This window comes from Rhea pennata, chromosome 7 (genome assembly GCF_028389875.1).
Source record: "Rhea pennata isolate bPtePen1 chromosome 7, bPtePen1.pri, whole genome shotgun sequence".
NCBI lineage: Eukaryota > Metazoa > Chordata > Aves > Rheiformes > Rheidae > Rhea > Rhea pennata.
In genome coordinates, this window is record NC_084669.1 from 21,124,274 (window position 1) to 21,411,478 (window position 287,205).

At 41.2% G+C, this 287,205-nt stretch overlaps 7 protein-coding genes and 1 long non-coding RNA gene across 15 annotated transcripts in view; 5 read left to right on the plus strand and 3 right to left on the minus strand.

Moving 5' to 3' along the window:
- The window catches only part of LOC134143019 (beta-microseminoprotein J1-like), a 3,897-nt gene extending 3,694 nt beyond the window's left edge, over positions 1 to 203 (minus strand). The window contains exon 1 of the mRNA XM_062580644.1: positions 119 to 203. Coding sequence (XP_062436628.1) covers positions 119 to 121 — 3 coding nt within the window. The 5' untranslated portion in view covers positions 122 to 203. The remainder of the gene's footprint in view (positions 1 to 118) is intronic.
- A 4,273-nt stretch (positions 204 to 4,476) lies between these two features.
- On the minus strand, positions 4,477 to 8,387 carry LOC134142950 (beta-microseminoprotein). Its single transcript, XM_062580533.1, has 4 exons — positions 8,329 to 8,387; positions 5,970 to 6,069; positions 5,405 to 5,507; positions 4,477 to 4,843 (listed from the first exon to the last, which is right to left on the minus strand). The coding sequence occupies exons 1-4, from the start codon at positions 8,329 to 8,331 to the stop codon at positions 4,714 to 4,716; spliced, it is 336 nt and encodes a 111-aa protein (XP_062436517.1). The 5' UTR covers positions 8,332 to 8,387; the 3' UTR covers positions 4,477 to 4,713.
- A 13,289-nt stretch (positions 8,388 to 21,676) lies between these two features.
- Positions 21,677 to 58,181, plus strand: LOC134143102 (WASH complex subunit 2A-like). Of its 3 annotated transcripts, XM_062580839.1 has the most exons (31): positions 21,677 to 21,718; positions 21,815 to 21,925; positions 22,051 to 22,215; positions 23,908 to 23,973; positions 24,617 to 24,790; positions 25,456 to 25,549; positions 25,986 to 26,044; positions 26,826 to 26,891; positions 27,689 to 27,793; positions 28,596 to 28,683; positions 29,946 to 30,011; positions 30,321 to 30,430; positions 31,722 to 31,794; positions 32,652 to 32,708; positions 34,716 to 34,874; positions 35,575 to 35,705; positions 37,303 to 37,395; positions 37,893 to 37,994; positions 39,376 to 39,492; positions 40,854 to 41,017; positions 41,451 to 41,562; positions 42,488 to 42,670; positions 43,701 to 43,889; positions 45,250 to 45,378; positions 45,586 to 45,681; positions 47,742 to 47,864; positions 49,520 to 49,582; positions 50,302 to 50,514; positions 52,883 to 53,491; positions 54,106 to 54,280; positions 57,685 to 58,181. In XM_062580839.1, exons 2-31 carry the CDS (start codon positions 21,815 to 21,817, stop codon positions 57,819 to 57,821), a joined length of 4,029 nt encoding a protein of 1,342 aa, XP_062436823.1. In that variant the 5' UTR covers positions 21,677 to 21,718; the 3' UTR covers positions 57,822 to 58,181. The 3 variants fall into 3 exon arrangements, with proteins under 3 accessions (XP_062436823.1, XP_062436826.1, XP_062436825.1); XM_062580842.1 differs by lacking the exon at positions 49,520 to 49,582; XM_062580841.1 differs by lacking the exon at positions 32,652 to 32,708.
- A 3,731-nt stretch (positions 58,182 to 61,912) lies between these two features.
- Positions 61,913 to 85,392, plus strand: ZFAND4 (zinc finger AN1-type containing 4). 5 transcript variants are annotated; one of them, XM_062579565.1, is made up of 11 exons: positions 61,913 to 61,998; positions 62,675 to 62,977; positions 69,484 to 69,559; positions 69,659 to 69,726; positions 71,821 to 72,007; positions 75,470 to 75,617; positions 76,443 to 77,615; positions 78,289 to 78,343; positions 81,262 to 81,376; positions 83,452 to 83,532; positions 84,055 to 85,392. In XM_062579565.1, exons 2-11 carry the CDS (start codon positions 62,794 to 62,796, stop codon positions 84,173 to 84,175), a joined length of 2,208 nt encoding a protein of 735 aa, XP_062435549.1. In that variant the 5' UTR covers positions 61,913 to 61,998; positions 62,675 to 62,793; the 3' UTR covers positions 84,176 to 85,392. The 5 variants fall into 5 exon arrangements, with proteins under 5 accessions (XP_062435549.1, XP_062435548.1, XP_062435550.1 ...); XM_062579564.1 differs by having other exon boundaries at positions 61,935 to 62,003; XM_062579566.1 differs by having other exon boundaries at positions 61,935 to 62,003; positions 83,452 to 84,148.
- An 8,216-nt stretch (positions 85,393 to 93,608) lies between these two features.
- On the minus strand, positions 93,609 to 96,071 carry LOC134142484 (uncharacterized). Its single transcript, XR_009958894.1, has 3 exons — positions 95,876 to 96,071; positions 95,220 to 95,274; positions 93,609 to 95,124 (listed from the first exon to the last, which is right to left on the minus strand). It is a non-coding gene; the product is annotated as an uncharacterized LOC134142484 (long non-coding RNA).
- Positions 96,072 to 96,233: 162 nt separating this feature from the next.
- Positions 96,234 to 198,951, plus strand: MARCHF8 (membrane associated ring-CH-type finger 8). Its single transcript, XM_062579569.1, has 8 exons — positions 96,234 to 96,324; positions 120,273 to 120,451; positions 173,825 to 173,875; positions 185,276 to 185,355; positions 185,657 to 186,502; positions 188,447 to 188,627; positions 191,640 to 191,787; positions 194,010 to 198,951. Exons 2-8 carry the CDS (start codon positions 120,356 to 120,358, stop codon positions 194,312 to 194,314), a joined length of 1,707 nt encoding a protein of 568 aa, XP_062435553.1. The 5' UTR covers positions 96,234 to 96,324; positions 120,273 to 120,355; the 3' UTR covers positions 194,315 to 198,951.
- A 1,324-nt stretch (positions 198,952 to 200,275) lies between these two features.
- On the plus strand, positions 200,276 to 238,773 carry ALOX5 (arachidonate 5-lipoxygenase). Of its 2 annotated transcripts, none has more exons than XM_062579882.1 (14): positions 200,276 to 200,363; positions 215,145 to 215,343; positions 217,093 to 217,174; positions 219,022 to 219,144; positions 224,189 to 224,295; positions 226,755 to 226,927; positions 227,762 to 227,908; positions 228,012 to 228,215; positions 228,450 to 228,536; positions 229,705 to 229,883; positions 232,522 to 232,643; positions 235,077 to 235,177; positions 236,839 to 237,009; positions 237,861 to 238,773. In XM_062579882.1, exons 1-14 carry the CDS (start codon positions 200,346 to 200,348, stop codon positions 238,038 to 238,040), a joined length of 1,893 nt encoding a protein of 630 aa, XP_062435866.1. In that variant the 5' UTR covers positions 200,276 to 200,345; the 3' UTR covers positions 238,041 to 238,773. The 2 variants fall into 2 exon arrangements, with proteins under 2 accessions (XP_062435866.1, XP_062435864.1); XM_062579880.1 differs by lacking the exon at positions 200,276 to 200,363 and adding an exon at positions 207,826 to 207,975.
- A 35,461-nt stretch (positions 238,774 to 274,234) lies between these two features.
- LOC134143010 (cytochrome P450 2H1-like) lies at positions 274,235 to 282,644 on the plus strand. The gene is made up of 9 exons (XM_062580623.1): positions 274,235 to 274,411; positions 276,515 to 276,677; positions 277,621 to 277,770; positions 278,583 to 278,743; positions 279,178 to 279,354; positions 279,800 to 279,941; positions 280,227 to 280,414; positions 281,742 to 281,883; positions 282,378 to 282,644. The coding sequence occupies exons 1-9, from the start codon at positions 274,235 to 274,237 to the stop codon at positions 282,557 to 282,559; spliced, it is 1,482 nt and encodes a 493-aa protein (XP_062436607.1). The 3' UTR covers positions 282,560 to 282,644.
- The last annotated feature ends 4,561 nt before the right edge of the window (positions 282,645 to 287,205 follow it).

The window sequence follows — 287,205 nt, forward strand, 5'->3', positions numbered from 1 at the left end:
GCAAGAACCTTGAGTAAGAGACAGTAGAATTTGTATGGCAAGAGATGTCTGATAGAACCTCCTGTAAGATCTCTAGCAGCATACCATATATTTTACAGTATAAAATGCAAGGACTCACCATTCTTGCAGAATTACAAAGCTTACAGTAAGGAGGCAGCCTGTAGGGATCCTATATAAAGAGGGACTTACTGGTAACAGTCCTTGAACAAACTGAATATACATGAATGACTCCAATAAGGTTTTTGCCAAATGACCTCATATGGGTGGGTGTTACTAAAATAAGTCAATTATAAACAGGAAAGTTTGGTCGCGATAGGCACTGAAGAAATAGGTGGGGCTTCTGTGCACCAGAACTGGAAGGCAAATATGGGAGGTACTTAGAAGAAATTTCAAGACTGGAAGTAATATTTAACACTCAAGCTGAGAAGCCCTTTAGAGATTGTGTGGTTGTGTTGTTACTCACACCAAAATTTGCAGGCTTGATTTGAGCAACTCAGTTTTAAAAGAGACTGAATTTGAGCTATCTCCTAGCTTTTTTCGTTCATCAGCCAAAGATGAAAGAAGGTGTTTGTGGGAAAGGATTGGTGGTGGTAAAGGTTATATGGAAGACTGAATCTCTGTGGAGAGAGGCTGACGTCTGCAGGTCCTTAGAAAAGGGTGCCAGTTAACCATTTTCCTCCTTGCTCAGTTTTCCATTACGTAGAGCACTGTACGCTCAGGTGCTCTCCAAGTGTAAAAGAAGGCATCCTGTACTTTCTCCCTTTATCCTCGTAGCCAGGAATGGCCCATTCTGCAAAGGCCATGTGTTGAGGACAGATGCAGTTTCCAAAGGCTTAGGACAGTAGCTTTATAGCAAGGGAATCCAGTACAGTTCCCTCTTGTTTAGCTTTTCAAAACTGTGTAGCGCTGGTTACAATAAGCCCATCACAGTCTGACTGCCTAATTGTGTGGCCTTCTTGTTCGGTTTGGCAGTTCACATTGAACTCCATGCTGGGGTGACTCCCCTACCTCTTTTACCTAGTTTCAAATGAAACATTTGGAACTCTAGGAGGAAATAAGGCTTCAGATTTTACTCAAGTTAAAAGTGAACTAAGCATCTCCAAACACTTAGAATGTGGAATTCATTTGAAGAAATACTAAGAATATGAATGTGGTCCTATGAAATAACATATGTTTCAAAAGAAAATGTAGTCTTAATTCATAATACTAGAGGTACTTAAAAATACTGAGATAATTGCATTAACCACACGGCACAGTTCCAGGCTGTAACAAGCTCGGAGCTGATGCTCATGTGCACAGTTCTCAATGGTTCCAATTAAAAAATAGATGATGAGAAGCTTCCAGGTCACTTTTGTTAACAATCATATATATATTTTTTTAAAACAAGGACTTAAAAAAATATGAAAACTTCAGTTTTTCCCAAGAAAAAGTTCTGTGAGCCATGTAAGTAGGAAGCCTGTGGATCTCCATGCTTAGAATATTACTTCTGCTAAGAAGCTGCAGCTGCTTGTTCTTTAAATGAGCATTCAGTCATCAGTTGCCAGTTCTATAAAATGTATTTCATTTCTAGACTTTTATAGATTGATGTTTTCTATATGGAATTGCTCGTAGTTTTTGGCCTATGAAAAATTTTTTATTTTGTTCTTCCTATGAAAAGGGAGGCTGCATCTGTACAATTTTGACAGGGTTTGGCAGAAAAGGGGGGAAAAATCGTTCATGACGTTTCAAAATTATTCCTCCTCATTAGGTATGTAACCTATTTTGGAGGTATTTTTGAAACTTTCCTTAAGCAGTATGAGAACTTTCACTTCCAAAAGCTGTTGTTCTGGGAAAACAAAACATTTGGGTAATGACATGATTAAATCAGTAAATGAAAGTCAAATTTTAAAAATGCATATGTAAATGTTTGTACTGGAAAAAGACTGAATTGACTTGAGTTCTGGCCCTAGAGATTTCCTTCAGCTTTGAAGGAAGCAATTTTACAGAAATGTTATTGACTGGCATTCAGCCTGCAGTGCAGAGAACTTTAAAAGGCTAAGAATGTAATAGTAATGCTTGCAAAATGCTTTGAGGCTTTTTCCCCAAAAGAAGTATCTCAAATGAAGCTATACAAAAGTTTAAAATAATATTCATAGGTAAATCACCAAATACAAAGCCAAAGAAAACATATCGCATTACATTTTTTGATTGTACTGATGGCTCACAGAGCTTGAAGCAGGTCTTCTTGAGAAGCAAGTACCGTGGCTGGATAAATACAGGCAAATAAATTTTCTGGACCAAATGAGGATTCCTGTCCTAAGAATACTCAGCAGGGCCATTTGCAATCTTGGGCTTTTACCAGACAACAGATTTACTGACATCATGAAGTGTCATTAAACAATCCACTTACCCTGGAGGGTGTATTTGTTTGCAAATCAGATAGATGGTAACAGCAAATGGTTTTTGTTTGACTTTTATACTCAATCTTGGATCAAAGAGGCCACACTAAGGCAGCATATTATAGGATATTGTAGTCTGACCTCCTGTGTGTGAGCAGTTTTAGGATATAACCAGCTGCTGAGTGGGAAATTTGTTTTAGAACACCTTCAGTGGCTGGACTTCTATCCCCAGTGATAGACAGAAGTCAAGAATTTAGTTCAGAAACATGGGGGTTTGGAAGGTCCCAGATAGAGGGTATGCATGTAGAGGGTCTGGGGTGTCCCTGGCACTAGGCTCTAAGGCAGAACCATGGGGAGAAAGCTGGTATGAGGGCATAGCATGGCTGTTGCAAATGAAACAGAGGCAGAAGAAGACTTACTATCTCCATAGCGTTGAGTATTCTCAAGGTTTACTACTGAGGGGGAGAGGAGAAGGAACAAGGGGAAAGAAGTTAATATTTCAGCACAGAGGGCAAGAGATGGCAAGGCAGAACACCAGCAGCACCCAGCATTGCCCCCAACACACCAGAAGGTTACCCTCAGGTAACCACCACTGAGGTGCAGGGTGGATTAACTCAGTGCACAGAATGTTTTTCTTCCTTTTCCCTGTGGAAATCTTGGTCGGTCATTGACTGTTGTTACTTTGTCTATTCACAGTGCAAGGAGTTAACCGTCCTAATTTCCATTCCAATCCATGTAGGATTCAGTAGATGTCTGTATTTGAGGTCCCTAGGGGAAAATTCTTTCACTGTTCCAGTGGCTATGCTACAAACCCGGAGGAGATGGTCTCAGTATGTTACATGGGACTTCAGCACCCAGCTGTTATGGTTTGTAACTTGTCCCTCCAGCCTAACGCAGCAATCAGAAGGATGTTTTCTCCTCCTCACTATTTTGGAGGCTCTCTGGTGTCTTACTGCCCCAGCAGCTTCTGGCTGACCAGGCATTTGAAGCAAAGAAGGCTGCTGAGTTTACCATTTTTCCTTTCAGAAGATAGAGCTTGGAGGAGTAGCTGGGAAGCGCCAATCAAAATTCATGTCTTATCAGAAGTGGAAAATGGCACCATCTCCTCTGAAATGTAGGCAAAACCTGCCCACCAAAATGAATAGAAGTGTTGAAGGGGAGGTGGCCGTGACAAGTGGGTACCTGGCCTTGGGCTAATCTAGGAGTTACATTTGAGAAGGATGGCAAGTTGAGAAAGAAAACTGATCGCTTCTCTCTGCAACCCCTTCTATCTCTTTGTGTTGAGAGTGAAACTGAAATATGGCTACAGGCCAGGAAGACATGTTTGTAGTCAGTAGACACTCTTAATATGCTGGGGCAAGAAGGATGCACTAGGAAGACAATGGGCCAAAAGTCTGGGTTTTACTAAATGACCTGTAATCACTTGTGCTTTATTTGCCATGTAATAGAAAGATGTGTTGAGGACTGACAGCTTGTATAAATTGTGCCTGAATGTGTCTCCCAAAGAATTACTTTGTAACTTGAAGGCTCACGCTTTTGGCTGGGGTAATGGAAGATGATATACTTAAATTAGCAGACAAGGTCTTTTTTGTATCCTGGCAGTAGGTAGCACCTCTGTGTGTCTAGCTCTGACAAGGAAGTGATGAAGGGGCAGCATCCTAAGAGCATCTCTTGAGCCAGCTAAGATTGTGCTGGATTCTCTTCCTACTCCAGAGATTTCCAATATCTGAGAAGTGGGATGCAGCTATGGCAGTCATGATCCACAAAGAGTTGAAAAGTCATCTCAGAAAATTGTGATGTAGAGGAGGAGATATCTTCATAGACGGAATCTGGTCCAGTGACCTCCTCCTGCTGTGTTCCTGGAGTGGAAGCCATTATGCAGCATGTTTGAACAGGTGCATCCTTTCCCGGTGATGGTGGATTTTGTCACCAGTGAAAGTATAAGGCTGCTCTAATGCTTGGTTAGAAGGGAACCTGCAAAATGTGGGAGTGGCTTGTGCCAGGGCACTGGTATATAGTGTGTCAGAGTAGTGAGGTGATGAATGCAGTCCTCTTAAAAAAGCTGAAGTTCCCCATTGTTACATAAAAAGAACGACTGTTATGAAGGGCTTCTGGGTTGCTTTGTCTGGATTTATTTTATTCAATAAAGCTCAGTGATGCCAATGTCAGTAATAACAGAAATGACATGTTGTACCTGATTATACATCTTATATACTGAATTGGAAGAATTAGGAGATTAAAACTGAACTGCTGAAGTACTCTCTCTTAGAAGATCTCCCATGTCTTTGAACATCTCTGTCACAGTAAAGCATCTGTAGGAAAGGAAGGAGTAGGGCTAACCCACACGAGCATATACAAAACATGTTTTTGTAGGGTCGTCCTTCTGTACCACATCGTAATCGCAGCTTTCCTTGTTGAAAACTATTTTACATTTTTCTTTGTTGTAATTAACAGGAGTATGAAAGCTGTTATTGGAAAAAAAAAGGCAAATGTTAGGATGAGAGCAAAAGTTCAATAATTTAGTGGTTCAGTGATTATACCTTGAACAACTGCTGAGTGAGGTATCTCCGAAGATGAATGTTAGAGTGAGATGACTCAGAGCAGAGCCCTTGTCACTCTATGGTCTCCATATTTAGTGGAGAAAAGCACCTCCAGAAAGTGATTCTGATCATTATGGGCCTTTTTGAGGGGCCTCAGTTAAGCACCTGGTGATACAAATTCCTTTTCACTCCCACTTTCCCCACCAAGAAAATCCTTCACTGCAGTGTGAAAGGAGTTTGCAGATGGCTTAAAGGCAAAGCCAAATTTCAGAAGGATGTGTCTGGAAGGGCCTGTCCACTCCCAGGAGACAGGAAGTGAGCTAAGGAGAATACCTCTAGGGATTTAGGTGATCAGGAGCTATATGTGACTTCTCCCAGCTCTGTGACATAGATGAGGAAAGGCCTTTAGGAGCTCATTTATTCTCAACATATGTGAACCCACAGTCTTCCAATGGACAATGGTCCCACTAAGAAGTTCAGACTTACAGGGTGCAACAACGCATTGCATCTCGGCTGCAGCTGCATCTGTAGCAACTTTCTGTCCTTGGGATTTCTCCAAAGGGATATAGCTTTCCTTCCAGGACACAGCCTGCACAACACAGTAGCAAAATAAAGTTATTTAAGCCTCCACATAAAAACTAAAAAGTTTTAAAATAACTTAGAGTCTCCTGGAAATTCTCTGTCTTGATACTGGTAAAGTAGAGCATTCTGCTCTCCTGGCTATTACCCAGGGTATTCTAAGAGCCTGAACCTGTTTTCTCTTCATTTCTTAGAGACAGTTTCAGTGTGACAGAGCTGGGGTAAAAGTAAGCAACTAAATAGCCAGGACTGCTAGCTGCTGTCACAACGTATTTCAAATTTCTGTAAACTCCACTAGCAGCTTCATTTGCTGGAGAACAGAACTAATATTGCTGCAACTACACCCAGCGAAGCTTGATGCTGGAACCTCCTATTCAGGTCTGTCTGACATCTCCTCCCTCTCCAAAGTTTCAGGCCCCTCCTGGCAGTTTCTCATAGAGCTCATCCAATATATAACTTTCCCTGTTTTTACCTTCATCAGATTCCCCTGGCTGCCTCATTTTCGTAAAACAGTATGCATCAGCCAGTGCCACTATGATATCCACTGCAAGAAGGAAAGCCAGAAAGCCCTTCTGTAAAAGAGAGAGACAGAGCGAATTGCATGAATTTAATTCCAATTTAATTATCTTTGTTTTGAAAAACACATGGAAATATTGTAAAAGGGAACTCCTAGATATTTCATTGCATCAATGACTGTAAAATCACAGAGTCTCAATACTAGTATACACTTGAAAGCCCTGTCAGACACTGTATTAGTGCTTTATTTATTGCCTTCAAGTCAGATTTAGCTATTTCTCCTGCAGATGACTGTCTGTGTAGCATTCCATTGTTCTGCAATGATATAGGCTTCCTAGAGACAGTGAAAGGTTCAGAAACTTAAGAACATGGTGAGCCAAGGTGAATTTCCTCCCTTTGCTGTGGAAGTTGCTTGCTATTTTAATCCTTGAAACACTGCAATGTCACAGGGTGTAGGGATATTTATGGTGCAGCAAAAGGAAGAAGAAGGGACTCCGTAATAGTCTGGGAAGGGTGAAATACTCAATTTTCATAGTGATTCTGCAGTTTGCAGTTCCTGAGGCTTTGGGGTTGAATGGAGTCAGTCACCACACTCAGCACCATACCCAGAAAGATGAAAGTTGACAGGAGAGACAGACTATTAAAATATGCCATTCCATGGTATCTGGCCAAAGCAAAATTGTCTAGCTCCTGTACTGTGAAGTTATGAGAGAGCACATACTATTGCAGCCTCTCTCTGCTAAGACTCCACATGCATTTGGCATGGATCTGTAGGGCTATCTGCTGTGCTGCTGCCTGGGGCTTTGTGAGTTCAGGGGATCCTGGCCTTCCACAGAGGATCTCAACATGTTTGGGATACTGCTTGCTTGCTGTGTGTTAATTGCCCTGAGCTTGCTGAGTTTGGGGGTGGCCTTCCTCCAAACACGTTCAGCTCTTTGCAACAGCACAGGCCAGCTCTGCCAGAGGTCTTACTGTTGTCTCTCATGCCTTTACTGCAACAGCTAGAATCCTTCTCTTTGCTCTCCTAGGCTGACTTCTGTGAATGTTTTATCCTTTGTTTGTTCTAATGTTTGTCCTTATCTTGCTATTACTAAACAAGCCAGTCAGATGAACTTGGACACGCTTCTCTCCCTAAAGAGCGAAGTTTTAGATCTTCCCCTGAATAACAATCAGCAGCAATAAATAAAGACAGAAGGAGAAGTGGAGGTCCATGGTGTAACCGATGTCTGAATTGGCCTTATGCTGGAACAACCAAAGGATACATCAGCTAAGAAACAGTTATTTAGCAGAAAAGGGCCCACATGTGAGTAAGCTGAATGTAGAGGATGTCAAAGCAGTAACAAAGCACTGCAGAATCAGCATCTTTCATTAAAAATGGGGGAGATTATTACTGTTACACTAATGCCAAGAATCTTAGTTAAATATCAAGGTTGTGTTGTTCCGGGCTTCCCACTAACAAAGCACTTGAAGAAATGTTTTTTGCTTCAAATAGTTTGCTCCCTTAGAAAGGAGATGTCATGAGACATCTTGCAGAACAAAATCTTCCGAACTGGATTGGATAACTTTTGAAAGTGAATGAATTCATGTGGAATGAGATACCAGATCACCCTGTCCAGTTACATTTTTTTCCAACTGAGCATAGACAAGCCCTCAGAAAAGTTTAAGCAGAGAAATAAGTACATGATAATTTCTCCATTTATTTACAAATCTATTTATGTTTGTAAAATGTAGGTCATTCTTGAGACTGTCATCAAAGATAGTATTTAATGTCTATATGTGTTGGGATTATGTGGGTATAAATTAGGAAAAAATGGACCATAGGGCTTTGTTTATCTATTTAGCAATGCCTAATTGATTCAGATTCTAAAACACATTTGGAAGCTTGAAGAGCTGAGTCAGAATATCTCACGATACATCAAAAGAGAAATACAGTCAGAATACACCCTGCATTATAGATTTCATTGTAAGGGGAGTATATTTTGTATGTATTTCACATCTATAGCTCTTAAAAGCATAGTCCTAAATGTTTACAAGATTGCAAAGACTTTTACAAAAGAAATATTTCCAAGAAAAGGATAGCAGCAGGTAAAGGATCCGGTGATATGTTTGTACAGCTTCTTGCAAACAATTACAAAACAAAGAGCAAAATTCACAGTCAGCTTCATAAATGTCTCATTTTCTTTGCATCTTCTATTAGGTTTTTTAATAAAGTATAGTCACATTGAATAAATCTGTAATTAGGTGATTCTCTTAATACCCTTCTTTTGCATATTTAATATAAATAGCTTTTAAAGATCTGAAAAAAAATGACTTACCATTGTACAATGTGTGGATTCCAAAGCGCTGAAAATCTCCAGGTGAACTCTGCAGTGGTTTATATAGAATCTGCAAGCAAATAATCTGTGGTGCCTTTATATTGAGCAAGTCAAGTCTATAAAAATAGCTCGCTCAGCTCAAATGCAGTTGTGTTGAAATTTCTGAGGAAATCGCTGAAATTTAGCCAGCTGGTAACGAGAAAGTCCTTGATTCTGCAGAGCACTGACCCAGACAAAGGGCTGAACTAGGAACTCCCTATTCCTTGTAAGCTTTATGATTAGACTGAATAGCTTTTGGATGAAATATAAGTACTGACAGGCTGTCAAGGTAAGCTGACACAGAGAGCCGTAGGCAGTATTGTATGGTTGGTAGGTTGTCTTATTAGTCCGGGGATTTTTGGCTTTGGCAGGAATGCTGAACATTTCTTCTTTCAGTGAACTGGGACATGCTTAGAGTGGGAAAGTAGGAGCTTAGAGATCTTTTGCCAGATCTTTGATGTATACTCATGTTTAAGGCTACAATGTGCACTGTAAGATAATCAAAGATACTTGGTCATTATCAGTATCAAAACCCCTTAACATTCAGATCTTAGCCAAAGCTGGATCACTTTACATCTGTACTTTTCCTTAACTGAAAGAAATAATTCCTCCCAAGTCCAACACCTGTTGTTCCTGTGGGACTTTTCAGGCTTTGTTTTGAGTAGCTGTTAGATCACAGCTGTTAGCTGTGATCACTTTTGTACATGCAAAATGCTTTCACAAGCAAGGATAAATTTCAGAGTGCTAATCAAGTGCTTGGGCTTCTCCTACTCCTGTAACATCAGTGATCTTTTCAGAATGAGATCAATAAATGTAGCCCTGCCCATGTTCCAACAACAAGTGCTCCATTATAGATGCTGACAAGTAATTGGAAATTCATTCCCATGGGACACTCATCATCAGCTACGGAAATTTTGGCATATCATTTTAAGGAACTTTGGATAACTAAAGAAAATTTTATTATAAGCCAAATAATTATTTATTTTGAAAGCAAATTAACCAATTTATAAAATGGTTTTAAATACTTTGGAAGGGTAGGAAGGAATGTTGTCATTCATTTCCTCTTCTGTATGGTGTATCTGGGTACTAACAATAATTCAGGTTTTGGATGTATTCATTCCCAAGAATTCTGCAGGAGCCAAAAAATGAAGCACATTATGTAACTTATTTCCCTGATCTTCTTGGAGGAATTGCTGAGGCTAAAGTCTGCAGCTTTGATTGTCATTGAGTAAGAAACACATAATTCATGAAAAGTTTCTAAGAGTTGCTTTTTACAGACTTTATAGCTGACTCTTTTTTTGTTCTGATAAATCACTACATGTTTTAAAACTTTGATATTATGAAAATCATGTTTAGGTCATTGAGAAAATTCAATGATTTCATTTTTCATCTTCTGCTTCCTGCATACTACATAAAGCAGTCTTGTATTATCAAAATCTTCCTTCATCTGTTCTTACAGACTGCCGGATGTTCTCTCAGATGAAGTACAGTGTTTTCAGTCTTCAGCAGTTTAGCATAGACTTCACTGCATTCTTGTAACCCATTTCTGAACAGTCCCAATTTGACAGTATTTCATTTTAAATCTGAATATATTACAAGGTACGAAAGTCTGCCTATTCTGTGGAAGTGACCCCAGACACTATCACTGGACACAATGGCTCCTTTCGTCTGTAAGTACTTCCCTCTGTATACATATGAAGACTGATTTACTGTCCTAGGCACCACATTATTCGGGTGCTCAACATTTGCTTTCCAGCCTTTTTTTTTTTTTCCATTTCTTTTGAGGGCTACTGTTGTTGGAATGGATTTCACTTTTTACAAAATTTATAGATTTCCCTTGAAACCTTTTTGTCCTGTTAAAATGATCAAAAAGTGCTGATGTTCTGAGAAATGGCAGTAGAGGATGCCATTATATATTGGCTCCCACTAACTACTGACTCCCCTATTCTATGCCTATGTTCTTGATTACAGATATGAAGTTTTTCTGTTTAGTCATCTTTAAAACATGGATTATGTAAGTATAGTTTACTTCACAATCAAGATGACCTGACATAGACATTATCTGTCTCACTAAGCATCAGCTGCAAACTCAGTCAGCAACAATCTTGTATTTTCTCCTGCATCACTTGATATCGGTGTTTCACACTAGTGTAGAGAAAGTATAGACCATGCACACCAACCTATGACTTGCTCCAGTTCTACAGATGTCCCTACACCTGCCACGTTCAGGCTTTGGTAGCCTCAGGTCACCATGGGCTTGACAGGCAATTTTATGCCAGTCATTTTGTGGTTTTTCAGAGACAGCTCAAAACAAGACTATTTTATGCCTTCAAAGGACCTGTTAGGCAGAAAACCTTATTCTTCTGCCAACAAGCTCTTGATCAGCATGCTGGAGCCCTGCCTCCTGTGCTGCTAAGTGTCTGTTGGTAGGCTGACATTCCTTCCAGGCCCTCCTGTCTCAGGATATGCAAATTTTGCTTTAAAAGAATTGTTTCCTCAGCTTCTCCCTGAAGCCTCAGATCTGGCTACATCTCCAATGAGAATATAATGTGCTTATGATCAGCTCAGCCATTTCTAAATGTTTTCAATACTCAAGCTGGTAGCTGCATTATGAAAACATTCAGACTTGAAGGCCTGTTGTTTCTGAATGTAAGACTCTACTGATGATTAGGAAGCATTTTTAAGGCTTTGTTGGTATGATGATCACTAGGAATTTCATTTTTAGTGTTTATCTGGTTTTCCAGCTGAATATTGCTAAATGTGTCAGCTCTCTTTCAGCTTCTCATGAAGCATTTTCTCTGAAGCATTGACATCTGGAGAAATACCTGAAAAGGTCTTTCTGTTCGGACACCATGGTATTCTCTTTTTAGTACTTCGAAGTACTTTCCTGGAACATTCCTGCACATTGATCTTTCCCAAACAAACGCTTAGCTACTTCATCATCAAATGCAGGGGTGGGACCTGTGCTTGTCACCTAGGCATACCTTTCTGGTTCTCCAGTTTAGACTGGAAAAAAATGTGCATGGGTTGAAGTGAGGTAACTCAGGGTTCTCTAAGTCTGCAGGACTCTGTCTTGCTCCTGGGACACAGCTGGACAGATACCATGAACAAGACATTGGTTTGTGGACATGTATTATACCAGTTCTGAGTGCAGAGGTTAAAAGAGAAGGAGGTTGGAAGAAGCACCTGATACTATAACAGATACAATGCCAAACGTGTTACTAAAACATGCAGCATAACTGACCTCAAGTGCTGAAAAACCAGAAAGCTATCTTTAAAATCCAGAGCTTTTTTTTTTTTTTTTTTTTTTTTTTTTAATAATATTTTAGGAGAGGGGAAGGGAAAATCATAAGGAATATTTTAGTCTGTGCAATTCACATTTTCTAGTTTCCCTTTACAATCATGAAGACTGGAAATAGGACATTTTAAAGTTCAAAAGTGACTCTAGGTCTTTAGGGGAAAATGCAAATGCCACAACAACATGCTTCATAAAGATACCAGAGCTTTCAGTACTGAAGACAAAACTAGCAACAAAGACTTATCTCTGGAGGGAGGATTAAACCCAGTGCATCTTCCTTGTGAACACAGTGGTTGGTTTTGATTTAGAGCACAGGTATCATCAAAGTAGAGTGCAGATGTGGGAGTCTGAGCAAGGCAAAATCTAGAGGTCATAACTGAGCTGGATGTCAAAATAACAATAATCCATTTTATTTCTGAATGATGTGGAACCTCAGCTGTGTGATGCAACACGGCTTATTAGCATCAGTATCCGATATACATCTGCTGTGGGCAGGGCTGGAACAGCAAGCACTGCTCACAAGCTGGCTAACCACTGTATAAAGCAAAGTGGAAGTGAATCAGTAAAAAGAAGTTAAATTCACCTTCTCTTAGGATTATATGAAATCTTGTCAGGTTCATCTGGGGTAAGGGAAAGGAAGGTGATGTCGTTATCCTTGTCCTGCCCCCTCAGTCCTGCTTTGTGGCCCCCTTGCAATCTGCACCTCAAGCCAATCTGTTACCAGGCCTTTCACAAAGTATATCTGTAAAGCTGGAGAGAGACAGAAAAGCCTAATTCCTCCGGTTTCACTTCCAGTCCATTTAAAAATCTTCTCATCAAATTGATGTAAAACCCAGTGTGGATGCCCTTCTTGTATTTTAAGCCTAGTGTAGTTTATGCTGATAAAAACTTACTGCAGTTTAAGTACACTCTCTCTCTCAACTAAACATAACTGGCTAGAGACACTCATTTTAAGTCTAAATGGGTTTGCATTGGCTTAAATAAACTAATTTCACATCATTATTGTTAAGCTAATACAATTCTGACTATAAACAAGAGTTTAGAATCATATTCTTGGAAGGAAACACAATATTACAACCTGCTATACTGGATATACCACTGTTTTGGTCAGAAGAGGCTGCTTCTGTGAAGCAAGGTTGACATATATTCTGCAACAGCAGACCATCATCAGCAGTTAAAAAGGTATGATCCTGTAATGGCTTTAGAGGCAATGTTGCTCTTATAAGGAAGGATTCCCAGCATGAATATGCGTCCACAGGACCTAGCAGGAATTCTTCGACAAGGCTCTAGAATTGCCCTGCAGCTTTTAGGCCCTTTGCAGGTGCCTTCAGCTGTTCATTTAAGTATGTATAATTCTGATATTTCCAATTTAAAATAGAAAGGAATATACTTTCCTCTCCTTTTTAAATATAAGATACATGTTCTGACTTTCCATTACAAAAAAACTGTCCCTTTCAGATTCTGCACAGCCAGAGGGCAGATGTCCTTGTGAGTGGGTTAATACTTGACAAGAAAACAACTATTTTGCAATGTTCACTGCTTGTTCCAATAAACATACACACACCATGCAGATAAATATTTGCTTGGAAATCACAGAGATAAGTAAAGTTTATATACATAGGAACTAGAATTTTTAGATCAGATAGATTCAACACCTGCTGAAGAAAGTTAGAAACCTCCTGTTGACTTCCACAGTCTACCAATTAGATCTCAGGACTTGAATCAAGCAAAGCGCTTAAATACACACTTTGCTTTAGACATGTGGGTTGTTTCATTGTCCATAGTGGAGCCACTCCTTGTTCTCAAGCATATCTTTGGCAGACAGTTTTGCTGGGTCAAACCTGAAACACAAGCTGGGAGTCATACTGCTCCGGATTGCTTTATCAACTATGATATACCAGTTGGTATGGAGAGTGTATTTCTTGACCTGTTTACAAAACAGAGAGGACAGCATTATTTTACTAGTCCTATGAGTTTCTTGTTTCAAAGTTTTACTAACAAATGAAGGGAAAAACCATGAGACTTTGATTCAGGACCTACTTTTTCCCTTGATTTTAACATTGACTTGATACACAGTTTTAGATGGCTCCCATAAATATGTCAGGGATTGTGATTACAAGAATGTGAAGGATGACAGAACCCATAGACAGAACCTGATATTCACCTTTCCTCATTCCCTACACATCAGGCATTCCTACCCTACTCCATAGGGAACCAGTTGCAGGGTAATGGTCATCCTCTAAGACTGCGGTTTTTCTAGGAGAAGTGACCTTTGGTGAGCAAAGAAGGTTCAGATCTATAGAGGGAAAGTGATAAGCCAACAAAGTCAAGTGTGTGTGTCTTTTTTCAGATTCTTTTAGAGCATTTAGCATAACTTCTGTGTTGGATTTCTTTTTCTTCCTTTATGATTTCTAATTACCTGGAATGAGTTTATATTGAATTAAAAACGAAATCTGTCATTCAACCATCTCGAGTTTTTTCCTGCTTGCATGACAACATTTTCCAGTAAGAAAAATCTGTTTCATTCAAGCCAGTGCAAGGCAACAAAGTCTTTTAAATGATGTTGTGTAATTATAGTCTGCTTATTTTTAACACATAGATTATAATCAATTTTTTTATTAGAAAATGAACTAATTTTGAATCCCTGAGAAGGACACACTGATAGGCAAATGGTGTGTTCTATCATTTCTGTCTGCGGCAGAAATGTTTCTAATACCACAGGCAGAAGTAAAAAACAACCTCCTAGCAAGAGTAAGAAAAAGAAAAGTCTGAATAAACCAAATGAGATATTGTCTGATCCTTCTGCAGGTTACACAGCACAAACAAGCCAGAGGAAAGAAAATGTTTCGATGGCTCTTCTCCAGTTTCTTGAGGGCAGGAATTTAATCCTGTGTAATGATTCTTCATTCTTTTTGTCTTGAGAAAAAACCAAATTGCATTAAATGTCAACTATTTTAAGAAGCTTACCCAAGGAAACATAATAATGTGACGCTCAGTAAATCTACAACCTGTTTCCTAACTCATTTTGGACTGCCCAACTGTACCACCACGCGATGCTAGCATAGAGAGATAACTGTGGGTTCAGGCCTATACTGTGTCTGTTCTGAAAGTCCTCACAAATTTTCCGAGATAACTTTAGCATGAACTTTGTGAGCTCTGTCTACCTTCAAAGCACATATTTGCCTCAGCAGCTACCCACTTATTTGGAGCATGGCTGAGGCACTAGAGTGACACAGGCAGTTCTTTGTGGCAACTTCACAGTTTCTTGTTACTCATGCTTCCCAGCACTCCTGTGAACTTCCTTTATTGGCACCTAAAATCTACAAGCTGTGTTACACGTGATTTCCAAGGAAACCAGTTCAGGTTCATCGTGGTATTCCAAGTTACCAACACAGCCCTACTGGCTTCAGCGTGCTCACCTGGTGCCTGCCAACTCCTGAATGCCAGATGAACTGATGGTCATGGCGTTTTGAGCTGGGAAACAGGGGTATGTCTGGGAGAATGTTAAAAAGCAGAATTTTGAGTGTAACACTGACAGTACTGATAATTCTAGTGCTGTCTTAAGGTAACTTGCCTAACTCGGTTTTGTCAGACTGGATTGCAGCAGTCAAATCTGAAGCAATACTACCGAGAAGCAGAAGAGGTTAACTAGGGTTTCAGTTTCATACTCCCGTTAAACAGAGTTTAAGATGGCCTTGCCTGTGCCTTGGACACTGAAATCACTATTTGCCATGACCTAATTATTCTTCCAGAGGACCTAATTTCAGAGAAGAAAGGAGAAAGGAGGCTTTTGTGGGGATTTCCAAGGTATGGCAGTTACTATGACACATCAGCCAGCGGTGAATCCCAAGAAGGAGGCAGAAACACCTGTGGATATTTGAGGTTCCTGTGCCAGCCTGGTGAAACCACGCTTGTACTTCCTTCTGGCTTCGGCCACTCCTTTCTATACTGCGTATGAGACACTGAGGCATGTTCAAGCCCTGACTTTGCCAGCTTTCTCCAACTGCTAGTGGCCTGCAGACCATGTAGGAGCTGGAACCTGCTTCTTGGGTGCTGGGGAGTTCTGGTATTTGCAAGTATGCATAGCTTCATCTCACTGCACACTGGTACCATGCCACACAATGCAACAATTGCATTGGAGACAGGCGTGGCAGGGAAAACGAAGAACAATGTATGAACTGTATTGGCTTTTTTCTTGCATGACAGGGAAGCTTGTCCTTTTATTGTACACTGAATATTTCTTTTGTTTGCATTCTGTTCTAACATTATAAAAATATGTTTGCCTTGTGTTAACTATCAAGAAATATGGCTATGGTATTCTCTTTTCTTTTTTCCCTTGTAAACAGTTGTGAATTTAATTAAATGCTTTGTCTGTTTAAGCTTTTATTAACTCTTCAGCTGTAAGGCACCAGGAAGCAGCTTTTCTGCCAAAGTTTACCCATAGATAATAACAACAAATAATTTTACCCAGGCAGCAATATGGCATCTCATTACACTGGATTACCAAGAAAAGAGAATTACATTTGAATTTATATTTAATTTAATGCCAAAACTCTAAGTCTTTGTCCACTGTAAGCTGTAAATTCTTCAGGGATAAACATTCGTGAGAACTTAACAACCACTTCATCCAAATAACTTAAAAATTAAGTAAAAGAGAAAAATCAGACCCCTCTAATGATTATAGAATCATAGAATCAGTAAGGTTGGAAGGGACCTCTGGAGATCATCTAGTCCAAACTCCCCACTCAGCAGGGTCACCTAGAGCATGGTAGACAGGGTTGCATCCAGGTGGGCCTTGAAGATCTCCAGAGAAGGAGACTCCACAACCTCTCCGGGCAACCTGTTCCAGGGCTCCGTCACTCTCACTGGGAAGAAATTCCCCCTCACAGTCAGGCAGAACTTTCTGTGGTTCACTTTCTGCCCATTGCCTCTTGTCCTGTCACACAGGACAACTGAAGAGAGTTTGTCCCCGTCCCCTTGACACCCTCCCTTCATGTATTTATCCACATTGATAAGATCCCCCCTCAGTCTTCTCTTCCCCAGGCTGAAGAGGCCCAGCTCTTGCAACCTTTCCTCACAGGGCAGGTGCTCCAGCCCTCTGACCATCCTTGTAGCCCTATGCTGGACTCTCTCCAGTAGCTCCATGTCTCTCTTGTACTGGGGAGCCCAGAACTGGACACAGTACTCGAGATGAGAAAAATCAAAGGCAATGTGCAGGGCAGTCCGGCTAGGGAGGACAGGAGGGGCATTGGGGGCCGCAGCAGGTCTCTTTTCCCAGAAGGGAAAGTTATTTCTCAGCCTCTGCTTTGACCCTTGCCATGAGCCTTCCTGTCAGCACCCTGGAAGACCAGCCATGCTGCACATAGAATGATAAGGTTGGAAGGGACCTCTGGAGGTCATCTAGTCCAGCGCTCAGCACAGCCCATATGGGGATTGAACCCGCGACCCTGGCATTAGCAGCACCACGCTCTAACGAACTGAGCTAAACCCGCCCCCTAAAGGCAAGCTGACAGTAAAACATCCTCTTTCTCTCATTTGGCAGGAGCTCATTCCCAACCATACAGCAGGAACACCTCAGAGATTTCAGACTTTATCATTACCATTTTCTCCTTCCCCATCCACTAAACTATGCTATGATATCATGGAATGATAAGCTTGGAAGGGATCTCTGGAGATCATCTAGTCCAACCCTGAATGCAGCCCATACAGGGATTGAACCTGCGACCTTGGCATTAGCAGCACCATGCTCTAACCAACTGAGCTAAACCTGCCCCTTTCCTGTACTACCACTAAATATTTCATTTCTATTCATGATCAGGCTATTTCATAATCTGCCTAAAATATGTCTGATAGAAAGTGTTCTGTCTCTAATACAGTCACATATATCCTGGAAGTGAATGGGTATGGCGTATCTAATGCCTCCCTTGAAAGCTGGTCATGTTTCTGGAGATGTTTTCTGGACAAAGAAATCTCCTACATGGTTTGAGAGTAGTGAGGATCCATTCCAAAAGAAAACATTTGCCTTTAGCTCTGCAGAAGTTGTGCAGAGCAAGTAAGCTGCATTCATACCTACAAAGTGAACAGTGTTGGCCTCCAAATGATTTTCAAGCATGTATTGTCTTACCTTTAGCCTTCCACTGCCATTCTACAGCTGCTGAAAGTCCTATGCAGTCCCATGGGTCTTTTGAGGTTTTTGTGGATGCCATAGAAGATTAAGTCCATTGGAAGGAATAGGTGTCCACTTGTGCAAGAGTGTAAATACCACATTTCCTCCTTTGCTTTGCTGCTTCTTGTGCTGATGTTCACAGATGTTTTGCTGTGAATATAAAGAATAAGCTTTACAGTTAAGATAACTTATGATAACTTGGTGATTCAGGAGTACTGCTTTGCTCCTTGGTCTGGATAAGCACCCCAAACATCTGTTGTACCTGTCCTACTGCCTTTTCTTCCCATCCCATGCCTTGGTTTCTGCAGGAGGAAAGCGTGGGAACCTTGACCAGGATAAAGCCATCTAGATTACCAGGGCACAGAATCCCTAAGTGTGCCAGGGTGAGCCCCAATTGCTTAATCTAAACAGAGTTAGTTTCAACCCTGCACTAAGGAAGCAAACTACAGATACATATTTATATCTGTATACTCAACTGAGTTAGAAAATCCTGGAGTCAGCTGCAATTTCATGCATATGCCTGATGCCATGTCTGCATGTAAACAAGCTTTCAGACTACAGCAACAAACTTTCAGCACTGCTGCCTCCAGTTTAAGCGTTGGCTTACTAGTACTGACAAGGGGACTCGTGAACCGGCAGCAGTCTGGAGTAGTGAATTTTTAGATGGCACTGAGAAACAGCTTCTGCACAGGCAGAGGCTTTTTCCACCATGCAACAAGACCACAGAAGGTAGACTGAAGTAGGACCTACAAAAGGTCCATGAAGATTTGTTATTCATCATGCCAGCATAATTATTGTATTCCGTTTTGCTGTGCTAGTTCTCCTCCAGAAACTGGAGGGGTACCCAGGAGAATCGAGCACCGATTGCAGTACGTGTCATGTTGCTCAATTCTGCCTTGTGTAAGTTTCCTTCCAGTCCTTTGTGTCCTGTACTCGGGCCAACATCTGTAATCGCCAGGGGCCTTGCGGTAACCTTCTGACTGTCTGACTCCACCTCAGACAATTTCACTGCAGCCTTCAGAGACCCATCAAGACACCTCTGACTCCTTTCATACTGCTGCAAAAGTACAAAGCTGAGCAGTTGTACGGGACTGACGGAGCTGCATGAAATGGCAGACTGCTATGACTTCTGTCCTTGTGCTAGGCAGGAAAGATAAGCTGTCCCACAGCTTCAGGACATCCCTGCTCTGAAGGTCCTATAGAATCTGAGATGCACTGACACAGATCCCAGTGCCACACACAAGTAGTAAAAAGGGAGAGGGAGCTTGGTGCCTAATCTGAAAGAGTGTAGAAATGAGAAAAGTAGTTTTCATGATGTTTCAGGCCATGCCACAGAGCTTGGGGCTGGCTGTAAATGTGTCATCAGACAGCTCAGCTCTATATAGTCTTACATGTTCTGTTTTCTTAGCATGAAATCAGCCCTTGGTGATATATGTGATTATTGATACCCTTACATCCCATACTCATTTGGAAAGTTCTGAGATGAACAGCAAGAGATTTTTCTTGTTGCCATCTTCTCTCTAACCAGAAGAAATTTTAAGGCTTCTGGGACCCTGAGGCTTATGGTTACGCTGGGGCTTCTGGAAGGGAGATTTCTACTGTGCCATTTGTACTCTCTGCTCAGAGATTGGTGTACGTATCGCAAATAAACAATTTCCCCTAAGGATATATTCTGGTTTCATGTCATTGCTCTTTCGTGTTTGTCTGTTTGTTTTCCTAAAGGAAGCTAATTTGCAAGACCCCCCAGACCTGAAGCTGCTTAATGGTAGGGCCCTACATTTTTCAGTATCACTATGCATAGAGCATATGGACCCCATGTTTTAATACAAACAGTTTTATGCCAGTAGAGAAACCCACTGCTTTATCAACAAAGAATTTGCTGCATTTAATCCCACATTTCAGTGAATGTGAAAATTAACTAAAGGCAGTTTGCTGGGTTTTTGAGTATTGCAAAGGAAAGAACCACAGCAAAAAACACTGAAGGCCTTTGAGAATAATTTTAGATTAATTCCATATGCCTGGCTTTTTACAGTCTTATTTACTCAAAGTAATCTTATAAAACTAGCCTGGGCTAACATTTTTCCATCTGCACTTTGTTGATTCTCTACTCTATGATCAGTATATTGTAATTATTCAAGTTCTACAGGGGTTGAAGGTTAGAGCCAGTTCAGTAATGGTATCTTATCATAAGAAAACAGAATTCAAAGAGATATGGTGACACTTTGCTTTTAGAACTTCCTATAGCCCCAATCTAGCAATATATTTAAAATATCCGGATATAGCCATTAAAATCAGCTTACGGGGAACTTGAAGATCTTGGGTGTTTCTTCTTATTTAAATTAGTAGAGATAAGGAGCAAGTCTCCCAATGTCCCTAGTTTCTCCCAAGGCCTTTGTTGTACACCGGTGCAAGACACCGGGGCTAGTGTTCATTATGATCCCAGTAAGAAAGGCACTCAGATTCTGCAAGGCGTTGCCTAAAATTACCATATATTGGAGCTAACACAAGAAGGAAAGAATAGATAATCTTACATCCCTTTGGGTGCTGGGAACCCCAAGCTGTGCAGCACTGGACAGACCTCCAATCAGGGCATGGTACAGCACACGGTGTAGATCCCATCTGTGGAGATGTTCTCTTGGTCTTTAGAGCTGTTCTAGTATTTTCTTAGAAGAAAACAATTCTATTCATTATTTCTAATGAGACCTTGTTGCTTCACTTTAGGATAGACAAGGACACAGGTGCTGTAATCATCAGTACCCAATGGGAACTGCCTTCAGATTCCTTCGTTGCAATCAGCCAGCTAAGTGTACCCTGTGGCCAACGGGTCATGCAGCATAACACAGGTCTGAAGGCCAAACTACGCGTGCAGCACAACACAGCACAGGCCGGTGCCTACTCAGGTTAACTGTTATGTGGCTCATAGTCTCTGTCAAGGGTGTTAAGACTTCTGAAGCAGTTGCAGTGGTTGAAGCTACCTCTCAGCTGCTTCTCAGTGTCCTTCTGCTGGGCATTGCTGTCCTTACAACTTGCAGAAGAGACAGGGCGAACATCCCTTATCCTTCTGAGAGCAAGCTCAGCCAGCTTAGCTCAAACCAGCTTCCCTGGTGCTGTACGCTAAGCCGGCTGATTTAGGACCGAAGAGGATGGTGGGTGCTCAGACAAATCCTCTGCACTTCCTGGTCTACCGGACTTTTATTTCCAGTAGGGGGCTGGAACGTCTTTGGCTGGAACGTCATGTAGAGAAGCCACTGTGTGTCTGTGCTTCGTGAACACCTCTGCTTCCAGGCAGAATTAGGCCTTACAGACCACCTGGGGTGAGTGAAACAGTTTGACTGAGCAGGAAGGGCTAATAAGGGGATAATCCCATATGCTCAGCATCCATCCTAGCGGCAATGTAGCTCCTTCCAGCATGAAAGCAGGACATCTGCCTTCAGGTTCAAGCCCTGGTGAACCTGTTTTGGCAGCCTGGGGCAGCAACACCTTGAGCGGCTCCCCTTCATAAGGTAAAACGGGGGCCAGACGTCCAAACAAGCGCCCAGCTTTCTGTGCTGCTTGAGCACTGCGGCCCCCGTTGGTGTGCCAGCCTGGCACGGCTCTGGGTGCTCAGCCCTCACACGCACCTGCCCCCTTGTGCTTTGCAGAGACCTCCGCAGCGGCCCCGCGCAGCGCCGCAGCGCTCCGAGCCGCCAGCGCCCGGGGCCCCGGCCCCGGCCCCGGCCCCGGCCCCGGGCGCGGCCCGCACGCTGCGGCGCGGCGCTGCGGCGCCCCCTGCCGCCCCGGCGGCGCGCAGGCCGGGCCGGGCGGGCGGCGGCTCACGTGACCGGGCCCAGCTGACTGCCGGGCGGCGCCGCGTATGGCGCCGGCGGGCGCGGGGGGCGGCGGCGGCGGTGAGTGCGGCGGGGCCGGGCCGGGCCGGGCCGGTCCTCCAGCTCCCCCCCCCCCCCCCCCGCCCTGGCGGGCGCCTCACTGCCCTTCTCCTGCAGATGAACGGGGCGCAGGACGCGGCGGAGCCGGCGGCGGTGTGGGAGCGGCCCTGGTCGCTGGAGGAGATCCGTAAGGGCAGCCAGAGCTGGTCCTTGGCCTCGGACGCCGGGGTGAGCCGGGCGGCGCGGGGCGGCAGGCCGCGGAGCTGGGCGCGCCCTGGCCCGGGCCCTCGCCGAGGGCCGCGCTCGGGAAAAGCAGCTGGATGCTGACCGTTGCTTTCGTGTGTTGTAAGCAGCTCCTGCACTTCCTGCAAGAGTTCTCCCAGCAAACCATTTCCAGGACTCATGAAATCAAAAAGCAAGTGGATGGACTGATTAGCGAAACAAAAGCCACCGACTGCCGCCTCCACAATGTCTTCAATGACTTTCTTATGCTGTCCAATACCCAGTTCATAGAGAACGTGAGTACCCCCGTGTGTGGCACCAAGCTCGTACTTCGGACGTTGGTGTCACCCCTCCCTGTGCTGTGGAAAAGTGACTTGTCTGTGTGGCAAGTCTGATGCTAGCTTAGAGATGAAATGGCTTTTAACTGCTTTCTGTTAAAAGGTCTCCCAATTTCTACTAGAGTGATGCACTGTTCAAGGTGTGCAGGTTCTCTTTTGCCTCTTCTGAGGTATCTTCCTTCTTGTTTCTATATGATTTGGAGATGGGAGGGTCTGTTGTTTTGTTTTGTTTTCGTTAGGATTCTGAATGAGTTGAGATCTATGGGTTACCTTGGTATATCTTTGCAAATAACATAAATATAGGCAGTGTACCTTAGCTCTCTAAATGGGAGAATATTATACAATAGTCTAAGTTTTTTGTTTGTTTGTTTTCCTGAAAACAGACTGTATTCAAGGTGTTAGATGGTAGGCAATTGTCTGTTGTATTTGGTCATCATGTGGGCATATCTGTTGGTTAATGCTCCCATGTTGTAAAGATTGCTGTTTTGGGGAGGTAAAAGCTAGAAGTAAAAGTCTGTTATGGTATTGCATCAGTAAGGGCACATATATAACAAAGACGTAGAGCTTTAATTTTTTCAGTTCTTTTTTTTTTTTTTTTTTTTTTTTAAAGCACTGAGTTTTATCAGGCATTTTGTTTTGATCAGCATTGTTCTTAGGCCAGGTGTGAATCCTATGAAACTATGATGCTATATTTGGAAAGATGTTGGCAGAGGACAAGAAAATGGAAATCTGTATCTCTAGTAATGCTGCAGTGTCTTTACTGGCCTGCTTTTGCTGTTCAGCGTTGTGATCTGAGGGTAATGAGTACCAAATGTCTTGACTCCTGGGTACTTCAGTCTGTTTTTCCTCCAAATGTAAGCACATAGAAATGTCCCTTCCCCTCACACCCCCCCCCCATTTCTAATTCTCAGTTTAGTTTGATATTTGGGATCTGTCTCTTTCCAGAGGATAATAATAACCTATATTTGAAAGATTCGGATTTGGAAGATTTGGATTCAAGTGTGCAGGTTCAAGGGAAGCTTTTTATTCCCCTGTATCTTCTTGTAGCTGCTCCTAAGAAAGAGTGTCAAAGGAGCTAGAGGAAGGCTCATCAGAACAAACTGAAGCAAACTGAAAGCTGGGGGAGGATGTGACCTTTTCCCTAAGTATAGGAGAACAGGGGGAGGATGTGACCTTCTCCCTAAGCATAGGAGAACAGTGAACACCAAGGAAGAAAAGTACAGGAGACGAGTAAACACCTAGGAGGAAGAGCTACTAAAACACAAGAACCTAAGGCAATAGACTGCTTATAACTAAACTTAGGCTTGACTTTAAAAGCTTCAAGAATAGCTTTATCTTGGGGATTAAAGCAACTTCCTCCCCCCCCCCCCTTTTTTTTTTCAATTACATTAAGATCAGTCCATGAACTGAATTAAATGGTCAACTTGTCTTCCATTGTCATGGTCAGGTTTAATGCATGGAAGAGGCTTTGAAGATGCTTAGCAAGGTCTATGGTTTTTGATTTTGTTTCAATGTGTTTTTATTGTTAGATTTGAAATATGTAATGAATTAATGTGCTACTCAGTTTTTTACATTATGGATGGTGCCCATGGTGTAGCTTCTGCAGCAGTATGTTGTTCTTACTTGAATTAATTTTGCTTAAATTTGTAGAGAGTATATGATGAAGAAGTGGAAGAGCCTATTCCCAAAGCTGATGTTGGAGACAAAACAGAGCAGGTAGTTAACTTTAAGCTGCTATGAATGCTAGCAGCATGTTTGCAGCTGTTGTCTAGCTTCTTATTTTCAAGCTTTCTTTGCAGATGTTTACAGCTTAAGAACCAAACTGCTTCCTTTCTCTTTGAAATCTTTCTATTGGATAATGTATGTCATTCAACCATAAATTTGACTGTAACATTGAAGGCGCTACACTGTTATCATCTACTAGCACTCCTCCCACCTTGATCTTGTATCTACTAGGCAAGATCATATTTTTTAGTAACAAGATTGAGGTCTCACACATTCTTACAAAATTCAGAGGTAGTGAATAGGAAAAGCAGAATCTAATGGCAAATTCCAGGGATATAATTTTGGAGAGCTTTATGTATGTAAAAAAAAAATCTTACAATCTAGGCGTATTATACCATAAAGATTCCCTTGGCATCTGGGAGCACAAATAGGACAGAGCTCTGCAGATGCTAATCAAACCTAGAAACAGAAGTGTTCTAAAGATGAATTAAATGAAGAAAAAAGTTGTGAAGGTATTTTTTGTACATGTAATGAAATTGCTCTCATGATACTGATTTGAAGTTAGATTTTTGAATGCATGTTGCATTGAGACTGAGTTTGAATAAAATGTAATAAGAACATGCTGTTACTGAAGGAAAAGACCCGGGAGCAGAAAGAAGCTGATCTGATCCCTAAAATCCAAGAAGCAGTGAATTATGGGTTGAAAGTTCTGGACAGTGCATTTGAGCAGCTAGACATCAAAGCAGGCAACTCTGACTCGGAAGAAGAAGAAAGTAATGAAAGGGTGGAACTGATCCTTGAGCCAAAGGTACAGAAACCTATTCTTGGGAGCACTGGGTTTGTATTTTGCTGGACTCGCTCTTTACTACTGTCAGCTGTATCACTGTACTAGTGTAAAACTAGTATTAATTACCTCAAAAAAAAAAAAAAAAAAAAAAAAACAGTGACTACATCAGAAGTAGAAGTGCTCCATATTGGGCTATTCCTTGTGTGGCTTGCTTGCCTTGTACTTGGGTTGGCATTAAGGCATGCCTAAAAGGAGTTAGTTCAGTGGCAGCGAACTTGGAAAGCGAAGCCTGGATTTTGGGTGGAATGGAATCTTGAAATTTCATGCTTTTCAGATAGAAACCATACATCTGTAAGAGGTTTTTATTGTACCAATAATTAAGAATGCTAGGGGCACAATTTGGGATAAACCAATATCTGTGTAAGGATATTCAGCTGTTATGGCTCATAAGAAATATGTTGGAATTGAGCAAGTAGAAATAGCTTTATCTTCTACAATATTAAAAAGAAATTAATCTCAGCTGGCCCGCACAGTTGCATCCTGGCTTGCAGCATGTGCCTAGTGGGTGTCTCTTGAATCAGGCTCATATCTTCCTTATGTTGAAATAAGGTTTGCAAGACTTGTCTTAATCAGCAATGTAAAGCTGTTCTTAGATGTCAAAAAGACCTTATGTTGTCTCTTTCCAGGATCTCTATATTGATAGGCCTTTACCTTACTTAATTGGCTCTCAGCAGTTCATGGAACAAGATGATGTTGGTTTGGGAGATCTCTCTAGTGAAGGTGGGTGCAGCTTTACCTTTTATTTCTCTAAGAATAACTAGTTCCTTATGTGAGAGTCTGTCTGTTTTAACTGAGTATCTTGGATTATACTTTGTAGTGTTCTTGCATATTTTGATGCATACTGTAATTAACTAGAGGAAAATGTGCAGCATGCTGTAGTAGCCTCCCACCTGGTACACACAGTGCATTGTTTTTCTAATGCAGAGCACCACTTATTGACAAAGTCCTGAAATTTCAGCAGCCTCCAAATCTCTTTCAAACCAGTCTGTTCTCCACCTTATTTCTAATTCTCCTTACAAAACCTCTGAAGTCACAATGTGATATGTTCAAGATCTTTGATGACCGAAGAGCTTCAATGTGCAGATGCCATGTCTGACATCTTAACAGAATTTCAACTTATCTTAAAGTTAACTTTTTTTCTTCTTCTCTTAAACAGAAGGGTCAGTAGATAGTGATCGTGGAAGTGTAATTGACAGTGACGAGAAGGATGGAGAGGTAAGTGATGGAGAACTGCTCCGGAGAAATGCTACTTTACATAAGTATTTGAGTCCTTGATTATGTGAGGCCATTAGCTATTTTGCTTTTTCAATACTGTCTTGAGACCCCACCAAACAGTGCCTACTCCCTATGTATTTTCCTTAACTATTCTTATGAAGTTATTTTCTTTTCTGCAGCATTTCAGAAGAGCAGTAAAGGTATTGTCTCTAAATGTCTATACGAGAGGATTTTACTGAAGTGTTTTATTCCGGTCTAACTTCTTTTAGTGAAGCAAATGCTTATCAGGAATTGCAGCTGTGGAGAAAACCTGTTGTAAATTATGATGACAAAGAATGGGATGGAGAATAACAAGAACAATTTTAAAAGTTTAACAGGTGTCAGTGATATGCCTCCAGGCATTGCCTCATAAAATCTGCTGCACTGGACTGTTTTGCGTGCCTTGACTGGAATGTCTCTGCTTTCTAACTGATACTATGGGAGCACTCCTTTTCCTGAGGAATTTGTTTCTGGGGTCTTTTTTTCCGTTAAAATTAAATCACTTTTGAGTTATTCAACTGCCATTTCAGGCAGAGCTCTTGTGTTTTGCTAAATCAGTGATATTTTAGCCAGCTCTGCTCACAGATGATGATCAGTAATATGGAAAACTGTTGCTTGATTAGGCTGCAATGAAGTGATCTTAGTGTCCAAACCTAAGCAAGTTCAAAGTTTGCAAGCCCTTTTTTGTAACCACTGGACATGATAATGTGTGATATTTGTCTTTGAATCTGTTGTATTCCAGGAATCAGACGATGAATTTGGAAACCCTAGTGAAGATGACCAGAAGACGGCACGGTCATATACCCTGGTACAAAATGGAAGACTTTTTACTTGTGACACCATGAGGATGCAGGAAAAAAGGAGATAAGAATTTTAGACAACTGTTAAAAGACTTGGTTAAGCCTGATTTATTTAATTTTGCATGGCTAGGTTGTCCTGACCAGGTAGCACTGACATTATGAAACTGAACCTGAGGTGGACTTAGAGATGTTTTCAAGCCATGTGGGATGGCATTGCTTGATATACCTTTTTCTCACAAATAACTTTGGAGCCATTAGAGGTCAAAGAACCTACCCTAGGGCAACTAGACTCCTGTAGTAGTATTGTATCTGTAATTTTAATTAAGGAAAACGTATTTTCTGTCATTCTGCTATCCACATTAAGACTAGCTCAAGACAATATAGTTTTTCTGTGTGTGTGTGTGTTTATACCAGCTGAGCTCAGCATTCCTGAGTTAAGGCTGAATACTAGGCCTTTACAGGGGAGCAGTTAGTGAACTAAAGGAAGCTGTGCAGCCAAAGCTATTAGGCTTGTATGTGCTAGCAATACCCTGCTGATGAGGAGGTTCTTAGTGCCCTAGGTTGCATATCTGATCCAGAAACATTCAGTGATGCAGCACAGGGATTACTGGAGAATAGAGCAAGTTGCTTGGAGCTAGAGGCACTCCCTCCTTACCTCAGAGGTTGTGAAGTACCCCAAATATGCTAAATGTTTCCCTCCTCTCAGTAAGTTAGCTCTGAATATATTGTTTAAGCAGATAGTTATGTGCTTGCATCTTTGTATGCCAGCTTCTGGAGAATACAATCAGGTATTATTGTTCCTTAGAGGACAGCACTGGTGAGTGATGAAGATGATGATGATGGCTGTGATCTCTTTGACTCTGAAAAAGAGGAAGATGAAGATGGAGACTTAGATGAAACTGTAAAGCCTGTAAGTAATTGCTGCTGCCTTGAGAGGGGAGATTTGATCTCACTCATGAAAGATATCTGGCTTTAGTATGACTATGATGATGACTTCTAGTTACCTAGGATGGGATCCTGTAAAAAAGGCCTGTAAGGAACTTGCATGGTGTTTTAACATGGTTGTTCAGTCATTGTGCCCCAGGCTGGCATCAAAGCTGCTTTTAAAGGTCATTAAAAATTATCTGTTGCATTTATTTGCAGTAGATACTTTCAGCTTGTCCTGCATCCAAAATGGAAAGACACTTGAGCATTATGGGGCTGTAAAGGTTTAGAAATGGCTTGTTTTTCTTGATGCATGTGTAATCTCTTAATTGTCATCTTAATATAAAGCTGCATTGCTTCTTCTGAGTTGAAGTCTAGGCAGGAAATTGCACAGATGACAGTAGAATATAGTATTTGTAACTGCAGTTATGTAATGGGAAGGGAGATAGACTCTTTCTCTTGTGTGTCTGCCCCCCTCCCCCCCCCCAAAAAAAAAAAAAAAAGTGCTGTGACATGAAGTCCCTTTCTTTGTATCTGGTCTGAACCAACATTCTGCTTTGCAGTAATCAGCCTGAAGGGATGAGATGGAAGTGTGAAAGGCTAATAAGGTTTTTCTGGGAACTCTATCTCCCTTCCTGGGAATCTGACAGATTTGTTGATTTAGATGGCTAAGTATTTGGAGCTTAAATATCTTTATTTCATTTGTACACCACTTTGATCCTCACCAAATTATTAACAGATTTGCACATAATGAATATGGTGTTCTTTGTTTTCCCTTGTCACCCCAGAAAAAGAAAAGACCAACATCCTTTGCAGATGAGTTGGCAGCTCGAATCAAAGGAGAAGGACCAGTCAAACAGGATGAAGAACGGTCATGTAAGTTAACTCTTCAGTGTCAGTATGTGCTTGTGAGATAGAAGAGGACTCCTGAACACATCAGTCAGGAGAGTCTATATAATAGTACATGAAATTATAAACAGTTCTGTTATTTGTGCATGTATGAGGGGTGAAAGCCCAAAAAGAGAGATTGAAGTCTGTAGTTAAAATGCATGCAGTTTCGTGCAATAAGAAAGATTTTTAGCCCTAACTTACAGGAACAAATTGGAGTCCACTAGGAGTTTCAGTGGAAAACTTACAAGTTTAGTGAGACAAATCACTCTCCAAACACACACATGCTAATGAAAGGAGTTTTCTCCAAACTGATTGTACATCAGCATGTAGAACCGCATGTTTTGACTACATGTGCGTTTGCCCTGTTTCAATTCAGTATTTGAAAACTTACATTAACTCACTGTAGTCTCTTTCCTTGAGTTCTAAAGCAGAAAACCTGCCAAGCAATAGCCTGGTGTTTTCATGCTTTTTTTTTTTTTTTGTTGTTGTTTTTTTTCCTTTTCTCTTTGCGGGTTAAATATACTGCATTTTTCGAGGAGTTTTCCTTGCTAGTGTTCTTGGTGATGTTTTAGACTAAGTATTTTATTTTTACTCTGCTTTCAAATAGGAAATGACCTATTTCAAGAAGTTAGTTGTGCAGCAAAACAGCAATTGCATATAGCTGTCTGAAATTGGCAAGAATTATGAACCTGCTTTTGTCCTGTAACTTAGTATGAACAGTCAAGAACAGTGTGCGTTTGTTCTTGCTCTGTTCAGACAATCAAGTTAGATTTGTGAGTATCAGAGTATAAAACCTACAAGGTTACTACTTTGTTCAGCTATGGGAAAATCTTCTGTCCGTTGAAATAACTTTAAGGAAATAAGGAGAGAGGGAATAAAACTGTCTTCACCTTTCTAGGTAACTGAATCAAGCACTGATGTGTCTTGAGCCATTTGAGATGCTCAAAAGTTTTGTATACAGTCTGTGGGACCAGTACTGTCTGGAGTGCTGCGTTACCATCAGGCATCTCAAATGACACTTGCCTGTATGTAGGCAACTTTGTTGAACCCATAGTGTAGGACAGAATGATGCCATCACATTTCTAAGTGCCAATTCTAGAAACTGCACTTCATAGGACTGCTTCAGTAGACTGATACATAGGAAAACATTTAGATCAGCTTGATTTGGTTGTTTAGATACTTCCTATCATGGATCGGTCACAGGTAAAAATGGACTATTTTGTTTGTGCTTTGAACTTTTCTTAAAGCCCTGGCTTCAGAGACCAAAACGAGGAAAAATCTGAAAGAGAAGGAAGTTAGAGTTCCATCTGATGGTAAGATTTAATTCTCTTTGCTTTCTGAATTGCTGGCTGGATCATAAGGAAGTGCTTGGGCAAGTACTGTGTATATACTGTAGAAACTGGGTGGGAGATCACCTTCAGAGTGAGTGTACACAAATCCTAGGTTGGTGTTCTACTTGTTAAAACAAGGTCAGAAACAGGCATAGTGAGAGTTTCTCCTCAAATGCAGTCTTGTGTGTGTGTCGTATTTATACGAGCAAGTGTTTGTTTTGGTTGTCTCTTAATCCTCCTTCCTGCAACTTGATCAATCCCATCACAGCTCCTGGTTCTTGTGCTTTCTAGATGATGAAGATGACATCTTTAAGCCTCCCAAGCTGACTGATGAAGACTTCACACCTTTTGGTTCCAGAGGTGGCCTCTTCAGTGGTGGGACAGGCCTCTTTGATGATGAGGTGAGAGCACTAGAGAGGATGGTGTTGGAGATCCCTATGCATGTCCACTTTTTTTAAAACAAAACAAAACCCCCCCCCCCACACACACCTTTGTAGAGAAAGAAAATAATGCTTTGTTGTTGTGTGACATTCAAACATATTGGGACAGTGTAGCTTTCAAGTTGGAAAAAGAACCACACAAGCAAGCTACTTGTGATCTTTTTGGCACAAAGTCCTCTCTTCTGTGCTGACAGAGATGCTAGTATGGTCCTAGCATTTCATTAGGGAGGTAGCCACAGTAGGTCAACCGGCAGATAGTAACTGGTGCACGTGCAATAACTCATCAACATCCCTACCACTATCCTCGCTTTCTCCTTGTGCTTCCTGAGCATTACTGTTCTTTTTTCACAAAGGTTTTACAAAAGACAGGTGCTTTGAGTCTCCAGGGAGCTAATTTAGAACTTCTAATACCCAACCTTCTGAAAGAGGAAGACTTTCCAGAATTGAGTGGTCAGTACTTGTTGGATTTGCAGGATACCTGGAAATACAGGCTGTGCTTCTCAAAGGGATTCATTCGAGTTATCAGCACAGGGCAACTGCAAATTGGGCACAAAACCTGAGGAACAGCTCTTCAATTTCTCCTGGGCTTGAATGTAGGAAGAATGGTTTTGGTTCAGTTCAGCTGCAGTAAGAGTTTGTTTTTGTGTATGTGTCTGGAGGGGAAATCTGTGTCATCTTCCTGTGCTGGTTCTCAAAGACATTATTGCAGGACAACACACTCCCACTAATTTTGAGCTATAATGTGTATCTCTGGATCATATTAGTGTCCTGGAGTCTACTGGAACAATATGAATAATTAATCTTGTGTATATTAAGTTTGGAGTATTTTTATGCTTGTCATGACCTGAAATCTTCCTTTGAACCTTACTGGATAATCTTAAATAGGAAAGCTTGGAAGGGGGTGTAACCAGAAAGTTATATAATTGGTGTAAACCATTGTAGATGTCAAATAAAACATCATTTCTTCTCTACAGTGAACTGACTGACAATCAATGTAAATTAAAGGGGAAACTAATTTTTAGAGGATAGAAAGCTAATCTTCTGAATGTGTGACTCAAGTGAACACTTGCTTGAGTAGCAAGATTTAAATTTATATATGCAGTCATCCTTTTAAGAAGGAAGTGGTGGTTACCTCCCTTATCTTGGCTAAAAGTGAATATTTTAGGTGTAAAAATAGACGTTTCTGCCTTTTCTTACAATTGACAAATTCACTGCTTCCCCTCCCCCTCTTTGCATTTTCATCTACTATCAGAGTGATCTTTTTGCTGAAGCACCAAAAAGAGAAGAATCAAAAGAACAAGAGGAGCGAGCTTCAATAAATGAAGGTAAGAACCAATTTTTGCTGCCTATAGTCTTGTATATGCTGTGTTTTATCACAGCTAGCAGCTAGTGTGTTTTGTTCCCAAACTAATTAGTCTGGGGAAGCAATCATTCTCTATCAGGACCGGGGAATAGAAGAGAGTTGCCAACATATGTTTTCCTTGAATTTTAAATAAGTGTTCACTCTGATCTCTCTCTTGCAAACATGTTCTCTTCTGGAGTTGAAAAGATGGCCTTACTGATGTTGTCGGAACTTATTGTATGCATTGAGCTCCTGCTGCTGAGCTCCTGCTGCTGAGGAATACTTTGTAGACTCCAGTAGAAAGTTGAAGCAAGAGCAAAACTACTTCTTTTAGACTGATACCTGTTTAAGTTCCGCATTAGCTACGTATCTAGACTTCTAAGGAATGTGACATGTACATAGACATTCTATACCACAGCTGCTTTTACTAAAACACTATACTTGTTGAATTTTCAGGTATGGACTGTGAGGCAAAATTGCTTAATACTTTAGAGGTATTAAAATTGTGAATGTGAATTCTTATATACATCTACACAATAGCATTACTTATCATTTTATATGTGTGTGTGTGTGCGTGCATGTATGTGAATATATGAAGCTTTAGTGTCATAGGCAAGCTTTAACTGAGCAAAAGCTAGATTGTTCTGGTATGTATCTGCAAAAACCAGAAGTTCAAGGCAAGTGTCTGAAGACTTCTGGGCTATTGAGCAAAAAAAATAGAGTTCAGAAGACTTATCAGGTTGTTCTCTTTATGGTAGAATTCGGAGGGCTTTGACAGCATAAAGCAAATGCATTCATCTTTTAAGTTCTTGGTTTGTATTGTACTTCCTGTGATTTCAGCATCCTCCACAAAGTCCTTAAAGAAAGTTCCTGCAGGTGCAGTGTCTCTGTTCCCAGGTATGAGTCATTCAATAGCAGATTGCTTCATGCACAAAATGCTCTTTTCTTTAAACTGTGCTGAAGAGTCTTTAAAGAAGAAAAATATCAAAATATGGCAGCACTACATTGCTCTATCATGTGCTTAATGACAAATACAGGTGCTTCTACCATGCTAAGCCTAATCTGCAGCATGCTTTATAGATAATAAAGCTTCTGTCGGAGCTCTGAGTAGGTGTCATTGGCAGATATTAGCTGCTGCTGGCATCCAATATTATGCTAGTTTTTGCGTAAGGATGTGTGTTACTTGGACTCATATTATGGTGTTTAAATGTCTGGTATACACAGTCAGTTCCCTCCATAATCTGACAGGAAAATGCTTTAAGTTTTGATCATTGAGATTTGCAGAGAACAGTTTAAACATGAGTTTTATTTTAAGTTTTTATTTTTTTATGACACAGGTAAACAAAACCACTCTTGTTTTTTGGTTAGGAAGATCTCACTGCATGGTGAGGGAGCAAATCTGCCAACTGCAGCTAAAAAAGTCTGTGCTAAGAAGCGTGTTCCTTATCTGATTTAAAGCTGAGCAACAAAAAGAAACGTCCCTAGTCATTTTGAATCTACTGTGTTGTAGTAACTTTTGTCTCTATGTACAGTCAGTCATTGCTTGATTAATATGAACAAACCTCACCTTTTAAATTTTGTCCTGTCTTAAGAAAGGTCCATTTTAAGATGATGACTTTGCTGACTGAGGGCTCAGTTAACCACTGTTAGAGTAGGAAGGATAAAAAATACAGCCATTTTGCTCCAGGATCAAAGACTGGTATCAGCAGTGATTGTTCTACATAATTATAAGACTTGGTAGAAAACTTCAAAATGGTGAATTGTGACTTTCTGACTTTCTTGGAGATACTGTTGCATAAGCATTGAATTTCACATAATTCTGCTACTGTGTATTGTTCTAGTTCATCAGTGATTAAATTGTATGTAGCATTTGTACAGTCTTCAGTTGTTCCCTTGAGTAACTTGTCTACAATAAACTAAAGTCACCAGAGAGAGATCAGGACCGAGGCTCATCTGCTATTCGAATAGAACTTGCTTGATAAACAAACCATTCACTGAAAATTTGTTCAGGAACTTCTTAGAAACAATTAACTAACCAAATTCTATGGCTACGTTCCTGTAAATCCTGTGGCACTTTGTAACTGCGAGAGCTTGTGCCCTTTTTTTAAACTGGTAAGCTGCTGCTGTAAATGCTCAAAATTTATGCAATCTGCCGTCTTTAACCAAACAGCAGCTGTTTTACTCTTCCTACCAGCCTTTCAATTAAAGTCTTTTTCTGTTCACCATACCCAAACATCTATAAATAAGGAACAGAAAGATAGGCTGCTGAGTTTAGCAAAAATGGCTAAAAATCTGTTTGCAAACAGTCTACCCAGACTGTATCTGTCACTGAAGCAGGACACTTCTACACCAGGTGTAGAACAATTGGCGGCTGTCAGGTTACTCCATCTTGATCATTGCTGCATCTGAAGTATACAGGAATCTTGGGGCCAAACTCAGCCTCACACTGCAGTAGTACTAGTGGTTTTGCAAGGAAAAGTACTCTTCTCTAGGAGAACTTGGTTCCATCCATCCTCCCCTTTCCTCGAGCGTCTTGCCATTTTTATTTGTCCAGAATGGCGTGGCTTACTTGTTTGTAAGGTAGGATTCTGGTTTGGGAAGTCCATCCAGACCACAGTGGGGGACTGATGAATCTCCTAGCTTTAACACAGAGCCTGGCTGGTAATCCTAGGGAAGACAAAAAGAAGAGATGGCATTATGAGTAAGTGGTTGTTGCTTCTGACTTGGCTTTATCAGGAAGTACTACTGCTTTTGGTAAGGCAGTGTTTCGGGAATATGTTTAAAGATTACTGTGATTGAACATACCTGCCTCGCTCCAGCTATTGAGGCACAAGTCTAGCTTTCTGGAAACTCCTACAATGACATCTGGGATGGGGGTTGGGGGTTTCCTCATCTGACTTGCAGGTGGGAGCGATGTGTTTAATTCCTCAGTAATTGTGGAAAAAGACAAGAAACCTGCTGCACGGAGTACAGAGAAGACCCCCAAACAGCCTGGGAAAGTTGCTCTGTTTGATGATGATGATGACGATTTCTTTGTGGCAACTAAGAAGCCTCCAGATTCAGGTACCTCTATGTATTTGGCAGATAGTTACACATCAAACTAATAGGAACCACTGAGTTACAAACCTTACACCGAGCATTTAGTGCTACTGCTTATGCTCTCCCACTCATATTTAGTCTTTCTGCCTCTTTTTGTTGGTATTTCTGCCTGTGTAGGGGTTTTTCTTCCCCTTTTAATGGTTGTTCTTTTTTTTTTTTTTTGTTTGATTTGGTTTGGTTTTTTTTGGCTACTCTTCTGCTCAGAGTGGTGTGGAGTTAGCTTACTTATATATGCCGTCCACTGACCTTTCTCTCTTGGGAGGCTCCTTCTAAGACAGTATCTAGACCAGGGAAACAATTTTTTAATTATTTTATTCGGTCAGTTGTGAGTCCTCATGCTCAGCACTCCATATTGGCAGGTTCTAGATCTGCAATGCCAAGCTGGTGGGAAATGCTGTGTTCAGGGACTTAGAGGTACCAACTGACTACAGCCCTGCTTTAATTGACTACATTGTCCGTTACCAGTGCTGTCAAGCAATATTACAGTGCTATCAGATAAGTGGTATTGCACTTTGTAAGCTTGCCTAGCTTTTTCTCTTAAAGCTCTCAGTTGGTCACCTTTAAAAATGGAACGTGATGTCTTTCAGAACTTGAGTATCTCACCTTGGTCAGTGGTGGCTATGCTGTTCTAGTCATTTCCTGTTTGTTTTGTCTCTTAATGCAGTCAAGTCCACATCTGATCTATTTGATGATGATGAAGGTGACTTATTCAAGGAAAAACCTGTTGTTCCTCCTGTGGCTGCCAGCACAACTAAAGAAGCAGAAAGCCATAGGGGGACAGTCATGGAAAAAAAGGTAATAGTATAGAAACTGATGTTAGGGCTAGTGTTCTAGGAAAAAGTTACTGCTTTTTTGCAGCTGAAGACTTTCTCTGTAGAACAATGTGGAAGTGCCATATTTGAAAGTCAGAACTAAGTTTGTAGGGTCTTTGGCCAAACGATTCCAGGATCCTTAAATGTATTTTGCTTCTCAGATTTTGAGTTCCTTAAAGGCTTTCTGTGACTGGTTGGTGACTGGAGGAGTCTCATTAAGGCAGGACTTCAGTGAGAGCAACGTAAGAAACTGTTAATACCAGTTCGTTACATTCATGACTGAAATGAATGTCAGTCTGATCTGAGAACCTCTGAAACTGTGTGCTGCAGGTACCATGTTGGTGCTTGTGCACTGACCACAAGCTAGTAGCAGCTTAACAGGTAATTCGTTGCTTCGATAGGTTGTGCAGGAAGAGGGTAAGTGTCACAGTTCTGCCTTATACTTCATGAATATTCAGAAAGCTGTTCTTCAGCTTAAAGCTCTTGAACAGTAGAATATCCAGATATTGTTTGGAATATGTAGAGTTAGAGACTCTCCCAACCCCAACTCCAATCTTCCTTTTCAGAACAGTGTCTTGAAGAAAGTGGTAATTCTCCTTGTTTCTCTGTTAGAGACTGTATATGTTCACATCAAAGGTCATCAAAATTTGAACGGCTAGGAACTGAATTTGAATGGTCTGTGCATTAATTTTATCTTTATGTGTGTGTGTGTGTGTATATATCTATATATAATATACACACACATGTATATATATGTGTTTATATAAATTTTCACTGTCCAAGGAGTATATGAACATAAAGAGCTACATAATGAGAGGGGATTCTTCTCCCCTCCATACTGGTAAGTGTACAGCACTGATGTCCAGTGCAAATTGCTGTAGGACTTTCTTCTTCTTGCCCCATGAGAAACACCTGAGTACATCACCCAAAGCCACCTTCTAGTTCTAGTGCAATGCAAGAGTATCTGTTGTGAAACAAGAGTGGTGATGGGAGAGTCCTCCAGTACCATTGCTTCTGCTTCCATTCAGAAGACATTTGGGAGGCTGGGAAGACTTCCTAACCTTCCTAGCACTTGGCTTTCCCCCAGGAGAGAATGAGAACTGATTCAGTAGCGCAGCTCCTACTTTCTGAGGAAGTGACGGCTGTTTTACACTCCAGGCTTGCTGACAGTAATGCTCAGGTCTGGAATCTTCCTGGCAACACAGCTGGTAGCAGGCTTGGAAATTCTGGTTGGCACAGACTGCTTTATTCCTTTACAGAATACACCTTGTTAAAGGAATCATTTTCCTTTAATTCGACACGGGGCCTGGCATAAGTTGCTGCATAGGCTTCCTGTTGAGAAGGATGGTGGCGGGAGGACATCCCGATGGGCTTTCTTGGAGTAGCCATTGCACAGCTCTGGCTACACTGGAGGAGCTCACTCAGAACATGTGTTGAACTTGTTACAAGCTTGTGACCTGTTCCTTTGACTGCTGAGCACTGCTAGCAGTGTATTTCCTAGAAATAAAGGACCATGTGATTTGTCTACCCTTATTTATTCTAAATGGGTGCTCATGTAGTATTTTTTACTTATTCTGAAGAGTCAACTGTCTTCAAATGAGGTCTTCAAGGCTTTAGCTGAAACAACTTCCAAAAAACAGAGAGGTCTCTTCTCTGATGAGGAAGATTCTGAAGTGAGTATCTCTAATAAATTCCTTGGGATCTGAGTTACTGTGACTTTTCTGGTATCTGGGGACTTGTTGTTTATTTGTGGGATTGGGACCTTTGACACTCAGGCTTCTGCTTCTAGCCTTCCTGAAACTTCCTTATTGCTCCAAGAGTAAAATTTCTGAGAACTTTTTCCCCAACATTAGAAGCAAACTTGCTTGGTGTCCACATGGGCATAAATTAAAATCTTGAAGAGGTAAGAACAGTCAGTCAAGAGCAAGAATTGTGAAAGACTGTATGTGTATAACTTTGTGTCCTTGACTTCAAGCTAGCAATTAATTGCAAAGCTGAGGGAGACCCTAGTGGAGTTGCAGGTTGTCAGTACCTATGAATTGGACAATCTTTCCCTACTTCATGGACACAACACTGCTTTTTCTAAAGAAAAAAACATGAATGTCACATTTAGAGTTCTAAAAAACAGACAGCATTTCTTTGCAAATTGACATTTCTTTGTTTTGAGCAGGACTTGTTTTCATCAACTAAAACTGTGAAATCCAAAGCAACATCTCTCCCCACCAAGTCTGTGGGAAAAGCTCCGCTCTCCTTGTTTGATGATGATGAAGAGGTAAGTACCATTTCCTGATATGGTCTTGTATGCAAATCTTCCTGGATAGCCTGTTGCAAATGCAGCAGAAAACATTCAAACACAAATTTAAAACACTTAAGAGCTTATAACTGGAACTCTAAATTTAGAGCACTAAATCTATCTTCTAATATTGTGTAGCAGTTCTGTGCATGAGGCTAGCGTACTGTGAGAGAGTGAGTGGATAGTCTTCTGGATTCTTGGTTTCTCTTTAGAATTTTGCTGTCAATGGAACTCATCTCTGGACTTAAAGTAAGGAGATGATCCCTGTGGTATGGCTAGAAAACACTAAGGTAGCAAATTGATACAGTCTTGGAGAAGCTGTTTTATCCTGTCCCGGAATACCTAGCCACATAGAATACTTCTTGCTTCCCCTTTCTGATGGCTGGTAAATTCCTTTTTTTCCTTGAGTTTGTGTGTAAGAATTGTGGCTTCTAGCACAGCAAGTGAGATCAGAGCACAGGTCATGCAAGGAACTATAAATCTTGATTACTATCTTTTGTACTCACTTTTCTCTCAGACACTCCAGAGAACTTCAAATCTGGATTTGCTGTCTTCAAGGGGAGTTGGTTTATGTCATAGTTGTAACCTGAGGCAAAAAGGAGGTCTCTTCAGAGCTATGAGATTTGGGACTTCAGCAAATTTGAGGGATAAAAGTGTGTGTGGGGGGGGAAGGGAGTTGTTTTAGTTTTTGTTTTGTTTTCCAAGACGGGGCTGCTTCCACCTCTGCTTTCTTCTGACTAGAGGCCACTTGCAGGTGGAGCAAACAGTGAAACATTTTGCAATGTGATTAATATCTCCAGTATCTGCAGTGGAACTTCTGTTATGGAACTGAAGTGCAAGTTGGGTGGATAAAAGCATAAATAGGTGGTGAATGCTGTATCCACTTTTATATATATTTTGATACCTGTAAAATCTGCATGAGTGTTTTTAGGTGAAAAGCCTTGATTGTTGCCCAGTAGTCATGGTTCAGTTTTCTTTTGCCTATCCTCTTAGAATGGGATCAATTCCCCATCTCGTTACGCAAGTGCAGAAACCATACCCGGTTGTTTTAGCTGCTGTACAACAGAATTGCTGGGTAGTGGTTTTTGGCTGCTAGTCAAGCCTCATCTTGAAGAATCTGCAGGCCAAAACCAGGCTGTGTTCTTAGAGGTTTCTGGTCTATCAAATACTGTGTGTGATATTCCCTGTACCACAATACTGCATAACACTTAACTGCCTTCAGAAAGGGTTCAGGAAACACTGTTTCTCTGCCCAACTCATCTCAGAAGTGGGTGGCAACAGTGTCTTGCATGCTGATGACTTCTCGATGAGCTTTCCATCTTGATTTTGGCTTTTATTTTTATTTTTTATTTTTTTAAAGGATCTCTTTGGTGTGGCGACTGCTAAGAAGCAACAGGCAAAACCCCTGGAAGAGAAAGCAAAACGGTCGGAGCCACTCAAGAAGGCCTCCAGTTTATTGTTCAGCAGTGATGAGGAGGTACTAAAGATTTGCTTGAAAGGGTTTACTAGGCTTTATAATGGGTACAAAACTTGAGACAGGAACCAGTGCTAGAACTACACAGCAAAACTCTGTTCTGTGTCCACATGCTATGCTTACTTTGTTCTTGTGACTGTTTGCAACTGAGGAAGCTGTCTAATTCTTGGCTCAGAATTATTCAGGATCTGGCTAAAAAGATGTCATGTAGAAGGAATAATCAGTATTTTCCAAGTAATTTACAGAAAAATGAATAATGAATGGAGGAGACTTCTGCCAACAAACCTGACTTTAGTAAATTAATAATTACTTGATATTAATAATAAAATATTAACAGTAAAAGAGGAAAGTAAGTTTGCTCCCTCATATTGCTTTCATTACTATGAAGAAAATTTAGGAGTTCTAGATAGGTAACCTTTGGAAGGCTAGAAATAGGGAAAATTAAACATGACCAGTCCCTGGAAGAACAATCATATATCTACTAGGAGAGGATTAGGTGCTGTCCAGCAACTTAATTAAAAGCCAAAGGCACTGAGTAATTAAACTTGACTGGAAAGTATTTGAGTTAAGTCATGTCAATAAGATCTAGAACTTTCAACAAAAAATTGCTCTTTTGCTTAGACTTCATTTCAGTATCTGTTTTGTGACTGCTTTTTCACTAACTAGTAGTGTTGTTAGCTGAGGCAAGGCATTAATTTCTATTTTCATGTAAAATAAAGCAAGCCCAAACCAGTCCCTTTCAGAAAGAAGAGGGATGAGGAAAGAGGCAGGCCAGTTGAACTACTGGAAATAAGAAAATATGTCAGCTAGAAAACTTTCAGAAACAAATTTCTTCCTAATGTAGTGGGGGTCTTTTTTTTTCTTCTTTTTTTCCTCCTTCTTTCAGTAGGTAGGCTTGATTAAATGCTAGCTGCAAAGAAAAAAGTATTGGTAAATGTTGATAAAACTAAGAAATGCAGTTTCAAACCCACTAGTAATGGCATGTGTTATGTTTCCCTGTATGTCACGCTTCCTAATTATTTAAATTGCACAGACCAGCTGTGATCTTACTCCTGCAATTCTGACCTCAATTCTGGAGAACAGCTATAATAGGAAAATGTGTGTACCCTGTTTTGTGGTACAAATATCGTATGCCAGAAAGAGGCCAGGCTGTCTGTAAAGTTCGAGCAATGTTAGATCAGAGTTGCTAATAGAAAGGCAGGAAATGAAACCAGTGAAGGGATGCAAGGACTGCCAATGTGCTGAAACATTATTATTATTATTATTATTATTATTATTATTATTATTATTATTATGCTTCTGGAGATAATGTGAGAGTGCCTTTGACCAAAATGAAAGAAACTTAAGAGTTTCTTTTTTTCAAGGACCACTGGAATGTCTCCAAGCCAGCTAAGCTTCCTTCCGATAATGACCAAAAAGAGGATCCTGCAAAACCAGCTAGTGCCATCAGTCAGGCTAAAGCTGTGAAGAAGATGAGCCTTTTTGAGGAAGATGATGATGAGGATTTATTTGCAATCACTAAAGAGAGGTGAAAACACCTGATGAGGAACAAGTTTTTCAGAACAGCCCAGCATTGCCCTCAAAACTTCAGAGCCAGACACATTTCGAGTCTTCTCCTTTGTAACTGATGCTGAGAAGGAAAGAGATGCATGAGTGGGAACAGGCTGGGTTGGGCTCTTTCACTTTGCTTGTATTTGTGTGGTGGCTTTTTTCCTCACCACTGTCAAACTGGGCTCCTCATTTCACTGCCTCCAAGAAGGAATCCTGCTTGACCCCCTTTCCTCTCCATTTCTGCAGAGGAGGTTGGGAGAGTGGTAGGATTGCTGAGAAGTGAGGAGTCTCTTACCTAGGGCCTGTCCTTGCAAATGATAGCCCTAAGTTATTATTCCTAAATGGATGCAGTAAATAGCTCCTGAAACTTTTGCACTGATCCTTAACTTTTCTCCTCTCCCTCACTGCAGCCAAAGAAAGCCACAGAAGGTATCACTGCTGTTTGAAGATGATGCTATTAATGGAGAATCACTCTTCAGCTCCCAATCAACACTATTTCCTTCAGCTGCTAAGACTGCAGTGGTACTTTCCCCTTTCTTTTAAATCTGATGTTAAACATTAATCAGTTTTTTCATAGTGTGTCTTCTTTGTCAGGTACAGAGTGTAGGCCCAGCGTGTTTTAGACAATGGTAGTTCTAGCAAACTTGGAATGGGATCGAGGCAGACTGAACTCATGCACGTAAAACTTCTCAGTAGCTGTAGCCTAATGGAGATTTTGAAGTCTGCTTCATCAGCAACCACCAGATTTGTTCAGCTTATGCTAAAAGTCTTTGCTGAGAATGTTCTGAGAACTCTGAACTGTAAAGTGCCACTAAAAGGACAGACTTCACCTTTTTTGTCAGCATTCTAGTTGACCATTCAAATATGTCTACAGGCTTTTTACTGGCCTTTTGAGGGTGCCTATGCTATTCTGTCTCTTACAAGCTCAGCCCATGGTGTACTGCCTGTCTACTGGTGCTCTGGAATAGGAGGAATGCTAAACTTAATACAGCTGTATCTGTGATGGGACCGCCTCTCTCTAGTTTTCCCCCCATGCCCCCACCCAGCTTTCTACTTACCAGGAAAACAATTAGTATAGCCCATAAACATTTCTCTTGCCCTTTTCAGATTGGATCAAGTGTGGGCTTGGGAACAGAAAAAGAACTGCTCAAGCTGCAGTCTGGCTACTGGCAGTCACAGGAAACAATGCAGTAAGCTGGCCAAGATTTCCAGAACATGCACTCTTAAGCCTGAAAATGATTCCTGGTACTCTTCAACCAGACTTACAGTACTAAAAATCAAAACTCACAAATTGGAATGTCTCATGGGAATTAAGTAGGAGAGAGAAAGCTTGTTGACAGTGTCCTAGACTTCTGCAGATGGCAAGCTGCAAACCTGTTGTTCCACAGGACTGTATACTACTTGTATGCACATCAATTTTGTGTCAACATCATTCTCAATTTTGCAGGAGAAAGTAAAACCAGCACAAACACCACCTTTGTTTAATGAAGAAGGAAAGGAGGAAAAGGAAAATGTGCCGGACACAGCAAAGCCTAAACATATAGAAGATACACTGTGGTGTTTAGATGAGCCTGGAGCAGTTCCTGTGTCTAGAGGAGCAGATGTTGCAGGGCAGCAGACAAAGGAAAAAGTGAGGGATTTTTCTTACATTAACCAGAAGCTTGGCAAAGATTCGGTTTAAAGATCAGTTTACTGCTTTGGGGCAGAATTATTTTTCTGGACTGCATCTCCTATTGCTAAGTGCTAAGGAGGGAAGACTTGGTCTCCCTGTTGCAAAATCACTTGTTTGGTAGCCAGCCGGCAAATTGAATAAATAATATTTTAAAGTTGTGTCAGAATTAGCATAGAGAGGAGTTGGGAGGGTTGTTTTTGTTTTTGTTTTTTTCAGACTGAGTGGGGTAACTTTTATTCACATGCACAGATCTTTCTTTTGAAAAATCCAACAGCCTGTACTAATGTGTAGGCTTTGCCTCAGGCTCAGTAGCTTTATTGTTTGACCATACCATTTGATAAATGTAAATGAATGTAAAAGCTGTGGAACTGTGGCTCTCAGTTGTGAATTTCTTCTGGGCAGTAGTGCTTACAAAAGGAAACTTGTGTGTTATTGAAAAAGCTTCAACAGAATTTATTCTTGGGCATGCTTCTGAGTGCTTGTTGGGGAATTACCACTTAATGAATTTCCAAGGTACTGTTATCATGTTTTATGCTTTCCTGAGCACCTCTAGGGTTCAGATAGTGCTGCCACTCTGAAGAATCTCGAATTGCATGGATTAGATATATCAGAAATAACAGCAAAGCTGCTGAATGCACCCTTGTGCAGCAGATGCAACCTAGTATATAAATGAGGAGGAATGCTTATGTAGGAAACTACTTATCAATAGCACTATTGTGTAGGATGCAAGAGGAAACCTGTATTTTCATGAAAGCGATGAAGTGTGTTCCTTTATCTGTTGTAGTGTCTCTTGATTATCTGCATGTTACTATTCTGTCTGCATAGGAAAAAATAATTCAATTTGTCTGTTGTGGTACTAGGTTACAGAACTCTGACCAATGCTAGCATTTAACTAAGGAAAATTAGCATTTTAGGGCAACTTTAAGCTAAATTTTGGCCTATGTGTAATGTCGTGGGGGTCTTATGCTGTTTTTTTCTCCAACTGTAGTTGGAGCCTTTTGCAGCAGCAACCTTAGAACAAGTCAGTAATTCAGATCCGTTTGTCACGTCACCACCAGCTCTGGAGAAGGATGTCAAGACCCAGGCTAAAAAAGTTTTAAGTTTGTTTGAGGAAGAGGAAGAAGAAAGAGTGGAAGATGAGGATGGCATTAAAAATGCACAGAAAGAAATTGGTGTGGTGAGTCTAGAGAAGTTCTGGGACACTAGGAAATAGTATTTCTACCTGCTCTCTTCTAGGAGAGCTCTTGGTTTTCTTTTCCCTCCTTTGTCTTCAGGCCATGTAGAGTAGTCTTTCGTTATTTCTAAACTTCCAGATTGTATGGGTGAGAAACCGTGCCTGCCCTTCCCTGTGAGTGTGAAACCCTTTGTCTATAAACATTTCCCACAAAGTCTAAAGCATTTTAATGTGTACTGGTATGAAAAAAAAAAAATCTGCACTGGTGTTTAGTGTAGCTGCTTGATATCTGATGTACAGAACTCATTCCCTAGTTACCGCTCAAGGTCAGAGGAACTAGAAAATAGAAGGAGATGGAGTTTGAAGATTATGCTTTATTCCTTCTCTCTTTTTTTTTTTTTTTTTTTTTTACATTGGTACAGTCTGCTTGGTGGATATATGCCAGCAGACTTGGCTTCAGCTAGATGTATCTTAAATTTTGTGCTTAATGCTATTTTCAAGAATGTATGTTCCTTTTTTTTTTTTCTTCAGTTGCCATATTCTGGCTTTCCTGAACTAGCATATGTCATTAACAGGTGGGCTTTGAATCATCAGCTGCAATATCCTTGGAACCATGGCAGCTTTCCTATTCAAATGCAGATGCACAAAAATTTGTTCAAGTAAACTTGAAGTCGTGTCCAAAAGCACATACTATATGCTACGGTATACCATAAGGTTCTGTCACCATATTGTTGCTGTATAAAATAATGCAAATTGTCAGCCATAAAGACTCTACATATTCCATTTTGAAATCTCCGGAGCTGAATAAAACAGCTCTTAATGGAGAAAAAACTGTTTCTAGCTACTTCTGAGATAAAACAGATTGTTAGCCTGAACATTCATTTATCTGTTGTGAATGTATGGTGTGGTTTTGGGGCACATTGCAAGATGGTTGCAAAAAGCCACATCTGTCCTAGGAACTTAGGAAAACCCAAGTCCTTTCGAAGCCTTTCTGGAAAGCATTCAGCATATAACAGCTGTGGAGTCACTGAAAACCTTTCTCCCTGCATCCCTAGAGGCATAAATGATAAATTGTAGAGACAGTTTCTCAGGTCACAGAGAGCTCTAGTTAAGACTTTACATTTTGCTTAATGGTTCTTTTTGATGAGAAGATTGTAATACAAGTACTTATGGTATATTTTGCAAATTCAGTCAAACTAAAAAATAAATCTGATGGTTAAAGTTGTATTTATGTTACTGGGGCTGTAGTGTAGCCTTAAGTGAATTGCAGGTCTGCCTTATCACTAGCTAAATAAGCCTGTGAACTAGATGCCTCCTTAAGGTGGGTTTTCTCACTGTGTGAATCTGTCTCCTCTCCTTTAAGCCTTCTGAGAAAGGTATGCGTCCCAAAAGCACTGGAGTCTTTCAAGATGAAGAGCTTCTCTTCAGTCACAAGCTTCAAAAGGATAATGATCCGGATGTTGACCTCTTTGCGAGCCCCAAGAAAACCATGGTGAGTTTAAAACTTTCCTCAAAGACTGTTTTCAAACAACAGGTTTGGAAGTGTGCAGCCTGTGAAGCTTCCAGTATTCCTCCTTTGGACCCCGCTTAGTGGTCACTGATCTCTGGGGAGGGCCAAGTGCCAGAGTCAGTTTAGATTTTGTGGGCAGCAGGAGATGTGCTTTTGATCTGTGACTTTTTTTTTTTCCTTTCTCTTCAGTCTGCAAACCGTATCATGAAGCCATCATCTGGAGGAGGGCTTTTTGGGGATGATGATGAGGATGATCTCTTCAGTACTGCTAAAACAAAGCCTCCGGTATCTGCTCCTCTACTGTAAATGGCTTCTGTAAAAGACCTTGGAAAGAAATGTGTAGAAAGGATTTTTTCCATATGTATTCCTGCAAGAAATGAAGTGACATGATTAACAAATATTGTCTTTTTAAGAGAATGAATAGAAATGGCTGTTGTGACCCTGAAGACACAGGGAGCAAACAGATGCAGTAGACTTACTGAAGATGGAGTGGGAGAATTGGGTTCCTTTCCTCTGTATGTGTTGCTGGGACTGGCTTAGATGTAAGAGACTGCACCTGGGCAGAAATCAGAGTGGTAGAATTGTATTTGTATTGTTCAGGGTTTGTCTGGTTTTATAGATGATTTCTTGGAGATGGGAAAAATTCAGCTTACTCTGTTCCAGAAGGTGATAAGATTCTTTAGGCTTCATGTGCAGTGTGGGAAGGATAGCAGTAAAAAAACTGCACTCTGCCTTGCCAGATAGCTAATGGCTAGCAACCAGGTTAAAGGATTGTTAAAAGTTACAGTCCCTTCATTGAGGCATTATGTGATCACATGGCCCTCTTTGTCCATTGCAATATGAAGTAGCTTGAACCTCTTCTATAGTAGTTCAGATGAACCTAATTCTGGCTGTAGTAGCCTAACTGTACAGTTACTGTCTTCCCTTCTGAGAGGTTAACGGTTTCCTCCACTCCATCTCTTTCCATGTGACCAGCTACTTCAAGGTAGAGCTATCCTTACAGCAAAAACTCATGTGATTCACGTACTTCCGTATCACTGAGAAGTCTCTTAGAGTGGGTTTAGATTTTTTTTTTTTTTTTCAAAACAAAGTTTAGAGCCAAATAGACAGTTCTGTCAAGTTTATAAAGATAACAAGGTGAGACATCTGTTTCTTCAAAACAACCTCTTCTAGTGCAAAAAGACAGGGAGTGAGTTAGTGTGTTTGTATTTTTTGTTTTCTTCCCTCAAAAGGCTTAATGATTGTGCAAGAAATTTTGATTGTGTATCCAGAGCAAAAGCCCCAGGTCATTAGCACAGTGGTAAAATGTTGCTCTTGGGAACAGCACTTGTAATTACCTGGCAACGTAAGTCTAAAAAAGTCAAGTTGACTCCTTACACACTATGTGTAGCTCACTTTCCTTTGTACTTTAATTCTTTTGGCTAATCATCATAATAAAATAATGCAATAATCTCTGCGTGAACCCTAATTTTTAGGTTCAGCCCCTCTACAGAAGAAATTTAAATATCCATTGTAAGACTTTCCATCTTTCGTAGTGTTTATACTCGTCCAGGCTCAGAGTCCAGTTATTGCCTACTTGAACTGAGGTTTCATTTGCTGTTACGACTTGCCTGTCATTCATATCTGCCTGAGCATTCATACATGCCAGACTTAAGTTTTATGAGTTTTGGCCTTAAATTGGTTTAGTTTAAGGCAATAATGTGGTATTGGAATGTTCCTGATAACTAGTTGTTACCTGGATTGTTTTTAGAGGGTGAGCAGCTACAATAATGAGCCAGTATGCACTGCAGATGGCTGAAGTTTTAACGTGTGTTCTAAACTGCTACTCTAAATGTATTTAGTATTTAACTAAATTGAAGCTAACTCTTCCTTTAATCTATTTTTTTAATCTCTAATTGAACACTGGGCTAGAAAACTGACAGTAGTTCCTGAAAGTTCCTTCTCTGAGGACTGTGTAAGAAGTGGTTTTAAGTAATGAGGGTTTGGCAGTTGTATATGGAGCCTGCTTGCTTGAAAATGAAGAAGTATCTTTCCTTAGCTAGCTTTGTGCTTTTTTTTTCCTGTTGCCCTGTGTATGAGAAATGTGTGTGCATTTGGAAGTTTATCCAAACTCAATTTATGTATAAATACTATAGACAAAAAAGGCTGGAGTAGGCTAAAAGGAGAGGAAAGGACAGCCCCTTGTCATTACAAAGACAATACACAGTGACTCTGCATTGCAAAACCAAAAGATGGTGCTAGTATCATGTGAAAGGGAGATTGTGAAAAACTTTATTTGGTTTTATTTGTCCTACAGACCATACTTTTTCTCTATTTGTCTTGACTTCTGGTCTTAATGTTTTCAGAAAATACCAGAGAAGAAAACAGTTGTTAAGGCTAGTACTGGCCTTTTCTTGGAAAGCAGTAACCTTCTGGAAAATGCTTCAAGTGCCAAACAAGATGAAGCTCCAAAGGCGGAAACCACAGAGGTAAGTACCTAAATCTTGTGCCTTGAACAACATGCACAGAAAAGTGGTATGCTTTGTTTAGTTTTTTATCTTTTCAGAAGACATATTCAAAACAAATGTCTGGCCTTACTGGTTGCAAGCTGTAGAAATTCAGCAACATGTGGCCAAACTTGTCTTTGCTTATCAGCTTGTGCACTGTTATCAACAAGAGGTTTAAATGCTGTTGAGATAGTGTGTGAGTGAGTGGGCAGTGAATAAAACAAGAGTGCAAAGTACAAAGCAATGAAGAATTAGGGGTTGGGTTCAGTGTGATGGAAAATGAGGTGTGACCCCTTGCTTGTTCTTGTCTGAAGCACCAGTATCTGTTCGAGTGAATGTGAAACTTCAAATGACAAGTATGCTTTCTCAGAAGGGCACATAGCATAAATCTGTGGTTACTGAAAATCTTACCTTGGAGGCTCTATTATGAGCAAACAAGACTCCTACTCCTGATCTTAATCTTACTGAACCACACGTCTCTGGGAAAGGCAGCCTGGATGTGAATTCCAGCTTGTGCCTCATCAGAGCTATTTGCTTGTTTTTTTTGTTGTGTGAGTGTGTTTTGGGGGGCAGGGAGGCTTGTTTTTCCCTAGGCTGAGGAACAGAGGGTTAGTCTGTAGAGCTAGGAATGAGACCGTTTTCACTTGAAGCGCTGTACTCCTCAATGTAGAGAACCACACTAGTCTTTCCTTTTTCTTTACTGCTGACAGTCTGGTATAAGAGCTTGTCTGAGGTTCAGCTGAAACCCCCAAGCATGTAACTGGAGAATGATCCCTCTTCTCAGATGGTGGCGTTCCCCTGTCATGCTGTCAAAGCCCTCCAAAACAGTGTCTGAACCTTTCAAAATATCTAGATGCTTCAACCTGGCTGATGGAGCTCTGAGTAGTTACTCATACCCACAGCAATACAGCCCTGCTCAGAGCCATAATAAATTACATACATGTGGAGAGCAAGCCCTTGAAGAACACCTTGGCTGGTTTGGCTCATCCTCTAGTCCTAGAATTGATCCAAGTCTTCAGGCCACACAGCTGCTCTTCCTCATTTAGTCTGGTCTAACTTCTGTTATTGATGGCCTGCTTCCTATAGGGGAGCTCGCCTGTCTCAGAAGCTGTATTTCTCTTGCAGGCTGAGAGATATACCTTTGTAGCCCTCTTTCCTTGGTTTCCTTGAAGTTTGTGACCCTATTACAGGCAGTTACAAAGAGAAATGTCAGTTATAACATGAACTGGCAACATGGCCTCAGAGGACTTTAGGAGGGGATAAAACAGAGTGTGATTGTCACTATTTGATTCCACTAGAGGAAAGTGCTGTATGATACCTGGAAAAGATGGAAGTTGTAGAGTTGTTATGGCAATGCACAATACTAGGTAGAAGGAATGAGGACTGAAAAAACCATAACAAAGATGGGACTAGTGCTTGCAAAGAAAGGTTTAATGGGGAAACTGAGAAGCTCAATATTGAGTGACTATAGCTCTGATAGTTGAATATGTGTTAACAGCAAGGTATCTTCAGAAGAAAATGATGAGCAGTGAGCTGTTTTCTTTCTATAGATATATTAAAATGCGAACTGTGGTCTAGTTGAAGATGCTGGTATCAACTTGTTTAGCTGATGTTTAATCCAGTGTAATTTTGTGCAGAAATTTACAGGTCCTGTTCCCATTAAAACCAAAGAGCCCTCATCTCGGATTGGAAAGCTACAAGTAATCACTTTACTGGCATTTTGACTTTTTAAAAAAAAAAAAAAAATAAAACTTCCTTGCCTCACTGATGGCTCTCTGTGAAACAATCTTTTTACTTCCTTACCTTGCTCTTGTGATTTTTTTTTTCAGATGACTTATTGTCCATTGTTACTTTTTCTGTATTGCATGTTCAATGTTATATTCCTTCCGCTGTGCCCCCTTCAGACCTGACTCTGCACTATTTAACTCTTTTTCTTTTCTTTCCTTTTTTTGGGGGGGTGGGGGAGGGGGAGAGGGTGGGCTACTCTTTGACCTGCTATTCTTAACATATTCTAAGTATGCCTAAAGACTCTTGGAGGCAGAGGTGGTGCTGGTGGGGTTTGTTTTATCCTTTTCTGCCATGAAAAGGCTAATAACTGCCTATATTACAATACCATTCTGATGCTGGAACTGTTCTTGTCCTCAGACAGGATGCTGAGCTACATAGCATAGCCACAGTATGTCAGACCAAACACCTATTCTTAGAGCTCTCACGTAGAATAATCATGCTGAGCTCTCCACAGATTTAGTGAGACAGAGGACATGGGAAACAGAAGTGAGTAGACATGAGAGAGGCCAAGCACTTTTAGGAGTAGAACTTGAATGCCTAAATGCACTAGCTCTTGCTGTTTCTTTGGGCCATGCTTCTCTTAGGCAGCATTAACATATTTTTGTGTATGTGTTTTCTTTCTGTTTTGTAGGCTAACTTAGCTATTAACCCTGCGACCTTGTTTCCTGGTGCAATGCCTAAGGTCTCCAGTGTAAAGCCTCCCTTGCCAGTTTTGGAGACTCCACTGCATGAGCCCAGCGACGTACAGAACAGTGAAGCCTCCTGTGCTGCAGGAAACAATGAAGAACTCGGTGTGAGCTTTGATCAGCCCATGCAAGCAGATACCTTACACAGTGCCAATAAGGTAGCAGGATACAAAAGGATATTAAAAACACAATCTCTCTGTACTCTTAAAAAAAGCTTGTGTTTTGGTATACAAGTTCTTCTCTGTGGTCCATCTGAATCTAAATCTAGATGTGGAAGTTCAATCCTTCCCCTCCCCAACCATGAAAGAGAAAGTAAAGTTCATTATATTCTTAGCTCTGTAAAGGGCTTATGCGCATGCTTTATTTGATTAACGTTTTAAAGAACATGTACGTCACCTAAAATACCTTCAAGCTATAGTGAAAACCACTGTATTTAGCATAATATTGTGTTCTGTTCCATCCCAGTCTAGTTCATGTGACGCTAGCCTAAAACATAAATAGATAGCTTCTGTGACAAGATATCAAGAACACATCACTGCTATAGGCTGAGCTGTACTTCTGTGGGTAGAAGTGTCATGCTGTCCTAAATTGTCACTCTGAATCCTTTTTCAAGCAACAAGTTAGGTTTTTTCCAGAAAAAGAGTCACTGCTTTTGACGTGACAGATCTCTACCTCCTGGCTCACTTTGTTTTTCCATTCATACTTCTTATTTTATTGACTGCAAAAGACATTCTACTTCAGGATTTAATAGTTCTTTAAAAATGATTGAACCATGTAGTTTTTGTCTGGGTTTTACAGTTCTATAAATCTCTTGGGCTTTCTGAGAATAGTGATTTGAACAAGATAATTGAGGGCCTTAACATTGCTCCTTTCTTCCCTTAATGCTGCTGGGGCTGTTCATTACTACAGGAGAAGCAGAGATAACCTGAAGATATAGCAGCTGTCACCATAATGGATGACTTGACCGCTTAGTGCCAAATGAGTTTGGAGCTTCTACTTCAGATGAATACATTACCATGTAGGAATCTTTATTTCCAATAGCAGCATGTTTGGCACAACAAATAAAATCCTCTATTGTGATACTTTTAAGTAGATAGGTTTGCAAAAGAATAGAGCTACAGCAGCATCTAGTTAATCTTGAATTTTTATTTTAGTACAGCAATGCTGCAGGTTTGCTACAGAAAGAGTCTGGGATGAAACACTGTAGAAACTATACAATGAATGTTTTTTGTGGCTCAGACTACACATTCTAATTTTGGCATGTTGTTGCTTCTTGAATCTTTCAGTTCCAAGTTTAAGTTGTAAATGTATGCAGCCAAACACACTTTTTTTTTTTTTTTTTTTTTTTTTCCGAAGACTGGATTAAAGCAATGTACCCAGCATTCTATCTGTGCTTTCAAAGCACAGTACATGGATCAAGGGACTGGGCTTCCAAGTATATTTCCCCTCCATCCTCATTTTCTGGCTTTATGACATGCCTTGCTTATACAGTCCCACATCCTGAAGGCAGATCATAGAATCGTAGAATAGGTAAGGTTGGAAGGGACTTCTGGAGATCATCTAGTCCAACCCCCCCCCCCGCTCAAGCAGCATCACCTAGAACATGTTAGAGAGGGTTGCATCCAGGTGGGCTTTGAATATCTCCAGAGAAGGAGCAACAGGGACCCCCCCCCCCTTGCTGTGCTGCTAAAATGATTGTGACAAAAGAACATGGCTCCTCTAAGCAAAGTTGTCCGCCTAGCTTGTCCTTTAATTCCAAAGTGGCAATTAGTAAAAGGGGAAAGAGGATTGTACTGTTCTGTTTCCTGCCTCTCTGAATACTCCTGCCCGTGTAGGATATGGTAAGGGCTATAATGAAAATTTACAGGGGGGTTGCTCTAAAATCAGCAAAGGAACAAACTACAGCTGGCTACACACAAAATTAAGTGGAAAATTTTATTAGTCATGATCTGGACAGAATGTGCACTGCAGGAGCAGAAGCCCCTAGAATAGCATGTTGTCAGATTGAGATGTTACCTAAAGCTGAGGGTCTAGTGTCTTGCTGACCTGTGTTGTGACTCTGTAATAGTTAGCTGTAGCTTTTGCACCACAATTACGCCCAGAAAGTAGCAAACAGAAAGCTGCAAAAGTGAGGCTTCCATTTGTCTCATCTTTCCCCTTTCTGAAAAATGAGGGGGAAAGGGATGATGCTGAGCTGATGATCCTTGGAGCCTGCTGCGTATTTTGAAGCTACATCAGTGTCTGCTCAACTTTACTTTCTTGGCATTCCCAGCTGAGCTTGTTTAAATGTACATGTAGCTGTTCAAATTACTTAAACCCAAAGATATGAGCAGATCTTGGAGTTAATCCAGTTTCAAATGTGTGCTAGTATGAAATGGATAATGCATGTTAACTTGTAGTGATGTGAAGGCAGATGAAGCGTTACAGGAGAACACAACATGAATCTTAACCTGTCTTCTGCAAAGTGTGTTTTTTTTTTTTTTTTCTTGCACATAACTGTGTTCTGCTTTCACTGCATGCTTGCAGACCAGGATCAAGGTTACAGGAAAACGGAGACCTCCTAGCAGAGCAGCCCGTCGTCTAGCTGCCCAAGAGTCCAGTGAGACTGAGGAGGTGGACAGTGCTAAGGAACTGCAGTCTTCATTACCAAAACAGAAGTCAGCAGTAGTGACTGTAAAGGAGCCCCTTGCTACTGAACAAATGTCCAAGGAAAATGGCTTTCTCTCTGGCTTGTCGCTACCACCTCATGGTAACATTCTCTCCGTTGGGACAGACAAACTCCTTTCTTCAGAAACCACCTACCAAGATGATCTGTTTGAATCAGAAGACCTTTTTGCAAGCAGCTCACCATCCAGAGCAGCTGCACGATCAAAGACAAGGGAGGGAATGGCAGAGAGTTTGACTAAAAAAAATATTAAGGATAAGGAGAAAAAGTCTGTTCTGTCTGTTCTGGATGATCAGGACAGTGATGATCTCTTCCAGTCTGTACAGCACAAATCTTTGAAGAAAAATGGCCCTATTCCCTTTTTGGAGGAGGAGGAAGATTCTCTCTTTACCTGTCATAAAACTGGAAAGGAGGAGCTGAAACCTGCTGTCCAGCAAGGTGCTGACCCTACAGTGCAAGATATCTTTGAGGTAATGATTGAGAGTTGCTAGAAGAAGTTAGGGGCAAAGCCCGGCACCTTGACCTTTTGATACTCAGGATCTTAGCAGGACTTTCTGCTTAGACACGGGTTGAATGGAGACTGTTGAGTAGGATGGGGTATAGGATAGGCCTTGAAGGTAAAATACTAGATATATGCTGCTACTGGGCAATAGAAACCCTTTCCTTGAATGTTCACCCCTTTAATAGCAAAAGTGGGGTTAAAAGTAGGGTGTAAACATAGAACAGATATGTCGGTGGATGTGCCATGACACTGTATGTAAGACCTTTTTCACACTAGTAAAGTACTTTGTTCTCTTATTACCTGTTTAATGCATAGCAGCACAAATAGCTCTTTTAAAACAGGAATAAAGTTGGCAGACTGGGGAGTTGGTACAAGCCTCTGTGTGCTGTATTCAGTCTGTGCACAGTCTCACAGTAAGGCATGTCTGCTGGGCCTACCATGGGGAGAAGGACTTGACCTTACAGGTTTGTGATACCCAGGCTATCAAATCTTCTAAACATCTTAGGTGCTGCCTCTAGCTGAACTTAACTGTTCTGTTGGAGCATGTTATGTACTGATGATCTCCTTATGCTTTGTTCTAAGGATGATATATTTGCTACTGAGGCAGTTAAACCAACAAACAAAGCAAAAGAAAAAATGCCAGAGACTAACCTGTTTGATGATAACATTGATATATTTGCTGATCTCACCACAAAACCGAAAGAAAAGAAGACCAAGAAAAAGGTGGAACAAAAGTCCATATTTGATGATGATATGGGTAAGTGTTTAATATCTTGGTACAAACTTTATAATACTGCCATAATTAATCAGAGATGTTGTAGAGCCCTTTGCTTTCTTTTAATACTTGAACTGCTCTGAAGTCTCTGGCCATTTTCAGTTTTCAATCTTAGAGGACTTCCTAGAATGGTAGAACTAGCAAAGCATTTAAATGCTTTATAAAAGTGTGTATAAAATTGTCTTAAGAGGAGGAGTAGGATAATTCCTGTAGTAGTTTTCTCACTTTAGAGAATTAGAAGATGAATATTCCTTCTGCCTTGAGAAGGAGACTAATCTCTTGTTGTCATGGCCCTAAAAAATATACTGTCCATTCCAATTTCAGTGCTGTTTCTTATATCTTATTTTTGGATAAATCACTAATGTGAATAAACTAGCACCTCTTTTCCCTTCGCCTCCCCACCTTCACTATTACATTCACTATCATGGACTCCCATAAGATTTTGTTTACATCTGTGTATATCCACAACTTGCAAATACTATACTGGAGAGCAACAATTGGCTCCTTATCTGGACCTTAGTGACAAATCTCTTCTTGAACAATATAATTTAGAGAGGAGACTACCAGTTCTTTCATTCAAGAAAGCAGCATATGGTAATGTGAAGTAATGAAAAGAATGCTCCTTTCTTGCCCTCCATTGGTGGAGGTATCAGAAGTCATATGATCTTTGATTGTATTTTGTTTCTTCTCAGGCTCCTCGTGTTAATAGCTCTTGAAGCAGAAAGAGAACATTTTTCTAAAAGAAATATGGGGAATTCCTTAGCTTTAAGTCTGGTCATGCTTTATTCTTTTTGACCTACACAAATGGAATCTGATGTATTACTGTTTTTCATGAGCTGCTGTTATGTGTCCAATCTGATGAAATGACCTGTCTGAAATCTCTAAAGGTGTTAGAAAGCTTGCCAGAAAACGTTCATTTTGAGATTTCAACATCTGCTACTCTGAAAAATAAGGCTTACACGTTTGCAGACAAGGTATTTGAAATATGTATTGGGTAAATAGAAATATTTTGTCTTAATCCTTCATTTTTTTCCCCCTGTAGATTATGGCAAACAAAAGAACTTTCTGAACAGCTGCTTCCTTCCAAACACTTCTGCACAAAAATTCAGGACCTCATGTTGAAAAAACAGCTGGAGAGTACAATTTGAAAAAAAAAAATTGAAAATTAGTGCTAATAGATCCTTTTGCTAGTACTTCCACTTTTGACATGTATTATAGTGCTAGAGCTCATTGTTTGGCATCCTATCTGATGTTGATACCTACAGCACTGTTTTAAGGGATGGCTTCCCTTTCTGCACCCTTACCTGTTCAACTTCATGTTCTTCCACACCATTGACTGTTTCTGTGATGCAGCCACATATAAGTGGCTTCTTAATGTCCCAAGGTATAGGATTCCAAAACACTAGCAGGAGTGTAGAGAAGATGGTTGAAGATGAGGATGCCAGGCGGGCAGCAGAGTTAAGATTGGCACTTGCCTACCTTAAGGGATAGCTTTGATTATGGTGGTGCTTTACCAAGGCTGCATATTGCTGTCTTAGGAGCCCTGTTCTGGGTAAACATGAAACAGTAACTGGGTGCCCTTTAAGGAGGAAGAGGAAGGCTGCAGGCTACTTTCTTTTCCCTACCACACCTTCTAGTCTTTAGTATATTTGTGTCAGGTCTGTGGTGGCAGTATTAGAAGAACTATCTTGTGAGTCTTTCTCCTCCTAGCTTCATCAGTGACTTTTATGGCTGATGATGCAAGAAACATCTTGATGTCATCTCTGCCTATCTGGAACAGTGTGTGTATAGGCGGGAACTGGAGACAGAGCTTTCTTGTGCAAGTTGTCAATACTCTTTCCTGTGGTCAAGACTCCTTCCTCTTCCATACTCCTTGTTATAAAATGGGTGTGAGACCTCTACAACTGACAGCACCCCTGTGTTTCTCAACGGGCTGTGAAGCTAATTCATGTGATAACCTCTTACTTTGGAGAGATGCCAGTAGAAGATTACTCTGTTTTACTGCCTTTCTAAACTGCTGTTATGCTGAAATGCTGTCCTGAATTAATCCAGTGTATCCCTGTTACTTGGGATTGGAGGGGTTGAGGGGAAGAGGCAGCAAGAAGAGAAAAGCAAGTGCATTGTGATAGACCATCTCTTGTTTGACCTCTGCTAAAGTTAGAAGATGTGCTGAAGGCTAGAATAATGTTTCTCATATTCTAGACCACTAAACGGCTATCCTCCTCTGTGTGAGGCCTGCGTTTTCTTAACAGAGATTCAAGATCAGCTACATGCTACTTATGCTGGACTTACAAATCACTAATGATCCATATACTTAAGTTTGGGAATTGTGGGGTTTTCTGGTTTTGTTTCTTCTCACAGTCCCCCTGCATAATCTCTGAATAGTCTTATTTAAAAACCTTATTGTATGGGAAGAGATAGTGTTGTGTGTACCTAAGAAACCTTCCAGAATACATCTGTTCATAAGCCCTAAACAAACCTTTCTGACTGTCACCTCCAGGCCGTTTCATGGCAACAGTTCAGTACACAGACAGTAGAAACTTCATTCTTTTTCTATGAGCACAGTCACGAATATCAGTGGCATCAGCCACAAAAAGAACTGCAGGTGTCTGAGCTCTGCTGCTTGCACAGGTTATCCATACTGGAGGGTTTTCTATTACCTGTTATTCTCCGGGAGAGAAATCTAGCTAAGTCTCGAAAGCAACTAAGTCTTTCCACTTTGTGGTCCTGTTTATTCAAAACAGCAATGTTTGCACTGAGGAAGGCAGTAGAAGATCTTGAATCAGGACGGCAAATGGACTTTCTGAATACTCTGTAGGATGTCAGTCATAGCCGTCTGCCTCCTTGCATCTTAGCTGTGCCCTATTCTCAGGTGACTAATGCTTGTCTCTTTATTGTGCTGTAGGTTGAAGACTTTCTTATGACTAGCAGATGTCACAACAGTAGTCTCTAGCACTTACCATGTTCTTTTCTTCTGATTTACTTTGACACCAATCTCAGCAGCTCTTAGATTTCAAGCTCTTCAAGTACAGATGTTCCAGGTCAGAGGGATATTATCTGGAACTTGCAAAGTGGAAATCATTATGGATGTTTAATACTTATCAGATGCTTTTGAATGCTTGGACATGTAATAAAATATAAAGTATTTATTTTGCTCAACTGAGAAGAAAAAATATTCCTGATTTGACATACAGATACCAGCTCCCACATATGCTTCCTACAAATGCATTTGAAATTGCAATCTGCAGGAAAGCATTTGTTTATCACAAAATGTCCTTGGCAGTTGCTGCTGTGTGCTGGAGGCTCCTCCATGCAGTGTTAGTTCTGTTTGATAATTGCTTCCATTTAATAGCTATCCTTTTTCTTCTTTTTTTTTTCTTTCCTAGATGATATCTTCTCTAGCAGTCCAGTCAAGATACCCGTTCCCAAAAGCCGACCTTCTCAGGCAGCTGTGGATGTGAAATCTGAAAGCAAGGCACTGAGCACATTTGATGACCCACTGAATGCCTTTGGAGGCCAGTAGCCATGGAGGGGATGTTGCAGAGAGGAGGCCTTCCTTATGTCCTGTCCAGTACTAATACTCTGCATTATTCAATACAATAGAGCTGAAATGAGATGTCTGTGGCTGTTTAAATGACAGGCTACTCATTTTACATGGTTAGTATCTTTTACAGGGTCTAATTGCACTTAACAGTATATTTAAAAAAAAAAAACTCCGGTAACCTCCTGCTATTCTGTTTCCATGGTGCCCAGATGAATATAACCTGTGCAATACCTGCAATGAAGTAATCTATTATACAAAGTATAGTTTGTTTTATTGAACAGATCTACAAAAAGAATCATTGATATTGCTAAATAGTAAATGGAATCTGTTTAAACCAGATTCTGTGTTTCTTGCTTCTTTTTTGCAGATGAATGATTCACTTCACTCGTAAGAGAGACGCAGCTATATATATGTGTGTGTGTATATATACATATTTTCTTTTTTTTTGAGATAAGACAGTGATTTAACAAGATTCGATAGCAAGATGTGCTTTATTTACTGGATGGAGGGAAGAGTCAGATGAAATTGTCAAGGAGACCCTCCCTTTGAGTGGTGAGGCTCAAAATGGACCTCTTGCGTTCCAAATCCCTCCTCAAAGGGGTTTAGGTGTGGCTAGATTCAGTCTTAGTCACAGACTTTGATCAGTGGTTTATGTCTAAAGGATTATGTGCACAATTAGAGATGCAGCTTAGCAAAGTTTCCTTACCCACAACAGATCCTCAGTAAGTGAGTAACAGCATGCTGAATCTCTCAATTTCGAGGAGTAACCTTCAGAGGCGTCCCTACTCAGGGGGAGACTCTGCCATGCAGCTCATTTCTGCACAGGAATGCTCAAGCAGCTCTGGGCTGCCTCCTGTTTACGGGGTAAGATGATTGATGGTAAGATGGATATATTTGCATACCAGTCACACTTGGGTGGGCGCATGCTTAATTAGCCCCTGGCTATGTGCTGTTTACAGAGAAGTTGGGTTGGGGAGGGGAGGGGTGAGGGAGCACACAGTCACATTTCTCTACCGCTTAGGGCCATCTGTGTCATGACTGGAAAACAATTAAAATTACTACTATTATGTGTCTGGGTGAACTGTCAATCTATTGTGCTAATATTACTGTAAGACTGAGCCCTGTGATCAGAGACAGTTCTTCCTCTTGTGTCATAAAGTAATTAGATACTTTGTATTGGCAACTAATGCAGTCTATAAAACAACAATGGTTAATATTTCTCTGCCAGAAAAAGTATGACGGAACAGCACCTAGTACTACTACAAGACAACAAATGAATTTAAAAAATGAATTTAAAGCAGATGCTCAGGAAACCTCTTTGAGAGCGTTCTAGCTGCTACTCAAGCCATTGTTCTGAGATACCTGCTTCAGTCGTTCCTATTTCTGTAGCTGGCCTTACTTTATCAGGCATGAGAAATACTACAGGCTAAACATTTAGCAATATTTAGTATAAAGCACAGAAAGGTTGGGAGTGGTAAAGAAGATTGTGTATTGATTGGCACTTTAGGTGGGCCTGGCATTGATTCATGTTGGGGGTGTGTGTGTGGAGGGGGGGGTAAATGGAGAGTAGCAGTTTGGGGAAGAATGTGGGAGATCTTTGCAAATGGGTGTCTACTGTGGGAACTCTTGCACTTTATTTATAGGCATCACATCTGCTGCTTATGTCTCATACATGACTCGTACTGCCTCTTTTCTTCTGTGCTTAAAAGGCTTCAAAGACATCTTGAGACAGAAAGGCAAAAGAGATGGTGAATTTTCCTTTCTCTTCTCCATCCTCCTTCTCAGCCCTTCACACTAATAATTTGTATTAGCACTGCAAAGAGTGCAAGTCCTAAGCCAGGTGCTGCTGGAGTAGTAGAAAGCAAGCTCCTGTCCTTTAAAAGAGTTTCTTAAACTTTAATGTGAAAGCTCAGTAGAGAAAAGGCCTTGATCGGAACTTGCACTATATCATAGATCAAAATCTTTCCTTCTCTCCCCATCCCTCAATCTTTCTAAAGTGGCGTATGTTAAAATTCCCATATTAAATGTGTGGTTTTCCATTAGCTCCCCTTAACAGATTGTGAATCCTAGTCTAGGCACTCCACTTTCTGTTGTTAATTATTTTTCTTTTATCTGAGCAGTATTTTACTGAGGTTTTGACCTGATCCTTTTTTTACAAACTTTTCTTACACTCTCCTGTAATTATTTAGCTATTGATAAGCCAGGTGTGTTTTTTCTAGGAAGAGCAGAACTCAAGGCCCAGTAGTAGAGCGCACAAATTTTAGAAAAGTCCAGTATTTGCTATGTGCATCTGTAAACCATTAAATTTGTTTTTATGTGTTTTAAGTGAGCATGAAGCCCAACAGCTAGCCTAATCTTGATTCTTGCATAATTTAAAACCTGAATTGAGAAGTAAAGCAGTGAGTTTAATTAGTACCATTTAATTAACTAAACTTGTTTTATTTGGCATTTCATCAGATTGATCTGCCAGCCATGATCATGCTAGGAAAGTACTGCTGTTGCCCATACTCCTACTGAAAACAAATCTAATCGTAATATGTTAATTCGGAGTAGAATCAGATATTGACATTGAGTAAACTTGTCTTAGAGCACTGTATCTCCTGTTGTGAGCTGCCTGGTTTCAGCAGGTAGTTCATACTGTGCCCCTGTTCTGAGTGTTGTGTAAGGAGATTCTACATAAGAAGCGGGAGAAATTATTCTTTTGCTTTTAATGAACGCTCTAGCATGAATTGGTGTTGCTCTAACTTAGAAGCTATGCTGCTTTAATAGCTGCAGCATTCTTGCATACACACTAACGAGCCTTGTGTGCTTCTGAAAATGAAAAAGGAAAAAAGCTCAAAGGGAGAGAGAGGACTGATCTTTCTGCTTTGAGGTGGTAGTTTTGTTACTGTTTCATTTTTGCATTGAGCTGGGGCTACCTGATGCAATGGTAGCTCTGGTTACATATAGCCTTTGCCTCTTCCTGCATGGCTGCGTAGCTTCTGCTTTTGCTAGTATCCTTCCCTGCTGAGGATATGCCTGAGTGTTTCAGAACTACACATTCTTGAGGTTTTTGTCTTGTTAATTTTCAGCAATAGGTAGCTCTTCCTAGAAAATGAAGATGATGCTTTATAGAAGTTTGGCTTGCATTACAAGCTGTATCATCTTTAAATGTTTTTAAAGAAAACAGCCTTGAAGCATAAAATCTTCTAGTGCTGGGAATCCAAGCAGCTGTCACCCGAGTCTACTTCATGAAGTAGAAAGCGGTGTGTATTGGATGAGTGAAACCCGCTCGCAGCTCTGGCAGGGGCGTTTGGACTACCTCGTTGACCCAGGCCACTACTGAAGCACAGCATGCGTTGGTCGGGTCAGCTCTGGACGGGGTTCCTGCTGTAGCCCCTCTCCGCTAACTGAAGCGGGGGCGGCCGGGCCCCTACCAGTGGCGGAGGAGGCGCGAGGCCGGGGGGACTGCGCAGCACCCGCAGCCCAGGCCTTGTTCTCTTCCTGCCTTTCCATGTGTGAGGTGGCAGAGGATTTTTTTTTTCTGGATCACAGCTGAATTTGAGGTAGAAACGATGTTTTCCCACATTTCCGAACGGTGCTGTGCGGCCCACCCTTGCCCCTCGTCTCTTCCCACCACTGCGTCTTACGCCAGGGCCGCCATAAGCCTCCGCCCCGCACACTACATGTCCCAGGAGGCTCTGCGGCCGGACCCCCGTGTTGTCACGTGACGGCTGCTCGCGCGAGCGACGCTGCATCCGGGTCCTTCCCCCTCCGCTCCCCCCACCCTCCGCCCCCCCCCACACCCGCTCCCTCCCCCCGCAGGCGTCTTAACGACCACAACAAGCGAAATCAACGCGCTAAGGCCTGGAAGACACCCTGCCCTGATGGCTCCGCGGAGCACCGCCCCTCTCGAGCGCTGATTGGGCGGGCAGCATGAGAACAGCCGCCGCATTGGCCCGTCGCAGGACGCCCGGCGGGGATGTCATAAAGGCTTGGTAGGCGCGGAGGCCGCCGGGCGGTGAGCGGCGGCGGCGCGGGCGGCTCCGGGCTCCACCGCTCTCCCGCGGCGCCAGGCCCGCCGGGGCTGGCGAGCTCCCTGAGGCGCGGGGCGGGCTGCGCGGGGCGCAGGGGGTCGCGTCTCGCCGTGAGCCCCGCGCGGGCCCGGCGGCAGCAGGTGAGGTGAGCTCCCCCTCCCCTCCCCGCCCGGTGCGGGGCGGCTCGGCGGCCTGCGGGCCGCGGCGGGTCCCTCGGGGCCCCGTGGCGGGAGCGGCGGCAGGGGGAGCCGCCTCCCCCCCGTTGGCGGGGCTGCGGCCCCGGAGGGAGCGGGAAGGAGGCGGCCCCGCGGCCCGCCCAGGTGCGGGGCGGCGGCGGCGGGAGCTGCCCTCGCTCCTTTGTTTGCGGCGCCCGGGGCCGGTCGGGCCCGGCAGGGCGGGGAGCGCGGCGCTGCCGGGGGCGGCAGCAAAGCCGCTGCCTGGCCCGGGCCCGGGCGCGTCCCTGTCTCCCTGGCCTTCCCTGCGCGGAGTTCCCTTCAGTTGTGAGCTTGCTGAGGGCTCAGCCCTCGTCTGGAGGCTTTGGGGAGTAATTTCGCAGGTCAGGTGATGTCGCTCGTGGGGGGTGGGGAAACGGAAAAGAGAAAGGTGATGAGAGTTAAATTACTGCTTGAAGCTTGAATTTTAAAATCACAGTGTTGCTAATACTGTTTGTGGCTATCTATTGCACAAGTTACATACCAGTCTGATGGTTTTTAACAGCCATTTTATTTTTCATCAAGCGTAAGAGAGATGAAATGAGACTCTCTTTAAAGCTGTATTCTGAGATTGCTAGACTATGCTTGCTTGCTTGCTTTACAGGTGGAAAATCCAAAACATGAACAACAATGCACTATACCTGTCCTCAAAGCTGACCTGGCTAGAAGTGGAGCATAGTTTCCTAACGTATCCTCTGGCAAGAGAGTTGTAAGTCCTTTGTAATGGCCAACAAGAAAGAGCCTCCTTTTTTCAATGAAGATAACTTGGGACCATTTCACTACAAACTTCCTTTTTATGAAACTATGGAGCTCTTCATTGAAACGCTTACAGGCACGTGCTTTGAACTGCGAGTATCCCCCTTCGAAACAGTGATTTCTGTGAAAGCTAAAATTCAAAGACTGGAAGGTACTGTTCTTCCTTTGATATCACCTTAAACTTTATCAGTTTAGAGGAAATCTTAATTTACAAATGATAATTTTAACTTTACTAAAATCAAACTAGGTAATTTAAATTATTTGTACATTAGTATCTGTAAGCTCATATTCAGTTTATGGTTTTGCTTAGTTAGAATTGTTATTTTTCTTTTTTTCCCTATTATTTTGTATATCACTATTAAGATAAATTTCAATAAATCTGTTGTAAATAATTAGTTATGTTTACGTTACGTAGGAGATAATTTTTTAAACACAGAAAATACTATCAAAGATATAACCTGTTTATTAATAGTTAAGGTTCTCTAAACATAAGCTGTAAACTTGAGTCTTGCTGTATATCTACACTGCAGCTGTTTAGGCACACTTAAAACTAGGGCTGTAACCATTAAACTGGATTAGTCAATATAATGTAGTTTGGTTTGTCTGTTATACTGTAGTTGCAAGAGTAACTGCGGTGCAGATAAACCTCAATGCTTGAAATTACTGATGAGAATTTTGTTTATTTTAGTGATGTTTTTCTGGCAGATGTCTATCTGAGCAATGCTTTGTCTAAAAGTGATAAGCTTGGTATATCTTGCAAAGTGAAAACGTCCTTAGAGGTATGAGGGCAACCCTGATGCTAACACAAGGAAAAAAGGTGTGGATTTTAGTCCTCTCTCGCTCGTTTCCTTCTAAGGTGGAAATGACTCTGCTGCACAGGAAACATGTTTTGAAGTACATATGTAAACATGTTCCTTTGCCGCTTTGCAGCGATACATTCTCTCCTTTGTCAGAGTTACACAGCTGTGTTACTGCACAGGCTGAGAGTACAGGACTGGATAATTCCCAGAAAAAGGGTCCTCTTTTTCCCTGGTATATCTCTGTGTGTTTATAATGGCCAGTATGTGTGGAAGCTGCTGTCTGGGAGATGCAATGTGCTTTAGATCTGAATCTTAAAGGCTCTATTCCTCTTATGGAAACCTGCACTGATGCACTGAAACCAGGAGTTGTGCACCAGGAGTTGTGCATCAGTCTTAGAACATACAAATATTGCAGCTGTGTGGGGACTTTTCACAAAGGTCACCTACTGAAAGCTTCACCTGCAGTTCGAGTTTGCCCTAGTGTAGCTATACAGACGTGCTTTTGCTTCGTGTAGACAGAGCAGTAGTTAAACACAAATCTGAGAACGTGGCGAGGAGCTCCTTGATCCTAGATGTGAAATACAAAAAGGAAAGATGTTTTTACTCTTCACCCTCCTTACCTCCGTGGCTAAATATAGTGGTGATGGCATGCTAATAGTGAATTAAAAGGGAGTATAGACAACAGGGTACAGGAAAAAGCAGGTTACGTGGACAGTATAGAATATAGAAGGAGGGGATGAGCTTTAAGAGGTACAAGAAGAGACCAGTATAAAGGTCTGAGGAAGAAGAATTTGAATTTCTCATAGTCCAGAACAGGAGATTGCAAATAGATATGTTGAATAATATCTGTAGCCTGTTATTGTAGGCTAGGTGTGCCTAATTCATGAAAGCATCCTAATTCATAACAGGAGCAACTAGTACTAAAGTTGTAATATTAATTATTAGGAATTTGATTCACGTGATGTAATTCTTTGGATGCTAAAGTTATAGCTTAGATGCCTGCTATGTAGACTTAAGTGTTTCATTAAAATATCGAAGATGGAGAGTTCACTGGTGCTTATCATTTAATTGACAAAAATCAATTGAAATGCCTTGGTAATCCAAAACAGAATTAAAGGATCTGTAATGCCATATTTAATATAATATAGGGACAAAGTGGTGTTTCTTTTACTGAAATCAGATTGATCAGCTATGCCTGTGTGTGAGGGGGAGAGTTGCACAATGAAAAAATCATTTTCTATTGTATTTGAGGCTGGTATTGCATGTAAAAATAAGCAACTTTTCAGTAACAAAGTCCCTGTTTTAGTGCACAAGTTCAAGTAATGAATCATGTAGGTCAGTGGAAAATCCTAAGTAATTTTGTGGTTGTAGTATAGCATGGAAGGCAAAAAGCTTATTTCTTTTCTTCGTTTTGCTGCTGGTTTTTACTTTTTACTATATCATGTCAACTTTCACGACGTGAACTTCTCTCATTTAAGCTACTCTTTTGGCTAGAGAATGAGAAAACAAGAACCCTACACTAGTAGGCGAATATAGGGCCCTTGGGTATACTTATTATCTCTCTGGACAGATTGTGTGTTGAGGATGATAGTATGCAAGCACACAAAATGAAAAGTTCTGGGAAAGTGATTAAATGTACCACTTGATCTTTGAGAACAAAATCTAGATCGTATCAGAAATAAACAGATTTCTTCAAAAGATCTGGACTCAGTCAATAATACCTCTAACTGTAAGAGACCTGAGAGTAAAGCCAAATCAAGAAGAACTGATCTTTGTCCACAGCTAGAATATCAATACCTGTAGGCTGTCTGCACCATAATAAGAAAGAGTACTGTTCATACGTAAGGAATTCTGAATAATCCTGATACTGTTTAACATTCTTATTACCTCTTTAATGATCTAACGTGGAAAGAGTTTTAGACTGCTTTAGTAGTCATCGGTATCTCGCTAAGCAAGAGCTCCAGATCCTTCTGGCTGGTCTCAGCAAAGAATATGGATAAAACTTTATTAAGGAGGCTCCAGCATATCTAAAACTCTGTGTGGGTTTGCTTGTAAACTGAAGCTAAAACAGATCTGATGCATGCTAGGAGCAGATCCAGGCATTTACCCACAGACATATTCAGTGCAAACTGAGCACGTAGTGTTTGTTTCCAAGTTCATATTTGTTATAATTCTGTCTTGGAGCCATCTAGAATAAATCACCCCTCTGCTCAGATCCGCTGAACGAGCCTTTGTAGATGCTACGTTGAAGAACAACCAATTTCCCTTGTCTCTGATACTGGTGGTATAAAAGCTAGAATACTCTGTCAGCTGCAGAACGCACTATTGCCAGCAGCACACATGCTCTCTTAGTTTTACTTCTTGTTGGGTATTTGTATGATAAAGCAGAACTGTTGGTGGTCATGAATGGTACCTGAGTTTCAAGGCGGAGACTGAGACTTTCATATGTGAAAGGTAAAATAGCAGAATTTCATTGAAGAGTAAATAGTGGGGTTTTTTTAAATAATAAACACTGCCACTCCCTTGAGTGGTCTGTTGTTGCTTCTTACGTTACGGAAGTCTTTGTGGCTGCTGTGCTGAGATGATTTAGATTTTTCTCACTTGGAAACAGAAGTTGTTATAATAAATTCTATAGAAAAAACATTAAGTTGAACAGTGCATTCCTAGTAGTGGTTATTTCATTGATCTATCGAAGAACCATAAATAAAACCTGGAAACATGTCTGATCAGTGATACAGGACTGAGCCTCAAGGGGAAGGTGGAGCTTGGTTTGTTTTATTTATTAACACTCCACACAAATAATTTCTCACAAGTTAAGGCCTTTGTTCACTTAGCTAGGTTTAAAATAGGAAAAAACATAAAACCAGTCATTTTTCAGTGACTACTTGGAACTGAATTGCAAATATCTTCCTTTTTACCTCTGAATTTGGGAGTTTTCTTGTTCTTGTATTATAGTGAAGGGAACAAATGAGCTAGCTTTCAGAGTACCTCTTAATGCTAGTAGTTAGTTCAAGAGAGAACAGATAAAATAACCTGTTACAGCTTTTAAAACTGTGTATATACTCTCAGTTCTTAGTGAGAGTTGTATTTTTTCTTTGGTTTGTTTGCTTGTATTATATTGCTGCCTATCTGACCCTTTCTACCTCTTCACTAGTGCAGCTAGTATGTGGGGCAAAAAGAAGAGGAGCAGCCCAACTCCTGTGTAAGCAGGAGCAGAAAGTAAACTCTTAAGAGGCTTTCCAGTGGCTGTATTGGTTGAAAGAGGAATAAATTGAGTCTGAACTATGATCTTGAAGTGTTTGTGCTGTTTTAAACATAGTCTTTTGTCCTTGTCCACAACATAGAATAAGGGTCATTCTGAAATCTGTTTAGGGTTAAACGCAACCTTTATCAGTTTCTCCAGTGAGCTTAGCATGCTAGAAAGACAGTTAAAGCAATGAAGCTTAGGGGTAGGTCTGGTAAGCTGACTCAGGAGGATAGGATCCCTACTCTAGTCCCCTTCCCATGATTTTTAGTAAGTCAGTATTGAAATGACTAAAGGAGTGCTGATAATTAAAAAAAAAAATAAAAAACAACAAACCTTTGTTCTTCCTGTAGCCTTACCTGGGTAGCCCATTTCCATTTAAACCGTAAGCTGTAGCTTATTGCCCTATTCTTCTCTCTTAGTCATGCTTTAGAGCAGACCAGTGATGGTCATGTGCTGCTTAGGGAGAGGGAGACAAAGGGGTATCTTGTGCTTCTTGTTGTTGCCAATTTTGTGTACTGATCCCATGTGGAAATGTTTCCAAGAAAGGCTTCCTGTAATCCAGAAAAGAGGTATCTGACACATTTTCTTCTGCATGAACCTATAAAGTACATGCTATTTCATCTGTATTTAAATACAGAATTCTTAGAAAGCATCTTAAAAAGGAACTAGTAATAAAGACTTGTCTGTTTCCCATTGCAGCGAAGAATAGTATTTTCAACTGTGCATTTCATTAAAAATACACTGTCATTGTTAAATGAACAAAAGCATGTTTCAGTGCAGCATTGCCAGTTGCAAGACGGTCTTTTTAACAAATGCTCCCTCAATTTATCAAAGTAATTGGAAGTTGCTTCTTGTAGGCTGCTGAAGCCATAACAGATGTGGACAGTAATAAACATTTGTAATCGGAAGATTTGCAAAACAACATAGGAGAGAGCTTCACTGCAGACTTGCTGATTAATGCCAGTTTGTTCTTACTTTGCTTATGCTGCAGACTTGAAATGTAAGCAGTTATTAAATAGCTGGCAGAGTAATAGCTATTAGGTTAGTCTACTGCGTAATTGCCCACATAAATGTATCGTGGACTTCAGAGAATGTAACGGTTGCATTATATGCATTCTGAGCCAAGTAAAGTTGTGTTGGTAGTTCATAAAAGATCTAGAGGTGAATTGTAGTGGGGAGAGACAGAAATTGTCTTCTGCTCTAAAGCTTAACCAAAACCAATGACTGTTCCTTCAGAACGTGCTCTGTCGTGCATGAGGGCGCCTGCTTAGCATGTACCCTACCTGCCCACTGAATCTGCATGAACTCTCACCAGGATTTGGTGTCTTTTTCTTCCTTGCTGAAGTTTAGGGAGTTTTGTGCTCTTCCCCCAACTAAGAAGGAGCCACTTACCTGACCTTCTCTCCTGAGATATATTTGTCAAATCACCTGTAGGACTTTGATCTTTGTGTTCCCCTCTTCTTAAAGCTGTTTTGTCTGCTATTTGAGAACTTTCACTGTGTAGCATTGCTACTTGCCTCTCTTTTTTAAGTATCTGAACATGCAAATAACCAGTAAATGACACAATTTGATATCGAAGTGACCAAGAATAAAGTATAGTACAGGGTTATTTTAATGTAATGTTACAAAAAGTACAGTTTTTGCATCTCAGTCTAAGGAATAGTATTTAGAACTTTCTTCAAAAGGTCTCCATAGATTTTCATTTTAATTACAATATTTAGAGAATGCATAATGAAATCTTAAAATTACCAAGATTTTCATTAGATAAATTGGACAGAAGTATTTCTTTTCGATATTGAAGGGAAGTTGTTTTTTTTTTTTTTTTTTTTTTTTTAAGACAGAAAAGAGAGCTGTTCATCTTCCCCTTAGTCTTAATGCCTTTTGGTGATCAAAGGTGTCTCTTCCTTTCGTAACTGCTCTGGGTTGTAGTCTATCCAAAAATTGGAGAGTGGCAACCTTTTATTAAAAATGTGTAAAGGCCTGGTTTTAAAAAAGAAAAAAAAAAGTCCTTTCAATGTTTGCTGAATAAAGTTTGCCTAACTAGTATGGTATTATATTGTACATCTGAACTTTTCAGGTTCTGGACTAAGCAGCCCCAGTAAATAATTTCTTAGTTGTCACCACTGCACTAGAGCTACCAGTAGCATTTCTTAATGGAACCTTATCTTCACTGTGAGTAATACAGAATATCAGTCTGGAATAAATTATTCAACAGGTCAATAGTTAGAGGTTTTATCCTGTTTTTCTGTCAGCAGACAAAGATCTGAGGTGCAAATAACAACAGAGTAAAGCTCTTTTCCAGTTACCAGACAAGAGAGTAAGGATTACTTCAGGCTTATTGCACACTTCCACTAACTCCTTGTTGGGCCAAAAGAATGGAGCTCCCCATGGGGGTACCAGCCTGCTAGAAACCTTAGCTTTGGTCTTAATAACTATACAGGAGGTTGGACATTGTTGCTGAAGTTTTTGTCCTGCTTCCTTTCTTGTGCTGCTGCCACTTCTTTCCTCTCCCCCTTGTTCTCAAGTATTCCTCAAAAAACCCAAATGTCCTCCAGAGCCCTCCCATCAAACTCCAATTTTATTTTGTTGTTGTTATTTTTTTTTGGTTAGGTATTCCTGTTTCTCAGCAGCACTTAATTTGGAATAATATGGAACTGAAGGATGACTACTGTTTGAATGATTATAAGTAAGTATAGAATAAGACTGCAATGAATGTTTCCAAGTGATTGTTAACATAGACAATAGAAAATGCTACAAAGATTTATTTATTTGTTGCCATTTACAGCATTTCAGAAGGCTGCACTCTGAAGCTAGTTCTGGCTATGCGAGGTGGACCTATTAACACTAGAAGAGGTAGGTGTTAGTTCAGTTTAAAATGATGTATTCATGCAACACCTTATGACTGAACAGATTTCTTAGCTAAGCATTTTGGCTATTTCCAAATAATTGGTAACTATTTATCAAAAAAGGAGGGATAGTTTTCCATCTCTCTTCCATAGTGTACCAACTAAACCGTCTTTTTCACTTTGCTTATCCATAGTTTACCAAGTATCTTTGTATATAAAGAATTAACAAGCTTTGAAATCAGGAATTCTTAACAGGAGAACACAAATATGTGCATGTAGTGTCTTTGTACAAGTGCTTTAAAAAAAACCTGGTTAGTAAGAGTCAGGCATAGTTTTAGTTTGATGATAAGCTTGGTTATATGGCTCATCCATAGAGGAATGAATGCTTAGAGTGGAGAAATATCCTTGGCGCTTTCACTTGGAAAGCGCTCAGCATATTGTATAGGCTGAGCATTCCCATCATAAACTGTATTGAGCTCTCAAAAGCAATCAAAACAAGCCAAACATTTGAGTGCTTTCAAAAATGAAATCTTGATTGTAACAATGCTCTGAGTATAGTCTAACAAAGATAGTTTTGTAAAACAATGCATGTTTAAAATGTATGCTTAACTAAATTAAAATTTTAGGATGCATGATTGTAAGAGAACCATGTTAATCTTTGTTTTCAATAGGATTTATTACCCTAAGAGCACTGATTTTCATTGGGCAGCAGTTGATAGTAGAGTAGTTTCAGTGATGAAAAGTTTATTGTAAATGTTTAATGCTTCTTTCTGAAGAAGCTCCTGTTAGGAGTCCCAAGTGCTCTTAATAAAAGAATACAGGAATCTGTTCGCTTAGTTTAGCAAATATGTTAGGGAATTACTTTCTCTGTGTGAAATTAGAGTGAAGAGCTAACAACGTTCTCTGTGCTTCTAGAGTGGGAGAATTACTCACATTGAAGCAGTTTACAAAAAATAACACAAATTTTAATTACTCTGGTAATTCTAATTTATTTTGGACCCATTTTTCTGATTGCCAGATAAAGTCACCTCTAAAGTAGGTTGTAAAAACCATCATTATACCTTATGCTTAGTGGATTGGAGGTGGTCTAACTGGTTTTCTGTTCCCCATCTTTCATTTCTCCACAGTAGTACTTAAGCGACATAGTTAAGAGGTGTGTTCTGTAGTCACCGATGTAGAGAGAATTTCTCCATTCGGTTTTTGGAAGTCAGGGAGAAGCATGACCTGGTGATCTTACCAGGCTCATTGTTTAGTATTTGAGCTGATCTCTTGGGCTGTCTGTTTCTCCATTTCTTTCTCTCCCACATATGTAATTATTGGTAGCTTTTCCTGAAGTGACATCCCATGCATAAAGGGACCAAGGAGATGAGTGGTAACATGAAGGTGAGGAGGAGCAGCTAATTTAATATTAGAAATTAACTGGATTCCTTAAATCTTCAGGGTCAGGTTTGTATTTTTATCGCTTCAGTTAGTGTCTCCTATAGGTAGGACTTAAATATCATCAAGCTGTCTCCTGAATACACAATGTCATAATTGGGTCTTCTGTGGCTTTACTGGATGGTTTGGTAGATGCTACTATATTTAGGTCTGTTACATCCTTCAGAAAGGCTGAAGGTGGGAGATGGTTCAAGATAGCTCTGGAATGGATTTTGATGTCTGATCAGGTGAATGAATGGGGGATTTTAGAATACCTATTATTAGAAGAACAGGCTCATAACAATCAGCATATAGATTTCTTTATTTACAAAGACTGCTTGTAATTTCTTGGAATTTATTTGCTGCTAAAGGATTCCATGAAGCATAGAGGTATAAATGCAGTAGAGGGGGACTTCAGCTGGATGTTTTACATATGCATAGCTAAGCATATGACTTGAATTTAGAGAGTGCTACTTGCAGGTCAGCAAGAATGTTTGAAAGAGGCTGTTTCAGGTTGAATCTTTGATTGCTGTTGCCTTCTAGAAGCCTGACCTATTAGTGTGACGCTTTTGTATCATTACTGTAGTTATCTTTAGACATTGTCAGAAAGCTCTCCAAAGGGGAAAAAACTCGGCCTGGAAGTGCAAGATTTCAAACTTGAAATATTTTTTTTTCCTCTTTGTAGTTCCTGTGGAAGACTCTATTAGGGAAATGGCTGAATATATGGATCCCAGCAGAGATGAGATCTGGGAGAAGGGGCCAACTAACAAACAAGTTACCTTTTTAGTATATCGAGAAGGAGATCAGTTGAATTTCTTCCGTGTGGTAGACCGGGGAGATGGCACTTTAACACCATTGTCTGAGTCTTTGAGGTAAAGTTGATTTTAATTTTCTCTTTAAAATGAGAATGCTGTATAATTTTCAGCTAATAAATGTTGAATTTGTCAAAAAAACATATGGAGGATTGGAAGAATTGTTCCTGAAGGATTACCAAAATGTTGTAGCTGGATGACCTAACTATACAGTAGACTTTGTGGACAGTAGTCATTTTGACTGGCTTGTGTCTCTGCGTGTCACTACAAAGCAAGATAAAACTGACCGAGCCCCTTGTGGCAGTTAACATCTCAGCCCATTCTCAAAGGAAACATTTTTCAAGAGAGTCAGTTTGGCAATAAGGATATAAAAAATTTTTGTTTAAGTACCTTTTTCATTTTAAGGTACTTGTTTGAGTTTATGAATATTTCTGTTATCAGCCCAAGCTTACTTTTTCATATATATACAACTTCCACCAAAGGATTAGTCAGGAAGATAGATTGACAGTGAAAAATCCAGGGTTTGCTGGAAGATGCAGAGGAGTTGCTTAGAATTATGGATGTTACTAGCCTTTGGACATAACTAGACCTCAGATTAGCTATTGTTGAGGTATTAAACTTGTCCGAATCGCTGTCATAAAATTGAAGTACTGTTACCAGAAGGGCAAGTCTGTCACTTAGATTATTATCTTGTAGTAAAGTATAGTGTGAGTTATTTCTTAAAGTTACTGCAAGTGCTAAAAAGTATTAAAAACGTATTAGGTTCTGTCTTTATACTGCAGCTTTTGGGTAGATGCTACTCTTCCCCCCCCTCCCCAAAAGCTTAATATTTTTACAATTGTAAGGAAAGGAGTTTTGCTGTTCTAGGGACTAGCTGTTTTTTCCCTAAACTGAAAGAATCCCCAAATCAATCCAAAGAGCTAAGACTGAGGATGTTACGCTGCAAGAGGTTGTTAGATGGAACTTGAACTCTTGTTTGTAGTGTAGTAGTCTCCCTGATATCTGCTCAGCTGTTCAAATTCTTCGGTTTATTGGATTTTATTTGCATTTAAAATGAGCATAGATAATTGTCTGAAACTTATAAAATTTCTCAGTTAGGTACTCCTAGTGTATAGATTAAATATAAACTACTATTTAGCTAAGTGCAGCAAAAAGGAATAAGCCACACTATACAACAGTGTACGTAAAAGTCAACGTATATTCTCCTTAAGAAATGTTGTTATTGTTCAGAAGATCCAGTTAGGCTGGAAGCCCACTGTAATATGTTCAGCTTGAACCACCTCTCTTCCCCTACGTTTTTTGTGGGAATTCAGTTATGGGCTTTTCTGCTAGGGCAGTCATTAACTTCGGATGGGAGGGACACCCATAAATTTTTTTAATTTATTTTTATGGCTAATAAAACAATTTGCTGGGTCAGACTGTGGGGAATGGAAAAAGTGACAAAAGGAAAAGAGAATGGAATCAAATCACACCTCCTCTCCAGTTGAGCTGTATATAGAAAGGCTGTGAATTGCTCTCGGGATACTAGTGTTTTCCACACTGACAAGTACAAATGTTCATAGGTGTGGATGTACTGCTGACTGAGCAGTTTGAGGCTCTCATTTCCCAGCTTTTTTTATGTTGCTTGCATGGAGAAGAATTCAGTGACCTCAGTTTAGAAATGGGCCATTTGTTTTGCTTTTGTTTTATAACTTCCTAGACGACTTTGTCTGTGGTTAAGTTAATGGCTAAAACATAACCAAGTGTAAATATATGCCATGATTATTCTCTCTGTATTAAAAAAAAAATGCTGAAACTATGGTAGAGCAATGGCAGGCAAGCTACTGATTATCTTTCAAGCTTGCATTTTATGAGCAAGATCTCAGGAATGTCAATAATTATGGATAAAATCAGCCTGAAATCTGCTCTGAGCTGAAAGTATCACCATGAACAAAGTTTTCTGTCCAATCCTCATGACTTCATAATCACATTCTGATTAAAACAAATTTGTTGTTACTCCATTTTCAAAGTTTTTGCCTCCTATTTAGCCAGAAAATGTAAGACAAATGACAACATTGTTTTTGCATAAAGAAAAAGAAATGAGGATTATTTCCTTTTTTTTTTTTCTATTTCTATATTAAGGGAAAGGAACTGCAAAGAATTGTTTGTAGTTGATTATGACTGTTAAGTATTTGCAGAGATAAAATTCTGAAGTGATTCTCTAGTGTTGAATCTTTACCAGGAAAGGTTGTAATGTGCATGCTGGCTGTCCCCATACAGAGCTGTTCAGTTTTTGGTAAGAAACTACCCAACTATTACGCAGTCTTGCTTTTAATTTGCTGCCATTTTATTCTTAAAGATCCATCTCCCAGCTGTGCTGCCCTCTGAACTTTGCTGCATTTTTTTTAGAAATAGATTTAGAGAGTCGGAGCAGAAATACTGGCTGTTGACTAAGGGCAGCACAGTATTTCCAAGAACCAGGTAAGATGCCAGCTTTAATCAGTAATCACAGAACTGAGATCTGTTATGAAAACACAAGATTTTATATACCTTGTTATAATTACAGGAGATTTAGTTTTATATACCTTTTTCTGGAACTGACTTTCTCATGGTACATAATTTTTCATTTCTCTCTTTTAGGAAGAGGAAACTTCTCTTAAATCTTTTAAGACATTTGTAAGAACAAAGGGGAATTGCCTGATTGTCACAATTTCTAGGTGCTGACAGCATACGGGGAGAATTAAAGCACTACTTAAAATTCTTCAATTTATGATGAGTTGGACACTCTTAAAGGTTATTTAATTTCACTGTCAAATGTTAGATTTGTGTTATTGAATAATGCTTGATAGGAAAAACAAGTCAGATACTGAATTTAAAACATTGTCTTTTTTCATTCTGTATTTTAACAGAATGCAAAAACTCAATGTGATGCTATAAATTTCCAGTGATTGAGTTAAAATATTTTGTCTTTGAATCTGTTTATTTTTTCCAAATGTTGGGACTCTTTGGAAATCTAAACTGATCCTTTTTTATTTTTTTTTTATTTGAAAAGGAGAAATAGAATATCACATCCACACGGGTGACCCCTCCATTTCCATTTATGGTGAGAACACCCCTCAGGATGGATAGAAATTTGGACTTTCCTTCCATGCCAGTGTCTGGTTAATTGGAAAACTGATCAGCTTGTTGTCTGAGTCACACTGTTAACAGCTTTGGCCATACCTTCAGGAGACACTTGTGGAACTGGATATTGCCTCTGTGGGGAAAATATATAGTGAGTGTAAACCAACTGCATATGGTATAACAACTTCCCGAAAGTTGGGCTATGTTCTGATTTCAGCATCATCACTTTGTGTGAGCACTCTAATAAGGAATGTTTATGTTCTAAAATAAGTGGATTTGAAATGTCTTTGCATACATTTTTACATAATGCTTTGTCAACAGATCAACTATGGATTTGGCTTTCTAGTTGTGAAAATACTCTACATTGAAGATATATTACTTGATCAGAGGGTGAAAATGACTTTTCTTTTTTATTTTCAGTGGTGGTTCAGTTTATAATTTATATGCTGATGATGAAGACGAAACAGAGGCATCACCTTCTGGCCAACAGATTATTGAGAATTCAATTACTATGAATAAAATGAAGCTGCTCAAAGCAAAGATGGAGAATATGAATCTGAGTAAAAAGGTGAAGCTGTGGATTCAGTTCATCTATTATCAAGTGACTTTCACTTTCCCAGTATTGGTCTTGCTAGAAAGCAGATCAATTAGTTTTCTTGGTTGCCCTCTTGGAAAAATAGAGTGATAAAGGATATATAATTTTATTGTCTGTCATTTAACGTAGTGAACTGTCACTGTGTAAATATTCTTCTGCTATGGGACATTAACTTTTTTTGGATCTCTCTCAACATTCAAAGAATTCACTGGTGGTGTTGGGTTTCTTTTGTATTCCAATGGTTTAAGTAGAGCTGTTGTGCAGTACTAATCTGGTAAAATCAGTAAGATGCTTTTAAGTAGCACTTCATTAGGGATGAACTGTAACTAGAAAGCCCATAAACTTAAACAGAAGAATGAGATCAGCCAGTAGATGAAGCATTAGGCTGGTGTTTAAGATATCTGGATTAAACTTAATTTGAGAGTTTTAGCAAGATTGTTTAATGCCTGTGTCTTGTTTCCTATGCCTGGGTGGAAAGCTAAGATGGCAGTATTTCCTTCCTTTAATCATTGTTTTGTCTGAGACAACTCTTCTGAACAGCTTTGGTGTTCTGGCTTCCCTGTTCCTCTGATATATGGTCTGTTTACTAAAAAGCTTTTTCTTGTTATCATCTTTGATTTTAATTTGCAGATGTCAGGGTGCAGTTTTCATGGCTAGTAGCAGATGAAGGAATAGAATAAAAGGGTTGATGGTGCTTTTTGACCTTAAACTTTTTGAAGTGCTGGGACTGTCATTGCAGTTGGATCTTTTGAGTATGAGCATAGTGTGAATACTAAATGATTTTTTTTTTTTTAATAGCCTAAGAAAACTGTCAAGGTGAAACCTCGTCCTCCAGTGGCTCCTCGACCATCTAGTAGCTCGGTAGCTGCTGCTGCTCGTCACAGGTTTTTAAGAGTGCTCCCCCATATTGGACAGTCCTGCCTACCTCCTCCTGGGAATTCATATACTTCGGAGTCTTCCCAAAATGCACTTTCAGCTTTGGCTACTTTGGCCACTGCTGGTAGAACAATACCATCCACAACTAATGACTTTCTTAAGGAAGATGATACCTGGCAGAGCACCTCTTGGTCTCAGTCAGTTAGTAGCATTAGGTTACCACCAAAAATATCTCGTGTCGAACTAGAAAATACAAAAGTACCAACAAATAGTATTCTGACTCCTGCTTCATCTCTGCCTACAAATTCAGAAAAATCGTCTGAAAATATGACCTCTACAAATGAGAAGGATTCTATTCTGTACACAAATCTAACAAATTTAGAACCATATGGAACAGAAGAAAAGCTTCTACCTGAAGCTGATGCTTTTGCTTTGTTACCAGAAGCCAGCACCACTGAACAGTATAGTGAGATATATGACATAGGGAAGGTGAACCCAGAACTTGGACTATCTGACAGGGATGAAGAGTCTAAAGCTGTAGAGCAACATAGAAAACCTATTAGTAAAGTGCTGAGCACTGCAGCAATGGAGGCTGGGTTTCTCAGTACTCATGAATTAAGTCCTCAGAAGAATACCCTTTTATCACCTCTTCGGTATTCAGCACAGCTGGCACATCACAGTTCTCTGAAACCACAAACACAACCCAAATGCTTTGAGGTTGGTAACATGAGATCTGCTTCTCCAAATGTGCTCCGATCTTTGGAGGTCCATAGTATAGCAGATTCCTCTTTTTCTAGGACTACTAGATTTCGTGGCATGAAAGTAGATTCACTTGGGAAAAGACCTGATATAATTTCTAAAGTGGAGGCTAGGGACATTACAGATGTGGCTAACAAAGCATCCACAGAACCTGCAAGTTCTATAAATAACTTAGGATTTCTAGCTTCACTGGCCCAAAGTGCAAGCAGGGAAAACTTACAGGATTCATGTGGGACAGGCAGGTTTCGGACTCCTGGTATTGCACTGCCTGCAAACCTTCAGCGTTTTCAGGAAGAAAGCTTTAGGAAAACAAATGAAGCTGCTGAATACATTCTAGTGAGTACTAACACTCAGGTTTTTTATATTTTTTTTTTCTCTTTTTGGCATTATGAAAACCATACATTTCTGGTGTGTGTCTCTTTAGGGAAGGCAGTTGGGGTGAGAGGCATACTTAAATCCCTTGTCGTCTGAAACTGCTTTTCTAACTTGCTGTTGATGTCTTGACTGCATGTTTATATAAATGGGTCCTAGAAGTAATTTGTTCTAGAATTAAAACGATTGTTTAGTTCACAACCAAAGTTCTTAGCTTTGTGGCTTGAAATGTCCTCTTACTCCTGTTGCTCATTAGTAGTCACTTGTTCTAAGTTTGCACTGTAACTGGTGCCATGTGTGCCTAACTTTAGACTTACAATGTACTGTGTTGTTTTCATATGTTGTTAAGTTTGGGAAGATTGTTAGATAGTCATTTTGAGCATGACTTTGCGTTGTTGGATTTTAATTTCTTGAACAGAAGTCTTGGATTCTCTTTGTAGGTTCACTGACTGATAAAACATTGGTTTCAAACAAGCTGGTATCAGACTGCCTAACCTTTTATTTAATTCCTATCTGCTAGTGATATCCTTGCAGAAATCTTCCTATATATACACAAAATGTATATAAATAATATAATTTTTGTGTGTGTGTGTACATATATATATATATATATATATATAAAAATTTTTTTTTTTAGTCTGCACATGGACTTGGAATGAATGGAAGTCTTGCAGCTATAGGGAAAAGAGTAGGTAAGTAGTATAACTTAATAATTGAAGATGACTCTTAACGCTTTCTTGATTTATCAGGTACACAGAGAACAAGAATCATATCTTTGTAAGGTATGTGTCTTTTGAAGTCCTTGCTGTTATAATATGGTATTAACCTTTAATAGTTTAAGCAGTTATTTAACATAGATTCCATCCTGATCTAAGATAGACTTTACTGTGACTGTCTCTACTAGTTTTTGTTATTAATAGCTGATGAATCCTACATGTCATCCATAGAGATAAACATGACCTTTTGCTCTGAAGCTTCCATAGCATGATTTCTGCAAATACTTCTGTGTATACCAAAATCAGAGACACTGCTTTCATTAGTAATACTTTCTTTAAGGTTGAAGTCTGAGCGTAAAGAATTTATCAAAAGAAAAGTGGGGACAATGGAGTAAAGGCAGCAATGCTGGAGATTAGGGAAAATTTTGAAACTGTATTGGTAGTTTTGGGGGCATGTATCGTTCTTCCTATCCTGCTAAGTGTGGAGTGCTCAGTGCTTGACATCTACTAGGAATGGATGTGTTATACCTAAATGAATTTCTTCTGTGATAACTGTTTTGCAAGGAATTAAACTGTCTAGATAAGTATTTCTAAAACTCTTAATCATGTAAGTTGCCTTATGTTAGGGAAAGAGCAGAAGAGTATTGCCAACTGGCATTGCTTTAATAGGTCGTGAATCTAGGCCACGTTAGCCCTTTAAGAGGGCAGTACGTAATTCAGAGGATGTAACTTCTGCCCCTTCCCTGGAAGGTGGTTTTTCAAACAGTGGCCGAGAAAATACCTTTGCTGGCTGAGTTCAGAAGTGTACTTAAGAAAAGCTGTAGCGTACTTCCTGGGTCTTGACAAGCTTTGCCTGCACACATCCGTGTGCTTGTGTTAGCCTGGTAAACACAATGGTTTGCTTGTCTTCCGCATCTTCTTAAAACCATTTTCTTGACTCATTAATGTCAACAGATGACTGTGCGCTTTAGGTCTTGAAGTCCTTCCCGTAGTGGGCAAATCATCCTAGGTAGTAAGAATGTTGCTTTGGGATGATTGAGGTACTGCTGGTTTAGTAATTTTCAGAGCTGAAGCGTAAGTTCGAAGGCAGTGGCTAAGGCCAGTAGGCAGTTCCAAGAGGTCTGACTTACCACAGCATTTACTGAAGACAGTGACGCAAAAGCATGTGCTAAGGATTCTCAATGTAATCAACCTGTTTTCTCCAGCTTTTTTTTTTTTTTTTCCTCTCCTTTCTGCCTGACTTTAGGAAAGATATCGAGACATATGTTCCGGGATCTAAAATTCAGGTATAGAGGATCAACTAGAAGATAATCTTCCTTATATAGCAACTGCAATACCAAATTTGATGCTATTGCAATGGATTAAGAGCAAAAACTGCTAAAATGGTGGCCTTTCTTTCACAACTGAGGGTGTGAATTTGAATTAGCAGTCAGTATTAATAAGCAATTCTGTCTGTATCTACTTCATGGGAAATGAGAGGATACCATAATAGCCCTGTCTGCATTGTGGGAAAGCCCACCTTTCTATAATCTGCTTCATTTCTGTGGTATTTAGGTTAGAGAAAAACATATTTTCCCAAAAGTTCTAGACATCAGAACAACAAAGTAGTTAGTGTTATATCATGTGGGCTTTGGGGAGAAAAGTGGCTAGTAATGATCTCTTGTATAGCTGACTAAAGAAAAAATTTGGTTTGTCATCTAAGACCTTGATTTATTTTTAATTACTTTCTTCCGTAATTGCTGTAGAGACTGTAAATGTGAGAACAGATGTATTATATACTTAGATATGGCCCGCAGAGGGAACTGTCTTCAGTCTCTGTCTTCCTCACAAATGACACTAGCTAATGCTTTGGGTATAGTATGCTTTTAGATGGTGAAATGGATAGCATGGACAAACATTGTCTGGAAGTCTCCATGCTAGATAGCAGTGGGATAGCACTGATCAGTAGTGATGACTGTAATGTGAAGTAATTGTCTGGTGTTAGTAGTGAATGTAGCCTGCTGTGTCTTATCTGAGAATTGACTATTGGGATCACAAGTGCGCTGGACAAAATTCGTCTCAAGGCAGTCATTTTTCTGGGGCATTCTGACAATATAGTGGGTAGAAACACTGAAAAGGGGGGTTTGAGAGGATGTGTGGCTTATTTTCAGCATCCTGCAATCCTGTGGTAAGGAGTGAATGATCAAGTTGTGAACTAAGACCTGCTTTGTGCACTAGGAGGAAAGGTGCCTTTTTCTTTACTTGCCCTCTAAAGATAAAGGGAGAGCCAAGAATTATAGGGTAAAAAAAGAAAGGTTTTTTTTTCAAGTACAGAACTCCTGAACATCTGCAAAACGCATTATGAAACCACACAGCTAAACAGAGACAGGTAGTCTAATAATGTGCTTTTCTTGTATTACAGAGTGCTAGCAAGCTTTAAAAATACTGCTGAATTTATTTGGCAAATTTCATTTACTAGCTACTGAATATACTAGACACTAGGTACTTGAATGCTCAATTGATTTTTCTGGAAAGCCACTGTATACAGTGCTTTCTCAGTCACATTATGTATTTTTATTTTGCCTTTATGAAGAGCATTAGGAGATGTTTCTTGACTTCTTCTGTAAGTTCTCACTGATACGAATTTTTAACAGGTATCAAAAACAATGTGTCCAAGTCCCACATCTTGCTGCTTCTTCCAAAGGTGGTGTTAGGCTTGAGATGTGATTTCTGTTTTGGCTGTGGGATTTTGTTTGTTCATTTGTTTGTTTTGTTTTTCCTCTTCAGGCTTGGGGGACCCACCTGAAGTGTCTTAAGAAATGCAGAAATAAATTTGAATTTCAAAAGATAATATTTAACTAGTTTATGGTCAAGAATAAATAAAATGTCTTTGCTGTTTTTACCTCTAAAAACAGGTGAAGCAACCCATCTGCCACCTGTGAATGGCTTAATTCAAGCAAAAAAGAAAATTACAAAGCATTGCTTTCTTTGTGGCAAGAAAACTGGATTGGCAACCAGCTATGAGTGCAGGTAGGCTGAGTATTTAACCAGCTGTTGTTTAAAATGGATAGCTGAGTTAACCAAAAGGTTTTCTGTGCTGCATGGTATTCCTTAAGTACAGCAAATCAAAAGCAGTTTTCAAAAAAAGTTGAAAATTGTTTGCGATTTCCAGTTCAGCAAAACTCCCAGGAAAAAAGATTCAGGAATGTTGTACTTGTTCTACTGTTGAGGTGTGTGTTGTGCTAGAAAATCAAGAAATGCAGGGAATCAGGAAGTAATGAACATGAGATGTAATGTAGAAGACTAATGTGTAGAGAACTTGTTAAAATTACTGTTGAGAAACTTTGTAGAATGTAAACATGCAGAAACTTGAGAAAAACTGTTTTTTGTTACTGTTTTTTGTTGCAGTTTTTAGGAAAACTTACCTCAGACTTGGCCCTGTTAGTACATGTTTGTGATTGCCTCTTACGAATTTATTTTTAACGTTTTATTGGTCAATGTGTTCCAGTTCTTGCGAAACTACAGCCACCTTTGAGCTTCTAGAGTATCTCAAAAGCAGAACCCTAGCGTACTGGCCCCCTAAACTGTGGCTTGCCAACAGCTTACTGTTCTTGAGTTCTTCTTACTGTTCTAGCTACTACTAGTCACTGGAGATTTAAAACAAACAAACAAAAAAGTAATTTTTTTCTTCTCAAAGTACAGTGTTTCCACAATGTGTTCTTTTTCTTGGCATTGTTTCCCATGAGCTAGTAAAGGTTGGGAACTGCTGCACTGAGAGGTATGTTTGAAACTGATCTGAGTTGATGTCAGTCATCAGCAAAATTGAACAAGAGCCCTGCCATTGGGGAGTTGTGATGGAGAACTGTAGGGTGAGGATCAGTCTCCTTGCTGACTCTTTGATTCTTTTGTAACAATTTTGGACATTACACACTTCTCTACTGAGCAAATAGCTGTGAGGTTTTTTTATAGAAATAAAACAGATTTTTTTATGATTAAAAATGAAGCCGAGAAAAGGGGGAAAGTCATGCATCTCCAAGAATAGCATCGTCCTAGTTTCAAAAGGAGCAACCATGTAACCTTTTACTAGAATGGAACATTAACCGAGTAGAAATACACAGTTGTGAGAGAGAGACAATAACTGCAGAAACAAGAACCAAAGTAAAGCACATTTCTTACCAGATACACAAGCCTCTGGAACAGCTGTGAAGTTTTATGAACCCAGATAGATAAATAGAGGATTACTGTAATATCAAATGTGACAATTATTTGGATGAGCTATTGTCAACATATTTCTTCTGAATAGAGTTCTGATTCTGAGTTATGTTACTGCTTTACTGGCAAGAAGCAACTTTGTCAAATAATTTCAGGTACAGGACACTAATATTGATCTTGAGGCGCTTGTTCAGATCAGGTACAATGTATATATTGCCCTTTCTCTTGTTAGGAGTCGTGTCTGTGGTGATTCATCAAGTTAGAAGGCAAAATCATAAACTTACATAAACTTAACTCATTGAATTTGCAACTAATAGTGGAGAGATGAACCCTTACTGAGTTATGGAGGATAACAGTCATGTTTCCTACAATCAATTCATTTATCTTTAGAGCTGACTAAATCTGTAATTATTAATTTGAATTTATTTTGGGCAGAAATCACTGCTGAACTGAACATCTGTCTTGGTGCTTTAAATGATGTGGGTTTTTTTAAATTAAAATGCATTATGTGGATTTCACCCAATGCCATTATTTTAGATCTGTGCATTTGTCTGCTGAATTTTGCCTTTTGCAGGGGGAGAAAAACAAAAAAAAAAGGGGGGGGGTTTCCTTCTTTTTTCTTTTTCTTTTTTAACAACTGTTTGTAATCCTGGTTAGCTGATTTCAGGAGTACCAGTCTTGCTTAACTTCATACCTGAAGAAACTGTTGGGTCAGAACTGTAGAATTCAGTTACAAAAATGTCATAATGATTACCTTACCAGTTAATACCAGTCCAGGATGATTAGAATCCAAACAGTTATATTAAATAAACAAGATGTGATTAAGCCTTAGGGCACCCAGCATATGTTAGAGAGAGAAGACCTTGTAACATCTAATATTCTTGATTCTTCAGATGCGGAAACAACTTCTGTGCAACTCACCGCTATGCAGAGACTCACGCCTGCACCTACGACTATAAGAGTGCAGGGCGAAGGTATTTGCAGGAGACAAATCCCATCGTTAGCGCACCAAAGCTTCCCAAAATCTAACATGGCTGTGCTGCATGTGGCTGTTCTGCCATTGAAGAATTGTATTACATTCAGAGAAGCACTTGCTTAAACTGCATAATTTTGCCCTGCTCCATATCTAAAGATTTGCCAAGTAACAAAAGCACATGAGGATGCATCCTATTGAAGAATAATGTGAACACTACTGCAGTTAACACTTTTCTTCTTTAGTGAATGAAAAGCTAAAGATAGTTTTTAAAAACTTACACTATGATTTAATTGTTACTGCACGTCTTGTGTTAAGTGTTTTATATTTGGAAAGCTATTTCACTAGACAAGTCTTTAAAAGATGCACTTTACTAACTTTATTTACTGTAACCAGACTTGAGGGGGGTGCTGTAATGAGGGTGTCATGTAATGTCTTCTGTATTCTTGCGTTTTGTCCATTGCGTGGAATTTTTAAGTTATTTCACTAGAAAGATTCTCTTTCTTCCCTTTTCTTCAAACAGCCTGTTGAGATCTTCAAGGGGTAGTGCGTTCTGTCCCTCTGTTCCGTTCAGATTGGTGTTCATATGCTGTGTATCCATTCTGAAAATGACATATCATGTTAATCACACTTTCTTAAAATAATACTGTTTATAGGGCAAGTTTTTTAATAGAAAATTTCCCCTTTGTTGCCATTAAATATAAGGAAGAATTTATTTTAACTTTTTTTGTAATCCTAGATTTTTTTAAGACTTCACAACTTGGTTTGTTAAGATGTTGAATGCTGTTACTGGAAGAAATTCTAATAAATATTAAATTTTATTCTGGTTTATGCTCTTACAATAAATGCACAAAATAACTTCCTATTTTACAGCATGCTCCTAATTAAGATTTGAATTTTGTTACTGGAGGGGAGGGGAAAGGGATTTTTGGTTTTCAAAAGCATTTGACTCATCCCTGCTCCCACTGAAGTCAGTGGTAAAACTTCCACCCACTTCACTAGGATCAGAGTGACCAGTTCTATGGGTTTTAAATAAACCTTTTGAAGTCTTACAGATGTGCCAGCAAAGGCAAAATGAGTGTTCAGCAAATTGCATGTATTAACCTGTAGCCTTTAGCATCTCCAGCTGATACTGTACGAAAGCAGTTGAGAACTTGCCAGAGACAATTTGAAGGAACATGTAGCTATTGGAGAAAGTGGTTGTTGGAGGAATAATGATTGAAAAAATAAATAAAATCTCTAGAGTAAATAAAATCTCTGGAGTATATAAAATCTCTGGAGGTGATATGCTGCCTGAGATGTTCTATTCTGAATACACTTTAAAACAAAACTCCATGTTGCCTCTAAACACTTAAATGTTATGTTACTTCTAAATTGAAAACCTTGCTGCAGCTTATCCCTTTTTTTGCCAGATTTCTCAACTACAGAGTTGGTTATGCTGTATGCTGCATTCCAACTAGAAAGTAGCAGGTGACCTACATGGCAGTTAAAAGTTGGATCAATAAAAGGAAGAGGATCAATGAAAGATAGTAACTTTAAGTAATAACTTAAAGAATTCTCATCCTTAGAGAAAAAATTATTTTTATGTAGGCCACTTGCAACTTCTTAAACCCCTTGGGATTATCAGTGCTAATCCTAATGCCTGTAGTTTTTACTGCATTTCTAATACAGATGACATACCTGGTGCTAAAGGAAAAGAATAAGAAAACAGGGCAGACATGGCAAGCTATTAGTAGTTTGTGGCTCAGCAGCTTTCTAAGCCAGAGATATTGGATAGGCTCTTGTCAGAAGTGGAATTAAAATAATATAGGCTCTCATAACTTAAATTTATCTCATTTTGTTAAGTATAATTTCTGGAAATAATTTTGCAGTGCTTTAGAATGGCTATACTAAAATTTACTAAAGCTGCATAATGCAAATTTGTGTCAGAAAGTATCTTAAGTTGAATCTCTGCTTGGTTTGTAATTTTTGTATGTATAATTCTACTCTGAAGTGTGCAATTTTTCAGAGGATGCAGTATAATTATCTGTAACTTCTATACATGTAGTTTATTACTTTTATTATACCTCATTTATATTATACCTGATACAGGCATTTCTTATGCATAAATCTTCAGGTTTTGTTCTGCTCTTCAGTACTGTGAGACAGATGCTGTTATTTTCAGAAAGTGGAGCAACCCTAAGAGCACTTAAGACTGTAAATAATGTTTTTATTGCTGATTTATATGCTAGAAAGTTTTGACAAATCCTATGTTAGATTGTACTATGGGTTAATTACTGTTTACTGTGTAAACTTACCTTAACCATTTGGTTTTCTGAATACTAGTCAGTGATCTGTGGTGCTGTGCATCTGCTGTGGATGAATATTTAGCTTTTGTGCATTTGTTCACATAATTAGATTGTATCATAAAGCATTTACATAGTGGTAGTTTAACAATGACTTTGTGTGCTCTTCTGCTTCCCTTTTGCATGGTTCTTTTGGATACGCTTTGTTTTTTCTTTTGTTTTTTGTTTTTTTTAATGTTACCTGAGAAGCTGTGAGGAAGCTTAACCAGGCTAATCTGTTGTTGAATGATCTCCAGAATTCTGTAAAGTTGATAAGCTCCACACAAAAGTCAAAAGTGTTCCTGGATTTTGAATAAAAGTTACCTTTCTCTGAAATCTCTAGAAGGCAGCAGCAATAAAATCTGTGTGCTTGTGATGCCCATTTCTGCTCAGCTTTCAGCCCCCTGGGATGTGATTGCACTAATGCCTTCTATTAATAGACTTCAGTAGTAGATAGGGCTAGGATTGTTAATGCTTTATGTTATAAAAAAGAAATATTTCTATCTTTTTCTAGACATCATGATAAACGCTTTTTTTTTTTTTTTTTTGGTACTTTCAACTTTCATAACAGGGGGCACTGTCTCCTGGATGTGTCTTGTGGGTTGGAGCTGCTTATATCTGCAGGGAGTTGCTTGTACTACTACCAAGTCTTATTTTTCCAACTTCTGTATTACTCAGGTTCATCTGCATTTGAGATTTTCTCTAGTGTCTGTGTTGGTAGTGAGCCACTCTGCCAATTTGAGGACATCTGTGGGACTAGGAAAGCCATGTGCAGCCATGGGACAGTTGTGTGAGCCTGCACTGTTTCTAATTACTGTAGTTGTTTTTACCCTGATTTTCATTGGGGGTTGTCTTGTGATGTTTGCCATTGTTGGAGTGCTGGGGGAAGAGGAATGAGAGAAAATAATTTTCTTTTGTAGTTATTGTCCTGCTTAAAGGTGATTTTTTTTTTAAAAAAAAAAAAGAGGATTTGCTTAATACAGAGATGAACTTAGGCTTTTTTTTTTTTTTTTTTTTTTTTTTTTTTTTTTTTGTGTGTGTGTGTGTGTGAAGTGGGTTTGTTATAGAGCATTAGAGCCATTGGGATTCTGCGGACAATAACACTTTGTTTTGACTGTGTAAAACTAACTCTTTGCTTTCTCAGCAGGTATTTCCCAAAACAGCCTTCTGTTTTCTTTATCTGGTTTCATTTCCTAGTTTATATTTGATGTTTCAAAGGTTAGTTACATGTACTGTTGAATGTTGCAGACTTACCTGCCATGGGTAAAGGGATATTTCTTTTCAGTGTTATTTTATAATCTCCTTTTTGCTATGCTCAGTGAGCAAATATACAGATAAAAGTTTTTTTGCATGCAAAAATATTCAATTAATCAGGAATATAGAAATATCCTCTCTACTTCTCTTATTTCTTTGCAGAAAAGAGCAATTGTTTAAAAGATAACAGGGGTTGTTTTGACCATAGCACATTGCGGTACAGCAGGGGCTACTAGATGTCAGTGGAGAAGCCATCCTGAGAGCAGATAGAGGAGAAATCATCAGGGACAGAACGATCTATTTCTAATGATGCTTGGACTGTTACTGTTTTTGACCTATTTTATATTTCTGTTTTTCTTTCCTCAGCAGTGAAAGATAGATACCTGTCCAAGACAGGTAGCTGTCTTGGACAAAGTAGCTTGGCAAGCTGGTCTTTGTGCTCCCCCATCACTCGCTCTACTGTAAGGTGGATGATTGCCTTACTTTTCTCTTGATGAAAATCTACTACACCCTTTTTGTTAGAGTTTACAGCAATGGGCTCAAGAAGAGGATCCTCTGCTTTAGCTTTAGCTCTTGTCATTAGCTCTTGGGACCCTCTGGGATCTTACAGGATTCTTGAAGAATCTCTGTTTGATAAGTTTCCCTAAGGTGATTGTGTGGTTAAGGGACAAATTGCACTTCAGCGCTTTTAAAAGTCTTTCATAAGTGATGTGCCAGATTCTCAGTATATTTCTCAAAAGGTGAAATTATGTCATCCAACCACATATGGATTGGCTTCTTGAGCTGAGTCCTTTCCTGCAGCTAATTCCATGAATAAGAAACCCAATTGTAATAAATTTCTCTTGAGGCTACTGGCTACATCTTAAAGACAGTTGTTTAAAAGCAGTCAAAAAGGTCAAAATGAATGCACAGTTTAAGAAGACTGCAGAATCCAGTGTGCATCTTGTCTTACCAATATGTAAATCTCTGTTCATAGCTTAAGTAGGTTCTGCTTGTTCCAGCCAGTCTTCCTTCCTACCCCCTACACACTCAGTGAGTTGGAGGCTTTGTGTTTCCGCTCTTCTGTGTGTCATCCTCTGCATCCATGTTTTTCATCAGAGTGAATCTATATATAGGCCAGTATATTTGGGTTTCTCTGTCAATCTTACCATGTGCCTTTGGCTCCAAGTTTGTGGGTTCTTTTTTTTTGGTTTTTTTTTTGTTTTGTTTTGTTTTAATCATCATAGTCTGCATATTTCATGGCAAGTATTTTAGCTACTGTTTTGCCTTTTCTGTTAAACACTTTTTTTTGTTATTAAAAAGAATTGCAATGCCCACATAACCAGCTATTAAAAGCATATGCACAGAAGTTTGGATAAAAGAGGAAAATAACTAACTAAACTAACTAAAATAACTGTAACAGTCTTAGACTGAAGTGGACTTCAATGTAGTTGGTTGGCACTGACTAATATGAAGGAATTTGAACTGGTAATGTTCAGTATAAAACATCAGTTTCATTTGTTCTTCATTCTCTTACTAGAATGAGGCTAGTTTAGTAATTTGATCCTTTTCAGAAATTATTGTAAGCATCACTCTGCAAAAGAACTGCAACTAAAACTGCAGTCCACTGATTGGGAGTATAACTTTCCTCTTAAACGTGGACTTTCTGGCAGAGAACCTTCCTAATTGTTAACTTTCTGAATGAAGCTGCACAGGGGAGACACCAGGGGGCAGAGGATGCATAAAGAATAGGGAAAGTTTTGGTTGGGGGAAGATAATGAGATTTATGAAGAAAACTATAGATATGGGAAGCAGTGGTGGTTTTTGTTTATTTTTAACAACTTTTATTCATCTTGGTCTGAACAGATCTGAGGAGGTCAGCAATAGTGTGCATTCCTTGCCTTTGCCTTGTTCCAGTTTTTTTCAATAAACTCAGTGGAAAGATGCCTCAAAAGTACTTTTTTATTTTTTTTATTTTTTTTAATTTTTTTTAAGATTACCTAACAGTTTTCATTATTAATATGCAAGAAGAGAGCTGTCCTCTATTCCTCCCCACCCACCCATCCTGCAAGTGTGAATTTCAGTGGGGTCTGCTAGTTAATGGATGCGGGATAGCTAGATGCTATTTGCGTAGTAAGAAATACTACCCGTCCCCCTGACTGCATTGTATAAAGAGATAACTATTACTATCTTTGCTTCATGAAAAGAAGATGAGGATATGAAAGGATAAATTCAATGGTATGCGAGAAGTGCACATAAACAAACTGTTCAAACAAACTGGTCCCTTCCATTTCAGAAGCTTCAGCAATAGAAATTTACTGTTAAGGCAGTTTTCAGTTCTTTTAAATCCAGTCTTCAGTGGAGCTAATTCCTATATGTCATTACATAAGAATTACATATTCTAATTCCAGCTGGATGATGAATTGTTAATGAAATGAGGTGTTCTGTCCAACATCAGAAATTCAAACCAAAACCTAATCACTAAAACAGTTTGATTTACTTGGTATGTGATTACAAGGGTTAAAGAGTTGGAAATAAAAACATTAAAATTGCCTGAAAGGAAAAATCAAGGATTTCAAAACACCCTGTCTTCTTTCTCCCTCCTTTCCTCCCTCCCTTAAACAAAGGAGTATGGTTGAAAAACCCTGAAGGAACAGTGAAGTTTCTTCTTTCCTTTCTCTCCATACGGTGTATTGCAGTCTTTTCATTCTGCTTGAACTGAAAGTGTTTGAAAGCTAGACTGTGAATTTATTTTGTATGAACCCAGTTTATACTGATGTCAAGTGCTGGGACTTCGGTTCTAAATACAGTGTTGAGAGTGAGAGTGGGGTGATAGGATTTGTTCTTAACAGTGTTGCCTGTGGTGTCGGTCGTCATAGGTAGTTTGCTTTAGTGGGAACATAGGACTCGCTAAATTAAGTGGATCAACTAGAGAGCCATCCAGTTCAGTATCTGTCTCCAAGAGTGGCTAGTAACAGATTCTTCAGAGGAAGGCTCAAGAATTTTTCAGGAACCAAGTGTGCAGTAACCTGTTTTCAACACTAGATCTTATCTCCAGTGCTAGTTACTGGTCTAAATTAGAAGAACTTAATATCTCTGCATACAATATGGTATTAACTCAGCTGTTCATAAAGATCTAATATTATTCTTAAATCTTGATAAATTCAGTTTCAGTTATTACAGTGTGAGTTGCACAGACTAATTCTATGTAGTGTGCAAAGCATTTTACTTTACTGTAGTTTTGAATTTCCTAACATTTTTTCCATGATCTTATGAGAAAGAGAGAACAATGTCTCTGAAACATTCAGTATGTCCTGTATTTGTATCACGTTTCCTCTTACTCATCTCCTTTTCATGGTAACAGTTCAAATCTCTTCACTGTCTTTGCTGTTCTAGGGCCTTAATTTTGCTCATTGTGCTTCTCTGAATCTGCTCTAATTTTGCTGGATACTTAGAGATTCTTCTGTTGTCTTAAGTTCTCTGGTTCCCATTTTTATGTCATGTATTTAGCTTTAAGTTGCTCAAGATAGTGACCATCACTTACTAGATATTGGTACTATGGGGGTCTCTAAAAATGTGGATTAAATAATGTGGATTAAATTACATGCCTCTGTAATCTGAATTGCACACCTGGAAATACAGCAGACTTACCAAAACATCATCTTGTCCAAGAAACTTTTTTGCTTTTGCGAAGTAGAGGAAGGAAATGGGGAGCTGTAGACCCAGCTGCAGCACCACCTGATCTTTGGAGAAGCATCAGGTCTCTCTGAGCTGCTTTTTTTTTTTTTTTTTTCCTCCCCCAAGTGTGGTACATATCCTGCCTTGCGCAAACATTAAATTTGTTGGTGTACAAAGAAGGGACTAAGGTGCAGACTTCTTTTATCTGAATGCTAGATGACTGAGAGGTCACACTTGGTTAAAGGTTATGTAACATTGCTGATTGGGTTACCCTACAACCAGTTCACCTGTATCTGAAGAACTAGATCTATCTAGACAAATTACCTTAAAAGATCAATTTGTTACGTTTGCTGATATTTTTATTAGGCTTGGTAATGAGGAAATACCTAGAACCTGGGTTAGTCTGCAAAAGCTTATCTGCTCTGAGACAAACTCAAAGCTGTATCCAATCTTGTCAGTCTTCAGAAGCACTCTCACATGACCGTAAGAACTTGTTGAAGTCTCCTTGGGTGTGTAGCTGTATGCCTGTTTGTCATGCACCATGTGAGATTAAACGTGCTGAGCGTAGTCACTGTCCTCTGACTACGCAGTGTGCATTGGTCTTTCATTGCTGTATTGGGAAACAGGTTACAATTTGGCTAGAGGCAGGAATGCTTTTCTTCCTCTTGTTTTCCAAGTGTGACTTTAATGGCTGATGCCACTCTGTCTCAGCAATGACTTTCAAATGATCTCACGCTAGTGACTTTGCAAGGTGTTAGTGAAGTGTATTACTACACTGCTAGGTTGTATCTTGCATCTGACACTGAAGAAAATCTGGTAATTTTCAGGCACTGGGAAGTACGCTTGTTAAAGTGGCTGCAAGGCACCAGCTTGGAGCTCTGTTGGTGTTTTTATTAAAAGTGATACAAGCTGTGAAACCTGGTGCTTCTCCAGGTAAGGCTGCACACTAGTCTTGGTTTAAACAGGCTCTTGAGTGGTGTGTTCTGCAGGGTTGCTGCTTGCCAGTCACCAAGAATGGAACTTACAAGGAAGAAAAATTATTTATAGCAACTGCAACTCTTTGGATCTGTTGCCTGCATATATTTTATGTGTAACCTTACTTCTGCACTTCCTTTCTTCTCTCATCTCACAAACGGAGGTTCAGTGCTTTTGATGTTGTACAGTGCTTTATTTCACAGTTCAGCGTGTAGTATCTTTCAGGTGCCTGCCATAAAACACCCATACATGATCTAATTTCTCTTTGTATTCAGTTCTTAAACTGTTGCTGTTTACTAGGGCAGAACATAATCTTCAAACAGTGAGTATCTTTCGGTCATCACATACCACCATTCCTGGTATTTTAACATTGACTTTCTGGGCTGGTGAAAAATGAAGTGGCAGTTGTTCCTTTACTGTTCTTCAGGGAATCAGGAAAACACTAACCTTCTGTATTCTTCAAAATATTTTTTTTTTCCCAGCAAATAATTTCCCTCTTAAATTGACAATTGAGATGCACTTAATTTTCTTGATGCTGTAGGGGAGAAAATGGCAAAAGGTACTCCCACCTATCCTAGAGAGGAAGCTAAAGCCAATGCTTGTGTGCAGCACATGGACAACAAGTTTTAAGGAATCTCAGATCCTATAAAGGTAAGGGTCTCCCCCTCCCTCCCTTTGAGAACCTGGAATTATCTCTGTACGAATTAGGAATGATCAGGAAGGATACAGCTTTTATTTGTATTTCCTTCCATCTTCCTGTTTGGACTCATGTCAATTCCTTTCACCTTTTGCTGATGTTCCTCTTTTTTCCCTTTCTTATCAGAATCTCTTTTACTCGTCTATCCTAGGAGAAAGCAGCAGAGCAACAGTGCAGAAAAGAGTGAATTCTGGGCTCATCCTCAATAAAACAGGGGTCTTCAGAGAACTTCTGGAGAAATTCCCCTGCTCTCTGCCTGTTGTGTACGTATGAGAGAGTGAACAGATAGAGAAACACACAGCACAGGATGTGCAGGTGGAAGGAAGTGGAGCAACTGAGCCAAACTGGAGAGAAACTAGCAAAGAAAGGCTAGGAGCTTAGGAGCACATCCTGTCCTGTTTGTGTACATGCAAGCACATACAGAGGAAGGCTTACATGTTCCCAGCAGCCTAATGGGGTGCTCTCTGGATTTAGTTTACTGGTCTTAAATTCTTTTCTTCTTCTTGTCTAGTTTAATAGATCGCCTGTTCTGTGGCCTGATTTTTTTCTTCTCTATATTTAATAGCCACAGATAGGTTGTACATGTGCATGTGAATTGAATGAGTATGCATGATTTTTTTCTTCTCTATATTTAATAGCCACAGATAGGTTGTACATGTGCATGTGAATTGAATGAGTATGCATGCACTTGGGTGCATGAAGATGTTTGACTTGCCTATTTGCAAGGGTTTTTGGGGGGATAAGGCAATTAAAAGGATTTAGGGGGACTACAATCTCCCATCAACACCTTGTATTAGTGTGATAGACTGTCATTTTGCATCCTCTGTAATAATACATCTGGGGCTGCTTCCAGCCCTGAAGTCTGTCATGGTTATTCTAATTACAGTGATTTAGCGTTATATGCTGTGGTGTAAAAGGTTGCATGAAAATGTTGTGATTTCTTAAGAGGATTACATAGGAGATTGGTACCGCTCATTGAAAATATGGTAGAAATCATTTTAATTAGTATTAGGAAACAGATTTTCACCCCAAAATCTAAATAATTTTGGTGACCCAAACCACTCTGGAATTCTGAAGCAATCCCCTAAACTGTTGTGATGTTGCTATGGAAATATGCAGATGCCCAGACCAATATTGCAGAAGAAAAAGATCATTTATTATTATCTGGGAAGAATGAGTGAGGTGTGTCCACCTAAGAACTGCTATAGATATTTTCATAACTAAAGGCAGAAAAGAGGGCAGAGTTGTACAACATGTTTTTAGGATTAGTCTCTTCCTCATAAGACTTTCTGTTGAAAGGAGTATTTCTGAAAAGCAGTCTTAATAACTGTGTGTTGGAAATCTGTGCTGCTGCTGGAGAGAATTGGAGTGTGCCAGGCCAGAGGTAGTGTTCTCACTGTGATTTATATATAATAATATATGTCTATATTTTTATACATTTTACTGTATGTATATAGTTGATAGCAAGTGTATATAAAGACCACATCTGTGTGGTCACAGTTCAGATCCTGTGTGCTGGGCACTGGGATCTTTATGCAGACCCATCAGTATCTTCAGCTAAGCATGTCATACATTCCTAGGCATGTATTATGGGAAGAACCCAATTAGCAAAGCAACAGATGTTCTGTTTCCATGTTTTTTTAAATCCTTGTACTTTCTACTCAATTGTCAATGGCAGTGCTACGTAGCAGCAGAATTAAAGGTGTCTGTGACGATTGCCTTTTAGCTTAAATTTATTTTTTCCTCCTCTATTTTTAAATTAATTGCAAATTTTGGTGGAGAAGATTTGCAAAGCCTTAGGTTAGCATTTTCTTCTGAGGGCTATCAGCCATGCAGGGGGAATGTCCCACAGAGTGCATCTTGGCATCAAGGCTTTGATTCTAGCTCTGCAGTACAGTGTTCACAGTTGTACTGGTGGTTTATTGTAGCTTCTTTCATTTCAGGCCTAAAGATTGGTTATTCTGGCTCCTGTTCTGTGTCTGCTTCATCTGGAAAATGTGTCTTCTGTGCAAACGCATTTCTGTGTAATTTCTATTTTGATTGTATCTGCAGGCCCATTTCCTAGTTCGGCATAGTGTACTTTGTGTTAAGCTCTAGCATGAGAGAGACAGTCCTAGCCTGACAAATAATCCCCAGACAAACAAACAAACAAACAAAAAAAAAAAGCAAAAAAGAGACTGAAAGTACGGAGGGGAAAAAGAGCCTCCTGAGATTTCACTGTGCCCCAAAGTAAACTAGCAGTACTGCTGAGAATAGAAGCTGACTCTCTTCAAGTCAGTCTTATAGTAGACTGCCTATAAACAGGACATAATTATCCTCATATAGTCACATTTCCATACTGTGTCTTATTAGGGAATATAATTGTATTTTCCAAGAATCTGTTTTTTAACTCAAGTACATGTATGAGTGTATGTGACCTAAAACATGCTGCCTCCTCCCAGGGAGAAACACTGTTTACTCTGTAGGTGGTACTTCTCACTCCTTCACTTCTGAAGTATGCCTCCTGGAAGTTGTCCTAGCTCTAAAAAGTAGTGATAGAATTTCAGCTGAGCCTCTTTATGCCCTAAAAATCTATTGTAACATGTTTAAATATATGGGGCGGTTGTACTCTGCACCAGAAGCGGCTGCCTTATTTTACATGCTCTTCTTGCTGTTCTCCAAGAGTAAGTGTAATCTCTGTGAAGTCCTGTGAATTATTGAGAGAGTAAGTGCACATTTAGGAGATGAAAAACTTTGACCATATTCAATGAACAGACTTGCACACTAAGTCAGGAGCATTACCTGTTCTCTGCTTTTTCTTGTAACTGGATCTGCTTTCTTGGCTGTGCTGCACTGACTGAGAAAAAAATAGCAATACTGGTTTTTCTTCCTGTTCTTTCACTTAATCTCAAGCATGATACCATTTCTGGGTAAAGGAAATCCCTCCTTTGGTATTTTCTCCTGTAACTCTTATTTTGCATTTTTTTTCCCTGTACAGTTCACCTATATAGTACAGTGCTCCTATTCCAGGGTATCTCAGCAACTATCTCTGTTACCAGCTGTCAGCTTTGTAAGAGGTAAGCCACAGCGATCTTCCAAAATGGAACGTAAAATAGGTACAGAGGCACCCAGATACAGCTCCGGGGCAAACTTTATTTACCACCCTTTTAGTGCGTGAACCTTTCCCTTACATAATCCGATAAATCAGTATGTATAGGTGAGTAATTTCTACAAAACACCTTTATAGCCACCTTTAAGCTTATAGCACACATTAAAATTTGTGAGGTGCCCTTTCATTTAATTTTTTTTACTTTTCTCTCCTAATTCTGCTAAAGAGGAACCACTTCCTCCCCTCAGACCCGAAAGCGGCAGCAGTTCAGGCCGTGGTGGGAGGCGGCCGGCGCCAAGGGCGAGAGCAGCGCTCGGGCCGCGCCGCAGGCGCCGCCGCCGCTTCTCACCGTACTGCTTGAGGGAAGTCGCTTCCCTCCTCCTGGACTCGCCTCCCTGCTTCTGAACCGGCAGAAACCTTCCTCTTCCTCCGCGGCAGCTGCCCCCGGCTCCTCCGCCCCGCTGCTCTCGGCTCTGCGGACGCGCGGGGTTTCGCTCCGGGCGAAGGTGCCCGGGCCGGTGGGCACGACGGGCCCGGTCGCCTTGTGCCGGCGCAGAGGGCAGCGCCGAGCCCGGCGGGGCGGCGGCGGGCGGGCCGCAGGCGGCCTGACGCGCTGCCCCGGCGGCGCCGCGGCCTCCCGCCGCGGGGCGGGGCGGGGGCGGTCCGGGGCGGCGCGGCGCGCTGCGCTGACGGGCCGCCGTAAACAGGAGCCGGCCGGGGGAGCCCCGGCCCCGCCGGCCCCGGGCAGGGGCAGCGGGAGGAGGGGCCGCCGGGCCGGGCCCCGCGCGGGGCAGCAAGGTGGGCTCGGCCGCGGGCGGGGGCGGGTCGCCGGGGGGCGGCGCGGCGCCGCCCGCCTGGCCCCGGGCGCTGTCCTGCGGCCGCCGCCCGCCCCGCCCCGCCCCGCTCCGCCGGGCCGGGCCGGGCCGGGCCGGGCCGGGCCGGGCAGCCCCTTCCCTCGGGCGGGAAGCCGGGAAGGGGGCGGGTGCCGGCAGCGAGGAGCAGGCGGGGGCGGCGGCGGCTCCGCTCCGCGCCGCGCGGCGGCCGGGCCCGGCGGCGGCGGCGGCGGCGTTGGAGGCTCCGCTCGGCCGCCCGCGCCCGGGGTCGCCGCCGCGGCGGGGCGGGGCGGAGCGGCGCGGCTGGGTGCGGTGACGGCCCCGAGCCACGGGCAGGAGGCTCCGCCGCTGTCGCGCTGCGTCCTCTCTGCTCGGCCTCCCTTCGTCTGGCGGCGAGCGGCGGCGCTGGAGGTATTAACGGCGGAAGCGGGGGCAGGTGCGGGGAAGGTGTTTTTGCGCTGGAGTTTTGATTCGGAGGAGGACCCAGTCCGCGTGCGGGTGGCGATGCGGAGTAAGAGATGAAAGTTTGTTAGGGAGGCCCTGGTCGTAACAGATCATGAAGTTTCATAACACAGCGAGAAATAGATTTTTTTTTTTCATGACTTTGGGAGCTAGTTGGCAGGCAGAGTAATTCTTGGCTTGTTCGTAAGTGTGACAGTCTAACTTCTCCTCCTCTTAGTGTTTTGGAAGCGTGAGAAAAGGTAGGAGTATTAAACACTGACGGGAAGCAGGTTTGCTGCAAGCTGCAGCGCTGGAGGACCTGCGGCTCGGGCTCTGGAGTGAACAAAGTTTACAAAAGCTTCGGAGCACGGCGAGTTTGTGAAGGAGCCGAGCAGCGTAAACGCACAAGGGACGATCTAGACGGAGCTTGGGCGGAGGTGGAAAGAAATGCTGGAAAGAAGATAGGGGCTAAAGAAGAAAGATGATCTGACAATAATACCTAGCTGAAGCAGCTGTTTAGGAACTATGGCTACTGAAATAACTTCTGGAGAAATTTCAAGTCAGGCTGAGGGTACAGTTAGTCAAAAATTTTCAAGGGGAAGAAGATTTCTTTGAAAAAAGCTTGTTTATCAAGCCTAAGATGTTTCCTTTGGGACCTCTCAGACCTGACAAATTTTTCCTGTTGCAGACTTCTGCTAAGTCTGTCTCTGGACCAGGATTTCTGGAAACACCAAGGGTCCTGACTCAAGGATGTGTCCCAGGCAGGCAGGATGGCACCTGCTCAGGGTTGCTGGAAGCTGCTCAGCTGCAGCCGAGGCTGCCTGTTTGGTGCTGGCTGTCCCAGGGCGAGCCCTCGAGCCGCTCTGGGAAAGCGGGACCTTCCCCACGATTTCTTTCTGCTACAGCTGCTGAAGCCGGTAGAACAATTGAAGAGCGAACAGCTGCCCTTTCACTGGGGCTTCGTGTAGTTTGGGTTACGGTCTGATTTAAATATAAACCAACTTTGTAATTCACCGATTATTTAGTTTCGTTTTTATTTGATGCTCACCTGGCTCTAGTCTGTATTTTACTTATGGGTGTAAACTAGTTGAAAAAAAGAGATTTTCTATTTGCATGCATTAGCTCTGAAGAAAGCTTGCAATCTTTTTCATACCTCAGTGTAGGCATATGTGGTCAGAATTGCTGGAGGTATCCAAATGAGAAAGTTAAAATTCTAATGCTAGAAAATCCACTTGTTTCCATACTAATTTTGCTCAGTCATGAGGATAGATGAATTTAGGCCAGGGCATGCTCAGTATGTAGTTAAATTTTCTGTATTTGCAGGGGTGTGTTTTTTGTTATTATTGGTCTAACCTTTTCGACAAGCAGCTCTTCCATATTAAAGGGTGAAAAGACTCAATCCTCCCAGCTGCTGGGGCTGTCACATATGCTCTGGGCAATGTGCCGAAGTCTCTTTCTGCTGAGCTGATTTTCTCCTTGCTCTTTCAAACACTGGTATTAGTGGGAGAGGCAGATGGCTACAGGAGTGTGGCACCTCTCAGGAATAATGCTGCTCTAGGAAGGAGAAATAGGCTCTTGCTACAAGGCCTAGATTGATTCTGCTGCCTGAGAAAAGGGAGCCTCTTGCTATGGGTTGGTCTTATACTCGCAGAAGGAGTCAGCCCTAAGGTGACTGACTGATAGCCAACATCGTAAACAGTTATTGAAGAATACAGGAAAAACTACTATTTGCTAGAATAAATATAAACTGAAGGTTATTTCTTTTTCTTTTAATTAGTTAATTTTGTGGGGTTTTTTTTCCCTCCCCAAATGTAAAGAGCTCTTAGTTCTGTAGAAGAGATTGGCTATCCTGTAAGTTGATCGTGCTGGGCTACTCTGCAAAATGAATAAGCTGCAAAGGAAAGAGCTGGAAGGAACCCTGGATGTCATTGTGCTTGGACTACATCTGGATGTGGTGGAGCTCAAAGCTCTGCTGTTTTCTGGATGTAGTTGGGAAGATGCATCCTGTCTGCTTGCTGCGTGGGTAGGTGGAATAGAGGCAGTAAGGGGTGTAACTTTTTGTTTGTAGCTGAAAAGCTATTGCTTCAAGGATGCTGCTTTATTATACTGGCACCTCTTGGAAAGGGTCTCTTCTTACTGTACAATCTAAAGTTCGTAATATGCTCATATAGCAAGTTCTAAAGAAACACATAGAAAACGGTTTAAGCACCTGACTTTCATTAGACATCAAGTTAATGTCTCCTGTGTCTTTGAAAGTCTGCCACAAACTTTTAATAACTATGTATGTTTGCGTATGGAGGTGTTTTGCCATCCAGAGCCTCCCGAAGTAGCAAAGCAGCATATAAGACATTCAGCAATCCAGTCAAATGCCTTGTGGAAGGGATATCTTGTTTTCTTAATTTTGGTCTTTCTGGCCCCTGAGACCCTTGAGCAGCTCATTTTCTTTTGAAAATTATTGCTTAGGAAAATAGGTCATCTCTCTTTTGATATTTCTTCTAATTGGTTCATAGAATCCAAAGATGTTTGATGTTCATGGGTAGCTAGTTTTCCTGGGTGCTCTTGTGGGTTCGCATGCTAGAGAATGATAAAGAAGCTTTTACCTTGTAATTCTGAGCAATTGCTTATGTCTTTGTTTCACATCCTCTGCTTCCTTCTGCATTTTTAAATCAAATGGGAGGCTCGTATGTGGCTCTGTGGATAGCATGGTTTGAAAGACGTAAGATTTCTTATACTTGTAATAATTTGACAAGACCAAGTCTTGTTCTGAATTACTGGCAAAGTAATGGGCGTTGAGCTTGAGAGGCCAAGGACTTCCTTACTTCTGTAGAGAGTGGCATTTTCTTCACTTGAGGGTAAGCAAGATTAATTTAAACCTCACTTGTAAAGAATGCATATAAATAGCCAAAGCTATAGAAGGGGGTAAAGAATGGAAAAATTCAAGTCTGGGACATAAGATATCAGAGAGAAAATTTTCCTGGAGAGCAAGTTACTTGGTTATTGTCTGCTGCAGATACACTTTCTCTGAAGCATCTACTGCTAGCTGCTACAAGGCTAGCACAAGTGAACAGCACAAACCATACATCTAATTCACTGTACTAATTCCTTTATAATGACGTATGTAAATACCACCAACGTTTATTGAATTTGAGCATGGTATGCTATAACTTCTGTTTTGTTGATTTGTATATTAACTGTAAAGATCTAGTGGCAGCTTACTTTGATGTAACCAAACTAACATTAAACTTGCTGGATGAATTTTGTGAGTAGTGAAGTTTCACAGCTCCAGGTTTTTCAAATGCTCTTTACTACCTTAGGGCCAATTTTACTGGTTCTGTTTTCTGGCTTTAACTGAAAGCACTGCTTGTCTAAAGAGCTCATCATTTCTGAAACAGATTTTTTTTTCTTTACACTGCTTACCACAAGATTTTTGTGAGTTTTTTGCCAAGTAATCTAACCATCTTTCCATGGAGCGTTAATCAAATAACAGATTAGATCATGTTTATTGATTCTGCTGTGGAGTAGGTAAATGGAAATGGTACCCTTGCAAGGTCTTTGCAGGCAGTGTTTTCTGTAACTGTTCAGTGCAGTGAAAGGTGTGCTTTAAAGACTATGTTATTCTTGAAAATAACTCATCACCAGAGAGCCAGGCAGCTCTCAAACAACAAAGCTCTCAGCCTTAAACAATTCCTTGTGCTTTGCAGTTTCTTTCCCCGAGGACTAGGGGAAAGCTAGGCTTCATTATGTGTCCAGCTGATTATCGGGTTTGGGCCATTTTAGATCAGCAGTGCATGTAAATGACTTCTCAACACTTATGTCTTTTTAACTGAGTGCCTAGCTGAAGTTCATTTTAAAGACAAGTAGGGGAGTTTGGCAGCGTATCTTAGGTTTAACCAGAGGTCTATTGTGGTTGATGGAACTTAGCTGAAAACAGTACGGAAACTTTGATTCCAGGAATCAACAATAAATGTCGTTGACCTTGTTAAGGTAGCAAAGTTCTGGAGTCTCCAGGTGTATGTCTAATAGCCACGAAGTGTTAATAGATTCTAGAAACTATGGATGAGATTTTCTGTAGTTTGATGGAATGAGATGCTCAAGTCAGCTAGCAGATGAACGCTTTTCTCTTCAAGACTCATTTAAGGATCTCAGATTTAAACCTTGTAGACTATACAACCAGAATCAATACACAATATGAATATTATATTTGAAGCAGGTAAATGCTGTCTGTGGGCTTGGTATCCCTTGAAATCTGCCCCTAAAAGTTTCTGCATGCCCTTCCAAAGTCATCAGGAGGACAGAAACCATGGCAGCAGTCCAACTTGCAGATGAGACTGGTCATGAACAATGGTGCGAGAGTTTATTTGAGAAAAGAGGCATTAGATTTAGAAAACTGAAAACTAGTGAGGGTAGTGGTGCCTCCCAGATTGGCTGTGGCTTCAGTAAGAACCTGTATTTACACACTGTGAAGGTAAGGGTTGCATTACAAGGAACAAAAATATTCCTAGCTGCTTGTCCCTGAGCAGGTAGCTTGATTTCTGTTATATTTTGGACATAGGACAAGAGACTTTTTTCTTTGAACCAAGAAGGGCAGTTGGATAAGACAGAGGGGAAAGAAAGAAAGAAAGAATTTGTATAATGAACAAAAAAATGGATGCAAGTTTACACTCACAGTTACTTTTATTTAAAAAAGCATAGAAATCTGTGGTGCCTCCCTTCTTCTCGAACACGCTTTATTTTTGAAAAGCCTTTCAGTTCCTCTTTATTGTGCATAGTGTTCCTACAAGGAAGAGTATCTAATGAAAAATGACACTTTTAATAACTTACCTCTGGATCTGATCTGCTGACTCTAATGACCAGAATATCCTATGAGTTGCTGCTATTACCTCTGTGCTATCCGTACTGCTTGGAGCAGGAGAGGCGTGCTTCTGCTCTTGTTCAAGAAGTTGGTTTTGAGTTCCAGTGTTTTATTACCAAAAAATTTGCATGAACACAACAAGGGGGTCCTCATACTGCTGTGACTCCTGGTTCGGAGGGGTATTGACTCCTAGACATGGCTTTTAGAGTGAGTTTTGCCTGTAGAGGATAATTTGAGTAATATCTACTCAACAGGGCAAAACAGATTCTGTGTGTACCAGCTGCCCTGTAGCACCAATTCAATAGTGAGAGAATATTTCCTCAGGTGTTACTAATGTAAGTGCTTTTCTGAGGACAAGAATGAACCTAGCTTTTACCTTCCTGTGAGAAGGAAGGTGATGCCGTGTGGGTTATCAGTGGGAATTGCAGGGTTTACAAACAGGAGTCCCTTCCTTTAGCTTCATTCATAACAACCTCTTAAAGCATCACTTGGTGGAAGAGCCTCCTTCAAACCCAAAGGAGGCTATAGCAAGACAGAGAGCCTCCTCTGACTATTGTATTTGCTTTCACTGCCACTGCTGCCTCATGTCGTCTAGGACAAAGGATTAATCTCTCTGATCCCTCTATTTCTAGTTGTAAAAGCGCAGTGTGTTACTGAGGGTGATTCGCGGCTAGGCCAATCCCTGTTCTAATCCCTTGTAGCTACAAAATCATCAGTCATAAGAGGAAGGCTAATGGGAAAAATGTGGTGTATTCCTGTGTAAGCTGTTTGTATATGAGAAGATGGATGGATTGAAACACAGGCAGTGTTGCAATACAGGGCTCTGCTGTGCTTTCATAACATGGACCATGTTACAGCAGGAAATTCTTGTGATTGCCTTGTCTTCCCCTGTCTGAGCGTGTTCTTGTCCCATTCTCTCCTATTTCCCATGGCCTTCTTCACCAAAATGCTCCGAAGGGACTCTCGTTGAACAGCTTGGTTAAGGTTGCTACAACAGAAAGTGAAAGTTGGCTGTGACTTTCCTGTTCTTAATAAGCCTGATGAAGTCTGAAACACCAGAGCAGCGTGAATAGCAGTCGGTAATAGTTTGCAATAGGCGACGAGAGAGGGTGTAAAATACAGGAGAACAGGCCGCCTCTTTGAGAGGAATACCAGGAGGCTTCGGTTTTCCGTCCTGTCTCATAAGTGAATTGGGTGTACTTGTAGTTCTGTGTCCAAAATGTTGTCTGTTTAAATGTGATTGTCACCATAGCTTTCAGAGTCATTTTCATATAGAATCTGCCTGCCAAATCCAAACTGGAAATGCCAGAACTAGCAAAGACAGTTGTTTTCAGTCCCCCCCCCCCTTTTTTTAAACTCCTTTAGCTCACTTATTTCATTTAACTGTTTAAATTGAAGCTGCTCTTGTAAAGTATATATATACACCTACAACTGCCAAGTAGGCTGGAAACTTGCAGATGAACTGCTGTTCTTTGACACTGAAAATCATCTCTAAATGAGAGCATTTTCCTGCTCCAAACAGCATAAATGTGTGCAGACCTAAATGCTGTCTGACTGCAAAAAAATCTGTTTAGCTCTGAAAGAGGAAGCAGTTCTTTTGCAGCTAAAGATTTGCAGTGAGAGACAGGAAATCTGAGTTATGTTCCTACTTTTGACCTGTATTCTCTGGATTAAGTTGCTACACCTATGTATATCTTAGTTCCCCGCAACTCAGTTGTCACCTGTCTTATATGGTTGTTACAAGGTTCTTAGGGTTTTTAGCCTGCTTTCCAACAGGACACATGCTTATGCAATCACACTGCAAGTAACTTCTGAACCTGTTGGCTAAATGTCAAATGTTTGCTGGAATGATAGAGGTCACCGGAAGAGGGGAATGTAAATTGCAATGTCATGAGCATAGAGGGAGACAGTCAGTGTTGCAGCCTCACCCTGCATTGAAGCCCATAGAGATTAAACGTTTTTAGATAGAAGATAATTCACATGGATGAGTGATCCCTCTGAACACTGCAAATACAGGATGCTGAACTGTAAAATATCAGACTATGCTAATCCTCCTGCCCATTGGATTGCTGTCTGTCTTTGCAAGGCATTGAGAGAGCCTAGGGGAAAATGCTAAGTATTGTTACTTCACTGGAATTGATGTGGCGCAGCAGGCTCTTCACAAAATTAATGTTTGATAAAATAAGGGGGCTGGGGCACGAGAGATTCAGTTGTAAAACTGCGGGAGTCTTGTCAGGTTGGCTTGATCTTGGGAGTTAACAAAAAAGGAAGTAACATGTTTGATTAAGAGAGAGAAGGGGAATTTAACTTTACTCTTGACATAACCATGCAGAAGACAATAAAAATGAGACCAAATTTCAGCCTTCTAAATGACTGTGTTCTTATGCAGTGTGTTAACATGTTGTACTGAAATATCTCATTGCTTTTGAGTGCAAAACCTCTATGTAAGTGTTTTTCAGCAGTTCCTTTGCATGAGTTTTTCTTTCTCTCTCTCTTTTTTTTTTTTTTTTTTTTCCTCTGTGATTCTCATGATAGCAGTGTTCAGTTGTTTTGTACCCTTCCTCATAAGGTCAGACCTGACAAGGAAGGATAATCTGTCTGACAGAGACCCCTGAAGTAATATGGTCTTTGAAACGTTGTTTAAATATTCACTAACTTGCTTTCATTACAAAATTGTGAGGCTGGAAAGGTCTCTGTGTAGTGCTGTACAAGCTCCTACATGCTTTGGCAGGTGTGTGAGAAAGAGCCCTGCTCTGATACACCTGAAGAGCTCTGTAGCTCCCAAGGCTTTTTTGAGATGAGATAATTTTTCATGGCCCTTCCTGGAAGTGTAGAAAAATGACATGGTGATGTTTTCCAGGCAAATTGCTGAGAAGATAAGGCTTACAAGATGCATGTATATTTTTCCAAATAGCAAGAAGTTCAGAATTACATACTGCAGCTCCACTTTGACTTTCCCTGATCCATCTGACTCCTTTCTTAAATGAGGAAACGCATGGTTTTGTCTCTGGCTAGACAGTGTGCAAGTGACAGACTAGAGCTACGACTTTGAAGCTCTGCGTCCAATGCAGCAGGGAATGGTAGTGTGTAGCAGCATCTCCTGCACTTGCTCACCTGCATGCTATATGCAGCTGACTGCTCAGATCTCTGCTTTGCTTTCTGCTGGTGGTTTTCTTTTACCCCGGATCTGGCTCTCCCATGGTCTGCTTTTGGTGTTCTGGGGATCCTGAGCTGCTCATGTCCGCTCAAGACCTAGGCTCTTATCCACTAGGGGTGTTGATATCAGCTTCGCCAAATTCTTCTCCAAACCAGGTGCCTCAACTCCTTTGGGGATGAACGCCTTACTTCATTCAAAACAAGATTTCTCACTCACTTTAAAAGCATAACATTGTGTGGTCCAACTGTCCGGGAGCCTGAGTACTAGTCAGCTGAGTCAGGATCAGTTCCTTATATAGAAAGGGAATTAGATACATCATGCATTTTACTCTTGGCTGTGATCTTCCATTGTGTGTCTGTTAGACATTTGTCATGGTTACTTGCTTTCTCTGTGTACTTTTGAGCTCCAGTTTTCAGCTGGGACACGTGTTCAGTCTCCAATATCCATCTTTGAATGCCTACTGGGAAGTTTTCTAGTTCGCATGTTCTCGCTGTGCGGTATTATAAGTGTTTTGCATAGGTTTGGTAGGCCTGTGGTGCTCTGAAGGCATCCTGCTAGTTAGGCTGCTGGTTGGCTGCTTGTAAGCTGCCTTTTCAGCCCTTCATAGCTGCTGTATTTAGGTGCTCTCTGTTTTTCCAGACCTGCAAGGGTTTGGCTTAGCCTGCCCTGCCTGGCTGTGCCTGGTGCTGGGGTTGTGGGAGCAAATTGCAGGGAGGAAAGTTGAGCTCCAGCATGGATGCTCTGCTCAGAAGAGGCACCTTTCCCAAGTGCAGGTTGGTGCTGCAGTATTTCCCTTTCCACGTGACCCCATAGATCATACACTCTGCCCTTGTTGCACAATTTGATCTGACATTGCCTCCTGTGTGAATAAGGGAAGGAGGAACTCAGAGCTGATGATCTGGACTGTCCTATGTTGAGCCATATCCTGAGTGCTCATGGACAGGTTTTCATGAATGCCTGAGAGTGACATTTGAACCAAGAATAGGGAATTTGATAAGATGAGGAAACAGTTGGTTTCAAGGTTGAAAGTAGTTCTTGTCAGCAGGGAATGGAGTAGAAAACAGCCTGACTGTACGTGACACGTCCCTCCAAGGCCAGTAACCTGCGCATATGGAAGCAGACTTGCTTTTCTGAAAAGCTGTTTATCCACAGTGTCCAGCCAGCCCTGTAAGTCAAGGAGGGCTGACAAGTTCCTGAGCTGATCTTGGTTTTTTTTCCTTCTTTCTTTACTAGAATATGTCAAATATATATATACGTGTGTGTGTGTGTGTGTGTGTGTATATATATATATATATATACACACACACCATCGGCAGGGTTAGTCATGCTTGCGTACTGTCACTTCAACCGGATGAATAATAAGGCAGTGCAGTACGCTATCGCTAGGCCTCCTGTGACCCCTTCTATAAAAGATGCTGCAGCAGTGTGACAGCTGTCAGAGAGGTAGGTTACTCAAGCTTGTAACTGTCTTCATCAGTGGTGAGTGAAGAGGGCTGTGCGTTTTCCAGACCTTCACAAGGAACATAGCTAATGCAGAACTGTGCTAAACACTAGGTTACTTGTGGTGTGAAGGGGATAGTGTCTCTTCCTAAGCCTGAGTGCTGCTTCTTCTAGCACCTAGAGCCTGAAGTAAAATGATCCAATCCTCCGAGGAGAAAGCAGCAATATTTTGATCACTCATGGATTCTTGCCACTTCAGAAATAATAGGCTTCACATCTTTGATCTTTAAATGCTTTATGACCATCTTAGTGCTATACAGCTAATGTGTAGGAGCCTCTACCAAAGATGGGACTGTCTCTAGGGTGGAACATGCTAAGTGTTTTTAAGCATACAGAAAAGGAAAACTGGAGATTGTCTTGATTCTCAACATCATTGTGTTTAAAATTGGGAATTGGTTTCTTTTTTTCAGTTTTTTAAAAAATCTTGGTTTTGTCTTTTTAAAATGATTAGTAGAGAAATATGTACTTATTTCTCTGTTAGCTGAATTCAGTAGATATTCATATTATTTTTCTATAGGAATTTTTAATCTATTCTTTGAGAGAGCAAATGTGCCTGGTTATTATTGTAACTGTAACTACTTAGACAAGGAAACCAGGGAGTTACAAGATAGAGCCTGTGAAAGAGCGCAGGGTGGAGTTTTTTTGTTGTTTTTGTTTTTAACTTTACTGCAGTTTGCTTGAATGCAGTTAATATAAAACTCCGATGTGATCTCAGCAAGTTAAATGCTGCATACTTTCCAACTGTATGCTTTACACAGGACTGATGAAATTTTGGCTTAAGAAATTATAACTTTTTTCTTCTAGCCTTCAATTTCAACAGATATCTAGTAGCTAGAAACTGCTGTTCCTTCCATTTTTTTGTCCTCATAAATGTTTCAGGTTTTATAATAGTGTTCATGTGAACCAGGATTGCATGGGCCTTATTTAGCACACTTGGCTCACTCTCTGGCTACTGTCTAAACTAATTTAAAGCAAAGTGTATCTATCATGGGAGAAGGGAGAAAAGCCAGTTCTAAATGTGTTAGGGTTGAAAAATATGACTTGTCATTTGGCATCAGTGATATCATCATGATCCTGAATTTTATTTTAAGCCTTTCCCTGCCTGGACAACTTCCCGTATTGACTTCTGCTAGTTGCCCTGTGGATATACAAGAGCATCCAGGATTCCATCGCACCATACTGCCTTGGCTATTGCCAGCATCCTTCTAAACACTGTTTTTTCTTACAACCTTCTGCTCTGTAATGGTAAGGTTCCTCCACACCTTCGCTAGATGGAGTAACTTGGGTGAGAAGTCCTGGGCTTAACCTACGAAGTTCTATTTGTCCACAGCTGATGGAGATCATAGCTTGAATTGCTTCCTAGAGGAAAAAAACAGAAGTCATTTAAGCCGCAAGGTAGTGGAATGCTGTGAGTCAACATCTTCCCAAGCAGAAAGAAACAGGCCTGTGCAATTCTGCAGTTTCTCTGTACCTGCACACTGCACTCTTTCTTAGGCCTCTGCAGCTGGCTGTGGTTGACTGGCAATAAGCTCCTATTGGTTCACAGGCCAATCTGAGAAATTCTGCTTTAGGTCTGGTGGTAGAAAGATCTAGTGGATTTTTTTAATAGATGTTTTTGCAAAGCTTTTAAGTGCATAGGAATGGATTGGCAGAGTTTTGTAATGCTTCTCAAAACTTCTTGCGTCTTAAGCATTCGCATCTGTCACAATCAGCTTGTTGGTTTTATGACTGCATTTGGGAGCTTCTGATCTTTTTGTGAAGTCTTTGGTGCTCCATCTGGGTTAGTGTCTGTAAGTAATATCACTTGCTTTTGTTATATTGCCCAAAATGAAGGGACTGCTATCTGGATGGGACAGAAGGGATTAACAGTTGCTGGAAAGAGAACAAGAAGGATAAAGGATGAGGAAATAACCACTGGACACTAGGTTTCTTGTAAGTTAAAGAAGGCAGCAATTTAAAGGAATCCACAGTCATGTATTCATCTCATGATCGCAGCTATTGGCTATTTTAGGTACCATGAAGATGAATGGCCCTTTATAGACCATGGTAAGGAATGCCTTGTCTATGGGGCTCAGTCATGTTATATCAGTTCCCTCCTTTCTGGTGGCACAGAGCAGTTGTGGGGGGAGGATGCACAGAATGGGCAGATGTTCCAGCACGCTCCTGTGAACGAACAACGTGCTACTCAAGGGAAATGGTTTGTACTGACACTTCTCTGCTGCCAAGATATGCTGATGTCAGCACTCACGTGGGGAGCTGGGATGTGGGAAGCCAAGCTGTTTGTCAGCCTGCTCAAATCAGTCTCTGGTCTTTAAACTGCTTGAAGGACACTTGAGATACGAAGAGAGTACACAAACTTTTTAATCCTGCTACATGCACCATGGTATGATTCCAGCTGAAGGAGACCACCTTGTTCTGGTGCTGTAGAGAAATTAATTCTGTTCATGGACCTGGACTCCATAGGCTTTATACACCTTTACTTTTTAATGATAATGCCGTGACGCAGCTTTTTAAACTCTTCATAGACTAATTTTATTGTTGACATTGATGGGAAATACCCTACCTGTCTCTAGCAACTGACAAATCAAGAATCTGGCAATTGCTGCTGACCACAGCAATTGCCTATGCAGGTGTGAAACTGAAGGAATGATTAATATATCTACTGCTATTATTGCTCATCTTACTGTAGCATTTCAGTCTGTGATCTTGTTTGGGCCAGATACTGTATATTACTACACAGGGGAAAATACCACCTCCACAGAAGTGATCTGCGTGGATAAAACATGCTGAAACCGGGGAGGTGGAAGTATCATTATCTTTCCATCATACAGAAGTGACTAAAGCAAAGAACTTAAGTAAACTGACTTACTAAACCATAACCAGCAAGCATGTGTCCGTATTGGTGATACTTGGAGGAAAAAAAAAAAAAAAAGTGGGTTTTTATGTTTGGGTCTACGGACTCCCCCAGAGTTGCTATTGTCTCTGGAATGGGAGTTCTCACACAGCTTGCAGTCCCACGTTGTCCTTTGGAAAAGGAAGTTTCTTACCAGGTATTTTCACTGTATAGAGAAGGTATCAGCTTGGAAAAAGCTGAAAGCTATGAAACTGTAAAGTAGACATACCATGCCTGAACATAATTTCCAGTAAAAAGCTCTTGCTGAAAGCAGTTGCAATTCAGTGTCTCATAGTATTTTTCCCTGTATTTAAAATGAAAAGTAACTCTTGACTTGAGGGATAGCAAATAACTTTTGGTAGCTAGCTTTGCATTAGTAGCTCACATTCTTTTTAAAGCATGGGGAATTATGGTCTGAAATATTACTTACCTATGTCAACAGTTTGTCGAAGAATCAGGTACAGAATGCTTGATATGTTTCTCTCTTTGCGATATGCGTGGACTCTTGAGCTGTACACTGATCCCTGGATTGTACAAGTCTTAAGGAATGTGGTTCAGTTATTTCCATGTGAAGAGTTTAAAAGATTGTCATAAAGATGCCGAAATCTAGATTTGTATTAAGACATTCAAAGAAAAGATATGTTGCAACCTAAAACTGCAAATAACTATTTATCTCAGATTTAACTCAAATCATTTAAAAGAAATACATTTTTATGTTAACCATTTGGAAATTTCTTATTTGCTAGAGACAAAAAGGCAGTGATTTCATACTTCTTCAAACCGCAGAATCATTTAGTCAATAATATATTCTTTTTACTCCAGCTCAAGAGGAATATTGACGCCTATTAGCAATTAAACAATAGTGAAGAATATTGCTTAGGCTCCTGTTGTTCGTAACTAGCTTTCACAAATGTTATCCTCTGATGTAATGGAAAATAAGTGATACAGCAGAGAATCTTCTTAAAAATGCATCATTGTTAGCTGTATATAATACAGAATGTGAGCAATGTCCTTACTAAACAATAATGAGATTGTTTTGTTTCCTCACTATCTGCTGTTGTAAATATTTACACCGTTTGAGAAACACAGGCTTTTATTGTCTTTGGTGTAAGCTGATGCATTTGTTTTTAAAGGTCTTTATTAATTTTGAAGTTAAATGTACAGAGTAATTTTTCTCTGGGTTACAGAACTTCTTTCAGTTTTTGTGAACCCAGAAGAGATTACAGAAGAGAATGGGAAGTGATAATAAATTATCCGTATGTGATACACTATATCATGTGGACTTTGTATACTAGAATAGAAACATGCATGCAGATATAAGCTGGTGCAGATTTCTCTTGCTCTTCCAGGTATGTTTAGTATGTCCTGCTTTTGGATTGATTGCAATGTGCAATACAACTTTGTTTTAAAACCCCGTCAACATGTGGAACATTTTGCCGTATCATGTGGGCATTCTGTATAACAAATTCATTATTATTCTAGAGGTTTGTGGTGTTGCAGCGTCCTTGATCTATCACGTGTTCTTTGTGGCATGTTCTGGTTTTGTGGATTTGAGCTTTTTCCCAGGAATAGGGGGAGGGGGTATGTGTTGTGTATCTAGTGAGTATGCTGTGGACCTTTCTGGGCTAATTGCAGGGAAATGGGCAATTGCAGAGGACAGACTATGGCAATTTAAGTCAGCTGTTCCCAAACCTGTCTTCCCAGTGATCTGACTTTTTTCATTTTCCTTTAATTTAAATATTTCAAATCACATAAATTTTCGCCGCCACTTTCTCTAGCCATCTCCCTGGATTAGTAAGGAAATGATGCGCTGACAGTTGCTTCACCAGCGTTAACGGACAGCATCTGTGTGGTGGAATTCATGTAGTTTAATGCTGTGCAGCAGTTTCAGACATGTAGTGAAGAAGGAGAAACAACCTTCCTCAAAACCTTAAGAAAGGTTTTGGTTACTACTGTTGCATGTGGTTATCTGACTGTGATTATTATGAAGAAGCAAGTCACCAACCCAATCTTAAAGAAAATTTAACTGCATCCATTTGATTAAGGCCACCTAATTTTTGTGCTGCAATATGGATTCACATAAGGTCAGAAGGGGAAAATACCACTTTTGAAGAGGGACATTAATTTCTTAGAAAACCAAACTCTGCTTTTTGTGGGAATTGATGACATCATGACACAGAGTGATATTACATGCTGTGATATTACATCCTGCTTGGAGCAAAGCGCTGAAGACTTGGAAGAGATTGCTGTGTGATTCATGCTTTATTTGGAAGCACCTCAGGGCCTGGAAGATGTTTAATATGAAGTGGTAGGGTGGATCAGCAATTGTTTAGGTGAAAGGACAAGAGGTATGCAGTAATGCAAGTTGATTTGGAAATTCAGTGGAGCAGTTAGAGAGCTGCTTGTCAGCTTAGCAAACAGCAGCTCTGACTGTAGAAGTCCTGAGACCTCTCTCCGGCGCCACCCTTAGAGGTTCCCACTGCAGAGGCTGAAATTTCTCCATTAATTCTGTTTCTTTTTGCTTTTTAGTTAGAGACTGTCCAGGGATCACTGACGCTGTTAAAGGCTCTCATCAACAAATATACAAGGGCAGTGTTTAAAAATGCGCATTACCCAGCAGACTACTGATGTGGTTAATAAAGTTCTGCCTCTGTAGTTGGAGCTGTCTGCCCGAGTACGCAGATGTGTGTGGATAGCGCCTGGCACTTTGTGGGTGTCACAGGATATCAGTAATGATCACAGATGCTTGTGATGCAGGTCAGTTGCTGTTAGTAATGTAAGTGGGCAAAAGTCATTTCTTTTCTTCTCAAGGGATTGTAATGACTATATTATCTTGTTACTGGAACAGGGAAAAGAGATACTTGTTTTCTTTTGAGTGCTATTAAGCTACTACATAATTACACTTAGCAACTGATTTCATTTGAAAGAGACTGAGCTTAAGGAATCTGTTTCTCGGCAGTGCAGAGCCTGTCCATCTTCCATTGAAATCAAGGAGGCAGGGGGAGCGCTAGGAGGTTGGCACCCATTATTTATTGATACTGTAGTTTTAACAGCTTGCTTGTCTAGTTGTATTATGAAGAATTGTTTGCAAGTACAATCATATTCTTATTTTGAGGAGTCAAGTCAAAGCTGACAGATGCATCTATTCTCTGTATGCATTGTGTGTTTGCAGCTATATATTCCTGTCTTGAGAAACTTACAAAGAGAACATGAACAGGGATCCCTTGTCCCCTTTTTGCCTCTTTCTGTTCATTTCAACCAAATAATAACATGATTAAAAAAAAAATAGAAAAACACGTTTGATATTGAAGCTCATTATTTTTAGGGTGCTAGCAGGTGGAGGAAAGGAGGAACTGAGAAAATTTATGAAAGTGAGAAGTTGCAGCTGAGTTAGTAAACAGTGCAAGTTATATGGCAGAAGCATAGCTGTAAGTAGCAATACTTAAGGTTTATACCTGCAGAGCAAGATCTGAATATAAGGGTTCTTTTCGAATGCTAAACTGTGAAAGGCACTGCAGGGAAAATTTGGGGAAATGAGAACTATTTCTTCTCCCTTCCCTCAACTTAAGTCCCCTTGCTTAGATTTGTTTGTCAAGCTAACAACTGCATGTGAAGTGCTTGAGCCTTGATGATATCTCTTAAATAATGCTGTTAACAAAGTACTGATTAAGCTATAGTAAAACGAAATGAAGCACAGATGCAGGATCCTCTTTTTGAAAATGCACATCTGTTATCTCTAGAAAAGGATTATGTAAGCTACATTAGTCAGGGAGGAGTTCTGACAAGCTCAAAATAACCTAAATAAAAGCTTCAAACTAGTGCCAACTAATAGTGTTGGAAATATTTGCAAATTTGAAATACATAGCATATGAAAAGTATGCATAAGCTACCTCCAGTTGAAAAGGCAGGGTCAGTAAGCAAAGTAACTATTCATGCAGAAATTTCCTAAGGGTGAGTGCTTCTGGCACTTTCAAAACAAAAAAAAACAAAAAAAACAAAAACAAAAAAAAAAAAAAAAAAAAGGAAAGAGAGAGATTTTATGCTCATGGGGTTTTGAGGTGTCACATCTAGACCTCCAGCAGAAAAACAGATCCCAAAGTTGTGTTAATGGATGGTTTCAAGTCTCGCTTAGAGTATGCCAGCTGATCAGTCTGTTACACCAACCTGCAGTGGTCTGAGGTTTCTTTGGAGGGTTTTCATTTCTGTTTGGTTTGGCCAGGTTTCACATTGCATAGAAGGGGAAGTTTCAGAAGATGAGAGTTCACAGCAATGTTTTGTCATGTCTTACGGCAGCACTTTTCAACCTCCAGCTTGTGCACCCCCAGAAGTCCACAGTCTGCATCTAAGCCATAAAAGCTGTTTAAGAAATCAAATCTGTTCTTTCGGCTTATGCTCACTGTACAAGGGTCTGCAGCTCTGTCTAAAAGTCTATGTCTGTAAACTGAAAAGATTGAAAAGCATTAAGTTATAGGGGTAGCCACAAAATAAACTAAATCCCATAGATAATTTTTATCTTATCTCTGTTACAAACAACAACTTGGATGTTTCACTGAAGTTAAATTATACCTGCCATGATTTATGCTGACTTCTTATTCCAAGAAATGGACAATATTCAAATCAATTTTGTGGCTGTATTTTTCATGTGATTGAACAGTGCTGGAATGTCTTGATTATCTACACAGAAGTGATTACTTTGTTTTAAGCTCCCCCTCACCCCAAAGGATTGTCAGACACTTTCATAAATGAGACCAGGGGATTGAAAAGTACAGAAAACCTTGGAAGCACAGTTAGGAAAGTGCATGGGAGAAATTTCTTTCAGTCCCATTTTGTTAGAAATTATTGTCTTGTTTTTACCACACATTACAGGATTTTTATCTTTCCAGCACATAAAAGGAAATTCCTTTACTGTCCAAGGTGCTTATTGGACTTTAAATAGGAAAACAGGAATGAAACATTTTGACTTTTTTTCTTCTTCTTCTGTGAGTAATGTAAAGCATGTGTACACACCTACATATATCAACAGGATGCTCTTCTCTTGGGAAAACCTGAGTACATCTGCAGCGAGTGCCACTACAGCAAGAAGCTGTGAAGTTATCCAGCACATGCCATGCAGTAAGGTGGACTTTCAAAAGTCTAAATGACCTAATAAACTGCTCAGTTCATACCCCATGTTCTCAGATTCCACTAGTAAACGAACTGTAGACAGGAAGCTGTGATTTATATTTACCTCCAAACTTGCCACAATCTGCCTGGGAATCTTTGGCGCCAAAGATTTATTTTGGAATATGTAGCAGGCAGAAAGGCTGCAATGGGGGGCAGGTGAGGGAAGGCAGAGTATCTGCCTCCACATATGTTCTTCCAGTGGCACTCTTCACAGTAACAGTGCAGCAACTTATAGACTGTTAGACTTACCTCATGGCTGATACGTTCTTACTTCCTCAGCGGGAAACTGAGGTCCTGATGGGGTAGATACTGTGCCATTAGAATGGAAGTGGAGTTTCAAAGGATCTCCCAGCTACTTTTGCTATAGTGAGGTAACCTGTTGTTGTGGGTTGTCCACTTTCATGTACTTAATGCTGATGACCAAGGGAATGTGATTGTCTGTTACGGTCAGAAGACACACTGCTCAAGAGGATGCCCTGGCCACCAGGCCCAAGTTGCATGTATGCTTTTCCTTCCCTTCTGCCTCTAAAGTACCTGCAAAGACCGTTTTTCTCATTTCCCCTGAATGTTATTGTTCCTGCGGCTGCATGATTCCAGCAGTGTAATGAGGATCAGAGCATTACCACTGGTGTGGCTCCACCTGCCTGCTGGCATTTTTAGTTACTTTGTTTTCTGCCCAGCTAAGAGCAAAACTGGACTACCTGGATGAAATCTCATCTCTATTGAGGATTCTTTATGGACTCTGAGGCCAAGATTTTGTCCTTTTTTGCCTGTTGAAATGGTTTCTGAAGGTTCTCCACAATTAGCGGTCTTGCTGGAATCCATTTTGCAGGAATTAGTGTAGCTACAGATAGTGGGAATAGTAGAGCTTCAGGCTGTCTGTCCTATCAGCCAGGTTTTCAGGAAACCTCCTTTGGTAAGAGCAGTAGCCTAATACTTACAGCTTAATGACTGCTGGCAGCATCAATAGAGAAGTCTCTAAAGGGGCAAGCTGTGAAAACACACTTAGTTTTATTATTGTTTGCTGGCTGCCCAAATTAAATGATTCTTAAGGTAAAATGAAATCTCTATGGCTTGAAGAACTTAGCACCCGTGTCTTCCTAGAGCTGTTCCCCAGCCCAAAGCATCAAGTTGTCAAAACTCCTGCTCAACTTCTGTCTAACTTAAGAGCACACAGACTCCTTAGGGGACTTTACACACCAGTTACTGGAGAAAATACCTAAGGAAATGCCAAAGAACAGGGGAAGAACAAGATCCCTCAGCCTCTTTAGGCAAATGACTGCTGTGCCTGAGAGACCTGGCTCATGCATGTTCCACTCTCCCTCTTCTCCCATGCTATGATTACATTCACCTTTCCAGGAAAAATGGAGCTGTAAAGTCCTTTTTCCATGAGCAGAATAGTGTCTACACTAGTGGCCATGGGACCTCTTCTGCATGTGGGTTGATGAACTAAAATCCCCACAAGGACAAGAGGCAGTGGGCACAAACTAAAACACAGGAAGTTCCCTTTGAATATGAGGAAAAATGCCTTCACTGTGAGAGTGTCAGAGCGCTGGAACAGGTTGCCCAGAGAGGTTGTGAAGTCTCCTTCTCTGGAGATATTCAAAACCTGGCAGGATGCGATCCTGTGCAATATGCTCTAGGTGAGCCTACTTGGGCAGGTGGGTTGGACTAGATGATCTCCAGAGGTCCCTTCCAACCTCAACCTTTCCATTGTTCTGTGACAGGTGAGAAGGAAGTTGAGCCATCCTCAGAGAATGCACTGAGCTGTTGCATAGAGTTACTGTAGCAATGAGGATTGTTCACTTTTTTGTAAGAGAGGACCTACTTATCTAATTGTGGAGTAGGATTACTGCTGCGAATCCTGAACTGAATGAGGATCTAGGAGCAGTCCCCTTGCATCAGCATTTCCTACTTGCATATCTTTTTGGCTTGGTCCCCAATTCAGTGTGCTTGAGCCTTGGATCCCAGTTCTCAGGTGCCAAAATTCTCACACCCAAAACGGGATCCTATGTTAATTTAGGTGTGGAACAAGTCCCATGGAGCTTATCTAAATATGTTTTGTTTCCTGCATTTCTGGCATCCTTGCGTGTTTGCATTTGGTACTACAGATGGTCAGTTGACTCATGTAACTTTACAGTTTAATTAGTGCTGTTGGAGCTAAGGTGTTTTCAGGTGACACTAACAAGTCTTAAGTGCATGCGTTGTTATAGGTTTCCAGATTTGAGACACTAGTATGGTATCTGTGTTAAGTTTAGAGCATTTTCCAGCTGCCCTTGAACAAAGGCAGGCTTTTTTCAGTGTGTCTACCAGGCTTCTTTACCAAAGAAGGGCTGTTTTACATCATCTGTGAATTCCTAATTGGATTGTATCTGCTGGCTGAGCTCTTTCAAGGAATTCTAATGCACGCCATCCTTGAAGTGCTTGTAGAAAAACTGGTTTGATTTGTTTATTATAACCTGGGGGAGGGTGGTAACTGTGTTTTCTAGTTTTCCTGTTTCCCAGTTAGGTAATAAGATGTCCTAGCCTGCAGGTCTGAGAACCTTTTCTGAGGATGATGCAAAACTATGTCCGTTCTCCATGCCCTGCACCCGCCTTGGCTCAGCCATCAGTGGCAGTAGCACTGAACACGTTGCCTAGCTGATTTTCATTGGAACTTAATGCTCCCTGTATTTCATTTCCTTCTGTTTTCTTGGGGAAACACCTTCTACTGCGCCTTTGTTTATTGCAATTTGATATTCCTGCCTTGGCCCGAGTGCCTCTCTCCTCCGGCACTCAGGGCTTGACTGCTTTCAAGGATGAAGCTAAACTGGTGTGCAGAGGACGGGAAGTTCAGTGTGTTCTCTTTGTACTAGAGCTGAGATTAACTATTGCTGGTAAATCCCATACTTCCCTCTGTCCTCCGATAAGGAAGTGTCCTTGTTACTGCTTATTCATGCATGTAGAAGGTGTTTTATATATTAAAATGGGTTATATTTAAAACAAGTTATGGAGCTATTGCCTTCATAGCTGTCATATATGCTTTATGATGTACTGTCTTAGCATCTATTCAAGTAATATGGCCTAAATCCTGAATTTTGAATTTGGCTGAGCATTCCAGCCAGCAAATGAAGCGTGTAACTGGGAGGCAGCAGGCTTTGCCTTTATTTTTGTTTTTGCCAACAACTTACTGTATAACCTGCAGTAACTCTTTTTCCCTCTGCAAAAAGAGGACACTGAACTGTAATTACATGTATAAAGTCCTTTGGAATATGTTGTTGTTGTTTTCTCTCTAGTTAAGGCAAAGCAGCTGAAAGGTTGTACCCAGTGTTTATTTTAGTGCTCCTGTAGCGCTCCTGTGGAAGCTATTTCCATTTCCATTCTAATGGAAATAGAACCAGGTCAACATCTTTCATAGAATCAAAAAACCTGGGAAGCTTGGCCTATCTTTAAATTTTCCAATTCGTAGTCAAATATTATATTCAATAAAATGTTTATGCAATATATGTTATGTGAGTGCACTCTAAGTGTTGGGATTACACCTCTTCCAAATGGTTAAGCAGCATAATAGGCAGGGCACCTGTCTGGTCTCCATCTTCTGCCATCACAGATTCACAGATTAAAAAAAGGAGGAGGAGAAAACGGAAGAGAGAAAAAGAAGTTGCTATTTTATGGAAAGGAAAGAGTAGTGCAGCTATTGCCCTATTTAACATAGTTCCTGCTGTGTTAATTCTTCTCTAAACCTTTCTTTAAACACAATTGATTATGTCTAGTTTGTGACAGGTTAGGTTTCAACTAAACACTCCATGATCCTACATGTTTCATAAAGCTTATGATTTAATGCAACTTTGCTAATCTAATAAAAGGTATGGCTAATTATGCCTGCCTTTCAGATTAGTGTTGCCAATTTTGGCTAATTTATGTCTATTGCTGTCTTTTTTATCTTTAATGCTTCCTTGTGTAAAGTTGAATTAGTAAAAGAAGGATAAGGTGTTTGTAGTCTAGTGGATTTCTGATTCCTAGCAAGGGATTTTGATTATAATATTCTCTGGTGTTCTTAAGAAATGAACAGCTCACAGGATGCCTCTTCCTGTTGAGAGTTGGTACATCTTTATATAGATTCCCAGAAGCGTTACAAAGTCGATTTCTTACACAAGAATTTTTAAAATTTCATAAATTTTTTCATTTAAAATATAGAAGAAGTATTTGATAGAGCTGACTGGCATCTGCCTAGTGATTTTTTTTCCCTTGATTCCTTTATTTGCTTTGATTTTTTGATTGATTTACATCTGTATAGTAAGATTTTCGCTTTGGAGACCAGTGTTTTTGTGAGGGAACAAAAAAAGATTTCCCTGGAATAAAGAAAACTAAGCTTTTTCTTTATTAACAGAGTTTCAGTTTCTTCCCCTCTTACACTTTTCCAGTTCTTTCAAAGCTATTTTCATGGTTTCCATTTAAAAATAGCTTTTTGGAATTTTTACTGTTATTAACCCAATATGAAGGCTAATTTATAACCTAGAAGCAAATTTTATAGGATGAGAGGCCTATAAAAATTTTATAGGATGAGAGGCAATAGGCACAAATTGAAACACAGAAAATAGCATCTGGACAGAAGAAAACACCTTTTCACTATTAGGGTAGTTGCACACTGGAACAAGTTGCCCACAGAGGTTGAGATTTCTCCATCCTTGGAGATACTCAAAACTCAAGTGGACATCGTCCTGTGCAACCTATTCTAGGTGACCCTGCTTGAGCAGGGAATTGGACCTCCGAAGGTCCCTTCCAACCCCAACTGTTCAGTGATTTTTGTGAACAAAATCCATTTTCCTTACAGATAAAATACACGTGTAAGATATGTGTAATGAAGATGTGGCAATGCAAACTTCCGTTCTTTCCTCCTGATGCAGTCGTGCTGCCTCCCTGTCTTGAAGTACTTGCTTCTAGTACAGGAGAAAAGTACGTTTTGTTTTGGTGTGTGGCTAGTTCAGTTGTTTGGTCTCCTTTTTTAGTGTTCCTGATGGCAGTGGATGATGAAACACTTTGTTTGCTAATAGCAGGCAGAAGCCATTGGTTCTTATTCCAGCATACGATTGGTGGCAATGGTTCTCTTACAACTTTTGGAGTTGTTTTCTTTACGTAGAAGCAACCTAAGTGTTTTTTTTTTTTTTTTTTTTTTCCCCAACCTCTCTGCCTGAGCGTAAATAGAAGCAGTATTCCTATAAACTGGTATCGCTGCTGTTACTAAGGCTATGTAACATTTCCCATTTTGTGATGCTGTGTTAAGCTGATAATTGCACTGCCAGATTTAGCTTCTATATGAACAGGGGCATTTCCTCCCATGTGCCTGTGGAAGACGCTATACATCGCGCACACTGCAGTGCCTCCATCGGATGATTACTGTCCTGTAGTCAGGAGCCAAACATGGACCCCTGACTGTTTTTTAGGCAAAGCCATAACATCTAATCCAGTACTATGCCTGGGGCAATTCAGTCCAGCACAGTGGATTTGGTGGTTGAAGAAACCACCTCCAGCAAGCTCTGCTGCCCACATTTCCAGCAGCTGCTCTCCCGCACAGCTGGGAGAGCTGCAGTTGCACTCCCTCCCCATCCATGCTGGCTCAAATGGGGCCCCTACCCTCTGGCTCTTCTGTTGGGCCACTTCCAGAACTGGCAGATGATTCTTTTTTTTTTTTTCCTTTTTCTTTTTTTTTCTTTCTGTTTTCCCCTATAGACTGTGCTCTGACCTGTCTGGTTCTAGCTCTTGAAAGCCCGTCTCATTCCTCATCCAGTCAGTGCACCAAAAACTCTTCTGTTCAGAAACTGTGGAGAAAATAAGACATCCGCCTCAGTCCAATAGGTAGCTTAACTTCAGTTTAGGAACAATTGCATTTCAAGCTACTTAACATCATCTAATATTTTTACTTTTTAGATGTAAGGACTGACAATGGCACCGAATGAACGCTGCCTTCAAGCCTCCTTCCTATAAGTGATAGGACCAAACAAGGCGGTGTGATGAACATGCCACTGCATCAGATCTCTGTCATTCCAGCTCAGGATGTTACCTCTTCCAGAATCTCCAGGAGCAAGACCAAAGAAAAAGAGGAACAGGTATTAGTGGATATATTAGGTATTCACAGAAAGTTAACTGAATCTAAAATGGTGGGGTTATCAAGTGAGGTCTAATTCTGATCCAAAGCCCTCACTGCTTGCATGATTGCTGCTTTTAGTGAAAATGAATGTTACCCTCTTGTCTCTTTATTCTCATGTTTGCATTTTAAAGCAACTGGCTGTGAAATACTAGAAATTATTGTGGAGTAACTTCAGCAAAATACAAACTACAACCTCTCATTTTGCATAAGAGTTCAAGGTGGATGGGGATTTTGTATGGTGGGTCTTTGAACTATTGTTGTGGAACCCGTAACAGGTGGGATTTTTTTTTTTTTAACTTTTTTCTGTTGTTTTAAGAGGAAAACAGTATGGGGTGTGAACTCCTATATGCAGCCAGGCATCTTGATTTCCTTTGCTCTCAACAGCATCTGTTAGCCATGTTGAGGATACTGGAGTATCACAAGGAGGGAGATATATACCTACGCATATGTTTACTGTTCTGTTTCTTGGAGACTGTGATTGTATTTTTAGCTTAGGATGATATGTGTGAATGGAATCATCTTGAGTTCTTGTGATTGTATTAATGAGAAACAATGCAAAAATATCTGCAGTATTTAAAGATTCTAAGTCTAATAGAATCTAAGGGCCTACTTAACGATTTTTTTAATAATATATTGTGTCTGGACTTCACATGTGATAACCTTGTTTAGTCCCTGAACTGTGTCTCTGATCAAACTAAAGTTTTTAGTATACGTTATGCTTTCGTGTGCATTGAATTTTAGATGACCTGTCAGTTCCACAGCAACCTCTGTATGTTTTTTTAGGCTTATTCTGACATGAAAACAGGTCAAGAGTACATTAACATTATGGAACAACTGCAGAGATCAGGGTTATTTTTTGGACTAGTGAGAAACATTTAGTAGTGGTTAGATTCTGAGGAGATCTAGAATGATACTGGTTACAAATGGGGCATAGCTTAAGTATAAGGAACTAGAAAGGCGCTGTTATGTTGCACTGTTATGTTACAGAAAAGAGTTCAGTAAGACTTATTTTGGGATAGGATAAAGGAAGTTGCTTCTGCTGTGTTAAGATCATCTGTCCTGGCTGCCATTTTCACCTGTAAGCTCTACAAATTGCACCCATGAAAGCCACTGGTGACTCAATAAGAAATAATTGTCTCATGGTCTGTTTTTTCCTGTCCCTAGTAACAACTTAAAATGGACTTAGCCTTTTAGCTTCTTAAGCCAGTAAATACTTGGGCTTCTGAATCCAACTTGGCTTGCACGGCTCTGCTTTGGTTGCAAGGACTAGGCAAGAAGCTGTGTTTACAGTCGAGCTGCTTTAAATCACTGAAACATCTTGTCTGAAGAGTTCACAGGAATCTTTTGATTCCTGTCTGTCACATGTATTTCTTTTATTTTTGTCTCTGAATGTGTTCGGCAGGTCCCTCAGAGGGCTTTTTTTGTTTCTTCTTTTCAGCCCCGTCCCCTCTCAAAGCTGTCCATTCTAGGTAGCAATGCCAGCACCTCCAGCCAAGTGGGGACACGGCTGGCAGGAATGAAACAGACCCCCAACCCTCGCATGTGTCTGTGTGTGTGTGTTGTGAATTAGGAATCTGATCAGATTAAAACTATTTGTGGTAACTGTTCTGTCATTCAGTCAACCACAGAGTGAGAGTCCCTAGTCTGTTTCTAAACTGTCAGAAAGGAAGAAAAGATTTATGCTGAAATTTCAATATTAGAAAATGACCCCTATGTTTTTTAGTGATAACTAGTCTGAATGTTGATTACTGTTTTCCCCTCCACTGGGACTAGAAAAAAATGTTTCTTTAAATATGGCTTCTGTGAAATATTTCAGAGAAAATAATGGGGCCTGGGACTATGCAAGCAATAAATTAGACTATCCTGGAAATATTTTACATTTCCCAAATTCCTGCCCTTCATATCTCCCAGCATATTCATCCGTCCCCCAAGTCTCCTGTATTCTGCCAAAACCATGGTTGGAAGATGAGGTGAGCTGCCCCAGTCCTTGGTATGCAGCTGTACTGACACTGCGGCTGCTCACGTGCCTTTGGGGCCATGGTCTATCCCCTTGTGTGCTCTTCCACCCTCCTGCAAACTGTGTTGCCTCTGGTGTTAACCTTTAATGCTGAATCTAATGAATGAGCTGGAAGGCAATCAAGCTGTTGTTAATGTGCTGTCTTTGACCAATCCAGCTACTTTTTCGTATTGTATCAATCAGGACATTCAAGGCTACTCGACAGTTGGATTCCCTGTTGACTCTTGTGTACAATCAGGACTTGCTAGCCATGATTGTAAGTTTTGCTGATGTTTAAATTATAAAGGAGGGAGAGGATGCAAAGGAGAGAAATTTTAGACTCTAGCTGCCATTTTTTAATCATTTCAAAATACCCATGTTCTTTTTGAGGTAGAAACCAATGTAAGATAAAAAGTAGTGTGTGGAGTGAGTATGATCTTCTATTGAGCAAATCTGTCGAGCAGTTGTAGATGATTCTTGTGCCCTGGGTAACATCTGTTGTAGAAGAGAAGGACATCATGTAAAACTGAGAAAGAGGCATTTGTACTTCAGTGTTCTTTTATGGGCTTAGCTTGATGTGTTTGTGATGGTAACCAAATAGCCATGATTACCGAATTTACATTTTGCCACAGCTAAACTAAGGCCAAACTTCCCCTCCTTGGGTTTCGTATGTCCAGTTAGACGATATCCGAACTACCATGTCGTGCACGTCCTGTGCTTCAAGAGATTGGCTATCTGTGTCCGATAACTACTTACTTGCTTGACCTGAGGAAGAAAGGGAAGAATATGTTGTGTTCTTTCCACAATATATTTTAGTTATTTCTCTGTGGAGTGGAGCTTTCACAGAGTTTGGTTCAAATGCCTCAATTTCTGTAGCATTTAATACTCCACCTTTTCTATGTAGGAGTAACAGTAGGCACCTCAAAAAAGGGAGCACTGCGCTCTTAAAGTTTTGTGTTGCGCAAAGCCACTTGCCAATCTGAACAAAATCAGACAAAACCCAAACCACAACCAAAACCAATAATATTATTTCAAAGATAAATATGTAGGTTTACATAACATGCCAGGCCGTGGTCTTACAGCACGTGCGTTGTCAGGTGTATGTGTGTTGTGGATTGAGCAGACTCTATGCATGTGTCTCTTGTTTATTGCCCAGCTCTGACTGAAGCCAAGGTGAATAAAAGTAGAGTGTCAGCAAGCAGATCAAAGGTTGGCTTGCTTTAGTTCATACTTTGTTTTCTTTTCCTTTGGGAACTTGCTATTGCAAACTAGACCACCAGCCTTATCTGCTCCTGCATCTTAAGTTCTTTAGAGGAAAGGCTCAAGAAGCACCACAGCAGAAAATGAAGTACCAGCATGCTTAGGAAGAGAACTTCACCAGCCCGTGAAAAAATAGTGTTTGGCTTATCCCCAGAAGGAAGGTGCTTTATATCCTGCTCTCCTATCTTTTGTAATTATGGATGTGTTGAAATATCCGCATTTGTAGTAGAGGTGCAGAGGAAAATTTTTCAAGCTGAACAGAATCTCTTACTACTTCTTATCTTTCATGGTTCTGATCAAGATATAGCTTTGTTATTTCAGGGCAGGGCTTGACTTATTTTTAAGTAATAGTTTTCCTTGCTACAAGGTTGAGTTTTCTGTGCTAATGATTTGGGACTGCTGGTGAAGAACAACAAGAAATCCTTATTACCATTATTATTACAAGACAGTTTTTCAAACTCAAAAATGTATAGTCCCTGGGCGTGTCTCATGGTGGATTAACATATAGATTCAAGGTGTATGGAGTTTGTGGCAAAAATCTCACTGAATTTGAGAGGTAATAAAAGGCTAAGCCTACCATTTTTGTTTTAAGTCGCTGATCTGTATTACTATGTATTGATAGTTTATAGTGGAGTCTAGTAGGTTTTGATTCAGATTAATGTAATTTTTAAGATTTAAATTAATTGAAAACTTTCGTTAACAACAGTTTTTGTGAAACTTGGTCCATTTTTCACAATAAAAATGGAGAGGGTCATAAAGGGATTACCGCTCTTGCATTTAACTCAGATGAACTGTTAGCTTTAAGGGCTATTAATAACTGTTGTTAGCTTCTTACCAATCCTTCACTGGGAATAGCTTCATGCTTACCTTCATGACTTAAGAGAGTCATGGTATTGTTTGGGAGGTGCTACAAACCCCACCACTCTTTGGTGGGGATAACACATTGTGCTGGCAGTGATGTTTCCTAACATACCCAAAAGCTTACAACTCTCTGGGTTTGGCTTGGAAATAAGGAATAGATGCTGACAGGCTTTTTGTGATGGAGTATTGCTTCTTTGGGGGTTTTGATGAAGCAGACTGATGTGTGCCACCACTTCCTATTAAAAGTTACTATAATAAATGAAGCTCTCCAAGCAAAAGTTATTACACTGCTCTTCTAAAAATGTGCAAGTAACTTCACAGCTGTCGCCTCCTGTGCTATGATCTCCACAGATCTCATAAGCAGATCAGGAATAGACAGGATCAGTGTTTAAATTGCAGAATCACAGAACGGTTGAGGTTGGAAGGGACCTCTGGAGATCGTCTAGTCCAACCCCCCTGCTCAAGCAGGGTCACCAAGAGCATATTGCGCAGGATCGCATCCAGGCAAGTTTTGAATATCTCCAGAGTAGGAGACTCCACAACCTCTCTGGGCAACCTGTTCCAGTGCTCTGGCACTCTCGCAGTAAAGAAGGTTTTCCTCATATTCAGAGGGAACTTCCTGTGTTTCAGTCTGTTCCCATTGCCTCTTGTCGCTTGGCACCACTGAAGAGAGTCTGGCCTTATCCTCTTGACACCCTCCCTTAAGATATTTGTATACATTGATAAGATCACCCGTGTCTTCTCTTCTCTGGCTTTTTCAACCTTTCCTCAAAAGAGAAATGATCTAGTCTCCTAATCATCTTCAAAGCCCTGCACTGGACTCTATCCAGTAGTTTCATATCTCTCTTGTACCGGTGAGCCCAGAATTGGATGCAGTACTCCAAATGTGGCCTCACCAAGACTGAGTAGAGAATCATGGAATGGTAAGGTTGGAAGGGACCTCTGGAGGTCATCTAGTCCAATTCTCAGCGTAGCCCTTACGGGGACTGAACCCGCAACCTTGGCATTAGCAGCACCACGCTCTAACCAACTGAGCTAAAGGGGGAGGATCACCTCCTTCCACCTGCTGGCAACAGTCTTCCTAAGGCACCCCAGGATGCCATTGGCCAAAAGAGCACATTGCTGACTCGTGGTCAACTTGTCGTTCCCCAAAACTCCCACATCCTTCTCTGCAGAGCTGTCTTCCTGCAGGTCAAGCTCCAGCCTGTACTGCTGCAGGGGGTTATTCCTCCCTAGGTGCAGAACCCTGCACTTGCCTTTGTTGAACTTCATGAGGTTCTTTTCCGCCCAATTCTCTAGCCTGTCGAGATCCCTCTGCAGCATGGCCATCTGGTGTATCATCCACTCCTCCCAGTTTGGTATCATCAGCAAACTTGCTGAGGTGGCACTCTGTCCCCTCATCCAAGTCATTGATGAATAAATTGAACAAGACTGGAAATGGGAATTATCAGAAGTCATGAGGTACTAGTCCAAATTGTATTGGTTACTGGATGTGCAGCACCTTTTCTTCTCAATGGCCTGGACTTCAGAACAAATACTAGACTGGCCTCAAAGATTGCATGGCATTTATCACAAAAGCAGAGATGTGTCATAGTCAAATTTAAACTTATTTATTCTGCTTGTCTGGGGATTTTATGGCAATCTCAAACAGTGCTTCTCAACACTGCTGTTTTTGGAGGTATTATGACTTTGAGTTTTAGGGATGCTATACAACCACCTAGGCTATAAACAAAGCAGCACCCAATTCTTTTGGATGAAATTGTGATGAAACAAGAACATCACGCTACATCTTACTAAATGTCTTCTACCTTCTTAAAGATCTCTTTAATTTTACAACTGAAGGTGCATCATGGCACTTGTTAATTCACTTCAAACAATGTAGTTTGTTTTATTTCTGCTATGCTTTACTGGAAAAGGAGGCTTTACTTTAGAGAAAAGCAATAGATGTGTTTGTAAGAATTCTTACAATTGCAAATATAAATGCAAAAAAGATCAACTTTGCAACATTAAAGTGCATAAGTTGAATCCAGCATGAAAATTTATAAGAACTTTTACATTGGGTACAGAACCGTGCTGTGACCTTTGGTGTTCTTTTGCGTTCATTTTTTGAACTTTGAGCTGTGTAGGTGGGCTGTGACTGGCTGAACTTGATCCAAATGTTCAAGCTAGAAAGTTGTACGGCTCTGTGTGCGTTTGGTTTATTTCTCCATTGAACCAAATCACTCATTAAGCAACCAGCCTGTGAATCCTTTGAGAATTTTACCTCATTATCTTTATACCAAGATTTGTGTGTTTTTACATGTAGCTATGTAATATATTAACATTGCATCTGGCATTTTTTCTTTATTAAATTCCTCTTGGATAGAAACTGGTTAACTATAGAAGAATTTTTGTCCTTTAACCCTTCAGTGGGATGCAGAAAGGATCTCTTCTTGTTCTGCCACTGTACTTCTTACAGCCTAACCTTCAAAGTAGGAAATGCAAAACCCTTCACTAGCAATGCAAAATTTTGCTTTTAAATAGCATGTTTTACTAGTGGATCATAAAGTGTTTATCAGAAAATATTGATGTTACACTTCCCACTTTTAAAAAGTACCAGTTAGACAGTTTTTCTAACAGAAGATATGATAGAAATACACCTGTGGAGTCATAGTGAAAACACTTTTTTGCAGTCAGTGAACAAGTAGGAGTCCTTCCTACACCTCCTAGTTTGAGGATACACCAGGTGACTGAGGTGGTTGTAACAGCCTTCTGCACTGTTTCTCTGCAGTGATACCGTTGTGCTGAGTCTCGTATTTCCACAGCCAATTTCTTATGCTAAAATAGACTGACTTCTGGTATTTTAGTATGTGTTTGTGTATGAGCATTGTGCATGATGTTCTCCCACTTGGATTTGGTTTAACAGGTAAACAGATTAGTGAGAAGGACTAAATAGGAAAATTGCTTGAGCAACTGCTTTGCACCAAATGCCTTTCTTTTCTCTGTAGGTGCATTTGTACATATTTCAAAACCACTCAGCTTACGATCTCTGCTTTTGATTATCAGGAAAGAGTCATTCTTGTACTTGTCGTGATTGCTTAGCTGTTGCTTACATCAAAGCTTTGCTGGGCATAGCACTCTGCAGTTCTTGTCTGGTGCTCTGCGAACATGCTCTGATGAGGCACCACATATTTCTTTACTACTGTAACTGTCTCACTGTCTGTGGTGCGAGTCCTGAGGTGCTCATAACTGCCTCCATCTCCACTGGGGCAGGTGCCAGTGTTCCTGCCCCATGCCCACTGCAGGGGTTCCTCCTTCTCCCCAGCGGGTCTTGGTGAGAGCACCACTAGCCTCTCTGTCTGGTACCTTGGAAATGGGGAGGAAGATGCTGATTTCAGTCAGGCGTAGTTAAACCACTGGTCTGGCAGTTGAGGACCCGAGGTTTCAACTATATGTCTCTTACTGCCCTGCTAGGAGATGTTGGGCAGCTTCTTTCAGGTACCTATATCTCCTTTGTCCCGTTTGTAAAAGGTACTAGCACTGCTGACTGGCCTTGGAAAGGACTCCAGGTCTCCAGATAAAAGCAGAGGCATTTATTACTGTGTCCTCTGAGATGACAGCCTTGCAAGCATCCCACTTCTGCAACCAGCTCTGCTGAACTGGACCTGAGCTGTGCTGCAGAGCTCAATCGAAACAGGGAGCGAGCAGGAATGGGTTGGTCTGCAAGGGAGGTGTTGCTTAATCTCTACAGTGGTAAATTTATAAAAGGCTGGTTGTGACCTTCCTAAATCCCCATACAACCGTTCTTCCGTTTTGTGTGTTGAGTGCAGGATGAGAAGCTAGTCCTCTCGAGGCCTGTTTGTGCCTGCTGAGCCCAAGAGCGTGTTGCTTCCCAGAAAAATCGACAGCAAAGAGGGAAGAGAGGAAACAGGAAACGTGAGGAGGGGACAGGAGGGAGCTGTTCCTGCTGGAGCAGTTGTTACAAAGCAAGTCAGATCACGTAGCTGGATTTGGTATTGTGTTTATCTTGGAGTGTATACAGTGTGTGTGTGTGTGAGGAAAGAAGCAGATGGCTTCTAAGTGGAGATGAACTATGAAAGGCAAACTGCAGGAAGTGGTTTCTGAAAAGGGTTTGAAGGAGGAGAGAATCCTTTCTTTCAAAAATTCAGTAAACATTACAAAAACTAGCAGCAGTTGGTGTAGCAGTAGAGCTTTTTTTATGCGAGCTTTTTTTATGCAATGATGCTTCGGAGAAGAAACTTCTGAAGTTTCAGGTTTTGTTATTTGCTTCTAATCAGACTATTTGTGTGTTCTCTGTTTTGATTTCATCCATATATTGCAAGCGAATTCCTTGTTCTGGTGTCTCAAGACCAGAAACTTATAGTTAATTATTCTGACCTGCAGCTGTTGCATTAACTTGAATCTGCAAACCACCACTTTCACATATTAACACATAATCTGGTCTAGTTTTCATTAGCAGTTCACTTCACTTAAACAAGCTGAGAGCCATTATTAGAAAAATATAATTTTATAAAGGAAGTGTTAGTGCTGTTAAATTATAGAATAGATTCAAGTGTGAGTGTGGGAAATTTTTTTTCTTTTTTAGGTGTGTTGATGACTTTAGTCTATGTTGATGTGCAACTGCTTTCCACAAATGAGCCCTGTATCTGAAATCAGAGTGTGTTGGAGTTTAAAAAAAAGAAAAAAGGCATGCTTGCTTTGTTTTAAAAGAACTGTGCGTAAGCTGTGATCTCACTCTGAGCTGTGTGTGCATATAAATCTCTGTTCCACTGAAATTGTTGCAACTCCACAAAAACATGGGTCAAGGCCTTAATCATACTCTGTAGTGATTTTTATCATCCTGTGGCTATACGCTTCTTTAAAGTGATGCTGTCAGCTTTCTGCAGGCTGATTTTTAAAGTTCTTCATTTATTAAAGGTAATTCCTGTTCATGAGAGAGACTTGAAATATAGGGCTTTTTTCTGTAGCATATTTTGCCTCATAAGTTGGTGCTTATTGTCTTTGTTGGTTTTGTTCTTTCAGACTGATCTGTTTCTTTATTTGGTGAAATACTTAATTAGGTTGAGTTTTGTGTTGTTTTGAGCTTTTCTGTTTTTTTGTTTAGGTGTTTTTAGAGAAACAAAGACTACAAACTCTGCTAGGGAAGCATAATGTGGTGCAGTAACTTTAAAATGTTTGTACTTCAAGGTTTTTAAAATGTCTAGTTTTCAAGTTGCTGTGTTTTCCTTTAAAGAAAAAAAATCTAAAAGCTGGTAGATAGCCTTAGATTTGCACTTCTGAATTTACTTAATTTTGCTTGTATTTTACGCCAGTTATGAAGAAATCTTGCCTGGGGGTGGGAGATAAAGCTTGTTCCATTCTTCAGAAATCACTTCTCCATTCTTTGCAGATGTCTCAGCTCTTATGACAACAGCCTTCTGAGTCAGTAGTCCTCATGCCTAGAAACAAAATCCACCTTTGGGATCTGCTCAGCTACTGATGATCCCAGAAGTGACAGTCTTTCATTTGCCAGTGAACATGTTTCTCTCTGGTAGCAGACATTGCTGCTGTATTGGCAAGTTGCTTACACAGATCTTTTTCATGAGAGCTACAAGTCAAAGCACCTTTTCATTACTGAGCAGAGTCCAGATGGATATTCTGTGAGTTTTAGTGTCTGAAAATCAAAATTTCATTTTCTAGGAGTCAAGAAATAGATTTTGACTTCTTTGAAGGTAAAGAGAAGAATAGGATCCCCTACTTGCAGAGGTTTAAGTTTATTTCTAAACTAATTCTTTCTTTTCGTGAATGGGTGGTACTCTGTTTGATGTTAATGCAAATAAGTGAAAGTGGCCTTTTTATAACTTGCTGAATGTAGAATATATCTGGTTCCTTATAGACCTGATGATGGCAGGTAGCCACAGGGACCAAGAAGATGATCATCCTCGTATCTGCAGCGTTTGGCTTATTCCCTGTGCTAAGTGTGTGCTGTGCGCGCTCTGTGCAACTTTTAGGGATGCAGCATGTCTATGGCATTCCTGGAGGCAGTACTGTAAGACCATGTAATTGAGTGCAGTGCACACACACATGCATCTGTTAATTGTAACTGCAAGCATGTATGTTAGGTTAGCTGTAGATATACTCAGATTTTATGTGTATGGGCACAATTTTTGGTATAGCTTTAACATTAGTACATTTTCAGGAATAAGTTTGTATCTTATGCATAGGTTTTTAAGGGATCTTATAGTAAAGAAATGGAATATATGTCTTAAATTTTTGTATAGCTGACATGAATGGATATTAAAGCTGTATTTGGAAGCAGTGATTTCCAGTATGTCTTATTGTCTTGAAGGATAATTTGCATTTTGTACTCCTAAGGATTTATATCTTGGAAATTCACCTATGCCAGACCTCACAGACGTAGACATTTCTATTTTATATTTATTTGCATCTGAAAAATCATATTTTTATCTAATCTTCAAGACAAATTTGCCCTTTGCTAGCTGAAACTAATACATATTTGTGTTCACTTAGTTAAGTATATTGCAGTTAATGCCATGGTGGACTTGTCTTTTCTTGGAGGAATTTTTGGTTTAACTTGTGTCTTTAAACTTTTGTCAGGTGTGAAAAGTGACTTATGGTTAGATATTCTAGATTCAGCTTATAAGCAAATATCTGTAGCTGTTATCTACCCTTGACTCATGATCCTCTAATATGAGATGAAATCTTAGATGTTTACAATATCTTTGTTTTAAAGCCAAAAGACTTTTTTTCTTTTTATCTTTCACATTCCAGACAGTTCTTCAAGAAAAAAAGATTATGTGTGCATGTTTGTAATTCTGTTCTTTCTTTAATGGCTCTTTAGATCAGTGTTTGTGCCAGATGTATTTCCTTTAGATAATATGCTATAACATTAAAGTTTGGGGAATATTTTGTCCAGTGTTACAGAGTGTAGGACTAAGAGTTGTCTTTTGTGATTCTGGTCTGTTTTCGCAACCCCTCTGTTTCACATTCTTATTGCAAAAGAAAACGGAGATCTTGTCAATGGGGAGGAAAATATTTATCATAAAATTGTAGTTTCTAATGGTCTTTCATTCATTATTCATATAGCAGATCTATTTTTTATTGAGGAGTTTGTATTTTAGGTCCAGACACCACTAGTACCTGTCTTCATGTGGGATTATCTGTGCCAGATATCCACAATTTTAATTGTCATTTTGATCTTGCCACTGAAGAAACAACTTGACTTGGCATATTAGCTAATTTCAATCTTCTTTGCCATGTTTCTTAGGGGTGTCTGTAACAACATTGTATTTACCCTCTATCCCAAGTTTCTTGGGCACCTACAAACTACAGTATGGCCAGTAAGTGAGGCAATAGTATATAACCACATAATGAAATACCCTCCAACGCATAATTTAACTGAGAGACTACCTTTCTGGGATGCACAAGATTCCTTTCCCAACTTAGAGGTCAAGACTGCCGGTAGAACTTTCGAGTAAACAGGCGTATGATGCCTCCCTGCTAGCTGGGGTTATCCTGCTGTTCTGTAAGGCAGTTCTTCCCAGCACCCGTCAAGTTTGACACTGAACAGGAGTCAAGGCCTCGGAGCTGTGGCCTTCGTCTCATATCAGCTTCCAGCTGTGTGCATGTTATTCAAAATCTTCTAGCACTTGCCTCTATGACTGGTGTGCTGACACACGCTGATTTCACTACTTTGTGCTTCAGCTTCTTTGTCTATGCACTTGTATCATGAGGACTGCTCAGATTAGCTAACATCTTTAAAGGGCGTAAGATTCCCAGATGGAAGATGTAAACAGCTGTGTATAGCATCAGTAGATAGGAAATTTGTGGAACAGATGATGTATAAGAAAGCCTTGGGATGCTGTTCTTAGTTCAGATACATGTTTTAAGGTATAGTCTTACAGTTAAAACAGTGAGCTAAGCAGATGCTGAGGGGTGAGTTTTGGAGCAGTGACACTGGTTTAGAGGAGAGGTAAACTCTCCTCTAAAGCGATGAGAGGAGTGGTGCGGGGGCAGTCCAGGAACCATTTCAGCAACAGAAATACTAGATTTGGATATAAATGGAAGTGGGAACCTGGGGATAAATATTAGAAATGCATCAGCATACCTGAGAACAGAGTTCCTGGAGATGCTGATCAGTTGACTGAAATCCCTGTAAGCTTGATTAAAGTTAGCCTGATTTGTGGGTTGATGAAGAAATGAGTCTAGAAAGGAGAGGTCCTGTGCAGTAGAAGCACGTACAATGACAATCAAGTGTGGACATCATCTTCTTGGACTTTTACTAGCTATGAAAATCTTTTGCAACAAAATAATTGACATTTCTTCTGCTAGCTGTAACTTTGTATTAGCCATTTAATTGAACTAGTGAGTTTCTAGTGAGAAACTAGTGAGGTGGGCATTAAGAACTTATGTTATATTGCAAATCCGTGCTGAGACAAGTTTTTGTTTTTCTTTATGAACAAGGCTTCTCTGAGCTAGCGTACAGGCCTTTCATCTGTACTTAGCAGCAAAACAATAAATGAGTCAAAAGAATGGCAGCCCATGCTGTCCCTTTGTATTCTCACGTCATTTCAGGATCCTTTTTAGCTGGTACCAGGACCTGCTTCAGAGGTGACTGTAGTTTGAGTTTGATCCGTTGTGAAATATCTCCTGTAACAGATTTGTGCTTCCATGTGTATAGGATGATGACCTCTCTTAAATAGAGAAAAAGATGCTTGCTAGAAAGAAGGAGCAAGTCTTTGGGCATCTTCTAGCATTTGGGCAGTGGCTGTGTAGAACAAAGTTGTAGCTCCCACAGTTTCATACTGCATCTCCAAGGCAGATATATGCAGGCATATCTGTGAGTCCTCTGAAGTCCTCAATGGCAATTTGTGCATTATAACTTCTGTGCCCTAAGTTGATTCCAGATTTTACTATATAGCCCATGGAAGGGACTAGTCTGCAGTCCTTTTTCAGCTATTATTTCCTCTTCCTATACTACATTTTAAAGCCCACAACCGTTGTATTGATCAGAATTATAGATTGGTATTGAATTCTTAAAGGAAGTACACAATTAGCCTTTTCCTGGAATTTGGAGACAGGAATTTTAAAAGTTCTATGACTGCTTCTTCTGGCTGTTTGAATAGATGCTTGAATACCAGCTGATCAACTAATTTTCCCTCAGAGTGGAGAAGGAGCAGCATGACAGCCTTTTAACATACATTGATAGCTTTTTCTGAATGCAGAATTTCAGAACAGGGAACTTATTAGTCGGCAGTGACTGGACGCACAAAACCCAAGTCGGTTGTAAATTTTTTTCCTGCAGTTGTCTGCCTGCCTATTTCTTGTAACTATTCCCAAGCAGTAGTTGCCAGAGAAAATGCTTCTCTGTTCAGTTTGAAATATCACAGTACATTTCCCTCATCAAGTGGTTTTCGCAGACATGTTTTGGCTTCAGTTTTTATGCATAGTGACAGTGAAAACATTTTATTGACCCCAGAATAGGAAAGACTCTTTTTAGTCCTTTTTAGTCATGTTTACTGTAGTGCAGATGGCTGGAAGCACATTATTTGGGTAAAGATTGCAAGTCAGGCTTGTATGCAACCAATCGAAACATTCATTAATTTCTATATTTTAATTTCTCTGAGCTAGTTAATGTAACAGCAGTTAAATAGATTAATTCCATGTGAAATGCTGCAGTGCAGCTTTCACTTTAGCTGCGGACAGCATCAGGTACTTTGGAGATGCTGGAGTTACCGAAACATCCACAGGCAGAAATGTTGACATGATCCCCTAAACAGGATGGTTCTGTTTTCAGACACCAAGGTTGGGACACTGGGAAAAGGGAAGTACAACTTATTGAGTAGCTGTAAACTTTAAACTGTAGCTTTTTTAAATTAGCACTTAAAAAGGAAGCATTAGGATGCCTGATGGAAACATTTGCAAATTAGGGCCAATGGGTACATGCAGTGTTATTTTGTGCTTAAACTAATATAACATATTCTCTTCCATTACAGCTGGGCATAGAATAAAACTATTTTCTGCAGTTAGTTTGAATCACAGAATCACAGAATGGTTGAGGTTGGAAGGGACCTCTGGAGATCATCTAGTCCAACCTTCCTGCTCAAGCAGGGTCACCTAGAGCATGTTGCACAGGATCATGTCCAGGCAAGTTTTGAATATCTCTAGAGAAGGAGACTCAACCTCTCTGGGCAACCTGTTCCAGTGCTCTGGCACTCTCACAGAAAACCTTAATTATTTGGTTTATGTTGGAACAAATCACCAAGCAGAAAAGTCTGTGTCACCATGCGGTGATAATGCTTGTTGATTCGCACAGAAGAGGGAAAGGCATGTATGGGTACATATAAAAAGTTATTTTGTGTGTAATTTTTTAATATGCAAAGCATAGCATAGCTACCTAAAATAAAAATATATACATGCATTTGTAGGCATTGGTAATACAGGGCTGATAGTCCTCTAAACTGAAGTCTGCAAAAACTCCTGCTCCCAAACCCTCTCTTGTTGAGAATGTCATGTTCCATCTCAGTGACTTTTTTGAGCTTTGTGATGTTGAAGGCCAGCAAGGGTGGTCAAATCTGACTGGTAATGACCCATGATACATAGTTAACTAGATGCGATGTATATTGAGCCCGAAGCTCATGGTGTTTAGAAGATGTACTTAGCTAAGCCTACAGTTTTGACTTGAAGATGAGAGGTAGATCATCTGCTTTCTTTGGTGGTTTGTTCCATATTTCCATGCCAACAACCGTAACAGAAAATCATGCTGTATTTTTCTCCTTCCCTTCTCCTGAACACAACCAAGGGGTCACTGCTATAATGCAGTGGGGAATTGCATTGATCTTGTCCTTAAACTCCATTCTAGTTCTCATCTCCAGTTGTCACTTCATTGCAACTTCCTACATCCTTTATTCCTGTATTTACTACACTCCTGCTTTATAGACTGAAGTCCATATAACTTGCAGGCCCAGCCTGTGTTGCTTTGCTTTTGGTGAAAGTAAAACACAGTTTGTCTGAGGTCCGTTTTCCCCAAAAGCAATCTCAGATGCTCAGTGTTTGTGAGGTGGCTGTAGCCTCATCGTTTCTGCACCCCTGCTAAGTTTTGTGTCACCTGAGAATGCAGTTGGCAGTGACTTTCCTGTGTTTTTTTTGTTCATTTCCAGATGATTATTGAAAATACTGACTAGGGTCTGGCTTAGCACCCTATTCTCCATGGAACAGGTAGAAATGTCTTCATTTGATGATGATTCTCCATTAGCAAGGCCTACTTCAGATCCTGTCAGGGAATGGTTCTTAACCATTGAATGTATTCTATTAATATCACTTGTTCCATTTTAAAATGGAAAAATCTCATAACGTTAAGCAGTCACAAATTTATCCTCAGTAAAGTTACTTGCATTGAGAAATTTTATAGCTTTAAAGAAAGAAGTGGGGATGACTTGGCAAGAATTTCTTTTACCTTCCTTCTATAAGATCAGTTATATCTGTGATGAACTAGTGCACTTTTGCTGTCACTCAGACCTAGGAAGACTCCTTCCACTAATTCAGAGCATTGCTGTCTCATGCCCCTTGCTAGTCATTGAGCACCTTGGAAAACTTACAGGAATTTAGGTCAAAGTCTCCCACAAAGCCTTGATTTGGACCAAACAGTTTTCATTTGTACAAATCCAGACAGACTTACCAGTGACTCATAAATATCTTGGACACAAAATGAGATTGAAGAAGTATTATTTCTCTTGAACACATCAAATCAAATCCTTGCAGTTTCATATACCTTGGAAAATACACAGGACTTCCTTGAAACTCTTGTGAAATAGAATCTTGTTAATTCATACTGGTAACTGGAAAATATGTTTCTCTCTTCCTACCCACTAATATTTGTGGACTTCTAGGGATAGTAACTAGTAAAAGCAAAGATAGCGAACTGATGCTTTACTGTGCACTGAGCAGCATTTGATCTGGAGGCTGCACTGTAATCTGTGAAGTGTGGTTGTGAGAGGGGTTTGCTGTACAGATAGATCAAAAGAAGCAAGGAAACCAGTGTTCTGTATAGATAGCATCCAAGTAAGTCGTGGATATATTGGAGAACTTATAAGCCCTTCAAACCCTGAGGCAAAGTTTGGAAAAAGAAATAGAAGGGAACACTTTACCATTACAGGCACAGTAAAGGTAGGAGATTTGGTGAGCTAAAATAGATCACCTGGAAATGACAGGGTGGGAAAGAAGTGGAGGGGGAGAGCATGTTTCCAGCAAGAGTATCCCTTATCCTGGTGTAGCTGTTCTGAGGGGACCTTGCAAGAGTTAGCAAGGAAAGGTACTGGCATAGGTAACAGACCCAGGTGGATGTGCCTCCCAGTTTACTGTTTGTTCTGTGTCTTGGGAACTGAATAAATAATGTTTTGAAAGATGCTTTTTTTATATATAGTTACAACAATAAGCTGATTAAAGTATTAGGGGGTTGCAGTTTTCATGGGCAACCAGACCTTTCCCATTAACCAAACTGGGAACAGGCAAGCAGAAGCTCAGAGCTACAACATGCGTGGTTGCACTGTGGTGTCGCCCCTCAAGAGTTTTGGTTTCTACATCATGTTCGTGTGATACTGGCTTTTTTGAGTTTTGGTTCGTTTTTGTTTTGTCCTGATCATCTGTAAACCTCTGTTTCCTTTTGAGTATAGATGCAGCAAAGAACATGAAACATTGCTATTGCTGCCTAGGTCTATGTGCACTTGAAGACTCACCTCAGTCCCCTCTGTTTAGCTCCAAGTAGGATTCCCATCAGCTGCTTATCACCCACAAATATTCTTGGTTTTAGCTTCTGCTTGGGGCCCCATGCTCTGCCTTCTAACTGCTAGGAATCCTCCATCCCTCGAACCCACAGCCGGAGCCACGTTTAGGTCTTCAGGATTATCCAGGCACTCAAGCTGTCAAGGGAAACTTTCTTCTATGTCTTCAGGTTACTCCATGACTGTAACTCTTACTTGTGTTTGGACAGTATAGACCTGACTTTGCAGAGACCCCTGAGGCTACCACAATGTAAATATTTAATAACCACATAGTGAAACCACTGGCAGCCAGTCTTGCCTCAGAGGTGGGCAGAGCCTGGAGAATGAAGCGCCCAGGAGGAATTGGCATGAGTTTCCACCGTGGCTCTTCAGGAACTGTGTGCAAATAAAGTCGGTTGCTGAAGAAAGGGCTCTTCAGCAGCCAGTTTCGTAATCAGAGCATGCTATGTTTTTGTTTGACTTTAGACTGATCTGTTTTGACTTTAGACTGATCTGTTTTGGGTCCCTGATTAATGTCAAGAGCTTTGTAGTATGTATTGAATGCGCTAGCCGTGATATCTGGATTCAAATACTTGCTTTCGTAAGTTTTGATATCTGGGTCTGGCAAGTGGGATAAATGTGAAAATTTCAGACTTTGTTGGTTTCAGTCTGACTTTTGTGCTGTTTGCCCATCTGCTAAGCAGCTAGAAGATAGCTCACAGTTAGAAGCCCTGCAGTTCCTTACAGACTTCTTCTTGACCTCTCCTTACCTCTAGTGTTAAAGCTACTTGTTTAAAGGAACCACTTCAAAAGTGGCGTTCCCCACAACCTAATCCAGCAAAACCCAAGTGTACTTTTTTCTGGCTCACTGTGAAATGCACTCCCACTACTTATTCCCTTCCAGCAAACTTGGCTCAGTTTCAGAACGTCACCCTGTGGTCTCTCTGCTCGCATGCCGCTCGCTGACTGCTTTTGCTGGCACCTGCCATGATACGGGAGTAACCAACTGGAACACAGAAAAAGTAGATTGTTGAAGTCCTCCTTTAGACTTTCTTCTGTCTTCCTACCTACAGTAAACTTAGCTAGGCATGCGCAAGACTCAGTCCATTAAAAGGGAAGGCAGGCAGGCAGAAAAGATCAGCTGATTTCTATGGTACTGCTATTTTTCAGTTCAGTTGTTAAGAGAGAAATACCTGTGAAGTCTGAGGTTCAGATTTATATCCAGAAATTAGGGCATGTTTAAAGCAGAGCCTTGTCCTCCAAATTTGTTGCATCTTTCCTGCTGAATTTTTCTGGTGCAGCTTTTAGGTGGGACTTAGCTGTTGCAAATTTTGAGTCTGATCAACGTCTTTTTCTGGAAGAACTTCTGGGGAAGCACTTATAGTTCCTCTTTATAGCAAAGTTCTGTTTTTTACCTTTTTTAAAATGTATTTCTCAAATGTTTGTGCAAGATGGTATCTAACTGCTTCCTACATGTGCAGTTGTATTAGGCAACATTTGTGTACAGTGCACTCTTCAGAACTCAGATGTTTTTTTTTCCTGAGGCCAGAAAGCAGAACAAGGAGCCAAAACTGTAGATGTGTGTGTGTGGGGGGGGGGGGGGAATCAGGAAGCTCAATATGCCCCTTGGTTTTTGGCTTTTTCATTTCATATTCTGTCACCCAATTTTATCCCGTCCAAACTGTTTTTCTTCTTCACTCAGTCTCTTGATGCTTTTTGGGAAATTTCCACAGACCATATTGTTGTATGCCCTCTTGTTTTGTAGGTATGTTAGTGGCACCTGCGATACGTGGGTATAAACAACATTACATTGCTTTGCAGAATTGTAATTTTACTGTTGCAATGATTAGTATCTGAATTAGGCACAAGAAGCAGCTGAAAGTCAGCTCCTGCAAGTAGATATTATCACATTTCTACCATGGAAAAGTGGGGTTTTTTTTTTATGTGATACCTATTAATCCTTAGTGGGGAGTTTGAATACTGGTGCTAATTTAATTAAAAATAGATATAAAATCCATAGTTTTTTTCCCCCCTTTGTAAAATTCACATAGGATTGGAGAAACATCAGCTGGATTCAACTCTGTTAGCTTCTTCAGTCAGTTCATTGCTTGCTGAAAGTCTCTCCAGCGTTGTTTGTTTGGAAAAAGTGTCGTGTAACATTGCATCTCTGCAGCCTGGACCATTTCACAGAACAGGGAGGAATAGTGCAGCACCTGAACAAGCACGATTGCACAAACTCACAGGCTGGAAGAACGCTTCTTGTTATTTAGCAGTACCTTATCTTGCCTTTTTGCTGTTGTGCTTGAGCCATCCAAATTAATTTCTCCTTTCCTCCTCCCTCCTTTGGGTATAAACCTGAGAAATGTCCATAAGCTCTTCCTGGGTAGTGAGAGTTTACCTGCTGCTGCCCGAGATGGCTGCTGAGGGATTAAGGAATGAGCAACCACCTCTTCGGCAGCGCTGGGGGCATGACTGCAGCCAGGCTGTGAACGAAGCAAACCAGAAAAGCTTGGGAGCTGCCTGCACGAGAGCCCCCGTAGCGTACTGTCTGCCCGAGCCTTGTCGGGGCAGCGTTCCCGGGCCACGCGCCTCTGGCAGGGAGCTGTACTTCAATTCCCACTTCCCAGGCTGGTGCCAGCAGCTTCCCAAGCATTTCCAAAGCAGCACCCAAATGGCTTCTGCTGCCAAAAGCAGGGTGCCTGGAGTTGTGACACAGATCTAGAAATTAGGGCTAGGATATCCTGAGCTAGAAAAGTAAGCTAAGGAATTTGCTCCTGGATCGTGTCTGTATTTCCCTAACTTATGGCCAAAGAGTACTATAAATGCGTATACTGAGGGTGTGTCTGTTACTGGAGATGCACTGTAGAGAAATGACCCATTTTACTATCATTATTTTTTAATGTTTTTACTGATCAGGTGATAACTAATCACACATACACCCCAAAGAAGTTCTGATTGGCAGCCCAGAAATTTGTGTAAGGTCTGAAAGGAGAATTTATAGGAAATGAGCAGATGGTCTACTAGAGAATTTCCCCAGGAGGATGCAGCTATTTAAAAATGGGAGAAACTAAATAGACTGTACAAAATTTGACTGTAAAATTAACTGGCTGGCCAGTAGCTAAGTACTTAACGAAAATGATTCAGCTTGGCCCCTAGCATAAGCATGTAATGAAGTGATGTGTTTTTGAGCTGACACTGCACACATTATTTCAAGTTTCCCCTAATAAGTGCAAATGAATGGAAGATGATTTTTGCTACACTGAGGCTTCTGCTGTATCTCCTCCTTTCACAGTGGCATCATTATTCTTTAGGCATACAGCAGAATGCTACAAAATGCTGTTCATTTAAGATGAAATAGAAAATTGTTCAGATAAAGCCCTTAAATTTCTCAACTGCGCTCATGTTAGCCTCTTAAACATACGGATTGATGTAATGGTTGAATTCCAATTTAAGAACTAGTAATATTGATTTTTTTAAAAAAAAATGTTTTATGTGGAGAATGCAAGACTCAAGACTATTTAACCCTAAAGAGTCAAAAATCGCAAGTCACTACAAATATTCATAAATTCATGTCCTTCTGAAAGAATAACATTCAGAATTGTTTGCCATGTGGCTTTAGACCTTCTGCATTTGTGTTTCCAGTGTTTATCTGAAGTTGTGTTATCTTGAAATGGGGGAGGAGTGTAAGTGTTGGTACATGGTTTTTTTAAATACAAGATGAGATTTTTAGTGGAAATTGCATGATTTCAGTTGCAAAGGTTTAAAGAAATGCCAAAGGCAAATGCCATGTTAAATGAAAGGATCAATTCAGAAATTAGTTTGTTGTTCTTTAAAAATTTAAGAGAAGCGTGCTATTTTTATTTAAGTCTCTCTGAAGGACCCTTTGTAGGGGCAGACAGACTCCAAATTTCTCATGTTGTTTTAAATTTAAATACCCAGTGGAGAGAACTATGAAATAATAATCAGCATTTAATTACTCTCACACTCATCTGCTTGTGTTCTGATTTTTTTTTCTCCCAGAAATTTATTCAAGGTGCCTCATGCCATGGGAGCAGTCCTGCGGCCCCTGTGCACACAGGTTCTGTTGATATTTGACTGGTGTAATGCCAGTGCAGAGTGCAGTCAAACTGGATTTCTATTCCAGCTTGCTGTGTTTGCAAAATTCTTTGTAATTGTAGTAATACATGTATTGAATTTAGAAACCAACCTTCATAACCTTTGAGCTAACGTCCTGAAGTCCTAAAAGGAAGAGGGTAAATCTCCACGGGATTACGTGGTGAAAAATGGCAGTTCTTCACTGAGCCTGGATATATACTGTCCTGTGTACAAAGCCTTACACACGTGTTTTTATGACAGATGGGCTTCCCCCTCCTACCCCCCCAGTCCGTTTCCGTTAGCCCCGGAGAGTCAGAGCCTCTGAAAAAAAGGCTCAGGACACAATCCTAGTTCTAGTTGTAAGCACAGACATTAACAAAAACAGCTACAAATTTTTGACAATGTGGTTGTATGGGTTCAGTCAAGCAGAAATTTGATTTGCAAAATGTTTATTAGCACTAGTCCTGCATGAAACAAAACCAGATCTCACTCTCAGTGTGCAAGAGTGCCAGGCTGGCACAGAGGGAACAATATTTTGTAGATAAATCCAAACACATTTGGTATAGAAATACTGAGGGACAAGTGTTGAACCCTGCAATTCCATCAGTAGAGCTGACCTTGCAGGTAGCTGTGATTACTGCTTGCTGGTGTAGGTGAAATTGTCAGGCGTGCAGAAATGAATAGGCCTTACCTTGTTTAGAAACTGTTGTGCGTAGCATTTGAAATGAATTTTGGTTGTTTAACCTGCTAGTGTTTGTTTGTACTGTAGTATCTTGAGTACCCCGCACGATTATTATTTTTCCCTCTAACAAGGTATATTCCTTTGGCTTCCTGTGCAGAAAAAGATGATCTCTCTGTAAAGTAGCCTTCCCATGTCCTGGCTTACCCTGTGCTTTCATTTACATCATGGTACATAATGTAAGAGACCGGATTTATGCAGAGACGCTGCCTTCTGTCTTTGGGCAGCCCTCCATTTCCCTGGAAACTTCTTGGATCCTGGTTTTTAAGTAGTGAAGGAGGAGCTGGAGTAAGATGTTAAGGCCTCAGTTTTTAAATATTAGGAACCTTTGCTTCCTTGAGATTAACCCATAGGATATTTATAAGCGAAGTAGTTTTGTAGTCTGTATGATGGATCTGGTAATATTTTTGTGGATTTGACTTTGCATTGGACTCTTCCTTTTTAAAATTGAGTTTTCATTCAGAGGGATGGAAGGGAAGTTATGCAGAGTGCTTAGAGCAGAAGAACAAACAGCTCTAGTGGATGAGACAAAAGATTCCTGTCATCCAACATGTTGTCTTTGACCATGTCTGGGAGAAGAAATATAAGAAATGAAGTGCATACAGAGTGAGTCTTGCCCCAAGATACCTCCCAGGTTTATGCTACATCATTTTGTGCTAAAACTGCCTCAGTTTAAAAGTGGGAACTAATGAAGGTGAGAAGACAGATCTTGACCTTTCTGAAAAAAGTGCAGTTAAAAGAAGGGGAAATCCTCTTCTGTGGGGAGGCTTTGTGGTGTGTGTAGTGTTCCTAGGTCATAGGGAATTCCAATGAAAGCATGAAAATAACTGCAAAGGTATGAGTAATGTCATCTAGGAAGTCTTAGGGCTGGCTTTGATCCTTGCAGGAGGATCACCCTTAGCAGAGGTGAAAGGAAGTGTCCTGTGATGCCCTCAAAAATAACAACTGATCATGACTGAGCATAGGATTGCTCTTTATTGTATTGAACATCCATTTCTTTTTTCTTCCTGTCTGTTGTGTTCACTTGTTATCTCTCATCTTCTGCTGAAGTCAACGGGGGGTGGGACAGGAGAAAGCAGATGTTGTCTCCAAGTTTCTGTATGACCTGAGAGGTTTGTGCCCAAACTCAAGAGCCACATTTGAGGATTTAGGAAGTTGCACATACTCTCTCACTTAAAATGATGCATTAAAGCCACGTTTCCTTTACAGGAAACTAACTCCTTTGAGAACCTTGGCAGTTGTGTTTGAACGCCAATGTCATGTGGATTGCAGCAGGTAACTGATTAACATATTACAAATAATTTGTTGTGTTTCTGAGTACCAAGTCAAAGCAAAACAATTCTGAGAAATAGAACAGAGTCTGCAAATGGTATGTATCAACATTTGCCTACTGCAGTAATTGCACTTACAAATAAAGGACTTGCAAATCATCCCCGTATTTGTTCACTCTTTGGAAGACTCTCTGAAAGTAAGTGATTTTTGTAGTGGCTTGCAAAATTGTACTGAGATATCAGAATATATTGCCTAAGAGAGGAAGCATATGAATTTATCCCCCATATTCCCCCACCCACTAAATACCCCTAAACAATCTCTTTTCTCTATATACAGTCAACTGAATTTGCAGCTAGAGCAAGCCTTTATTATACGCCTTCTTTTTGCTGTATCATTTTTTGGTTTGATTAATTTTGTTCACTCTGCCACATTCTTTGTCTTCAGTGTTGATTTTTATGGCTTCTCTTGCACTGTAGCCCTTAGGAATTAAAAAAACCCTCAGTAATAATTACTAAGCAACTGACTGAATTTACTAGTATTGTATAGTCTTGAGGTATGGCTTCGTGCTTATCCTGCTTTCTTTGACTTCTAGCTATATGGATTTTTAGCTTTAAAAAATCAACTCTATTGGTTTGGCTAATGAATAGAGGAAAGAAAATAGATCTAAAGAGGCATTTTCCTTGCTCCTTGGACACTAGGAGCATTTTTATGCTTCACAGCAGAAGAAGTGCTAGGGATTTGTATATTACAGATTGCTTTTTGGATGGGGGGAAGAAGTGGGCATCAGCTGCACCAAGGAATGCAGCATGTTCATGGGAGTTCTCATGCATTATTCATTATGGGGGCTCCTTTCACTGGGATCAGCTGGAGGAAGTAGTTGGTCTAGTTTGAGCTCCACTAGTATTATACTCACAGGGCTTAAACAAGCCCAGGCAAGTACAGTACCAACTCTTTCTGTTCATCTGCAGGCAAATGTAGGGCAGTCAGCAGCTCTGCTTACACAGCTCTGTCTCTTTAGTCTGGATAACAGGAGTCATGCAACAAGGGGAAGCCACACTAAGGATGATACACACGTGCACTCGTGCTGGAAAATGAAGCTTCAGGTAGGAGAATGCCTTGTCAGTGGAGCATCTGGGCTTATATCTCATTGCAGAGATGCCGTTAAGCCTTGCAGAATAAATATGTACATTAGGGCAGCCGGTCAGGAGGGACTGCTCTAGGGGTTCCTCATTAGAGTACTGCACAGAAGATCCCTTTTTGTGTGATACTTTGTTCAGTTCTAATTAAGAAGCTGTGTTTTTAAGCACCTTTCCTCTGTTTGCACTAACCTGCTGCTGAAGGTGCAGGTGACTAAAAGCAGAGAGACAGCTTGCTGGGATTTTTTTAAGTTTGCTTTTTAACAAAAAAAAATGTATTGGTATTAGCACTTTTGGAGGGGAGGGGGAAAGCGGAGGGTGGTTAACCACAACAGAGATTCTGCTAAAACACAGCTGGGTGTGTGATAAACCTTAAACTCCAATTGTGTCTTTTCAGAGTGTGTCCATTTGAATGGCTGCAGTATTTATTTTCTGAATAAAGATGCTGGTGAAATTGGGGCTTGTGTGCTCAAAAGCTTATCTGAGTTTTCTAATAATACCAGTTGTTCTGAAAAAGCTATATTCCTTCTCTAGCTTTGTGTTCTTAAATCACCCAGGCTCAAGCAACACTGTTAGTTCAGTTTTAGACAAAGAAGAGGATTTTGCAAAACCTTATGGAACAATAACAAAGGATCTTTGTTCTGTTTTTTGAGCATTATTTGCTCTGTAACGTGTGGGTTTGTGCATATGTGAGAAAGGGAGGAATATAAACACATAATCTCATTTGGCAAGAATGCTCAAATGTTATTTGCTTTTTGTGTCTTAAGTGTGTACGCTGTTCCCGGCTGTTAACTGCACTAGTGCGTGTGTGTGTCTTGCCTGTCTGCCTTCCCTGTTTATGGGTTTTGTTTTGGTTTGTTTTTTGAGAGGTAGCTGCTCAAAACCTCAAACTTGAAATAGCAAAGATTAAAAGTCCCTGCTAAACAGTTAGGACAAAATGGTGTGCTTTGATGTGCAGACAACTTGTTTCTTTTAAAAATGGTAGCTTTAAGTCCAATTCAAGCTTTGGTAAATAAGCATTGCTGGTAGAAGCAGAAATTGTCGGCTTTATGCGAAATCCCCAAGGAGGAGATTAATGATCACGTGCTTTTGGTGAAGCTTAAATGTATGCTGCCTGCCAGTATGTTGTCTTCTAAGATGACTTGATCGCCCAAATATAATTTGCATATACACAAGAATGTGGTATTTTAGAGACATCTCTCTCTCTCTTTTTTTTTTTTTTTCTTTTGTTAACAATTGGGACTGACTATATTTTGTCAAACACACTGTTAGGCTGTGATTTTGTAGCGGGGGGAAGGAGGGGACCCATCAATACTGTTTGGAAGTCCTTTGTAACTTGATACTGACTTAAAAAAAATCTTATAACTCCTTTTGACTTTATATGTTAAAGCTCTTGAAATCTGTGTGCTGTATGTACAATGAGAATTCATCTGTTGCCTGCATTTTGCAGATGCTGCAATATTTGTTGTAAGATACAGAGATGAGAGTCTAATGGTCTTTTCCACAACAGACTGGGATCTTTTAGCGTTGTTTTGTAGCAGTTTGCTAGCAAAATTCTTGATACCTGGAATTACTAGACTTATTAGGTTTTGTGCACTCAATTTCTTAACTGAAGTTAGCAGAATGAAGAGATGGATTTAGGGTTCTGTGATTTGACCTTTTATTTTTTTATTTATTTTTTTTTTTTTTAACATTAAAGTGCATTTTACTATTTTAGCACTCAGTTACTCATGGAGTCCAGAGCTGAGCATGTCTAAACATGAGGGTATAGAGAGGGAAGAATTATTTCTGCACTTTTATATTTAGTTCACTGGACTGATGTGCTTGGAGTTTAAAATACGCTGTTATGGAAGTACCTCTGTATTGTTCTTTTTAAGCCATTGACATTCAGGTTTTGCCTGTACCCAGGCCCTCTGCCACCCACTCAGCTGTTTTTTGTAATCAAGTAAGATTTAATACTGTCACTGTAGCAGAGAACAGCAGTTGTAGCTGTATTGGCACAGAAAAGAGCCAAGCACACTTGCTTCTGACCTGAGCCAGTTTGAGCCCCGATGACAGTACCATCTTTGTGCCATCTGAAAGCTCCCAGACATATGCCTATATTGCAGAAATTCCTCGAATCCTTGGTGTAGGCGAGACATAAGAGACCTGGATGGACTATGACACTGTAGATCGTGAAAACTCACTACTGGGTAGAGGAGGTTGCTTTATTCAGCTGTTTGTTATTGTCTAATTGAAATAGACTTGATAGTAAAAAGTAAGGAACGTTCAAACGTGGTCAGGGAAATTCTGGAAGAAAATATCTGCAAAAGTTTCCAAAGATTTGCTCCTTGGTGAGGAAAGATTCAGATAGCACACACAAAGAACTTAAGGCATTATTTAGAGAAGCAGGAAGGTGGGGGATTGTACTGAGCAAAAATGTCAGCTAATAAATGAAGGTGTGGAGGGGAAGTCATGGATCCAGCTTCCACTTATTTCTCTATAGATCATTGTGAAGAGTTGAAATCAAAATAGACTTGGAAGCATGATGCTCTCTGTGTTCAGGTGGGGCTTGGGGAGAAGTCTGAGACTTGGATAAATTTTTTTTCAGGTTTATCCTGATTCTCAGTGTGTTTTTGTAATGGAATGTAAAGGTTCCTAATATGAGTGTCAGAAGTACAATGAATATATTCAGCATTTGGCAGCAGCAAGAAGTGACACAAACTGAAATGAGAATTATGTTTGTTAGCGTTAAAAAAAGTGAATGGAAGAGGTGCCATTAACTAGCTCTGTGTTGTAAAGGTGGCATCTAATTGTAAAAACATTTAAAGGAAATGGTGGCAATTATGATGTCCTTGTGAAAAGGAAAAAAATGGAGAATGTAATTTAGCTAAAAGTGGTGGCCTCTGTGAATCTGTCAAGCCGTGGAGAAACTTCATTTTTGTCTTTCTCAGCTAACAAGCAATTTGAAAAGTAGATTTATGTTGGGAACAACTGTAGGCTTTTTTTTTTCTTTTGTAGTTTTAAAAACACCTGAAGAATAAATTTCAGTTGAAAAGAAAGTTTACAGTAGTGTGAAATGAACATACTTTCAGTTCAGAGTCTTTTGCTACTAGGCTCTGTCCCAGGATGCTTGATGGTGGGCAGTATTCTGAGGCAAAAAGTTATGAGGAGCTAATATTATTGTGGCATTCACGATGCCAGTTTTGTGACCTACCCTGTGCTCTGTAGCCCCTTCTCGGTGTTAGCTGGCTCCAGTGATTTTGGCCCTCATCTCTTCCCCAGAGCCATGTGGCACTCTCTGCCTTGCCTCCTTGCCCCAGTGATGAGGAGAGGGGAGGCATCTGCTCTCCGGGCTGTGGGGAACCTGTCCTTTCCCTAGAGGAGCTGGTGCTGCCCCTTGGCAGGGTTAGGGGAGGGAGGCTCTGCCTGTCCTTGGAGAAGCACGGTGTGCCAGGCTGGAGAGCTCTGAACCTCAGTATGGTGGAGAACAGCGCAGGGATCTCATCGTTGCCCTGTGCTTTGGCTTCAGCAGCAGGATGGAGTTCACCACAAGCATGTCCTGGCCCTTGGTGGTAAGTGGGGGGCGGTGAGAAGGACAGAGACCATTTTCTCCCACCCATGCTTCCCAAAGCCTCTTATTGACAAGAGCCTTTTACTCTAGGTTCTTGGGAAAGGGTAACCAGATGGGTTCTGCAGAAACAAAGGGCATGGTGAGTGTGTGGCATGACGGTGGTGGGACTAAAGGTCCTGGGTGGAAATAATTTATATAGCGGATATAGCACTTGCTCATGGTTTAGTAGTATTGTAAAACAGAGGACAGGTGAAATGGAGAACATGGAGAACAGCAGTGAGATGTCGATGACTGCTAGAGCCAGGCTTCTGAAGTGGGAATGACTGTACAGTGGGCAGAAATATAAAAGCTCCCATTAGGGAAGTGACTCTGTGTAAGTTTTGGTGAAGAGAGAGGGACGTCAGGCAACGATGTTTACCTCTATGGACTTGACAGAAGCAAGCTGTGATCCAAAAGCTGTGTGAACACGTTAGTGCATAGCTGTTCCCCACCAAGTACAGCTTCTCTCTTGACAAGTCTTAGGCACAGGGCACAGCAGCATGCCATCTTGGCTATACAGCTCTAATTTAGTCTGGTTTATATGTACATTCACAGTAAGTAACAGCAAATTAACAGGTTGGAGATAAAGTAGTGCTTTGATGTCTTGTGAGCTTTTGTGTACTCTAAATGGTAGTGTGTCATCGCAGTTGTGCTTCGGAGATCGCCAGTCACATTATTTGCCTTTCAGCAGTGTTTAGAGAACAATCTTGTGTGAGGTGACCGTAGACTTGCAAAATATATGAGCTTAAAGCTAACAAAAAGACATTTCAACACCATTTGTAACTGTTGATGTATGGATGTTGCTGACCTTGGGCTTAGATACAAAGTAGTGAAAACAGGTAGGCTAGTTAGGGGCTGCAAGCCTTTCAAAATGAGAGACCGCCTACGTGTTAAGCCTTGCGGAGAGCTTTAGCCGGTGTACCTTTTCTGTGTTTTGAGAGGAGTCTGTGTGAAGCTAGTGAGGGCTGGCAGCTTGAAAAGCACTGAGAGAATGGAAGTCAGGAAGGAACGGGCAGCAACTATTGTGGTTTGAGATTTGGGGAATCTGTTCTTGTTATGTCGTCTTGCGCTGGGCAGCAGAGTCCTCTTTTTAGGACCTCCTTGGGTATTTTCATCTAACCAGGTCCCTGTACTACAGGTATCTGAGACACTGGTGACATCTTTTCTTCCTGCTCTTTTCCTAATATGCACTGTTGGGGGTTTTGATACTGTTTTTTGTACTAAGGTCCTAAATTCCATTTCTGGGGAGAGTTGTCTCTTGTACAGCAGTGTAGAGTAATGTTCTCTTGAACCCTTCAAGAAAAAATGCCTATCTCTAAATTTTTATTATTGTAGAGAACTGACTTAAAAGACCCAAACAGTCCCTTATACTCATAGTAATGGCAATGTGCAAAACTATAGGCTTAGGGGATGGTGAAAAAATGGACATGTAATTAGGTGACATCTCTAAAAGCAGGCATATCATCACGTGTATAACGATGCTTCCCCATAAAGCTCTCCCAGCCTCCATCAGTTTGTAGCTCAGGGACTTTTCTGTCTTTATATTTGATAGGCCTCAATAGATTCTTGTTCCACTAATCTATCCAATACCTTTTTGAATGCAAATAAACCTTTAGCATCCCAAACCCCCTGGGACGAAGACTCCCACCCGTAACTATGGATTATGCAAAGAATCATCTCTTTTCATTTGTTCTGAACTCATTTCGTTTGATATTCTCTGGTTCTTTTATTGGAACGATGGTGGAAGATTGTTTCCTAGTCATTTCCTCCAGGACTGTCGTTATTCTCTGTGTGCTCCAGCACACACCACCTCTCACTTACCTCCTTTCCGTATTGAAGGGCGCCAGTCTATTTAATCAGTCCTTGTATGGGTTTCTGTGGGGTTATAACTGCACATAGTATTTAAAACAGCATTCCTGGGTTTATGGAAGGGCACAGTGGTTCTCTGTTTTGTTCTCTATCACTTGTCTAGAAATTCCATGCACTTGGGGGTTTTTGGCCGCTATGGAGCACTGAGCTGATGTTTTTGTAAAATTACTTTTGTAACTTGAAGATTGCATTCCTAAGTACCTGGACTATGCTTTGAATATGTAAAATTGGGGCTGTCACTTCATATTTATCTTGCCTGCATTTCATCTGAAATTTTACTAGCCAGTACAGTCAGGTCCTTCACCAGGTCTCCATGGTTAGACCTTGTCTTTGTTAACGATAGGAAGTTATAGAGGAAGGACCTTGACCTTTTTTTTTTTTTTTTTTTTGCCTCCTTTTTCAGACTGTCACAGGCTCTATCATAGATCCCTGTGAAACTCCAGTGGTGACTCCCTTCTGTTGTAAAAACTGATGTTTTAAAATTATTTTTACCCTGTCTTTCCTATCTGTTAGCTAGTTAGTTATCTGCGTGGAAACCTTCACAATTCCTTTTTGGAATGAGATTTTGTCAAATTCTTTCTGTAATCCAGATAGTCTAGGATCTAGACCTGTTTCTTTGTTTTCTATGTGCTTGTTGATGCCTTCAAAAGAAGGAAGGAGGAGGGAACAAACTATTAGATTTGTGAGACAAAAGCTGTAATGTATGCACTGTTCTGCTAGTGATTTGTTCACTAGTCTTGCCCAGTACAAATGTTGGCCTTTCTCTGCTGTAGTTTCCTGAATATTACCTGGCACCTTTGTTAGAAACTAGTGTTGCATTAGTCACCTTCCAGTCTTCTATTACTAAGGGAGTTTTGAGCTAGAGCTGATGCTCCATGGAGATTAATGGAACTATTTTTTCAAATTCTTGTGTCAAATTCAGATTTTTAAGCCAGGTTACTTTTAAAATGTAATATAACTTAGGAGTTCAAAACCAGATTTTCACAAATATTTGTACTGATTTTGTGAGATATCTTCTTGACCAAATATTTACCTGCAGATAGACAGAACAGAATACAAATATTTATTTTAAAATAGAATTACATATCGGACCATTATTTTAAATGTAGTTCACTTTTCTTCAAAAAACAAAACTAGCTTATTTACCTGACATGAACAAAGTAGGTTTTTCATAACATCATGCATTAAAACATCATTTGGAAAAATCTGGATTTATTTACAAATGAGCTCAGAAAAAAAAAATCTAAATCTCATTATTTTAGTCCTAAATCACTAGCCTGTGTCAGATGTGGTTTAAAGATGAGTTTCAGTGGTATAAGTGCTAAAGGAACTTTTTTTTTGGTTGGTTGTTTTTTCTTTCTGTCTTCTATGCTGAAGATGGAGGAACTCAAAGGAAAACCAGCACAGTTAGAGTGGCAATGCTCAAATTTTAAAGCGAGTTAAAATAAATAAATAAATAAATAAATAAATAAATTTAAGTAAGTATTTCCCTTTCGAATTGTTTTTTTCAGTGGAATTTCTGATCCTCACTCAGAAAATGTTTTTTGTCCAATTTGGAATATGAATTCAATAAATGAGTGATACCGCTTTTTATCCAAGCTTCTCTCTCAGTGATCATCTTGCTGGATAGTGATGCAAATTAAAGCACAGGTTTGGTTATTCAAATGGCTGTGAAAATAGTGTGGCCAAGGTCTTTCTGTGGCAAAGATCTCAAGCGCAAATTCAGCTTTTAATTGAAAATGAGGTTGTTGGGTGTTTTTTGTTTTTTAAAGAATACAGCCTGACAAACCATCTCCGCAGGAGGTTAATGTGGTCTTTAAGCATGTCAGAGAGGGAGGGAGAGGTTAATGGCATTTTTTTGCTAGTTGGAAAGATCACATTTGCGTGTTACAGTCTCTTTCCAATAAAACAAGGAATCAGAAATGCAGACTTAGGAGAGATTCTGGCTTAATATAAAACTGTTTTGTTTTCTGTCCAGTGCCTTTCTTTTTTATGATATGGTTGGTGTGGAGTACCACTGATAGTATGCTTCTTTCTCAATATTAGACCATAGCAACAGTCGTGCTGAACTAGATTCTTACCACTATTAATTTGTTCAGAAATAGTTTTACCCTCAATGTTTTTAACTTTCCATGTATTCCTTCTGACTTTTGGTAGCCAGGCTCCACTCCTAGCATAGTCCTTGCATGCTCCAGTTCCAGTTTCTAGTGATGTCAGAGTCTCTGAGGGATTTATAGCAAGACTTCACTTCAAGCAGCTTTTAGGAGCAGGTAGTTTCATTCTTCAAGCATTATTTTTTGGCAACACTGTATAATAGTGGCATAGAAGACCTCTAACAATATGTCCTATTTTACTAGGTAAGACATGTAGGAAAAGACTGTCTTTAGTCTCTCAGAATTTTCAGTCCAAAAAACGTAAGCCAGCAAAAATGTGGCAAGAAAAGGTTTTGCTTGCTCCATTTTGCCCTTGAGGAATTAAAGTACAAACTGAAGTGACTTGCCCAAAGAACGTGCAAAAACAATGATGAAACCATAAATCGAACTCATATTTCACTGACTTAAAATCCAGTGATGAATCTTTGACCATTTCTTTCAGTGAAATCCTAGTATTTAAAATTGGGCTACGGGTTCCATCTGAGGCCTAAATTCTCGTTCAGTAAAGTCTTAGGAGTATATGGAAATGTAGGGAAAAGGCTTATCTCCATGCTTGCCTGTTTTACTCTTGATTAAATTTCCCGTTATATAGACATATGTGATTATTTTAGTTCTGAAAACTTTGGTGCAGTCAGTGTGTTGAGTTCTGAGTGGTGTCAATGGATTTTGACTGCTGCTATTAGAGGCAGTCTGACCCTGACTGATGTTGGTGATTCTAATGAGCACAAGTTATTATTTCTTTTGGAAAATGATTCAACTCTACTGCCATCTGGCAACATTCTTCTCCTCTCCAGCAATAAAGGTGTCCCCACGGCTAACTGTTAAGCTTTTGTGATATGTGTGTTTCGATAGAGAATTGTCTCTCTGTTATATACATTGTGACCACGAATGTTATAACTACAAAGCCTTGCCTTCTATTTTTTCAATAATACTTTTGCATGTCACAAAGAACCTTTCACTCTGAGCCATGTCAAAGAACTAGAAACGTTTTGGAAGAGCAGAAATCCTATCAATTGCCAGAGAAATCCATCATCCTCAGTGATGAAACCCTGCCACTGCATGACAGTTTTGTACGAGTATTTGGAGAAGGACAAAAAAAAAGACTAACAGTTCAGTCAGAGCTACAGAGCTGAACTTTGCCTTTGAATTGTTAAGAAAAACAAAACAAAAAACCCTTTCTGCCTGGGTCTTTAACAATCATAAGCCTGTAAAGAACAGAGAGAATTTCAGATTATGCTGTTCTTACCACGTGCTCTCCTTTTTGATGTTTTCGGAGGCTTCCTCTCCTTCCCTTTCATGTCTCTACTTGATGTGTTTTTGTCTTTACCGAATTTTTGTTAAACATCACTTATTCTGAGTACGTTGTTCTTGCTTATATATTCTTAGCATTTGTTGCTAAAGCTACATGCTTCGTATCATTGCATTTGCTAAAAATATTCTTTTGTAAAATGTCTTAGATTCTGTAAGTTTCTTTGTCAGTAACATCCCTTCTCATCTGTCTGCTATACATGGAGGAGAGATAATGATCATAATTAGGAACTTTCCTCTCTCTACTTTATTACCCTGATTTCAAGCTTGCCAAACAACTACTGTTGCTAAGTGTATTTGTTCGGTACCTGTTATTCAACTGTGTGGGAACCTTGTGTGGCTCAAACTGAAACAATCAAGAAGATCCAAGCAGTCAATGCCTTTTTCATTTTTTTTAGGAACTAGGTTTTAATGAACCAGAGGGGTCAAAGAAAAGTAGCACCTTGAAAACCTTTGTTGTAAAGTTCCTCTACTTTGTTTAGGAGCAAAACCTGTGAGGTTCTTACTACTTTTACTCTCACTGAACATCTTGCATGATTGGTTCCACAATGGGTTTGAAGGAGATGATGCTTCTCTCTCTCTCCATGGTTTCACAGGCACTGTAAAATCCAACTGGGAGATGCCCTTCTTGAAATGAGTTAAAATATCGTTGCCCTGAACTTTGTCTATGGCTTGGCAGTGAAAATTTTTAAATCATTTGAACTGATTAAGTGAATATGCTTTTTGTATGAGGATAGCTATAAGGAAATCAGAAGGGCCAAACTCAAGCCTTTCATCATATAGCTGGACAGATCATATCCACAGATGCAGTTTCTTCTAAATTGTCTTTTTTTGTTATTATTTGCAAAAACAAGAAAGGTACAGTGATACTATACAGAAGTGTCTGAAGATGTAGAATGTGCTCCAAAGAACTTGCTTTCTCAGTGAAGGCGAGACAGTATAGAAGAGCATTATGAGTGAGTGAGTTTCTCATTTCTTCAGAGAAGTAGTTCAGGGCTGAAAGACTGCTTGTTTGTTCTCCCCTCTGTCTCATCCCTTTTCTCTCCGTTTCCTCTTCTGAGGGACTGCATGTGAAGGACAGAATGGCTTCAACCCCTTGGCTAGGCTGTACCCTCAGACAGACAACTTTGCCTCTGTGAGTGGCATCTGGTGAGAAGAAATGAATTTTAGTCCCAGTAAAGAAAATGGTGCCATTTGCACAAAAGCAGTAACCACATAGACTTGTGTTTTTTCCTGAGATACAACACTTAAACAAAATCTAAACAGAGAGACTGAGGTTGTGAGATACCTATCTTTTTTTTAAAAAAAAAAAAAAAAAAAAGTGGTAATTTTGTGATCTCAGCAGTGAGCAGGGAAGCACCTTATTGATGTATCTAATATATAAAATAAACTGAAAGTAAAGTAAAGCTGTATAAAATAACTGAAAGAAAAGTTGTGAAGATAAAGGTTCTTCTAGTTGTTTTTAATCACATTTGAATTCAATTTTTTTTTTGCAACTAATGCTTGAGATATTTACCTCTAAGATTTTTTCCTTTCTTTTTCAGTTACTGTGTGATGTTACTGACTTATTATTTTTATCATGTATATTCTGCTGCACTCAGCCTCTGTGAGTAGGGACATGCAAACTCCAATTCTATGAATGCTAAGTTAATTTCATTATTTTGAAACTTGAGTTTCAAAATAATATTTTTGCGTATCTAAAGGATTAACAAAATTGAACTGTCTAAATCAAATGGGGAGCTTGAACAGCATTTGTGTTGATTCAAGTTCTCAGAAAGAAGGAAAAAACATTAGAAATGGCTGCTCAACTAGAAGACCGCAAGAGAAAGATGGGAGTTTAAAATGATCTCCTTTCTTCTTTTAAAACAACTGTGGCACTGTCAACTTTTGCTTACTAGATCCAGTAGTGCTTCCATGGCAATGTGGAGACCTGAACTGGCTTATTTCTAGACAAACCTTTTACAAAGTCCTGATAAGGCTCATCTCACTGTGGAGATGCCTGATTCTTTCACTTTATTTTAGTAGAAATGAATGTGGAGCTCCTCAGTGACAGAAACCTGCAGTTCAAGAAGGAAGAAGGCACTGAGGTAGCAAGAGTGTGTTGGGGAAGACAGGAAGAAATGTCTTAATGTTCCTCCAGGGCCTGATTTCTGCACCTTCTGCTAGGCAGCTGGGTTGCTGTCAGCATGAGTTTTTGTGCTTCCCTTGTTTGGAGATCTTTTTTTCTTCCTTTTTAATTTAATGTCAAGTTCCTGACTTAACCTAGCATAACAGCAGCTATCTCAAAACCAACTAATTTAAGCTCCCTTATGTTGACCTTGATGGTTCGTTGGTCTCCATATTGAGACTTTTTGTGGTTACTACACAGTTGTTTCTTTTTCTTGATATTAAGCTAATAGTTTCCTCTGAATAGTTTTTGCCATTCCATCTGGTTTCTGCCAATCGCTAATTTTGTTGTTTCTTGTCATCAGTTTCTCTCTTGCTGTCTAATGGAAAATGAGTGTTTTGTGACTCATTGGGGTGCTTGTTTTATCTAGATTGCCATTCAGTGATTAGCATTAGGATGTTGAAATATAACAACACTATTCCCTAAGGAAGTATTTGCCTGTCTCAAAGGGGTCAGATTAGTTTGAAGAACCAGATGTAATACCTTAGGCTATTTGAGGCACCAGCTCTACTTTCAAAGTCAGGCTGGGCCATTGAGCTTAGAGGAATAATCCCTATGTTTTCTTTGTCTGTCTTACTTAGGAACTATGCTTCTAGTCAAACTTTCCTTAATACTGCCCTCTCCTATATTTGTGGCCGGGCACCCATTCTGTCTACATGTGAGCACTGACTGTGCCTTGTTCTCCAGAAAAGTGTCCTTCATTTCAAGTCAAATTTAGATTTTCTGATTTCTGTTGACTTTTTGTTTCACAGGTTATGACTGAGGGTCAGAGCAGGAGTTGACCCAGTGATAGCCTGTCTGATGCAGGCATTGCAGCTAGACAGAACCTCTCCACTGAAGAGTTGATGAGCCTAGCTGGGACCATCAGCCCCAAAATGGATTTGTGTATGGAAAAGCTTGGGAGCTGCTTGCCTTAAAGTTGCAGCAGTTTCTGACTGTCCCTGTCAGTTTTGTCAGGCGTGAAGTAATGAACTTTGGTGACATGTTATGTTATGAGACTGCAACACTGCCACATCAGCATTTTGGCTGGGTTGTTTGCCCCCATTTGACCTGCTGTTTCAGGCTGTGTTTTTCAGCTGGAAGCATTTCCTGTTGGAAAGACATTTTCTCATTTTTTTTTCTTACGGTTATAAGAGTGAGAGAACTAAAAGCCCAACCTGTACTTTGAAGATTCATGATTTACTACAACACCTATACTCAAATGGAAGATGCACAACAGACAGGCAAAAGAAAAAGAAAAAATCTGTCCATCCATAGAGCTTATTTTGCTTGGAGGAGAAAAACTGGTCGTACAGGGCAGGAAGTTTTGTGTAGGTACAAGTTTCATCTGTGCCATGCTTTTTTTCATTACATGCTTGTGACATTTAAACAAATTCCAGCTCTACCTTAGCTCTTAATTATACATTGACTGTTTTCTAATGTATGACGCTGTGTTAAATGTGAAGGGAAGATGAAGAGTGATTCTAGCACCATACCAGTTTCTAAGTGAAGTAGGTTTAACTTGCACAGTGTAATTTGACCATAGCAGGACATCAGTCCTCCTCATAAACTGTGGGCACTGCTATTGCACATACGACTGACATTGAGAATCCTAGCTCGTTACAAGCTGAAAATGCAAGACACACATTTTTGATAAGCTGCTGCTTGTTTTCCACTTTCACGGTTTCTCTCTGTTATACTGGGTGAAAGCTCTAGTACAGGTAAGATTAGGACCATTTCTAAGCTATCTACTGTACAGTGTCAGTCTAAGTCACTGTAGCTGTCCTAGGTGGAGAGAAACAGAAGTAAGGGAATACAGATGATGATTTAAAAAATAATACAAAAGTAGCGCTTTAAAAAACAGACAAAACAAAGCCCAAATTCGTTTAATGCCTTCTAAAATGCCATAGAAAAAACAAGCTAGGTACACACTGTGATGCTGTGACCCAAAGGCAGACTTTTCTTTTTTAAAAGGCATTTTAATGTGTTAATCAAGAAATTCTCATGCATATTTTACAAACTCACCATAATATTGTTATGTCAAATGACAGCTGGAAGAGATTTAGTGGTGGCAGCTGAGGTTCTTTTGTCAAAGGATTCCTGAGATGCAACATCTGTAGGAAGGATGTTAATATTTTCACATATACAGTCCATTATCGTGAAAATGGGCAAGGTACAACAGGGACTGGGACATTCTGTGGGTGGGTAAGATTGGAACAGGAAGTCCCCATTCTCCTTTGCCATTAGGTATTCTGCCCTAGGCCTTGAAGAACGTTGAGCAGGGCCTTTGCACTTTTTCTTGATGCTTCAGACCTTTAATGGTTTCTGCAACTTGCCTCTTATCAGAAGATGTACATTTCTCATTCCAAAGTAAGTAAGAAATATGAGAATCTTCTTGCCATAGTTCTAAAAACTTAGGAAAGAGAAGGGTTGTTTATTCTTTTTGTCCTCTTCCTCATCAGTAGTATTGTTGCTTATCACTTGCTCTGTCCTCCTTTCACCTTTTGCTCTTCTGGTTTTTATTTAAAAGTGTTTTCACTTCTACCTTACCATGTAGCAGCCGCTTTTGATTTACCAAAGCACAAGTGGAAGCCTTCTCACATGTCTGACTCTGAGGAAGGTGTTAACATACTTTTCACTGAGAGGAAAAGAAAGGTGAACACAGATATATATGAAATGAAAATAGAGCATGTGGAATATTGAGAAGTGTGAATTTAGGAGGATACATGAGCAGCATGTTTGTAATGCTTGCCTTTCTGCAAATCCTCTTCCATAACAGAGGCTTCCTCACCGTTTATAGATGTGAACCAGTTCTACTTGTCATCACTTTTCCAAGGTGAACTCAGAGTGTTCTATCCCGTTCTTTTCAAAAGGCAAAACTGAGCTTTGGAAAGGTTTAGTATCCAAGGCCACACAAGTCTGAGCACAGACGTGCATCCTCACGGACCCCAAGCCTCTGGCTCAGTGGTAATCTTAATTTTTTCTCTTGTTCTTTGATGCTGTCTGTGATACAAATGAGGTCAAACACCTTGTTGTTATGATTTAGCAGACATTTGCATGTCTTTTTTTTTTTTTTTTTTTTTTTTTTTTGAGAGAGAGTGTGTCTTATAGTTTACTATATCCTTTGGGATTCAGCTGTGTTTTAGTGCAGATTCTTTCCATTAAATGAAACCAAAATGTAGTTTCATGCTTATAGTTTTGAATATTTTAATGATAAAAGAAATCTGGCTGCTTTTATTCATACTTAATACACCAGTGTCCATTGCTCTTAGCTTTTGTTGTCATGTAGCTTGAGTTGTTTTAAACTTTCATGTACTGAGCCGTAAACTCTGAATCAATTCCAGCCTTTTGCCACTTGTTATAATACTTAGGTCCACAGAGCCCTGCTTTTAAGTTCTGTTCTTCCTTGAGAGCATCAGTTGAATTTGGCACAGTTTTCTCATTTCTAAATTATGTCCAGATAGGATGTTCCAGTGGTGGTAGGCCCTTGGGCATTTGTAACTGTTGTTAGTGAGTTTAACCTTCAGGGAATAAAACTGCTTCTTTAAGTATTTGTCAGAAGGGCATATTTAACTAGGAGCAGAATCTCATGCTTTACCTTTGAGGAGTGTTAGGAAGCAGGAAAATAAAATCCTCAGATTGCTTGATATGGAAGACACCCTCCTTTTTACCGTATTCCAACATCCATTGCATACATTGAATTAAACTGTACTTCCAAACTCTTTTCCAGTGGTGACAAGGAATGATATACAGAAAGAAAATATAGATAATAAGAGAAAGATAAGAGAAAAAGGCTGTTGCATGTGGTCAAAGCTGTAGCTAAGAAGAAATAAGGATAGTAAAGGGCAGAATGAGGTAGAGAAAATGTAGGCATGACATGAGTTAAGGTAGTGTTAGGGGACAGTGGAGGTGGCTGAAAATGCGACTGATACGGTTACTGGTTCATTTGGTTTCCTGCTTGCAGTATCTCCTTACTGCTGAATGGTGTGAAGCAGTGCTCACTTATAGACGATGTTTATGTGTGTGCTTTGCTGTTTTTCACCCTGCCACCTTCAGAAGCAACTCCTATCTTTTAATCCCCTTAAGCCTCTAGTCTCTCACCAAAACATGTCCCTCCTGAAATGTAATCTTCTTACTTCAATTCCAGTGCTATACTACAGTTATGCATGTCTGCTTTAGAGCGTGGGCAGCAACGTTTCTACACATGCCAGAAGTTGGAAAAATTAAAATATCAAAAGACCTAGGTGAGGAGTTCTCACAGAACTAGTCTCTGAAGTAATGTGCTTTAGTCTTGAATCCCAAGAGTAGTTAACTTTTTTGGAAAAGCCTGTAGGTGCCTTATGCTGTGATGCCACCACAGTTTTCACCTGTGACCAAAACATTAGGCATGGCTGAACGTTAATTTATTAGTTATATTATCCTCAGTTTGCTTGCCTCCATACATAGGAATGAGATTGTGGACACCGTTGTACTGCCAGAGAAGTGCAAGGAGAACTTGGGATCATGTTTACAAGCAGTGAGGACAAATATTAAAGTTGAGAGAAGGGGGAAGTCTTCTCTGATGGAGAAGAGTGTATTTTTTTTTTTTTTTTTTGGCCTGTGAGGAAGCACTTAAGGTGTAGCATTTACCAGCTGACAGGCTACAGTAGGCAGCTATTCAGTCATATACCAAATTCTGCATGATATATGCATGATATTGCATATGAAACTCAATGTTCAGACAAGCTCTAGGTTGGAGATTAACATTCTGCTACTGAGAAAATTAAAATGGGAGATCTTGATCATGTTTTCTTTGCATTGGCATAGTCTCACTCTATATGAAACTCACCTCTGTGCAGAAGTCCTGTGCAAAAATCACATGCACTGTTCAGCCATATGCCTGTTATGGTGCACAGCTGCTGTCTGTAGCACTGAGCATCACTGTTTAAGAGTAAGACAAGTAAGGGTGATCTTCACCCGGGGCAGCATTATTTCCCAGTGCCTAAGGTTTCTCATCTGCCTCACGTTTGCCTGTGTCAGGACAGTGAAGCAGAGCTCTGGCAGTATTATTTTGCTCAAAAGTCTTTACTTTTTGATACAAACGGGCTGTAACATTGCAAACTGGTCTATCATTTCCCTCTTACAGTTTGTCTTAGATACATGTAGTCAGCTCTTGGTTTTAGCTGCTTGCTGCTGCTGTTCAGTATTGGATAACTGCTATATTTCACTTTGAAGGGGCAATAGTGTGTAGGAGGAAAGATGTTACAAAAATACAAGAAGCCTGCTCTTTTCATGTTGCGGGCCAAGGTTTCAACTCTGTGATACAGCCTTGTTTTCAGGTTTGGGCACAAGTTGCCTGAACACATGTCTGCATTGAGAGTTTCTTCCAATTTAACATCCCCTTCTTGATGACATCCATTCTACCCTCTAAGTTACTAGCAGCAGATGTTATCAAGGAATCTCACAGGAAAAATGTTCAGTTTTTCTACTGCCTTAGAGCATCTGCCCCTTGTCCCTTTGAACTCTTGCTTTTGTAATTTACCACTATTCTTTACTACTTTGTTTTTGGCTGAAGGATAAAACTGCCTGTGACACTGGTCTAAGAGCTGTTGTTAGAGTGACTGGAAGAATTTTGTCCAGCTGCTTCAGCAAAAAGGAGATGGTTTTTATCCCTTCCGTGTGCTGGACAAGAGCTTGCAAGGGAGGCTTATTTAGATGTCCCAGGAAGCACTTCCAGGGAGCTGCAGACCTATATTTAAATGTCCCCATCTCCCCATTTTGAGAGGTATTAAAAATTCTTCTCTGGAGATTCATGGATAGCTGTTGTGACTACAGGGTAACCTCTGCCTCTTGACCCGCCTGTGTTCAGCTTTGAAGTGGCTCTTTCCAAGTGCCGGTCCTTGCTGCCATCCTCTCTGAGTGGCTCCCACTGCTCATCATGCTTGTTTCCTTGGAGGAATCACTGCTCACCAGCCTCAGGTCTTCCCTGACCTAAAGAATGATTGAATTCTGCCCATGAATTACCTCCTGGATGCCTGTGCAGAAAGGGTGACATTTGTAACTTCCTCTAAACAAAGCACTCGCGTAACCGATTGTGACAGAGAAGCAGAGGGATAAAATACAAAAGACCTTGTCTAAACTGTATCTAAACTTTAGCCTTTCCTTGCAGATCCTGCTTGTCCTTTCTTAACACTGAAAATGCGAACTGGAAATGGGGGAGTGTGAATTTGGATGAGGATGCTCAGATTTGAGCGTTCATGCTTTTAATAGACTTTATTTGAGAACGTGGTCGAGTTGTTCTTGTCAGTCGCACCCATATGCCGTGGTACGGTTTCCTCAGCCCGGCTGCCTGCACTGCCAGATGCAGCTCAACAGCATCTAATCCTTCCCCCAGCACCCTCACCTTTCCTCAGGGTGGTTATCTCGTCAAAACATCTCTCTTAGCTCTTAGAGATTGCCTGCACTGTATCTGTTCTTTTTTTGCTAGTTGCCTTACAAAAGGCTCATTAAAAGTAAAATCTCAGGAAGAATTTTGATGTTTTTGTAATGTCCAGATAGGCAATATTGCTTGTTCGGGTTTCAACTTTAAAGAAAAGCAGATTTCCAAAGCAGCTGTTATTTATTCTTTAACCTCCTGGAAAATACTTCAGTCATCATTTCAAACTGGAAGGATAGTATTCTCCTTTAGAGATAATGTTTTCTTTTGTATTTTCAAAACTCAGAGAAATCAGAAATACATATTTCCACCCCACAAAAAGTCATTAAGTTCCAGTTGTGGGTCAGAACCTTGTAATGGGATCAGTAAATCTTGTATCAATGCAACGCCTCTATGGAAGTGTAGAGTCTAAAAGAAGACTTGGTTTCCCTCAAGGTCTAGCTTTGTACTTTCAGAAGATATGCAGAAATGTCTTTAATCCTTTAGTGATTCTTTGTGACTTTTTAAGAGTTATCTTTAGAAAACAAAAAATATATTTTAATTAAATCTATTATCTTCTAAAACAGCTGCAGATTTTATAGATGTTCAAGCTTTTATTTCTGGACTTAATGAATATGTAGAGAAGACTGAAACTGAATTTTTAAAATCTTACTTTGGTGGGAGTCAATATAAAGCCAGCTTGACAAAAGCAAATCATATAAAATAATGTACTTTTTCTGAGAACTTTGATGCAATTTCCTGTGTCAAAAAAAACTGCCCTAGCTCAAAGCTCTAGGGAATGAAGGGCAGGAGATTTACAGTGAATATGAGGCTTATTTATAACCCTTTCCCCTTGGGAAATAAACTTTAGAAAATGTTGTGTCAGCACGTGTGCAGGAATGCAGCACAGTCCCCAGCAGGTCAGCCAGCGTTCTGGCAGCTGCAGTTCATTTTCTATTTCATACAAATAACTGAGAGAGGCAGAGGAACCCAGCTAAGTGAATTGTTTAATACTACTGGCATAATAAGAGTATTTTTGAGCTAATGCGCATGTGTCTCCCTAAAACCTCTGAAACAAAGTAGGATTTTACTGGAACTGGAGCATGAGAGTTTAGGAAAGAGAATGACTAAATGTCTGCAGTTAAGTGGAAAAGCTTCTATTTCAATAAGCTAATGGCCCAGAGATTTTATTTTAGCAGAAAATGCAGGCGTTCTGGGACGGTGGTGATAAATTTAGAGTTCTTACGCAGCTGCTGGCATTCAGCTCATTCAGACACACCAAAAGCTCAAGCCTCCTTGTTAGACAGTGGCTGCTCTGAAGTCTCCCAACTGGAGGAAAAGCTGTTCTGGAGGACTGCCTCTCTTCAGCCAGCAGGTTTTCAGCTGATTGCTTGAGACAGTTTTTTTCCTGTAATTTGACATGATTTTAAGATTACAAAGGTGGGAAATCAGGCTGCCTGTATGGAGCATCCCTTTTGTATGGCCCTACCCTGCACAGGAGCAGTGGTTAGAAATACACTGGGCACGGTGTATCCCTTGGGCCTGTGCTGCCTGCTTGGAAAATGTCAATCCTTCACTCACTGCTCATTGGTATTTTGGTTGACCACTCTCCTGTGCTGGGGCACTGGGCTCGCCCCTGCTTTGCTTACAGTGAGTGCCATTGGCTTCAGTGTTAGCATTGCACAGCTGTTCATTCTTGCACGGGAGTTTCTTTTAATAACGCTCCTGCCTCTCCCTTTTGAATTTGAAACAAATGTAGATTTCCGTGTACAAAGAGAAACACGTGTTTTTCTAGCTAACTCTTATTGCAGTTTCTTCTTTCTCTGTTTCTCATGCTGTAAGGCAAATGGTGTTTTTAAGTATTCCAGACTCTGATCCACTGAAGTGTACCTAACCCCAGATGAAATATTATGATGTTATTGAAATATATTTTTGTAGGTCAGGATGTTGTTAGTGGCTCTGATGCTTTCTGATATCAGAGGGGTTTCCTGCTGCTTTCAGTGGGACCGCTAGGTCTATATGAAGTGCTTTCTCCAGGAAATAGCCCTCTGTAAGAAACATTAGGAGTGTGCTTCTCAGCCTGCAATAACTGGCTTGAATTACCTGCTTCCTGGTGGTGTTCTAAAGAACAAGCTGTAACTTCATTTTGCCTTATTTTTTCTTTTAATAATCTGTTTCCTTTGTATCTTCATATAAAGGCTTGTCCAATTGTCCATTATCCCAACTGTTTGTCCCTGAACCCTTTGCATTTCTACAGCTTTTCGTTTTAACAAGGCAGAACTGCTGACCTGTTTAAGATTGATGATGGAGTTCCCCTTGACTTCTGTAAAGCCAAGACATCATCTCTAGTGACCATACCTGTAAGATGCTGGTGACCTTTTGATTTTTAAACTGTTTCTGTATTTATATTCACCAGTTCCTTACCTATGACCCGTGTATTTTGTTCGCTTTGTTGACTGCTGCTATGTTCTGAAGAGAAAACAGATAAGGTCTCATTTGCAAGAAGTACTACTACAGAACTAAAAAAGATGCCCCTGGTGCAATGGCGCTCACTGTTTTGCTTGCTGTGCCTTTTGTATAAGACTTTCTCTCTCTCTCTCTCTTTTTTTTTTTTTTTGTTGTTTTTTGTTTTTGTTTTTTTGTTTTGTTTTGTTTTTGTTTTTTTCCATCATCTTCCCAAGCAAATGTAAGGCTCCCGTAGAAGGGACAGAATCAGGACTTTTTTCATCCTATTGTTTCTTGAGACTAGAAAGAGTATCAAAAATTTAGAGAATCTAAGTCTTCTGAGAGCTTATCTTCTACCAAAAGTTTTCAAATGATTTTTCTTCATGGATATAAGCTATTGTGACAGTGAAGAGGGCAGGAACATGATGTAGGCATGTACTAGTGATTCACATCAGTAAACTGGATAGCATCAGCTGTTAAATAGATACGAGTCTAGGTGGTGGTAACTGATCAGCAAATAGATACTGAATTCTTGTCCCACTGCTCTGTCAGGGCCCCAGTTAATGAATGATATATAAGAAAGGAAAAAAGGAGCCCTGATTAAAACTGCTTCTGTCCTTTTCTTTCCCTGTCTTTTCTTTTTCTTTTTTCTTTTTTTTTTTTCTTGCCCTTGATCTCTGTGGTTTACTGAACGTGTGGTAGCATGCAGGCTGTTCCCCTGGCAAGCGACTGAGAAAGGCCAGCTCTTCTCAAAATTTTCTGGGCTGCAGACTTCCTAGGTCTGTTGGCAGCTTGGAAATTCCAAATTTCTCATTGCCTAGAGGTTTTGGGGGTCTCTGAATGTTTAAAATAGTCAATTGCTTTGGCATGCTCACATATTTAGTGTGCCATGAGAATTTCAGCAGTTGCGTTAAATGCAAGTACTTTCCAAATGACAGAATGTTATTCTTTTTAATCTTTTTATAATTATTGACATCCTCTGTGCTTGTATGCTTCTTACTGCTATTAAATACACAAAATTGTTTGTAGTGGCATTTCCACTCTCACACAGGTAAGCTTAATGCATACTGCTTCCATTATAAAGAAAGATGCATATTTTTGGATCATACCTTTTGTAGTTCATATAATTTGTTCCCTGAGGGGGAGAATTCATTTTTCTGTCTTGCATTGCATAAAGACATGCATCCATTCTAGGTAGGTTGTCTGGCAACAGCAAGATAAGAATATCCATAGAACACCTTGGATGCCAGACTCTACCATTTACATCCTGTATTGTGAATTGGGCATATGACATGTGAATTTAGTAGTATGCAAGCTAGTGTAGGGTTAGTGAAATGTACCACACTGATGGTCTTGCATGAAAGTTAAAATTTGCTTTTCTAGTATAGGCAGCCTCAACTCAGCAAGAGGAAGGCTTTTGTTATCTTCTAGGTCAAACAATTAAAGAGGGGAGATGGAGATCAAGTCTTAATTTTGAAATGGGAGCTGGAGGCGTGTGTTGTCCATAATCAGATGCACTTTGTGAATAGCCTCTGACAATAAAGCCAAACAATGCAAAGGATTGTAAAATGGTGTGGAAGAGAGTATGGAGAATAAAGCCATGGAGAAAAGTGGCTTTTTGAAGAGAATGCTGTCCTAACCTTGTCCAGTGCCCTTCTGGTTGGACAGTAGAGAATGCATCCAAGCACTGCACCCATGTGCTCTGAAGACCACTGGCAAGATCAAAGACAGTGAATATGGACTTACACACAGCTGGAACGTATCTGGAGCCTATGTGTCCACCAGATTTGCATAGCTACAGGCAAATCTGTGCCAGGTCTAAGAGCATTTCATCAGGTAGACAGGAGATGAGGTGCATTGTGCTTGTGACCGCTCTGGTACAGATATAGATGAAAGATTCTTTATTTACTTCAACATTCTGCTCTATTTGACTTTTCATTTGAATTGCTTCTCGTTTGTATTTCTTTGATCTTTTAGCCTCACTTGGGCTAAATCTTGTTGTGTCCCCATCCCCTCTCTCCCCCTGAGGTACCTTTGAATTCTGCTATTAAAGCCATTTGGTCTTTTTTCTTTTCTTTCCTTTGGTCTTTCATTTCTGTTAAAGCCATATGATCCTGTGGTTTTATTCCTGTTGCTGATGTTCTCAGGCACAGTCATAAGTTCAACACTTGGAATAAAGCTTGTTGATTCTCCTGTTTGTTTTTTTTTCTTCCAGTTTGTTTTTTCCCTTTAAGTTGTTTCTTCCTCATTTGTCTCCTGCTGCATTAGGTAGCTGCTTGATCTAAACATGAATGAGTAAGCTAGTGAGCTTCTAGAAATCCTGCCCGAGTAGGATTGGCATAGGCTTGCCACAGTGAATTTGCTATAGATTTACCACTGTGATGGAAGAGATGAAATTTTATTTTGGGCTTCTGCACTCATTAGTGAATCAATGATTCCAGAAAGTCCCGTGTGATCATCCAAGAATTCGCACTTTAAACTATTGCTTCATTTTTGTGGTGGGAATTGTTGAATAGACGATACTGGACAGATTGGATTCCTTTTTCAACGTTTATTCCAGATCTACAAGAAGCCTCCTGCCCCGCCCCCCCCCCCAAAAAAAAAAAAAAAAAAAAAAAAAGGTTTTGCAGCCCTCCCTGCACAGCTGCCCTTGTCCAGAGGTAAATGCTCCACAGGAGCAAAGAGGCAAGTACAGATGCCATTATTCTTCCTTGGTCATTGATGAACCTTGATCATATTCATGGACAGAAATGGGAAAGGAGCAAGGTCAAAGTTTGCCAAGTGCTGACTTTCTAAACTATTAGCAGGTCTATTACTCTGATGATAATGTGGTGACTGTCAAAAAAAAGAAAAAGAAAGAAAAGAAAAAGAAAAAGGGCCATATTAAACTGAAATGATTCAAAATACCATTTTCTGCTGAAATAACGGAATGCTGGGTTCTGTGAGTCACAGTATCTAGTGCTGACAAAACCTTTGTAATTTAACAATCTATTAGTTTTGACAGAGGAAGAAAGCGATGCACAAAACATCTCCCATTTCTTTCCTCTGGTACAAGCCACATCAGACAATTGACTGCATATGCAAGTACTGTAAACAGCAGTAACAAAAAAATCCTCCCAAAATTAAAAGCATACATTCTTTTTATTTTCCACTGTTCAGATATAGAGTTACAGTGCAAGATTTGCATGAATTCTGAGAGATGGTTGCTAGGAAATCTGATCCCAGTTTTGAAATCTGAAACAATACCTGTTTCTTTATGGCTGCATGTTCGTAGAACAGCTGTGCCTTCATGACCTGGTCGTGGAATTTCATGGAAGAACCAAATTTCATTTCTGCCTCTGACTTGCTGCTTAACCATGGAAGGATCGTTCAACTATTCAATATTTCAGCACCTGATAGTTTCAAGCAAGGCTGGTCTGTGTCTTATTTTATAAGTCTTGTAAGAATGAGAATTGCTATGTGAATGGGAGCTATTATTACTTACTCATTCTCCTTTGTGAAGTTTTTTATTAAGGAAAACAGCCATTCATACAGAAGACTTGAAATTTTGTCTGTGCCACTCGCTGTTGGTAGTGGTAAGAGTTTTGCTGGGTACCAGGCTTGTGCTTAAACTACCATTATAAAAAGCAACCATAATGCACAAAATGAGATTCATACGGCTTTCAGATCCCAGGTAGAAAATCACAAGTAGGCAGTGCTCTAGGCAAGTATGTCCTGGCTTTTTGTTACTGCATCTCTGTTGGACTAGTACTTGTGGGGATCTGCAGCTAGGGCATTGCAGCAGAACGACATCAAAACAAAGTGCTTTCCTCTGGGGGTTGTCTTGAATTGTTCTCCTAATTCTCCACTCTTAATTACTGAGATTTTAGTTGGAGAACTCCTTTCCTGAGATGAGAATCTTAACCCATGTTATCAAGTTACATAACATCATGTAAGTTTTATTGCAAAATGGGGAGTATGATGCCCCATCAAATCACTGTGTGTGAGAGAGAGAATTAAGACTTCAGGAAACAGACATACGCTGAGTTCCTGCATACCTGTTGGCAGCAGATTATATAGGCAGGACCCTCCTCTGGTGCCCTGTGCCCAGGTGAAGTCCTTTGCCCTCCTCTCTCAGTGGGAAGAGAGAATGAAAATCACCTGTCTAAACTCTTGGGATAGATCTGGTTTTCAGTTTCTTCCCTGTAAAGAAGGGTTTAGTTCTTGCTGCCTTTAGGACTGAATACAGCTGTGAGGTCAAGGATGTAGCCAGCAGAAGGCTACACAAGCTGTAAGACCACTTCCCTATTATGTTCTGTTTGCTTACCACATTAACTGGGGGCAAGGGGGGAATGGAAACATGAAATTTAAGTCTGTTTACCAAGATATTTTTCTCCTTCCATCTTGGTAAGGACACTTAACTCATTTTTTAGGGTGCTCACTTAATTGAGGCTGTTTTAAATCTCTAGCTGAGTTTGAAGAAGAGGTGGTGTGAAACACTGATGTTGTAAGTTCACAAGGGCAGTTATGGCTGCCTGAGCTGCTGTCAGTGGGTGGAGACCCTCCTTCTGCCTCAGTTAATAGAAACTGGTGATTTTGTGTTTGCAAGCCTGAGTTCTAGTTTTGGCCATGTTATTTACATAGCTGTTGTATTTTGTGGAAGATGGATGTATTATTGTAGGGAAGCAAGGGTAAAATAATTTGCTGTGCTAAATATGGAAGACTGAGGTAAACAGGAGAATGGGAGGTGCCAGCTTTTAAATTTCTGGAGTGAGAGGAGAGAGCAGTTATGTGAGAGTATCTGAGGTGTGGTGGCAGAAGGGAAATGGGCCAGCAAGATGGAGAAAGGCAAGATGAAGAGCAGTGCAGGGAAGGCAATTCTGGCACGGAGAAGCAGGTGTGAGCTGAAGCAACTGCTGAAAGAGGGAAGCAGCTCTGCCTCTCTCAAGAGAAAGCAAACTCAAAGAGGCTATAGGGAAGAAGGAAAAAAAAAGAATTGAAGGGATGAGGCTGGCAAGGGGGATTCAGGCAATGGCAAGTGAGTCTGGAGTCTAGAGCAACACATGCCACTGTAGGAAGTGATAGCAGTTTTCCTATCTTTCAGTCATTTCCCTGCCTCTGCCTTATTCTTGTTTCCCCAAAGCCAGGATCTGGTGTCAAGCTCAGAGCAGCAGCAGCTGGCAGTGGCTCAGGAGAAGTAAAGTTCTGCAGCACTTGTTATTTTTGACTTTCTGATTTTCTTTTCTTTTCATTTTTTAAGTGCCTACCCAGTGGCCCTAGTTGAGTAGGATGCGTTTGAAAGGCAGGATGCCCATTATCCCATACGGAAGGACTGATCTGCTAAAGAAGAACTACATTCGCTTTGTCTAATAATCATATAGTCTGTGTTGGCTGATGCTGTATTTATCTTGACTTTTTGTTAAGTGCAAAGACTAATGCTCTTGCAAGAGAGGGGGATAGCATGTTTAGGGCTTTAATTACCAGACTAGAATGGATCTTGCTGTGCAACGAGAAATACTGGGGAAAAAAAAAATCTCTGAATACCTTTATTTATTGGGCAATGATGGTACCATAATAGAGGCTTAGCCTCCCATGTTAATGCTGATTTGTGAATTATCTAAAAGATTCCAGGATGAGTCTTCTAGTGATGGATATGGTGTGAACAGTGAGTTTCTGTTTGTTTGCCTTTTAATTAATTCATATCATTTAACATCTATTTAACATTTCTGTTCCTCCTATGGCAAGTCATTGCTGTTAAAATCCACCTGTTCCAGCAACTCCTTTCATGGCTTTATAGCTTTTTCAGTCTTAATGACTGGAAAAAATACAGAATATTTATATAGCACAGCATTTTTATATATCATAGTGTAGAAATCACCAGCAGATACAGCATCTGTTTAATGATTTCCACTGTGCTTTTTCCTTAACAATAAATCTTTATCATTTTATTTATAAAAGCGAATTAAAAGCACAGCTAGAACACAAGAAATGTATTACTTAGAGGAGTTTCTGTTGCTATTTAATGATGAAATAAAAGAAATTGTTATGGTGCTTTGCAGAAGCTGGGCTGGAGAGCAGTGTAGGTTATTTTGGAGGGGTGCCACTCAAGCATCATAGTGAATTGCAGATTGCTGTTTTACAGTGAAACTTGATTGTTTACCTATTATCAGCCCACCTCATTTTAAAGTCTATGCATGTGTAAACCAGGAGATTTGGAACTGTTGGAGTTGTTTCCAAAAAATCTCTCATTCAGTAAACTTAGCACAAGAAGACAGGCCAAAACAGGTTCAGCTGGTGGCCCGAATGCTGGAGCAATGTTACCTGGGCGCTGGCACTGCTTGCTAGTTGATAGACCAGCAGAACTGAAAAATCTGTGTGTGCACGTGTATGTGTTTGCAAATCCATATTGGATCTGGTGGTGTTTCTTGAGTCAATTGCAACTCCTTTATTCCTTAAATGAAAATTTTTAGGAACACTTTTTTTTTGGTTTAAAAATGACCACTCTTTCAAAAACAGAATCAACTGTACAGTGTCATTTACTGACTAGAACCTCTGATAGGTATGTTTCTAATGATAGATCAGTAAAGATGATATTAAATCTGTCTCTCAGATGCTCACAGCATCCATCAGATAAAATCAAGATCCTGGGAGCAGAGCAGCAAGACTAGTTGCTGCAGTGAGGATAAGAGTATGTTTGCTCTGCATCATTTACTGTGTTGTGCAAATATAGCTCTGGTGCTCCAGCCTGTTCGTGCTTACTGAATTTCAGCTCATCCTTTTCAACACAGGTGTCTGAATATGTTCAGTCACGCTTCCTCCCAGGCATTATCTTCAGCTAGAGAGCAGTATTTAGGGATTGTTGGATTAATGTGAAGAATCTCTGCTCTGTTTAGTTTTGTCTTCAGATATTTCATCCTGGAAGTCTTTGAAATCTGAGGCTGAATTTGAAACTGTCACAGGTATGTAGCTGTATGTATTGCTTCAGGCAGACTTCCTGGTTACTGGTCTCACTCTTTGCTATCATTTTCCCGTGTCCCACATAGGCTGGCTTTGTTTACCTCCTACGCAGCCCTGGAAGGCCGAGCAAGTACAGCTCCCCACTCCCTCCCGCTCACACGTATGCAGTGACAGATCTTTGTGCTTGCCAGCTTGTGTTGGTCTCCTTTCGTCATAGCTTAAGAATAAATCCCCGGCCCTCCTTCCCCCCCCCCCCCCCTTGCCTTCTATAGCTCAGTGAACTTTTTTTCTGTTGCTATAGTTACACTCTCTTTGGAATTTAGCTAGTTTCTTCCCTTACAGTTGGAGTTAATATGAGTTTTGGCACTAACCTAGTCCAATGTTAGTCGTCACATGGACGTCATGCCCGTATTCTTTGAGTTTTTTTAGCTGTTTGTTTTAATTCCAGGAATATTGATATACAAGTAATAAAAACTTGTTGTCATCTCTGTAATCAAAATGAGCCTTGTGCTATGCAAATCTGGCACTGAAGTCAGTGGTTAACTTTGGCCACAATTTTTCCAGACCTTAAATTGATCCTTGCTGATTTTTAATTTGGTCATCAGCCAAAACTTGTGTGGGCTCCCTGGTTACCTCTCCTCTGTTCTTCTGAAAGAATATTTTACTGCCTTCTTAGTACTCAAACTCCTAATTTAGAGGAATTCAGGACACTGTATTTCCCAAATTTTAAGGAAAGAAGTACTATTCATATCCATTAGCCAAGGCAATGTCCGTCACTATGTTGTGAGGCAACCAGTGCAGTCGCTCCGCTCCTTGCTAAGTGTAGCCCTGCTGCTCCTTCCCTGGCATGATTGGGTTGCCGTCATTTGTTTAGTGATGGTCAGGGAGGGAAGCAGAGAGAAGAACTCATCTTGTGTCTTTCTTCTTTGCTGATCTTCTGAGATGGCCTAGGTTTGAGCAGTTTGGAGAGAGAAGCACTGCTGTTAAGGAAGAGCCTGCCTGCTTTTAAAAGCACATACTGAAATCTTTGCCTTGACTTCCCTTTTCTCAGCACAGAGCCTTGAGCGGCTCTAGGAATGGGTTGCAGGAACAAATGTCTCAAAGGATCCCAGGGATCTCAAAGCGTGGGTACCACGTGAGCTGGCTCAATGTGGATTTTAGTCATTAAAGGTCACTTGAGTTGTAGTAAATCACAGCCAGCAGGCCTAAAACCTGTGTGCATAAATGTCTAAGCTGATCTAGAACTAACGACAGTTGACTTTTACGTGTCCCCAGTTGGTACGTATGCAGGACTTCTGTTCCCAGGCTCTGTCTGGTCTGCCAGTGCCAGTGAGAACTGGAAGAAGGTGCTGTCTGAGTTTGTTTGCTAGGTGATTTTTTTTGTGAGAAAGGAGTGAAGGTGAAACGGTTTTGTTCCTAAAATGCCAGATGAAAGAATGCACTTCAAGAAAGTCTTACCCAACATAGAGTTCATAGGCAAAAGCAGTAAATTTGCTTCATTTTTTTCTGTTCAAGGCAAACCACTTCACGCTTGAACCTCACAAACTTAGAGGAATGTAGATACTGATCTGTAACGAAATATCATGACTTGTGCTGTTTCTAATATTTGCTTAAAAGAAAGTGTTTCTTGTTGGGTTTTATTCAAAAAACCAAAGAACAAGCCTTTGTGATAAATTCCGATTTTCTTACCAATGGAAAAATCATGTTCAATTACACTTAGAGTAAATTGATAGTGTTTAGAAAGCAGAAGCCCTTAGCAGCTGAAACACCTTGGTGAAACCTACAGTATATTTTGATAGGAAGTGGTAAGATTGTCGTCCTTATCAGTCAGGGCTTGCACAGTGAAAAGCGATTAACAGCTACAGTCATCACTGATTTCAGTTTTAAAAAAATGCAGCTTCTGCAATTCTGTCTTATGTGGTGTTCCCAGATTAACTCAGAGTTCTGTGGCAAATGGAAAGTTCCTTAGTAATTCTGCTTTGTCTCATGAAATGACATGGGTGTGATTATTCAGCATCATTTCCTGATACTGCTGGAATACTTTTGTTTTAAGAAAGAGCTTACAGTTTAAGTGGTTCGATGTTTACTTTCTCATGTAGATGACGCAGGGCCAAGAAAGAGCCTTTTCAAAATAGCTGTTGTCTGAGGAAAGGGCTTTGCCGTATTGATGAAGAAGGTCATTGTTTCAATATTTTAGTTTGTATTTATCTTGCCTTGATTGTGGCAAAATTCAGATTGATGTCAATGAAGCAACATCCTTAAAAACCACAGTCATAACACGTTCTCCATGATATTTCATTTCTAATATCAGCTTTAAAATGATATCATAACTATGATATGTTGCTGCAGTGATTCTGTTCTTTCTTTTTCAGAGTGAGAAAGCTTTGGGGCATTCTGTCAGCCGTTCTAGTAACATCTCAAAGGTATGTTCTGCAACACAACTCAGTCTTTGATAAATTTGGGGGTACTGGGATTTCTTTTGTTTTAAAAGTGGGATGATAAACATGACAATGTGACTGGCAGAAAATGCTTCTTATGAGTATCTGTAGTTGATAGTCACTCTGTTGAAACATTAGAATTCTTTTATTTTGCAGACTCTCTTTATTGTTAAGGTCATGAAATGCATTTTTACCTGAGTGTGACTGTGCAAGTATCTAAAATATTTGATATGGCAAAGAGTGACCCTGTAAGGGATGCATGGTGGTCCACCCATTCTAGTCATACTTGAATATAACAGATCGACACCTTAAAAGCACAATTGCCTTGTTACACCGTCAGTGAAAAAATATCTTCTTCCCTGTCCAAGATAACTCATTGTACAATACATGCCCTACTCCCACCTCTGCTTACCAAATAAGAGGCTTTTTAATTAGCTGAAAGCATAACAGCTTTCTGCTTATGAAACTACAATTACTTAAAGCTTTCACACTAGCAATGCCACAGTAGTTGACTAGTATTTTCTGTGGGATGCGCGTCAACCCTTCTTTGCCATAGTTGACGTTCCTAGTGATGGTGACTTTTAATGAGAAACTGAATCATTATGGCTGTGATAGGCCTGCGTCACTTCCATTTTGGCTTCTTAGGCATGACTAGCTTCACATGTACTTATCTGCAGCAAAGGAAACAGTGACTGTACTAAATTTGTAGCTTACATGGGCACAGACAGCTTTCACTTTGGAGCAGAAAGACAGGATTACATAGCATCTTAAATAGTAAGGGCAACTGTGCAGTGTCTAAAGTATTGACCAAGCTGAAGATGATGTTACCATGGAGTGATACAGGATTGTTTTGTATTCAGCGTTAGGAAATGTATATTCACAAAAAGAATTTTGAAAAAATGTCGTGTGAGCATTACTTCTGATTTGTGCTTTCCCAAAACTGTGCCTCTTCCTTCTTACCTTTGCTCTTCTTTTCTCAGGTATTAATTTGATTTCCAGGTATTGTTCAGGAGAGATGGCTGTCCTTATCAGCAGGAGTCATTGCGCTTTTCCCAAGATGTATGAAATTCAGGACAACAAGCCTTTCAGTAGCAGCAGCAGTTTGGTACACATTAGGTTGTTGCTCCCAGTGGCGCCAACTCTCAGCAGAACACGCATACACAGAGCTAGCTGCACAGCTCATTCTTACTTCATCAGGAGCTGGAAGGGTGGTAGTGCAGCAGGAAGAACCTTGCACTTGGGCAGAGCAGTATCAGCAAGTGATACTTGCCGATATTTGCATTCTTCTTGAAACACTGCAAAGTTAAAGCGATTGCTGTGTGTTGTGAAAGCTAAAGTTCTCAAGGGGAGCAAAAGTCAGCTTTGCCAGTTCAACATAAAAGATTTTGATTCCAAACATGAGCTTCTTAGAGATGTTAGTACCCTTAACGTTCCTCTTTTGCTTCTGTTCCTGATCTGTTCAACCCCTCTGCTCTGGAGACAGTTTCTGACAAGAGCAAGAGGTGGAAGTTTCATCAGTGAAATTGGTCACCTTATTTGCCTCATTCCTCTGAATGCTGTTTTGTGCATCCAGACAATCTAGTGCTAAACTGCAACAATTTATTTTACAGTATGCAGTTGGAATGGCTGTCACAAAGTATTTGTAGGACAAATGAGAAAAGGTTCTAATAGTGAAATGCTGGGTGAAAGTTGAAGTATGTGGAAATTTTTTCATTAGTTTTGAGGTTTGAAAGGAAAGTTCTTTTTATTTAGAAGAGTACAGCAACCTGGCCAGTAATGCAGGTATTCCTCTGAGCATGTTGACATCACAGTATTTTAAGAGCAGCTATTTAACCAAAGTTGAATTTAATCAATTCTATGCTGCATTTCCAGATATATTAATGTGTTTGTGTACAGAAAAAATAATCATGCTTCCTGCAAATGACTGTTCCAGCTATTCTTCTTACACTCAAATGTAGCTTCCTGCTACAAACATTTGGCATCAAGACTTGATTTAAAGTCCTTTCTGGTGGTGATATGTCATTATGAACCTGCTGCGATTAATACTGAGTATCTTTCCACTGCTTTCAGTTGTACAGTGCAGTATGAGTGGGAAGGATTGAATCGGAACTCAGCCTCTAGCCAAGAGAGGATGCTGTGTTACTCAGTGTGACTAAGGAAAGGATTCAGTGCCCTAGGGCTAAAGGTGATCGAGGAGGAAGGCAGACAGATGGTGCTGCTAAAACTGAGATCAGCTGGTAGGGGTAGCAGGACCCAACTGAACATACACCCCAAGTGTTGGGGCCGGGTGGAGCCATCCCTCAGGAAGAAGGGGCAAAAAGGCAGTCCTCCAAGAGGCAGATGCTAAGAATGGCTGAGGAGGTGCTAGTATGTGTGGCCAGGCCAAGGAAAAAAAGAAGAATCTGAACATTTGGCTGGGGATGGAGGCCAGAAGCAGCAAAAAGGGAGTAGGGGATGAGATGTAGGAGGATCTTCATATGGTGCTATTAGGTTTTGTGCAGTCTGTTACACACTGGGGGATGTGGCATTCCTCCAGGCCCGTCTTTGCTTTTTGGTGTGTATATTTCAAACATTCCTTTTAAATCTGTTCCACAAGAAGTGCTTAAATTTCTGGAATCTTTTCTGTATTTGTTTTGAAATTAAAAAATAGCGTTGCAGGCAGGTTTAATCAGTTTAGTCATAGGGCTCGGACAAGGCCTGATTCCAAACTTGCTCTGTTCACGAGCAGTGACACTGATTGAAATGCTCCTGATTTGCACGGATATATACAGGGCAGATGCACATCTCAGCTGAGCCAGCGCTTTTGCTGAGGAGTCACAGAGGTTCATTGGTAAGTGCCTTCATGGTACAAGCCACACAGGGATATAATTAAGCATAATAGAAGCTTCAGTTTCTAAATATAAATAGATTTGACCCTAAAACAGGCAGACATTGAGAGTAGCTGAAAAGGGGGATTTTCACGGTGATGATAATTCATGTCCTCAGCTCTTGAATAAAGGAATTCTGCTAATGAACAGATTAAATGAGGTCATCAGCAAGGTTGGTCTGTAAACAGTTATCCTCTAATTAGTGGTATTGTTTTGCTTTAAAGTGTCTGGTAGACACTGATGATGTGATGTACGGAAACATCTTCAGGTCATCTGTGTACTGTTCCTGTCATCTTATTGCTCTGGAGGCATGATTATAGTGTAGTGAAGGAAGCTCTTGTAGTCTTGTTTTCGTAACCCTCTAAGGGGTAAGCTTTGAAAATGCAAATACTGGGATCAGAGCAAAGGAATCAAAAGTGCAGTCTTTAAAAAATCTAAATGCTTTGTCTTTTCTGAAGGTCTGTACAGTTTTATCTTTTGGGCAGAAGCACACTGTAAAGCATTAAATTATTCTTGTGCTGAATGGCAGCCAGGGCAGATGCAAAGTGGTTGCCTAAGCTTGCTATGAAATTTAAAATCCATTTAGCCTGTTCATCAGCTTGGAACAGATTTAGAAAAGCATATGAATACACACATCCGCTGTTGCCTAAAGCTTTGAAGGATTCAATGAGCGTCCATCCATAGAAAAGCAGTCCAGATTTTTCGATCACTGAGCTTAGTTGTCTTGTAGGCTATCAGATGACCAAGGTTTACTGCAAAGAACTGCTTTCAGAGGTGTTTTTTTCAGGTTTGTAAGCTTATTTGGGGGCAGGGGAGTGGAGCAGAGAAGTTGCTTACAAACAAACAAACAAAACCCTGCTTCTACTGAGGTACTGGAGAAAGGAAAAGACAGGAAAAATCATACTGTGTGAAGATGGAGGTATGCTCTCTCCCCACCCAGAAAGTGTGAAACTTGTGCCTGGACACAGTGCTGTAATGTTCTTTTAAGTATGTAACAATCTCCCTGTTCTCTGATGCTCCTTGTTGATGCTGGATTCTCCTTATTAGTATCATCACCTCATGCAGGTATGAAGGGCACCTTCTGAAAGAGAAACCTGGAAGAGTTTCCCTTCCCCTTGTGTTTCCCTCAATTTGTTCAAGGTATTTTAAAGATGATTCTAAAGTTATAAGGCTTTTTACCCGCCTCTCCTCCTCCCTACAGAACCTGTGTAGTTGTTCTTGATTTCAGCTGATGTAAACCCTATGCTGTGGACAGATTGAATTACACCTGGGGAGATCTTGAAAGGATAGATAGCCTCCTCTCCAGTACCTTTGGGTCTGGTATCTCTAGCATACATTCCTGCCAGAATCCTCTCCAGGTTTCTTTGGGAAGTCTGACTTCAGCTTCACTCCAGTTTGTAGATGTAATTTTAACAGTGGTCATATTCGTTATATAAAATATGGAACGAAGTTCTTCCAGCAGCTGACTCCAGAGAATTAGTTCCTTTAGAATTGTTATTCCATAAGATTATATGTTGGAGTTGACTATCCTGAAAATTTCAGATGCCTCTGAATGATGCTACCTCTTCATATATAGTTTTTCCTCTTCCTTTGCATACATACATTTCATCCTTGTTTACCAGAATAAAAAAAGATAATCTTAGATACTAATATTGTGGAGCTTTGGGGACAAACTTAGGAGGAACCTCTTTTTCTCTTGCAGTCAGATGGGTTTTATCAAGTAGTCAATTACATTTTTTTTTAATCACCCTCTATCCTTATAATACATCTTATCTCAGGTAAGGAGATAATACGTGATGGAAGTCAAAATGGCATGAGTCTGGTAGGAATTTTACTTGTGTGGGCTAGAAGTTATTGATGTTTGATCCTGCCACACTGGTGCTTAAGAAATGCTTTCAAGAACAGCCTTTGAACCTGGCCTGTCTACCTTTTCCCATGTCCATTCTGTCTGTATGTGGCCTGTTTCAGCTATCTCAAATTTCAAGTATGTATGCTCAGCATGACTGGTTATTCCTGTTGCCTCACTGCACTGTGGGCTGAGTGTGCTGGTTCAGTTCAAAGCCTCCTTTGGCATATGTGCAGCAAAGTGACAATGTATTTTCCAGAGATAAGTGCTAGAGACTTTATAGCTGCAGTGTACTTGAGCAAGAGCACTCAGTCAATACGTACATGGCATATGCTTGCTGAAAGCATGAAAATGCATTGCATCCTCGTGAGTATGTCAGTTTGGCTGATGGCTCTAGCTGGAGCAACACAGTTATTTGTTCTACAATGGCTCCGGAGAATAGTTGGATGTGTGTCTCGGGTTTAATCAAGACCTCCCTGCCTGCCTTCAGCCCAGGCTCAAGACTTCTCAGCAGAGCACACACAACTTAATTTTGCCACTGCCGAAGAGATGGAGTTGGGACTGCCCTTGTAAAAGGGAGAGGAAGTGAAAGGGGCAGAGGTGGCACTGAAATAGAGAGGATTGGAAGTGTGGAGAGGAGAAAGAGTCAGGCTGGTTGCTTCTGCTGTTTCCATTTTAATGCAGGAAAAGAAAATAAAAGAAACATAGCTGCCAGAACTGCACAGAAGTTTTGCTCGTTGTTTCAAAGCAAAGACTATATCTCAATGCACAGATCATGGTTAGTTGCAGTTTTGCCTGGCAAATATGGTGTACACATTCTTGAAGGCTGTGTCCCTTCTTGAAGAATGATATTCAGATTCTTTGGGTCTCTCAGTAGAGCAGCCCCTGACCTTCTTTCACTATCTGAAGGCAGGAGAGCTGTGCTCAGGAGGTTTCCAGGGAGTGCGTTGCAGTGACACTTAGTGATCTCTGTGGCATAAGTGACTCTCCAGGCGTAAGCTAAGCAGGCAGTAGAGCCCAGGGCTTTTGCTGCCTCAAGTGATGTGTTATGCAAGGTAAATGTCTGCCATGCCCGTGTCTAGAGGCAGTCTTACCTTTTTAATACACGTTTAAATAGGATCTGTGTGAGGAAGATAAAGCAGCTCTTCGGCAATGAGTTCTTTTGAAATACAGAGCATCATAACCTTTTATCTGATTCTGTGTCTTACCTGTGTGTTTCCACCACGTTTGTCATTGTGATAATACCAAGAAAGACAAATCTGATTTAAACAAAACTCCCAGTGGCTGTTTGCAGATCAGAGCTGTATTCTCGATAGTGAAAAAGCATCATACTGTGAAGGGATTTCTTTGAGTGGGGGATTAAAAGCAATGGACCTAGATCACTGCTGGTTCTTCATACACAGCTCTGGTGCAGTGGTGGGAGATGTCTCCTCTTAGCCAATATCTACTATAATTCTCTGTTGTCTTTGTAATCCCCACCGAAGGCCGGGAGACAGCTGGGATTAGCTCAGTGGAGAGGGCCATCACTGTGCTCATGTTGCCCTTACAGGAAAGGGAGGCAGGCAGAAATTGCTGTTATGGTCTAGTAACATTTGGAACATCTTTTAAATCAGTCCAATATTTGACAGCAGGTGCAGCTACCTTTTTATTTTTGCTCTATTTATTATTCCTCTGTTTTTTGGGGTTTTTTTTTTTGAAGCGAAGGAAAAGAGAGTGGTTTTGAAATAAGTTCATCACAGTGTAAAATAAAGGCAAACCCTTAATCAAAGCACTAGGTCGAAATTAAGGTTGTGGAGTGTTTGGCTCCTTGCTCTGTTGTTACTCTGTGTCTGTTTGAAGCTCCTTGTGCTGCAAGTTCGAAGTAAAAAGTTTAGAACTGTGCTTTTTTCTGCAGCTCTTCATCTGCCTTATCATCAGTTGTAAGCCCAAAGGAGAGAGATGCTCTATTGTTAAACACGTATAATGCTTAGCATGCTAATTCCCAGGTCCATAGTTGAGACTTCTAGATGTTTTTGTAGCACAAATAAAAGGGCAACAGTGTTGTTTGTAGTCATATGGCACCTACAAAGGACAAACTTCGCAGGTTTGAAGAAAACCTCTTTGCTTTCTTCCCATCAGACTTTTAATCAATGGAGGAATTCTTCTGGAGCTGAGCTGTTTTTAACTTCCTACCTTCAGTGCCTTCAGTGAGTAATTTAGTAAGGTGGTTAGAAATGTGACAGACCCTGTTCTTTAAAATGAGATATAATTGCTAGTAGTGAAGTGCAGCCCAAAGAGGAATGACAGGAACTATATACAGAAGTGCCTTCTCAGATGAGCAGGTTGTTTTGGAATATACCCAAGCCACTGACATTTGTGACTGTTCACTGCAAATATGACTCTGTTTTCTTAGGGAACCTTTTTTTTTTTTTTTTTTTTTTTTGATAGGCAGCATGTTGTCACAAGCAGGTATTTTTTTTAATTAGAAAAGACTGACTTCTTTCACCAACAGATCACACTTTTAATGGAGCAGAGAGAGGATGAGAACTACCAGCTGCAGCAGCTTTCTTCCTTATAGCAAGTCTAGAGAGAGCTGTAGGATTCCAGGGATTGCCACCTTCAGAAACACTGCGATTATCTAAATGCTGGAGTAGAGGACCACGCTGTGACCTCACTGAATTGCATTAGATTAGAATGTCGATATACACAATTAACTGACTATTGACCTTTATTATGAGCTATTTTAGGCAACCCATGTGGCTGTACAGGGCAGCTTGCTAGCACGGAGTTCCCAAGGCTTGTTGTTGGGGATGATACTCACTCAGAGCAAGGACATGGAAGTCCACAGGCATTCAATATGATTGTTGAGTTTAGAAGAGTAGAATTTGAGTCTGTTAAAATTTAAGATACCTGTTCCATAATGGCAGAAACTTCATATAATGAGTGCTTTAAACCTACTGCTGTCCTCCTTGTAAGTAACCCATTTAACTAATGGTGGTACTTAGGAGACTGACTTCTAGGGGCTTTAAGGATGGTGTGTGCTGCTACAGTTTAGTGAAGGCTTTGAGAGCTCATCTTCCCAGCCTCTGTAGAGCTGTGTCCTGCATGAGAGATCGGGTCGTGCTCCATGTTTGCTGGTTCCACTTCTGCTACATTTGTCCGTTGTGCCACCTCTTCTTTGCCCTGTTCTAGGCCAGGCTGCCAGTGCTTCCTCTCTGCTGCTGCGCCTCTCTGCCCTATAGAGGCTGTGCCATGAGTCAGCAAATGCAGCTGAGCTGTGTTGACTGGCCAGTGCTCTCTGCGAGCACCTCTGCCTGTTCTTTCTAGGAACGGCAAAACTTGCCTTCTCGGGTTCTGAGCATTGCATTTTAGCATACTCTTCTCCTGTTAGTGAGTTGTGCCTCACTGATAGAGGGTTACAGCCTCATTGCTGTAACCAACTGATGCTCTACCATCAGCTGAAGCTAGACATTAAACAGACATGGAAAAAAATGGTTACTTTTAACTCATCTCAGTATCCTAATCTGTTTTGCAATGCAACTGTGTAAACACTTTCAGGAGCACAAAGCAAGGGACAGGGGAAGGAACGAGACAGGAGAAAAATTGAACTGTATCTTTCAATGGTAGCCACAGCTTCCCTCAGCTCAAACTGAGGTGCAGCGAGCATAGAGCTTCTTCAAACTTTTGCTGTTCCACTTTGTGCTGTATTTCCGGGTGTGGTGTCTTTAGGACTATGTTCATTTTTTTGATTGTGTTTGCATTATGTGTAAAGTTTGGAGCAAAAGAAGACCTCCTGTAGAGAAGCAGGAAGATACTGAAGGAGGAGCAGGAAATGTGCTTTAGATATGGTTTTGCAAGCTGTCCTGAGCAATGCTGGCATCTAGAGACTGATGTTTGACAGTGGTACCATTTGGAATAATGACTGTACTTCTCACTTCTATTTACTATCTGTTGAGCTTTACATGAATTCTGACAGTGTTTATATTGTATTCTTTGTTGTATGGGACTAGCTTTCATTTCTAGTTTCTAATACTATTCTTCTTGTCTCTCACTGGCGAATGAGAATAATTGGTAGTAGAGTAGTGGGCAAATTCACAGTACATGGTTGCAGTTTGGTGTAAGAAAGAAACAGAATAGTGCTCTTAAAATGCAAATGTTATTTCACATTCTCCTACCTGTCGTAGCCTTTTGATTTCCCAAGCATCATGTCTTAGACAGTACCTCTTAGTACCAGGCAGTTGAATTAAGAAACCAATACTATGGGTTTCGAAGAGAAGTTTTGGATTACTGAATCTAGTCATCTGCTATTAGATTGTCACATCATATGTAATGTTTTCTTTTTTCATTTCTAAAGTGTAGATTCTTTATAAGCAGGCTACCTTCTGTGCTGTGCATGTAACAGAAAACCTGAGACAGATTCATTAGTTGATTTGTGACTTCAGCTGTAACAGTATATGGCTCTGTTTCCATGGTAGAATAAAACATTCTGTTTTACTGGTTCAATATTTTGTTTTTAGAAGATTGCTAAATATGTCTTTTTAAATAATTCATTACTTAAGTCTTATTAATCTTCATTTACATAATTAAAGCGTTTCCATATGTCAGCTCTTTCACTAACTTGTCTTTCTTTAAAAAGAAAAAATAATCGCTATACAAACTCTTTTTGAGAGATAGAATTTAAAGTCAGGATTGTACCTACTTTCAGGAGAGACTTGAGAATAAAATAGAAAATTTACCAGTGATAGTTGAATTTACCTCACTGTATGGTCAGCATCCTTTATGACTAGCATGTGCAGGTGGGTAAAATGTAAGAACCATGGTTTCTAGGATAAAGCTAGTAACTGATTTTCAAGTGTTTTATTTCTTTTGTCATAGACATAACATTGTTTGGTTTGCTTTCTGGTCTAAAGTTATTCTCTTGTTTTTGTCTTATACCTAGCTGGGTAGGATTGGAAACAGTTTAAGGTCTTGCTGCAGATCCAGAGGTGTGTTTGGGTCTTGCCCTCAACTCTTGCAGACCCAGCTGTAAATGGATACCTGGTTCTTCAGTCTTGGGGGACCTGAGTCATCCAGATGTGAGGCCAGGAACGTTGTTCTCTTCAGTGCTGTTGGCTACGGAAACAGAACCTTGACAGATGAGTCATGTAACACTGAAGACGGTTGTACTTTTATTTGTAAAGTAGCATTCATCCAGTATATCCATATTCTCTCACAAAAAGTATGTTGTGTGGCAAAGGACCTTGCTTTTGCTAGCAGTTTGCTAAAGCCTGCAACAATCTTGTTAAAATATACCATAGAGGCTTTTGATGGATTAAATATGAAATCAATTAGACCTGAGTTAGATATTGTATGTGCATGCACTGTGAACAGAGATCCTCAAAACCGTAATGACAGAGCTAGCTCTGCAGCCTCCCGCTGAGGCACAGGGCTGGGCACAGTGTACTTCTGTGGCAACACTGCTTTTGTGACCCAAGGTAGCCTCTTGGGCTGGCTTTGTGGACTCGCATGGGTCTGGGTCTGTGCTAGCTATAGCAAGGTGTCAATAATTACATTGCTGCACAGACTGCACTGTTCATTTGTGGTTTTCAAGCTTTGCTTTGCAGATCAAAAGAGCTATAAACCTTTGCTTGAATTTTGAAATAGGAGCTGTTTTGTGGGTGAACTGCACAGCTTATCCAACATCTGTGGCGTATGAGAGAGCCAGGTCTAAGGATTCTCTGTGTCTAAAGATGTCATCATACAGGTCTCCTTCTCACCAAAACCTTTAGGAAGAGTTGAGGAGTTTCCATGAATGATCCACAGAATCTAGTGGCAGAAAAGGCCTTTAATAATAGGCAGTCTACTTCCAACTGATGCAGACAACTGAAGCGAGGTTGTTTTTACCATACTGAATTTAGAGATTCGTCCATTTGGTTAAATATGCCAAAAGCTTAGTTTTTTTGTTTGTTTGTTTGTTTTTTTGGGGGGAGGGTTGAGTGAGTTCAGCTGAATTCTGAATTCTTCAGCTATTTAACTTGCTGTGGTTTTGTCAAGTCTTGTAAATGTGTTTGCTGCCACACCTTTTCTGTAAGTAGGTGGAAGACTCTGTCAGAATAAGAGCAAGATGAAAGGCCTCAAAGTACAAAGAGTACTTCAGAGAATGGTCTGATTTAGCAGATGGTGCTCATGTGCATATGCTAGTACTGAAAATAAGTCCCAAACAGTGTCTGAGTTGCTGAATTACTGAAGGTTCTGTGTCAAGAAAAAACAAGCCTCTAATCTCTTGTCATCATTGTAAATGGAGAGATTAGCTATCATGCGGTAGCTAAATTCCAACTAGTCTATACACACACCTCCATCTAATTATTCTAATTACTGTACCATTTCTCATTTCCTGAGCTATTGTTCTGTGCAATATTTGACAGCTGGCAGGTTCCGCTCCAGAGATGGCTGTATTTGACCTTGGGGAAAAATGTTTGTATTCTGATTACTGCTTTTCCAAGGATGAGGTAGTGTGACCTCCCTTTCTAGTACATAGCAATAAAACCTCCCTTTCTTGCAACTAAACCTTGAGCATCAGATGTGGTGTGATAGCTAGCTCTATATGCTGTGTTTAACCCTGAAGTTGGCAACTGTAACATATACCAAACCCAAACTCTTTCCACCTGTGACTTGATTTTTTTTTTCTTCTTTTTTTTTTTCATTTCATTGCAGGCTGGAAGTCCAACCTCTATCTCTGCTCCTCATAGTTTCTCTCGGACTTCTGTTACACCATCCAATCAGGACATCTGCAGGTAAAGTGTATTGTTTCCATGGCTGTGATGAGGCTTGTGCAAGGTTTAAATTAAGAAAAAACAAAACTGAAAAAGCATGTGTACTGGGAAGTAAGCAATGTGGGGTTGTGATTGGAAATGTCCTGTTTGTTGACTTGATTGCTGTCTAACACTGCTTCATTGAACCCCACTCACTGTTTGGCCTGCTATGTTTGCCATTTCCACACTAGCCATAACTCTCATTTCTTCACTTTTAATTATGTGTTCTCTTACGTAATTGTTTTTTACTTTCTGTGCTTTTATTCCACTATTCTGCATGCAGTTCCAGTGCAGTGTTTTCTGAATGTTGTCATCACAGTCCAGTGCAGTCTGCTGTTGTCTTGAAAAATCCTCACTGCCAGAGCTCTCTGACACAAGGGTTCACTGTGACAGTAATCTGTCAGGATACATTACATGCAGCAAAGAGAAACTCTCATGGGCAGGATTGGGTCCAGGCACTCAGTTCTACCAAGAATATAAAGCCCACCTGCACTCTGAAATTCTCCAAATCCCTCAATGACGTGGACCAGAAGGCACAGAGCACCAGTGAGTGCTTTGACTACGTGGAGCGAACATGCTCAGAAGGCAAATTGACTCCAACTCAAGAGCAGTGCTTAAGGATTAACAAATTTCATCTTAAAGAAAGGAAATCGCTGAATCTCAGGCCTCTTTCTTTTAGCAGTTCTAAACATTCCTACATCCCTTCCCTTTCCAACCACTCGAATGCATCAGGAGGAGCAGAGAACCACAGCACTGTACATATCCCCTTGCTGGAGGACAAGGTCGACCATGACACCTCAAGAAGCAAAAAACTGCTGCGCTACCTTTTTTCCTTCTCCCACACTTCCAGCGCCAGCAGCCTGCATAAGTTCCTCGAACTGGAGAGCTATTCCAGTCACTCTCAAGCTGAGAAATCCTCCAGTATGCTGGTGGAAAGCACAGACTTCTGCTCTGATGATATGGGAGATGATGACGTCTTTGAGGACAGCACCTCAGTGAAACTGAAAACAAAAGAGCAGCGGGCGCCACTCTGTTCAGTTGAGAAGGACAGTGACCTTGATTGTCCTTCCCCCCTCTCAGAAAAATTCCCCCCTCTCTCCCCTGTGTCTACATCGGGGGATACCTGCAGGTTGGTTTATTGGAGAACCACCTACCTTTGAGCTTTCCCGTGTGTGGTAGTGACCATTCTGCTTTCTCTGCCCGTCGTGCTCTTTCCTTCTCTCTTTCTTTTTTTCTTTTTTTTAACCCTTTCACCTTGCTTTAATATGTGCAGTTTGAAGTGTGCAGCCTTCCCCCTCCTCTTTCTTGCACCCCTCTGATGCACTTAACAAGTCCACTAAGCAAAAGAATTTGCTTTGGAGTCAAATTCTGTTGCAATTTGTTTCAGGTTTGGGGTTCTGAGGTTGTATTTTTCTCTTACCAGTGCCCAAACTGGTAGAATAATGAGAGAATCGACTACACATATTAAAGACCAAGATGAACTTTTCTTAGCTTTTAGTGGGCAATGTGCTTTCTTGACAGTCATTGAGGGTAGTTACTGACTTGGATTGAGGGGTGGGGAGTGAGGAGGAAAACAGACTGAGTGCTGCTTCTGAGATCTGGCCAATATAGTTTTGATTTTTAACTTTTTCTCCCAGGTTGCATCTGTTTTGTTCACAAAGCTCTTTCTGGATGCATTAGTTGAAAGGGGGATTTAAGTGTTGAGTGTTAGTGATTGGCCTGTGTGATGTACATAGCATGAGGTCCAAAAAGGATGCGTGTCCTCCTTCCAGTCACAGAAGATTAATCATGTCCAGAAATGGTAGGAACAGGCAGCTCTGGCCTGTTCTCAGGGTGAGTTTTTGGCAAATCTGCCCCATCTGAGCTCCAAAATGTGACTGAGGAGCTAGAGACAGCAAGTACAGGAGGAATTATCTCACTGCTGTACCTAGTATTTTTCTATCTTAATCTTTTTTTCTCTGCCACCACTATCCAAAGCTGACTTTGTTACTACCTGCCAATATTACTTGGTTTCCCCCTGTTCCAGCAGAATCTTGTTTCTTATTGGCTTGTCGTTGATGAGATGCTCTTGTAATCCACCCACTCCTTCATTTCCGCTTACCAGTTATCAGCAAGGCCACAAGAAACAAGATGCTACACATCAGTAAGGGATTTGTGTAATAGACAGAGATGGCAGCATGCCAGGATATACTTCACACATGCCTAGTAACTTATATTCGTTCCCCAAGCTCCTTCCTATTCATGATCTCTATGGTTCCCTCTTCCACATGGTTAGAAGGACTTAGGTATGTTTGATGCAAACCAAGTGTATATAAATTGAAGCTGGAAATAGCACTACCTGGTAGTAACACTATATATCAGGTGTGCTCACTGTCTACTCAGGCAGTGAGGGAAATGGGGAATTTCACAGAATTAATGCTTCCTTGGCAGTTCTTGAATAGAGAGAATTGGAGAGCAAAACAATTATTCCATTCAGAATAGGGGTATTCTGGAGAGATTCAGTGCTCTAGCTTTGCAGTGTGGGTCTGTCTCTTCGCAATTGGCACTAGAAAAAATCACTTTGCTTGTGAAAAATCCAGACTAAATTAACTCTTCATGATTCTAGGGTGTGCTATTTCACAGTAGGTTTGGGAATTCTGTTTCTATCTTACATTTTAAACTGTAATCCACAAGTAGCTGTACATATCTCTGCATGTTTTGTATTGGGAAGTGCTGTCTGATTTGTTCAAATACTCTTCTCAGTGAAGTACTATTGTTCTAGTAGATGAGTTGTCATTTCTTACCCTGTTTTTTCTTTTGGATACTGAGTTTTTGTCAGGCTCTGTGTCCGCCTCATCTATTAGAAAGAAGCTGTCTAGTTGGCAGTGTCTGTGCTCAATTATTTGGTGTGTGTCTGTGCATGCATGGCAAGGGGGTTCTTAGTTTTAGCTCCTTTTGTGGAATACATTCCTTTGATCTGTATGTCAAAGGATCCTCAGTGGACAACGTTATGTGCGATCACAGATATTACATGCCTTTTCCACATCCTTTTTGCTTCCTGTGCTCCTAATGAGCAGCTTTGTTTCTGATTCAGGATATGTCACTGTGAAGGAGATGATGAGAGCCCTTTGATTACCCCCTGTCACTGCACGGGGAGTCTTCATTTTGTGCACCAAGCTTGCCTGCAGCAATGGATCAAGAGCTCAGATACGCGATGCTGTGAACTTTGCAAGTATGAGTTCATCATGGAGACAAAACTGAAGCCTTTGCGGAAGGTAGGCACATAGAGAAGTTCCCAAAGGAACTGCTTTGTTAAAACACAGCTCTCCTCTGAAATAGGCTGTCCTTATCCATGGTCCCATGGAACCCACAATTATTTATCATGTTTCTGCAGCTCTTTGTTAAGTCTGGTCGGTTTTGTATGTGCTTAAAAAGAAACTGTTTAACCTTCAGCCTCTCAAATTCAACATACTGAATCCAGCTCTGAGAATTAAATAAGAGTTCTCCTGCTCTCGGCCTTTGTACTGATAATTCCGCTTCCAGAATTCAAGGTGGGAATACTGTTGCACTGCTCAAGCCAGAAATGAATCCCAGTCCTTTTTCTCTGATTGCAGGGAGCTCATGCTTTGTGGTTATCCATGTTTTTTGTTGTTAGGTTTTTTGGTTTTGTTTTTTATTTTATTTTTTTTGTTGTTGTTGTAGCTCTGAGCTACAACGTTAACTGTCATAGGCTGTGTCCACAGAGACAACCCTTTGCACAACCCAGCCATAAGGCATTAAAATATAGAAAGTGCTCACTCTGCCTGGAGCGGGTGGATAGCATTTTCTGAATATTTGGTCTCTGTGAAAGAAAGCTAGTGGGCACTTTCAGAACTGAGTCACGCAACATCATTAGTTATTTCTGAACAGGTCATCTGTAGGAAGGAGACCAGATGTCAGAAGACAGAGACAAAACTATAAACAGAAGGAAAAGAAATTTAACTCCTAATACATCTAAGGAGTTTTCCAGAGGCTCAGCTGATGCCAGAAGAAAAGGTGGCATTGTATCTTTAACTCATTCTTTGCAGAATCTTGTCAGTCAGGAGAAAATAGTCTGGAGTTACGAACAGGATAGGACAAATAATAGCGCTCGTGCTTCTCTGTAGAGTGGAAATGGAGTTAGAGTTCCCCAGAATCTTCAGGCTGTATTGCAGCATAGCATATTTAATGGTCTGGAAAGCATTCAAACACTTCAGATACTAGAGGAATAGACTGAGGAACAAACAGTGCTACAATTCAAGTAAAGATGAGGGGACACAACAGAAGGATGCTTCCTTTCTAAATTTCAAAAACAAAAGAAAGCACTAAACCTGAATTTCTGCTGAATTCTTTTTAGTAACACTTAAAAAGGAAAATAAAAAACAAACAGAAATACTGACTATTTTGATTGGGAAATGCTGGTTGCTGCATCATCAGAATTGTACAGCAGGGACCTGACGATTCCGGTTTCCTCTTCGGGCTACTGTGTAGGTTGCAGAATGTCTTCTCTTTAGCTGTGCGGTCATATCACTTGAAGAAATGAGGCCTGGTTTGGTGTCTGTGATGCCAGCAATTCATCTGGGAGATACAGTTTAGCAAAAGAGATGAAGCTGAGGAGCAGAAGAGAAATACAAATTAATCAAAATATGAGTCCTTGTGGTGTTATAAGAGCATTCACAAATTGAACTGTCACACTTGGATTTTGACTAAATAAATGAATAAAATACTTTCTGTGGAAAGTAAACATTTTGGTTTAGATGTAAAATCACTTCTCTATTTAGAACACAAATCCAAAGGAAATGTTTTGATCTATCCTTTTTGAAGCAGGTTGAAAGAGTATAGTTTTCTAGCACAACATGAGTCCAGCGTATCATTGCTGGAAGTTCTCAGTTCTCATGCCATGATGAAATTTGGTTGCCTGCAGGTCTAGAGATCTGGCTTAGACTGGCCAAAGAGATCCCCTGTTGGCAAGGCAGCAAGGCTCACAGTGTCTCTGTTCTGTGGTTCAGCCAACCATCTTGTAGTTGTAGCAGTGAAATAATTCAACACGATGGGTGATCTCAGTCATACCACAAAGGTCATCCTCACTCTTTTCCACGTTCTGTCTCCTTTTTGAAGACCTCTTCTTTTCTCCAAATTGTTCCAGGAGGCATCAAATGCACCTCTCTAGACACACACGGATGTGGATGAGAAGCTTATGTGCCCCACTGTGTACTTTGTGAAAGTGTGAGAAAGGCTCATCTTGACTCTATATTCCAGCCAGACATACTGAGCGATGTGTAACCCTCACACCAAAGCTCTTTCATCATATACATAGAGAAATCACCTTAAAAAGCTTCCAGAGCTTCTGATCAGAAATAAAGACTGTTTCTTTGCAATTGATTGGAAAGTATAAGTATCTGTTATGATTGTCTGGTTTCCTTGTATCCTTCCTAAAAGACAGTGACCTACTTCTGTGATTTTTGTTGGGGCTATATAAACGTTATTGATAGATATAAATCTGGGGATTTAATTTGCTGCATCCTCTCACTTACAAAAACTGCCTTCTCCATTCTGCTGCCTATTCTTAGGGTATATGTGGTTCTGTGTTTTAGTACCTTTGAAACACTGAAAATAAAACAAGAGTATCACTGCTGTAAATGGTGTTAAATATATGTGAAGATTGAATGTGAAACCTCCAGAGGTAAAAATGTACATTACTGAGAGTTAAACAGGCTTGACTGTGCACCAAGGGCCTCTAACAGGGCTCAGTTGTCTTACACACATGCGAATGGAATCATGTGTGACCTTTATTGTAGCATGTTTTATTGAATGCCTGTCTGAGAAAGGGTGTACTTTTGCCATTCGAAATGCTTGACTCTGATTGTGGATACCCAGTGTTCAGTGACAAATGCACTAAGGAACAGCCTTGTTTGGGCTCTACAAGGCTTAGTGTTATGATTTCCTAGGCTGGAGCGAGGCTGCAAGGGTACGTGGGGTGTGATGATGCTGTGCTGAGGCCAGAGGTGAGATCCGAGCCCCAAAGTGCTTCTCCTGCTCCAGGAGAGCTGCCGTCGCAGCAGGGTGAGCCACCAGCCATCAGACACCTGCTGCCATCAGAGCAATTAAACTGTGCGTCTTTTAAAGTCTGTGTTAAAGGGAAACCAGTCACCTGCCTGTTTTGTATTCTTACCAGCGTTGTCTTTTTGTATGGATATACAATAGTAACCAGAATAAAATAACCAGAACAAACATCTAATTTCTTGCTCTGCTTCTGGATTTCTTGCCAGTGGGAGAAGCTGCAGATGACAGCCAGTGAGAGGAGGAAGATCATGTGCTCTGTGACATTCCATATCATTGCCATCACCTGTGTTGTGTGGTCGCTGTATGTCCTGATAGACAGGACTGCTGAGGAGATAAAGCAGGGACAGACTACTGGTATGTTGCTTGACTGTCTTCCCACTCTTTCTCTTGGACTACTTATTTATCCTAAATGCAGAGAGGACACCCATCAAGAGGGGTGCAGGTAATGTTTTTGCTTAGCCTGAGGTTGGGTTGATCTAAAAGCACAATTCTAAAATGATTTTATTAGATTAGCGCAATTTTTTTTGTGGGTGCTCTTACATCTATTTCTTGTCATTTTAGTTTGCACCTGAAGTGCACAGATAGGAGAGCTAATCCACTGTAGCCAGACACAGAATTGCCCTGGCTTAGCTAATTTAGTTTAAAATTGGAACAGTTTCTGAGTGCATAAGGATGTGAGGATTTGTTTGCTGCTTTGAGTGCCCTTAGGTGGGCAAAACCAGAACAATTAAAAAAAAATAAAAGAGGCACTTGAATCCAAATCTTTGAGGTAAATGAACAAGATTTTCTTTCTATTCAGTTATGTTTGAGATGAGTTAGCACAAATTTTCTGTAAGACATGTTAAATGGGAGAAATTTTGTGTTGATAAGTGTTGATGCATAAAGCAGAAGAAATTCAAGTTGATGCTTAAGACTCCAGTTCATGCACTAAGGTGACTTACAGTGGAGTTCATGCACTGGCTGCTACCCCACTGCTGGGATGTGATAACTGCTTGGACAGCAGCTCATTTTCTTTAATATGCCAGCAGTGAACTTACCAGACTGACATCTGCTTTTCTTGGTGTGCCGTGCTGCACTTGTGCAGCTGTTGCAGAACTCTCACAGGCAGCTGAGCTGTCCCTGACCACGGTGATGGGGAGGGACAGGGTACAATAACCAAGGCTGGGAGCCATCAAAACTGTTTTGAGGCAAACTGTGAAAATTGTCGGCCCTTCAATGCAAGGTTGCCATATGATAACAAAGAGCATATGCTTACAAATATTTATAGCCTCCAGGTTATTTTAGTCAGTAAATATTTTAGAAGAACATGAGCAGTGATGGTGTGAGTATTTGGTGCTAGTTACCATGCTGTCTTTGCTCCGTTCGTTTGGAATCTAAATGGGGAGTACGCCAGCAATCTGGGGGTATAGGGAGTGCGTGTGTATATGCTCATGTCCGCACAGGGGCAAATATGTGCTACAGCTGCTTACAGATGGGATCAGGTATGCTGACATGTGAATCAGCAGTTCTATGGTATTAATCATTGGTAGGATTTCATCAGTCGTCATTCATCAGCCATACAATTCCCTTTGTCTTTTGGAAGCATTTTCATTCCTCCTGTGCTACCAAGCATTTCCAAAAGACCAAGTGGCATGTATCTCAGTAATAACTTTGAGGACTTGGGAAGCCATAATTTTGTTACACTGCCGATGATTCTCTGGGACCCTTGAAAGTAAGTGCTTCAGCATGGTTTCGTATTCACCCCACAACATTCCTGCCTTTCAAGAGGAGAGAGACTACACACCTACATAAACAGAAAAGTTATAAAATGAATAATCTCTGATTTAAATGTAGCTAATAGAGATGTAGCAAGAGCCAATGGCTAAAAGTTCAAGCTAGATAAATTTAGACAAAAGTATTGATGCTTATTTTTAATACGGAGGGTAAGCTTGCCAGAATGCTTCAAAGACTCCAACACTTGCAGTTTTCACATCAGAAGAGATGCTCTAGTTCAACTACAAGTTATTGGATCTGAGGCAAATAAAGTTCTCTGACATAAAGAACATGTTACCACCAAGCTTAACAATGGCCCCTTTGACTTTAAAGTCTGCGACTCCATGTACTATGTGATCACTGAGTGGAACAGACTTCTTGGGTCAGTGAGTTGAGTCTCCTGCTGTCAAGAGGAACCCATATCATAAAATCCCTTTCATAATCTAATCAAATTTTATTTTAAAAACAGATGTAAGGGAACCCAAACTTATTACTGGCTGTTGTCTTTACTCTTCTTGGAGTTGTTCTGCACAAGGGCATAGACACAGGGAAACAATTGTTTTGTTTCTCTGGCAAGTAAGAACAGATGTGGTATATGAACAGGCATAGAAACCTGCATGCATTTGACTTAAAGGGGCAAGAGAATGAAACAAGAAAAATGGCAAAGTAAGAACAGTTTGCATGGCCTGAACTCTGTGACCATTTCCTTAAAAGGTGGGTTTTTTTGTTTGTTTGTTTGTTTTTTTTCCTGAGAGCTCCAGTGTACTGTAGCCAATATTGACCTGGTCTTTTCTCTTTTTTTCCTTTTTGTTTTTTTCTTCTAGGGATTCTAGAGTGGCCATTTTGGACTAAGTTGGTGGTTGTGGCTATTGGTTTCACTGGCGGACTTCTGTTCATGTATGTACAATGCAAAGTGTACGTACAGCTATGGAAGAGACTTAAAGCTTATAACCGAGTAATATATGTACAAAACTGTCCAGAAACTAGCAAAAAGAATATTTTTGAAAAACCTGCACTAATGGAGCCAAACTTTGAAAGTAAAGAAATGCTTGGGGTTCACCATTCAGATACAAACTCTTCACATTACACAGAGCCAGAAGACTGTGCTGCAGAAATCCTTCACGTCTGATTGCTGGGTGAAAGGGGTGTTTCTGTATGTCCTTGAGGATTTAAAATATCATTGTTTACTGAAAACTTCTCTACCTTTTTAAAATCAGCTAACAGCTGTCAGATGAATTTTTTTACATTTGTGTTTTGTTGGAATTTTTTAAATCCCCTTGGCGTATCTGTCAGTATGTTATCATGGTTGCATACCTCTCAACATTTTGTCTGTTGGACTGACTGATCAAAGAGCCACAAGATACCAGATAGAATGAGTCTTGGTTTTGGTATCAAGCAAGCCACTAGCGAACTGTCATCAACTCTACGGACTCTGTTACTTTAGAAGGTGACTCAAAATGAATCTAGAATATGTGTTGTCTTTTGTTTTTGTTTTTGTTTTTTCTTTAGCACAACAAAGGAGGTTGCCCCAGACGTGGAGGGAAATGAGAGACTAGAATCTAACCTACTGCTAACACTGCCACTAACATTTTGTCTTAGGCAGCAGATGTAAAATTATGCTTTACATATTGTGGTGAGACTTACAAAGCATATAGCACTTTTTAAAACCTTTAATTTGTAATATGTATGTCCATTGAAAGTGAAACTTGAAAGAATGTGTCATTTTCAAAACATTTCTTCATTCTTTACCCCATCAATTCTACTGGTACATAAACCTCTTGCCTTATATATATAAAAAAAAAAATTAAAAAAAATTCAACAAGTTATTTCCAACACATGCCCGCATTATCTTACTAAGCATAACACTAACAATTCTGCCTCTTTGAGTTTACTTTAAGGAGCAATTCTTTCAAAGGATATTGCACTTGTGACTTGTATATGGAGAGTAGTGGATGTGTACAGTGTCTGTTTTCAATGCATAATGGTTTCAGTGCTCTGTTGTGGGGACTGGTTTTGCCTTTTTTTTTTTTTTTTTTTTTTTTTTTTTAAGGTCTGTTATACCATCAAAAGACCTGAACAAGTATATCTGATGTAACTTTCATTCTAAACCATTGACAAAGGGTTTGATGCTACATTGGTAAAAATGTGAGCTGTTACGGAAAAGTTTATTAGTCAATACAGCTGAAATTGGTTTCCCTTCTTTAATGTTGTGTCATGTGTGAATTACCCAGGAATTTGTTGTTGTGAGATAAGGTGTTGAGAACAAAGTCTAGGAAGTAAATATTGCATTAAGTAGATGAATTTAAAATGACCTGCTTGTTTTCAGTCCTCATGGTGATGTATTACATAGTCAGAGAATAATGTGGTCTGTTGTTTTGAATTTGGCTTTTTAAACTTGCTACCCTAATGAGAAAAGGGACAGTTAAAATCAATTTCAAGAGGTTTAGACAGAGTTGCCTGAAGACTGGGATGTCTGTTGTTACTCACTTAACCAATCTGCTTTGCTGAACCAATGACTAGGTTCAAGCCCTCCTTTAGCTAGCATCTGCTGTCAGTGTGACTGGAATGGAAACGAAGCCCCAGTAAAAGTCAACAGATAAAGCCTCTGGCTATGAAAACTACACTTATGAAAACTTTCCCCACTGAAGCCCTGTCTAACAGAAAGCAAAATTAGTGATAATCTATTTGGTCTTAGTAGGAGTTGCCTGGACATCTCAGTTAGTTAAAAGCTTTTGTTACTTTTTGAGATACTGAGCTAAGTCCAACGGTCCAGTTCAGGTCTTACTTAGTTCTTTTTCAAATACAATGTTCATTGAGAAGAGATTTGTATAATAAAAACTGTTGCTTTGACTTATCCCCAAGAAGAACAGCAAGAGATCAGTGAATTTTCCTTAAAATGTGATATTAATTTATTTCTAGGTTAATGTCTGTTTTAAAAATCGGTGACTTTCTTAAGTTGCAGAGAGGGAACTAGGCTAAGAGAATGCACACTAGTGGTTTCTAAGAGCTGTTAGAGGAAAAGTATGTATGTGCGTGTGAGAGAGAGAGATCATGCTTGAAGCTTACTGGCTGTGATCTTCATGAACAACATGGTGGCTTGTTCTGGAGATGTTTGAAAAACCCCAGATCTCTAAACAGTCCTAGCAAAACTGCACTTGCTTGGGCTTGTGTGTTGTGCTAGTTGTCAGGATGCCCCGTATGTATGCTATATAAGCAGACAAATCCTGTATACCCTGCTAGTATCTGGGCAGCAGTCTTCATGACAGTGTGCATGTAGAGATTGTTGCGTATGCCATAATTCAAAGTGCAATTACTGAGGCCCTTCCCGGAACTCTGCTGTGATTGATCCTGTTCTATTATTAGAACCCAGATAATAATACAGTCTTTTTTTGATTTTTTTTTTGTTGTTGTTGTTCTGTGAAAAAGTTCACTGGATAAACTCAGGTGAGTTAAATATCAGGTCTTATGCCTTCATCATGTTCTTCTGAAGTGCCCATGTGTGCCACTCTTACGCATCTGCAAGATGCTTGTGTTACACCTGTAAGATGCAGAGAAGCAGCTGCTGACTGGTGTTGTGTGAATTCTCATCTGATCTGTGCCAGTAGATGAAATGAAAATGGACAACTTCTGATACAAAACCTGTTCTTCAGCTCACATGTGAGAGGTGCTGGTGTCTATGACTGGTGTTCTGATGAGTGTCAATATGATGTACAGTTACATGCTGTCCTGTTTCAATCACTGTCATCAGTGATTCTTGGTGAAACATTGTGAAATCTTGTTTGGCATTTTGGAAGATTAGCGTGGCATACTCTAGTTAGTGTTGAGCACATTCAGGTTACTGATGGCTTTTGCTGTGCCCTTGTGGATCTTGGGAAGGAAAATCATCTCCAATGAAACTGTCTGGAGAAAAAAAAGCAGTAGATGAAACTATTTCAGTCAGTGCTGCCTTTAACCACTCCCTTTTCCCAGTGCATCTTTTCTGAATGAAAATAAGACCTAGTATTTCAACTCTTTATATCTCTTAGAACTGCTTATATCAGTAAGGGCTGCAGAACAGATCCCTCTGTTGGGTACTGTCATTGATTTTTGCTTATGCTGGTGACACATTCCTGTTGCTTTTTGCTTGGTGTTAACAGAGGGCTTCTGGAGCTGTGGTTCTCTACTTATGCGTGGTGCCATCAAATAGTGTAAGAAGGCTGAATGGTGCTTTTTCCTTCTATATCCTGAAGGATATTCTGTTGATCTGTTTTCAGCTTCTTGCTGCAAGGCATTGATGCTAGCTCAGGTGAGCTCCGTCCTTCCCACCTGGCCACCAGCACTGGCTGTGACCATTCCTCAGCAGGCCAGCCATTCCCAACCCTTCTCTTGGCAACTTTTCAAGTGGCTTGAGTAAAAGTCTGACCTCTTTTGGCGATGGTTCCATGGCCAAAGTCTGTCAGGTTCACCAAGACTTCTGGGACACCAGCGGGAATTTAAGCTTAATATCATTTGCCACAACCATTCCTTGGATTGCCAGGGAACTTTACTGATTTGCCCCATGGAAATAAATGCTCTAGGCAGCAGACCAAACTCCCCTTCCATTGACATAGTAAAGTCCTGTCCAAAAACACACAGACTGTACCAATAAAATTTTCCTGCTGCATCATATTCAGTTTATCTGCCAGTTAATGAACATGCATTATGTTAGAAGTGCAGGCAAGTGCTGCAAAAGGTCGATCCACTTTAAGAGATCATGATATAATAAATTCCTATAAAATCTCAGGATTTTCTTCAACTATAACGTTGAATTTGGGTTTTGAAGTCTTGTCTTGTGTTCTGAAGAGATCGGCCAGACCTGGAGACTGCTTCCTGTCATTGATTGGATGGCTTTCAGGTTGACTTTGCTTCAGCGTGGGGAATTCAGCAAAGGTTACACAGAGCCTGCCAGGGTTGAAGTGTTGGGACTGTGCTGCAGCAGGACAAGTCCTGCGAAAGAGTAGTAACTGCCTTCCAACCCGCCTACAGCTGATGCTACCGTACGGATGAGGCTGTCGATGCCACTTGACCTCCCACCTGAGGAAGGGGTCAGGCTCCCTGTGCTGCCCTTCAGAAACTCTCGCAGTGAGCAGGTGGTATGGATGTGACCATGCGTGGGAGCTGGTTCCTATAGTCCTGTGCTCGGCCGGATAAACATCTATTACAAAGCGGGAGCCGGCTCTGCAATTCCTGTAGAGCTGAGGAGTGTTACGTATTTCAGGTGTAGTCTGCTGTGGTCAGCATTGAAAGGGAGGTCTGTCGTTGCATGTTGGGTCCCTCTCAGATATGGGCGAAACAGGGCAAATACAAACGCAAAGACGTTGCTGGCTGGATTTTCACAGGATTATCCTAGTTATGCAAAGAAAACTTCTAAACAGGACTTTTTATTTTGTGATTATTTTTTAGTTTTGAGATATTGAGATGTCTGTATATTCCAATGAAGTACTGAAAGCACTTGTCTTTGTATAGGAGATAACTGTTTAAAAAATTGCAGCTGATCTTATATTTAGGTAAAACATTTGTAGATAGGTAATTGTATAATGTTAAACAATTTTACACTGGCATGTGTTGTATAGTTTATACAAGACACTTCTGCAGAATTTTTTAGTTAGTAAATTTCTAGTAACATAAATGTATAGTTTTTGTATCCTTTCATGTATGTTCATTTCTCGGTATTACCACTTGCAGAATAATTTTTAGTTTCTTAAACTGTAATTGGTTATTTGTCCGTGGTTCAAAGGGTTACTGACTGCAGCAATAAAATGTTTCTATAAAAAACAAAACAAAACAAAACTGGCATAGTATCCGTTTTGTTTGGAAAAAAAAAAAAAGTTAGAGGCCTACTCTAGGGAAATGTTGAGCTCTACAGTAGTAGGATGATCGAAGTGAGTTACTTTTGGTGGAGAAAATAGAGGACTCTATGGCTCTTCAGTGTAGTAGGCCAATGCACTGTAAGGGTCAGTGACAATTTGATATTAAAACTTTTTGATAATCCTAAAGAGATAGTTTACCATCAAAGCCAGTGGATTCTCTTTCATTGCAGTGACTTTGTTCATGTGCTTTGGGGTCAGAGGCAGGAATCCTGTGAAGAGTTTTCTGGCTTGTGTCATGCAGGAGGTGAGGAGAAAGGATTGCAGTGGCTCTTAAAATCTGTTGGGTTTCTTGAACGGAAACAGTGTTGTTCTGAATGTTTCATGTCTGAAATCAGAGTATTCATGTACATTGTTTTCTATGCAGAGCAGAAGAAGCTCGTTACCATAATTCTGTTTCAAGAAGAAAAGTAATTTTGTATAAGCATGCAGTTATGAGCAGCTGCGCTTTGCCGGATGGCATGAGCACGGTTTAAGTGCTGCATGTGTTGGCTTTCATGCTGTGACCCAGGCTCAGAAGTGGGAAGTCTTAGCTGTTTTCTGTGGATAGATTTCTAGCACCAAGAGGTCAAGGAGAACAGCCATCTGTACAGCTGTGAGAAATAAAGCCACAAGTGCTGAAGAACAACAAAGATCTGGAGGCATTGTCTGTAGTGAACACAGGAGGGCACAAGGAAATGTTTTTTTCTTGTTGTTCTTGTGTGTGTGTGTATTTACACACACACGCACACACACACACATATATATGTTAGCATATGATTAGTTTTGAATTTTATTTTAGCTGAGAAAGGGGAGGAGGGTCTTAATATCGCAGCCCTAGAGAGGTATTTTTCATGATGAACAGAAGGCATTCTCCTATTTTCCTTGAAGTGAAGTAAGTCTGGTTGTAGTAAATCATGCTACTTGTCTAAAGTTTATAGAATCCACCAGCAAGGCCATTATACAAAAATACTTTCCTAGAGAGATCCTAAGACAGTTTCCAGATCCTGCTGTTTGATTGACAGTCCCTGGGATAAAGACTTGATAGGCAGCTTAAGGAACAGAGCCTGAAGAGCTGTCTGTCCTCTGGGTAAATGTGCTCCTCATCTTAGGTTCAGTCATCCCAAGTGAATTATAAAACTGCTTCTTTCCTCTTGCAAATTTTGTTTCCTCCTAAAAGGGTCTTACTATCACCCTGTGAAGAGTATCCATCTCTGAGGCGGAGCAGAGCAGTGCTCAACAGCACAGGGCACAGCAAGATGACTCCAAGAAATACTGAATTTCACAGCTATTCTCATGGAACTGGAGCGTGTGGTGAGTACACTTCTGTCATTTGACTAGCCAGACCAGCATGACTTGCCTCTGGGATCAGAAGGCAGGAGAGCAGCAGCTGGGTTGGTAAAATCCACCTGAGTGCTCTCTCGAGGCTGTGGAGGGGTCAAATTTTGCAGCTTTCACTGCTGACACATCAGTTCCTCCGAAAATCAAGCCCCGGAAGTCTCTGAGAGTCAGACTTCTGTCTGCTAACCTGTTCTGGTGGGAGCCGTTGTGGAGAGGTCTGAGGGAAGTGAAGGTGATAAAGTGAAAAAAAGTGAGATTCACAGAAATCGCCCGATGGAGGGGACACCAGCTGTCTGCAATGGTTTTGTCAGGAAGCCAAAGTCAAAAAAACAGCTGGCGTGGTGGTGACTCTGGCCAGGCATTTGTGGGTCACAACATGTGAAGCAGGAGGCAGATGTGCTGTGTTGAGCAAAACGGGCTGGCTTTTGCTGAGACCAGTAATGCTGAGGTGTAAGCTGGGAGGCTGAGCTGCCCCAGAGATGAAGCCTGCTGCAGGCCTGGCTGTTTCAGGATCACATATAGCCAGTAGCACTAGGAAGACCATGTGTTGCTGCTCAGTGCATCCTGCAGGGACTGTGCATCCTCCTCCAACCCTCCTCTTCCGCACAGCCACCCTGTGGACAGAGCATTGCCCTGTGATCTTCCCTCTCTCTTTCAGACTTCCTCATCTCCAGCCTATTCACGCAGATCACATTCATTTTGCTTATGCAAGTCCGTTTTCCTTCCTCTTTCCCCACTTCCTCTTTCACCACCATCACTATTTCTCAGTCACTTGGCTTGCTTTGGGCAAGGCTGGGCAGAGAGGACATAGGAGGCTTGCGCTAGAAGGAACCGAATTACATCAGCACGTGATCCATAGGGATGACTGTGGAATTGCCCAGAATGGATGCTGTGAAACTGAAGCACAATGTCCACCTGCTGTGTCAGTTTGTCCTGTAAATCCTCTGGATTCTGTTCTCTGTGTAGGACACTCTCTGACATTTTGCGAGATAGAGTGCAACGTTACCACAATGCAGTCAGAGGAGGGTGCTCTTTTACAACCCTAGGATGGATGGCCTCAGAAAATCGAGCAAGAATATCTCATTATAGAACAAGAACCAAACGCAAGCAAAATCCATTCCTCCTGGCCGAACAGAGAGAGGGGAATGTCTTTCAGAAGGGAGGTGGAGGAGGTGGAGATCCATAGAGCCTTGGGGAAAAGAAGCAGGGGCAAGTTCAGTGCATTATTTGGAACAGAATAATTTGAAATGTGATATTGCACAGAGAGGGCCAAGCGATGATGAACTCTAAGAATAGTTTTCAAAGGTTTTCACCGGGGAAAAGGCGAAGTTGGTAGCAGAGGAGTTGGGAGATGAAGACAGAGAGGAGACCTTACTTTGAGTGTGATAAGGAGCTGAATTAAGTTGTCTCAAAGGTTTTATCATGGTGGGGAGGTGAGGGGGGAAAATAACTATGCATAAAACAACTAGGAAGCCTCACAGAATAGAGGAAGAATACTACCACTCAGGAGGTGCTTGTTAAATCCCCAAACTTCAAAGGAGAAGACTTCGAATCCTTAGCATTTTAAGAGTGTGCTAAAATCAACCTCCCAGTCATTTTTCCTGGGAGCCCCTTGCTGTGCTGAGTGGCTCTGCTACTCCCCTTTCTTCTTCAAAGGCCACCTACAAGTAAGGCAGGCCAAGCAGATTTGAGAGAATCACCATTAGAGCTGTAGGAGAAGGAGCTGAAGATTCAAAGTCCCAGACCTGCAGCTGTAAAATGGTGTTTCTTTCCACTAGTTTGGTGCTCACAGTGGTCCACGGTGTTTTTTCAAAAGCAGAAAAGTGAGTTGGCCCTGGATCTGTCCTCTGCTTCCTGCTCTCAGGGAAAGTGTTCTGCCACTGAGAGCATTTGTGGGCAGATACTTTGGAAAGGGGCTGCACAGAGAGTCATCGAACAGCCAGGTGGCTCAGGTGTGGAAGAGTGGCTGGGGGCTGGACCCTCCAAGCTGGGACAGAGACAGACTTACAAACAAGCAGCTTTTTCTTGTTGTTCTGGTGGAGTAATACACAATTAGCATCCATATGTTCTCATAGATTAATCCCATGTCTCTTATATTATTTATGTTCCTTGGAAATTTCTGTAGGCTCTACTGATCTCCTCAATCATTTGTTAATTAGTGTGTTGTATCATTCCTCCCCACCCTCAATCTTTTATTAGCATACTTCAAGAGAACCATCTGCCCATTCATATTAGCTGTAGCCTCAGGAGGGCTATGAGGTATATATGAAATCTTCACAGAACAACCTTGTTTTTCATTGGCATGGGGAATAAAGGGAAGATAAAGAGGATAAAGAGCAACTGACGTCTGCTGTGAAATTACATGTGGTAAATCTGAGTGATACTTAGGGGAATGGGGCCTGTGAATAACAAGCAGCAATATTCATGGCAGAGTAGATGTGCCCTTTGTAGAAGACTGTTTTAACCCCTCTGCTGACATGGCCAGCTCAGGAATAGCAGCATTTCTTACTTTATGGACCCAGTTCTCAGCTCCGTGCTTGTGAGTGCGAAGATCTGGCTCCTGCCTTGTAAAACTATTTTCAAGTGAGAAGTGAGGTGGGCAAGACCTAGACAGGCTCAGGCTCAGGCGAGGCAGTCCTAGTGCTGCAGGGCATCGTTCCTCACTGCCAAGGTAACTGGCTTGGGGAGAAACAATCCCAGGCTCCTTGCGTGTGTCGGGTCTGTGACTAGGAGGGACTGCCCAGTTTTGCAAGCAGTTTCTAGAGGCCCTGTGCTGTGTCTCAGCGACTGCAGGCATGAAGGCATGAAAGGCATGAAAGTAGTTATTGACAATGATTAGATATCAGTTACTTCATGGTCTCTTGCTTTTTCCCTGCTGGTAGTGATCAAGCAAGGAGGTAACATTGCACTTCATCTAACAGCAGTCCCGTTGACCCTTCTGTGTACCCACAGTGTGGTCCGTGAGCTGCTGGCTGCAGCCTACTGGGCTTTGGCCCTGCTTCTCTCTGCAGCCACTTACCTGCTTTTTATGCCCATCGGCGCTCCACAGCTCCAGGGCTGCTCCTTGCTCTGTCCCTGGCGCTGCTGGAGGACACTGGCTGCACAGGGCCGGGCTGGGCGGCGCAGCGGCTGGCCCGGGGCGCTGCTACCAGCTCAGCATCCAGCAGCTGCCTGCCCATGTGTTAGTCATTTCACATTTCTGCATGTTTTCAGTAGGATCAAGAGCACCACAGTGCGGGAACAAGGTGACTAGGCACAGGCAGCACATCCGATTCTCAGGGCTCTGCCTCTCTGCCTCTTAAATGTGAGGCTACACAGTTTAGGTTTTGTTGTAATGGGAATTTGGATCTACCTGAAGCCTGGAGAGAAAGTCCTTGTGACCAGATGTGTTGGTGGTTTCCAAGAGCCTGGCTCACACAGGGCTATAGACCAGTGGTGCCTGGGCACCTTGCACGGAGCAGTGTATGGGCTGGTGCCTTGGTCAGGGTATGCCAAGGCTGCAGTGCTGTGTAGGAGACCCTGGACCAGCAGGAGGAAAACATCAGTGCCAGACCACGTCTCACATTCTGCACCTCCCTTGGCTTTGGTGCCCATCACCATCTTATCAAAGGGATCACCCTTCTTCCATAAAAAACAGCTGCTGGAAGAGAAGGGAGAAGCAGCAAGAATGGCTGTGTTTTTCAAGGGGGTTGGAGGTTTTTACAAAGGAAGCAGGGACACAGGATCAGGGTCCCCCTTGGCCTGAGCAATTCAGCAGTATCTCCATCCCCAGGACTGCTCTTGCCACTGGATCATGTTCTGGGTGCAACTCTATCGTCCTCTTGCGGCTTGATTGCTGCACTGGAAGGAATCCAGGGTGGTGCTGGGGCAGCTGGGGAGGAAAAACACTGTAAGGCAGCATCTGATCCCATGGCCTAAACTTTAGGTCACTCCCCTTGGATCCAACCGCAGGATCCTGTTGCTATTTCCCGGAGTGGTTTCCTTGTTTGACATTAAGCAGCCCCGTGGCAGTCCTAGTGCCTTCCCATGTTCCCCACTGCCAAGGTAAGTGTCTTGGGGAAGGCTCCTTGCATGTGTCGGGTCTGTGACGAGGAGGGACTGCCCAATTTTAGACCTCAGCGTGATTCTGTTCTGGGTTTTGGTACAGTGTGGATCTCCCATGAGAGAACTAATGTTAATAACTTGATAAAGTGGCTGCTTCCACTTTTTATAGAGGGAAATAGGATCCATCTCACTTCTCAAGATTTCAGTAAAGTGTTTGAAACTACTACTAATAAATGATATTAGTAAACCATCACAGCTGGAAATAAAATGGAGAGATGTTAAAAAGAACAGACTGAAAAGAGAGATGTGAAAGGAACTGGACAGAAGTAACAAATGCACTTGTATAAGTTTCAGGAACAGGACTGAGCTTATCTAATACATTCTTGAATGATTTTGGTAAGAAAAGTTGCAATAATGTAGGGAAACGCCTGAGTCACACCTCCATACAAAGGTGGCCAGAACAACTTGAAAAAAGAACTGATGACCCAGGGAAACAGGAAGATGTTGAAAAGCTCAATCAGAACTGAAACATGAAGAAACATGGAAAATCATGAGTGGAGATATGGACAATACTTTGCTCCACATTTTCAGCAAAAGTGAAGGTGGTCTTGTCTGACAACATCTAGTTCTGAAGCACTTGATGTGTTAAAAGGTTTTTTCAGGTAACTCTTTCAGTGAAGACTAAGAAATTTGGTGCTGGCAGCACTCACATAAAATTGTCCTTGGAAGGGATCACATTGTAGTAGCAAGGATCCCTTGCTGATTAAACCTCAGGATGAGAAATCAGATCTCTGGGCTGCAGCTCGCAGCTGCCTTGGGTGTGTCACGGCCAGTGTGCAATCTTGCACTTCTGAATGCTAATTAAAAAGCAGCGGCAGACTAGAAATTCACGCTGATCAATTCAGCAGAGCCAAGGAAGGTTCAGTGAATTTCTTGCATGTCTGCATGTAAATCTCTGCTCTGAGTATGGAAGAGCCATGAACTCCAACAGAGCCACAGTACAGCAAATGGTTGAGCCTCCATTTGTATAGAAGATAGGATGTAGAAAATGTAGGAGACCTTTTATGACTCGTCTGGGTGAGTGTATCTTGGTATCGTCCCACTTCTGAGAGAGAAGAACAGGACTCTTTTTTCAGAGCATCACAGGCTGCCCATGTTTCCATTTGGCTGTGGTGGGTAAGTAAGGCAGGCCACAACACATTTGGGGTAGCTGCAGTTCTCGAAGCTGAGCTAGAAACACAGTGAACACATCTGGCAGTGTTGCCCAGCAGCCCAATACACGGTACAGAGAAGCAGCTCACCAGCCACACAGGAGCGAGTCCTGAGGCAATTTGAAACTGGGCTTGCCATAACAGAAATGGGCAAAGCCAGTAGTAACTTCAAACTGTTGACTTTAATCCCTCTCTTCCTCTATTTTTGAAGGTTGAGAGCTGATAATGCCAGCCCAGCTTCTTGTGTGAGACAAGCTAACGTGCATGGAGTGTCTCAGCTGAGAGCACTACAGTAATATCTTTAGTAAATGAGGTGCCTAGCACCTCGGGTGCAAGTGTGCCCTTAGTAAAGCATTTCTGGGCAAGTTTTAATTTAGCTTGTTTTGTGTATCTGTTACCGGAAATTCATGGCAGCACAGAGACTGACAAGGCAAATTGCCTAAGGAAACCTTGTACACCTCATACAGCTCACACCACCGTGAGTAATTGCTACTGTTGCTGCTAGTATCTTGTTCAGCAGATAGCTATATTAATTTGCACATTGTCCAAATGTGCTGCAGGTGCATAGAGGGGTTTCAAACTGGTTCCTCAACCCAGTGATGGGGATTAGGCAGAATTGCAGAAATTTGTTTTGAAATAAACATTGAAACTATGTAATATAACTCCAGGGAGGAATCCGTGAGATGTACGAGACAGGCTAAATACATTTCACTGTTAAAAGCCTCGGACAGTGTGAAATGAAGATAGCTGTTGAGTATCTGATGGTCTTGCAGAATGTTGAGTTTGGAAGAGCTTGAACTTCTGACAGCCAGGAAACACGAAGCTTGGTCTTACCACAGAGCAGTAGTGGAAGGACGGCAGGACCTACGTACTGTGAAAGGCCCAAACTTTCTGTTTTCAGCACAGGATCAAACAGCTACTGCTGGCAGCAGAGTGAAGGGAGGAATCATCTGCTATATAACAGGAATGAGAGTGTGTGATATTTTGGTTGTCTGATAAAAACGTAGGAGAATAGCATTACCTAGTCTTGATGCCTGAGCGTGGAAGAAGCACAGGCAGCTCCTCTGTCATCTTAATGACAGCATCCTTTCTATAGCAGAGATATGGTACTTGCTACGTGCAGGGTGCGGATGGTGAAACTGTAAGCTTTTTAGAGTGATTTGTGGAAATGGTGCTGGGGTGTGTGTACAGTTCTGATGCGTAGATATGCTAGCGGTTAGTGTTATGCATAGGTGACAGGGAGCCTGACAAGATAACAAAAATGCAGAGAATATAAAGGAGATCATACAGATAAGGATTTGTGGGTGTCTAGACCCAAGAAAGAGATGACAGACATACGTGAATTTGCACATTTGTTATACAATGAGGGCAGAGTATGCTGTGAGGATATAGTGAGTAGAGCTGGAGGATACTTTAGCGATAGGATATATGAAATGTGCATGTCGGGGTAGATGATAGCAGTACATTGAGCTGGAATAGTGTACACATAGAGCTAGGTGTAGGACTTGGACACAGAGCAGTGAAGACGCCTGCATACTGGGGTGATTAGGAGAGGAGATTACAGAGCGTGGAGCAGTTTGAGGGTGTCAGCGAACAGCTGTGGCGATGTGGCGTGGAGGTGCGAGGCTCACTGCTGAGTGAGGTTGAGCTGTGTAGCTGCGCCCGGCAGAAGCGCGAGGTTGCTCTGGAGAGCAATGCACAGTGTGCAGAGCTGTGTGTGAGCGCTGCGCTGCACCGTGCAGCTGTGGGGAGGTACGAGAGGAAAGTGCTGTGCCCAGGTCCGGGTAGGGGGTGCTGGCGTGGAGCTGGGTGCAGGGACGGGTGCCCTGAGAGGGCAGTGTGCAGACTGCGGCACAGGGGCGCAGTGCAGGTGTCCTGGGGTGGGAGAGCCGGGACAGAGGTGTCGCGCCGGGTGCTGGGTGCCGCGGGGTGCGGAGCAGCAGCGCGGGCCGGGGCCGCAGTAGAGCGCGCGGGGCCAGGGGAGCGGCGCGGGCGGCCGCGCAGCGCGGACCGCTGGCGGGGCGGGCTGCCCTGGGGCGCGGGGCGGGCCGGGCCGGGCCGGGCCGGGCCGGGCGGGCGGGGGCGGCGCTCTGCGCGGCCCGTGCCGAGGCAGGAGCGCGGCTCCGCAGCGGCAGCCGGGTCGGGGCGGTGTGGCCGTGCCGTGCCGAGCCAGTGGGGCCATGCCGTCCTACACGGTCACCGTGGCCACGGGCAGCCAGTGGTTCGCGGGCACCGACGACTACGTGTACCTGAGCCTGGAGGGGACGGCGGGCTGCAGCGAGAGGCACCTCCTGGACAAGCCCTTCTACAACGACTTCGAGCGCGGCGCGGTGAGTGGGGGCGGCCGGGGCAGGGGCCTCCCCGCGGCGCCCCGCGGAGCCCGCAGCGCCCCGCGGAGCCCGCGGCGCCCGGCGGCGGGGCGCTCACGCCGTGCACCCCCGGCGGCAGGTGCTTCGCGCCTCCGTCCTTCGCGTAACCCCGCAGCCTGGGGAACGAGGATCTCCCCGCGCTTTCCTTATGAGTGCGAGGGGAATCTGTTTGCTGATACATTATTTGCGACTGACGGCATGTGCAGATACGGTCCCAGGTCATTTATAACCCAAATTCTGAGGAAGATGCTCTAGCAAATTCAGAGGTGTGCAGACTTACTAGCCATTACTGTTGCTCGCCCTCACGATTAAACATTCATTATTCAGAAATGTTGTTATCCAGATCTTCCAGGTGGACATCCATACAGTCTTTCTTATCCTGTGAATATTCCTGTATTTTAAATAAAGCTTAACAGCATTAGCAAGAGAGGTGGATAAGACCACAGAGTATCCTGCAAACTTGCAAACAGGAACATCCTAACCTGGCTGAGAAGCTCCGGGGTCTCCAGCAACTGAGCACTCTCTTATCCCTTCATTACAAAAGGGGGTTCACTAATAGAGAGATGGCCGTGATGGAGAGGCTTGCTGTGAACCTCCAAATGAATTAGATCCTGTAGCAGGGAGAAAATGTCATGATCTGGGCATTAAGTATATGGTCAGGCTGCAGGGCCAGTTCCAGCAGGAGCAGATATCTGTAGGTGCTGGACTCCCTGGGTGAGGAGGCGATGCGTGGAGGTTTGTGAAAATCAGTAGCATTACAGCAGCGGATGTGTGCACCTAAAAGGATCACTTCACTCTCTTTGAGGATTTAACTTTTAAGCACATTTCAAAGTTTTCCCCTAGGTCCTAGCATTTTATATAAAATACACTGTTAGGTAAGTACACTTTCTGAAGTAGAGACAGCTGCAGATGTTTCCTAGAGGAAAGATCCTTGACTAAACCCAGATCAGTAATTTTCTCCCTATCCAGATTAATTATTTCCTTTCATTTTATGTGTTTGTTTAATACTACAAATGTACATTCATTTTTTGAGCATATATTTGTGGAATAAATCTACATTCTATAAAGTCTCTGGCTTGTTGGAAAGTTGCAGTATGATGTGCTAGGTTTTGGTATTGAGAGCAGCATTTACTTGGACAGTGTTGTGTGTTTCTTCAGGCACCTGTTCCCAGAGCTCTGTAACTAATAAGTTGCTCAAAGAAAGAAAGAAAGAGAAAACAAAACAAATACCCCAAACCTAAAGAAGACCAGAAGACTGACAGGTTGTTTGTCAAATGCAGCAATTGAAGTTAACTCTGTTTTAGTATTTCCTTCACTAGCATCATTCTTCTTCTGCAAAACAACCAGGAACACATTTGCAAAAATGTACTTTTTCAGTGGATGGCAGGAATTCTATGGTACCGTCTTATAAGGCTTTGCCAACTTTTCTTATTTCTTTTCTAAAGGTTGGGCTAGGCTCAGTAATTCCAGTCTCCTGGCAGTGGCTTCATTTGAATTAATGCAAATTGTGGCTATTGCTAGATATGATGAATGAAGGCTTGGACAGATTCTGAGTAAGAGATTTGCATATCAAATGTTGATTTGGGAAAGGGATGTGGAAAACCCAAAGGGACTTGCACAATGGAAGCTCAGTTTTCATTTTTATTAGGCTTTCTGCAAGTACTGGACACAAGCAATTTGGAAAGTCCATAATTGTTTTTCTTTACTCAGTGACTTTTGAGTAAGTTCCTGTCGGTGCAGAGAGATTTCAGTGAGTGTCAGAGTGCCACTCAGTTCCCTGTTGTTTTCCTGTTTCCCCTTCATCTGCTTTTTGCAGTGGTTGAAAGAAGCACGCTCTCCAGGATTTCCAGGAGGGAAATAGGTCTCTTCCCATTTAGAGTTTTGTGCTTATGGACAGAGCTTGTCTGTGTCATCCCTTTTGCAGTATCAGGCTGGTCAGCAGGAGGATTCCTCAAAGAGGAAGAGCTGGGCTTTTGTGAGAGATTAAGTTGCTTGGACAAGATGCTCTGGGGGCTTGGACAGTTCAACAGTCTTTGTTACTTCTGTTTTTTCATTCAGAACCCAACTGTTTATAAATTTATTGTCTGTATTTTGACACTATAAGAAGCAAAGTTGAAGAAAAGAGATAATGACAGAGGAAGGAAAAACTGTAAGAGAGCTATAGCACATGGCAGCAGCAAGGCTTAGGAAGCAAAACTGCGTGTTTTTTTTTTTTATTAACATGTGTCCTCACTGGCTTGGATGCAGAGAATGCTGGATGAGCAGTCAGGAGAGGACTTCACTTTCAGCAGTGCCATTAGCTTGAAGACTGTAGTCGGAAAAAGATTAAAAAGATATTCAGGCATATTTAGGCTAACTGATTCTCCTTTTTGCATTACACTTACAAAGACTTATGCAACTAATTTAGGACCCTCTTAAAGATGGTGAAGAATTTGTTTGCCTGAGGAATGAGTATATGCCAAAGGACTGGCTTCAGATGTGACATTTCTATCGACTCTTTGAGTCTGATTCATCTGCTCTTCCGTTTTAAATGTTAGATATATTTACATCGGTGTGAAGTTGCAGAAACTATAGAAATGCGTATGTGTAAATGAGGACTTTTTTTAAAGGAAATTGTTAGCTGAACACTTAAAGAAGACAAAGGCTAGTCAAGTATCTCAGGCAATGAGGAGTCCATGAGAAAAATAAGACTAATTTCAAGCTTTCTGTGCCATACAAGTCACTTGATAGCAATGGGTTTTCTTCAGGACTTGAGCTAAAAATAATGCAATTTCCTTTGTCCAGATAATTGTTTCTGTTCACCTCATTCCTCCTCTCTATGTGACTAGCACAAGAATTGGAACAAGAAATGAGTGAGATGATGGAGCAAAAAAAACTGAGATAGCCAAATACAAAGCAAAGTTGATCTGTGTGCAGTTTATCATTTGTTTCTGTGGATTATGGCATTAGTCTTTGTGTTTTAATTTCCTTTTCACTGATGAACAGAAACAGATAATGATTCAGGTGGGTTTGTCGATTCAGTTGGACTCTGCTGCTGCGAGGTGGACTTCTAAGAACAACAGGACCATGATAAAATGGAAAGAAAGAATTGATGTTGTGTTCGCAACTGCATGTAGAGTTGCATAAGCCAGAAATGCTTGCATCTGAGATACATGGTATGGCAGCCTGCAACTGCTGATGATTTTGCTAAGTATTGTCTAGACTTTGAAAAGAAATACAAAATTGCAGAAGTACTGACTCAGCCTGAAACCCAAGGCTTTATTGTTGTGAGCATACGGTCACTGTTTTTATTGAGAAAAACAGAAGCTGTGGAAAAAATGAATGGGAAATAGGAAGGATTCAGTATTGCCTATTTCTAGAAAGAAAATATATAGCATGGGAAACAATCTGAGCATGTTACTCACATTTTCTAGCTATCACCTAGGATTCTTTGTGCTAATCGACAAGGGTGAAGCCAGAAAGAACAGACCTTGGGCAATAGACAAAGATCAGGGTGGCATCTGAAATCAGCTTCTGTGGGAGGAAGGAATCTCATCTCCCTTAGCCAGGAGCACAGGAGGTATGTCCTACATTCACCGAGTGCCACAGTTGTCACTTAAGACAGTGTATTATTGTGATTTTTGTTCAGTTGAAAAAAGCTTCTCAGCATTTTTCAGTGTGTATGGCTGGTTCAAAATCATGAATCATCAAGGGAATGAATTCACCTTTGTGCATTATCCTTTTAACTGCTTGGAGACAGGGTGTTAAAAGGGTAATGCACGAAGGTGAATTCGTTTCCATGAGATCTGGCAACAAGTTTTTTTTTAAAAAAATAAGATTATTAAAATTTACTGATTCTACTGAAAGAAGTACTTCTGTTCTACTGTGGAGATGCAAAGAAACGAGAGACATCGTTTTAATATGTTCGTTGAAATCTTAGCTCCAGGGTTTGGATCCGTCAGTTCAAATCCTGGCAGACAGTTGCTGTCACCCCAAGCTTGCCAAGAACTGCCATGCTATCTGAGAAACACCGGTGGGCCCAATTCCCCTTCTTTGAGCACCTGCTGTGTATGAATGTGCTATTGACATCAGCAATGCAAATTTTGATTTGAGATATGATAAGGCTCCTTTTTAGAAGAAACAATTGCATTTCTTTTGCTTTAAGAGCAAGGGAGGAAGACAGCTCAGTCTGAAATTAGTCTGATAAGTCTCATCAAATCAGAATAAGCAAAGTTGATGCCATTTTGAATATTTGAGCCTAAAATGAAATGAGGCTGAATGTTACAAGAACTTCCAATATCCTTGTTAGCATGAAATAATACCACTTGAGTTGCAGTCTAGCAGTCACGTCCTCAACAGTTTCAAAGTTGATTAGAGCACGTCACTGGGGGAAGACAGGCGAGGACAATTTTTCATTCTCTGCAGAACGGACTTCAAAGCCTAAATTTTTTTTTTTTTTTAATTTTTCTTCAACTTCTGTGAGTCAATTAGATGTGACTAACTTTTTGAAAGCTGACAGTTTTATGTAATGGATTATGAGAGAACTGAGGGTCTGCCATCCCAAACTTGATGGATAGGTAGATGTCTTCATCCCAAAACAATCGTTGCAGCTAGTAAATCGTGCACAGCTCATAGAAAAGGGTACTCTGCATTGATCAGGAGACTTGAGCTAAAGTGGGAGAGGAAGGGATGCCAAGGGATCCTCCAAATTAAATGTTTTCTTCTAATCATGTGGGTGCAAGTTGCTATGAATCTTTCTTTTTTAACAGTTGAAATAATAGGTGCTATCTAAAGGCATTTTAAAATGACTTTTCTTCCTTTTTTTCTGGAAATCTTTCTTAATCTTTCCTCAGTTTTCAGAGTTGGTCCTTATGTGAATTAGACTTTCCCTAGCAAATAATACAGTAACGGTGGGTATACATCAAATGCCTGTCAAGGGCTGGGAAAGTGCTCCTGAAAAGAACAAACAGACTGTGGTGTCTTGGTCCAGAGCTAAATGACAAAGTTGCAGGCAAGTGAATTGCTACAGACCCTGCAGCATGTAGAGGAAGAGTGTCTTGTCCTTTTGATTTCAGCAGCTGGCTGGTTTCTAAGAATGTCGATTTCGTTAAGAAAAACCACAAGAGAGTGAAGTCTCATCTTGCAACGACATTATGCTTAGCAGGATTGTATTCTGAGCAAAGTAGGCTTTGCCTACTGCTCTCGTGATTACAATAGCCAGTTCGGCTTTGTTACGATGCGCTTGGCAGCCCCCATTTTGTCTGAGCTGTTTAAACTGTTGAAGAGTCGATTCTTGTTCTCCTGAAATGCCTAGCTCTGCATGGTGCTGTTCTGGTGATATGTGAAACGATTGCTCATTTCTTTCTATTCTGCTATTACCTAATAGTGCAAGTGCAATCAGAACCGTAGTACGCTAGGTGCCGTTCCGGCATGTAATAAGACACTGTGCGCTTCTCAGAAAGGTTAGCCCCAGACACATGAAGGGGCTGAAGTACCCATTTTTAGGATAAGAGTTCACAATCCTAAACCTATTAGGCAATTTAGTGAGACACTTAAATAGTCACTGAGTCCATTTAGTTATGCACTTAAATTCCTTGTCGAGTGAATAGGCAGAGTTCAGCACTGGAGAATTCGTAGCAGGCACTTTGCTGAGCAAGGCGTGCTTAACACAGGTGAGAAGTGCCACAGGGAGCAGCTGGTTCACAACCGTCCTCCTCCCAGGCCTGGCCTCTTGCTTGCCGCACTGACGGCAGCGCTGCTGTTACGTAGGATTCGCACACTGAAACGATGCTTCACTTTGATGGCGGAAGTCGCCTTATTGTGTGCAGGTGACCAGAGCTCTGTGGCTTTCAGCGACTAGAGCACTTAGCTGCTTAGTTTTGCTGTTGCACTTGCCCACAAACACACGCACCCTGGCAGAGGCAAGCGGCTCTACACCCATTTCAAGCCATCTGGGACGTAGATTCAGGACAGGTCTACCACTTGCCAGGAGCGCTGAACTCAGTAGTCAAAGCCATTGCAATTCAAATGGAAGAAGAACATGTTTGCTGCTACTCCTCTTATGGTCCTGTGACCAGAACAGTCAGCAAGATATTGAAATAATGGCATTTGGTGGCTTCCTCTGTCAGACCAGGTTCAAATCCACTCCTCTGGCACCACCACCACAAAGCCTGGGCTGGAGGCAGTGCTAGGATAGGTCTGCTCCTCACCTGGATCATTGCACACCCAGTCACTCAGTTTCTGGGGCCTGTCCCTGCAGGCCACTGATGATATGGGTCTTATCCTTCACTACTAACTTGTCGCAGAGCCCTTGTGACCAGACCCTTAGCATGGGCAAGGACTAACCAGACTAACTACTGTGCTAGTCTGGACTGAAGTTCCTTCACATTGCAGGAGTCAGGTCTTCGAGCAACTCCAAACTGAGCAAGGAGCTAAGTCAAGTTTCCTCATGCTGTCTGAGGAAGTTTTCTGTGAAAACATGAATGCCTAAAGACACTGAGGTACCTACAGAGCTAGATGGGGTTCTTGTGAATCTCTGTTTTCAGTTAGTTACTTAAATTTTTTTGTGAACCTGAACCCCACAGACAGAGAAGAAAAGATCATTGTCCTCATTTAAAAAATGGAGAACTGAAGATGGTAGAGAGAAGGTCAGCCATAAAAAACATGAGGCCAAAGGAATTTAGGTATTCTGAATATAGTTCTTACTCTGAAACGCATCTGACTAATATACACAAATCTTTTCATTCCTAGCCCGGTATGTTCATCTCATTGCAATCCTGCTTCAGTGGCAAAAATAGACAAGTCCTAACAATACCTCTTCCAGGTACTGCTATAGTAGTAGTAATTACTTTCATGGTCTGCACATTCTTCTCAGGCTTGCATACATTTCAAGGATTAGTACAATTTTAGCTTACATAGAAAAATGTTTCTCCATTTCTAGAGTACTTTGCATCTTCTTATTTGTTCTTTTATCCATCTTTCTGTTAGGTTGCAGCCTAACAAAAGATCTTTCTTTTCTCACCTAATGCAAGCAAGAAAGTTCCATGTGCTGATGCCATACCCATCCACAGCAGATGTCAGATAGGTTTATGAAATACTGCTTGTGATTTCTGAGGGCTCAGTGGATAACTGATTGTATTTCTGCTCTACAGGTTGACTCCTATGATGTGACTGTGGAGGAAGACCTTGGAGAAATTCAGCTAATAAAAATTGAGAAACGAAAATACTGGTACCAAGATGACTGGTACCTTAAGTATGTCACTGTAAAAACGCCACTTGGTGACTATTTGGAGTTCCCATGCTACCGATGGATTACAGATGAAAAAGAGATTGTTCTCCGGGATGGAAGAGGTGAGAGCCATGAGAAAACTGATGACTTGTAGAGCATCCAGGATTCCTCCACTTCTCCCTCCCTTTTCCCTGCATACCAACCTTCTCTCTCATGTGCAGATCCCTTGCCAGTTCTCTTCTGAATCCCAGGGACTGGCCTCTCCCTGCTGGCCAGGACTGGTTTATGAGCAGTTTGTTGGACTGGATGCTGGCTGTTGAGTTGGATATCTTGGGAAGCAAATGTAAGGGAGAGTCCCTAGGCTGGCTTAAATATGAAGGCTGACTCCAATAGCAAGGTTCTGTCTGCTGCTTCTGGAAGCCCTTTTGGTCTTTGAACTAATGTCTTGTTGCTACTTCCTAGTGAGCCCCTAAAAATGTATTTTTCCCATAATTAGGTGTATGGGAATTATCTAGTTTTCTCAGGAGTAAAATAAAAATCCAAAAATAGGCTGCTGAGCAGGCACCAGGACTGATTGGAAATAGCAGTTCCACTTTTCTCTTTTATGCTATTAAGTCCAGGAGAAAGGCAAGATGAGATGGATAGAGCTGCTGTGCGTAAGAGTGACCAGCTGAGGAAAGTGTTTCGGCACTTCTATACTCTATTCAGAGTGGGTTGTTGGACTTGAGACTTGTGTTTTAACTGTCTCTAATTACTCACATACCAGTGCTGCGACAGGAGATGGGGCAATCATTTGCTACCAAAGTTTACTTTTTCCCCTTCATGTTTTCTTGGTGTAGCTTGGCTGCTGTAGTGATCTGCAGCACAAGTGCCTGAAAACAACTGACACAGTATATGGAGTGGTGGGAAATAATGCATTTTTTGTCCCAGCAATTTGTTGGTTGCCTGGCTAGTACATGCTCTTAGCTGAGAAGTTGTGTGTTTAAAGCTTTTTATGTTATAACTTTCAGTTTCCTTTTGGTCTTCAGAGGGGCTTTCCATACTTTGTAATTTGATTTATAAAAATTCTGGACTTCCAAAGAAAGCAGCTTTCCGTGGACTTCAGAATATGGTGAGGTAAAGGAAAAAAAGCAAGTGACACCCTGCTGATAACTTAAACAAAGCCCACTGGAGGCCTCTGGCCATATGTTATCATTTCCATTATCTCCAACATTTCCAACTCCAAACCCCAAACAGCTATTTCCATGAAACTCTTTCTGACTTTATTTGCCTTCTCTTTTGTGTATGTAAAGTGAGTCAGATCCTTCTGCTCTTTCTCCTGATCTGTTAGGAAGTTTCTGTGTTACTTAATGTTATTATGAATACATGATCAGAAGAGCAAAGTGTCAGGGAATGAAACCTCACTGTTTTTTCTTTCTGTTCTCATAGTAAGAAGAACTGCTTATTCCTCCAAGCAGATAGGGGAGAATATGGCTCAAGGAGAGGAGATAGGAGATATTTCCTAATATATAAAAATAAGTCCTCTAGACACTGTAATATAAAATTCATTCACATGTCACTATTCAGACCATTTAATGCTAAATACATACAGCAGGTGTCTACTGTAGGTATGCAGGTTTTATATACAGTTGAGACAGATATTCCTAACTTAAGTGAATTGCCCTTTAGAGGTGCTAAGTTAGGATGTTATCCACTTCCACAGACTGACTGGGGACCTACAGTTCTAATTCGGGTATTAAATAGCATTGTGTGACTTAGTGAAGATACAGTTCAAAAGTTTGAATATCTGGAAACATTCTTGTTCTCCTCAAGACCTGGGCAATGATAGGTAGAGAGACCTCATAATCCTGTGTCTTTCTTCTGTTTCACAGCAAAGCTCCCCCGGGATGACAAGACCCAGATTCTCAAGCAACACCGACGCAAAGAACTTGAAGACCGGCAAAAAATGTATCGGTGAGTTTCCCATAGCTCCCCAGAAAGTCCAGGCCCTGTTCTCATCGAGTCACCATCTAGCTCCAATCCATTACTATACTGGTGCTAGCTGGCAGCCATAGAGAGGGATCAAACATTGAATGGGTGACTCTGCGCCTAAATGTCAGGGTTAAAGCAGAGCAAGAAGTAGCCACAATATGATGTGTCTTGGGGCATACGTCTTCCTCGTGCACGTCCTGGAGTGAGTGTCACAGCCAATGGTCTGGGAATGCTGCAGTGGTGTTAACTAGTCCCAGCAAATCCAACCTGGGTGAGATATGGCAGAAGCAGAGTACATTCAGCTTACCTTTTTGCTGTAAATACTGGACTGTTGGATAAGCGAAACTGTCAGTTCCCATGTTGGCTGTATATTGGTTTTACTTATATGGAATTCATTGCAAGTGAAGATCATCCTGGTACAAGGGGTGTTACCAGTTACTTGAATCCCAAATAAGCCTGTCTGGAAGGCTTTCATGTGAATTCAGTGTTACAGTCTGTGTGTGGGTCCTCTGGCACACAGTTGTGCTTTCAAGGAAGAGTCAAAGACAGATTTTGTTTGCTATTTGTATGCGGTACTTCATTTTTGGAACATGACCTAAACATGTATGTTGTTACCAGAGCTTATCTGCTGCTATAGCAAGTTAGTTTTTGTTGTTTCTTGCTGACAGGTTCAGTGGGTGGTCTGACTCCTTTGGAGTGAAATGTATTGTGCTATCAAAGCAAAAGGGGAATTTTCATCCTGAGAGGTGCTTCCCTGCAGTTGTTTCCCACCTTTGTACTTTCACAGACTTTTTCTCCTGATCAAGAGAAGTCACAAATGGAGAATGCTGTCTTTTAACAATGGGTAACTCCAGAAGACAAAACATTTCCCTTTCCTAGAAACATATTCTTCCTTAAAAGTACAAGAGTTTTTTGTACTTCCATCATGAGAATAAGGAACGGAAGGACAGAGGGTCCATTCAAAATTGATGAACTGAGCCTTGGTGTGTGTGTTGTTGATATCATTTGACTAAGAAAGAATCTTTCTTACAAATGGTGGACAAGGAGCAGAGTAAAATATATCTCCAAAAAGATGTATGGCACAAAATTTGATTTATGTATGCAAAAAGGAAGGCAAAATCATTTGTAATTCCAGGGAAACAACAATTTACAATTCAGATGCATAACTGAACACACAATGCAGTCTGTGTGGCAGGCAATTTGGCAATACCACTGAAACATTTTTCCCTAGAAATTGCCGCCTTTTGTTTTGAAGTAACAATTCTTCCACATCAAATGCCAAAGTGAAGGACACAGTGCAAGAACATATATTACTGGGAACAAAAAATATGTGCCATGACAACTAGGAGGTAATGTTCTTCTGAGAAGCTAAGGCAAGGTTATATGTGTCTCTTGTAGAATTGCCTTTTGGAGAAAATTCATGGAGTATGAATTGCCTGAGCAATTTTAGCTGCTGTTCATTCTACAGTATTTTTTGCAAATGTGGGACAGATGGCATTCCTGCTCAGTGATTTCTGCATGTGTCTGGCAGCTGACTGTCTCCCTCCCCTAAATTTGAAGCTAGCCAATTTCAACAAAATATGACAAGTGTTTGGAAATATCACAGATACTAAGTTACTTCAAGTTTTGTGAATCTAGGTGCCCAAGTAGATGACTTCAGTTGTACTTCAGGAATCCACAGGATACTGGGAAGTACTCATGTAATATAAGTCATTATTATTGTCCCAAATTAGCCTACTGAGTCACAGAAGCAGTGTAGGTAAAGGAAGGACACATCTATCTTGCTAGTAAGTTTATGCAGCTAATCTAGCCTCCTCCTCTTTCTTCAGCTGGAAGGAGTGGCATCCTGGCTTTCCACTGAGCATCGACGCCCATTCTCACAGCGAACTGCCCCGTGACATCCAGTTTGACAATGAGAAAGGAATTGACTTCATTCTGAACTACTCTAAAGCGTAAGTGTTTGTGGAACTTTGGGAGTTCTGAAAAAAACATTTTGGAGGTGGAGTAAGGATCTGATTACCTTTCAGGTTAACATCTCAGAATTAGATTTTTTTTTCTCCTAGATGGATCTTCAGTTAATGAAAATAGGAAAACACTGAAGGAAAGGATATCTGTTTCCTTTTTTCATATCAATATTTTAAGCTTTTCAGACTTAGAGCTGGCTGGCTGAGCCCCTGCATTCTCATTAGGCTCTACTCTGGTTGTAGAAGGAAGGAGAGGCTGCTGAAAAGCAGAAGTGTAGGAGATAGGGTTATTCACACCTACTACTTCAGGCATCTGACTAGTTTTCAAAGTTGCCCCCTGGAGATGCTCCTCTCCTTTGACTGTGTAGGGAAATGAGATCTTAAAATCAGACACCAAAACAAGATGGTATGTGTTTCCCCATAAGACCCTGTTGAAGAAAAGTTGTGCCCTGCAGCTCATCACTTAACCACAGGTGGGTGTATTTTGCCTATGGCAATAAAGTCACTGTGCATCTACTTGCACTTGTCACATCATTGAAAAAACAGTCTTGGCTGTGGGGTGAGCATGAAAAATCTCACAGAGCTCCCTCAGATATTACAGGATTAGTGAGACAAATAAGCCTGCTGTGGTCTCTGAGTCCCATTTTGAGCGGTCACAGATGCCCAGGTCACATATTAGCACATGTGGGGCAGTTGGAGAGGAGGCGAGAGTGCTCCAAGATCACCCACGACTTCTCCATCTCTCTAGTGACTCTGCTAGTCTGCAGGTCTCATTACATTTTGGAAAGGTGTGCTTCTCATTGGAATGATCCAATGGTGATTAGGTCATCACATGTAGACTGATATGAACTAGAGAGTTTAATAGCCCTATCGAGAAATTTGCAGCTTCATGTGATAGGGAATCCTTGCTTATCTGAGTTGGTCTGAGGAACTGACAATGGCTCAAACCTTACATGGTAGGAGACCCTTATTGGTGTTATGTCTGTGCAATGCCTTGCTGATCTTCACTACGAACAGAGTCAAATCCTTTGGCTTCTTCTGCTAAATAGATACCTACCTACTTGTTTTCTGAATTGGAAAGTTAGAAGCTTCAAAGAAAACATGTTTTGTTTGACTCCATTAGCTCTGCTGTAGATCTCTCCCTTCTCCCCTCTCTCCCCTACATGAGGATCTGTTTTTAACAATAGTATGATGCTTTATAATATTAGCATTTTTTTTAATATCAGACATTTTTTTCTTTCTTTTTTTTTTAAAAAAATAAGCAGTGGTAATCTCTAGCATGTATGAATAAGGTGATGGGTGTGCTTCTGCAGTACATATGGCAAGTAGACGTAGGTCTTTCAGAGTTATTTGGAATAAGGCAACTCAATAACTTTTAAGAGTAGGGGTCTCTAGCTTCCTATCTTGTGCAAACTAGGATGATAGACAAATGGTGGAATAGACAGTGGAGTACAGGTTTTTGTGGACTATTAATACTATAGTATTGATGATACCAGAGAAGTGGCTGTGAGGTCATACAAAGATTTAAATTAATGGTGCAAAGCACAGACACACTCTCCATGCTCCCCCCACAAGCTTACCCCAGGCACAGTTTAGCTCGCTTGAGCCCCAGATGCAAGGGATGAAATATCTGTCTTCTCTCTTCTTCTTGTCTTATTCTAAGTGCCTCTCTCATCTGGAGATCCCAGAATAGTTGCATTACCTGAACTTTATATCTATGCTTAGACTTTTGAAGAACCAAATCTGCCACCATTAACATGAGCTGGAAGTTGAGGTCCCTTCTCACCTCATGAAATATCTTATTTCTCATGTGAGCCTTTTGGACTCAGTGGGATTTTTAAGAAGCTTTAAAGGGTTTGAGACCTTGACTGTAGGTCCTTGAAAAATCCTAGACTCTGATGTTTCTCTTCACCAGATAGTTATTAGGACCCAGACCTGCAGAGTTTTTAGAATATATTTTTAGTTAGCAGTGTAATCCTGACCCCCATGGGACAGACCCGGAGATGAGGCCAATCATGTAAGAGGGAAAAGCCCATCACAGCTGCACTGTGGTCCCTAGTGAATAAACTTGTGGCAAACACAGGGAAAGGTTCCAGGTAAGGGACAAAAGCAAACACTCTGCCACTCTTTTGGTCTAGCTTCAGGAAACAGTCTAGCTCAAAAAAAAAAAAAAAAAAAAGCAAAGAAAAACTCCTTAAAAGGAAGAAGATAGATGTGAAAATACACAAACCTCATGAAAGGTCATTGAGATCTTCTCTTCTTGCCTCAACAATGGCATATTCTGTCAAACTTCTGCGAGGCTTCTATTTCCTGAGTGTTGCTGCTCTTGGTACAGTGTTAGCCGGTGCAATACACCTACTTCCAAGTCCATTTGGGATATCCAGGTGATACAAGAGCATCAGCAGCTGAAAGCCAGAGATGACACAGTCTGCCGTTAGCAGACATTACCAATGTGAAGATGACTTTCCCCTTCACTCTTCTAGCAGTTCCATTCTGCCAGTCTGTAACATATTGTCCAAGATCCTGAATTGCAGCCAAGTAAAACTTGCTAAGCAGTCAACAGGGTGCGGAGGCAGCTATTTTTGTTTTTGGTTGTAATGACACCTCCCCATGAAGTAGGAACCCGAAACTTTATTGCAGATAGCCAGCCATTCTGGAGAACTGGTGTGACACAAAAGAGATTTTTCCGAGGAACGTTGATGCTTCCTCACTGGCACACCGAGCTGAAAATCCAGACACGTGTTTTTTTTTTTTTTTTTTTTTGTATGGACTCTGAAAAGCTTTGAGGAGTGAGTTTGATAGCCCTTCTGTAGTTACGCTGCTAAGCTGTCAGGGCTGGGGACAGCTGTTTATGCAAATGGCATGAAGACACACAAAGGCAGGCATGCAGTCTTCCTTCAGGTTGGGTGCAGTAGAGAAAGACACTGAAGTGCATTTGGGAACCCAAGAGCAGGAGCAGAGTTGCAGGGTGTAGGGGTGGGCTGAATATGCACTCAAGAAAAGACTTGATGGCAGTGAGAATTGTAAGAGACTAGGAGGTAGTAACCCATGGAAGAGGGGAGGGGAAAGTCCTATTCTTTGGAACATCCAAAAATGAACTTAGCAAGTGCAGGATACATCTGAGAGATTGTGGTGATGCAAGGTTGGCTTTTTCAGCATCCAGCAAACCAAAATCCTCATCCTGGATTCTGTGCCAGAAACACCGGCTTACGTAGCTGTTTTGGACCAGTATTGCATTTGGGCAGACTCTGCCATTTCTTCCTTGCTCTGATCTCAAGCATGTACCATGGAGACATCTGAGAAATACTTGATTTCTCAAGGAAAATGAGTTTATTTTGTAAATCCTAATCCTTTGGAAAGTTCTTCTGAGAGAGGAAATGTGGAAGATTGCTTTCTAGAAAGTGTTCTTTGAAACATCTCAGAACAAACTGATGCCACAGCAAGTTTGTGTCATAGAGTGTCATAGAATAGGTAAGGTTGGAAGGGACCTCTGGAGGTCATCTAGTCCAAACCTCAAACAAGTGGCCCATACGGGGACTGAACCCACAACCTTGACATTATGAGCACCACACTCTAACCAACTGAGCTAAACCTAACTGGATCTTGGGTGCTGGGCCTGCTGCTTTGTTTGACCAGGCTAGGATAGCCCCAGGTAGGAGCAATCTCCTAAGGAAGAAGGGAGCAGCAGCTACTGGCTCTTGTGTTCGGTGTTTCCCAGTTGCAGAGAATGAGGGCAGAAGCTCTACAGAACCTTAAGTGACAGCTCTCCAGTGAGACAGGCTCAAGCAACTCCTCTCAAGCTATTGAGTTTTGCTGTTTAATTGATTTAAACATCTGCACATGATTGTGCTTCTTCTTGATGTTCCTCTGTGATTTGGGCAGCTCAGCTCATTCAGGTAAAGTCCTGTCCTAATATCTCCCCAGAAAGTCCTGCCCAGCAGTTACCTTCCTTTCTTGATGCTCCTGAAAGGTCCTTCTTTGGTTTGTATGATCCTTTTGTGTCCCTGTCAAGTGTCCGAAGAGGTTGTCTCCTGTTCCAGCCTAGAAAGTTGCATGAATTTTGCTTCCTAACATTCCTCTGGGCACCATTTCTTGTGTTGACCTTGATCTGCATTAGGATAAACATCCTTTGCTACATCTCCCCTGTCTGGGATCCATACAAAAGCCTCTGAGTGATTTATTGTCATCCTAGTCCAGATGCCGCCTTTGTTTTACTGCTTGCTGTTTCCCTAGGCTTTCTGTGCTGTTTGGCCACTTCTGATCAGTTCTTCTCAAAGTACCTCAGTCTAAGTTTACTTGATAGTGAATCTACCCTTCTGGGGTTCTCCTTCCATTGAATTCTTAAGATTTCCTGTGACCTTGTGACCTTTCTTTGCCCCTTTATCTGCTCTACTTATCTTTGTGTGGTACACATGCTTCTCTTTGCACTTTGAAGGGTTGGTGCAAAGCCAGCTTTCTTCTTCAAATCCATTGTTTGCCTTCCAGTCAAAATAAATGTTTAATAGTAACAAGTGTTGCATTTACATAGTGATTTAGGCCTTGTTGTGTTCTCATACCAGGTAAACTTGCTTGACTTTGTTGTAGGCAGAATACTTCCCTGGGTTAGAGCATGATCAGATGATTCTGGCTTCCAGCTCCACGTTCATGCGATGTGTGCAGCCAAGTGACTTGGTTCCTAATGTTAAAGTAGACCATCAAGTTAACTCCCTGCTAGACAGTGTCTGGAGTGCTATTTTTTTTGAATACAGATTTTGTATGACATAGCTCTTATAGCACTGCCATTGTGGACTGCCTAGAACAACTCTAGCATGGAATTCAATAAATGCAGTAGCAGGTAGTAGGCTCTTGAGATGCCTTTCATACTTGCATGTATAGCTGGAAGATTTTATTCTGTCGGGTGGCCAATATAATACATTTCACCACTAAAAAAATTGTTGTGGGTTGGTTTATAGAAGGGTGGAGAAGAATGGAGAAAGGCATTGGGGCAGCCAAAGATGGTTTTTTCATGAGGGGTTGTTTGTTTGTTTTTTAGGATGGAGAATCTTTATATCAACCGTTTTATGCACATGTTCCAGTCCTCCTGGAGTGATTTTGCAGATTTTGAGAAGATCTTTGTCAGAATCAGCAACACAATCTCTGGTGGGTGTATCTACATTTGCTCAGGCTCCCAGAATGACTAAGTAGCTGTCTTGATCGTTTCTGGTTAGGGTGGAAGTGGCTGACCACACTTCTGATCTCCCCTGCCTTATCATAAATACACTATAATCTTAGTCTGTCAATCACACTAATAGCTTGAAAGACTATTAGTGAAGACTAGAAGTGAAGCTATGATCTCACTCCAACTAAAATTTCTGATGATTGCTCAATGATGTTCTATATTCTGTGCTATCCTGGACATGAGCATCATAGTCCCTTTTGTTTTTTAAAAAGTATTTTTAGATATGTGTAAGGCCTATAAGGATACATTTTTGAATTTTTTCCCGACAGGGTGATTTTGACAGAACTTCTTTCAGGTGTGAATGTGCATGCTGTTAGAGCAGCAGATCTGGGTACAGGTAACAAAAAGCTGGGAGTGACCCAGGAGCAGTAACTTCTTCACGAGGTCCCACTGCAGCCAGAACAGGCAAGTGGACCACAGCCTGAGCAGCCCTAAATTTGAATGGAAATTGGTGGGAGTTAGGTCTGAAAAGCCTTGTGGCATTTATCTGAAATTTCATCTGTTTCCAAAAATAAGTCAGAATTAGTTGTGCATTCTGCCCCTGCCACTAAATATTATGCTGTGTTTGCTATTTTGCAGTTGCATCTCCTTAACAAAAAAAAAAAAAAAAAAAAAATCACCCTTGCGTAAGAGTGTGAGTTTCACTTTTATGTTCATTGATGTTCAGTTTCTGGAGTATCTTTCAAACTGTTAAAAACTCCATTGGTGTAACATTACTATACTGGGGACAAAATATTTCTTTTCTTTAATTCCTTTCAGTATGGTAATCTTGGCTGTTACTTGAAAAACAAGCAAAAAATTTCGGATAGACAAGCGTTTTGAGGCTGATGGGTCATTTCTGTAAAGTAGGACTAGAAAGCCTTTGATCTGTGGGCCAGACCCAACCTTCTGTTATGACCCACAGCAATATAGTTTTATTTTATTTTACTATATTATTGGATGTGGTAGATAAACACTGTACATTTGTTAGGATGTGGCTCATCAAATGTGTGTGAATGGCCAGACTCTACCAAGTCTTTTCTCTGCCAAGAAAAAGAGTTTTCCCTCCTGCTTTGAAGTCGTGCCCCTCTTCAGGGTAGCTAAGGGCAGTTAACAGGCATAGGAGTAATTTCTGTGATCTCTGGTGTAAAATAGAGCACATAAGGTGGCCAGAACAATAAAAAACCTAGTTTGTTACGTGTAATAAGATTGCTTCCTGAAGTATTTTTAATACATAATCTAGATTAATTTCATTGATAACATTTCACACTCATGAGTGAAGCTCTAATTCTGAATGTTTTGAAATTTAAGCATCAGCCTCAATTACAGTAATGTAACTCTCAACCTGCTTATTTGCAAACCTTTGCAGAAACAGAGCTAATGCAGGAGCTGGTTCAAGACTTAGTTTTCAGTCATACAGTTTCTGGTTGCCTGGTGTAGACTTCAGCTGCATCTGCAGACTCATTGTGCAAATTGACAAAGTGTCAATTTTAAGTAAGCTGTAACTTTTTCCTCTCTGTTAGAAAACATTGCAAGTTCTGAGACCTTTCTTATTTCTTTTTTTATTTTTTTTCCAATTATCACTACGTTCCTCTAGGTCTCTCTTCTTCATCCTTTCACTTTTTCTAGAAAAAATAAGTTGCTTTCAGAAAGAAACTTCTGGTTTGGCTGAAAATGAGCAGTAATGGAAAACTTGCTTTGCTTCATTTTTCCTCTGAAGAAATCAATGGGATTTTCACATTGATCATATTTTTTTCCCCACTCTGAACTCGGAGGCTGAAATGGTGGCATGGCTTTATGAAACTGAAAGCTACAACTGTGGAAAACATACTCTAGTACTACATATCTTATAGTGAGGAGGCTTGAGTATCTGAAACTAGCTTTTTTTTTAAGAATGAGATGTTAACTTGGTTTCGTATTAGCAACTGACAAACAGAGGGATACCTCTCACCCAGCTGTGAGAATCATGCCAGCTGCTGCTCTCATTTCCCTACTCACATTACTGTATATTTTGCTCCCCCTTTCTGTGCTATCTTTTTGTGGGTTGTTTCCCTGTGCTGCATACCCTGGGAATTTGAAGAATGGGAATTAAAAATACTCTGGAAGATCTGAGAAAGTGCTCTGGAGACAGAGAGAGTATTTTTCATAGGAGTAGCATTTTTTATCTATCATTGCTGCTGGACATGGAGAAACTGCTGATTATCAATTTAATTCATTTTGCAGTGGAAAACAAAGATTACATGTTGATTTATTTTAAGAGAATTTTTTAAATTCTATGGCAACTTTTGAATCTTTTTCTTGCTACTTTAGTTAGTCAAAATTACAGTGTGATGTAATAGAAAAGTAGGGAGGAACCTCACGATGCAATGATACTGATGCTGTGGGCTTGTTTTTCCTTTAGAATATGTGATGCAGCACTGGAAGGAAGATTTTATGTTTGGATACCAGTTCCTGAATGGGTGCAATCCTGTACTGATCCGGAGGTGCACAGAGATACCTAAGAAGTTTCCAGTGACAACGGCTATGGTGGAGTGCAGTCTGGAGAGGAACCTGACTCTGGAGGAGGAAGTGAAGGTGCTGCTCCAAGCAAGACTTCACTCCAGCCTTTCCCTCCCATCTTCCCTAGCCTTCAAACCCTTTCCTAACTGCTTTCAGCCACATCTGCTCTCTTCAGGCTGTACAGTGTGTCATGGCAAAGCTGGTTACTGCTGCAACTTTCTGTTCACCTACTGGCCTGAGCTGCAGGCCGCGTCTTGCTCCAGGTTCAGTTAGAAAAATGTCATCAGGAGATGAAGGATCCTTTTTAATGGTTTCATCTGAATAATTTCGGACTGACTGATTCACAGGAGCAAAGCACCTCTCTTTTCTAGCAGGATTTTACCTTCTGTCATATACAGAGTTAACTAACACGCCAAGGAAGGGTGAGGGAGGGCAGTGGCTTCCTTTAGTTTTTATAATGAACCAGGGAGTCTTTTTTCCGCTGGCAGCATGAAGTTGGTGTTTGCATCAGTGTCACTGCGTGCATGCAAAATAAATAGTAGCTCTTTGCTGAAAGGCTCACAGTTGGGTTCTGCAGGCACAAGCCACCTAGTTTACACCAAGGTACGTGTTGTCTCAAGGGCGTGTATCGTCCCTGAGGCATTACAAATAAGGGTATGGTGACTGCAGGCTTGTAACCACAAGGCACCAGCCAGCTGCCTTGGCCTGAACTTGCCAGCTGTTTTGTTCTGAGCCTTACATCTTGCACCTCTCTGCTTTTCTTTCTGCTCCTCTGCTGAGTGCTATCTTTCTTCTCTCTCATCTCTCTCCTGATTGCTGCCCTGTCTTGTTCTTTCACACTTTTTGCTGTATTCCTTCCTCTTTTCCTCTCTTTCTGTTAAAACATGTCACATCCTTCATTTTTTCCAGCAAGGAAACATTTTCATTGTGGACTACGAGCTACTGGATGGTGTGGATGCCAATAAGACAGATCCATGCACAATACAGTACTTGGCTGCACCTATCTGTCTACTGTATAAGAATCTGGAGAATAAAATTCTACCCATTGCAATCCAGGTGTGTTTGCTGTCATGATCTTCAAAGGGATACATGGCTCATTGGCTTGGGCAGCCCCCTAGCATGAATGACTTGAATTTTGTATTCTTTTTATACCTTTCAGCTTGGTCAAAAGCCTGGGCCAGAAAACCCCATATTCCTTCCTTCAGATGCCACGTATGACTGGCTGCTAGCCAAAATTTGGGTTCGCTCATCTGATTTCCACATCCACCAGACGGTGACCCATCTCTTACGGACACACTTAGTTTCAGAGGTGTTCAGCATAGCTATGTTTCGGCAACTGCCCGCTGTACATCCCCTCTTCAAGGTTGGTTTTTGTATTAAGAGGTATGTGTGGGTCAGGGAGCTTATCACATTAATCTGACAAACCAAAGGGAAGCGAAGTCCTGGTGATAGCCCAGCTGTGATAGCTCAGCTGGCTGCACTGCAAAGCAGCATGCATCTAGCTGCTGTCTTCCAGGTCTTTAACCTTTACACTTGGTTGCTGTAATATTCAACCATGAATATTTGCCTTTTTTTCACTGCTTGTCCTGTTTCACAGCTCTTGGTGCCCCACATGCGGTTCACAATAGCCATCAATACCAAAGCCCGAGAACAGCTTATCTGTGAATGTGGCCTCTTTGATAAGGTAAATAACCGTCTTTTAAAATCTTCATTATTCTTCATACTCCCCACATGTTTTTGTCCTTTAACCATCACATATTGCTTGTTTCTTGACCTTTCTACTAACAAGCAAACACTGTCAATGCAATGTACCTACAGGCATACAGTTAAGTGTTCAATTTTTTGAAGTACTCAGTTACTCATCTTGGGACAGGGTGTTAAAACAAAATAATTTCTGATTGCAAAATGAAATTCACCTGGTCTCATAGAAACAGATGGAGGATATAAGGTAGATTTCTAAGCCACAGGTACTGGGCACAGATTCTAGCCACTGTCATCCTGAATTACCATAAATAGCAGATCTGCAGATATATTGAGATTAAAATTCAGTTTCATGTGCGTTAGTGAAACACTTTTGTTTTTATCATGGACTATAGTTCAGATCGTGGGTCAGAGCTGAATATCTAAGCATGATTGCGTAAGTGTCTAACATACACCCAGCTCTCCTGGCTCCCCAGGAAAATGATGTGCTGCATTTGCACTACAGGTTGGCATGCTGCAGTCTCTGCCACAACATGCCAGCATCCATGGGGAGGTTTCAGAAGCCTTTTCAAAGAGAAAACTTTGGCCTCAGGACAGCTTTGTCCCACTTGCACCTTTGGTACCAGCCAAAGAACAACATCTGTACGCCAGTGTTACTTCCCTAAGAGAAAATGGAGGTTAAATCCAGGCACTCCCTTTGATTTTTTGTACACTGCTGCAGACTGGCAACCCAGCAGAGGCTCCCATCCATCTGAACAGAAGCACAGTATCTGTACCCCATGCGTGCAGTACGAGCATGATATTAAGAGCTGCCCATGGGGATCCCTGCAGCTCTAGGATTTGACTCCAATGTAGGTGAACAACCAGCTAGAGGAAAATAAGTATAAACTGAATACTGCTACTATGGTAACAGCATATGATAGAAAAGCAAAATTTGGGAGCTTTTATGCAATGATCATCTGAAGAGTTTTGCAATACTGTCTGTTGTGGACATGCTTGCTGCATTTTCCAAATGCTGTTTGTTTCGAGATACAGTTTTCTGCTGGAAAAACAGGTGCTTCATCGTTCTAACTGCTATCTCCTGGGAATTTGCAAAGCTCGGTATAGGGTGAAGATGTTCATCTGCTGTTCCTCTGTTGCCATTCTTACAGGCAAATGCTACAGGTGGAGGAGGACATGTACAAATGGTACAGAAAGCAATGAAGGATCTAACTTACAGCTCCCTCTGCTTCCCTGAGGAAATCAAAGCTAAAGGAATGGACAGCCAAGAGGATATCCCCTACTACTATTACCGGGATGACGGCATTAAAGTTTGGGAGGCTATAAAGAGGTAGGAGATGATAGATGCTAGTTTTCTGTAGAAGAGAAGCATGGTAGATGGAGAGAAGCACTGAAAGAGATCACATGGAGAGTCTGAGAAGTCTCCAAGGGTGGAGCTTCCTAACACCAGTTTATATAAATAATTTTCAGGAATTGGCTTAGGTGAATGGCTTAGGAAGATGATCCTGTCCTATAGCAGGGAATAAACAACATTGCTTTGGTGAAAGACAGTGTACTGATAGCTTTTGAAGCAGCTTCCAGCCCCTGCTAGGTTTGCTGTTCAAAGAGTGCACAGACCCAGAGGCTGCTGCTTCGCCCAGATCTTGCTTTTGTGAGGCACAGCTGAGGCAGGGCAAGATACAGCTGATCGGCTGAATAATTGTCTCATACCTGCAATGCATCTTTGGCCTCGCTCAGATCTCAGCAGATGCTGGAGCCCAGTCGCTGTGCCACTGACCATGGGGAAACATATGTAGTCAAACATACACCCCTGAAAGATTGCTACTTCCAGCTCTTTTCAGCCCTGTTCTCTAGTACTCTCTATTTCAGAGATATCTGTATAATTACATACTCCTGTATAGGATTTCACAGAGTTTGGTGAGCTGGAATTTAGGTCTGCAAAGGGAATTTGCTTAGTAACTTTTTCAATGATGCACAAAACAAAAGAGGACCCAGCTCTCTTCACCTGCCACATGAGCTCTGCAGGGTTGATGCAAAAATGAAAATGTGAACTTGGTTTGCAAGAGAGAATTCTATTTAGAAACCCAAGCAAATATCTTGGGTTATAGCATCAAATAGCTATTAGCTCATTTGAGCAAAACTATTCTTAAAATGCCTTAAAATTGCAAGGCCCCCAGTTTTGTCAGGAAAGGCAGCAATTCTGGATCTGGAGATGTAATGTAAGTCTGCTCCATCAGACAAACAGCTCCTTTCAGAACTGAACTGCAGTCTCAGAATGGACTGATTTGTATGCTTTTTACCCACCACTGGCATTTTATTTACCTCCCCCAAAAGTATTTTTGTATTGTATAAGTAACTTGCTAGATATGCAGCTGTTTCTGATCACATAGCTTTTGAAAAATCTATCCAGTAAAAATCAAATATTTTATATACACAAAGCTGGATGCTTATCATGCAAGCTTAATGTTTAGATACGCCGGTTATGTTTTTGTCTCCTGTGCTTTCTGTGTTTGGGGGTTATCTCGCAATATTTCCTGCAATTGTTAGTGCCCTTTTGAGAGAAAAGGAAGTTAAAATTTTATGTAGTTGTTTTCTTGATGTTCTCTCCATGCTTATGTGTGTTGTTCTTACCCCTCTTCTTTCCTGTGTTTCCTTGTGCTGATTGAGATCTGATATTTTTTCAAATGTGTTAGTGTGACTGTAGTTGTTAGCCTAGATGGAAGGAGACATTACAGTGTCTCGGACTTGGCTGAGAGATTATTCACAGATGAATACTGTGGCTTACAGAAGATGTGGGAAGTTCTCTTTTCAGTGTCTGTGATGTCCTGACCGATGAACACCATCATGCATGTATCTAGTCACTATGACGGTCACACAGCAAATTTTTAAATGTCTTCTGTGATACTCAGGTTCCTACTTCTAATCTAAATGCAGATGTTTCCAAAGATATTCCAACCCCAAAGGCCTCATCTGCACGTCATATGGTAATTTATATCCGCACTGGAGGATATCGAACATACTGCCACATTGTAAGAGAAGGAGTACAGTCTGTGTGCATTTGACACAGATGCCAGGTGGTGGAGGAAGAATGCATGTAAAGCAGTATCTCTTTCTGCATCTTTCTGTTTGGTTGCCTGTGGAAGCAAAAATTTTGTAAATATGTTTATGCAGATGTCTGTCTGTCTCGGTAATAACTTTTGACTATTAGCTGATAGCAGCCACATTGATGGAATTGCGAGCATCTCCAAATTGCTGTAAGTTAATAGCTTATTGGGGAGAAATCAGGACTGGATAGCAATTCTTAGGCCTATCAGTGAGGTTTTGTAGTCAAATGTTTCACACTATGAGTTGCTGTCAAGATGCTTAGAAAGAGATTATAAGAACTGGCAGAGCTAATGGAACATCTCAGTGTAGCTCCGTTAACTAGTCATTCAGTCGTGAGATGCGCCCCCACTTGGGAGTGTGCCACTAGGTTTTTTAAAAGGTATGTGTGGTCAGAGGGCATCAGCCATCTGAGTGGCGTTCAGGGGTGCTCTGAGGTATCCCATGCACAAGGGATGGTGCCTGTGTCACTCTTTGGTATTCCCTGTTCCCAGCATGAGAACTGCATGGATAATGCCAGAGGGAGTTTTCTGAGTGAAGGAAAGGTTATAGATATGGGAGCAGAGGTCTGGGCAGGAGCAAAACCTCCAATAAAAGAATAAGGAGCATAGAGGGAAGCAAGGGGGCACAGTGCTACTCAGCATCTTTTCGGTGGAGGAAGAAGTGACACTGCTCTCAGCAATGAAGCAGAGTTGCCTCTGTGAATTCCCATCACTCATGGGGAAGAGGTAGGAGGGTGTCAAATCCTCCACGTGCCCTCCCCTCTTTCCTTATGCAGGAGCTGCCCTCTCTGCACACTCAGCAGCAGGAAGGCCTAGCTTGCTTTCTGTTTTTTGGTTTTTGTTCATTTCTTCCCTTGGCTGCAGTTTTGCAGAGGATGTGATTCACATCTACTACGAGAGTGATGAGGTCGTGTGTGAGGATGTGGAACTCCAGGCTTTCGTCAAAGACATTTACGTCTACGGGATGAGGGGTGTGAAGGCCTCAGGTAAAGCGTTATGGCCTTGCCAAGTCTAAAGCTTGTAGGGTGCCTGCTGCTATTGGAGCTGCAAGTGAGCTTGTCTTGAACTGCTGGAGACCCTCTGCCTTCTTGGCCCAGCGATGCACGGTTTTATGGATGAGACCCTGGATCAGGCCCACCCTCCCTCAGGAGACTGTCCTTTCCTGTGCCACAGAGCCTCACCATGACCTTGAGCAATTCACATAATTTCTCTAATTTTTCTGTGCCTCAGATCCATTCCTGTACACTGGCAATTGGCCTTTTTATCTTCTCTGTTCAGACTCTAAGCTTGTTGGAGGAGAGGCTGTCTTTATGTATGTATACAATCCCCAATAACTAGGTATGTGTCCCTGCTGTTGGGACCATCAGACCAGGACTGTGATAGAAATCAAAAGATAAAGCAACACTTCCTTGAATCATCTCATCAAAACCTTGCACCAAAATAGAAATATCTGACTGCACTTCTCATTTGTCCAGCATTTGTGTAATCATCAATCTTTCCGCTGCCTTCAAGATGAGATATTCGTAATTCTTTCCTAGAAATGTTTTCCTTTGCTCTGTCTCCTCTCACTGCTTCTCATTTCTTGCAAGCCATTGCTTGACTGTGAGAGCTTTCATATGTCACATGGCTCTATTCTCCCACCTGAGTTAACTTTCCTCTGCCCTTCCCTAGGCAGAGAAGGGCGGTTTCTTAGGCATGTTCTTTTCTTCCTTCCATGTGTTTTGCCCAAGCAGATTTTCAGGAATTAATAAAGCTGAGTGGGATTCTTCTTACTGGTCTGACTGCTTTACATCTGGAAACACCTGTTAGCCAGTGATATGGGCATTTTGGCACTGCATGCACACATATATTTGTGGAGAATGCAGGCAGAACTGTGATGGTTCCCTCCATTACCAGTATGCCCCGATGTGTATATAACAGCCTCCTGGGCTCTGCCTGCCTAGACTAGCGAAAGACTGGGGGGACAAAGACTGGGGGGACACCTTGTTGTTATCACTTTTGTTTATCAAGCTGTATCAGAGTTAAAAAAAAAAAAAAAAAAAAAAAAAAAAAAAAAAAAGGCTAGGATTGGCCTGCTAGAAGGAACCTCCTGCTGAACCTAGCATTTTAATGTGGGACTAACACCGAGCCTTTCCAGGGCTGCAGCTGGCTTAGTGCACATAAGCACTCTTGGCGGCAGGGCTGCCGTTGTACCAGCTGTGCCACAGATCCTCACCATGGGTTAACCTGCCAGGCCTGCAGCTTCCCTACCTGCTGCCTCAAGGACTGGGACAGAGTGAGGAAGGGGGTTGTCCATGGGCAGGAAAGAATGGGAGGAAGATAAATGGGGGAGGTATTCACACCCTGGGCTCCCCTCTCCAGTCACCCTATTACTAGGACAACTGGTCTGACTGGGAGCATGCCTACCACCTTTAAAAGATGAGCACAGTGTGTTGGAGATGGGAGGATGCAGGAGGGGAGGGTGCTTCTTCCCCTCTACAGGCTCTGTGGCTGGCCATAGCTACCATTTTCCTCTTCCTACCCTCAGCCTGAGCTCATGTCTGTGTCAGGCTGGCAAAGAAGACACGACAGCAGCTGGTCCAGGCAGCCCAAGCAGGGCATCTTGCCCCAGGGTGCCAACAGCTCCTGAGGTGTCCTGAGACTCACCACCATGCCAGGCTGGGGCAGGGACAGGGAACTGGAGCACAGGACCATGATGTGGAGGGAACAGGAGACACAGGCTTTGCAGTTCCTTGATGTCAAAATACTTCCATAGCACTGACCATGCTCTTGTTTGTTTATATAGTTCTAATTATTCCTCTTCAAAGAGAGCTTGATGCAACTATTTCTGTTCCTCTTTCTCTTGTTTCTCTTTCAGAAATTCTCATTTCCTCACTTCCCATTTCAGCAGATAAGCTTTCCCTGCACTCTTCCTCACTGTGCAACTAATCACCAAGCCTGGGACCTTTTTAAACGCAAGCACATAGTCATTTGCTCTTTGGCATGAACTTTCCCTGCTTGCATTGCAGACTGAAGAAAAAGGGAGCATCTGAGGCCCCTGCCCTGTGGTTCCTTGCTGCAGGGTAGGTGGGTGAAAGGACAGGGATACAGTATTTTTTGAAGATATAATTAAGTTTTGCCTTTCCCTTAAGGAACTCTAAATACTTTGCAAACAGTGGCGATCCCTCACAAACCTTTGTGAGGTAGGGCACTTCACAAAGTGAAGCCACTTCTTTACAGCTGGATGGCAGAGACATGGAGAGATTGGGTAACCACATGAAAAAAGCTGTAGCAGAGATAGACGGAGAATGTCCTGTTTGTGATGATTGCCATGCTGTGCTCTAGCTTATGCCTTTTTAGTCAAAAGACTATCTTGGATCAACCTGGTGACTCTGGGGCTCATAGCTGGGTAACTGCAGATTTTCTTCTTCCTCATTTAGGATTTCCTAAAATGATCAAGACACGAGAAAAGCTGGCAGAGTATCTGACAGTGGTGATATTCACCACATCGGCCCAGCATGCAGCTGTGAATTTTGGTCAGGTAGGAATTTCTGGGAATACTGTTCCTTCTGGGCTGGTACCTGCATTTGCCAGAGCTAAGTCTGAGAAGTGTTTTTCAGTAGATGAACAGGCATTACATTACTCTTTCTTGCCAAAATAACTGCAGAGCCATCTGTAAATCCCAGTGAACCCTGTGGATACTGGGTTCCTTTGGAAGCTGGGAGAAGCATTTTGACTCCTAGATAGGTAGCAAAGCTAGAATTTTGGGGTTCTGGCTTGTACATTTGAGTTTTAATGGTTTTATTATGGGAAACATTTTTTTAAAAGCATTTAAATGAGTCACTAAGACTCATTTCAGAAGTGCTGAAGGGTTCAGGTGTGCAGCTGAGCTACCACATCAGCACACTTGTCTAGATATCACCTGAACTGCCTGTGTATGTGCTGGCAGTCTATGTCTCATTCTGCAATGAAGCACAATGAATTATGCTAAGTAACTTTGCTTTTCTGAGAACCTGAGCTTTTTCAAAAGTGTCAAGGTGCTTAGTATTCTTGATGCACAGACAGGGCTTTGCTACTTGTTTCTGGAGTTTGTGAGCCACTTGGCAATTCTGAGCTACCTCTCTGAGGTTTGATGTGTCACATGCTGATAGCTTGAGGCCTTGCCTGCCTTTACTGACATATATATGCCATGAAACTGTAGCAGCAGCTTGCCTTTCAAATGCTGTTTCTTCCAACATCAAAGCACTTCAGAAAGCGGACTCCACAGCCAGAAGCAAAACTGTTCCCCATTTTGCACAGATGTTTTATTAGCTCATCTTGTATTGGCTTCAGGAACAGATAATCTCAGAGATAAACAGGGAGACCTTCTTTCCTACAGCAATCATTTCCAAATGTGTGCCACATGACTTTCCATGCCAACCCTCCTGCCCTCTCCTACAGCTTAGAGCCATGGAGCCAATTGTTTCATAGGCGTAGTGCCAGGTAATACACCTGGAGAAAGCCCTCAGGGTTCCTGGCAGCCCCATGGAGCTTGTCAAGGAAGAGCACAGAGATGCCAGCCCAAAGCTTGGTATGCAGGTGGGAACACCTCTATGAGCACCACCGAGCACTGGGTGCTCAATCTTCCTCTTGAAAGAGAAGTTGAATCTCACTAATGCCCCTGACTCTGAGAAAAAGAACCCGAGCTATTCCTTTGCCATAGTTGTGACCAGGGATGTCTCAGAGTATTCATATCTAACCCATCATTGCAACTCATTCCTCAGGAAATCCTGTCTATTCAGCTAGCACTCAGAAAATGAGTGCAGTACCTTTGGTCTCTCTGAACTCCCTCAGGTGAAAAGTCATGTTTTAATATCACCCATGCTATTAAGGGTCATCAGAGAGCCTGCAGAGAATGGGGGGGGAGGGGGGAGAGTTGACATGCACAGGATAATCAGCCCATCAACAAAAGGATCTTCCATAACAGGAAAATATGGCAGGGAGATGGGGCCCTGATGGTAGGAGGAGATGGCTACACACTGGGGAAGAAGGAGATTGAGACAGTGTAAGTAAGTGTGGCTCACGCGGGCCGGGGACTTTCCATCAGGCAGGGCTGAAAATATGCAGGGAGGCATTTGTCTGAAGAGTTCTGCATTTCTTTAAGGCATTCCTTGGTAGCCACTACTGTGACTTTTCACTATACTCTCTTGCCTCGCTGTACAGTATGACTGGTGTTCCTGGATTCCCAATGCCCCACCAACAATGCGCTGCCCTCCTCCGACAGAAAAGGGGACAGTCACCATTGAGCAGATTGTGGAGAGTCTGCCAGACAGGGGACGTTCTTGTTGGCATCTTGGAGCTGTCTGGGCCTTGAGCCAATTCCAAGACAATGAAGTAAGTCAACTGGCTCGTGTCTGGCTGATGTGGAGTGCAAACGGAGCAAGCCTACCAGAGGCCTGACAGGCATCCTCTGTAGCCACATCCCTTGTGAAGTGGGATCATTGGTACTTTGCTGTCTCACCCAAGGGCAGTGCCTAGAGTAATCCTTAAATGGAAGATGCTGCACAGAGGATACTTCAAATGAATTTCCCTTTAAAAAGATTGCAGGTCTTGACTGAGAAGCTAATAGTATGGGAAGCCTCATGGGAAAGAGTTACTTAACAGGAAAGAGTTACTTAAAACAGAGAGATAAATATTGGCAATGGGTTATTCAGTGCATCTTTGGAGTCTAAGGAGACTGAAGCAACTGTCAGGTTGAACTTTGGACAGTCTTAAGTTGACGTTAACTTCCACCATCACTAAAAGAAGCAATCTTATCCATTTCTCATTGTTAACTGATCATTCGCTTCCCATGCAGCTTGTTCCTTGTATGTTCATGCTAATGAATGTTTAGAAGGCTGCACAGTGAGCTGACTTGGGGAACTGATCTGATTGACAACCAGCCTGAAAAAAGCACTTATTTTTTAGTGGATCAGCTTTCTGCAGGTGGAGGTGATGTCACATAAACACAGAACTGATTCAGCACTAGGAAAGGAAAGATGCAGAAATGATAGCAAGCAGCCAGTGGTGGAGGGAGGATGAGCATCTTTCGTTGGTGTTGCCAACATACGCTAGCTTAAGCATTGGTTGTACTTAATATTAGCATTCCTGAAACTCTAGATATTGTTCTGATGCATGACGTAATGTTGAGACAGAACAGCCTTTGCTTTCTCAGAGCATGATTTCTTGATATCTTTTCCAATTAGCTGTTTCTAGGCATGTACCCAGATGAGCACTTCATTGAGAAACCGGTGAAAGAAGCTATGACAAAATTCCGCAAGAATCTCGATGAGATTGTCAGCGCCATCACCGAGCGAAACAAGAACAAAAAGCTTCCTTACTACTACCTTTCCCCAGATCGGGTTCCCAACAGTGTGGCAGTCTGAGCAGATATCCATGGGTATTCAGAGGAGTCTAAAGCTAACAAATGCTTTCCTGTTAAGTATGCTTCTTATCAATGACCTTTCAGGAATGGGTAAAATAAGAAACCTGCTCTTTCCATCAAAGCTGACCCATAGTTTAGTTTGACTTGAACCTGGACGAACTTAAACAAACATGCTTTTGAGTAATCTTAGAGATGATGTCTAGCTGGCAACCTTCCAGGTCACATTTGTTCTGGAAATCTTGGGAAAATGAGCTTGTATTAATCTTAGAATCAATATGCATGTTTCTGTCAGCTTTCCCTCTCCTGGTCAAAACAATAAAATTCTAGAAAGTATGAGTCAAGCTGAGTATTGCCATATTGTATGTGAGAGCTGGACAAGGACAGTAACATGGAACTGAATGAAGATAGACAGAATATAAAAATATTCACATTTCAGCCATCTGAAAATAAATAATATTGGGAGCAATAAGGAAGTCACATTTTTTAATTTCTTCTTGTTTCAAGGATACTTAATACCACTGGCATATGAAACCAAAGTCTTTAAATTTTATGTATTGTTTTTAATCCAATTAAATGTTAAATGCTTTCACTACAACTTGTAATGTCGTGATTAGGATGGAGGTAGAAGCAGGATGCTTTCATGGCACAGATGAGAGATTTTTTTTTTTTTAACCACTTTCTTACTGATTTCGTGTGATATAAGATAGCCTGATTCATAGAAACCAAAATTTTGTACCTACATAAATTTATATATTTTTTTCTATAAAACTTATAAAGTTTGCTTCAGTCTGTCAGCGGAGTTTGCTGTCATTCATATGTACAGGCAAATGTTTTGCTTAGCACAACAGCAACAAAAGCAAGCCCAGCAGTGCTTACACAGGATTTCTGTTTCATTGCTGAGGCTGATGTTTCTGTGGATAGTCTATTCTGTTTAGTGGGAGGAGAAGCGGTTAGCTTTGCATAGCGATAAAGGGCTGTGGAGAAGGGTCAATGGACAGCTTCTAAGGGGAATCTTTGGATTTGGCTAAATAATCACAGTCTGTCTCACCTTTGTTAGAAACAACTGAGTTTTGCTTGTGTTTTCTTTGGACTTGGTTAGTCAGAAACTAGGGCTATGATTAAAGTTGAGGAGGAACCCAGATGTAGTGAAACTGAAAATGAGACTTCAGGAATTTGAAGAGTAGTAGTTTGGTTAATAACACTTCATTTATTTTTTCCAAAATATGTTCCTTGTACCAGCTTCTTCAGCCTGCAGCATGTTTGTTTTCTCAATAGATAAAAAAGCTTCCTGTGCTAATAAAATAGAACTAAACAATAAAATCTAGCTTGTATTTCTTAATTCAGTATCTAAACTGTATGTCTTGAAAACCTTGTAGAAATAAGTGCAATGTGCTGTGTAGAGAAACAAAGCTCCTGCACTTTGAGAAAGGGTGTCCCCCAGGGCTCAGTACTGGGTCCCATCCTGTTCAACTTTGTCATCAATGACCTGGATGAGGGGACAGAGTGCCTCCTCAGCAAGTTTGCTGATGATACCAAGCTGGGAGGAGTGGCTGACACACCTGAGGGCTGTGCTGCCATTCAGAGACCTGGACAGGCTGGAGAGCTGGACGGAGAGGAACCTCGTGAGGTTCAACAAGGGCACGTGCAGAGTCTTGGAGCTGGGGAAAAATAACGCTAGGCAGCAGTACAGGCTGGGGGCTGACCTTCTGGAGAGCAGCTCTACAGAGAAGAACCTGGGAATGCTGGTGGATAACAAGTTGACCATGAGCCAGCAATGTGCCCTTGTGGCCAAGAAGGCCAATGGTCTCCTGGGCTGCATTAGGAAGAGTGTTGCCAGCAGATCGAGGGAGGTGATCCTGCCCCTCTGCTCAGCCCTGCTGAGGCCTCATCTCGAGTACTGTGTCCAGTTCTGGGCTCCCCAGTACAAGAGAGACATGGAGCTACTGGAGAGAGTTCAGCGTAAGGCTACGAAGATGATCAGAGGACTGGAGCATCTGCCCTAGGAGGAACGGCTGTGAGAGCTGGGCCTCTTCAGCCTGGAGAAGAGAAGACTGAGGGGGGATCTTATCAGTGTGTACAAGTACCTGAAGGGAGGGTGTCAAGGGGATGGGGACAAACTCTTTTCTGTTGTCCCATGTGACAGGACAAGAGGCAATGGGCAGAAATTGAAGCACAGGAAGTTCTGCCTGAACGTGAGGGGGAATTTCTTCACTGTGAGAGTGACGGAGCACTAGAACAGGTTGCCCAGAGAGGTTGTGGAGTCTCCTTCTCTGGAGATCTTCAAGGCCTGCCTGGATGCAACTCTGTCTAACATGCTCTAGGTGACCCTGCTGAGTGGCGAGGTTGGACTAGATGATCTCCAGAGGTCCCTTCCAACCTTACTGATTCTATGGTTCTATGAAATACAGTTATTTCTGTCGTTCATGTGAGTTTCAGAAAAGGGTGCTATGTAAAATATACATCCTGTCTGTTACATGTGAAATAGAAGTGGAAAGCTGAACAGATTTAGACACTTTATAGTAGGCTGATTCACGCTTTTTCCACCCAGCTTAAGAATTTCAGCAAAAATGTGGAAGGTAAGACCACTTCCTTTTCTTGAGGAAGTACACTTATAACTTGTGGGTCTTCCTTCTACCACAGCCCATGAAAAGTGATGACTGTAGGAGTCAAGGCATGCAATTGTTTAGCAATGCTGGAATTCACTAGGGGATCGGAGACTGTAACGTGAGAGCCATAAAAAAATCAAACAGCAACCAAATTACACAACAAACTGACGCAATGTACCCAACTTACCAGCCTTAACTCATGTTTTACCCCCGTGTATGTGCTTTTTCTTTGGCTTTCATACAATAATGATCTGCACAGTCAAGAAACTATCTAGAGAGGCTGATGTCTGTCCTCTTGCGTTTGTTCCTTTGGCTGTAGCCTGTGGCTCCAGAATACAAGTAAAACTGATGGGAGGTTTGGGGAATTAATTTTGCAGCTTTAAAGGTTGGTATTAACCTTCTGATACAACTGTAGCAGAGATTGTGGAAAGAGATAAGAAAGTGCAAAGTAACTCTGGCACCAAAAAGGAAGCAAACATATCCAAATAGTAAAGCATTCACCAGAAAGTCTCCTTCCTGTGAATGGACCATGGGTTGCTCCCCTACCCCCTGCTTAGTACCAGTCCTTAGCTGTGATTTGTGGATTCTCAAATGACTAGAAGATCGAACTGGGAAATATTCCCTTCAGAAAGTCCTGGCATTGGCTTGGGAAACTTCGTTGTCTCAACCTTCCTCTGAACATTTGGTTGCAGATGAGGAGAATCCAGCTGTAAAATACCATTAGTGCTAGTGAGAAAAGAATGGGAAAAGGTTGTCCTGAAGGGATTCCCAAACCCCAAATATACTTGTCAAAAAATCATGATTCTCACTGCCACTGAAAACACAAATTGCATCTATCTCATAGTTGTCCCATGAGAACCACAGCTACCTAGTTCCTTGCAGTCAATCCCCATTTTTACAGGTAGAGAAATGCAAAAAAGAAAACACTGAAAGTTAACAGGTCAGCTCTGATTTCAGGTGCTTCCTTTGTAGGAGATTGTCAGAAAGCTGATTATCTGCAGTATGCTAATTTTAGTCTTCTAGAGAACAAATTTCTTGTGTTCAATTCTGGCCACTCAAAATTACTTGCTCTGTTGCATCTGGGGCAGAACAGGGAACAGAGTCTAGAAGACTTGTTTCTAAGTAGCAAGTTTTAGTCAACCTTTCCTGCCATACTGGTAGCTAAGTGGTATCTTAGGAAGTAATTGCACGTACTGAGATGGTAGCACAGAATGCTTAGTTTATTCTATTTGTATTATAAACAGGAATAAATGTTGCACAATCAAGCTTGGCTGGTAAGTTTGGAGGCAACTGTGTGTCATGGGTTTTTTTATGGCCAGAAAACATGGTTATGGTCGCTTGGGCTGATTACAGTGTAATATAGGTCTTTGGGTTTCCTTGAAGCATTTCTCTCTTCAGCTTCAATAGACGTACTAGATCTTGGAAAATATATTCTGTAAAGACACCCAGTCATGATTTACTGAATTGCAGGAAGCAAAGGTTCACCTCAAGTCATTTGCCTCACCAGTGAATCACTCTTGCTGTTAAAAAATGCATGCCACACTTTTAGCCTGTGTGCATTCAGTTATTGCTTCCTGCAAGGGACAGTTTCTTGCAGTAGCTTTGCATGACTGGAGAGCTTTCTCTGATCGGTTCCTCAGCAGATTCTTCCCCTTTCTTTTGGTAAATGGACTAGATGATTAATTTTCTGGAGTTTTCCTTTTACTGCAAGACTTTCTTTAAACTATTATCCTTTTCCATTGCTTCTCTATTAACACTCTGTGGCCAGTTGACAATACTCTTATCAACGCTATGTGGACAGCCATGACAACCACCACAATTCAATGGCTATTTTGGTCATTATTTCCTATGCTTCGTTTTCCCCTACCTGCAACTACATATCTGCTGTTTGTCCCTAGATTTTGGCCTCTGATATATGAAAACAAAACAACAGATTGCTGTTTGCTTGCAGACAAGCTGGGTAGAGATCTCAATGACCCAGTCACGCTAGTTCCAGTTAGCAGGCACTTGTGTTTTTCTGTGGTTTGTCAGCAACATCTTTTTCACACTGGTTTCAACATTCAAGTTCAGCTGCTGCTGCCTTCTCCAGCCTGTGATCACTGCTAAACTGGTAAGTTGTAGCAATCAAATTTGAATGTTACTGCTGATACATATCTCTGACAGTGAATGCAGAGGGTGCAGAAAGTCTGGGTAAGTGCATCAAGGAAGCCTTGTTCCTAGGACCTTGCATCACTGCTGGGACCAACTAGCAGAGGAGGGGAGGGAATAGCTACTTACCAGCCTGTCTTAATTTGCATACACACAGATACACATGTACAGATACAGTCATTTAACATGATAGGAAGTGCAGCTTTAGATGGTAAGCCATCACAAACACAAGAGGAATTTCAAGTAGGGAGAAAGTTGCTACCTACATTTGGATTTTGGCTAGACAGTGAGTCTAAAAGACTTAATAAAAGGTAAATCAGGCTTTTTCATGACTGAGAGAAATTAGTGCCTCCTCCAAAGGTGATGTATACAGTGGTTGCACATCTCAGAATACGAGTTGGCTACACAAAAAGAGGGAAAATGACAGCTATAGAGATTTGTCCATAACCACTCAGCAAATTAGAGGTCAAATTCAGAAAAACAGGAGTGTCAGTTCTGTGACTTGCCCACAAGGCCTGAGCTTATTTCCCTTATCGTTATATTTTCCTTACAAAGCAAAAGCTGATATTACAGTTGCCCAAACTGATCAATGAATGAAGTACTGTCTGTCATCTTCAATAGCAGGAGAGAAGACTTTTGCCAGTGAAAGAAACTCCAGCCAGAGTATGCTTTTATCTGAGGAACGCTGGACTTCGGAAGGTTTATTGGCGTATGCAGTGGCATGTGGATGCTGAAGAAGGTGTTGCTTCTTTTAATACCTTTCTGTAGACCCCAAAGGTGTACAGTTGTAGTTTCTGTGAAATGAGTTCTAACACAGTGTATTTTTTGTAATTGAATGAATATGGAACAAATTGTATTTGGGTGGAAGGGGAGAGAGAAGGCTGCTGAAACAACTGTTTCATGCTGCTTCTCAAAGATCTGGGTTATCATTTTTAAAATCATAATCAGCAGAGTGGTTTAAGTGTTTGTTCATTTGTTTCTTTAAAGCAGAGATCAGTGAGATTACTTTGCACATAGTTTATTTCAACAAGCTCTCTTTATCCACAGAACAGACATAACAAAGGCAGAGGCAGTTCAAGCTTCCAGCTATGTGGGTGATATTTTAGGACGGTGAAGGATGTTCTGACTGCTGACCTGAATTTACCACTGGAGTCAGAAAATAGTATCTATATTAGATTAACACATCCCTATCCCTTCTGTCTGTTTTAGTGCCAACAGTGGTTTTAGGTATTGTGAATTATTGGCCATTGAAAGTTTATCTTCAGTAACTATCCGTCTCTTGATGCAAATCTTTGCTTCGGACAAGGTAAAGGGAAGGCAGAAGACTTATTTGTTGATTCTGGAAACAAAAGTAGGCAAGATTCTACGGATGCTCTAATTGACGTAGTTGTAATAACCTCTGTTTATGGCAGGTAATTGTAAACAGATTCTTTTCCAAAGCACTAGAGGGCAGCAATAGTATATTAAAAATCAATCTCTCTAGCCATGGGGAGTATAAAGACCACGAAGATGAGCCATGCTTCCTCCTTCTCTTGCCATCCCAGAAACCTTGTTCCACTGCAAATGGATTGCATGTGTGTGCTCCTAGCAAGTTAGCTGGTTAAAGGCTGTTAAAGGACAGCCCTTACTGATACTGAGCAAGAATGACATTACTGGGCTATTGCCATCTATTTGGTAGTATCAGACACAGCTGTTGTCTTGACATACTCAGTACTTACAGTTTGGCATGTTGGGCTCCCTTCCACTTGAAGCCTGGAGTTGGTATGAGATGGAGGCTTCGGAAGGGATATTTGGCTGCCAACCCTTGGCCTAGAGGGAATATCATCTCTTTTTAAACCCCTCTCCTGCTCTTGAGATTTCCAAGGTGGAGACTAGATGCTCTCCCAGTTATCTGGCATTACTGGTCAGAAAGCAGAATTTTGAGAGTTTCAGCTTTTTCTGTTTTGTATAAAACAGAAAGTACTCTTTGAGGCAGGCAAGGCCAAACTAGCAAGAATTTAGCATTTTAAATGACAAAAGTGTATGTGAATTGAGTTCTTAAATACTGCATGGGCCTAAGGACAATTGCAGAAGGTTTCATAAAGCCTGTGCTTACTCCTCAGTCATTCAGAGCTAAAAAAAAAAAATCAAGCTGGATTAAGCCCTTTCTGCTTCAGCATGTGACTGAACATCTGATCTACTGTAACCAGCAACAGCCTTGGTTCAGTGAGGCATGTGCCAAAGCCCCCATTTTTAATTTTAAGGGAGGATCTGCTTGCAGAGATCAGTGCAGCAAGGTAATGTCAAGGCAAAAGAGTAAGATTAATTGAATTTGACTGAATAATGAATGATATGGAAACACAGATGAAAATCCTATATCTGAACTCTCATGGGCTTTAGGTAAATCTGGCTCTAAATCCAGAGAGTGTCTAATTTTATAACTCCAGTCCATCTGTAACTAGCTTCATATCTCCGAGTTTAGCAGCACTTCTACCTGGGTCGAGTGTATTTCAAAATCAACAGATTAATAGGATAATAGTGTACTTTTTCATGGGTATTTAGTGCTGCTGAAACTATCCTGTATTGTCTGCATTAAGGATCACATTCTGCACTAGAAGGACAGATGATTTGGCTACATAATCCACACAGCAAATCTATGTGTTACTGAATAGGCTTTTTATCTTACATTATATTTTCTATTTGTATATATGTAAATGGTGGAAAATGTTTGAATACCTTTAGTACAATGAGAGAAAGTTTAAGTGAGCTGCTGTTCAAGTATTTCCCTGTAAGAGCTAAACTGGAACCAAATATCCTTGTTCTAACCTCTGTTCTAACTTTATGGCTCTCTCCAGCTCTAAATTTAGCTTCTCCAACGGGTGCAACCAAAACTGTTCATCCAAGAGCCTTTAACTTTAGCTTTGTGGTGTTTAATATACAGTATTCAGTGTCTAGGCCCCATCTGTAATTAAGTTACCACCTCATTAAAAAAAATAAAATAAAAAAGAGAAAGTTACATGAGAAACCAATAGACTCAACAGTTTGTGGGCCAGGCGTGTTCTTGGAAGACCTCTGTCAAAACCAGGAGAGCTCCCTCAGATGACAGCAGGGCCTGCTATGATTTGTTTACCTACCTAAGGAAGAAATATCACACTGGGATTCTTGGCAGGCAAGTGCAAAGTTCATAGCTCCACCTTTTCCAGTAGTTAGCTGGATGCCAAGACTGGGTGAAAATACTTGAAATAAGAGCAAAAAGCCATGTTCTCAAGACAGAGGCATGTCCTGAACTGAATCATTTATTCACATGCCAAGGGATAAGCTTCAGGTGGGCTTGCTAGCAGACACCAGCATTTTCCACTGCTTTCCCACACAGCCGCTGACATAAGGGAAGAAAGAAAAGGAACCGGAGAGGGGGAGAAATCAGGAAGGGTATTTCATTCCATCTATAAAACCCACATACAGGTGGAAGAAAGGGAAGAAGCAGACATCTTTGTGGGGCTTTTAAGTGCCACATGGTAAGTAATATTACTCCTGTTTCCTGTGGTGGCTAGTAAAACATGAAACACTATCCTCATCGCTGAACTCCCCAGTGAGTTCATTTGAAAAAATGATTTTTTTCCTCCGGCTTTGCTAGCTTCTTTCCTCCTTCCTTTCTGACATGCTTTCTGCAGAATCAACATTACTGTTTAGCTCAGCTCCCTGGATCCAGGCTGCTTTTAATGTTATGATAGTTTGGTAATTGCAAGACAAACGTTCATGGGAAGAATGCCACTAAGGAAGACTAACTATCAGGTTCAGTTAGAGATCCAGCTGTAATTAGATAGGCACTTGTTGGTACAGGCTATGCTTTTCTTTCTTTTTAGACTCTCTGGCTTGAGATATTTAACGTTTAACACATCATAGTTACTACTAATAATGTATTCACCTGCTTAGACTTATCTAGTCCTAGATCTATTTTGCAGCTGTTACACCAGCAATTTCTTTTCCTTTCCAAAAAATAGTAGATCTTGTGACTGCAGATCTCTTCTCTCCTTTTTGCCCGCTTGAATCCTAACAACATTCAGTAACAGAAAGCTGTAAGAAAGAGCAGTTAGTGATCTCTCAAGTTACCCATGTTTCTAAGCCACTAGTGAAATCATGTTATCTAGGAGAAAGTGAGACATGGGAGACATAGGTGGTAAAAGATTCAAGGTGGTAAGGGATGCTCTGGAACTTCGGGGATCTAGAGGCTCTCAGGATCTTCACTGTTACTAATAATTTCTTTTCCTGGATTGGGCTCCGTGAGAGGACACATAGGAAATCCTCAAGGTTTGGGTTTGAAGTCTCCGTTCACGGAAGTGACGCATGTATCAGCTCTCTCACACCACAGTTATCTTTCATACATGCCTCAACAAACGCGTGCATGTAGAAAGCAATATGTCACCTACTGTATTCTTGATTTGCCTGTGGCAAAAGATAGTATCTGAAAGAAGTTTACCCGGCCTTGTTACCAAGCAGAACTTCTTGTTCATATACTGACAGAGCAGGATTGTTTCATCTGTTACAGGATATTAAGCATTCAGTACACATTAAGAACAAGTGGGAGCTGGAATTTGGCAAATTTCACATATAAGGACTTGTGGAAAGTTCCCATTGACCCAAAGAGGAACCATACTAACACAATCCTATTGAAATGCTAACAATATCCAGCCACCTACAAAGCAGGATTTAGATTCTATAGGGATTGGACTTTTTTTCTGAGATGCTGAATGTCAGACAAATATCAGCCTTTAAAATAAGTTCTCAGTTCAGTTGCTCCTTGTTTTTAGTCCTCTTCTCTATCCAGGAGCTTTGTGGTGAGATCTGTGGTGATCTCCAGATCTCTCTGGTGGTGAGAGATAGATGCAGAGAGAGACTGAAGAAGTGAGGCGTGGTGTGTCAGCTTTCCTAGACAAGCAGTATGTGGTCGTCTGTGTTGCAATGTGAGTGAGATGATACTTGTAGAGAGTGGAAAAAACTGCCTGGTTGGGAGGGAATAGAAGAAGGCTGTGAGAAAGACCTGGGGACCAGGAACTGTGAACCAGCAGGAGAGAGCTGGATAGTTCCATCATGTAATTATTTTGAGCTTCAAATTAATAAATTATGATCCTAGTAAAGGGAGGGTTACTGGAAAGACTCTTCACACTGCAGTATGGCTAAGTGTTGGAAAAGGAAACTGTAGCAAGTGTACCTGCAAAGGCAGCAGTGATAGATTCTACTATAGTGTTAAAAAGGCACACCTTGCTGTATCTTGTTCTGTAGCTTTTCTATTATTGGAAGAAATATACATTGTCAGATATGAATAAGAGCAACATTTCAGAACATCATTCCCTGGGCATTTTGCACAGATGCATGCTGACATCCTCTAAAGACATGCAAGCTGTCTTCCAAGCATCTATGTGGAGATATTAGCAAAGCAAGGCAGGAGAACAACTGAATCCATCCTAGTAGTGCTTCTAGGGGAAGGCAAACTGAACCTCCAATGACAGGAGAACAGCGTTGAATTTAGCCAAGTAATATTTCTGTGCACTATATTGGTGTTATAGTCCCTTTCAGGAGGTAAGATACATCAAGGGAGTCTTGTAGGCCTTACTGGAGAAAGCACGGCACCTTTCCCTCCAGGAGGAACTCATTCTTGCAGCTGAAGGACAGAGTGCTTCCCCTCACAGGTGCTACTCCTGCGCTTACGCTTCCATACACAGAGGGCTCCCACCCAGTTGCCACAGAATTTAGGAACTTCCACATCCCACACAAAAGGCTTCTGCTTTTGCAGTTGTGCTCTTGCTATGCAAAAATAAAGGTCATAGTTATTTGCATCAGAGTAAATGCTGGAAGATGAATCATATAGGCATACCCTTTTATCCAGTGATGGTTAGTAAATGGCGCATTGGAGCTGGAACAAAAATGGATTTTAATGGAGCAATATGTAAGCCAGCAAACTGCAAAGGAAATTGCTGTGGGGAAAGCAAGCATGAACTGTATCTTTCTTGCTTATGGCATGAAGTGTACATCTGACTGACTTGCAAAACTAGCTGAACCATAAAATACAACTGAAGTAGTTCTGTTACAATTCAGTTTGAGTCTCAAAGGGCTAGATATCCTTAACAGTCAAGAATTAGCTAAAATATGGATTGTCATTCATGTATGTGTAGTATTCAGCACTTCTCTGAGCTGGCTTCAGGTCTTATTGAATCAACAGTAAGACTTCTCCTCTTCCAGTTCTGACCTCCAAGAGGTCAGTAGACTGATTCTTTTATAAATACACAAGCTGGAGTTAGTTAGGTTTTGGCTGTTGCACCACATTCAGGATGAGCATACAAATTTGCATTCTGGGAAATCTTTTAGGAGTATTGTGTGCAAACTGTGGCTAATGGGAGGAACTGGTTTTGTCAGAACACCTAACAGGATAGCAAAGAGTAACTCTGTTCTGTACAATGTACATTTCTGACATTTTGTAAGTGTGTGCATTGCTACTTTCCTGATATCATCCTAAACGTTCTCTTCTCTGAGGACAGACACACTGAGTAGCAGTCCCTGAAGGCTGTGATTCAGTACAGAAACCAGCTGGAAACTATGGGAGGTTTTAAGCTGATAAATGTTTATTCTGTGTTCTATCCAGAAATTGAAGATATCCTGAAAAAAATGTTCTACACACCTTTTCAAGAGCAGGGCAATTATTTTCTGAGATACTGGGGTGCTAGCAATGAGTGGATTAGACAACGTATCTGTCAGGTATTGATCAGAACCATCAGGAGGGACTTTCTGTAAGCTGGCAGAGCTGGACAGCTTGGCTGAGAATAAGAAATCTCATCCAATGCAACAACTCAACTTCGAACAAGGAGCTTTGCATTCAGAAGGAGAAACTATATTGTTGGATTCTGTCAGTGATGTTTGTTTGTTCATATCTCCACAGCAAAAAAGGTGAAGCTGAAGGCCCTGCTGAGGGCAATGGTCTTTGCAAAATGCACTATTCATTCAAGGGAGAGAAAATATGAGTATCTGTGCCTTAGTGAATCCCTACGAGAAAATCAGAGTGGCCATCTCCACTGCCGTAAAGAAACAAAGGCCCTAGCCAAATTTCACAGAAACATATCCAAAGAACTTGGAAAGTTTCCTTAGGACACCAGAGAAAAGAATGACTTTCACAAATCAGAAGGTCCTGCAGTTCCAGTCCACATAGAAGCAGCCCCAGAGAGTATCCTGGATGATAAGACATGTCTTTTTTCTTGTTATTACTGAAAAGATGAGTAACAAGCCAATCAGATGACCCTAGTATTTCTATTATAACCCCTGACTTGTCCATCTCTCCTTGGTGTGATATTACTCCTTGGGAGCATGAGATACAGGACCCCTGGACAAACGACTTGTTTAATGACCAACCCGGGGCCAAGATTATATCATTTTGAGGCCTCAGACAAGTCACTTACTGGTCTGTATCTTAGGTTCACTGTATTTAGGCTGTAGACTATACTACTTGTCTGCCTCAGAGGGCCAGACAGTTAGTGCTTCTTTGTTCTCAACCGAAGTTTTGCAAAGTGTCCTGAGCAAAGGATTATTGGTTGCTCTGCTGCCTGCTATGCTTAAGAGAGTCAGGATAGGCTTGCATCTCTTTCGTCAGATGCACAGCCGGTTACTTATTAAAAAAAGTAAGCAAATGAGCAACCAAGCCTACAGTAAAAGTATACAGGTGTATGTAGCTAATTCAGGTCCTGTATGTATTTTCCAGGTGTCTGAAGACAAACTGCTTGTAGTTAGCCAGTCCTTCTTCCTCTATATGTGTGCACAAAGTTGGGGAAAAATCACTAGGAGATTTTACTGGAAATCACTGAGCACATCACTGAACATATCCAAACCAGCCACACACAAGTTAAGGAAATGTAGGATTGGCCTGAGGCATAGGCTAAACTGGTAGTTGCTTTGGGCATCAAACTTCTGGCAATGGCAAGACAGCCATAGCTCTGCTGATCACTGTTCCAAAACATTTAGTAGACTATATGCCCAACTATTATGCTGTTTTTCAAAGGATAATATTCATTCATATGATTGAGGAAGATGATGATAATGATGAAAATGTAACTGTTCAGAAAGAAGCAGGACTGAACTTTCAGGTTCTTAGATAGAGTGGCTGAGATCTTCAGTATCCAGCCCTTCTGAGCCATTTGCTTTGCTATCTGTTGAACTCAGCCTTGTGCTGCTGAGACAAAACTTTCAACACTCCAGTTACCTATGGATGTTCATCCTGGCATGTCCTTGTCAATGAGATTGTGGTGACTTGGCTCTAATGACCTAGCCAATGCCATAGCAGATAAACAGTATTCTCTCTCTCTCTCTCTTTTTTTTTTTTTTAATCCTGTCTCAAACCATTGTACAATTGTGCTGTGTTCTTTTTAAAAGTTGCAGTGTCTGCTTTAAGGCTCCCCGGAAGGTTTCTTGCCCATTGTGAAATATGCATACTCCTCTACAGTGACATTAACAGAGCACTCTTCCGTCATAGGGGCAGTAACAGAGTGCCTGGATCTTCTCCAGAGCTTGTGGGAATGGTGCATGAGACCTGCCACTAAAGAGAAGAAGCATTTGGTAATGACAATACTCAATCATTTCTTCCAAAAGTTTCTTTACTACCCCCTGAGTGAAGTGAGACACTTCATTGCACCCCCTACTTTTTAGTGAGGATTGTGCACACATGCATGTTACTGAGCTGGAAAACAAAACAATCCCAGCCGTGTGGAAGCAGCTCTCCAAGAATATCTGAAGGTCACCTTCCCTGATCTAGCCCCCACGGGACAGCTGAAGGAAAACGCCGGTAGTGTGGTAATGCAAGGAGTCATACTTGCAGGCAACGTGAAGGTCTGCCTAGCCAAACAAGAGACCCTGAATGACATCTTGCAGACAAATGCCACCGGCAGTGACTGTGAAAGGTTTCAAGAGGTGATGGGAGTAGTGGCTCTGTGTGCAGGCAGGGAGTCCATTGCCAAGCTGCACGTTCCATGCCTGTGGACTGCCTCCTTTGCAGGGCCTGCTGGAACACAGGGACCCACTCTTGGATTTCCTGCAGGACAAGAGAAATAAGCTCACCCTATTCAATATGTTAGGCATTTTAAAGGCTATTGCCAGTGTTGTCTGGTCCTGTCACCAGAAAAGGATCTTTGCAACATCATACCAGACAGTTTCATTGTGTTCACAGGTCAGGGACAAGAAATGAGAGTTCTTCAGATCTGGACCAAGCTGCCTAATTTCCTCCAGGCAAGACTGGCTTCTCCAGATGATGAGAAGACTTATTCAGCTAGTGATTGTCCTTATGAAACCACCAAATCCTCATAGGTTGTAGGTACAGATATAGGTGGGCTGTATTTGCTGTATTGTTATTCAATGAGCTGCTTTTCGTGAGTCGTTTCTCCGCTCTGATGTTGAGTGTCTTCAGGAAAAACAAGATTTATTTGTCCTTTCCCATATCCATGAAGAGCTCAGAGTGCCCCAATAAATGCAAGTTAGCACTATTAATTACATGAATATGCAATTAAATCAAGAATGGCTTGACATTATAGAAGTTTCAGAGTGCGCTTTAGGCTGACCACAGACAAAACAATTGAATTCAATTGCTGGGACTCCAGCTTGCTTTCTTTCTGCTGGCAGCGTTATCATTACTTTGACTGCCTGGTTGGGGCTTCCTGGCTCTTATAAATGATTTACGTGTGTGCAACACCAGTTAGCACTTGAAACTGATGCAGATAGCCTTAACTATGTGGTTTTTACAAGGAAACAGTTCTAGCAAAAGTAATTGGTTCAGGAAGTACATAAGTTTTCAACCAGATACTGCATATGATGACACCTATTGCAACTTTTCTTGGGGAGTTATCATAACAGATAAGATTAAATCACTGAGTCATCAGAAATGATAGAAACCCAACCTGTAAACAAGGTCAGTCAAAGGTTAAAGGATGAAAGTGTCCTAGAAATGCCTTGGGGTATTTTTACTTTGAAGCCTTTCAGCACATCCTCTCAGAAATCCTACGCAAAGCCCTTGCTCATCACTCAGTTTCCTTTTCTGTAACTGCAGCCGCACAAGACTGATTGCCCAGAAGTTTGGTACAACGGTGGATGAGTGTCTCTGCGGTTCTTGGACATGTGAGGAAGACTGAGTCATGCTACTGCCTTCCTTCGGAGAAGATACTAGAAGGGCTTCCTTTTTTCACACCCATCAGAACTTATTCAAGACTTCCATCCCTTGGTCAGATGTAGTTACAAATGGTCACCAGTTTTCTAAATTATTAAGGTGCAATAGAGACAATCTCTCAAAGACAGCAGGAATTATTTACCCTGTTCTGCTCTCTTTAGCCCCCTTACTAGTAACTTACAGGCTGAATAGTAGCTTTTGTTAATAACAGTTTTTTCAGCTTTTTTTTTCTTATTCCAGGTGCTATGAGAATGATCACTAAAAGTTGCAAAGATAAATCTATATCTGTGGCAGGGGTAGGAGAATCTTGTTTGCCGCCTTTGTCTTGATTCAATTCTGTCTTGATACAAGAGGCAGTGACGAACCACTGTCCATATACTTCAGTGCTCCTGAGTCTTTGAAGTACCACATCTTCTCTGCTTTCTCTGATTCATGGGCCATTGCTGTGACATTTTACTCCATTATCCTGTATGGTGGGCAGGCATACTTTGAACTCAAGAACTTGCCAGGTTCATACAAGAGGTAAGTAAGTGGCTTTCATAGAAAACATCTTTCCTACTCACTGGGAAATCTGTTCTTAATGACAGAGGGTTTGGGGGGAGTGAAGGGACATTGATAGTAGCCCATGAACATCAGCCATGAAAAATACAACCTATTCCAGCCTGAGATGCTGAAACTCACATTGAGTTTAGTCTTTAAACCATGGGCACTTTGACAGAACATTCAAATCCAGAAAAGTGCACAAAGAACAGTGTTCAGCCACACAAATAACCAGCTGTCCCTATCTGGCTGGTTGTGCACCTATTTGTCTGGTCTAGATAACCTCTATTTTCTCCAAAGTAACTGGAGGAGTGAAGGCTCCAGAGAGGCCCGTATGGTAAGTCAAGTTTTGGGGAAAGAGAAAGGAAATTACAGAATCTAGGAGAACCAGAGAGAAAATCTGCATATTGTGAAAAGAATTAGATTAGGCAAACATAAGTAATTGCTACAGCAGCTCGTGTAGCATAAGTAGAAGTTGAAGTTTCTGCTCTAAGTACTGTACTGAGTTACTGTATCAGAGTAATCTGAAAACCAAGTATATCTGAATAATATTTCTGCCTTGGAGTGGGAGTGGAGAATCTGATACTCCTGTGCCTGAAAGACTGCTGCACTGGAAACTGGTAAGAAAAGCAGAATGGAAATAACTAGGGTATAAAGGGGTTTAATTAAGCATTAGAACATTGTAGGGTATTTCAAGGGTGAAGTCATCAAGTGAGAGGTTGCATGAAAGCCAAAATGACAGCTGTTCAAAACTCCCAGCAGTGTTACACAGTGCTGTAGGGAAATTAGAAGAGTTAAAGAGATATTTAGGTAGGTAAAATTCTGCTCTGCTACCTTGGTATAATCCTGGAAACCAGTAGCTCCCAACTTGAAGCATGATGAGACAGAGTACACATGAATGGAGGCATTGGTAGAGCACTTGGAAAACTACAGGAGTTCCCCTGGGTATGGAAAACATGCTAAACTGGCTAAACTCTAGGTCTTCTAGCAATGACTACTTAATTCAATATATAGTGTGGTATTATCCAGTCACGGGCCTATGATAGGGCTGTACAGACAGAGCAAAGAGACAGTCCCTCCCTTAAAAAAGATAACAGTTTTAAGATAAATGTAGCCATTTGCCCATTCCCTCCTACAGAGGAGCAGAGCCCTGCAAGTGGCAGAGCACCATCGATTAGAGAGCTAATCTTAGAGACTCCCATATAACACAATTTTTTTGGTTGTGGCCTGAAGTTCTTAGCCACGTTTTTTTGCTTCAATCTATGAATAAGCTGAGGCCTACTTTTTGTTTGCCTCCAAGACTCTCTGTAGTCATAACAGCGAAGGGAGCTCCCTTCCTGCCCTCAAGGCATGGGGACTACCCAGTACAAACTGTAGTTTTTCTCCTTTCTCTTTTCCTTCTCTTTTCTTTCTCTTTTCTTTCTCTTTTCTTTGGTCAGCTATGGACAAGCTGCATGAACTAATGAGTCAGCTCTCTCCCATCTGTGAGGAAGCTATTATAAGGGTAACCGTGAATGCTGCTTAGTAACTTTTCTGGATCTGCCAGCTTTGTGAATATCCTCTTGGATGTCCTAGAGCATTGCAGCCTGGGCACTGACCGCTGTCACTCATTTTATAGCTTACTAATGGTCAATCCATTGCTAGTTTTGTGTTATTCTGCATGATAATTTCACAAATAGAAGCTACCTGACCAAAGAGGAATGGGTGTAAGAGAAGGGAAAATCAAACCTATGGAGTTATCCTTTCTCCAAGGCCTTGTGCAGTCTCCAAGCTGCTCTTACAGAGCAGTTTGTGGGCAGATGTGAGCTCATTCGACCTGTAGCACCAGCTGTGCAGCTGTTAGCCTGGGCTGGTGTTTTGAGCTTGGGCTCAAAGCTGTGTCAACCCAGCTGTGCTGCTTTTCTCCAACTCATGTGTTTTGAGCACCTGCAAAATACGGTGCAACAATCTTCTTAAGTGTTGTGAGTCCCTGCTGTTAATAGCTTCATTCCTGTTGCACTGAGGGTCAGCAGGAGCATGAACACCACTCATGAGACCATAGTGAACTGCCAGACCACAGGGTAACCTGTCTGCAAGACATGCTTGCCTCATGCCAGGTATGCATGCAGAGAAAGCCCATCCAATTACCTGATCATCAGGTCATGACCACGTTTATATTAAGCTTTGAATAGTCTTGCTTTGTCCTGAGCATGCCTGGTCACTGCTGAACTTAAAAGGGCAGGAAAGCTGTGTTTGGCGAGGCCTAAAATAGTCAGATCTGCTTTCTCTGACCTTGTGGGAAAGATGATCAGAGGGCAGACTTGCTGGTCCGAACCTGTTTATGGGATGTTATTGAGTATTGCATTATTTTCACTGTGAATCTTGTCCAGTGCATTTGGCTCAAAATAAAAGCATTTAGCAGACTTGATATCAGACTCAGCAAAGCCAGCAGGGTTTCAGATATGAAGAAATATGTTTTTAAACATTTTTAGTGCAAATTTAACCTAAAAGCAATGGATTTACACCGTTAGGAGCCTCCTTAATTCTGAATTGTTTTCTTACTTTCATGTTATTGTAACAACAGTATTTCATAGTAGGCTTTTCTTGTTTGAGGGATGAAAGGTCATCTGGAAGTTTTCTCCTTCTCAGAATCTGCATCTCCTACCTTTCCTGGTATTAAGTCTCAGGGGTAATGGTAGCTCTGTCTACCTAGAAGGAAATAAGCAGAGATAATAACATTTAATTATATTTTTTCTCCCTTCTGTTTTACAGGGCTGCCTTGACAGCAAAGGTATAAACTAGTTTCCTCAGAGTATGCATGAGAAATGTCTGTACCAAGAAAACTTTCTTAATAGTACTTATGTCTCAAGAGGAAATCAATGTATGTAATAATAGGAGGATGTAGGAGGCTTTGCAAAATACATGTACTAGCAATGGGAGAGCCGTGACAGAGCAAGTTGGACTGCATTTGTGTAAGCCCTGTACGGTTCAGAGGCTTTGCTGAAACAAATGATTGAATTTGAATCATATTCAGATACATGAATTGCTTGAAGCATCTAATGAGAAACAGACTTTCCATGAGATTTTTCAGAGTTTTTCTGTGTATGGAGATCCAGAAACATAAGCAAGGGGAGAAATCAGTAGCTCACCCAAAGCTGGTATCAGTTCTGAATGAAGTTTCAGCTTGGGTCTGTGTAGAGTGCAGCAAACATTATATTAACAGAGGATTAAAGTGCTGAAATCTGCAGGAGTTCAGTTCCCTTTTCCTCCATTTTTGGCTGGCCGAGCATGCTGTACTGAGAACGGCAGCTCTGCAGAGCAGAGGAGAGCATTTGCTCTCTTGGTGTGGGATTATTCTACACCAGCTTTCCTGAGGAGCCATGTTATGGAAAAGCATATTCTGGTGAAGGGATTGCAACACTCAGCCACAGCAGCAAGTGTTAAATGCTGCTGCTTTAAAAATGTAAGGCCTGATGCAAATCTTCCTTAGGCAGGGGTAAACAAGAAACAACTTCTCAGACATAAATGCAGGTAACTCAACACATATCTGGCAGATAGATGAGAAGAAATAGGCGTCTTTTTGTATTTTTTTCTTACTGTTTCTTCAGGTAACGTCAAAAGGAGTGATCCACCAAGTGTATTTCCAGACATTTGTGAAGACAATGTTGAGCAGAAGGTAATGCTTTGGTTTCTTAGTTATTACTTTATCTCTCCTAGCAATACCATCTTTAGCTGCTTGATCAATAGAAATACTTAAACCTTACAGTCAAAATTATTTGAAGACACAATAGCTAGAGACACAAGCTGGACACATTCAGATAAGAAATTTACATTTGTTATCATTGATAGTTTTTGAATTCAACCTGGCTGAATCTTTCAAGGTTATGCGGACAGTTCAGACAAGCAAAAATTCATCATCTGTGCTATAGAAAAAGTCAAGTGAAAAAGACACATTAGTTCTTTGTGGCTTTATCATTTATTATAAATGCACACACTAATTGGAGGAGCCAGTTTAAGATGAACCCGAGTAATAAACGAAAATCTTTGAACAACTGGGAAAGAAATGTGGTGGAGAAACTTAGATATCTGTAGCTTTTATGTGAGACTTCTTTTGGTTTTGTTTATTGCTTTTGGTATAGCTTGGCCTGCCAAAGTTTTTCTATTTCTATGACTTTCAATATGAACATTTCCATTATAAGTGAATTTGCTGACAAGAAATACAAGACTGAGTTTCCTATAAGCATCATGTTTTATGTGAATAACAAACAGTCTATTCAAAGCCAAAACCCTTTAGACCAATAAAATCTCAGAATAAATTTTGGATATTTGTTTCTGTTTTTCCAAATCTTGTGGTGTTTGAAGTTGGGACTGTCACATGTTGCTTCTAAATGTCAATGAAGCTAAACCATCAGACTGTTCTTTTACTTTTCCAGACTTAACAGTTGTTTAAAAAGCTAGTTAAATTGATAAGGCCAGTTAAGACAATTTTTTTCCTTTGCAAAGTCTGTAATTCTTCTATGACTTCTTTCATGTCAGTGGGATTTCACTAAGGTTATTAAGAGAAGAGCTTGCCTCTTCCTTACCATAACAGGTAAGACTCAAATTCTATCATTTTCTCCATAAAGACAGTGGCATATTGCTGCCAAAGAAGATACTGGCAGCATTAATATTCAGGTTCTCTTGTAGGATGACTGCTTATGTGAGTTGGTGTAATTCAGAATGAACTATATGACTAAGACAGCCCTGCATGCATTAGCCCATGAGAACATACTGCCGGTAAAAGAAGTCACGGACTACTTCCCCATGACCACCACAGTGGTGAGGGTAGCAGGAGTGGTTTGTGAGAGCTTTGCCGTTGCTCTGACACCAACAGAACAAGTGCTATGGCCTCACTTCCCACACATGAAGGGCTAGTGGTTGACTAGTGCATATGCAAACATGCAGAGAAGATGAGAGAGGGCAGATAAGGTGCAGCTGTAGGACAGCTTTGGTTTTTAAGAGTCTGGGTTGATGAGTTAGTTAAAAAAACAAAAAAAACAGAAAATCTGATGTGAATGTGGGTCTTATGCCTTTAATACTGTGGGTCATCCGTGAGTTGCCACTATGATTTTCTTCCATTCACCTAAGCCAGCTTGTTTCGGGTGGAAAGTGGTGTGGTTTGGATGGAGCTTTGTGATTTTGCTGACGCAGCCCATTGTATTCTGGGAAGTGATCAGGAGAGCTGTGGGAAACTTTCTTCATCGCAATATAGTGAGACTGGAGTTTTCTAGAGTGTCTTATCACAGACTGATGACATGTGAATCATAGCAGCAGCGACCTCTCACATTTCAGGTGTGAATAGTTGTTTGGGTCAAGAGGTGGGTGACGGCACCACTGGAGTGTAGGCTGTGGGACAGACACATCTCTGGGGGGAGGTCCTGCAAGGTGTGGGACAGGCAGGGATAATAACCCATGAAGGGGGGCTCCTTCAGCTGGGCAGGAGCACATGAAATGAGGAGGGGAGGGTGCCAAAGGGGCTGAAAGCACAAGCATTGACAGTTTTGCCTAAAAATGGCCCCAATGTGGGCAAGACAGGAGGCCTTCACAGAGGGAAGAGGCAGGCTGAATTTCCTGAGAAAAGAATGGGACTGGAAGGTAGGAGCCAAAGCTGAGAGGCTTTGAGGAGAAGGGAAGTGGCATAGCAGAGACATGAAGGAGAGCCTTGCATGGAGCCTCAGAGGGACCTTGCAGAGTGGAGAGAGCTCTCCCTTGCCAGGGCTACCCAGGGCTCCAAAGAAGTCGAGTGTTGTTGTTGCATGTGGTGCCCTCTGTCGATCCATCACAAGATCACCTTAATTGCCTTAAACACTTAATATTACTTGTCCTTTGCCAACACTGTAAATCCTTACTGCCTGATGAAGGAAATGTTCTGGCCTCCACCTACAGTATTTCTGAGAGAACATGTGTTGACCTCTGGATGGGGTGGGATTTTTCTCCTTGATAGGGTTTTACTGCTTGCTTCACCAAGGTCTCCCTTTTTTACATCTCAGCAAGTCATGGAGTGGTCAAACCCGGCTCGTCTGCTTTCCCTTGAAGTCAGCTCTTAGCTCAGATTAGGTATTCCCAGAAGAAGTTTACGATTTTGCCTAGATGTGTCTAATGTTCCCCTAGTACAGTGTTTTTTCCATGTATAACCGTGCAGGCATGGGTTTACTTGAGTGAGTACCAGATCATTATGATCTCCAGTTCTGTGGTTATCAGTGTAACATTGCTGAGTCATTTTGTTTAGGCGGCATTCCTGTTCCTTAGGTGCGATGCAGTGTTTTTTGTTTCCTGATGAAACAAACAGACTCCTCATTCCTTGAGGTCATAAAACATGTTGATGATGTTTACTGGAATTGTCCCCAGCATTTTCTCCAGGCACAATCATGCAGTAGACACTTTCTTTCTCAGTCTTGGCAGAAGCATCAGAGAACCATGAACCAGTCATTTCTGAAGTTAGTTAGCATGAGGAGACACCCCATGGAGGATGATAAAAGCGGTCCTGCCTTGGCAGTGATGTGATCTTGAAGCACAGGAATCGGTGCAGAGCCTTCAGGTCTATGCCAAGCTCAGCGACAGTGGAGTGTTCTCAGGTGTATCAAGTCTTCAACTATTCAGTCTCTAACTTCTGTCTCCAAATGCATCTCTAACACTTCACAAGTGCAAACTTCTGCCACTGCCTCTTCGTGGATTTGATGCTAGTTTGTGTGTGTAGTGGCAGAGAAAAGAGAGTCTCAGAAGCATGAAGTGTAAGTTTGCTTAGAAAGGCTGATGTGCGTGGGCAGATCCCCTGTGAAAACACTCGCTCAGAGCAAAGCAGGCAGAGAAAGCAATTAAATTATTAGCTTTGCAGGCTTCCTCGTGCTGGTTCCTTCCTATAGTAGGGAAATCACCTGTAATCAGCTGTAACTGTCTGTAGGCAGTGTTTCATGGTAATACTACTTGGCTGCTTCTTCCTTCTCTGCGTTTCAAAGAGCTAACCAGCAGTAAGGAAATCTGCTAACAGTTTCCACTGAGAGACTGTAAAGTGTTTTACAAGACTTTTACCCACAGGAAGGCTGAAAGAGCTACACAATAGTTTATTGATGTGAATGAAGAACTGAATAAAAGGGCTGTTTTGCAGTCAATGGACTGTAAACACTGGGGGTCAGAGACCTTGTGTAGTTTGTATCTTCCCTGTCATTTGCAAGTTAGAGTCATGGTCAAGCACTGCTACAGTGTATAGCTGTGATTTCTGTATTACTGTTTGTGCTGTCTGTGGAGGACGTAATTTTGAACTCCCAGACCTAATTAGTCCCATTAGGTGAGGGTGAGATATCAGACCCACTACACCATGCTAAACTCATTTTCCTGAATGTGGATAGGCTAATTCTTTTCCAAGATGCATGTGTTCTCCTGCTGCAGAGGTCCTGGCTCTGCCTGCTGCTCATTCAGAGCTAGCCTGAGAATCTCTGCATAATAAGTCTGTGTGCAAGGCAGGCAAACTGCACAGATCCAGGAGGAAATGCAGCATCCTGCTATTCCCTCCTGGAGGATCAGAAGCTCCTGGGAGAGGTGCATGTGGAGGCAGGTCTCTGATTTCCTTGTGAAGATTTGTTAGCAAGCAAGAGGAGTCCTGTGACTCCTCTCTCTAATCTTCTGATGTCTCCCTTTTGCAGATCTCCCAGCCTCTTGCTGGCAACAGGGCATCCCTAATGCAGATTGCTGCAAGTTCTAGCAAGGACGGTGGCAAACTTCTCACTTGCCTGGAGCAGGTTGCTTCTGCCATTATGTAGCTTCATTCCAGAAGGATCATACACTGCAACTTGCAGTGCAGTTACATTTACATTAATTCTGGTCACAATTGCCCAGAGCTATTTGTGCTTCATACTTATTTACCAGCTTTTTGTACTATCTCTGTTCAGCCCACTGCTGCCTGGAACCACAATACAGTTTTATCCCACTGACCGTCTGTACAAAGTCAGTCCTGGGTAGGTGAACTGAAAAGTGCAGAGAAGGGAGTTAGAGAGTGCAGCATTACAGACATTGACTGTCACATGCCACATGATGCATTTTTAGTTATACACAAAGGGGAGTTTTGCCAAAAATTAGTATATTTTTTTTAATCTGGTAGTAGTGCACAGGAGGAGGTCACTGCCAAACAGAGATCTCTCTGCTCCCCTCCCCTCTCCTCCCCTCATCCAGTAGGGATGTACCTGTTAAAAGATTTTGCACGTTTTTAGAAAAACAGATTGTATAAAAAGCTTATCCTGGCTATCCTAACTCTTAAAAGGTGAATTTAGGTGAGTGAGAATGGCAGGTGATTCCATCATTACTCATCCCTGAACTGCGAATCATAGGTGCTGCACAGCTGGCTGCTGTCAAAGACAGGACACAGATAAACAAGGACCTTTCTAGGGAATCCTGCATCACTGTAACGGTTGAATTCTTGCTGCTCTTGCTTAAGAGCAGATAAACCTTGTGGATTTATATCCCCCCTCTCTTTCCTTTGTCTTTTGAAAGCTGATGACAAAAGTTGGTCACTGGGGAAGAGCAGTCTGTCTGCCATATCCAGGGACAGATGACAAACTCTTTGAGCTGTGGGTGCACAGAGCTATGCCAGAAGAGGCAGCCAAGTGGCAAGTGCATTGTCACATTTTACTTTCCTTTTCTTTTCTGCTCTTTTTTTTTTCCCCAGCACAAACTCCTTCCCATTCATCCACAACTTTAACCACTGCCTTCTTTCACAATATCCACGTCCTTCTTATGGCTCGTATGGAAAATGGCAAAAACACAGAGGGTTTTCTTTTAAGTGTTTTTCATGGTCTAGCTTGTGCCTGGGCAAACAGCGGCTTGTTTTTTCAGAGAAAATTTCTTCTATTCTTTTTGTCCTGGCAAAAATTGAATACTCTCAAAACTTTTAATGAGGAAAAGATTGTTGTTGTGCCTTGTGCCCCCTTTCTCTTCGACAGCTTAGCTATGCATCCCATTATGCACCGTTGCCCATTTATCTTCTCTTACTTAGTCATTTAGCTGTAGCCATTAATACAAAATGTGAACTTCAGTTTCTTGATCCACAAGGGTATGGGCCACTTTGCTTTGCCTTGCTCCCCAGCTCTCTAATATAAAGAAACATATTAGACTAATAACCTGCCCATTTCTTCAGTAGGCCTGCCGCAGAGGGGAGAAATGATGGGCTCTATTCCTGAGCATCAGATGTCTTTAGTTTGGGGATTGTGATATGGGAAGCTTTACCGGCACAGTTTACCAACCTGCACATGTTCAAACCACTGAAACCTTTTCACTCACTGAACTGCAGGGAGGTAAGGATGATAAGGGTACGTTTTATGGGCAACTCAGTAGCAGCTCATCTATAACCTTGGCATGGGTAGAGATGGGCAGACCCATCTTCCAGTTTTTCCTCTTTCACGTGTGGAAAGAAAAGCCTCTGAAGTGTGGATGTTGCCATTTATCAGTGGGTCATTATTTCCACCATAGTTCAGTCAATATTTGAATTGAATATTTGAATTGCAATGCCAGTTATGAGACTTTCTTCTTAGACTGGAAAGTGTATTTGCCCCACAATCTGCTCTTCTGTTCAGCTATAACTTCCCTTATGAAAGCTGTACTCAGTCTTTGTGGGAACCTCTCTCCTTCCCAATTATGCACTTAGCTCAGTTTTCTGAGGACACAGGACTTACTGCTTGTGCTGTGGCTGCCTCTGTTCATCTCTTTGTCAGCGCTCCAGTCTCTTCTTCTTCCACAGCAACTTTTTAACTTGATGACTAGATGTGACGAATGAGTACTGATCTTTTAATGCTATTAAGCTCCAGCAACACTTCTGGAAATAGGCTCCCTCTGCAGAGGAAAAGACCCAGATTAAGGCCTCCAGTGTTAAAAGACTACAGTGTAAATTCAAGCACATTGCTAAAGATTTCACATACCAGAGAGCTATCAAAATCTGGCTTTCTAAGCTCTTGCCAGGGATATATTTGTTGCTGCTAACTTCAGTTAGCTGATAAAAATTACTGTTTGTTATGCAATAATGATGCAATAACAGTGCAAACTTGTGCCTTTTCTTTTTCATTGGGAGTTTCCGACAGGGCAAAATGTCTGTCTGGGTGCTGGTTCTTAGAAAGCTGATGTGACGTTGTTTTTGTTGTCTGGCTAAATAAAAACAGGTTCTAAAATTCATGGAGTTAGGAAATATCCTGGGTGATTTTGGCTTTCCAAAGCACACCAGACTGATCAAGGCCTGTTGGAATCACAACCCCAGCAGGAGATCTGCATTCTTGGCAGTATTAGAGGTGATCAAGGCAGAAAAACAGAGTCAGGTAAACAGTAGACACTTGCACTCCCTTCTCATACAGCCTGGACATTCAGTTCCACTGGTGAATGGTAAGTAATATCCATAGGCGTTGCTCTTATCCCAGGGAGGTCTCCCAGCCTTTAGGTCACATCCTCAAGCAAGACCAAGTGAGGGAAAAGTTGTGTTGCTAAAGGTCTGATATATCTGGCAGAGGGGGTAAGGAGGAGAGGGGGGACAATTTTACACAAGTGTCCTTCCATGCTCTGGCTGGCCTTTTTGGGGGGCTGGGAAGGATGACATAACTAGAACAGCCTTTTTAAGCCCCTGTTTGAACCATTTTGACAAATTCTTTTGTGCCTAATCAAGACCTGTTGGTCTCCTGCACCATGCATGGCATCTCAGCAGTATAAATTGTCCAGTGCAGAGCTATGCATTACTGTGGAGATTGCTTGCAGTAGGAAAGCAGCCTCCCTTACAGCTTCCTTGGGTATTGCTGTGTGTGTGTCCCAAAGACCTGGCATTAGGGCAGGAGTATAGCAAGCCTGGCTTGCAGAGACCTCCACTTAAGCTTTAGTGGCATGAGTTCAGTGTAGTGCGAGGGCTGTGCCGTATTAGGTGCACAACCCCACTACACTCTGCAGAATTTTGGAAACTTTGGTTTCTAAACTCTGGGAAAACACTCCATTGGAAACAATTTATCTGCCTGAAGTTTATTCCAAAATCTTGGCAGGAGGGAGAAGACCAGCAGGACAGTTGTTCTGATACTAATAATATAATAATAGAGTTAGTACTCCATAATCAGAGAAGTAATTCTGGAAGCTCTCCGTTTGCTGCCTTTGCCTTAACCAAATTCCTTAGGGCACAGGACTTGGTTCTTAGGAAGTTCATATTGTTTCCTGTTAGCATATGTACAAATAATGCTAAGGCAGCAGAAAAATGAGTACTGCCTTCTCCACTTGCTAGCTCACAAAATTTTGGCAGAACACACATCTCCAAAGGGTAAATTACTTCCCTCTTTGCACCAAACCCTAGTCTCAACAGCATCATTGGGAATTCTGCTCTTCACTTCAACAGGAAACAGATTTTGTCTCTTTGTAAAGAGTCACTAAGTGTCTTCATTAAAGGTTTTTAAATGCTAAAATATGGTAAATTTCAACGTGAATTTCCTAGGCATGGTCAAGAAACAGTCCTGCTGCCCTGCAGAGTTGCTTGCTTGAGGAAGTCTTTAATCTGACAGACAGCAATAAGTGAAATTTTTGCTTGTGTCTATCTGTGCATTTCATGGAAAATATCTCCTAAAATCTGAATAGAAGGTATAGAAAGCTGAAATAAAGACTCATCACAGCAGAACATCTCTGATCTTAAAACAGAAGCTCTGAATGAAAAAAATACAGTATAAAACTGTTGGGGTGAGGTATCTAATTATCTCAGCTTCATGTTATAGTGTGCTGTGCATGACACCCGCTGGCAGCTCAGCAGTGTGCTGACAATGAAATGACACCACTGCAGCACGTAACACACAGTCATTCCAGGGAGTCCCACAGCTCCCCAAACTCAAGGGAAACCACGTGGTGCTTCATGCTAGCAATGGGGAGATGATTGCTTCTGATGACACATGCTCCTCAGCAAAGGTGGATGCTGGCCCCGAGTCCAGTAGGGGTGTACCTTTTAAAAGATTTTGCATGTTTTTAGAAGAACAGAGCCAGTTCTTAGCCAAAGCATACCACAGCTGCACTAGTACTTCTTTCCTTCTGTCTTCAAAGCGACTGCAAGACCACTAGGCTCGCAGCAATGCCTTCCACTGCAGACACAGAGGACTACAACTCTACTTCAGCAGTGAAGCCACAGAGGAGGACTCCTACAGCCATATTTACAACACAATTACAGAGTCTGACCCTGATCTCCTATAGGCTGCAGATAATGTATCAGGCCATGGTGATGTCCCCCAGGTCCAGCTGTTAGCAGAGAAGTCTCTTTATTTCCACAAGCAAGACAGATGGGAAGAGATGGTTAATGAGTTTGAGGCAAAAAGAGAAACAGATAAGAGTCCAGTCCCTATCAAGGAGACTGACTGGTATATTAATACTGGCATTAACTGACATTTTTTTAAAAACAGGGAAAAGTAAGGAGCTGGGCTTCTGCAAATCCCCAGCTGGTGGCAGGAGGCAGTACCAGCCAGTAGAGGGCATGGGGATCTCATAACACTCAGAGCAATCATCTGATGACCTCACATAGTCACTGGTGGTACCCATCCTCTCTCCCAAAATCTCCATCAAGATCAGAAATTGCTGACAAGCTACCCAAGCAGCAGGAGTTGTTCGTTTCTCATGACAACTCATTGCCAGTTAACATAGAAGGGCCCGCCAAAGTTTCTTTGCTACAGTGCCTCTTGCCAGCCTTTCAGTGGGCTGCTTAATAATGATGCTGTTTTCAAACACTGTTCCACACTATTTCTCCCCTAGCAAGGAGAATGCATCTGTGGTAGGCAGGACCCCAGCAACCTACAGAAGCTACCTCAGTGACTGTGCCACAAAGACCTCCCTTCTTTAAGTGCACTTTTAAAAAGCATGTCAGTATTAAGATGTGAGTTCATGGCCTTTAGGAATAAAATTGTGATTTTTTTTTTGTTTACTGAAACAACTGTAGTAACAGATAGGGTTTATTTCATGGTGGAGGTTTACAGTTCTGTTCCTCCCCTCCCCACAACCTGGTCTTTAGGTGAATTAAACCCATCCTAAACTGTGTAGCAGCATGTGGATGGACATGGATGGAGAAGAAGTACAGGAACAGCCAGCATCTAAGGCTGGGTCAGACCAAGGCTTCATTTATGCTGGAACCATATGTCTAAAAGCCATGGGGAGTGAGTGTGTAGGGCCCACACTTATAGCTGCTTGCAACAGCCTCTGTATTTGCTGATGAGGAGTCAAAAAGGCAGAGTTTGAGAGAGAGGACTTGACTTTCTTCATCCTCCCAGTCACAACCTTGGATGAAGATGAGAAGACTAGGCTTGTGTGGGAGGCTGTAGTAAAAATTTCAATTACATATTTCTTGATGAGATTAATTGGCAAAGCCATGAAATTAAAGGCATAATTCTTAGGGTGAACAGAAGATGAAGAACTATTTGGCAGCACTCGGCAGAAGGATAAAGTACGGTCTGACATCATTGGTTTAAGAGCAGCATGTGGGATGTAGCTGGAAAAAAAAAAGAAAAAAGAAAAATTTCTGGGACTCAGGTGTTGTAGCATCTGTGTAGGCATCCAGCTTCAGCAGGCACAAAGGCAATGACCTCTCGGTGCAATATCTCTGGCAAGGAGTAAACAAATTTTAGCACAAGTTCTACACAAACACCCCATGGATTTCCCAAATATCTGTAGCCTTGCCATACACGATTCAACTATTACAATTTTGGCAGACTCGGATACATCAAATTCAAGCCGTACTTGCGGTCAAGCGAGTGCAGGGCATGGCAGTTCACATGTTCCTGCTTTATTGTGTAATGACATTCGTTCTTTATGGCAGGCAGGAAAATGCGTCAGAAATACTTCCCTGACCTTTGTAAATCCCCCATCTGCCAGTGGCACAGGGTGGCTGCCACAGGCCAGGTGTAAGGAATGAGGCAGGACCCACTGATGGGGCACATCATAGGGGTGCCTGTCCCTGCACCCTTCACCTTTGCAGGCCACAGTCCCTTGCATGCTCTCGGGAGAGAAGAGCTGCTGCCCTCTTACCAGGAGACCCCTACCCACCCACCCAGCACAGTGGCCTCATCTCCAGTCTCCATCCCTGGCCTCGTTCTGTCACATATTTAGAGGAGGTAGATATTTTCTTTTAACCTTGTCTACCTGCTGTCCTTAGGAAGTTCTTTCTTACTAAGATTTTTACGTTGAGGTTTTCTGCCACAGCAGCCTGGAGAACTTTGCCTCTGGCGTGACTCTGGAGAACAGCAATGGATTTGTGTTGCTTGAAACTGCTTTGCTGCAATTTTGTTCTTCCTACAGCTCCCTCCCCTCTTGGCCTGCTAGTACATAGCATCTGAGGCATTCACAGTTCAGGACTTGCACTTGGTGACTGGGATGACAATTTTCTTCCTTAAAGTCTCATCTCCCCTAAAGTAGCAGTTTGTGTCCTATAAAATGTACTCAGTTGGACCAATGAAAATTAAATCAAATTACTCTGCATCTAGCAGTGGCACTAGTCACAATGTCATAAGGCTGAATCTTGTTATAGTGTTGAGACTGGGCCTGGATTGTATGGCAAAACTGGATTCAGACTTAGGAAAAGGAAAAACCTTTTATCTGTGCAAGACAGGGGCAGTGACTGATACTCCCATTTTTAAATTCTCTTTTATTTAGGCTGAAGAACTTATAGGCAGATCTTTACCCTCACTTACTGTACAGGTGCCTTCAAGTACAACTGGATCAAACAATAAATAACAGTTTCTCCTTAAAAGCTTTTAGTCTGAGAATTCAACATGCCTTACATTGACAGATATAAGGAAAGAGTTCATGGTACATTCAAAAGGTACATTGAAAGAGGTCATGCTTTTTAATAAAAACTGGATTAACTGAGTTCATTAAGAAACATTTAACCAAGCCATTTGCACTGCCAAAATATCCTTCCTGCCAAGTCCTTGCAAAATACCATATAGGCTGTCAGAAGTGTCTGTTTATCTTCTTGCTAGTACTTTGTTTTGCATCCAGTGACAGTATTATCTCAGCTATTGAATGCAAACAATCTGTTGTACTGTACCAGATATGAATCAGTGTGTATATTTTGCTTTAGCTCTACTAGGAGATTCACGTCAGCTGATGACTCTTATTTGAAAGTCATACAGAAGGAAGGCAGAGGAAAATACCCAAATGTTGATTTTTTTTAATTGTCACTTTTTTTGAAATGGCATATTTTTAGGCATCTTTCAAGTGAGGAAAAATAAATCACAGTTGATGTTATCCTCTTCCACTAGTCCAACTGCATTTAAGCCAAATGAGGGTGAACATCTGTCATTTTTACGACAGAAAGCATTAGACACAGTCATTGCTAGAAGAGGTGATATATACAGCAGAAGATGATGGCTTAGAGGATGAACTGAGCCACCTTTCACACAGGAATGAGACCTGCAGCAGAGGAGTCTTTACCTGGGCCTTGTTCATCCAGTGGTCTTATGCATTAAGGCCGCAGTGGAGAGGAATGGAAAAACCTGTTGCGTGATTTGGCTATGGACTGGGGCAAAAGAATGAAGGCCTGAATTAAGACAGCTGCCACAGAAGAGAATGGGCCATGTGGCCTTTGAATCAATCACTATTAAACATTAAATGAAACTCAAATACAATATATATCTTAGACAATCTCACATCAGCATGAAGTACACAGATTCTTGCTTTAATCTTGTGAACTCTGGCTTTGGTTCATTCGTAAGTTCATTTTTTTAATGCAGTTTTCAAAATCTTTGCTGCTTGTGTCCTGCCAGAGAAACACTGTCTGCTTATCTGCTACTCAAATCTGCTCATCAGTTCATAGAGGTCTTGTCCCTCAGGGGATACAGGTCATGAAAGATCGGGCTGTATCAGTTCAGCTGTGCAGTTTTTTTCATGACTAACTTCCAGCTTGGTGAGTAGAAAATAAGGTTTCAGACAGTCCTCGATTCTGCAAATTGTCCTTCTTCTTGTGTCACTGTGTGGCTGTGTTGGCCTTAGCGCAGCAGTGCATTGGGGTCTTTGGTGAAGGCCACGGACGCTCCCTCAGCCCCTCTGCATACTTACCAGCCTGCCACTACCTCCTCCTTCAGAGACACAGCCCTCACAGTCAGTGCCCTCCACCCTATCTTGTGCTCTGTGTACTGCTCCTTGACTTGTAGTATAGTAAACACACTTTCCTCATGTCCTTCCATTTTCTGGCTCACTCCTCCTTTCCCCAGTTACTTTACATTTCCTCGGTTACTATATAGAGGAGTCAGGAAATGTGATAAACACTTTTATTGCACTTGATGTATTTTGGCTTGATTAGAAAAGCCTTACTGACAGACAGGTATGAGTACTTGTAACTATGAAGTTATAATGTTATTGTCTCTAAAATATTCTCCATCCAGAAACTGAAACCTCCCAGATGGTAAGAAAATAAGTCACCATGGAGAAGAAAGACCATCCTTCTGCTAGAAATGCCCATTGCTGGCTATGCCAGTATGTGAGATCACTTTTTTAGGACTACTCTCTTTCTATAATTTTCTCCTTTAACTTTCCAAACCGTACTGCCACTTCTATTTCTGGCAGGACTGTGAAGCATCATGAAAGCATATGTTAAATCGCTTGGTTTATCATCAGATACTTTTATCTTCATGTTTTAAAAGCATAATTTCATTTGCTTTCCTTATAACTGTAGCTACTTGATATCACTAAGAAGAGCCAAAGTTTTTCTTACTTGGTAGTTGCTGAATCTTCCATTTCTTTATCTCCCAGGGTGTGAGCATTTCAGATGCCCCACTGTGCCCTGTGGTGGCTCAGCAAGTAGTTCAGGAGGAGCTCAGCTGCCTGTGCAGCCAAGGTGGGGTGAGTAGCTGGGAGCAGCTGGTGAGCTGAGAGCCTCAGCCTCAACCATACTCAGCCATCCTCTTTGCAGTTTAGCAGCCTTCACCTTTGTGCCTCTCTTTAGCTAGGGACTTACTTTCCCATTTCCTAACTTTCTTCTGTCTCGTTTGGGGAAGGGCCTACTCTTACCTGATGCTGAACATAGTTCAGAGCTAAGACACTTAGCTCTGCTCAAAGGTGATGGGTAATAACAGCTGCATAATGATTTAGTATTAGTGGAGTCCCAGGTCAGGTTACATGTTGGAAGCTTATGAGTTGAACTTCCTTGCTCTCCTGGAGGCTGAACAAGGTCACAGCAATCTGCTTTTTCTTGGAAATCCCTGATGAACAGAAGCTGTTTCATTGGCTTGGTTCTCGTTCAGAAGACTTGTGCTTTGAGTTAAATGAGTTTGTTCACAAATGTTTAACCAAGTGTTTTGCACTGACTGGTGAAATATTTCTGCCATCCTCTGAAAAATAAGGATATGGTTTGTATCTTATCTCTAGTGTTACACATGTGTTACATTAGGTTATTGAATGGTGCAGCGGTGACTGACCCTTATTACATGCTAATCACATGAGATTATTTGTCTAGTTGCTGTTAGAATTAAGGCAGGGTTAACATAGTTGTTTTCTACAAGGAAGGAAGGAGAGTCCTTTCTGAAATAAATAAGATTTTAGCAGCTGAAATGTTGTTACTCACAGCAGAGCAGGCGAGATGATTTCCACAGGCCAGTCTGCATACGTTACATCTGCTAATACGGTATATCTGGTTATACACCTGATGATACAAGTTTTATCCAGCCTTCCTAAAGTGCTTGAACAGAGTAGACAGTCCAGCAGACCTTAGAGGAGATTGGAACTCACACAACTGGTGAGGTTAGAAATGTAATTGCATGTCCTTGTCTCTCAACTCATTGTATAGTATCTCACCCTCAGGGGCCCAGGGTGTACATCTTTCCTCTTCAGAAGCTGGATGTCATTTCAATTCACTTGTGGTACCTATGTAATTATGTAAGGTTTAATCTTCTTAGGTCCCTTGATACCCAGCACACTCCCCAGTGCATAGTTAGCCAAAGAGTGTATATTCTGATGTTGTAATGCTGATATATAGGCTTAATGTAATGCCTTTGCTAGGCAAAAGTCCAAACATTCCTTTGATAGAGAATAATAAAAGGAATACAGATGAAACTTGTAATTTTACTTGTGTCTGGGAACAGCCTGTACCCAGATTTGCAGTTTGGAAGCTCAGGATCCTGAAATTCCCCAAGGATCTCTCATTCCTGCCTTGGCAATGCTGGGAGTCACATGTGTTTTCCAGGCAAGTGTATAGTTCTGTCTCTTTGTATCAGCGTGAAGAAGACTAGCTGGGAAAGGAAAGCAGCCATCAAGTCCTGTTGCTCTTCCTCTCGCTGAGAAAGTGCTCCAGCTGAAAAAAAAGTGACTTGTCCAAAGCATAGCTGAAACAAAGCTGTCACTAGGCTATAAATACACTTGGAGGTGATGTTTTGGAGGCAAGAGGTTGTCATTTTCTCACATTACCAATCCACAGGAGGACAGAACTGAGTGAATTAAAAAGACCTAGAAATGTAGGTTCCCAGATTAAAGGCTACATATAAGTACAAAGGCTACATATAAATACCATCCCAGGAGCAAGCCCATATCCACTATGAGGCAGACCCAGCAAAGTAACAGCCTTCAGAAGACATGTCTAGAGGGAGGCCTGCGTTTTGAAAGTCTGTACAGCACTTCACGGAGGGGAGTCCTGCCCTGACAATTTGAGCAGAAAATAGCACATGCAGCCAGGAGGTGGTGCATTTTGTAACAATCTGGCATCTGCTGTCATGCCACATGAGGAAGAAAGCGGAATCTTTCGGGTGCTTCTTGTGAATGTGAATTGCTGCAGGATGGGTCTTTCCTGCTCAGAAAAGCCAAGGGTTTGGTTCTTATCTTTCTGTCATCAGAAGTGACCCAAGGCCTTTTGCATTTAAAAATCTCTTTGCAGTGAAATTCGCAGAGCCCTCCAAACAGTTCTGGCTTTATCCCAGCACAGCTTTAAAACTCTTCAGAGGTTATGTGGGTAATGAGATAATAAAATGGGCATGAGGACAGTGACACCTGTTTAGTGCCCCTCTACTGGTAAGTGCCCATGGGAGGGCTGAGGCCAGTTGCTTTCCTTTCTGGACAGCTGCTGTTGGTGAGGTGAATCCTGCCTGTTGAGATCGCCCAAGTGATGCTGTGTAAACATGGGCCTGTTCCACCCCTCATCCCTCCTCTTCCATGTCCTGTTTCCAGCTAGAGGGAGTGGTGGAAGCAGCCCTGCCATTTGCCCTCTCATCCTAGCATAATTTCAGGGTGATGAAGAGCCCTGAGGAGCAGGCTCCATCAGCCCTACACTACAGAGTGCTGTGTGCTGTCCATGGACCTGGCTGGTAGTGCTGTGCTGTGGGAATGGTTTGAATGGGAGCCTTTATGTTCTGTGTATTTTTGAGGTCTCAGCAGACTGATTGGTCTGTCTCAGGGAAAGGACAAAGGACCAGAGACCCACGTGTCTGAGGCAAAGAGCCACACAATAGTCAAGAGTGCAAGCAGAGCCTAGAGTGACGTGGAAAGGCTTCTGCAACTCACCCTTGTTTATAGGTTTTTTGGATTCCTATGAGGATGAGGAGTGGGAAACAATATTTCATTTAATATTTTATATTTTATTAACTATTTAATATTTATTAAACTGATCATTCTGCTAAGCTCTGATCATGCTGCATTTACCTTATACCTTCCACTCTTTTCTAGAGACATCTTGAAGTGTAGGAGCTGCAGGCTGCTGCAGGGCTCTGTGGTTCAGGCAGAACATGTAAACTCCTCAGTGAGAATGCAAATGCTGTATACAATGTGATTTGTCTGGTTTAAACAGTGGACTAGGACAAGATGAATTTATTCCTCAAATATCTGCATGTGTGAGTAAAATTGCATAATTTCATTCCAGAAGTGGATGTGAAATACCTAAGAAGAACTTGGAGTGATGCACTTTCTTCCACCACAGTTCCTTCCTCCTCCTTGTTGTCCTTAACATCCCTTGCCAGATTTAATTCCAAATGGGCCTTAGCCTTCCAGATGAAGGAAGGCCTTAGCCTTTCTCGTCACATGCCTGCATGCACTGACAATGTTTCTATATTCCTCCCAAGTGACCGGTCTCTTTTTCCACATTCTGTTTACTTTCTTCTTCTGTTTGAGTTTTGCTAGGAGCTTCTTGCTCATCTGTACAGGTCTCCTGCCCCCTTTGCTGGACTTCTTACTCATAGGGATGCACTGATCTTGGACTTGGTGGGGGTGATGCTTAAATATTATCCAGCTCTCTTGGACCCCCTCCTTTCTTCTAGGGCCCAAATCCATGGGATTTCTCCAAGAAGGTCCCTGAAGAGGCCAAATTTTGCTCTCCTGAAGTCCAGAGTTGCAAACCCACTTATTGCCCTGCTTCCTTCAGACAGGATCCTGAACTCCACCATCTCATGGACACTGCAGCTAAGGCTGTCCCCAAGCTCCACATCTCTGACCAGTCTTTTTTTGTTTGTTAGTACAAGGTCCAGCAGCACACCTCTCCTTGTTGGCTTGTGTTCTATGTTACACAAAGGAACACAAGCTGAAGCAGTAGAAAGTTAGTGTATGTAAACAATTACTTCATTCTTAGTTTGTTCATTTTTATCTCATGCAGATTAATAAGTAATCTCCCAAACTCATCAGAAACAGAGAGGTGCCATTGGCTGATTTTTCCATGTGCTTCAGTGCTAGAGCATATATATATATATATATATATGTATATAAAAGCGGATTTGCGGGTCCAACTTCAGTTTCTTCTGAAATTTGACACCTTTTCTTTGGCCAACCATGGAGCCCCTGGGAATGACCACTGTTTTCTTGATGACTTGTTTCTCATGCCTTCTCTTTTCAGCATGGAGAAGTAAATCTCGAACAGGGAAGCAGCCTCCTGGTCCTTTTGCACTCCCCTTTGTTGGAAGCATGTTCCATCTGAACCCACATAACTTGCCTGAAAGCCTGGAGAAGGTAAGAGATTGTCTCTTCTCTTCCTATGTTGTCTCCATTGCATTTAAAATGTCCAGTACAGATGGGCTCTCAGCTAAATGCAACAGACAATGTCATTTGGTCATGCAAGCCTGCATTGACCAAATGTGAGACTCAAAACAGAAAAAAAAAGTTTCTCAGAAATATGTGCTTTTAAAATCTATATATTGTCTATTATAATGAGCATAATAATGATGAGTGCTCTGCTGAGCTCACGACAGTACTGTAATTTGCAATAGCTTTGCAGTCAATGTACTGATGCTGTTGTAGTATTCATGTTCTCATATTCATCGCATTCTTGTGCTCGACTCCACACCACTCCAGTAACATGGCCTGGTCCTGGTTTGGGAAGGAACTCCCCACTTCTTTTTGCTGCTGCTTCTTCCTTGCGGCAAAGAGCATATATATATGTCTCCTTCCTAGGAGACATGATCTCCTGGGAGGAGATGTAGTGAGAAAAGCAGAAAAGTTTGGAGGTGAAGTATGCTGTCTATTTCTTCTCTCAGCTAATGGTACATATTTGTCAACCAAAACCTATGTGTTAGGAGTTCCACTGGAGCACCTGTTACTTATGCGACTGCATGGGGAGGATGGTGGATGGATGAGCAGGGTCTCTGGGATTCCAGACACTTTGAAATGAGGTCCCTGCACCAGATGAAAACCCTCAGGGGCAAATCCCAATATCGCTGAGAAATCAGACCAATTGAGAAGCTCTAGGCTTCACCTACAGGCCCAGCAAATTGACAGGTTTTACCAGTAGCGTGGAACATGGTGGCATTGTAGTATTTTGCCAAGAATGAATACTTGGAGTGGGGGAGGGTGAAGTGGTAACATAGCTACATTGGTCAATAGCTCATATAATAGAAGGCTTTTCAGTACCATCGTCAGCAATCATCTACTTCAACCTCTGTTGTTCAGCCTTCATTTGTCTGCTTCCACATGGCAACTTCATACCAGCAGCATTGTTCCTCAAACAATAATGTCTGTGGAGAGCTGTGTGTGCTGGGCACTGCTCACAAGAAACCCTTGTAGGTTAAATACCTTGACCCTATATTTATTCCAACTCTTCTTTCACATACCCTTAAGAGTGACTGAAATTCTGCTGAGCAAAGTACAATCCCAAGTTTTCCACTACAATGACTACATGCCTCCAGCCAGGACATTGTTATGCAGTTTTATGGACTGATGCATAGGAGAACACACTTTTTGTCCATCACAGTGGTGTGGGATCCACATATATTTCTAGAATTAAAAAAAAAAAAAAAAAAAAAAAAAAGACCCTTTGTATGAAGTGCTAGGGCTGATAAAGCTGCCTCAGACCATTCACTTCTTCAGAGCAAAAAATGCAGTGGTGACTAGCATCACTGCGTGCATCATCAAACATATACACAGGAATTCCTTTTTGCCTCGGTTCTTGTGAATGATGAGAATCATGAGCACTCTTTAAGTATCCTATTTTATTTCAGAGCACTAGGTTATTCTGTTTCCTACTACAAAAAATAGGACTTTGTCTAGCTTGCACTTAAAGACTGAACATGAGAAAAGGTGTTCCAGGTCAGACCAAAAGTCCGTGTCCTTTTCTCATCTGCAAGCCAAAAGCAAGTGCCTGGGAAAGCACATGTGACTAGCACAAGGAGTCAGAGACTCTTCCCTGGTATATTCTTCCATTTTCCAGAGATCTGTGGCCCAGGAGCTTTTAAAGACAAGAATGGTATGTTAGTGTTCAAAAATCCTTCATGGACTTCTGTGAGCATGTCTAGCTGCTTTCTGAGCTTGTGTAAACTGTTTTTATCCACCCTGTAGCAAGGAGTTCCAGACTATCCTGAAGGCCCTGTGAAGAATCATTTCTTTTTATGTGATTTGGACCTAGCACCTCATTATTTCCAGTCATACTACCTACTTTTTGTACAACTCTTCCTCTGGCTGTAATTTATGGTTTACCAAGATCTCTACACTGCTGCTAGTCAGTGCCATGCCTCAACAATGCTGGACAACGGCACATCACTCATCAGATCACTTTGCTATGAAATTCTTTTTGCTTGATTGACATTCCGATGTGATGTTCTTTGTGGTCTTTTCCTACAGCTCAGCAGGAAGTATGGTCCTGTCTTTACAATACGTTTAGGCCCAAAAGAGGTTGTGGTGCTGTATGGCTATGATGTTGTGAAAGAAGCTCTGATTGATCAGGGAGATGATTTCAGTGGAAGAGGCATTCTACCATTGTTTGACAAACTCTTCCAGGGCACAGGTATGTTCCTGGTAATCTTAGCATGCTTTCAGTGCTTCAGGAAACAGCTGAGAAGGCAGTGAAGGAGGCAGTATGTTTTGTTTATTACTGTCGGGTATGAAGAGTGAAAGACAAACAGCCCAATTCTCTACTCAGATCCTTGAGTAAATGGGAATGCCACACACACACACACACATACACACACACACACTCACGCTAAAGCTATTTAAGGCCCTAAGCTGGCTTCATTGAGTTCCTTGTTTTCTCAGCAGTCTTCAATTTCTGGCCAAAAATTTGTTCATAAAGTATGCCTGCAAGATCTTTCTTTTACTCTCTCATCTCTGAAAATATTAGTACTACATAGAACACTAAGGAATCAGCAAAAGTCAAATTCCAAAGCACAATAAAGAGAAGTTAAATACAGGCTGTGCCAGTAAAAGCTAGGCCCTGGGCTCATTCAGCAGGGCAGTTCCCAGTATGGTATTTATCTGAGTAAACAGCTATACCAGAGTGTGCTGCAGGTTCCATTGTATGAAGAAGACAGAAGACTAGAAAGCAAGAGGAAAACCAGAATCCCCAGGATTTCCATCCAGCCTTACCCTCAGTAGGTGCATTTAGTCTCCACAATAAACAAACATCTCTTTCTTGTAATTATTTCAGCAGAGCTCTTAGAGAAAGCCTTGTGGTATCCCATAACAAGGAACACCATCCCAAGTATCCTTTTCACAGACTGCTTCGTACTCCTCCTTCCCTTTGTCCCGTATGTTTCATTCAACCTGGGGCAATCAGAATGATCAGATCTGCCACCTCCAGAACTGCAGAGAAGTTAGGTTTTCGGGTATATAGCAATTGCAGTAAAACTTCACAGAAAGGTGTCTTTGCGTATCAAGTATTTACTATGTAACTCTTACTAGAGGAAAAAAGTCTGTCTCCTCACAAAGCCTCTTTTTCCTTTCTCTGTCAGGCATTGTGAACAGCAATGGGGAAACGTGGAGGCAACTCCGACGATTTGCCCTCACTACCCTGCGTGATTTTGGGATGGGGAAGAAGAGCATTGAAGAACGGATCCAGGAAGAAGCTCGTTTTCTGGTGGAAAGGATCAAGAGCAAACATGGTAGGACATGAACTTTGTGGCTGCTAGGACAGTCTGCATGTCTGCAATGATAGTGAAGGATGTGGAGATGTTTCACCAAGTGCATCATACAGGAAGTGGGCATATGGCTGCTGTTTTTGCTCCCTAATCCAAGGGATCTTGAAGAACTGGGTGACAGGATTACTACTTTTCAGGCATTAGGTTTTGGGTTCAGTCTTCTGAACACTAGACAATACTTCCCAGTTCTTAGTGGGGGGATGATGGGGACAGCGACTACTATAAGCTGTTTTCTAGGGCAAGGCATAGGGTAACCCCATTGGTTTCACCCTATAAAAGCCTTTTCTGGTAGCATATCAGCCAAGACTGATATGCTTAGACTGTTCTTCTAAATACCTCCCCTGAAAGTTGCAGTGCCAGCAGGACTCACAGGTTTTCTTTCTGCAGCCAGCCTTCACACATGTTTATTCTGTAAGGGAAAAAGCAGACAAACCTAAAAGGATGCTGGAACATCACTGTTTCCCATGAGCATTGTTTTTTGTGGGATTCTCAAGGCCATTTCTAATAAGCAATCTGTAAACTAGACAGGCATACATCAGCTGATGAGGGACCAAGGCACTCAGACCAGTGTCCTGCTGAGAGCAGATCAAAAGACTTAAACCATTTAAACAGGAAAATCTTCACTTTAAGTAGAGAAGAATAAATTGGATAAGCTCTTCATCATCCACTCAAAAGACTGTGTGATTCTGGATCTTAAATGGATGCAAAACTTCCCAGTAGAGTCAGGGGAGGGAACAAGGAATTGAAATAATGACTGTAAGATTGTTTTGTTCCAGAGCAGCCCTTCAATCCTAGCAGCTTCCTAGTCCATGCTGTTTCCAATATCATCTGCTCCATCGTCTTTGGGGATCGGTTTGATTACAAGGATGAAAAATTTGTGACTTTAATTGATGTGCTAGAGCAAAATAACAGGATCCAGAATGCTATACAAACAATGGTATGTACAAAGTTTCATGTCATTAATAGTTTTGTGAATAATTATAATAGTTTATTAGTGAATATTTATTTATGTAATTATTTTTTAATTAGAGTGTCCCGTCCTAAAGTAAGAGAAGATTTTTGAAGGCCAAATGCCAGTTAAGCGACCAATTCCTGAGTCTTTTTTCCTTAAGGACTTGCTATTGTAGTTCAAAGGAGGATATCCTTGTAAAAGTAACCAAATGTACCAAAAAGTAACCAAAATGTAGTAAGTGTTTCCTTGAATATAGTGACAGCATAAATTTTGTTAAAGGCATTAAAGTCCAGTTGAATAATAAAGACCTACTGTTCCAAATGGGTTTAACCATCTTATTTTCATAATCACAGTTAAGGGAAAACTTTGCTATATTCAAATTAACCATAACATGTTTTTCCATCATTTTATTTTTACAGTTATACAATTTCTTCCCAACTATCCTGGATCACTTACCTGGGCCTCATCAAACAATGGTGAAAAATATTGAAGCAGTTAATACATTTATTTCTGAAATCGTAACAGACCACCAGAAATCCCTGGATCCCACCTGTCCTCGAGATTTTATTGACGCTTTTCTTATCAAAATGGAACAGGTAATGTAACAGAGATACCTTTTTAGATTACAAGAATACCACTATTTGGAATCCCAGCATCTTCTCACAGCCATGATAGGGCACACTGCTCTTGCAAATAAAGAGAGAAATTTGTTTTTCTGGGCACATCAGCTTTAGTCCGTCCTCTCCATTTTCTTACTAAGAATTTTTCAGACAGACAAACATAGAACTAACAATGACATGCAGCATTAGCCGAAGTTAGGAAAGCTGAAGACTGATTGATGTAAGTCAGTATTCTTCCCATATTAAAAAAAGGTTCGCGATGTTATTCAGCAAAAATACTGTAATCATTGGTGTTGTGGATAGTAAATGCTGTATTTCTAAAATGACATTAGATGTATCTAAAACCATGTATGATGGGTATACAACTTTTTTTGTAAAGATTTTTCAGGCTTTGCACTCAATTTGCCAATTCTTTCTTCAGGAGAAAGGAAATGCTCATTCAGAATTTTCCACTGACACCTTGACCAGAACCACAATTGACTTGTTCTTTGCCGGAACAGGAACAACCAGCACCACACTGAAATATGGACTTTTGATTCTTATGAAACACCCAGAGATAGAAGGTAATACAAAAGGGAATAAATAACTGAAAACTTTAACATCATGGAATCAAATTGAACGACTCATTTCTTTAGTGCAAGTGGCAATGTTCCCCTGACTATGGAAACATCTATTTACAGTATAGAATGTGTATTAGTCTCAGTTCTGGTCACAGTAGAAGGGTATTAGTACACAGTATATTCATACATTCCTGTTGTGCCAGAAGCAGGTTTTGCTGTAAATACAGGAAAGACTTAGGCAAACAGATGGGAGATTTGTCCATTCAACACTTATTTATTTCCTAACAGAGAAAATTCACAAAGAGATTGACCATGTGATTGGCCGAGACCGAAGCCCCTGCATGGCAGATCGGAGCAAGATGCCGTACACAGATGCTGTGATCCATGAAATTCAGAGATTCATGGATTTCATTCCATTTAATGTCCCACATACTGTGATCAAAGATACCAAGTTCAGAGATTATCTTATCCCCAAGGTCAGTTCCACTGCTTCTGAGAAACCTCGTAATCTCTTGCCCCAAGAGAACAAAGCCATGATGTGTTCTGTTCATCATATTCTTTCTTTTCAACCACACTGAAATGTGATACAGAATCATAAAATAATTTAGTTTGGAAGGGATTTCTAGAAGTTATCTGCTCCAGCCCTTTGTATTTGAAAAAAGCGTTTCCATCTGCTATGTGAAGTAGGAGATAGAGCTTTCTAGTATTTCACATAAATGTAAGCAATCAAGCTTTTAAAATTATTTGGAAAAATTATTCAATATTCTAACTAGCCTTACCATTAAAATTCATTGCAAAGCATCTTTGCCATACTTAATCTCTGCATAAACTGGTGGCAGACATTTTTACTCACTGAATGGTCACCCTAAGATAGTTAAACTTTGACTACTTTTAGAGCAAGAAGTTCTGTTAGCTTTTTCCAGAGTAGAGGAGTAAAGGATCGTGAATCAACGATCAATAACAGTGTTTTTCAAGCTGCAATCTCTTGCTTAGGGAAAGAGTATTTCTAACCTTCTAATATCTATGGATTAAATAGAGATAGATTCGTCTGAGCAATTTGCTGCTCAGTAGTGTTTTCAACTCACTTGCGCCTATGCAGACTTAGGTACCCTGACCTCAGCAGCTCAGAGCTCTGCTAAGTTTTGCATTGTTCCCTCTCAGATAATCTGTGAGATGATCACAGAGCTTACACAAGCAAATAGAACAGAAGAAAAAAGCAAATAAGAGCTGGAGCTTCCTGCTCTGGACTTCAGGGCTGGCTGGATATTGTCTCCATACAAACTTTGAGGCTGATTCTCTTGCTACACCAAAGCCTGTGAATCCAAATAGTTGAGAATTAAAGTGTCAGCTTTGGAGGGAGGCAGATACCTCAAAACCAACAGTCCTTTGGAGGCATTAATAGGCACTAAGACTGGCAATGGTCTAGACCTGTGTTTACCTTTATGAATCAGTATTCCTGTTTCTTACTTGTCATAAAAATAATTGTTATTGAATGAATCGCAACAGCAAAAATAGGTCGCCAGTTACCTCTTAGATAGGAACAAGTATGGTTGAGCTCAGTCAACCATTTGTAAATTTCTTTTCTTGCCCAGAAAAAGACTTTTTTCCAAATACTTTAAATCTCACCCAAGATTTTCCCCTGATGGCTCTTCTGGAGTTCTATTAGTTTGTCTCATGCGATTTTAATCTTGCTACTTCTTATTGAAGGCTGTATATAATGGGTCCATGTAGAGAACTTCTCAATGCCACTGTACTTTAGAGTGTCTCTGCTTTAACTTTCTTCTCCTCTCTTTGCTAATTCAGGGCACTATGATATTCCCTATGCTAAGATCTGTCCTATATGACAGCAAGGAATTTCCAAATCCAGAAAAATTTGACCCAGGACATTTCTTAAATGCAAATGGTACCTTTAAAAGGAGTGACTACTTCATGCCATTTTCTGCAGGTAAGCACTCTATCTATTTCAGATACTAAACTATCCTCTCCTAGAGACTCAGATTTCAGTGGCTCTGTCACCATGGTCTACACAGTGATGTCTAGTGATCTCCTGTTAACAGTCACTTCTAGGCAGCTCTAAGCCCTGCTCTAGAGTTCCAATTGATTTCATCTTTTACCATTCCAAAAGCTCCTCCAATGGATTCTACAAGAAGAGATGCATGAAGAGTAACCCACAGCCATGCCACTTGTCTCTCCAAACTTAGTATCAGACAGCAGCACGACATGAGAGACAACTGAAACCTTCAAATTGCCTTTGCCTACCAAGCATTCCCCTATTGTTCTAGACACTGAGCTCCCTAGTTTAATTCTTTCACTTCCTCCAAATGCTGTAGTCCTGCTTGTTCTTTCTGAGATGTCTGAACTTTCATTAAGCAGTGATTACAATAAGTTACTAGAAAAATATTCCACTATCAGCTCATTTTTCTTTATTTTTCCTGGCAGGAAAACGCATCTGTGCAGGAGAAGGTTTGGCGCGGATGGAGCTATTCATATTTTTTACAGTCATCCTGCAGAATTTTACTTTGAAACCTGTTATGGATCACAAGGACCTTGACATTTCCCCAATAATCAGCTCATTTGCAAATATGCCCAAACCTTATGAACTCTCTTTTCTTCCACGTTAACTAAGTACAGTTGCCAACTCCCAAGCTCCTGAAATCTCTGGTTGAATGACAATCATTTTCTAACCTGGAAATACTGAAACACTGAGACCATTTGCTAGATTCTTCATCAAGAGAAATGTTATACTAAGAAGAATAAAATGTTTGTATGTATCCAGTGCTAAGGTGGTTGCACAGGGAAGGAGACAGCTCCCTATGGCAAAACTATACAAGCTTTCTTCCATTTCTACTTCACCTAATCCAGGTTCCTATCTGGTTCCTGACATCCTGAAATGTCAGGGTATGTGTTAGTGCTCTCAGAGCCCTGCTACTGCTGTCTGTATCACTTGATCCTTTCAGCACAGCAGGAACAGAGTTATACTAGAGTTTTCCTAGACACCAGAAACTGCTTGAGGTATATGTCTCTCCTCTGTAGATTCTTTTTTCTCTTCTCTTCTCTTCTCTTCTCTTCTCTTCTCTTCTCTTCTCTTCTCTTCTCTTCTCTTCTCTCTTTTCTTTTCATGTGTGATCTATTTGTAATGGCAAGCCCAAACTGTGTAGAACCAGTTTTTCTGTCAGAAGATGACAGTCTTCCATCCTGAAGGGCTCACCAGACACTGCATTCTTGCAATAATATATATCCTCTCCTTTGGTGGGAATGGCGTTTATCTGATGACTAGGCAGATGGGTCCCCTCTTATGTGATTCTAATAAAGGTCCAGGAAATTACACTTTATGTTGTAAAATAAAGAAAAGGCAATAAACTGGATTGTTGTTTTTCTGAAATCCTAGACAAAAGGGTGGATAACCTGCCTGCACATAGCTTTGACTCCCAAATGTTTCCCCAGACTTCTACATACATGACTATTTTCACTCATTTATATGAAATGTATTCTGGTTTGAAGACTGCACTGGTCTATGACCTAAAAAACTTTCCTTCCTAGTCACAATATGAGAGTAGGCTGGACTGACCTTATTAGACCTACTAGAATGCAGACTGCAGTTACAGAGTTGCCCATTGTGACAAAACAAGACAACTAATTGCACTGGATACAGCAGTTCTACCAAAACAATCCTGGGACCCCTGCAGTGCCATTTACTGGAGGAATGGCAGCTTGCATCTTCCATACCTTTATAAAGCAGGTAAAGATCACTAGAGCAATTTTACAATGAGATAAAAAGAGTTTGTATAAGTTGCCAAGCATACAGGTACATATGCAAGACCAGCATTTCTTGACCAGATCACATTCCCTGCAACATATAATTAATAGTGAAGACAGGCAGCTGAACCTGTGCTTTGTGTAAAAATACAGCAACAGTAACATTACAATGGTATTAATTACTTATGTAAAGCACCCAAAACTTCTTTTCTCTCAAGTCAGGAATACTCTTGACAAAACCATGAGTTGATAGCATAGCATTACAAAGGCTCTGAAATATGAATGAAAGATACATAAAAATGTCATCTAGTTTACTGCCATAAGTCTCCTCACCAATTAAAACAGAAGAAAGTACAAAGTTCATATCTAAAACTTCCCCTTCATGCTTTTTCGTAATCTTCTGGACATGAAGCCAATTGCTTTGGTTTGGAGTTGTGTAAGTCACTATCTAGGATGACAGCAATCTCCACACACAGTCTCACTTCATGCCCACTTTCAGGGTCTCCAACCATGTATGTTCCTTAAACTCTCCACCAGAAAACAAGCTTCCTCCTGGATTTGCTCCTCAATACTCTTCTTGCCCATCTCAAAATTTCATAAGATTGTGAGGGCAAATCAATGAAGCTGCTGCCACCACTCTGTATTGCTGAAGGTAATACCTGGAAAACTAAACAAGAGGTACAGGAGAAATAGCTTCTGCAACTGCAAGGAAGAGAAATAACTCCATCTCAGATCCTCAGTCCCATGCGATCACTTTTCTATCAAATTAGCCATAGTACGTCCTCGTGCCTTTATGCCAGCTTTATGCTCTAACAATGGCTGCTATAGAACAGATCACACCTGAGCCAGCATGAAGTTTGTGGGCAGCTTCACAGTACACTAGTAAGAATCACAGTCTCACTAACACAAGACTAATACTACACTGGCTCAGCAAGTGTCATTACTAGATTCTGTACAATGAAAATGGCAAATACCTATGTTCAGGGAAAAGATCAGGGCCACCTCCATCAGGGTATGGTTTTGTGGTACAGCAGAGCTGCTCTAGTGGCTACTCAATAGTGGAATATTGTAGTCCTAATAGTAGGGCAATTCCATGGCTAGGTCCTCCAGCTGCTGCCTTTGTTCAGAGACTTGCATAACGCAGGGAGTAAACTGGCACACAATTAACTTCATTAAGATTTTTTTTTAAAGTGCGACAAGTTCTTTTCCTGATCACTGGCTCACCTCAAGCTCAGATGAGCACGAGGGCCCCCCCAAAAAACCAAATGCTGGGAACATACGGCCAGGATCACAACCATTAGTGGCAACTAGCCAATAGATCATCTTAGACATATCCTCAAAGCACCTGACAACAATGTACACAGGTGATACTCAATACTACATAAAAGCCACTGGGGTTATATTGACTCTTCAGGGTAGCCTGAGTAATAGGAAGAAGTTGTAGCACTTTACATGAATTCCACTGTACTACTTTGGTTCCGGAACTCACCTCTCTAAATGGAATTACTGTTTGTCACATAAATACACCAGAGATATTCTTCACGTGTCCTAACTGTAACTCACAGCATTTGTGTACTGACACACACACACACACACACAAGTATCAAACTTTCTTGAAGCTAAGGGACCTGAAGAGAGTTTTCACACTTGCACTATCGATTTTTCATGCAATATAGAGTGTGCCTCACCTGGCTCCCTTCTTCCACCAAACACCCTCAGTCTGAGAAACACAGCTTTTCTACTTTCTGCAATGTGTGGCCTTGTTAATAGTTCCACCACACATAAACACACTTTGGTCACTCATTTTTCAAAACAAGGAGACCAGGTAATTGGTGTCAAAAGACAGATAACCCACTTTCTTGCTTAGCTTGTAGCATCTATTCCAGGTGACCCCCTGCCCCAACTTCCCAGCATATTTCATCTGCAGCTCTCTGAAATGCTACTTGTAAAGAAAAGGAGAAAACCTACACAGAGAGATTCCCTATAAAGATGAGCAAGACGAGCTTGACAGCATCGTGTCCTCTGCTCTCTCACTGCAGGAATTAACAAGCTCTGAAGCCATTTGGGCTGGACTCTCTTGATAGGCTAAAATGCAGCCTCTCATATAGAAGACATTATATGATAACCATCAAAACAAAATGATAGTACATGTAGCAGGTTAGCAGCATGCGTAACCATTATCGGCAATTAAGCTTTAACAAAGCTTTAGGTTGTACAGTCCAGGGAAGACTAGTGAAGAGAAGCTTTGGGAGGCAAAATGGAACTGGTCTTTCCATGGACAAAATGTCTGAAAATCCTGGTGAATAACCACTCAACTGATTTTGAAAAGTGACTAGCAACAAAAATGACACCTCCTCAACTGCTGCAAGTGCTAATTCATCTGCTGACTTCACAGTCACGGTGGAGTTGTCATTCCTTTGCTTCCATTTTGTTAGCTCTGTACAGCCAAAGCAGTAAAGGTGGGTGTTCTGCAACACCAAAGTCCTCGTTTCCCGAGTTGCAAGCAGTAAAGCAAGCTGTGTGTGAGGCAGTTCTGCAGACAGAGAGTAAATGCAGGGAAGGAAGGGCTAGCCAGACTCACAACTTCATCAACTTTGATGAATTGCTTTAAATTCTTTGTGACCTGTGTTAAGGTTCACTCTTGTTTTACTGTAATATCAGAAACCAGAGACAAACATTAATCATTAACAAACTGCAGTAACAAACCTGGCCATATTTTCATCATGTAGTAATATCTTCTGCCTGCTACTGTTACTAAGCACAGCTTAGATGTTTGCTCTATGATAGAAAACTGTAAACACAGCATAGTATTTATCTTTAGGCCACTATACAATTGTGATTAGCATCCCACTTTTAACACTTCTACTGAACCTAGAGCTCCAGATGAAACAGTATACTCCATTCTAGAAGTTATTTTTCAGATGCTGAACATGTTGCAGTTTCTACTAATGATTTAAGACCTCATTCAGAAGATTAGGACATTTCCATAAAATATTATTCTAAATGTTGGACCTGATTTCAGAGGAACCCACTGGAACAGGTGGGAAAAAATGCCTCAGGGACACTGAGGAGAAAATCCTGCTCTGGGACTGAACTTTCCCATTTTTGTTTAATGAGCTGCATTTGCTAGGCTGACATCCAGCCCCTGGTTTGTAGTTATAGTCCGAGTTGTCAAGACTTGCTTCCCCTCCCTCTGACTTTTTGCATTGTGTTTTAACAGACTAATTTGATGACATACTTTTCCCCGACTCTCTCCTGCATCAACCCTCCCCTTCCTCTGTGCTCTTGTGTTCTTCCCTTCAAGCACTTGCATTGTTTTGTTGCTATCTTTTTGGCCAGGAAGTGCCACAGAAGAGAAGATATGGAGATTTAGTCTCCCACTGTATCTGTTCCGGAATAGCTCATGGAATCTACAGATGAAACGTTCAAGCAGGCAACTGAGATGTGCCTTGGCTTTAGACTATGCACTTCCTCAACACCAGGCTGTTCACACACACTTGGCCATGTCTCT

Bases quoted from the DNA above. Each gene is read 5' to 3' on its own strand.
- LOC134142950 (XM_062580533.1), bottom strand. The intron at 5,508-5,969 runs GTAAAAACAGGG...TGTGTTGTGCAG, and splicing joins GCCAGGGGAATCTGATGAAG to GCTGTGTCCTGGAAGGAAAG. The intron at 4,844-5,404 runs GTAAGTCTGAAC...TTCCAATAACAG, and splicing joins GCAATGCGTTGTTGCACCCT to CTTTCATACTCCTGTTAATT.
- LOC134143102 (XM_062580839.1), top strand. From the start codon at position 21,815: ATGAACGGGGCGCAGGACGCGGCGGAGCCGGCGGCGGTGTGGGAGCGG. The intron at 21,926-22,050 runs GTGAGCCGGGCG...TGTTGTAAGCAG, and splicing joins CCTTGGCCTCGGACGCCGGG to CTCCTGCACTTCCTGCAAGA. The intron at 45,379-45,585 runs GTGAGTTTAAAA...CTTTCTCTTCAG, and splicing joins CGAGCCCCAAGAAAACCATG to TCTGCAAACCGTATCATGAA.
- ALOX5 (XM_062579880.1), top strand. From the start codon at position 207,826: ATGCCGTCCTACACGGTCACCGTGGCCACGGGCAGCCAGTGGTTCGCG. The intron at 229,884-232,521 runs GTAGGAGATGAT...CCTTGGCTGCAG, and splicing joins GTTTGGGAGGCTATAAAGAG to TTTTGCAGAGGATGTGATTC. The intron at 237,010-237,860 runs GTAAGTCAACTG...TTTTCCAATTAG, and splicing joins GCCAATTCCAAGACAATGAA to CTGTTTCTAGGCATGTACCC.
- LOC134143010 (XM_062580623.1), top strand. From the start codon at position 274,235: ATGGAGCCCCTGGGAATGACCACTGTTTTCTTGATGACTTGTTTCTCA. The intron at 274,412-276,514 runs GTAAGAGATTGT...CTTTTCCTACAG, and splicing joins TGCCTGAAAGCCTGGAGAAG to CTCAGCAGGAAGTATGGTCC. The intron at 279,942-280,226 runs GTAATACAAAAG...ATTTCCTAACAG, and splicing joins GAAACACCCAGAGATAGAAG to AGAAAATTCACAAAGAGATT.
- ZFAND4 (XM_062579565.1), top strand. From the start codon at position 62,794: ATGGCCAACAAGAAAGAGCCTCCTTTTTTCAATGAAGATAACTTGGGA. The intron at 62,978-69,483 runs GTACTGTTCTTC...TTTTTTGGTTAG, and splicing joins TAAAATTCAAAGACTGGAAG to GTATTCCTGTTTCTCAGCAG. The intron at 72,008-75,469 runs GTAAAGTTGATT...TTTTATTTTCAG, and splicing joins CCATTGTCTGAGTCTTTGAG to TGGTGGTTCAGTTTATAATT.
- MARCHF8 (XM_062579569.1), top strand. From the start codon at position 120,356: ATGAACATGCCACTGCATCAGATCTCTGTCATTCCAGCTCAGGATGTT. The intron at 185,356-185,656 runs GTAAAGTGTATT...TTCTGCATGCAG, and splicing joins TCCAATCAGGACATCTGCAG to TTCCAGTGCAGTGTTTTCTG. The intron at 188,628-191,639 runs GTAGGCACATAG...ATTTCTTGCCAG, and splicing joins AACTGAAGCCTTTGCGGAAG to TGGGAGAAGCTGCAGATGAC.